The following is a 242648-nucleotide window of genomic DNA, read 5'->3' on the forward strand; positions in this document are numbered from 1 at the left end:
GCTGGCCGGCTGCTCCTTCAGAGGGAGCCGCCGCGATCTTCATGGCGTCTTCTCACTCTCACGTCTGTCTTACCCTGCATGAAGTCTCCCCCTGTGAAAGGTGACGTTTGAACCCTCTTTTGGTCTACCAGTCAAGCTTCTCTTATGTGACCAAGTCGCCAACTCTCAAGTTACAAGGGACGGTGGGTATCTTGTCAATGATAGCCTACGGGCAGATGCAAAGCTGCTGTGTGAAATTGGAAGGGTTCATCACTCACTTTCCAAGTATTGCCCTTTGAAAACCCAAGATTCTTGATGTGTGAGCTATCTGGACCCAATTCAAATTGACTATGAAACCAGATCATGAACACATGGCACAAGTTTAATCTCACCAAGTAACAGTATGTTTGACCAAACACATGGATGAGAGATGATTGCCGAATTTTAACATCAACTCTAGCTGTGCTTCCACTACAAATGTGCGCCAATCCTTGTCAATATTCTGCTGTTGTCAAAGAAACACAATTTTGCAATTGCGGTGTTTCCGTTAAATAAGAAACGCAATTAAAATCACCTGTGAATATGTTTGTTCACAAGACAAGTCACTAACATTCTGCGCCATGATCCTCCAACTGCTTCCTGTCGTCTTCATGGTTTGTACCAGTGGCAACATGCAGTTGTTGATCATGTGACTCATGTGACACAAAGTCTTTCCATTGCAGTTTTGCAAGCTAAACCAATTTTGATATGACCAAAAAAAGGCCACCTGATCCTAATACCAAAACTTTATTGACAAGTTTTTCCAAAATTGGTGTGTTTCCAAGACGCGAGTTTATTTCCAAAATGTCAAACTGCAGTTTATACGGTCAATGGAAATGCAACTAGTGATAATGCATAACAAAGCTCTTTTTAAACGGTTTTGACCAGAGGTTGAACTTCATCAGTAGTTCTACAAATACTGCTATATATAATTTTCACAATTTTGTTGTATTTACTGTCGACCTTAACTTTAACCAACTGTTAAAGGTCCTAGTGACGTGTGTTGCAAATTAGCCACATTGTGGTGCAGGCATTACATATTTTGTGCATCTGTCCTTACCAAAGAAACAATAAAATAAAAAATCACAAATCATAAATTGGAAAAATAATTTTTTCGCCATGCAGAAAGTGCAATGGAAGGACCGTCCTATCTCATTAGGATGTCGACATCGATTAGAAATGATCTGCACAGTATTTGAAGGCCTCCCTGTAGTGGGGTTTTGGTGTCAGACCCTCACAGAGTCTCGCTTTGCCTGCCTGATTAATGACGGGAAAGGTCAGCTAAACAAGCTGCGCAGCTCTCCATTTCCAGACAACAAGCCGAGGTGTAGGGTTCGCTGCTTTCAATCAGATTTATCAGGACCATGTTATCGCCTCCGCCTGCTGCATGCAGGTCAATGAAGTGGCTCCAAATGGAAACCATAAATGGGCCTTTAACGTAGAGCAAAGCGGCTGGCTTGACATTGAAAGAGCTGGCCTTAGTGTCCAGTCCATATAATATGATGCCAAGTGTTGAATAAATTTTATATGGTTTGCTTCTGACCTGAAGGAAAAGGTTTTCTGTGACTTGTGTTAAAATCTTTAAAATCCGACTTGGAACCTGGAAAGCAGGAACAGTTAAGTATTTGTGAATTTTAAGCCAGGTGAATGAAAACTGTCTTCAGCCTTTTCTAATGTTTTTATAAATCAGGTATTCATGTTATAATGTGTCCTTTGGAACGTCCCAGGCGGGTCGCAAAATGAGACCATGTGCATCTGTGGCATTTACACCGACTATGAACCGGATCTTGTCGTCTTGTAAAGACGCATTCAGATGACGTTTGTTGTAAATTGGCGCTATATAAATAAACTGAAGCGATTTGGCAGTAATTCTCCTGGTGCATTTAGAATATGGGGTGTTTTAAATATTTCAACTTCCTATTTTTTCTAACATCACAAACTTCTTAATCCCTACTTAAACAACTATCTGAAAAGATTCACCTCTGACTGGTTCAGTTGGTGTTTTTATGAACAAATATGGTATGTTTCCAACTAAAATTACTGGAATGCTATGAAATGTCATAGAAATGCATATAAAAAACATGTTAAAACCACAATACATGATCCTCTGTCAATAGCAACAATTTCAGGTATTCCTGTCTTGAAATCTGCTGTCTTCTAATTTCTAGAGCAAGCTCTGTAGAAAGTGTTCAGTAGCGCTTTTAATTAGTTTTCCATTTCTTTGAAAGACAAACTAAGCTATGAAAAAGGCATTTTGAATCCCAGCCAGTTCCATTTTCATCTTATTTATTAGGTAAATGTCAGGGGGTGGAGGGAAACCAGCGCAGATAGCAGTCTAATAGGAAACAGGTGTAATAAAAATATAAAAGGTGAGCTCTAAAGATGATTTACTGTGTAGCAAAACCCTGGTGAATCCATCGGACTCACAGAGCTGATTTCTCAGGCACATAACGGATTGGCTGTGATGAGGCCTGCAGCCTGATCAGGGCTTTGGTCAGACAGGCTTCATCAAGACGTGGAGTTCTCCCAGTAACAGGCAGGAGAGCAGATATCATTAGGATCCTACCATAATGATTCACGATACATGTACCTGCAACTGTATACAGTGTAATGTACATGTATTCATATCGTTGTAACTTTTTCACATGTCGTGTACGTCCACAAACATCACTGCATTTGTGCGTTTTTATTCTTTAGCTTTTTTTTTTCTTTTCTTCAGTAGCAAGTTTACATCAGCAACATAGGGCATCATGAAACTGTTAGATTACATTTACATGGACTATGTTTGAAAATTTGTTGAAATGTAAAGGTAATTGGTTGCCCATGATTTTATGTAGGGGTTTATGCACTTTGTTTTCTGATTTAGATTGGTAGAAAGTGTTAAAAATTACACTTGCTCAACGTCAGTGATCATCTAATTTGTGTTTGTCTGTCTGGTATGTGAAATCTCAATAAATCCAACTGAATGTTCTATTTATATGACAAAATGTAAAGAAAATAAATAAAAACAAAAAAAAAGTTTAGATATGAATGCTTTTGCAAACTTGAGACAAATCACGTAAATTCACTTGTTTCAACAAAAACTAACCCCAAAGCTCTTCAGAAATTGTTTTTGGAGAATAGGAAATAAATATTTTTTTTTGAGTTTATATTTTGAGGTCACTCTAGCCACATTTTCACATCTCTTATTTTACGCTTTGCAGAGAAATTCTTAATGGCAACGCTGAAAGCAAAGCAATTCTTCTGCAAAAGGCAATTGAGCGCCGCAGCCACAACCCACAAGTTATCGAGAAGATCTAACTTAAATACCCCTATTCACCGTCACGGAACAACAAAGGGCTTTCCCATCAGTCACTTGTTCTTCCGTGCAGAGGACTCGCGTGAAAACGCCTCGGCCCACAGCGGGACCGCGCCGTTGTTTTTACATACGTGTCCCTGTTGTGTGTTTTTATTTTTTATTTCTTTGAAAGTCTAGAGATTAAAGCTGGTCCTGAACAAAGCCGGTAATGCTCACAGCGATAAAGGCAATTAAGGCAATTTAATGATAAGATCAATGAATTCATGAAATATGGTTGTTCAACGCGAGTCATCGCTGGGGGACGAAACCAAAGAACTCCTGAGACATGCAGGTAATTAACAGGCCAAGATGGATGTAAACACGGAGCTCTCGCAGGGGAGTCATGCTCAGATGGAGTCTTGTTGTTTTTCCTTTCTTTCTTTTTGTTTTTTTTTTTTAAATTCATTCTCACGAGCAAACATTGCGCTCCGACGCTGGGCAAACTCCAGACACAGAAGATCACCACCAAGATGCTGCACAAACATTCACGCAACTGCCAGGAAAGACGTCTTCTGATTCAGAGGAACAAAATTTTTAGATTCATGTCGTGTTTGTCAGATTTACCAATTTATGAACCCTTGACACATCTGCTCTGAGAAAAGACTCTTCCCTTGATCAGATGAAATGATGAGACTTCACCAGATCTTCATGTTTTGTGTTACGTAGGTTCTAGTTCCTCTCTCTCAAGATTTCATCTAATTTAGACTCCCTTCTCCCTTCTTCAGAGTTCTTCGTCCTCCACCAACATACATCATGACACAAAGCAGGGCTTGGCACAGGGAAGCTTAGTTAATAGGACTCTGGATGGAGCAAAATACGGGACAATACTGGAGGAAAACCTGCTACACTCTGCAAAACAGAGGGAGAGGTTCACTTTCCAGAAGAACCCTGAACACACACCAAGATCTACAGTAGACTGGTTTAGATCAAAGCATGTGCTCAGTCAGTAGCTGTTTCCTTTGACCTTATAATTGCACAATTTGACATTTCAAAAATAAATTTCCTTAATGGAAACATGCCAAATTCGAAAAAACTTTTTTTTTTTTATAAGGTGTTTTGCCACTATATGAGCTGGGTTTTTTGGCCTCATTGAAATGGGTTTATTTCACAAAACTGCAACGGAAACACTTTTTTCACATCGCACGAGTCACATGATCAACAACCAGATGTTTCCACTGGCGCAAACCACGAAGAAGACAGTAGGAAGTAGTTGGAGGCTCATGGCACAGCATGTTTTTCAGTGACTTGTTGTGTGACAGTTATTCATATGATTTTAATTGTTTCTTATGTAATGGGAATGCTGCAAATGCGAAATTGTTTTTTTTTTTTTAGTCCATTATTGACAAAGTTTTACACACATTTGTAATGGAAACACAGGTAGTTTCTAGACCAAAATTTGATGGACAATCTGTGGGAAGTGAAATTCAGAAACTTAACTCTCTAGCTAAGATTATGTCTATTTAAAGAGGAATTGACAAAAATGTAATTCCGTACAATTACATTCTACAGTGTAATGCACAATGTGAAGGACTTGCAGCTATAGTTGCACACATCATGCTAGAATACACCTGCAGTTTTCAGATTTCTGTTTGTAAAACCATACAAATGGTTCTTTCACGTCAGTATTACACACTGTCATGTTAATGTCTCGCATAAAACTCCAATGTAAAGGTCACTCACTGACTTTGTATCCATTCTGTTACATATAAAAAAAATTTAAAAAACACTAATGAAAATGTCAACCGGTGGGTCTGAGTGATCGTTGCATGCTAGATGGGGTAAACATATAGTAGCGTGCCTTGGATTCAGAATGAAATTGTTTTGCCTTCTGGACATGGCTGACTGATAAGAGCTGAGAGATGACAGCGGCGATAGCTGGCGACTTCACAAGAGCCGCGGGGAGTCATCTGGAAACGGTGCGTTCACTGACTGTCCTGCCAAATGTGTTTCCAAAATGGCATCAGAGGTCAGTTGAAACCAGAAGCTTGCATACACCGAGTAAAAAGACACGTTCATGTGTTGTTGTTGGGGTTTTTTTTGTTTTGTTTTTTCTCGCTGTCTGAAGTTGAATCTGACCAAATTTCTCTCGTTTTAGGTCAGATGGAATAAACAGAAATATTTCTATTTGCTAAAAGGTGGCGAGAAAATGTTTTTGAGATTGAGAAGTTGCGTCTTTAAAAACCTCAGAAAGGCTGACTGTCAGATTTGTGTCAATCGGAGGCTTTTCCTATAGATGTATTTTAAGGCATCTACATGATGGGGAAAGTCAGTGGATATTAGGAAGAGAATTGTGCAGCTGGTTCGCCCAAATACTTGAAGATGCGACAGTAATCTATCAAACACTTATATGCAAGCATAGACAAAATGGAAATGTCCAATCATACTGCTCAGGAACTAGACACTGCTGTGTCCCTGTCCGTGGACGCATGTCAACCAGTGGGTCTGAGTGATCGTATGGACAGCAGCCGACATCAATTCAGTCATGTTTTAAAGAGGCAGTATTATGTAAAAATCGATTTACATAATTTTAGAGCTTTACATTGTGTTCTAATGTTATTCCCTCATTAAAAACATACCTGCAGTATGAAAGAGAATCACCAAAATTGCAATATTTGTTTTATTGAAATAAATATTTCAATGAAAATGAAGCAAATATTGCAACTTTTGCCCCCAATCGAACAACGTCTGCCAGTCTATCAGGTGTGAAAACGCCCTAAATGTATGCGACAATCAAACCAAACCAGATTTTAGTCTGGACTTGAAGTGTGCGGCTTAAAAGCAACAAAAAAAAACTCTCCGAAGGCTACAGCCAAGTGTCAGTAAACTGTAATATGATTAACTGAAACCTTCTCTGAACATAACACCGTTTGCGTCTTCTGTTGGGCAATGAAAGTCGTCCAAATGCCAGGTCAGACCTTTGCCATCAGTCTTGTTTTTCCACTTGTCCCATTAACTTGGCTCAATTTCCTAAATTTCCCTCCTTAAAGTAATTGCGTTGACCTTCTGGTAGCGTGAGTCTATTTAGACTGCTTCGGGTGGCACAGTGCAGGCCGCATCACACGTTTTACTCGACTCATCAGAGACTCCTGAATGCTAACTATCCTTTAAAAGGTTCCAAAAAGCCCTCATGTTCTCATTTATCCCCTCTGGTTGAACACGTCTGCCATTAATGTTCCCTACATCTGTTACTGATTCCCTGGGGAGAAGAGGGGTAATGAATTATTTTCTTTCAGGAAAGATTTCGAGGGACATTGTATTTGAGAGATGAAGGGTTTAGTATCAGATCAGTCCCGTTAAAGCATTTTTCAGTGAGAGTAAAAGAATAATGTCTCACTTTCAACCATTACTTCATTTTTCTGGTCCAGAACCAGAAGTTTCAAAGAAAGTTTCAACGTTTTAAATTATTTCGTCGTCTTACTGAAATGCAATGTCATGACATCATAAGCGATATTCATATAAAAAAAAAAAAAAGGCTCAGGTTTATTTATTTATTTTTATCGGGCATTTATCGTATAGTTCATTTATCGCGATAATTTTATCATTGTGATAGGAATTTTGATTTATCGGCGTCACCATAAATCCCAATAAATGTTTAAAACCTCCCAAAACGGTCCATGTTGCTGGGCTTGTTTTCTATTGTCTCCCCTGTTTGTTCAGTGAGAGTACCAATAAATATCAATAAGTTAGAAAATAATGGCAGACATTGTTCGTAGTTGGTGATACAAATCACACTTTATTTATTTATTATTTTTATGGGTCTGGTGTCCTAAAGAAGAATTGATATGTTTAGTGTCCTGGTTAACTATTATTGGTAATGTAGGCAATAAAAGCGTAAGATTCTGTTTCACTTTTCCACACAGTAACATGTTTACTGAAGAATGTTGGGTGGTGCTTTGTTAATAAAGGCAGTTTAATGAGATTCAAATTATTCCAAGTGCAAAGAAATTTATAAAGTATCCTTAACTACCCCTGGAAAATAAAAAATCTAAAGCTGTACACAAGTTCAAATTTATAATCCACAGAGTCAAAGATATACACATAAACTCATAATTCAATCCCCACTTAAATTAGGTACAATCCACGACTTTTACATGGGGTTTAGATCAGGGTAAGCCTTAATCGCCGAGCCACCATAACAAACTAGTTAGCCTACTTAAATTTTCCCAGGACCTGCATTTTTATGATGGCTAAAAATGACCCAAATTCATACTGTCTTGCGCAGTAAAGGCTAACATGTCACCAGAGCTTATTTGACATTGACGTCAAATAAGCTCTGAGATCTTAATGATCTGAGATCATTTTGAGTTTACAGGCAGCAGGCCTGTAAAGAGTTACACTACATTGTTCCAATTAAGACTAAAGCAAACAGTCTGTGGGAGTAAATTGCAGGCGGTAAGTCGGTTCTTGTTTTTGGAACTTGATCCGGCAAAGGGCATAAAGCATTTTCGACAAATCTTTTGTGCATGCACACACACACAGCCTAAATCCCTGCTGACAATGCAAGCTTCTTCATAATGAGGCGATTACAGATAATTAAAACATTCAGTTTCCATTCAGACTTGGCTAAGCGGTGTCAAGTGGATTTGATCTCCCAAACCTGAGTCATTGTAACTTTGGCAGAGAAATATGAAATGTAAATAAACAAAAAGTAAAAGAGTAGATAAACTACATCCCACGCCTAGCTTAGCCCAGGATTATCCACCTTTATCTCTACGCACTTTCAACTGAATTCGTGGTGCATCAACTTTAGCTTTGAAGTGGTAAATTAAGTTTGCTCTCGTTTTGTGAATTGGAATCAGAACTGAGACGGTGAGACAACTAGTAATGCTGAACCTCTGGAGAACAATGCACAATATGCGACACCTAACTGTAATGGGGAAAAAGTCATGTAAAAAGGCTTTGGATTTTTTTGTTTTTTACTACTGGATGAAACTATTAGCATCTACACCTGTAAATGTGTAGATGCTACAGATTCTACAGAATCTGGAATCTGTAGATTCCAGATTCTGTAGAATCTGGAATCTACAGATTCTACATCTGTATTGTCCAGTATTGTGCTGGAGATAATACTTCTTTTTTTTTTTTTTTCTTTTTTACTTGCCGTCCATAGCCTCGCTGCAACGGTAGAACAATTCCACTCACAGAATGAAACCTGGAAATGTAGGAATTACTACGTTAATTCCTTGTTGCTGAAAGGTGCTATGCAAATAAAATTTGATTTGATATTAATTTAGTCCAGTGTGCCACAGCAAAGAAAACAATAACGCAGAAAAAACCATCAAAGAACAACTCAAAACCTCTCGTATTCTTCTTTTGTCACGCTCTGTCAGCTACGCTACACACCGACCCGTTGCCAAAGCAACGGACCGACACAACTACTCAGACACCATACGTCACGCACGTATGTTGCAGCAATGACCTGGTAATAGACGTTACTTAACCTCATTCTACGCCACGCATTTGCTTTGTCTGCACTTATGTCCTCAAATCAGCAGGTCCAATTCTCAGAGGAACTCCAACTGACGGCAGCCTGACTTACATTCTCATTATTCCTGCTCCATAGTTTTCAGCTGCTTCAGCCACTCGGTGTGTGAAGTAGATGAACTTCCATCCCTGGATGGTCAAATAATCAGTAAGCATGATGCAAAATTGTTTAAATATATTTGCTTCTGCTGAACACAGATGCAGCATTCAGCTTGTATGCACCACAAATATGGAACAAACTTCCAGCTGAGTACCTTTAAATCAAAACTTAAACAAGAACCCAACTGTTTCTAGAACTACCTTTGATTAATGAAACATTTATCAACATATTTCTGTATGATCATTTTAATGATGGCATTTGACAAAATGTAATGTTGACTGCTTGTTTCATGATTGGTGACTGTATGATGGTTTTATGATGTAAAGCACTTAGCACTGCTTTGTTGGCTTGTTTATATCCTACTGCAGTATAACACCAAATTTTACAGCCTTTGTGCCTGTTTGCGTGATGGATTGAAATTTGGTTATTTCAGAGGCTGACTAGTCTGATTTGGCTGAAGCAGTGGTCAAATTCAACTAGCAGGGAGAGTCTAGCGCTTGCGCTAGCTATAGTGAAGAGCACCGGAACTTCCTCCTTAGTTAATAATAACCGTTGGAGCAGAAGCACCGTGTCCAGCTCTTTTATTAAAATACTCCCCTTCGGGCGTGCCGTGATGGCGTGGTGGTTGGCGCGGCCCATGTTTGGAGGCCTTGGGTCCTCGACGCGGCTGTCTCGGGTTCGACTCCCTGACCCGACGATATTTGCCGCATGTCTTCCCCCCTCTCCTTCCCCGTTTCCTGTCAGTCTACTGTCGTATAAGGGACACTAGAGCCCACAAAAGACCCCTTGGAGGGGTAAAAATAAAATACTCCCCTTCTTCAGGTATGAGTATATACATATATACAGACCTGTAGATTATAAATGAGTTTATTAACTTTCAGAAAGCTGTGAGTTTTTTTGGCACTCCGAATGTTAACAAATTCTGTTGTTAGCTCCGTTGTTAGCGCTGTTGCTAACATACTGCTGTTTCAGCGTTGATATCATTGTGTATGTTTGTAAGCTAAATTTAGTTAATAATAAGCATTGGAGCAGAAGCACCGTGTCCAGCTCTTTTATTAAAATACTCCCCTTCTTCAGGGCATTTACATTTGCATGCAGTACATGGTCAGAAACGACTTGTACTACTTATATGTGACAGGATTACATAAAACATGTTTGTTGCTATGTGGACGTACAACTTTGTAGTAAGTCATACAGCAGCTTTAGAGTGACTTTCGTGCATTCCTGGTCTGTGCCACTATCGGACCAAGTGGTCAGACTTACAAAACCAAAATCCAGTTTCCACCTGATCGCGTCCGCGTCTCTAAACGTTAGAGACGGTTGAGGAAGATGTCTGTTATCGATTCTGAAGAGGAAGAAAGTTCTCACAGTTTAGTGGAAAGCATGTGCTGACCTACACAAGGCGTTTCCAGATGTGACACTAATGGCTGCATTCATCCTCTGGGCGAACACGTGAGAGATGCTCCCCTTGTTTTGAAGTGTTGGTGGTAGAGTCGTTCAGTCACTGAAGGTCAAAGTAATTACAGAGTGGTGGGAGGAGAGAGGTCAGAGAGAAGTGTCTGGATTGGTTTCAGATTTCTACCTGCTGCTACAGCGTGAATGTCACTGTGAATGCTGGAAAGGCCTCCGTATCAGACAACAAACACTTGAATACAATGCTATGCATGCTGACGAGGTGAAAAGCAAATTTTATTTTTACGTCTTGCGTTACCCATTTGCTTAATTATTACTTTTTCTGTTCTTTTTCAGTAATAAATCCCTGGTTTGTGAAGTTCCAGTCTCGACATTAAGCCTCCCCTTTATTACACGGTGCACACCAACTTGGTCAAAATTACGCTAATGTTTTCCTGCTGTGCAGTTAGCTGAGGTTCTAGGCTAACATTAGCATGTTTGCCCCATTTTGTTGACTCGTGTGGCTTATGTACTTTTATTGCGGTTTCAGTTCATTATTCTTGCTCAAAAATCTGTTCCGCTCCATAAACGTTGTGCTTTATGCGTCATAAAGTGCTACGACTAGTGTTCCTGTTGCCCGAACAGCCTCTGCTTCACTGTGATTCTCATCGTAGATGGTTAAAAACTTTTCAGCTCGGCTGAAAACTAAGATTTATCACATAAAATATATAAAGTTCACAGCTTTTATGGTACAGTTTTGTAAACTCCTTACTCAAAATGTACTGCTACCTGACTGGCACTATGGTTACGAGATGAAATCACAAACAAGATTTTGTAGGGACTAAACTCAAAAAAAGGCTTAAAACCTATTTAAATACACAGCTTTGGCTTTAATGTATGAACAAAAACAGCTCATTACAAAACTACAGCCTATAATCTGATTAAAAATCCACAAAAAAGCAGATCGGATTTTTTTTCAAATGCAAATGTTGATTCTAGGATAAACAAAAACAAACATTATCAAGCGGTATGAAGAACAAATTGAAGATGTTGAAAATAACATCTTCTTGTCCAATAAATTAAACATTGCTGCAACTACAAAAACATCTCATTTTCCTGCATCGTTTGCTTTTTTTCTTGGTGTCCAAGCTAACGGGATTTCAGAAATTGATAACGAGATATAATATGGGGGAATAAAAGGGAATTCTATTGACTTTTATTATTCAGACTGCTTATTATGACACAGAGCATGCTTATTTAGGAAGGTATGCACATTTTTTCCCACTACGATGTGCATGGAAAGCTGGATGTAAGCGTGTGGGCCCGCATGTCAGTTGTCCATGCTACAGTCCTGCTGAGCGTGACGGAGCCGCTGCTCCACAGCTGCCCTCTGACTCACTCATTTATGAAGACGTCGTCATAAATGACCTCAGCGAGCAACGCTGTGGGAAAGCACGGGAGCTTCAGCGAAGCAGTATTAGTAATGTTCTCTTTGTTGCATTTAATATTGGCATGCTAAAAATTCTTTTAGAAATTCCTCTAAAAAATTGTTTGCGTGACATGTCAGCAGTGAGAGAAGCGACCGACTCATTTATTTATTAATTTTTTTCCCCTTCCAGTTCTCCGTGTGAGGTGGAGGTACGTTGAATGAAAGAGCCGTAGATAAAAGGAGATGTCAGTCACCATCTGTAGCGAGGCTGCCCACCTGCTCTGAATACCACACAGCCCGGCGGCTAATGAGATACCCGGGTGGATAGGCGGAGCGATGCGGGGATACAGTATTTCATTATGAGCCGCCGCCGGTTGGTTGATTCCTGCTCGGCTCTGATAAAGAGTGATGGCAGGACGAGGCTGCAGGAACAATGAGGTGATTATCTGAAGCTGCCAAATACCGGCAATGCCACGCCGACCCGACTGATATCAATTACTGGGATCTGGGGCTCAACTTGACCCAGGTGGAAAATGCATACCAAGCTCCTGTTGGACATTTTCAGAAATATATATATATATATGCTCTGCATATAAGCATGCTCTGTGTCATAATAAGCAGTCTGAATAATAAAAGTCAATAGAATTCCCTTTTATTCCCCCACATTTTGTCTCATTATCCATTTCTGAAATCCCGTTAGCTTGGACACCAAGAAAAAAAAAAAACAATGCAGGAAAATGAGATGTTTTTGTAGTTGCAGCAATTTTTAATTTATTGGGCATGAAAAACAAAACAGTTATTGTCAATATCTTCAATTAATTCTTCATACCGCTTGATAATGTTTGTTTTTGTTTATCCTAGAATCAACATTTGCATTAGAAAAAAAATCTGATCTGCTTTTATGTGGATTTTTAATCAGATAATAGACCGTGTAGTGTTGTAATTTTATCTCTAAGTTAAAATATTGTGAAAAGTACATTAGTGTTCACACCCTACTTCACTAATGAACCACACAGTCATGGGGAAGATGACTGTCTCTGAGGGGAAGCCACAGGAGGACATTACTAAAGAAGCTGGTTGGTCAGAGTACCACATCCAGGCATGTTCATGGGAAGTTGAGTGGAAGGAAAAAGTGAACCGGCAACTTCCGTTCAAGAATTTATGGGAGCTTTGCGAAGAATTCTGTGAACACTATTTTTAATGATGAGCCTTAACTAACTTGTAAAGACAATAAATAGTTAATTTTCTCCTGTTTATTGTCATTTGTTGTGAAAATTAGAAACAGTTGCTCATGGCAGCATATTTCCCACAGCAGAGAAAATCTTATTTTATTTTTCAGGGATTTAAAAAAAAATTATTATTTCTCTACTTTGGATCATTTGATTCGTACATCTATAATCTATTTAAATCTCTCAAAAAATTAAGATTCAAATGAGTGCTGTTGTATTATTTAGTGGTAACAGCAACCCTGTCACCACTAAATAACTGGCAGATGGACTAGCAGTCAACATTACGTATTCCATTAAATAGCTGGTGGACAAAAATATTCACTGTAATATTACACCTTCATATTTAAATATTGCAAAAATAGAGTGGAGGTTCTTTGGTAGATGCTTCAGATCATTTTGTCAAATACCACGAGAGATGGTTTTAAATTCTTTTAACTTCCTTTGTTCTGACAAAAAAAACCCATCTCTACAGTCCGTTTGATTTTGGTCTCATTTATGCCAAACATCAACAAAAGAAGCCCGCTGTTCCTCGTACGCTGGTTGCTGTGGCAACCGCACAATTAAAAGGGAGGCAGAGTTCGAGTGCTGCTAAAACTAGCATTAGCATGGCTCTGATCTCGCACATGAAAGCGAGACGCGCCAGACTCGCCTCGGTCGACTGCTGGTTCCTCCTGCGTCTAGACACACACAATGCTTGGCGGAGAGTCCCTCCGCTTAAGTACGGGATGGTCGCCATGGATACCACACACTAAACACCGTCTTCTATTCGTCTGCGCGTGAAGGCCACGCCACCTCAGGAATCCAATACAAAAAGCATCAGAAATAAAAGCTGTGAATCTTCCTGGCAGGTAAAAAAAAAAAAGACAGCGGGGGGACGAGAGCAAACTGACTTTTTATTAACCTTTTCTTATCAAACATAAGCCACACATATGGCTTCAAACGTGGAGAAAGCTGAAGGTTTTATGAAAGTGTTTTAATTTTGGCTTGATTGGGAACAGGCTAACATTTTCATTTCTGAGGAATGTGCTATTAATTGAAATTTGAAGGCAAACCCCAAACCTTTGGATATGCTTTTTGCTTCAGTCTAATAAGTGCTGCAGCTTTATGCGTTTTCCTCCCTTTCCATCAGACGGTCTGATCTCCTCCGCTGGAAGCTCCAAATTACCTCCTCACCTACGGCCGACGTTTGTGTTCTCATTTCAAAAGTTGGATTGATTAATTTTCTGTTAGACAAAAACTCTGATCAGAAAAGTTTTGTGTAATTTTTCATACAGAATTATGTGATTTTGTGTGAATATCAACTCAATGCAAACATGATGGAAGTTTAAAGGTTCATAAAATGGTTTTAAATAGTAAAAAATGAGATTTTGAGAGTGAAGTAATTCTAGAATGCCAGCAGTCTTTTTTTTCTGCTGGCCACTGCAACGTTGGAAAAAAGAAATTAAAAGTAAGAAATGAACCCCTTTTGAGATTTGTCTTCTGCTGACAAACTTACAACCTTTTTAACAAAACCTCAGTTCAAAAATCATTAACTAAGCATAATTTATGTATGCTGCTGCAATAACACATCACTTCCTACTGCCGGGTATGCAGTGGTGGAGAAAGTACTCAAAAAATGTACTTAAGTAAAAGTACAAATACACAGGCAAAAATGTACTCAAGTAAAAGTCAAAGTACCACATTAACATTTTACTTAAGTAAAAGTAAAAAAGTACTGGCTTTTAAAAATACTTAAGTATTAAAAGTAAAAGTACTTGCTGAATACATAACCTAATCGCTAATATCATTAAGTGTGCCGATAGTATTTAATTTGAATACATCATAAATGTGCCATTTTAATAAACAATGTCACAGATTAAACATGTTCTTATTGTGTTTATTCTCTGTAAGAGTTTAGACTTAGATATGTGATTCTATGCATCATAATTTCAGGGATGGAAACATCTTATTTCCTGTCCTAACGTAGCATGAACTTCATTAGTGACATTTATTTAGAAAGACATCCAACTGAAAGGGGATGGAACGAAGGTGTGGGGGGGAAGACATGCAATCGAGGAGCCACGTAGCAGAGTTGTAGTCAAGACCACTGAACACGAGACCAAGACCAGCGCCCTGCGCTACATGACACAATAAAATGAAGTGCACCTATCAAAATTGGTTCTCAGATTGATCTGAAAGATCCACATTTCCATAAAAACACCTAGATATAAATACTTAGAGCTGAAATATATTTAACCAGTATCAATTACAACTCATTTCATTCTGTTTTGCTTTCATCGCTGTGCTACAATCCGCAGAGGTCGCCTGCCATCCCTATAAAAATAACGCCCTGGGCGGTTGCCCATATTGCCCATGTCAGAAACCACAACTGTCTGCACCATTAAACCATGAAACATAGCAATTAACTGTAATTGCTATGTTACAATTACAGTTGTAATTGTAACATTACAACAACACTATGAACACTGTCCAACAAGCAGAAGGAGCACCATGACTGTTCTCATCCTCCCTCCCACTGCATGTTTGCCACCATGACAGGAGACAAAATCAATCAATGAGCATGCTCTGTGTTCATACGTTCAACTTTTACTTATTCGGCAATTAAATAAATGTGTGTGTGTATAAAAAAAAAAAATTCCCTTCTCACCCACCGCGGGTGGTTCTTATCCTCTGAGCTCGGGTCCTCTACCAGAGGCCTGGGAGCTTGAGGGTTCTGCGCAGTATCTTGGCTGTGCCAAGGATTGCACATTTCTGGACTGAGATGTCTGATGTTGTTCCTGGGATCTGTTGTAGCCATTGGTCCAGTTTGGGGGTGACTGCCCCGAGGGCCCCGATGACCACAGGCACCACTGTGGTCTTCACCTTCCAGGCCCTCTCCAGTTCCTCCATGAGGCCCTGGTATTTCTCTAGTTTCTCGTGCTCCTTTTTCCTGATGTTGTAGTCGCTTGGTATTGCTACATCTATCACAACGGCTTTCCTCTGTTGTTTATCCACTACGACAATGTCTGGTTGGTTCGCCATTACCATTTTGTCTGTCTGGATCTGGAAGTCCCACAGGATCTTAGCTCTGGCGTTCTCCGCCACCTTTGGGGGTGTTTCCCACTTTGATCTCGGGGTTTCCAGTCCATATTCTGCACAGATGTTTCTGTACACTATGCCTGTAACTTGGTTATGTCGTTCCATGTACGCTTTCCCTGCCAGTATCTTGCACCCTGCTGTTATGTGCTGGACTGTCTCAGGGGCCTCCTTGCACAACCTACACCTTGGGTCTTGTCTGGTGTGGTATATCTGGGCCTCTATTGCTCTGGTGTTTAGGGCCTGTTCCTGGGCGGCCAGGATGAGGGCCTCTGTGCTGTCCTTGAGTCCAGCTTTTTCCAGCCATTGGTAGGATTTACTGATATCAGCCACTTGGGTTATTTGCTGGTGGTACATCCCATGTAGGGGCTTGTCCTGCCATGATGGTATCTCTGGCACCTCAACCTCCGTTCCCTGTTGTCTGAGATATTCACTGAGCACATTGTCTGTTGGGGCTTTGTCCCTGATGTATTTATGGATCTTAGTTGTTTCGTCCTGGACTGTGGTTCTCACACTCACTAGTCCTCTGCCTCCTTCCTTGCGGCTCGTGTACAGTCTCAGGGTGCTGGATTTGGGATGGAATCCTCCATGCATTGTTAGTAGTTTTCTAGTCTTAATATCAGTGGCTTTTATCTCCTCCTTTGGCCAGCTAATTATTCCAGCAGGGTATCTGATTACTGGCAGGGCATAGCTGTTTATTGCGCGGATTTTGTTCTTGCCATTGAGCTGGCTTCTCAGGACTTGCCTTATTCGTTGGAGGTATTTAGCTGTGGCTCCTTTCCTTGTGACCTCATCGAGGTTGCCATTTGCTTGTGGTATACCTAGGTACTTGTAACTGTCCTCTATGTCTGCTATTGTTCCTTGTGAGACCCTCTTTGTGATCAGCCGACCACACTTCTCTAGTGTGATCAGCCGACCACACTTCTCTAGTCCGAATGACATCCCAATGTCCGTGCTGTAGATCCTGGTGGTGTGGATCAGTGAGTCGATGTCTCGCTCACTCTTGGCATACAGCTTGATGTCATCCATGTAGAGAAGGTGGCTGATGTTGGCCCCATTTTTGAGTCGGTATCCGTAGCCAGTCTTGTTGATAATTTGGCTGAGGGGGTTCAGGCCTATGCAGAACAGTAGCGGGGACAGAGCATCTCCTTGGTATATGCCACATTTGATGGACACTTGTGCAAGTGGTTTGCAGTTGGCTTCAAGGGTGGTTTTCCACAGCTTCATCGAGTTTGCAATGAAGGCTCTCAGAGTCCTGTTGATGTTATACATCTCTAAGCATTCAATGATCCAAGTGTGCGGCATTGAGTCATAGGCTTTCTTGTAATCAATCCAAGCCATGCACAGGTTGGTGTGTCGGGTTTTGCAGTCTCGGGCAACTGTGCGGTCTACGAGGAGTTGGTGTTTGGCTCCTCTGCTATTTACACCGATACCTTTCTGTGCCGTGCTCATGTATTTATCCATGTGTTTGCTTATCTTGGCCGCTATGATGCCTGACATGAGCTTCCATGTTGTGGAGAGGCAGGTTATTGGTCGGTAGTTGGGTGGGACTGGGCCCTTTGATGGATCCTTCTGGATTAGGATTGTCCGCCCTTCAGTTAACCATTCAGGGTGAGTCCCACTTTGTAGCAGCTGGTTCATTTGGTCTGCCAGTCGCTCATGGAGGGCAGTGAGTTTCTTTAGCCAGTAGGCATGGATCATGTCAGGCCCTGGTGCTGTCCAGTTTTTCATACCTGAGACTCTTTCTTGGACATCTGTCACAGTGATGGTTACCAAGGCTTGCTCAGGGAGGAGGTTATTATGGTCCTCTCGTAGAGAGATCAACCACTGTGCATTGCTGTTGTGGGACGCCTCCCTTTCCCATATGCCTTTCCAGTATTGTTCAGTCTCCAGCCTTGGTGGGTCTACTCTGTTGTTATTACCCTGCCATTGAGAGTACAGGTATGAGGCTTCAGGTATGGGCATCTGCCTGTACTTTCTGGGTACTGGTCTTTTCATTGTACCCTTGTGGAGCTCTGACAGTTGGCTCACTTCCCTCCTTGATACCTTGATTTTAGCCTCTGAGACCCAATACCCATGGCTGCTCTTATAGCCAAGTGTCTCAAGGATCACTCAGCCGTTGTAATTGGCGCCGAGGAGGTCTGGTTGTCATTCGGGTCACGATTTTCTCTCTCAGAATATATATATATATATATATATATATATATATATATATATATACAGCTGGCTGGATAGCTCAATAGATAAGGCATCAGTATATCACCCGAGAGGGCAGGGTTCGAATCCAGTCTGGGTCCTTAGGCAAGACCCTTCAAGCTATTGCCTCATACCATGAGAGACACAAAAATGCATAACATGCCGGCTCAGACGTCGCCCGGCCAAACAAGGTCTGCGTCAGGTGTTGGGGAACCAGAGCACCTTGATGACAAATGGGCTACTGGAACAAGACGGAAATGGGCGAGAGATGAAAATGTGGATCTGTTGGAATGCAGATCCACATTCCAATGCTACTACTCAAGTAACCCTAATCAGAGAGGTTACATGCAAAGACTGGTGAAGGAATGGTTACTTCGACATCCCCAGTCAACACTAAGCGCTAAACAACTAGTAGCTCAGTGTTCCAACATCCGCAAACGGCAACTGCTATCACAACTTGAGATTGACGAGATACAACACAAATGCTACGGCAAAAAGGAGGAACCTGGATGTCAGAACTGTGGGGACTTAACTACAAGTCCCCACCCAGTCAGGGGATACACGCTCAATACACGGCCCCATTGAGCGAATCAGAGCTGAACGAGACGGCTGCTGACCTGAGAGAGAAAATCGTGACCCGAATGACAACCAGACCTCCTCGGCGCCAATTACAACGGCTGAGTGAAGTACCATCAGAGATCATTGAGAATGTGAATGCAGCCATGAGACCCAATAAGCAGCCATGAGACCCAATACCCACCATGGAAAAGACGGTTAGAGGCTAAAATCAAGGTATCAAGGAGGGAAGTGAAAGCCGCCTAAAGAGATACACAAGGGATACACAGGAAGGCTGGAGACTGAACAATACTGGAAAGGCTTATGGGAAAGGGAGGCGTCCCACAACAGCAATGCACAGTGGTTGATCTCTCTACGAGAATCCTAATCCAGAAGGATCCATCAAAGGGCCCAGTCCCACCCAACTACCGACCAATAACCTGCCTCTCCACAACATGGAAGCTCATGTCAGGCATCATAGCGGCCAAGATAAGCAAACACATGGATAAATACATGTGTTTGCTTATCTTGCTTATCTTATCTCCATATACCAAGGAGATGCTCTGTCCCCGCTACTGTTCTGCATAGGCCTGAACCCCCTCAGCCAAATTATCAACAAGACTGGCTACGGATACCGACTCAAAAATGGGGCCAACATCAGCCACCTTCTCTACATGGATGACATCAAGCTGTATGCCAAGAGTGAGCGAGACATCGACTCACTGATCCACACCACCAGGATCTACAGCACGGACATTGGGATGTCATTCGGACTAGAGAAGTGTGGTCGGCTGATCACACTAGAGAAGTGTGGTCGGCTGATCACAAAGAGGGTCTCACAAGGAACAATAGCAGACATAGAGGACAGTTACAAGTACCTAGGTATACCACAAGCAAATGGCAACCTCGATGAGGTCACAAGGAAAGGAGCCACAGCTAAATACCTCCAACGAATAAGGCAAGTCCTGAGAAGCCAGCTCAATGGCAAGAACAAAATCCGCGCAATAAACAGCTATGCCCTGCCAGTAATCAGATACCCTGCTGGAATAATTAGCTGGCCAAAGGAGGAGATAAAAGCCACTGATATTAAGACTAGAAAACTACTAACAATGCATGGAGGATTCCATCCCAAATCCAGCACCCTGAGACTGTACACGAGCCGCAAGGAAGGAGGCAGAGGACTAGTGAGTGTGAGAACCACAGTCCAGGACGAAACAACTAAGATCCATAAATACATCAGGGACAAAGCCCCAACAGACAATGTGCTCAGTGAATATCTCAGACAACAGGGAACGGAGGTTGAGGTGCCAGAGATACCATCATGGCAGGACAAGCCCCTACATGGGATGTACCACCAGCAAATAACCCAAGTGGCTGATATCAGTAAATCCTACCAATGGCTGGAAAAAGCTGGACTCAAGGACAGCACAGAGGCCCTCATCCTGGCCGCCCAGGAACAGGCCCTAAACACCAGAGCAATAGAGGCCCAGATATACCACACCAGACAAGACCCAAGGTGTAGGTTGTGCAAGGAGGCCCCTGAGACAGTCCAGCACATAACAGCAGGGTGCAAGATACTGGCAGGGAAAGCGTACATGGAACGACATAACCAAGTTACAGGCATAGTGTACAGAAACATCTGTGCAGAATATGGACTGGAAACCCCGAGATCAAAGTGGGAAACACCCCCATAGGTGGCGGAGAACGCCAGAGCTAAGATCCTGTGGGACTTCCAGATCCAGACAGACAAAATGGTAATGGCGAACCAACCAGACATTGTCGTAGTGGATAAACAACAGAGGAAAGCCGTTGTGATAGATGTAGCAATACCAAGCGACTACAACATCAGGAAAAAGGAGCACGAGAAACTAGAGAAATACCAGGGCCTCAGGGAGGAACTGGAGAGGGCCTGGAAGGTGAAGACCACAGTGGTGCCTGTGGTCATCGGGGCCCTCGGGGCAGTCACCCCCAAACTGGACCAATGGCTACAACAGATCCCAGGAACAACATCAGACATCTCAGTCCAGAAATGTGCAATCCTTGGCACAGCCAAGATACTGCGCAGAACCCTCAAGCTCCCAGGCCTCTGGTAGAGGACCCGAGCTCAGAGGATAAGAACCACCCGCGGTGGGTGAGAAGGGAATTTTTTTTTTATATATATATATATAGCTATATATAGCTATTGCAGTGTATACAAGAACAAAGAACGGCTCTCAGTGAGGCTTCAGTCCCATCAACCTTAGTAAAGATCCGTCCAGAAGAATCGGATCGTTCCTGAATCCACACAATAATTCAGCGCATGAGTGACAACTTTTTTTCATCGCAGATGCAACATGTGTCTCAGTGCAGCTAGCTTTGCTAGCATCACGTCCACAGATCTTACCTTTCTTTAAGCTTTCCTTCCAAGTGACGCTAAAAGTTGGACAAAGTCCCACCGTCTGTGAAAGCGAAGCGCTGCTGGTTTTACATGTCGTCATATCTTATGATTTATGCAGCTATTATCGATTAGTTAGACATCTTCTCCCGCTCAGAGGAAACCACTGCGCATGTCTGGAGCTCCGCGTGCTAGTAAAGGAGGAGGCGATGGGTGACAACAGACACTAAGTCACGTTATTGCTTGGATTTTACGGCGCCACCTTAAAGTCCCTGAACTTCATATTTTAACGGACAAAAAGAGAGCAGTGCGACTTGGATGTAACGAGTAACGCGACACTTTTGTAGAAATGTAGTGAAGTAGAAAGTACAGATACTTACTGTAAAATGTAGTGGAGTAAAAGTAGAAAGTACCCATTATTAAATCTACTTAAGTAAAGTACAGATACATGAAAATTGTACTTAAGTACAGTAACGAAGTACTTGTACTTCGTTACTTCCCACCACTGCGGGTATGTATCCCTGTGAACGGATTACCACCACCCTCTGGTTTGTGGTGTAAATAGCCACAGTGGGAAGCCCTGGGGTCGGGATGCAAGTTGTGCTCCTTTGTGTTTGTGTGTGCTGTAAAAAGGGCCGATGTGGGATTTGAGAGCGTGTGTTTGCATAAATGTACATTTTAAAAAAAAAAAAAGCAAAGACAGACACCACAATAACCATCAGAAAGATTGGGCAACAAGTTCACTGAGCAGCCCACACACTACAGCCTCGGAGGAAGTCTACTGGCTTCGGTTCAAAAGGCAAATGTAAACTGTAGCGAAGCTTTGCTTTCTATTTTTTTCCCCTGACTCATAAAGCCTAATCTCTTCAGGCATTGTTGGATGTAATTACGTGTTGCAGACATTGCCTAAAGGACCATTTATCTGCTGTCTGAAACCTTGATTTCTTTAATTTTCTGTCACTGCTTTACGTTCAGTCAACAACACTTTAGTATCAGTTTGAATTCAGTCTGACTGGAGTCTCTGTTTCAGTTGTAAACAAACAATGATATTTAATTTTCTGCTGGTATTTTTTTTTTATAAAGGAGGGTTGGAAAAACTGTCCTGAAATAGGAAAACATTTTAAAGGACAAACGGCACGGATGCATTTAAAATTGGATTTTATACACTTTATAAACACTGATATACTGGAAAAACTGATGGAATATTCAGATTTTTTTCTTTTTGACTGATGAGGAGTACTTTGTCATTTTTTAAAATTATGAACAAATATCACACATGGGGTTTCTTGAGGTTCCATTCTCATCCCACTTTTATTCCCTATCTACTGTATATACTTCCGCATGTCAGATTAGGTAGTAAAATATATTTTTCCATACAGTAACATGATGACATACAGTTTTATTTTTATGTCGCCACATGACCACAGTCCCTGAGACTCTAAATAGTTGTGTTCTTAATATATGAGGTTAGACTGGTCAGATTGGACAGAAAATGCAGAATTTATTGATTTTTAAAAAAAAATTTTTGGTTCCAAAAATGCATCAGGACTCGACTCGATTCAACAACTTCTGAGAGCAGCAGAAGAATAGATGTTGTTCCACTTTGATCTTAAAAATTTTGTCAAAATAAAAGTTTCTTTTTTAAAACCAGACACATACACACGCCCACAAAGAAAAACTACAACATGCTTTTATTTTCCGAAGGTTAGACGACTGTGATGAGATCTTTGCAGTTGATCCAACATGCTTAGTCACACTCAGTGGTGTGAGGTAATTACAATGCATCCTCCTGAATCCTACAAATGGATCGGAGTCTCTTTGGTTTAGAGGGATTTCTGTGCGTACCTTCATTGATATGTTTATGTAGGCTTTTAAAAACATGTGACAAGCGCCTATGTTCACATTCATCCTTCAAAATATTCTCCTAAGGAAGTCAGAGCCAGGATTTCAGAGCGAGAAGAAAGCTGACATGCCCACTGCGTCTGCTTGCCAGGGTGGTCGAGTTAGGTGGACGCACATGTGCCATACATTAACATTTGACTCTAGGCGTGCCAGGAATCCTATTAGCAAACCTTACAATGAGTCATTGGTGCCTGCCCTGCTACTTTAACTTCAACTTATGTCGACTTCCTACCACAAATAAAAATGAAGTCATAGGAACAGTTCCGAAACATTTAATTTCAAGTGAACGACGAATGAGACCCGACGAGGTGAGATGTCATTTCTGTGTGTTTTATCAAGATTTCATCTGATAGACTAAAATTGTATTTGCATTTACTTGAGTGACTTTTTTTTTTCAAACAAATGTACTTTAAGGAGTAGTTTTGCAATACTGTACTTTTAACTGTTACTTGCAGAACAACAAATCTAACCAAATTTGTGAGACACAGACTTGCAGTTTGTGTTAAAGAGACTTATTGTTTCTGCTTTGTTGTTGTAATGTTGTTTTCCATCTGTTGATCCCATCAGATGGATGGGATCAACAGATCCCATCCATCTGATGGGATACAGTAAATTACTATCTAAGATATACATCTTACCTACTGCAAGTATTAATTTTACTCTTCTATTTGAATGTCTTTTGTATTTTAGTAATTTTGTGTTATTTAGTCTTCAAATTGCCAGAATTTTCACAAAACTTTACACCCTTGTTTGATTACAATATTGTCAGATATTAAATCAGATTTTAGGATCAGTCACTCAGTACTTTAGTAGCCAATTTGTTTTACTCTTACGTGATTATTATTGATTTTATTTTATTTTTTTGGATGGCTATGTTTTATTTGTGTAAAATATGTTTGAGTGCTACCTCTACAGAACTGCTAGGGCTCGACGACGACAGCATTTAGTTAGGAAAGCAGTCAAAGAATCCTAGTGTGACCTTGGAGGAGGAGCAAAGATTTTGGAATTGCAAGATGCTTTACCATGTTTATTTACAAACAAACAAACAAAAAACCCCCCATCAAAATTCATTTATTATATTTCCCTGTTATTTCTGACTTTGTGTTGGTCTTTCACACAAAATCCCAGTAAAACACATTTAGGTTTGTGGTTGTAACGTGACAAAATGAGAAATGTTTAAAATCTTGCAACGCTAGATTAGAAAAATCCACCAGCTCAACAGGTGTTCAGTGTTTAATGCTTACAAAGTAAATGCTATTCAGCAACTTAGATGGTTAATATGATTCACGTTATCACCAAAACATCCTCTCAAGATAACATCAGCAGCCAAAGCGGGCTCCGCCAACGGCTGCTTGTTTTGTTTTCAAGCCAGCCATGCAGGATGTACAAAATGCAAAATCTGATGCATACTCAGATGTACCATTCTTGTTCCGGATTATTCTGATTTATTTGTTAATCATTTATACAGAGCGTGTCACAATGATTTAAAAGAGAAGTCGTAGTTCCTAATGCCAACGCCCCTCCCGCCCCGAGTCTTTTGTCGTGACAGAGTATGTTTAATCTCCATCTGTCCCGTCTCATCGCTGCGCTGTGTGTTGCTATCCGGACCTCCATCAAAGCGATGCTTGCTTGATACCTGAGTGTGCAGCTGGGGCCGCCTGCTGGGATACGGGGATTATCTGATCGCCTGTTCCTCGCTGCATTCCCTCGCTCTGGCTAGTCGACCCGCAGGAATTAGCATCAGGTGCTGCTTTCCTTCTCTATCCTTTTGTGTATATATATATTTAGTTTTGGTCACCTGACTACAATTCGGGACAATATCCAGAGAGTCACCATTGCAGCCTGCCGTTGTAAATTTTAACAGCTTTTTTTTACATAAAGGGAAGATGTCCCTATATGTGGTCCTATAACCAAACAGATCCCAGAATTCTTTCTAATTCACAAGGAAAGCCATATATACTATACATATGCTAACATGCTGCCACTATGCATCACTTCCTGCTGTTTTACGTGCCATAAAAACCCAGATTTAGGCCAGATGGCGCATTGTCTTGACGCTCTGAGTCCTGTCCTTTATTTCCATTTAAAATGTTCTTATACATTTCTCATTCTGAGATTTGGACAAAAGAGGGTTTTTGGTCTTTTCAGTTATTGACTTTGAAGAACAATATAAACATTCCCGTACACCGCAGAAAATGATAAAGAAACACTTGATGGAATTGCACGGACATATTTTTCTCTGAATTTTTTGCAGTCATTGAATGTTGGCAAGTAAAATTACCCTGATATTGAGCAACCAAATTAGTTTATAAATTTACCGACCTGTAATGGTCACATTTTAATGACCTAAGTCTGTCGACTTCAGGGGCAAATTTCACCAAAAACATTTAAATTGGAACTTAAATGAAGCTGTTAGTCAACTTTATTCACTTTTGACTGTAAACATTTAATGTGTTTTTTTTCCATAAGAGCCTGAAATATGGAGTAAGTGGAGCAACTTATTTGATCTATAAAAAAAAACCCTGAACCATCTCTGTGTTACAAACTTCTCATTAAGGAAAGCAGCTATTGGCCTCCAGAATAAACCTGTCAGAGTATTCAAACATAATTTAGCTTTAAACTCTTTAAATGATTTTAAGAAATACTTAGTTTTTTTTCCCAAAAGTTATCTCACATTTCATACCATAATCGGGCATCCTTGGTTGAACTTGAATGTCACTTGACAAAGCAGTTTTTACGTCTTGGCGCTTCTCCAGTTTGTAGCTACTTTAGCCACAATGCTAATGCTAAAGTCAAACTTGCTACCAAGATTCTAACACTTGATAACAGTTGTGGGACTTGTTAGCTTTTGTTTCCAGGGTGAAATGTTTGCATGCCACTTGGACTATATTTAAAACTTAATGACTTCTTCAAAAAAATTTATTTTTAAATAGACGACACACCAAATGACGGCAAAAGGTCTTAGTGACGCGTTATGGAGGGTCAGAAAACAGATTAGCAGGTCAGAAATAATTTTTAAAAAATTAATAACATCTAAGTTGGAAAGTCACCTCTGTTAGTCACTGTACAACAGAATAGCTGCGACATAAGTATTTATGTTGTACAAACTGAGTGAAGCTGTTTTAAAAAAAGAGTTAAATCTAATAATTTAAGTTAAAAAAAATGGTTGTAATTCCTAGTGTCTTCAACTACGTAGTTACAATTTCTTCTTTGGATTTTTGGATTTAATTATTAATTTAATTTAACCCAGATAACACACTTGAAAGTTGTAGGTTTAATTTAACTCCAGCATTTTCTTTTTCAGTGTACATTAGAGGTTAGTGTGTGTCCTGTGACCGAATGGTTCTGTTTTTCTCAAAGAGTGACTCGTACTTTAATGCCAAAAGTAAATTCCACTCTTTAGGCTAAGGTGTGATGCCAGTGAGTAGATCCGTGCTGTGAAATCCTCTTCTCCTGACCCCTCTATTGGGTCATATGAGCCGAGAAAGAAGTAGAAATCCAGCCAGTCCTGGGAACCAAAACAGTTCAGAAGGTTCATGCAGACGCCAGTTTAATGAAGCCTTCAGCGTTTTGGTGTAGTGGGAATGGAAGCCATCATAACTTTTCAGCACTTTTTTTTGCTAACAAGACTGCAGTGCTAATGCTAAGCTGAAGCCTATTGAAGATCATGACACATGGTATTTAGGAGAGTCTGTCCAACGCAGGCATTAGCATAACCTGCTCATATAACCATCTGTAGGGCGCGTTATGCATTGGCACTCATCACCATTAATTATTAGAAGTGTGTGAAACTTAATGGTTTGTTCATGGCTATAACATGTGTACCATACATACAGGGGATGATACCTGATCACCATGGCTTCTCCAGCTGTCTGCTTAGTCCTCAGATCACAGCTCAACACGTTTTTTCACACTGGCTCTTTGTTATTGCAGCTGATATAAGCTATATATTTATTTCTGTCTGGAGAAGCCTGCTTAAATATGGAGATCCTTTTCATTCAAAATTAAATAAGTACTGTTTTTAATAAATTATTAAATATTTAACGCAATGAATGCATTTTTCTATGAAATAAAACAAAATAAATATTTAGAAAATACAATTTGACAGTCTCTCATTTCATTTATTTCAAGATGTATTTATTTATATTGAGATTTATTGATTTCACTTTCATTTCATAATGTTTTTTTGTGACATTTTAATGTTGTAAAGCTACTTTACGTGTTTCATGGACGTTTTATTTGAAAAAAAAAAAATGTCAAGATTTGCACAGATTGGTCATCAGCAAAAAATAAATAAATAAATAGTTGATTTGGGGGCGAGTTTCATTTAACCAGACTATTATTGTTACTACTTTGTGTAATCCTGCCATCACTTTAATGCAGCCGATGCATTCAAATCTTTTTAGAGTACAATTAATTAGAATCTTGGTAGACTTCACAATCAGTGCATGTCTTTCGTTTAAAATGTAAAATCATTGTGATCCTCAAAAAATTGAGGGAATAACGTTAGACACCTTTATATGAAAGGAGCATGTAGTGAACTGATAAAATTAACGTTGGTTTAGAAGAAATTGGCTCAGATATTTTGTAAGTTGCGGTGTGAAAAAGTGTAGCTCCTCTGCCTTCTCTCAGTACTAACTAGAAACAACCAATCAGAGCCAGGAGGCTTACAGCTGTCATTCCCCCTCCACGTAGCGCTACTCATCACGTCCCTTGTTCTGGGCCACGCTACAACTTCCTCCCCCATCAGCAAAGCCTGCTATTAATGCTAATGCTAGTTTGCACAGCTACCGATGACGGCGGCCAAACAGTTTTCCTGTAACGGTGAGTCGTTTCTCCGCCATTATCACATTTAGTAGTGTGTTCAAGAGGTTGATGGACAGCGCTAAGACCTGCCTCCTCGCTCTGATTGGTTGCTTTTCGGGGTTAGTGGTGCATTTAAGACGGCAATAGCAGCACAGGGAGGTGGAGGAGACCGATGTTTTCACAGATTATCTCTCATATTCCACACTGTCACAATGTGACCGTTTAACAAACATGCAAAAACATATTTTTTCTTTTAATAAAAGTTACATACTGCACCTTTAAGCTAATACAGTTCTGACCTATACTGTAGGTAGTCTGCACACATTGACACGTAAAAAAGTGGAAACTGTTAAGTGATTTGTTCCATGTGGTTTCACTGGGTTTCCCCAGAATGACCCCAGTGTTTGTTTTATCCACTGACCTTGTTAAATATTTTACATAATTCATTGAATCAGATTTCCAACCCGTCAGGTTGATTGCACAGAGGAAAGGAGACAAATTTTCCATTTCCTCTGCCAAATTAAAGTCTCTCTTGGTAATTTGGTCAACAGAAACATCATCTAGTTCATTTTTATGTCATGGTAAGTAACCCTAACACAGGTAACTCTGTGTTTATTTTTGACATTTCTTGCCTCAAGATCACTTGGCACATTTGACATCACCACAGACCGGCGTTCACTGAAAACATCCCAGAGGCACTGGGTGTTCACAGCCCAGCAGCCGCTCCCTTCACATCATGCAATCCCCTCGGTTTCGTTCACACCCAAACGCAGCAACGGATTGGCGAAGACGTCGAGAGGAAAATGTTCCAAAAGTCTGCTTTACGAGTTGGTGATGAACACAAATATGAATTTTCACACAAAGGTGTTTTGTGTGGCGCTTCGCTCATTTACCAGTTATTCAGTTCCCAACGCAAACCAACACTTTTTAGTGTTCCTGCTGTCGAGTCTAAAAAAATAATAAAGAATGTGAGCAGCCTGGGCATGCAGAGGACCCACAGCCCCTGAAGCATTACGGCAGACAACACAAGACTCGCATAAAGGCCAGGAGTTGTAACACAAGGTTACCAAGTCTCCAGTCGGCCTCAGAACTGCCATGCAGGCATGTAGCTCCACTTTGTTGTACACTTCAGGGGAATGGGGGGTTATTGTGCTGAAGGACATCAAAGTGTTCGCACATCCTGATATGCCACAGTTGCAGATGGCTCTGCGATAATATTGAGCGCAACCTTGCACATCCGTTTGTTCAATCTATATTGGAATCTTGCTAAGATATTTGAAGGAGATACCGAAGTGCAGGTATGTGTGAGTTTCCTCTGGCTCACGCCTACAGAGCAGCAATCACAGAAGCTCACTAGCAGAAACATGAGTCAGTCATGGAGGAGATGAACACCAGCTTCCAAAACGTTGCGTCTGATCCTGTGCGAAGTAAAAAGTTACTTCACTTCCTGGTTGGGTGGTTTGTATGGAGGTTTCACCCACATGAGTGTTTCGTTACACACACACCCTTTACACCTGAAACTGACACAAAAATCTCAATGAAAAATCCCCTGCTTCTTTGCTATTTTGGAGCTTATCTTAAGGAGTTAACTCTCATACTGTAAAAATCCTAACACTGTGGGTACAAGCATAAAAATTAGCATGTTCACTCCTCAGGTTGTATGTTTTTCATATTTCATGGCAGCCACTTTCCAAGATGGCCACTGTTTTTTTTTTTTAAACCAGTTATTGACACAACTTGTTACCCAGTTTTATGTTTGCATCTTTGATCATTCTATTCATACAACTTTAAAGTAATGATAAGTCGCAAAATCACAGGACTTTGCTGTTTGCGAGTTTTATGCCAGTCGTAAAACGGAAGGAGATGAACATGGGTGGCAGACTGAGAGCCACTCGTCTTAATATTTAGTGGTGGCGTCTGCTAATTCTTTTGTGTGTTTAGCGGCTTAGTGCTAGCTTCTGCTGATTTATGTGTTTAGCATGAGCTAAGATTTTGTTTAGTTATTTAGTGGTTAATGAACCTCACTTTTTGGTTATCTGTGGCGATAGCTAGCCATTTTTCATTACAACCATGGCAACCATTTTAAAAATGTCCACCAGAAAAAGGAAACACAAGATCAAGAAAATAGGCTGGTTTGTCACCACATTCATTCATCTAATTTTCTATGAGAACTATAGTGGTCATCTTGAAAAATCAAAAAATTATCAGTGCCTGTGATTGCTGTGGGTCCAATTATGTATGATTTGACACCAAAGGTGTTCATTTGTGATAAATATAGGCAGTTCTAGTGCAATAATAAGCTTTTCTTGTTGACCATATGCCCTGCGACAGACTGTCGACCTGTCCAGGGTGAACCTGGCCTCTCGCCCGGAACGTTAGCTGGAGATAGGCACCAGCACCTCCCGATACCATTAGGGACAAGGGTGTTAGAAAATGGATGGATGTTGACCATGGTGGCCATCTTGAATTTTTCAGTGGATAGCATTTATTTTATTTTATTTTTTTTCAAACAAAGCAAGCCTCTGAGAACATCTGTGCCAAATTAGGTTTTTGTATTTGCATGTGAAAGATTTTGCTAAAATATTCAATTATCTGCTGCACTATTAAGTGGAGTGGAAACAAAATGGACTCAGGTTATTTTCTTCCCATGGTGATGTGACCTCAACAATCACATTTCACCATACCGAGACCATTCGGAGTCTTGCTGTGGTTGAGACTCCACACCACTCTAGTTGAACTCTAGAGTGGCTTGTTTGTTGTGTGAACATCAACCCGGCAGAGCGACCAGATGTATGCTGCAAGCCAGAGTACTCAGAGAGAACCTGTGGATGCGTGGGGTTGCCGTGGACAGATTTTCACTGGACTGATTGGGTTGGGGGAGAAGAAGTAAGCGTGTTATCCCTACTGATAAAAATAACGGTTGCAGGCCAGTTTTTAGGAATAGTTCTATTAGAAACTTCATGATTACTCTAGAGCAGTGGTTCTTAACCTTTTTTGAGGTACCGAACCCATCAGTTTCATATGCGCATTCACCGAACCCTTCTTTAGTGATAAATATAATAATTTTTTTTTCCAAATTCAAGACATAGGTATATGTTTTTTTGATAGTGCACAAAATGAGCCGTGCATGAACGTCAGCTTTGCTCAAAGAACAAAACCATGAACTCACAGCAAGTTACAGTATTACTTTATTCTGGCCCCCAAAAAATATTTCGGCCCCATAAAAGAATTTCAGGCCCCAAAACATTTTTTTACTATTTTACTAATTAAAAATAAATTGGGATTTTTTCACAGAATTAAAAATTTTTCTTAATTTTTTCTTATTTTAAATTAAATTTGTTCTTTGTCATTTTGAATCCACAAAATACTTTTTTGGGGCCAGAATAAAGTGTTGCACAAATGACATACCTGCAAATCAGTGTGACTCCTGCTGTTGTCTTTGGGAGACCAGTTCAGAGAGGCGTGGCTTCACCTTGGCAAGTGCATCTTCAGAGCAAAGTCTGTTCATTTTCTTCTTTTTTTGCTCGACATATTTAGTATGGATTAAAATATTAAGAAAGAAACCACGCGACGTACAACTACGACAGCCGCTGATACTGCGTGCACTAAATGCCCCACAACACTGATTGGCCGAGCAATGTAACATGATCCTCTGCAGCAAGTGATGGCCAAGCGGGGCCTGTCATCACGACTTTACACAAGTGTGTCTTTACCTCTGCGGCAGAGGCTCCGCCGAACCCCTGAGACCGACTCATCGAACCCCTGGGGTTCGATCGAACCCAGGTTAAGAACCACTGCTCTAGAGTCTGGGCTGTTGTACCTCATACATATTGTGTACATCATGTATTGACACAGAAATGTCTGCTCAAAAAGAAACAAGTGGATTGCAGACGGTTATCCTCATTACTGTTGCAGAAGTTACTGTTTTCACATGGAACTAGTTTTAAAACTCAGTTGAAACATTGTTTAGGTTAAAACATGTTTTTCCAACTTGTGTGCTTAAGGTTTTTGTTAAGCATCGTCTGTATCCGTTTCAGTTCAATCTGACACATTCTTGGAGGCTTACCTGTCTTCACTCACTGTATCCAAGATCAACAAGACGGGAAACAGAGGTTAAAGTCACCCAACAGGTTTTAAAAGTTATGTTTACCTCAACTGAACACGGCGACCGGAGCTTAGGCGAACCTGAGAACGGGTTCAACAGATGAGGTCAGCGCCTCATTGTCCTGTTGCAATGCAGGAAGTGAACAAGATTCCAGGGGAAGTGTTGCACTTTTACCCTTCACAAGTCTCATGACATTCTCAGGAAGCATCCATTGCACAGCGTTAGGGCCACAACAGATAGCAAGTGAGCCGCAGAGAGTGCAAAGTTTAGATTGTCCCTCATATCTCGCCTCCCACCAGCATCTGTGTACACTTTAGCATTTCCACTATTGGCATCGATGTCGGAAACTTTCTGCTTCTGAGATCTTTTTGAGCCGACTTTCGCTTTGAACTGGAGGGTTTTTTTGTTGTTGTTTAGAAATAAAGCTGTTGTGTTTCCAGAGAATGTTTTTAGGGAAATAAAAGTTTTTATGGAGAAAGATGTTGATTGGGGTTTTGGTAGATGAATGGGTTTTTGGAAAACCAACTGCTGGAATAGGAAGGATCAATGTCACATGGTTTGCTTTTCGATTGAAGTAGTCAAGCAAACCCAGCACAAACAATGAAGAACACAACTTTGACTTAGTACGTCAGACTTAATCAAACAACCTGGAGTGCAACAAAAAGCACAGAACAGATTGAAGTACTTGCTAAGTTGTTGAGTCTAGGTCTCCCTGTCATGACATGATTTTGTCATGTTACACCTACAATGTATATTATTGGGATTTGTTGTCATTTTCACATTTTTTGAGTCAGTACCTTGATTTACACCATGCCACTACAAACTGTATGTTGGAGGTGATTGTCCTTCTGGGAAGTCTCAAGTCTTCTGCAGCTTTTATCAGATTACCTTCCATGATTGCCCATTTATTTCCCTCCATCTTCCCATTAACTACTTCCATAAGTTTGCTGTGTCTCCTACATGGATTTTGTCAAACTGCAAATGGGACTTCTCATGGTTTTCTTTCAGAAGTAGCTTTTTTTTTTTCTTTCACTGCCTTGTTTGGGCTGACGAGGTCCAGCTGTTGGTGTGAAGGACAACAAGGACAGAGAATCAATGAGACTACTGAGACAGGATGCACAGTGAGGTGGAGGATTTGTTTTTGGAAGACGGTCACCTACAGCCAAACTACAGGCTTTACCTGGAGGAGAACCCACCTTTTTAATAAATAAGCTAAACTGAAAGTATGTTAATGTGCTGACTGCCCAAGGAGGGATGAACTGAGCTGTTTGGGTTACAGGAGAGAAGCAGCTAAAAGAAAAATGGAAGTCCATGCCATTGTTTCACAACCCTGCTGAAACCAAGCCTTTGTTTCGTTGCCTGTTTCCATACAAGATTTTTGGCATCATCCTTCTTTCCATTAATCTGTAACAATCTCTCTTGTCCCATTTGACCTGCTGTCTCCCAGTTGTTCTCACATACAGTTGAACTTTCATAAAAAGTACTAAATAAAATGCATTCATTGCTGCAACAATAATAGGACAGCATGTGGGGAAACACATTTATATGGTTGGCGCAGTGTTGGCTACAGTCATGCTGTGACTCTATGTAGGTCAGCTTGACCTATACATATCTTTTGTGGGTCAGTCAATACTGATTGGCTTTCCACTCATTCATGTTACTAAAGATATTGAAAACACTGACCTGCACCATGTGTAACATGAACTGTGTGTATTTTCACATGTAATTGTCTAAAATCATTTTACAGTTTTCAGCTGGTGGAGTTCACTGTCACACTGCACTATGTCAAAGGAACCAAACCGTTTGGAAAAACATGTTTACTCCCCTCACCTGTGGTGGCGCTGGATCAAGAACTACTGAATTGGAAATGACACAAAAAGCCTCAGAAGGCAACATGAGACAAGGAAACAACAAGGAAGTTGTTTTGCGAACAACTTCCTTCTTTGCAAAATGGAACGCTGTCAGACATTATGGGTTTCTCTTTTGTATTCGGCGAAAGACCAGGAGTAATTTCTCCTGCTAGCGCTAAACTAGTGTGTTTGTTTGGTTGTATTTACCCAGAATTCTCTGCACGATGGTCCGCTTCCTGCTTTTGGGGCGGTTTCTGGTCCGCTTGGCATTCACATATGCATTCAAACCGCGCTAGACTTCACTTCAACCAAACTGAGGCCCAGGTTTTTAGGCAAAACAGAGTTAAGTTTTTTTGGTCCGCATCAGACTTTGATTTTTCTTTCTCACCTCCCCAAGCGACCCGGATTTTCTAGACAAACTAGAACTACGTTAAAGTGGCCTGAGCAGAGCTGGTTTGAATGCACACTTGGCCTTATCTGCTGTTCTCTTGAAGACCTGACTCCCAATATTCCTCAGACTTTTATTTTTATGTTCTTGAGGAAAGCTTTGGATAATGCTTAAGCAAAGTATTTTTTCTATTTAACTTCACGCTCTATTCTTCAAACTGTCTGAGATGCATGTTCCTCAGCTGCATCACATGAATTCAACATTTGCTGACTTATGCTCTGCACCTTCAGCGCGGTCAAACACACAACCGAAGCAGTGTGTGAATGAAAATTATTCCGACTGCATGCACAACAAAATGTACTGGTGTGGTTGTTGAGTGATGTCATCACGCTTTAATTCTCCGATGGATCGCAGCAACACAAAATCAACTTTGTCCTAGCCTGGTACCTCCCAGAAAGTTGGTGTGAAAAGGAAGCATGACGCACACTATTAGAGCGTGACTCAAACGCGACCCACCTCAAGGACTTGGCCGCTGGTGTTTCGTATGTATATAATCAGATCGACTCGTTCCTCTGCTGAATAAAATCACCATTCAGACTTTGTTAGACTGATTATTTGTCAAGATCCTCTTGCTCAGGTTTACGGTGACAGCTGAAAAAACCCCAGGCCGCCTTCGTTGGAGAACAGAGGTGTATTGAGAATCTGAAAGTGGACCAGTTTCTTTTCTTTTCCTTCTGGACTTATGTCTGGGCTGGGATTTTATTCAGTTACAGACTATTTGCCTTTCACATTAAGTCAACACTGATGTAGAGCAGTGGCTGGAAAACGTACTCGCCTGTTAACGCGGCACGAGCGTAAGATGCTGTTTAGCACACAGGCTCACGCGGCGTTCGTTTCTTTTCGCGGCTCAGTCGAGACTTATGGAAGGTCGTCGTTCCTTTGGCCACATGACGTGTGAAAAGTGGCAGAAAATCAAAGCGGTTTCTCTGCTGTGGGTAGTGGTTCCTTCAGGCAACTGGGCCGATACTGGCAGTTAAGTATCATTGGGCCTTTAGAGACTAAGAAATTTATGGAGCTCCACGTTTGGCCAAAAACAACAGAGGAAACTTTTGCTCAAGGGCCCCAAACACAGGTGGGGGCAAAGAAAGGTGGTCCAAGCGCTTGATTGCTTCGAGAAGGCATTCAATGTGAAAAGTATTCATATATGTATGTAGTTGGTGCTTTATTCTTAATGTCCTATTATTTCTTCCTCTTTTCCTTTCGGCTTTTTCCCTTTAGGGGTCGCCACAGCGAGTCATCTGTCTAATATTATTTCTCCACCTTTTTATTACGCCCTGTAAAGTTTTATCTAGCATCTGAAATCACCTCCCCATTCCCTCTCTCCTTATTTCCTTTCTAATCTACTACAAATAAAGTTCACAAAGGCCAGAAAACCTTTAAAGAAGACGATTGAGTCTTTCCTTTCAATTGTTGCCACATGCATTCTTACTCTCAATTTGGGCCGCTTGCGTCTGCGCTCCGCTCCGTCACGAAATGGACTCTGCAGTAAATTTGCAGCCATTATCGTCAATGAGAGCGTTTAAACCGTCACCGCAGCACCTCAACATGTCAGGTCTGCTTTTGCCAGACGCCAGAGCAAAGATCATATTGCAGCAACTGCAAAATGGATGAGAAATACATTTTCTCCAAAATCCTGGTTATATTAACAAAGATATAGTTTTATATACATGTATACTGTAAAAGTGTGTTATGTATATAGAGACACATAATGCAAATAAAACATGGATTTTTTTTCTGAAACCAAAGTGGACTCATTATGCAGAGTTGACATTTTTTGTACTATCATTTGGATTTCTACTGCCTCTAAAGGCATCCCCAGTGCTTAAAAGAACCACCCAGCCATTTTTTGGTCAATAAGTTAATGTTTTTTGGTGTCTAGAAAATGAGCCATTACAAAAAGGTTCTGATTTAGTCACATTTGACAGGCACTGCGCCGTAACCTGGCAACCCTAACGCCATAAGCTGACGCAAGCTAAGACCTTGCGTGTTTGGTCACTGTATAATGGTAAATGGTTATACAGTACTTTGTTTTTGACTTACCATTCAGAAACCACTTTCTGCATTCTCGTTGTTTGTGGAGGAGACTCCACTTCTGCTCTTCAGAGATGTACGGTTGGGTAGCTGTGCATCATTTTGCAGCCATTTTCATGACTCAACTCAACCAGTGCAAATGTTGAGTTGTTGGGCCGTGGCCAGCAGCAGCTTATTTGAATTTAAAGTGAGAAGACTTTAAATCTCTCTAAAACAGCTCAAAATAGGCACAACTGACCAGACTAAAATCCCATTATCAAAAAATGATTTTGTATACAATATAACGAACTTGTTTTGTATAGACCTATACTTTTATGTACAAGAAACCATAATGGGTCACCTTAATGTTGCACTGAACACTCCTTTCCTGAGCTGAGACGTGTGCTGGTGTTATCATGCTGTGGGGATGCTCTGCTTATCCAGGGACAGGAGAGCTTGTCAGGGCTGATGGAGAGATAAAAATACAAAATAGCTAATTATAGATACCTGCCACCCTTTCCAGAGTTTATTTATAAAAAGGTCCTCCATCATTTTCCTACCTGTTCACATTTAGACTTGGTCTAATACTTTATGTTTGTGATTGTGAAGTGAGAACATGCGGGGGGAAAAAAGTTGAAGGGGGCACACACTCATGTAAAGCCCTGTAGTGCGCTTGTTGAACTGACTGCACTCAGTCAGGACGAGAAGAAAGTTTGTTCTGAACAGACGAGAAGTGTTGAACAAGTTCTCCACTCGTAAAGACTTTTTCTTTTTCTTTGTAATCTAGATGGGACACTTTTCTTTTCTCATTTAAATGCTAATAGCTTTGAGAACACCATTGACGGAGAGAGTGCTGGGAGCGAAGCTTTGCTCCTATCTGTCTGCGGCACAAGGTGAGCACCTGCCTGCTCAATTCAAAATTCAGCTAAATCTTTATTGGAAAAGCGAAGCGGTCGCAGCTTTGTTTAAAGGACTTGTGTGCGTTTGTGCCCACGAGCATTTGATTTTGTTTATCGGCATGTTTGGAAGCGGAAGAATTCAACCTTTCCGGGATCAGAGTTATTCCTGGCAGTGAGATGAGGTGAAACAAAGAACTTTATAGCCAACAGATTATATATATATATATATTTTTTTTTTTTGTCTTGCAAAAAAATGTTAGTCAGAACATTTTTACTGATTTTATCTAATGAGAATGTACATATGCAATATTAGAGGGCAATAAGGAATCTAAATATAGTTTAACTTGGTTTTTAAAATATTTCTGGGTTTTTATATCCGTTTCTAAACAGATCTGACAGAAATATTATCACAATGCGAATTAGCTAAAGTTTATAACCCTCTAAAAGTGGTAAAAATAACAGGTTAGTATAAAACTACTATTTATTCCATATTTATATTGTTAGAAATAGATTTGGAATAATCTTGTATTCAGAATTCAGATCCCACTGAAGCAGACTGTAGACTGAATTGTAAATTTTCATGTAAATGTTTAAAGGAATTTATTTTTATGTTTTCTATTCAGTTTCCTAATTATATATTGCAGTGTCTTTAGGTGAATGCTAACATTTCATCTTTGCTAAATAATGTTCGCAAGAAAGAATTCAGTTGTTCCTTTCGAGCCAAAGTTGACGTATGATTTGTAGCATCTGAAGTGCCTGTTAGAGAGGTGTTTCAGCTTTTTAACCATAGAGTTGGAAGCTTCAGATCAGATGCTAACTTCAGTGTTTGCCACCTAAAACAGATTGTTTGTTGCCAAATACAAGATACTGTCCCGAATGCTTATTTGACAGCATTTCCTCTGTAAATGAACCAAAGAGAAACGTTGACAGGTCAAAAAATTAAGAATTGTTTTCAAAAAGCACATAAAAGCTGTTATCACTAGATCACAATACTATGTATGTATTGTGTTCTTTAGATGCCAGAAATGACAGTATTACATCTCAATAGTTAAGCATTTTAAACCCGAGTCATCCTTTCCTCAAAGTATATATTTTTTTATCTTGTTAAACAAGATTTCAGTCACTTCACTGAAATTCAATGTGATGGCAAAAATCTAAAGCGTGTAGCGTCTGAACACTTCTTGTGTGCGGCAACACAGCCGTGCACTTGATGGGGTCCAAAAAGAGGTGAGAAAAGCAGATAAAGACTTGTGAAATAAGCATAACGGGGTGCAAGTTCATCACTTCGTCTTGAACCGAGAAAGAATCTCGGCTACGTTTCACGGTTCAGCGCAACGCGACAGCCATGAAGCATGGAGTTCGGCGCGTCTCTCTGCAACAACTGAAACTGGGATTGTATTTGCAGGTGATCTCTTGAACTGTATAAGAATCCCAAATGCAGTTCAACACCTGGCATTCATTCACGCCCTGCAGGCAGAGCCAGAAGATAGCAAAGTTCACACTTCAGCTGGAATGCAGGCTCGTTTTGCAGAATGTTACAAGTTCATACACCACTTGGATAGACGTCGGTGACAGTGTGGTATCATGCACTCGCAAGATTTTATCAGAGATAATGGTTCCGGCTCACTAAAAGACCAAGAGATCCACCTCTAATATAACATGTCTTTAGATTCCCATCAAGCAGAAGAGTGTTTAAATAGAAATGCTCTCTTGGCTGATAGCAAAATATTTTGTTATTTTACTAAATACTGGGCAGGAGAAAGTACGAAGCTGTGAAAAGCTATTCACCGCCTCACAGATTTTGTTTTATGTTAAGATTATCATACAAATTTTAACATCAAATATAACTTCATTCAATTTAACATATGATTTTCAAATGACCTTATTTAGAAGAAAAATGTATCTGAAGCAAAATGGCCTCCTTGTTAAATCATAAATTGATTATAATTACTATGTTTTTGGGGAGGTGAGTTCAATGTCAGCAGCGTGGTTAGTACCTGGCCGATAGAATTAAGAAGTGCCTGTCTGGCAACATGAAGTAGACTAAATCAGTGGTCAAAGTGGAGGCCAACAGGGGGCGCTCAGGGAGTCTTAAAGCTGGAAAATAAAAATAAAAAAGTATAAATGAAATTAAAAGTTATAACCATGAATTTTTAATCGTATATATTTTTTTGTATCATAAAATCTGTTTCTTAATCTGTAATCTCAAATAATGTATTGAAATTTTATTTGCCGTGCTCATTTTTTCTGATTGGCAGATTAATCAAGCTGCTATGCTCCTCAAGCTAGAGCAGCAAGGTAAAATGGACTGAATGACCCGGCGGACACTGCTCTGAGAAAAAACCCGCCGAAGAACTCCTGGCCAAATAAAATCAGAAGATATGAAGCAGCATTTATGATAAGACAAATGTAGTAATTATTGAATAAAAGTGAGAATAAGCATTCTAAAATACCTTGATTTTCCAATTCCAACAGAGTCTAATTTCTTTTAAGTCATACTTAAATAGCATTTTTATAACAACTGAAGATGACATAGTTACCGGAGTATTCAATGAAATGGAACCATGTGCCTGTAAAACACATATTTCTGCCCCTTTAAAACATTATTTTACAACCTGAAAGGTTTAAGCAAGACAAAAACGTTTTAAAGGAAAAGATCTCCAAAGCCACGCTGAGAATCTGCTGTATCTTCATTGAATAGAAAGATGACCGCTTGAAATCAAGTTGAATCTATTCGACCTCTGCCAAGTCCCTTTGTGCTGAATCAGGCTGCAGAGTCCTGTATGCGTTTGGAGGAAAAGTGAAACCTGGCAGCTCCTTTTGACCTCATTGAGCCGACAGCCAAACACATCACGAACTTTCCCTCCACTTCTCCCCGACGGGCTTAATGGTGTTTCGCCACCAAGACTCCAGAATGAATGAAAGGCAGATAATGTAGGTGCAAAGGGAAATTGAATGGAAAATGATTAAAATTGAGGGGAAATGTTTAATTTTCTCAATGAGCTTTAGAAATTCTGCCTGGGCCCCAACTCTGACTCTCAAGCATCCAATCAGTGTTTGAATAGCTGAACAAATTAGGAATTTTCATGTCATTTCCTGCGTGCCATCGAACGAACGATGTTTCTGCTCCATTTTTCCCAAATCACCGGGGTACAAATAAGATAAGAGTTTTAATTTGTGATAACTCTGACTTAGCAATTGTTGCATTGTCTGCACTCCAAGTCATTAAACTAAACCTGACAAGTCAAACATTCAATAGAAAGAGAAGTCGATGTAATGCCTCGCAGACCTTGTTATGCATGAAACTCTTAGGTTAATGGAAGTTCTTTTTATCTTTTTTAATACACACCTTTTTGAAAGTCTAATTAATGCACTGCCACTCACTTGGTGGGGTTGTGGAGGGGGGACTCATGTCAGCACCAGTTAGGCCTGTTCTTGTAGGAGTGTGTTCAATCCTCACCTTGAGTGTGGGTGGCAGATGGTAATGCATTGGTTGTCACGGAAATAGACGGTGAAAATACAGGCGAGTGATTTAAAGTAAACGGCTCTCCTGTCAAAGACGATAGCAGAGGAAGGAAGGAGAACTAACAGAAAATTAATGAATCCAATAACTACTGTAACATGTCGGTGTTTGTATTCTCATCAGCATAGTGCATAGTTGTGAAGTGAAAGAAAAAGAACACAAAATTTGTTGAAGGTAGTCACTGTACGAAAAAGTTTGGTGTGCGTCTGTGTTCTCTCTGCTCTGACGCCTCTAAATAAAACCCAATAACAGAGAAGGTTGTGGTGGAGTTTAAAGCTAGCCTGGTAACAGCCAGACCTTGGTTCTACACTTTGCTTCGTCCGGAGGGTCTGGACACTCGGCTATTGAAAAACAATTGCTTGCTGGAGGCGTGGACTCTGAAGTTTTAAATTTCACCCAGTCGCTAATGCACTAGTTCGATGTTATGAAGCTTCCCGGAAATCGCCTGCGCTGTAAACAACCATCCTCCACTGCAAAGAGATGAGTGCCAAGCCAAACAAGATGGCTGTTAATGTTGATTCAATATTTGGAAGCGTGGCCAACATGCTTTGTTCGCTTCCTCTGCTGCCACTGCCAAACTACAAGCAGACTACGATTCTAAAACAGCGCAGAAAATCAACATTGCCGTTCACAACTTCTCTTTCTGTTTGTTGATTGGCACAGTTGAATTTCTACTGGAAAAATCCAGTTCAATGGGAGAAAGCCCAGACAGGGCACTGAAGGGAAATGAGAATCGAGTCGAATTCTGTAGGAAGGCAATAGCCAGGATAATTCAATCTAGAATTAAAGTAACCACCATTATAAAAAGAACACGTTTTCTTACCCAATAAACTTTATGCTCACAAACAGCTGCAACCAAACTCAACTAAATGCACTTAAACATAAACAAAGTAAATCTAATGTGTTTATTACTGGGATGTATGAAGACTTTATTTCTTTAGAGTTCCCAGATGTGCACCTCACATGGTAAAGAACTCTCCAGCTAAAAGACTGACATTGCATTTCATCCCATGTGGGTTTTAACATTTTTTTTTATTATTTTAACATTGACTGCACTAGTAAAATAGCAACAGAAAACAACTTCAGGGTGCGACAGACAGTTAAGTAAGTTACATTTCTCTTATCAACAAAAAATGTCTTCCTCCAGGGTGGCATTTTTTCCCGTTAAATCCAAGACTTCAATACATAAACTTCAGGCAAAACGTGTTTTCAACAGAGACTCTTTTTCCATGGAGTTTGCATCTGAAACTGCAATTCCCAATCATCAGCCATCTTGCAAATATGGTACTCGCTTCCTGTTGCGTGCTTAGTTTCAATCACTTTTATTAAGATTAACGATGGAGAGGCTGATCATTATTTGTGTTTCATATGTTCAATACTAGTTGGTCAAAATGTGATATTTGCCTCTTAAGAAATTACGGTTTTCAACCCATTTCTAATGATCAGTATCTGCTGACTAGTGGAGCAGATAACCTGACTAGTTAATGTGGTAGTAGTTTAACAGGGCAGCAAAAAGTATTGTTTTGCTTAAATGCACTTGATACTACAGCATTTAACATGTTCATATTTTATGCTAGCCAAGCACCGAATGTACCTAAAAGTAATGTTCTACTAAATTAAAACAATTCATATTTTTATAACTAAAATAGTTAAGAAGTCCATTCTTCAAAAGCGTTTAAAAATAAAATTGGGACATTTTATTGTAAATACTCTGAAAGTAAAGCACTTCTATTCAAAGGTAACAAAGCGAGAATCATTGAGCCAGTATTCATTTATTTAGCCTTCATCGATGTGAGATACACGTGAGGATCAACTTGATTGGATCCCTCAGGTGAAGATGACTTTGACTTCTTCTCTGCTGCTCTCGGCTCGCACGCGCTGCTCTAAAGCCTGCGGCGGTGAATCGTGTAGCTCCCCGGCAGACCGAGACCGAGGGGCGGCTCGGTACGCTCCAGCCCGCCCCGTGGGTGTGTTCACAGGCAAATGGGCCTCCGCATCCACCTGCTAGCGCCCTGCCTCTCCCCCACAGTCACACAGGAGCTTCCAACTTTCCAGCGCGCCACGCACAGCGCGCTGTCGGACCTTATCTTTCACCGCGGGGACTTTTTTCTTTTACCTTTTCTGCTCGCTTTTCTCTTTTCCACTTCTCCCACGAGATGTTGGCTGCGCTCGTGCGAGGAGAGCATGTATTCGCCTCGCGCTCTCGGACAATGATGAATTAGAGAAACATTTTATGTTCTCTCTCCCTGACTGCTCGCGGACAACTCCGGGGCCAACGCGCGCGCGCTCTGCGCAGGTACACAGACGGCCCCGCCACCGCACCCCTGAACGCAACACGGGCCGCTGAAGAGCCGCGCAGGGATTTTCTATTATTATTGATTTCAGCTTAGAGAAAGAGAGAGAGAGTGTGTGATCGATCTGTTGGGATTGGCTTTTTCAGTGGCTTGCAGGGTTGGATCTGAACTTGTGTTACGGAAAGCTGTGAGGTAAGACTGATTTTACTTCTATTCACTTATTGTTGTAATTATTCTCTTTTGGTATGGATTATATATAATATTAAATAAAAATCAATAAATGCGTATAAAACACCGACTTGATTAAAAAAATATATTTGTTTTATGTTTTCCAATATGTCATAATCTCATTCCATAAAAATAAAATAAGAGTATGGATTCTGATCAATTTCTGAATGGATTCCCACAAGATAATTTGAGAGTATTTGTTGAATCGCTCTGCAGTCTATTGTGCGCTCTAATACCACACCAGACTGTTTACAGTTCTGCCTCCCATGTGTGGCCAAGGCTGCCAGTCTGTCACACTCTGATTTCAGTCTACAGCTCTTATTTCTCAGGAACACTGAAACATCCCGCCTGGTTTTCTCTGTGTTTTTCTTATTTTAGTTGCAAGTGAAGTGCTGTGAATTGTCTCTAAAATTGGAAACAACTCTACCCGCTGAGCATTAACCAACCAACATGTTATTTGTCTCAAAATAACTTAAACAGGCAAAATGAAACGATATGAAACATTGATATGACAAATGTGGTTTTTAATGTGCTTTGTAAATTTGACGGTATATTTTCTGAATGCATGGTACTTTCTGAGGGAGAAGATATGTTTGGTTTTGTGGTATGATACAAGTGCACCAATCAGCCTTTTACCGGCTGATACCGATTTCTGATTACCTTTAGGTCTGACCTGCTGATTTCATTGTTTTTTTCTTAGGACTATGATAAATAGACTCGGAGTTAGAGGCGATAGTCTTAGAGAACTGCTCTACAGAGCAGATGTTATGTCTTTCCTGTAAATATTATATATTTTTCCTATTAATATCAAAAATGTGTATAAAAACTATATGGTTGCAGACGCGTTTAGAAACTGGAAATTGTGTGAGTTCTTAGTTTTGATGCATTTAACAAGCAAAACAGAAATTCTAATTTTCAGTGTTTGCCCTGCCCATCGGAGTCGATACGGAAACAAAATTGGTCGATACCAATCTCTGGTGCATCTCTAGTAAAATGCAAGTGTGTGTGTCCTTTACACAGTCCACGGTGTCGTTTTGGGGTGCAGCGCCCCGTTTGATGTTGTGTGCTTGTGTGAATAAGGACTTGGCCTCTGTCTCCGAATAAACAGCTGGACGGTTAACAAATTGTCGGTAAACAGTTGAGGTTTAAACAGCTGCAGCATGCTCATAAATCGACCCACGTCTCTGAGGCCCACGCAGATCTGCCAGGGTCTATGAAAGTGGCTCCAAACACTGGAGACTGGATGAACCCAATTAGCCCTAACCCCAAGAAGTTTAATCAAAGACAGGAATGGAGTCTTTTTGTTGATCTACGAGTTATGAATCAGTAATCATCCCTCGTGTCCATTAGTCATTCCCTGAAGATTAATTGATGCTCCCTTCTGAGTTGTTTTCAAGACTATTGAGGCGCGCCGGTCAGTTCTTTCATCATTTATAACCCAGCTATCCAGTTCTTTCTGCAACAAGTAATATTTATTGTCTTGATTGCACCAATCAGAACATTTTAGAACAAAAATTCTATCTTTCTAGTAATCTCAGTTGTAACCTGGCATTAGGTAAACCTGTAATCACAGGGCAGGAGCGGCAGCGCACGTGTGCTGTCATGAGGCAGGAATGCGTTCTGGACGGAGCGGGGAGGAGAAGGCTTCTCCCAGGAGAGTCGGCGCACTCTCTCTCCACTGGTTTGTCACACTCTGGGAAACAAACATAATTTTTCCCAAATGGAAGTGCAAGCACATCGCTAAAAGCTTGGCTCCCCTTTGTCAGGGCTCATCAGTTTTTATGGTGCCTCCAAGAAAATCTGGGCGTCATTCCTGCACCTCAGCTCTCTCGCTCTCTTTCTGCCGCCCAAAGCAACAGTCGATGGGGCCCCTGGGAGCCGCTGGTTTGACACATCGCATAAATTGATAAACAAAACCAGACTTTCTGTGGGAGATTTTATGGAGCACTTGGTTGCGCCAGCATCTCCGCTTCTCACATGTTTGTGTTTGTCTTTGCAGATTTAAAGAGAGAGCGTGCCGTTGGACGTTTGTCCACCATGAGGCCGGATGAGATGTGGACGGTGCTCGTCCTCCTGGTGCTGTCCAGCTTTACTTTGGGGAATCAAATCAGCAGTAATGAAGTAGTTGCCGCACCCAGAGTCTTTATCTCCTTCAAAGGTAGGAATCCAATCTTTTTCTTTCTGTGTCCTCAACTTTGCTTGCTTCAGGTATGTCTTATAAAAGTATTTATACCCCTTAGGCCTTGTACCTTGCTACCTTACGACCACAAATTAATGCACTCATAAAATAAAAACCAATAAATGTTTTTGAAGTGGAAGTAAATGCAAGGTTTGTGATCTTTCAGCTTCTGACAGGTTTTCCCTACAGCGTGATTCTGCTCACATCAGGTTTCAAGTTTGGGGTTGTGTGCATTGTTTTTCTGCAAAAAAGCCTCTATTTCTGTCTATTTCTCTCTATTACCTTCTTCTTTTGCTTTCTTTCAACACGATGGTCTTGTAGCCACACCAAGGTTCACATGATAGTTGTGAACCTTCCAGACCTTCCCACCTGAGTTGTGGATCTCTGCAGCTTCTCCAGGGTTACCGTGTCATTCTTGTTCTGTCTGTGATTAATGCTCTCCTTTCCCAACCTTTCACTGCAGAGGAACAGCCGTGCCTTTGGGCTTAGCAGTTATACCATACACTTTCCATGTCCACATGATGGATTGAAATTGTTCTGTGAGGTGTTTCAAAGCTTGAGATATTGTTTTGTTTTTTTTAATCTAAACTTGCTTTAAACTATCCTGACCATTGCCTTCTGACGCACTGCCTTCTCATCTTCCATCAGTGCTATGTATGGAATTTGTCTCGTTGATCTCGAATTTCTCAAGTTACACTTTATCCTGGCCAATCAGTGAACAAAAGGAGTTTTTGAACAAGAGTTTCTGCGTTGCTTTAGATTTGTAGTCTGCCTAAGGTTGTAGTTTGGCAATGGAGAGAAGCCACGCAGTCCGTGTTGATCACGCTTCCAAATGTTGAGTGAATCAAGTTGGAGCAAGAGGAATGTTTAAGACATGTTAATGCTGGCCAAGATGTCACAGCCCTACTTAGGACTCTGGACTTCTTTCTTTGCAGTGAGGGATGGCTGATTACAGTGCACGCAATTTCCAGCAAGCTTTATAGTGTAGCTTCCTTCGCAATCAAGTTTGCGCATTACATATGTCATGGTCAACCATTGGCAATTGGAAAAAATCTGATCCAATCGTTTGATACGTCAACAGAGTGCAGCAATCAATCATTTCTCAATAGCCGATGGTTCACGCGCTCTGGGTGAAGCAAAGCTTGGAACAAGAGACTGGTTTTTACCAGGCCAGCTGTAAACTTTGCCACAATTTTCTCCGTCGTTGTGAAGCCAACAACCAATACTGGGTTTTATTTAGAGGCACGCATGTCAAACTTCTTTTTTTTTTTCAGAGTAACCATATTCAACAAATTTTGCATTCTTTTTCTTTCACTGCACAACTATGCACTGCTTAGTTTGTGTCTCTTGAATAAAATCCCAATTAAATACATAAAAGTGACGAAATGTGAAAAAGTTCAATGGATTGTGAATATTTTCAAATGTTTTTCAAGCGTTTCCATCTGTTTGCTGCTTGAATGAGTGACGATACACATTGCCTAACTGCAGAGTCTGTGGCTTCAAGTTGTGATGGGTTTTGCGTGGGAATAGCTTGTACAGCCTCGTCGGAGCAACACTGAGCAGACCGCAAACAAATCATTAGATTCCTGTAAGGCCCCCATCGTCACCACCGTCCCCCTACTATCCAGACCTCAGGCTCTGTAATAACCACCAGATGCTTCCTCTGGCTTATAATCCACAAACAATTAAAAAACACAATGACCAAGTAGACACAAAGGCGATTGTGTATGACTCCTTAAGATTGTGAATATTGTCTTTTAGAGAATATTTGTGACGATTGTTATTCTTGTTGTAAGTGCAGCAGCCTTGCACAAACCAGTACTTGCACCGCCAAGGTTGGCAAGTCAGCAAGGAGCGTGCGGTGACCCGCTGGGCCTTTATGTGTTCCCTCCGTCAGGCTGAGGCAAATGTGTATTTCACGTGTCGGGGTGTGTGTGTGTGTGTGCATTTCAGCGACGGAGAAGATTAGAAGAGACGCGTCCCTGGGGGGTTCTCCGGAGGTTCTCCAGGGATCCTCCGGGGGTTCGCCGTGACGCCCGGGCGAGGGTTGGCATTACTGAGAGCATATTGCAGGGATCCGTCGTGCAGAGTGTTGTCCCCAGGACGCCGATCGAGTCTTTGATTAGCATCCAGAGAAAAGGCAGGAGCGCCCTGTTTGCTTTGCTCTCCGTTTCCCAGAGCTCCCTTGGTGTAGTGCAAGTTGACTTAATTAAGTGGACTGGCACAGCTCATTGTTAAAGGCGTTTTCCTGCTTTAATCAAGTGGGATTTAACACTTCAGTGAGCACATGTCCAGAGCTCAGCAGATTTCAAACAAACCAAAAAAAAAAAAAAAACAGATATCATTTCTGCCTAATGCAGTGTTTATCTTACAGAGATGGGTTCTATTGCCCTTTTTTTTCTTTAATCTTTGATGCATCTGATTAAAGGAGCTGCAATTTTGGTTGATGTCCAAAATCATTCTGAATATACCTGAAAGCAGCAGACTATAGTGGTGGACTAAAGAAGGGGGAAAAAAGCTCCACTCTGCTGCTTACCTGTGTGTGTTTGCCTCTCTAGTCAATATGAATTTCACAGTCTACTGCTGCTGCTTCTCTCAGAGGAATACTCCCTGCTCTCCATTCAATAAAATGGCTCTCTCTGCCTTAATTGCTTTTTGAGAGGCCCGTGTTGTCCTTAGCTTGGCAAGCTTGCTGCACTTCCCCTGATGCAACTGCGAGGTGTTAAGTTTAGTTTATTTTTTCCTCTTTGCTTGAGCTGTCTGGGGGAAAAAAGGCGGTCTGAGGTGGAGCTTTAATGCAGTACAACATGAAGACGAGCATAGCACTGTAAATGTGGTGGCATTTACACAAAAACAGAAGAAAAATGTAGGACAGGAGCTGCTGTTAATTTATTACTGAATAATTAGTAGCCAAGTAAACAAATATTGCTTTAGATTCAGGCGGAAAAATATAGAATTGATATCTAATTTAACAGTTTGTTCTTATTGCGTGGAATATTATAACCTTTTACTGCTCAGCTCATTGTAGGATAATTGCTGCACAATGCTGGTCAGCTTGCTGAAAGAGGGCTTCTACATTTTTCATTTCTTTACAAAAAAAGTATAAATTCAGCTATTTAGAAATATTTTAGGTTGAGAAAGATGCGGAAATGCATGGTGTGAAAGCCAAATGAGCGGCACCCATCACTGGTAAAGCAACAGTTGGCGAGCTGTGAGCAGCATGTTCGTTAAGTGGCCATCTGCAGGCTGGCAGGGCTCGTTACGCCGCAAATATCAGCAAAATGTATATGTTACTTTATAAAGAGCAGATCAGCTAAAAGGGTGAGTTAACACTTGAAAGGTAGTATTTCATTCAGATGGTGTTAGTTCTGCATTTCTGCTAAGGTTTATGGTTCAAAACAAAAAGAAAGCAATTTATGTTAAAATATTTTTGAATAATAATTGTAAACATGATAGAATATATCAATAGCGGGAGGAAGATGTGTGTCTTTAAATGATCCTCATCACTCTTTAAATTTTTTTAAAATGAGGTGTTAACATGTATCGTAAGTATTTTTCACTCAAGGTTATTGCATAGAGTCTAGATCAGGCCTACAAATGGAATAAAATAGAATATAAAAGGTCGACCCGAAGCAACCTGAGGCTATTGGCTTTGTGTCTGAGCCTGATCCGACTAATTAAGATTAATAATAGGCCCAAGTCTGAAGTAAACCCGACATATTATTTTAAGTGACGTTTCACTGCTTTCGTTTTTAGACCATTATTTAAATAAGCGATGTAACTTCTGCACTCTCCTCTATTTAGACTTGTGTTAACCAAGTAGATGACTTTGTTGCACATTCTCGTTTCGGTTTCTATGCGCTGGATGTACTGTATGCTTATTAGACGAACCACAGAAGCTCAAGCCAATCATCAAGCAAACAATTTGGCCCAACTCATCCTGAATTTCATTTTGAGTTTGCGTCGTACTCGTACCATAAATGTAAACTTTATCATATCCTGAGAATCTCAGACCAGCTGATCCCTAAGGCTGTTTTTGAACCCATTATTATTATTATTATTATTATTATTATTATTATTATTATTATTATTATTATTATATTTTTAAGCTTGTATACTGGATCTTGGTTATCGGTTCACAAGTTTTCAGTCAGTCAAGATTGATTGCTCTGGATAGAAAAGGCAACAGTTGTCATTGTGAAAGTTGCTTGTGCCACTCAGGGTTGTTTTGAACACATGTTCCAAACTGATTAACTCGGTAGCTGAGGGATGAGGTTAAGAACCGTGACCTCCATCTGGGAAGCCCTCACTTTCCTATTAAAAGCAGGCAAAGTAAATCATGAAGCCTAATTGCTTTGCTTTAACTGCGCAGGCTTTGTTTTATGACAGGAAAACACCTTTTATTATTTACATAGAACCACCACCCATAAAAACCCTCAGCGAACATAGGAACCGCAATAAAAATTTGCCTGTTTACGCTCATTTTAATGAGATTACGTGTTTAAAAAGTGACAGATGAATCTTGGAACTGGACTTTGTTCAGGCTTATCATGTCTTCTGTCCCAATAAGCTGAGGGGAGAGAGAACAGGCTTCCTCGGTTTTAAAACCATCAGGTGAGAAAACAGTGTTTCCAATAAGCCGAGGGAGCGGAGCAAACTCACAGAGGTCCGAGGTCCGCTGTCGCCAGGGACCCGCAGGCCTCTCATATTAAAGAAAAAAACCTACCTGGACCCTGCACAGGGCTAACTAGTTTTTCCCCTTCAAAAAGACAGTTTAGAGTAGAGCAAACTCGATGACCCTCCATAAAGCTTTGTGCTTTTAAAATCTTTTTTTTTTCCTCTTTAAACAAGCCAATTAAATCCGTTCCCAGTGTCAGCCATGATGTGTTTACCGTCGGCATGCTGGGGGCTAAAACAAACACGGGGATTACCCTGTAAGCTCCGGCGCCAACGGATGGCATTACGCTGCTTCCTGTTGGCTTTAACAGACCTCGGTTTCTGAAAGTGAACCAGTTATCTCACACAGGTAAAATTGATCAGCCCTGTTGTTTTTCTTTATTGTTGTAAATATTAGGTAGTTAGTTAATGAATGATTATTGAGCTGTGCCCAGTCTTGCAGCTAATACATATCCACAACTTCTGCAAAGTCAAAGTAATGCAGGACCATCAGTTCAATGCTGCTCAAGCGCTTTTCCGCTGCACTCCGTCGTCAAAACGCTGCAGAAGGTGGAAGCTGTTTCATTGATCAGAGTAAAAAAAAAAAAAGCAGCTTTCTAGAGAAACCATTTGGGCGAAAAACAAAAAATGCAGTTTTAAAGGCTTTAAAAAGTATTTATATCCGTGGAGAAGTTTTCCATTTTATAAAGCGAGTCTCAAACATCAGTGGATTTTATTGCGATTTCATGAAATAGACCAACACAAAGTAGTGCATAATTGTGCAGTAAAAAGAAAAGTCAGCATTGTTTCTGAAACGATTTTGGTAATAAAATCCTAAATGTGTGGTGCGCATTTGTTCTCTGCCCTTTGGAGTCATTGCTTTTGTAGAACCACATGTCGCTGCTGTTAAGCGTTGCGAGTCTTTTGGGCGCGTGTTCCTACCAGGTTTGTGCATCTTCAGACGAATGTGGTGGACAGTTCTGCTTTTAAAACGGACGAATCTCAGTCAGACTGGCTGCGGAGTGTCTGTGAGCAGCAATTTTAGTGTGTCACAGCAAATTCTCAATTTGACTTTGGTCCATTGGATATGGATATGCTTTGATGTAAGCCAGTGGTGTGCAGACTTACTAAATTAAGTTTTGTTTTGTTTTTTTACCTGCGTAACAACTGAGCTTGTAATCATTTAATTAAACGAATAAAGTAGTCAGTAGTTTGTTTGGAAAGGACTAATTGAATCATTGCAGATCTGAAGTTTAAATTGATTTTGCATGTTTTCTTTATTAAAAAGGAGGCATTCAGTTTGCAAATTATTTTGGACTCGACTAAAAAAAAAATAGAAAAATGATTATAAGGACTGCTTTGGGTCAATCTTTCTTTGAATTAGAAGCAGTGACACACTTTGGCGAGCCCAAGTCATTCCACTGCAGCTCTGGTTGTACCTTTATGGTCATTATTCTGCTAAACGTTGAACCTCTGTACCAGTCTATAATCTTTTGCAACCTCTAATAGTTTGGTTTTTTTGTCTTTTCAAAATGCCCATATTTACCTCCATCCATCTTCTCTGATGAGCCCCATTGTACCTTCAGAAAACCATCCCTATATCATGATGTTACCACCACGTCTTAACTGTGGGGGAGGTACCCTGTATGTGCGTGCAGGGTAGTGCGGAGTCTTTCTTTTCTGCGTTTTGCATCCAGGCCATAAAGTTCAGTACTGATCTCATCTGACTAGAGATTGATAGTTTAATTTGTTGTAACCGGTTTCAGACAGAGAATGGTCACGGCTAGAAATGCACCAATCAGATATTAACATCTGTATCGGTCCCCATGCTGAAAAAAATGCTAGATCGGGGCTAGATCAGCTTCAGTTTTTTTATGATCTATTTTTCATTGGCTGTTATACTCCTAATTGAGCTGACTGAACCAATTAAACATCTGTTGTTTTTGTTGTTTTACAAGTTTGACCAAGCTTGTGAAGCTATTGGTGTATTAAAGTGTGTTGTATGCAGAGATATGAAATGAATTTGTAATTCCATACACATATGTCTGTGTTTAAAAAAGAAAAAGAAAGTCAATTCAGCGCTGTTATTCCATATCGGACCAGTATTGGCCAATACTACATCTCAGATATCGGTATCGGAAGTGAAAAGAGTGGATCGGTGCATCCCTTGTCACCACCAGTTTATACTTAATATATTCATGTGTTGTAATGTTTTTTATGACTTCACCAGGTGCCTGGAAACGAGGTCAAAATTTCCTCTCAATTATGGTCATTCTTTCTGCTCTGTGCCCCGAAACAGAGCAGTAAAGACATCACTCTTGATTTAATTTGATACAAATTTAGAGCCACCAGATCGTCCCACTTTGTTTCGCCTCCCATCACCACAGTGAATCGCTGAATTAACATGAGAAAGGCACTCGCCTCTCTGGGACTCCCCAGTCATGCAGGGGTTGTTGTAGCATGGCTCCATTACGTGCTCGACTGATTTACATGTGCCACCTTTTCTTTTTCTTTTTTTTTATTCTCTTTTCACATTCCTCCTCATGGATCACACTGTGAGGCAAAGAAAACATGACATTTTCTAAATGGGAAAAAATAAAAAATCGCTCCCCGGGGGGAAGTTTTTGCCATGCCAGGTTGTGTGTAGAGTGTGACATCATTGCTCTTGGCCCACATTCCAGCTATGACATATGCGACTTCGTGCATTAAGCAGATTTGAATCTAAATCCACTATTATGCCTCTGCTATTGTAAGCTTTCTACCTCACATGAACCCAGTGCCTCATCTGGACTGCCAGGAGTGCGATTCCACTCCCAGTGCATCCACTTTGTGCGGCTTAGCCTTTTGGAGCTGTTTACATAAATACCTTCAGCGTGGAGCTTTTCACACTCCGCTTAGACAAACGGGCAACAGGTAAGCACCAGTTTAGAATAAACAGGCACAGGATCATGAATCTCAGCAAACATAAAATATCCCCTCCGAAAAGCCACAAAGACTAGCTCTATAGCCGAGGGTGGACCGGCGTCCTGCTCCACAAAGAGCACAGGAGAATTAACGCTGTGCTCTTCTTCCCTCCCTCTGGCTTGGTGTTAATAAAATTGGAAACGACTTCATTCACAACCACAACCATGAAATCATGGTTTTGTCAGTACAAAGGAAAAGTCCTTTAAATGCCATAACATCAGAAGGATTACTCACATCCTCTCCTCTTTCTCCTCCTCGTCCTCCGCCTGGTAACCAAGCACACGTGAGACCAAAATCCACTGGGATGACACATGTATGTGGGTCACCACATGGCAATGCAGGTGGCAGTAAGAGAAAGCAACCATGGCTTTATTGGTATTGCAAATATTTCTAATCCCATCCATGTTCCCTTTTTATGAATGGTTGCTTTCTATTTTTACCCATTGACAAAGTCTGCAGTTTATTGTCTTTTCCAAACCTACTGCAGCCAGTAGGTTTGGAAAGTCTTGTTTCTAGAAGGCTCAGCGTAAATTTTTAAATAAAAATAATCTACTTAATTTTTAAGAAGTAGCTAAATGCCACAGAATAACCCAAATATGGATCATTTGAAGCGCCAAGTTTAAACATTTATTATGAGCCCTATATATTGAGACTGGTGTGGGCCAGTTATCAAGGGGTTTAAAATTACAATTTCAAAAACTCAGTTTTTTTGTCATGCTTGTTTGAAAATCCTTGTGATGAGTGAGAAACCAGAAAGAGTTTTGTCTGGCCGTACCTGTTAGCTAGCTCGTCTCCACCTGTTGGCTAGCTAAAATAAGGATGCGACAATAAACATTTCTCTCATAAGAAATAGACATTAGGGATAAACACACACTGTCATAGTGTGCCAACCATCGCTCCTTATGGATTTAACATAATCTTAAAAGGCTATTCTTTTTTTAAAACTACAGTTGGCAAGCAAGTGGCAAACTGCAAGTTAGCTACCTCAAGCAGATAGCCTGACTAATTATCTAGCAGTGTTATTATTGTGCTACACGGAATGGCAAAAAGCTAAAATATTGTAAAATGACAAAATGATTCAAAAAAATGAAAGGAATTTTAAGTACTGTGAGAATACCACAACAAACCATTAGCATCTAATAGAGCTAAAGTTAGCATGTGCTTCAAAACTTCCAAATGGGGTCAAGATTCAGATATTAAGACTTTTTATGAAACTGGCTGACAACACAAAAGAGCTTTTAAAATATTTTTTTCTTAAAACAACCTTGCTATTTGCTAACTGTTAGCCACTAGTAGAGATTTGTTCGAGCTTTCTGTCTTTAAAAATGCTGTTTTATATTTTTATGAGCTTAGAATCCATTTGAGCATCTTTAGTTCATAATTTAAAACATCTATGAAATAATTATCCAGTTCAGGTTTGATTGAAGAGTATTTAATGTTCGGTATAAATTTTTTTGCTAGATGTGAAACTATAAAAACTTGCCTTTTCAGTTTGTTTTTTGGCAGTAGGGTCACCTTAAAATTACATAATCTTAAGAGCTGCAATATGTAGAGAGAACAAATATCAACTGTTCTTAACAACGTTTACAGATTCTTTAAAATTAATTTGAGATTTACTAAAACTTTTTTTCTTTTTATGAAAACTAAAAAAAAAGGGGGTTTCTAGGTTTTATCAAAAATTATAGAAATAAATGGATTTATAAATAGTACTGCTTAGTAAATAATTGTTGGTGAATTCAGCTTAGGGTTTGGCCTTTTTACTGCCGCTCTACGACATGCAGGTAAATGTTTAAACAGTTTTTACTGTTGTTTTCTCAGCATATATCCATGATGTCACTTTTGTCTTTGTTCGGAGGTTCACATTAGCCCCGAGCTGACCTTAACGGTGTTGACAGTATGCAGTTTTGAGGCTTAAGTCTTGAGTGTTTACTCTGTATTCACTGTCTGACTTCAGAGTGAGAAACACAATTGTGTATATGTGTGTTTTTTGCATTCCTGTCGCAGCACTTAAAAGCAAATGCACTGTCATTAATGTGCACTCTTTAACCTCTGCTCACCATTTCTTGTGCAGATCTCACCACACTGAATCACTGTTATTTTGGTTCTGTTATTCCTGTATTGTATGACCAAATGTAAAACCTGTCAAACCGCCGCCCTGGCATTTTGGCATTACCGCTGGTGATTGGCTGTAATTTCTATTTGCAAGGTCAGAGACGGCGTCCGTACAATAGAGAAGAGTTACGACTGAAATCATTGAAAACCTCTATTACTCTGGCCATGTCCCAGACCTCAGTGTGTCTAGCAGCTAAGCTCACTTATTTTTAGCATTAAACTCTCTCCTCCCTCGGTGGGTCCACAGAAGTCATTCAGAGAACCGCGGTTAGCCACTGAAAGCAATCGGCAGGGTAGTGATGGTGATTTAAGTGCAAACGCAGCTTGGTCCCCAGCAGCTTGCACTCTTCTGTGACCCATCTGTCTTAATTGGAAGGAGCTGGACGGCCAGAGGCCATTTTCAACTGCGAGACTGAAACATGTAGAATTTGAGTGGGTGTAGAGAGGAGTGTGCGTAAATCAAAAGAAGGCTGTGCTCCAGTCTCCAGTCCGAAACGCACTCTATCTTCTGGTGTACACAACTTGAAAGATGCCTTTTGAAGAGTTTGGAGGTATTTATGAGTCTTTATTCCAGTTTTAAACAAAAGTGTTTTGATCAAAACCTAAACGTTTTGAGGTTTTCATTAATTTTCCCTCAAATTTCCTTAAGATAAAGTGTGAGGTTAGCGAAGACCAGACGTGAGTGAATGTTCAGTCGAGCAGTCAGAGGCAATCTCCGAACAGCACACATTGTATGTCCAATAGCCACAGCGCGACAGGTCAGTAATCGGGGATTGATTATCTGTCTCCCTGTGAGGCCCTGTTTGCTTTCAACTCTGCCCCCTGCTTTGGTGGGAGACTGATAGGACCGTGATTACATTTTATTTCCAGACCAGTTAGCACCTTGTCCTGATTGGGATGAACTGAAAATTAAAAGTAGCATTGCATTCAAACTGCAAGTTCTTAAAACCTTGCGAAGCTATTCAAAGTCCTTCACCTCTAAAATAGGGAACTTCTGAATGCAAGTGGTTGCACTGGCTTTTATTTAGGAGCATCAGAGTAAAGGGAGGTTCACATTTGTCCAATTTTTTAATTATTAAATTTTGAAAACAAATATTTTCCTTTCACTGTCAAGGATTTTCTACTTTGTGTTAGTCACAAAGCGACTAAACTTTGTGTAGTCACATGAAAATTTATTAAAATCCATTCAAGTTTGGATTTTAATGACAGAATGGAAATATTCAGATTATATAGATACTTATATGAGCTTCTGATTGTTGACTTGAAGGTTTTTCCATTATGTACTTTATATTGTACAAGTTGCTCAACTACATTTCATCTTTTGCTTGACCTGATATGAAAACAATGACTTGCTTCTAACAGATGGATGAATTTAAACGAAGACAGATGATGATCTCCAATGAAAAATGATTCATCCCATCCAAAGGTGCCAGTTTTTCTTTGGAAATAAAACCACGGTCATCTCATTGCGATGTTGTCCAACCTTTACCTCCGCCTGCACCTCCCACCTGACGCGGTGAGGCTTTACTTTCTCCTCTCCGTGGTCGTTAAGCACACACAAGCCTTTCTTTATAGTGGTCCATGAATTGAGACATTGTTTTGCTGGTATAGAGTGCAGCCACTTGGCACTTTGCTCCGATTGCTTCCAATGCCATATGGCAGCAAGGTTGTAAAGTGTATCACAGCTTGCTTGGGTGGTCCTAATGTTTGATAAAAGAGGAAGTAGTATCAGTGCTTGGATTGCCTTTCCCCAACATATGGAGAACGGAGGCGTTATAATAGTAAGCATGCAGGCTCTTATTCTCACTCATTGTGGAATGAAGAAAACTGAACCCAACAGATGAAATTACCAACCTTTTAATCAATATTAATTTCCTTCCTTAATGGATAAACAATTTCTCAATAACGGGTTCAAAAGTTCTAAGATGGGAACTTCCAAAAATGATGCAAACTTTGTGGTGACATAAATGTGTCCAGAACCGTGTTGAGTAAAGGTGTATTTTCACCTACGGCCCCTTGACTGAGTGGTTTTATAAACTGTCTGTTATTGATACATCTGACCCTAAGGGCATAGACCTTACCTACCCTTACATAAGTCAGTGTTTATAGTGCTGCCTCGGCAGGTTAACTTCATCGTCTCTACTAGCTTCAGACCTTTTGGAAATCACAAAGATGGTGAGAAGGCATCCGCTTTGTGAAAGAGGCTGACAAGACATATGTCTGCCTAATTTTTGCTCCTAAGGTAAATACTCCAACTGCAATTTTGTTTTTCCACTTCCTAATGATTCTTCCTCTTCCTCTGGCATCGGCACATCAGTAACTATACAGAGATGATGGTGTCTGGAATTCCTGGCAAAGGAAATCCGCGATCTTTCTCTGGACTCTGTAGATACAGGGTTATGTGGCGATGAGAGCAGGATCTTCCCTTTTAGATGATAGTTTCACCTGCTGAACAAACTCCTGAGTCAGGTTTCAGGGCGTCGGTGGCTCATCAGTGGAAACCGGAGTCCCCTCTCAAGGAGACACAGGACCCAGTGTTGTCTGTCCATGTAGACCTTCACAGGCATGTCGTTGCATCTCACCCACCCTCCCCCACCCTCAGTTGGGAAATACTAACCAAATGGCTCAAGATATATGTTTTCTATCCTCTGATCCGGCAACTTTTGATCCGTCATTTCTCATAGTCTATTGTACAGTTTTGTTCTAGTTCCGGCTCTTAAATAGGAAGCGAGAACTCATTGTGTACTACACACCTGCCATTCACTAAGGCGGGTCGGCTTTTATTTAGACTTCCTGCAGGACTTTCATCTTGTCTCACCTGTAAAGAAATGGGGCATTAGTGAAGACTGGCTGAACAGGTTGACGTCTCAGCCTGGCTTTGTGTCTGCTCTTCCCCTGCTGTTGGACATTGTGTATTCTTAGCACTCGAGTTTCTTTTGTGGCAGAGTAGGGTGTCAGAGTCAATAATAGACCAGACGGATTACGTGAACCATTGTGTCCGGTTCATACCTGCATCCGTCCTCACAGAACATCTACGCTTCATAGACAGCAATGTCATGTAAATTCTTATGCAAACTTCACCTTAGATAGTAGGAGAGAGTTAATTTTTCTTTTGTGTACTTAATGAAATGTGAAATTTTTGGATGCAACCATTCACCTACATTCTTCATTACTGTACTTACAGCTCCATCCACTCCCACTATCCTCCTTTAAGACTGGTTTTTAATCTTCATTATCCATGGAACTGTAAATTCTCTTGGTATCAAGTAGAAAAATGTACTACCTTGGAACCTCTCTACTTCCATGTTTGGATGTATGCAGACCCTCGCGTTGAGGTTTCTAATTATTCACAGCAAACCACTCACACTCACTGCTAATAAAACAGAGACCTCAAGTCTTGACTGGAGTTGTTACAGTCAAATACCTACATTTTTCTGACCTACATATCAACCATGAACAGTTCAGAGCTTATAGCAAGTCATTTGTTGAACTGGTCCAGCAGGCTAAATCACAGCGCTAAGCTTACGTAACTAGAGGAGACCAGTCAAAATACACATCTCTATTCCTCTGTTAACCCACTTCTTGTAAAGAGTCACAGCGAACATTTGGCTTAACTTGTCAGTCCATTCCTGAGGTTTTTCTGAACTTTTTAGACCACTTATGGGAACGTGGTTTTAGCTTTGACTGAATGTTGTTGGTGGTGGTGCTGTTCATGTTTGTTTGGACCACACCAAATGAATTTAAGAGATGTAGAATGTGAAACCACCACCATTTATTGCATTTGATATATTTCCAAATGCTCATCCTCTTTAAAAGACAAAACAATGTTAATCCATCCTTATTGATTCTGCCCCACCCTCTCCAAAATGTATTAAGAATAATGGAGAGTAAAAAGTCAATGTCTGCCAACTCTAATGATGATGATCTATTGCACATAGGTTTAGAATTGCTTTGGACTTTTTGGCGCTTGAAAAAAATTGCTCAGTCTTTATTACCTTTTTTGGTAAATTCATCTTCATTTTAAATAACGTCTTGTGCAACTTAGCTGGAATACATCACAAAACTTTGAGGAACTCCCCTCCTCCGTCTCCTTTAGCCATTAGTAATTTAAAGCTCGGTATTTAAGCTGCAGTTTAAGCTTGCCTTTGAACGTGTATGTCTGCCCTGCCTCCACCCTGCCCTTTACCTTCAGGCTCAGGGCCTACAAGGTGCTTGGCTCAGTCTCAACCACAAATAGCCAAGTTCTCACTTGTTTGCTTCTGTTACTTATTTTGAGTGTCAAAATGGTTGATTGGTAGAGGCACTCCCTTTCTGCAGCCGGAGACCTTAAGGCCATCTATCTCACATCCCTCTTCACTCTTTCTGTACATATTTTGCCAACATGTTTAATCTATGAGATGACAATTCTTTATCACTTTTAATGGACCTTTTTAAAGCTTGTGAAAAGAACTCAGTGTCTTAGACACTGAGTTGTTCTGGTTAATTGACTAAGTCAGCCAGATGGGAGCCTTTCAATTAGAAGATATAGAACCTCAGATCTTTTGAGTTAGATACTAAAGGATTGTGAAATCCACTACCCTTGTATACAAAAATACAGTTAGTGACGCACTAAAGGAACATGTAATGGTCAGAAATTCAACTAATTATACTTAAAAGTCCATCACAGGTTGTGAATGGTTGTGACTTGTTGGCAAGTCACAATTATTGCAGAATTGTGACGAGTGCGTGTTACGCCTGAATGATGTACTCGCTGTCAAGCAGAAGTACTTGTAGTCGTTTGTTTAGGGCTTTTCTCCATATATGTGTTGATCCCTGCAGACATTAAGTATAGGGGAGTTCCTCAGAAAGGTCAAGTTAGGAGGTCAGGTGCCTGACTGTGGAGGTCAAGGCCACGGCCCCCCTCTGGTCTCTAACGTGAAGGTAATTTCTCACCCTCTGTCACTTGGGGATTGAGTTTCAGAGATGTCTCACTGCCTGCACCACTCACACTTGTGCACCCAGACATGTATTTAAGGTCACCGGGAAATACACTTGGTTTGGGGGGGTGCGATGAGTTCATGGGAGGAAAATCATTACGTTTACGCACAATAAATCTATGAACAATAAATGCACTTGGCATGTCATAAATCTCGTCTGACAAAAATCCACACTCAGTTGTAACACCATCATGCTATTGAATATCTGCCTTTAGTTTCAATGGTGTCTAGCATTGCCTTGTTTTGCAATTTAGACTGTAGTATAAACGATTTGATTAGCACTTTGAGTTGCATTTGGCCGAAAGGCGCTAAATAAATAAAGTTGCCTTGCCCAGCATATTAGAAAGACTGACCTGGATTTTTTGGACATCACAAAATTTCCTTTCATGATATGGAAGCTCTTACAGGCCATCTTTACATGCAAACACTACACTCACCTGGGATGCTAGATGCTTGAAACAGGCAGTCATTCAGGGTCTGATCAATTCAACTGATACTTTTTCATGACATTGTAAGAACTAACGTACCTGATCATGATGGAGCAGACGACTGAGAATTGGGGTATTATCAATACGGCTCAAAGTTGAAAAGCATATAAAAGTGACATATACTGCAAAAATGTGGCATAACTTTGTTCCAGAAAATCCCCTTCATTTTCTCATAATCAGACCCATACGCCATTTTTTCAAATCACCATTACACATGGTAAGATAGGAATATTGTAGCAACCTTTTGTTAGTTAAGAGTTTACTAAATATATATATAAGTACTTTAATCAGGAAAAGTACTTTTATTAAAAAAAAAAAATTCAGGGCATGCTGTGGTGGCGTAGGGGTTAGCGCGACCCACGCTTGGAGGCCTTGAGTCCTCGACGCGGCTGTCGCGGGTTCAATTCCCGGACCAGCCGACATGTCTTTACCCCTCTCCTTCCCCCTTTCCTGTCAGCCTACTTTCATATAAGGGATACTAGAGCCCACACAAAAAAAATCCAAACTTATTGGTGCAAAGTCTGTTTTATAAGACGCTTTTAGGCCTGGCCTGAGACATTTTTTTTGTTTGGAACCGTGACATTTTTACCTCAGATCATCATAGTGTAAGAATCTCATGCTGCCTTTGATAAATTTGGAAGATTTCATTGCCACTTAATCTTTGTCATATTAATCTTGGTAAGATTACATTATTAAGCAAACACTATGTCAAGGTTGTGATGTTAATTTGCTGATATGCGGATGAAGTCACTGTTGGCAGGGCTGTGTGTGCTTAAAGCTTAGAGCAATAAATGGCTGCTGTACAACAGCAAAACCCCTAAAATGAATGAACTTCTCAGCTGGGGCTTGTTCTGCATGCATGGTGCACATGGCTGCTAACAGTCAGTGGTTAATGTGCACAGTGGGTTAGGCTGAACAACATGGGCCACTTAGAGACACTGGCACTGATCAGAAGCAAACTATGTTGGCATTTAGCTTTTAAATACAGAGTACTATGACTTGTAAAATGATTCGAACTCCTTGAACTTTTCCTCAATTTGTCTTTGTTTACAAATTCCAATGTATCTATTGGGCCTTCGTTATAGACCGGCACTAAGTAGCACGTAACAGTTAAGTGAAAAGTAAAGGCTATATGTAAGTCCTTTATAAAATACAAAACTTAGTTTGGCATGCATCTTTATGGAGTCCCCTCTACTCTGACACCCCTAAATAAATCAAGTCCAAACAACTGACTTACTCAGTATGAATCCAGTTGTTCTTTGAAGGACTCAGAGGTTTGCTGGAGAACATTAGTGAGCAAACGGCATCATGAAGACCAAGGAGCAGACCACACAGGTCAGGGAGAAAGTTGTGGAGTAAAAGTTGTTCAAGTGAAGCTCAGACAATGGAAAGTGTATTTCACAACTCCAACCCTACCAAGACATGACTATCCACCTAAATTAGCAAACTGGAGAACAAGTGTATAAGCAGTCAAAACTTCCAAGGTAACTTTCCAGAGGACTTTTATCTTTTTGGAATGTGCAATAATAGGCCTGTCACGATAGCAAATTTTGCTGAGCGATTAATTGTCTCAAAAATTATTGCGATAAACGATAATATTGTTTGAAGACCTTTTTACACTGATTTAATGAAAATGACGAAATAATGCATGCGATTTCTTGCCAAAGTTAGATACACTTTATTTTCAAAAGAATATTTAACACTGGAGCTGATAAACTAAATAAACAAAACAACCAAAAACAAAAATAAAATGGATTCTCAGTCTCCATTAACAAAAAATGTACTGGAAAAAAAACTAAACAGCATAAAGCCAAAGTGGAAATAAATACTGCATTCAATCAAAAGAGTGCAGATTATGAAGTCTGTATATTATGTTGCCCTTCAATAATAATTAGATTTAAATAAAGAAAATGGGCACATCGACTACCTGATGCAATAGTTCACACTACATGATTTTTGCTCCTTTTTTCCCCTTTACAACAATCTTAGATCGTTGGTCTTTCTAAGATTGTGTGGTTTGTTACGGTCGATCGTCGTGGCCGCTCCGATCTAAATCAGGGTTTTTCCCCGATTGGGATCTTAACGCAGCCTGTTGAATGTGACAGGCCTCCAATCAGAAAGCACGGATTGCTTTCTGAGGGGAAATTACAGAGGGGATCCCAAACAGCTGACACGGCGCAACCCGAAGTCCAGCGGACATCGGAGATGATACGTGGAAACAACATTAATGTTTATTCAACATGCAAAGAATATAGAAATGACAAGAGGAGGAGTTGGAGCGAAATTGCTACCGCAGTTGATAAACCCGGTAACTTTTCAGCTGTTCTTCGTTAACGTGACGTAAATAGGTTCTAATGATTTTCATTCAGTCAGGACTTTACGCTGACACTAGCCACACGCATTGCAGGTAGATTGTAGTAAAGCATTAATTAATGCCTGGTTTTAAAATTAGTTCACTGAACTTGTAGCCATTATTTTGTGCCCATTGTTGGACACCACACGGCAGGAACGAACCCGATCGAACCGTTATACCGAGGATTTCTGTCGGCTAGTGTGTGGTCTCAGGTTTTGAAAATGGGCCGACAATCGGCCAACAGCTCTAAGATCGTGTAGTGCGCGCTGGGCTTTACACTAAGGAAATGAGGAAGGGAGGATCAGTGGAGAGCACCGGAGTTGAGCCTTTTTTCATTTAGTGTCATTAGCTGAAAGAGAAAAAGGTCGGAAGACACGATAGTGCCGATAATTAAAATGACGTTTTAATTTATCGTACGATTAATTGATTTATCGTTTATCGCGACAGGCCTATGCAATAAGAAAGTCTTTGTTGAAAGGAAGCCAACATTTTTTTTCCACATTCAGTTTGCCACATAGAGGCTACAGCAACTATGTGGAAGAAGGAGCTCTTGTTAGAGGAGAACAAAATTTAGCTTTGTGGCCTACATGCAAAAAAACAGCGTATGTCGGAAAGCTAACGCTGTACATTACAAAATATTATTATGGCCAGGTCAAAGTTCAGATCGAAATCATCTGAAGAATCCTTAAGAATTGAAAGTTGTTGTTCACAGACGGCCGGTATCCAATCTGATTAAGTTTGACTAATTTTGCAAAGAACTATGGGTGAAAATTAGAAAATTCAAGCCATAGCTGAAGTGAAACGATGGTTCTACTTTCCTTTGACGTCCCAATATGAAGATCAATCACATAAAGTCCCCATAAAGTGTATTGATTTTTGAGGTTATGCACTTTCTTCGGGGTAAAAGGAAACAAAGTTGTGTGAAAGAGGGACTGAAGAGTTCAGCCATCGTGAGCATTCAGCCTGGGAACAATGCACTTACTTTGATGTCTTTGTTGCGGTCCAGTTTTTATAAATGCTGATTTGAATATTTCTCTTTCTGCTGCCTTCTGCATGTTTGGCGGAGTAGGTGTTAATTGCAACGTGTGACTTTTTACACCCACTGAAGGCCTGTGCAGGGTCAGTGGTGCCCTCCCAAACCCCCTACAGGGGCTGTTTTTGTCAACAGCCCATCCTTTCAGGCGCACTCCTGCGGTGGCGCTTCCTCCTGATTGGCGAAGGTGGGGGAAAAAAAAGAAAGAAAGAAGACGGGGGGAACCCTGGCATTCAGTGCGATTTCCCCCGTGTTGTTGTTGTTGTTTGCCGTTGCCCACACACTCCGTTAGAGTCCTATAGCCGCAGGGGCGTTTGTGTAGGTTTGCCTCCTATTCACAGAAGTTCATTCACATTCTGGGAGATCTGGGGGTGGGCATCAAACTTGCATTAGGCCTTTTTTTCTTCTTCTTCTTCTTCTAATGAATGCAGGGCAGAGCATCCTGCTGGCCTTTCTATGCGCTGCCTATAGATTCCTCAGCGCAGGTCCAAGGAGCACGACAGAGGAGAAGGAAGACAGCAGTGGAGAGTAGAGGTGAAAAATTTGTTTCTTGGATTGGGAAAATAAAAGTCCAATAGGAGCAAAGATGAATCATCCATTCTGCTCTGGCATTCTGCCATCGCAGTGTATTGTAATATAGGAGGATTAGAGGCATGCAGGGTTTATTTGTGACACTATTTGCTAATGCCCCGATGTTGCTCATTATGTTCAATCACTTCCATCCCTTTGTTGATTCTCTGATCGCTCTCTGCGTGTCTGAGCAAGATGTACACACTCTTGGGCTCTTTGTTTTCAAGTCCCCATTTAACTTCTTAGCTTAGCTGCTTGTTTTCCTGCTTATCCCCTCAATAAGAGGGTTAATGAATACTTTATTGCCAGTTTACGGCGAGGATCTTAGCTGGCTTATTTAATTTCAGCCCCCCGCCCCTTGTCTCAGAGATGTCCCGTGGCGTTTCCCAGAGTTTCGAAGCAGCCTGCTTTGCATTTCCTTTCTGTTTCTGAGACAAACAGACCAAGAGTCCAAGGCCGAAGCTCTTCAACAGAGGGAGGGTGAGATGCAAGAGACGAGAGTGAGGCAAGGCTGCAGGTTAGGGTCTCATTCCTATTTTGGTCCCTCCAACCTGTGAATGAGCCGCTCTCACTGGCTACACTCTGCTTGACTTGTCCCTCCTTCCTAAAGTCTTTAAATTGATTGTAATTACATCATCCGGGGTGGAAATAAATGTTTCTAAAAGTGAATGAATAGAGATACGATTTGCTGAATAAACTTTTCAGTAGGAGTGTAACAAGATATCTAGCTCACCAAACGAGAAAACAATCAAATGCTCTACATGCTGGAAAGTCGAGCAAGATGAAATTTTAACAACACTTTAGGAAAAATTTATAATCCGCCTTTTTTATTTTGTCAGGGAGCAAAGGTTTAAGACAACATATGCTATGTAATCAGTGTAGAGCAGGGGTGCCCAAAGTGGGTCTTCGAGGGCCGGCATCCTGCACGTTTTAGTTCTCTCCCTGGTGGTACCAACAACCTCTTCAGCATGTCAATGTTCTTCTTAGGCCTTCTAACGAGCCATCATTTGATCCAGGTGCGTTAAACCAGAGAGAGAACTAAACCCTGCAGGATGCCGGGCCTCCAGGACCGACTTTGGGCACCGCTGGTGTAGAGGAATCTCGTTGTTCAGTTTTGCCAAGTTCATATCATTGTGTTTTTATACTTATCTAATTTTAATAAGATAATACATTTTTTTTTTTGCCTTTTTAGTTTTCACAGAGAGATTAATGCTTCCATAAATTTGAAACAATATTTTATGCTATTTAAAAAAAAAATGGTTTATGACAAAATTGAAAAATGATTAGTGGAGAATTCAGCCCTCTTTTATTTTATTTTTTCATTTGAATGTTTGACAAAACTGTAGACAAGATAACTTAGTATAAGATTCTTGTTCCTATTGAAGATTTTTTTTTATTGCCAATATGAAGGAACTAGTCAATTCTCCGAAAACCCATTTTGTGTTGAATGCTTGTTTACCTGGATACCCTATATACTTAGGATTCCTCATGAGACCTTGTTACACTCCTGTTCATGTTCGCCTGCAGAGCTCACTGTAAAAATCTGCATTCTGCATTAGTAAATACTGGTTATTGAACGTCATTGCCAATCAAAAACAAACACTCATTTCCAGGGCCTATAACAGGCTGAACTTACTTCATCAGACAAAGTTACGCAGAGAAACTTTAATTTGACAAGAAATGTTGAGGCGTTTTAATGTTGTGGTATCCTCTGCCACACCCCTACTTTCCAGGAAAGAAAAAACCCAAACTTGCTCAAAGAAGTTTCTGTCTGCAGCTTTTCTCCATAACGCATGCACCGTTTTTCACTTAACTAGAGTAGCGCTCCAATGGTGCGCAATCAGGGAGCCATCTGTGCATTTGTCATCATCGCGGTTGTATTTACGCTAGAATAAACTTGCCAGCCCCACCTCAGGTGGTTAATGACTTATACAGTCACCCACCTTTTTCAAGGGGTTCTTTTCCTATCCTCATAAGTCTGTCAGACACAACTCAGAACTGCAACTGGACTGTGACGATTGTTTGCTGTTTTAAAGCCTGTAATTAAGTCGGCCAGCCTCCCTGTTCTTTTTTTTTTTTTTTTTTTCCATCAGATCTCCCCAAAACACAGAGAGGTTCCAGAGGGTCCCGGTGCCCACCTCTGTCACACGCAGGACCCCCTGGTGAGCAATGGCTTTTTAATGGAAGCCTCCCCGCGGAAAAAAAAAGGAGCTAGTGGAACCAACCCGAGGGAGTATTTAAAAGACTGGCAAAAAAAAAAGAAAGAAAAAAAAGAGCAGTAATGAATAAGCAGTTCTTCCTGTTTTCTTAAACGTGGAAGCAGCATTGAGTAAAGGTAATTGATCGGAACTAATTAGCAGTGGAGAGATAAACGATGGTTAGGTGAGATGTGTGGCTTTTAATGGGCACCAGTGGGGAAGGAACGCTGGCTGGAATTAACTCTTGAGTGACTCTCCCAGCGTTTAGTCCCGTCATGTTTTGGGGTTTTCCCTCCGTGGCGCTTTGGTCTGTGCTTTAAGCAGCATACAGGATTTTTAAAGTTAGGTTCTGGTAAACAGTCAAAACCCTACTTACAGTGGATTATTCTTTTTGTCTCATTATTAAACTAACCAGGCCAATGTTTGTTTTTGCCATTGCGTACCTGAATGATTTGGGTATGAAGAGTTTTGTGCCGACCTTGTGTAAGTTTGAACCTAATGAGGGACAATTCAGACTCACTTTGACACTTGATAAGTTAAAGTAATTTTTACAATCTCCTCATATTCTACAGTAAGGAAAAGAGGCTTATGCAAGAAGTAATACCGAGGGTTATTCTCTTTGATTATGGGCTATAAACTGTCATAATTCATTGGCATCAAGAGGACCGAACTGGATCAGAACCAAGATAAATGACAATGAGATCTAAAGCAATTATGATTGAAATTTGTGCATTTTATGACACTTAATCTCCAGTCATGAAGATAAGCTGGTTTGCAGTGATAATACCTGGGTTCAAATGCTTGGTTTACTGGTTTCAAATGGAAGTAGGAAAGCACAAAATGGTAAAGTGAAGACAGAAAATATTGGTACAAATTAGGATAAAATTTACTTTGATTCAGACAAATAGGACTTTTACCATTTCAATAACAACTCCATCCTCAAGAATGTGCTAGCAGCTTTTGCAAACTGTTTCAGGAGCCTTAGACTGTTGTCATGTTTCCATTGGACGGTCCTAAGAAACAAATGATTTGAAATGGAAATCTAAATCTGTCAAAACTAACAGCAAAGTGTGGTTAATAATTTTTTTTAGCTAAATGCTATTTTATGGTTTATTGCAGTGCCTTACATTTCTAATAAGTTGTTGCGTTTGCTGGGAAGTCTGTTCCATTCTCTGTTTCATACCGGAAGACCATTTTCGATGCGTTACCTCCAACCTCAATTTCTGTGTAAAAATGCAACGGTCATGCAAACACTGTCATGGTTTGAATGTTAATAAATTATCCTTAGGCTGACCTGAGTGAACCCAGGTAGTAAATACTCTTTTATCAGAGCACAAAGTTTACATTTTACTGTTCCGCCATGTGATGCTGTAGGTTTTGTTGTCAGTCTTGACTTGGGTCTTTCTCTCAACAGTATATATTTTTCTTTCTTTATTTTTCCATCACATAATCTGTAACACACACACAACCACAGCAAAGTTCGTCTGACTGCTTCATTTGATTTGATTTGTGTGGCTCCTGGAGAAGCTCGAGCTTGTTCTGATTGGAGCTGAACCAACAGTGTGCGTAAGCTTGGCGAATGACAGTCAATATCGCCGCAAGAGACCATGAGATTTTTCCCAAAAAATAACACCCACCTTAAGTACATAATCCCAGTTCATCGTTTCTGCCCTGACAAAACATGACAGGAAGGAAAGTAGAAGCAGCAGAAAAGAACATTGTGTAGAATCCAAAAAAAACTAGGTTGCTTCAAGTTCTGGCAAAGTTTTTTTTTAGCCTGCCAACTTCGGATTGGCTGAGAGATAAAAGCAGTGATGAGTCTTTTCTCAGCTGGAAGCGACCCCTGCCTCCCTACACTCCCAGGTTTAACACGTCCGCAGTTCTTTCTCTCCAAGCAGTGTGCTGTAGCTGCCTGGAGGGCGGCGGCTGCCTCTCGAGATGTCAAGAAAATCCACTTTCATGTGTTAAATCAGGAGGGTGGAAGTCTAACACACACCTGAAAAGAGCTGTCATAACCCCAGACAATCACTGTTGCACCTGATGGTTTACTCGTCAAAGCATTCTCACCTCCAACTCTTTCTACTCTGAGGTGCTTTCATGGGATCTCATACCTGTGGATGTGTCTGAGCCTCAACACTGTCCATTTAATTAACAAGAGTTATGGGTCTGTACCTGCACCTTTAATTACTCATTGTCTTTAATTTGTCCTGTTAATAAACTGGAACATTTTAAGTGGTGAATGAAATGAGTGTAAAGATTTCTGCTAAAAGCTTTGATCCATTCATATGGGAATGTTTTTGTTACTAAATGGTTTTGGTCCTTAAGTTCACAAGTAAGTGGAATCTGAGGAACTCCCAAAAAAGCTTTATTATTTTTATTAAAAAAACAGAAATGTCTATTTTTTCAATAATGTTTGTTACTTTATGTAACTAATGTTACATAAATTAATATTTGTTACATATCAACATTGATATGTAACAAACATATCAACATTTGTCATATGTAACAACAGAAATGATGTTTGTTACACGTAGCACATATAACGCTTTTCTCGTGAAAAGTCTGTTGCAGTCACTATCTGACTGGATAACTAATAAAATTCTCTGTGTGTCCTCTAAGTTCAGTTTTAAACACTTCACTGATCCTGAAAATCATTGACTTTGAGTTTGCTTCTCTCAGCAGCTGCATACACACCAAGATTATGGTTGTCGGCGCAACCTAATTAACAAAAGATAGGATTTTTGAGTTTTATTTCCTCGGTTGTGACCACGTCCATCTAAAACCTGCATGGAAAAAGCAAAAACTCTTGAAGCCGATTCTTAATTCTGTCCCAGATATTGACGGCTGAGAAGCTGGGCATTCTCTGGACAGGTCAGCAGAGCATGCCCATTATTATTTAACCCAATATTTATGTTTTTGGATTATGTGAGAAAGCCACAGTGCTTTGAGAAAGATCTTGCGTGTACAGAGAGAATATCCAGACTTCACACCAAAATAAAAACCTGAGTCAATAGTAACAACCTAATCCACCATGCAGGCCAATTATATAAACAGTGAAAAGGAAAACATAGTTTTAGAGGGCAATTTAATGTGCAAGTCTGATAATTGCATGTTTTTTTTAGCTTTTTGTTGTAACTCCAAACTATTAAGGTATTATCTCTGTGAACAGCTGTTTTTACAAACTGCGATCTCCATTCAGAGGGGGTGTTTTTGAAGCCATTTTAGAAAAGGACTGTCCATAGTAACATGTCTAACATTCACAACATTTACATTTAGTTTCTTGTTGCGTGTTTTTGTTTCAAATGGCCCTAAAACAGCTCGACACCATAATTATGCGCACCAGACAATCTCCCATGCTCCTCTGTGTTGATATGCCGAGGCTAATCATCCATTATTCCCAAATATTTTCCCTGCGCCGAACTCCCTCTGGCTCAGGTACAAGCCATACATCTCTGATGAATTTTCCACATTCTCAGGATAGACTTGCCGCGGGAACTACAGTATTTTTCTCCTTTGCAAAGAGTCTCCAGGAGGGCTCTGTTTTGACTTGTCTTGCTTAATTGCCAAGCCAATTAAAATGTTCTTCAGTAACATGGCGCAGGAGGGGAGGCGGTCTGAACAACTGCAAGGTGCCGTGGCTTGTTCGCAGCTGCACGTTGCCTGCAGTGTTGGGGAGGAGAGTCTGAGAGAAAGTGTGTTTTGAGTTATCAAAGATCTGAAGGGCTGAGCAGCAGGAGAAAAGGTGGGAGCTTTTTTTTTGTTTTTGTTTTGTAGTTTTGCCATGGGAAAAAAAAACTTCAATGACTGTCAGAATAGTACACCTCTGCTGCTTCCATAAGATTTAAGAGGGAAGACGCAGTCAGGTATGACTAACCAAATGCACTTACCAGATAAATGGCAACGGTGACCACCTCCAAAGCACCTGGAGTTTGCTGGCTTGCAAGTGTGTGTTTGCCAAAGAGAAAACAGCTCAGCAACAACAGTGTCTCCATTACAAATGCGCGCAAAATTGATGTCAATATTCCGCTAATGTCCAAAAAAATAATAATTTCACAATTGCTGTGTTTCGACTTAATAAAAAATGAAATTAAAATCACACATGAATAAACTTGTTCACTCGATAGGTCACTAAAAAACATGCCGCTCCACGATCCTCCCACTACTTGACCACACACCAGAGTAGGTCTGTAACAGAATAGAGGTGGAAGCAAAGAGTCAAGTTGTGTCAATAACCCAGTCAAAGTCCACACCTCAGCCTGATTAAAGTGATGTGGCGGGAGCTTAAGAGAGCAACTTTAGTGAACCTATGCAATGGTGTAAGATCGAGTTAATCAGAATTACTCTACATTCATCTGAGAGACTGACGGTAAGATAGAAAATCGCAAAAAATAACTTTCTGCTAAAAAATAACTTTCTGCTAAAAAATAACTTTAGCAGAAATAACTTTACAGTACCACAAGTATTAGCTCACTGGGTTTACTGTCCAATTATTAGAGCAATAATGGGACAGTAATCCCAGTCCAATTACTGGAAGCTAATAGACCAGTAAAGCTTTTCTTCTCCTTATGTTGTTCTGTGGAAGTGCACAAAGATTCATGCGTATAACGTTTTGCCGACGGTGCCACCAGCAATGTTTCCATCAGTGTTTCCATTTTGAAAGATCGTATTAGGAAAGGTTGACGGAAATGGCCAGGTTTCAAATGACTTCCTCAATTTGGCCAAAACGTTTTTACTTTTGTTTGAGGTGAGTTTTGGCTTTTCCAAAAGAATTGTTAAAAGTTAAAAAAGAGAGATGGAAACACAAATGCCGAATACAGGATTTCTCCTGCTAGAGATCTTGCTAAGGCAGGTGGTAGGGGCAAACTACCAGCAGCCCACCATGTTTTTAAAAAAGGCTAGTTACAAAAAGCTGCAAAACTTCAGAGGCATCGTCATTTTTACAACCTCTACTTTCTGTTTATTACAGCTATTTGTTGCATCAACATCTGACAAAATAATGCTTTGCGTACCCTAGTTGACTTAGTTTCAAAAAAGAGGCCAAAACTATAAGTTGGTCATTTTCAGTACATAACAAAAAACATTCTTACACAGAACACCAACATTTATTTCTCTCTTTTGGTCCCGTTTGTCTGTGCATATCTATACAAAATATATTTTCCCAAATACTTACTGCAAAACACACAACCTGTTGTGTGTTTTGCAGTAATAAATTGACTGCTTTCTCCCTAAAGGGAACAAATGGAAGTGCAGAGGTTTTCCCCCCTTCCTCTCATGTTTCTTGTCTTCAGCACCCAGGATTCCTTCTTGAACAGCGGCTGTTCTTCAGCCTCTTGGCAAAATGAACTTCCGGCCACTCCTGCAGCTCGTTACCTTTATGCCCGAACTTTTCCAGAAGCGGGCTGCAGGGTCACAGAGCGAGGCATCCAGCCTGTCAGTCAAATGTCAGGACTGTTAGGTGTGTCGAATTTTAAAGCCAAAGTGAAGAGAGACTGACTGGTCATTAAATTCTCCCAGGGAGGTCGGGTTTTGGATTTTGCCCAGTCTTGCTGTATTTCCACAGCTGTCAAGCCGTCTGTATGTCGGCGGCCGTGTGTGGATGTCACCTCGGGCCTGACTGAGTGGAGAAGATACACAGGTCTCCTCTGGATTAATGAGGAACAATGATGGAGGGGTAGACATGTGGAACTGTGGGTTACGTTACTCTCTCTTCTGTAATTTCTTTTTTCTTGAGGTTAACTTGTGAATAGGTCCAAAAATATTGATTGACAGAGTTATCGCAGAATGAACTTACAAATTAGAGTGATTATAAAGTAAATACCAAGCTGATATCTGATTCTGATATCAGATTCTGATAACAACCTTGAGTAAAAATACAAGTAATTATTTCTGCTGTTGCTCAGAAATACATCACATTGACTATTTCAGTAATTTACTTTTATAAAAATACTTAGTTAAGAGTTATGTATATGTACTGTATATACAACACACACTTGCTAAATATAGGTGTAGTTCTCGAGTCAGTGTACTCATTGCCATTACCACAAGTATTAGCTTAGATGATTAGCTAGTCTCGCTATCAGCTCTGGCAGAGCAGATCCTGTTCGTAGCTTGCTAAGTGTTTGTAAGAAATCGCCACACTATCAAGAGCAGTGACTGGTACATCTTTAGTTTCCATGACAAGACACTGTGTTTTGCATTGCTCTAAATATTCCCAAACAATTTTTGTCTTTTTTGTAAAAAAAAAACAAAAAAAAGTGTTGGAACCTTCTGAATTTTACAACCGCGCTAGATTAGACAGCCGTTACGCTATTGCTCATCTGTTCTTTGTTTCAATGGCTTAGGAAGACAAGATGAAAAATAATGCTCTGCCATCACCTTAGCTAGGATTAGCATACACAATTTGATCACCAGATTAACCCGACTGCCACCGATGTTTTAGGCATGCAAAAGAAACTCCATCTCACAGCTTCTCCATCTAAATGTATGTCACACATGCGGACCACTGGTACAGCACCGACACAACTGAACAATTGCACCAATGAACCAGCAGCGACATTGGTCTCATACGATACACAGAGGATTTTCTCACCTCGGCATGCTAGATGTTTGAAATTTAATGTGAAACTATGACTTACTGTCTTTAGCTAACAATTATTTTACCACTTTGGGGAATAGTGCATTCACTCCAGGTGAGTCAGTTGATTACCAAATATGAAGCAGGCAGGTTTATTTGTATAGGAAATGCTTTACACCATAAAAACACAATACAGCAACCAATTATGAAACAAGCAATAAACATATTTTGTCAAATGCCATTGTCAAAATCAAGCAAATATTCATAAAATACATTGATCAGTGAGTTGCCTTTGATTACTAATCAAAGGCAACTCAAACAGGTGGCTCTTTAGCCTCGATTTAAAGGAACTCATTGTTTCAGCATCTTTGCAGTTTTCTGTAAGTTTGTTCCAGATTTGTGATGCATAGACACTGAATGCTGCTGCTCAGCGTTTGGTTGTAGTAAACATACTGGAATAAAACAAGATATCTTCATGCCAACACTATCCTGAATCCCGCAACATTGCTCCCAACGTAATTACACTTTTCAGAATAAAACGCACACACTGTACTTTTTTAAATCCCTGTATATTAAAAGTACATCATATTGTTAACCAGTGACGCCATGCAAGTTCCTTCTGGCAATGGACTTTTCTCTGTTTGCATTCCCAAATGAACTATGATACTGTTTGGAAAAAATTAGCTACATGCGCATGGATTTCTGTATGTTTGAACAGTTTTCGTACGATGTGCGAGTCTGAAAGTTCACATCGTTTAGGCCGAAGTGTTTGTACTTGTGGTTCTTAAAAAATCTTTAATCTCTATAATGTTAGCCATGGGGGAACCCCAGGCAAGCCGCGGCTGCCAGGGGACTTGTTGTTCTGTATAGTGAACTTGTTTCCTCCCATTTAGACCTTTTATGTTCTCCCCTTCCATCTCCACCTACTCCCTGTTGCTTCCACTGTCATGCCAGCTTTCAACGTTATGAATCTCCTTTTCATGCTGCTGTCAGGAGGAATCCCTTTGTAAGGTTCAAATGTTCAGGGTCAAAGCCAGGTTATCATGGACCCAAAAGAACTGTGGATGTGTGAAGTTTGTTATTGAATTGTCTTCTGAAAAGGCCTATGGGAAGAGTATAACAAGCAAAAAGCAGACAAATGTTTGATAAAGTGAGTGCGGGTTTGTTAAATAAGATGCACAGGAGTCCAGTTAAAGCGTTTCTCTTGATTTTCTTTTTGTTTTTTGTTGGGCTTTTTGTATTTTTTAGTTGGTTAGTGTTTAAAAGCAGCTGGTTATCATCACGGTTGACCTTTAAGTGTCATGTTTTCTGGAGATTGCTGCCTGATCCCATCCCATTTTCTGAGATAAGATTGGTAGGGTTTGGGAAGCTCAAATCGATGCGTCATTATGAGGAGTAGAGTGTTTTTTAATGCTTGGAGTTGTACACACACACACACACAAAAATAAAAAAAAATCCCTTAGTCGCTTTCCATTAGGCCACAGTGAGGCCCATCCTAATGAAAAAACCCAGCAGGATTTTCTGTGGATTAACTTTTGAGTCCATGTCAAATATGCTATCCAGGAGTAATGAGACGGGGCAGCAGCCTTTTCCTGACATTCACAGGTTTATTACCTTGGGTTGTTCTACTTTATTACCTATTTGTGGGTTTTGCTTTTCGGTGGAATGCAGTAGCTGTCCATGCGGATCAAGGCTCTCCTTTGCTCCACGGTCTCTTGTGCCAAACAGGATTTAGCTGTTAGTGAAAAGTAAACCAGCTTCTGAAAACAAGATACTTATCAGGTGTTTCCAACCAGCTGAGAATCCTCTTAACATTTTTATGGGTTAGGTCCCATTTACTGAATTTAAGTCTGGTTGTTGCAGGTTTTTGGTTCATACTTCCTTCAAAAGTGACATTTTTATGGATGAACTGCTGAAGTGCGAGTGTTTTTCTTTATATCCAACAAGGTTATATTTGGGCAGTTCAGGCAATAATTCTTACCTGTTGACATGAATATAAGCCCATGTGAGATTCCGACTATGATAACCTTGAGAAAAAGCCACAACATCACAGCATTATGATGCAGCGATGAAAAAAGTGTGTAATATGATCTTATTGCTTTGATTTAAAACAGTTAAAACTTATTTTACTATCACCACGTAAATAAAAATACATTTTACCTTAAATGTAGTTATTATAGCTATGATATCTATAATAATTGATATCTGGATTTTGATACATGTGAATTTATGTGGATTGAAGGGGTTACATCTTGACAATTCCTCTTAATATCAGTCACTTCATAAACTATTACTGATTTGTCTTTCTGCTGTAATTTTGAAAGTCAAATTTAAAATTCTAAATCTGAGACTAACTTTAAAATTACCATTAAGAACCAGCAAAAATCATTGCAAAATGTATTTCATGTGTTTTCTAACAGATACCACATGAAATAGGAAACGACAACAACAATTTCTGGATCGCATGCTAGCACATACGTTTTGTGGTAAATACATTTTTTAGTGTTCAGCGGATTTATTTATTTTTTTTCCTATGGGAAATATTTTCCACTGACAAAGTTCAACCGAACTTTGTCTTTCATTTAGACCAGAGAAAATAGCTGGCATTTTTTTCAGTCAGCTAGCTAGCTAGCTAGCATCAAGTAACCAGAAAATTTCAGTCACACTTGCTGTTTTGTTGTGGTATCTTGTTAAAATTTTAGCTTTTTTTTTTAAAACATGACTTTTAAAACTATTGAAATGCTACATTACGGTTCAAAATATGTGGTTTCCACTGCTAAAATTTAAACTTCAGTTTCTTTTTTTTTGCTGTTGCTTTGAGGTGCTAACAACACCCCCTGCGGTGCCTCTAATTATTTGATAGATTTATCACCAGTCTGTGGTATCTAGGTGCAAAGGTATGCTTGACGGAGCATATACAAAGGCTTACACATTGGATTTGATTGCAATGGGAAATTTTGTGGTGCAAGTTTAACAAGCTCAATCACAATAAAGAAAAGAAAGTATTTTTATTGTTCTGTGTCGGTCTGTGTGCATGTTTCAGCAGTGAAAGAGAGAGAGAAGCAATGTTGTATAACTCAAAGATGTCCTGTAGGCATCGGGCCAGTCATCGGTATCTGCCAAGGTTTTAAAAAGTAACCAATTTAAGAAAACAATAAAATTTTGCAACACACCCTCCGAACAATTTAAAGCTCTTTAAATGTGACGCCAAAGTGCGGTGGACTGTTTTATTCAGCTGTATGGAGCCTAAGAGTGGCAGCGTCTTGCCCATCCACCACCTGTTGCTGCGCACAGCTAGTCAGCTGGCTGTAAGAAGGTTCTTGTCAAGTTTCCTCACTTAGAACAAAGGTAATCCGTCTGGAAATTTCTGGTTGAATTATTTTTGCTTTTTTTTTTTTTTTTTAACATAAAAACAACACTGCAGAAACACAAAATCTTACCAGGTTTTTTATTGGTCTAGTTTCTAGTGCAAACCTCTTAGTCTGCTTGAAATAAGACAAAACTAACTTCCAAGTGACTTTTCAGAAAGAAATATGAGCTTCTTTTAAGGCAATTATCTCTTAATATTGATGAAAAAGTTCTAGTTCCATTAGCAGATTATTTTACTAATACCAAGACATATTTCATGTTATAAATGAAATTATGTGCCAGTGGAACTATTGCTTTCTCAAAAATACTTGGAAAGATTTTGTGTTTTTGCAGTGAACTGTTTTTTGTTTGGGTTGTTTTAGATATTTGCATAAATACAGTTAAATCCTTACATATTTACACATAGTTGTCATACCATGAGAATCTCAGTCCAGCCCATGCCTACTCTCATATAAACTCGACCTTTTTCAACGCCAGTCTTTCCTAAGTCTAGAGTTCCCATTAATGGCCACGCCTTGGTGAGAGTCTACAGCCACATTTAGGCTGATATTGATCAAACCTGAAAGGGGAGCCTCTAAGTGAATGTGTAAAAAGTCCTGGCAATCAATGATTGACAGTTATTATTTCCCTCATCGGGGTCACCTTGCCAATTTCAGCGTGTTGCAGGACAATCAAGTGATGAGGAGGAAAGAGGCTTTGTGGAGTCTCCTCAGTACCTGGGGGAGGTTAAGCTGTAGGAAGGACTTTCAATCAGAGCAGTACTTTAGGTCCTAGAGGACAACAGCACATGGCTAACAGGAGAAGAGGAGAAATGGATCTTTGTTTCCCCCCTGGCGAGCGCAGTGCTGTTTTTGCCCTGAAACTCAAGCGATGGCCTGGGTTTATATTCTCTGGTAGTTAGCAGAGATTGGGTTGCTAGTTAAATCCTCTTTTGGGCTGAGGCTCTTTAAAACAAGCCTCATTTTGAACATTAGCCTCACTCATTTAATCTTTCATTTTATACATTTCCGCATACTGCAGATATCCCAACACAGGGAATATTCCTTTTTCTTTAACACAGACACCTTTTTTTAAAATAATTTTTGTCTAACACAACAAATGCTTGTAAGTACCGCGGCACAATACATCTAAAAGAACTCCACCCAATTCTCAAATGTAACCTTTCATTTACCAAAATCAAATATCGCTTTTGACACTTCCAGACTCACGATCTGGAATTACATGAAAGCTTACCTTTTGAGGGCAGAATACTCCTTATAGAACTAGAATAAAGAAAAAGACTAGAACTTGCCTACAAAATGGATCAATATAAATGCGCCACAAATTCTGAGTTCACAGACTCTTTTTGTTTTCATATTTTGTCACAGCTACATGTTTCAGATCATTAGGCAAGCTTTATTGTCAGAGTAAGTACATAAATTAGTTTTCAAAAGATGATTTCATTCACTAAATCCTCTGACCTTGCATGGGGAAAAAAAGTAAACCTGACAAATGGCAGTCAGTTATCTTTACAAGTGTGTGTGTGTGTTTATCCTAGCCATTGGATTCCTGTAATGTGCTTTTATTGTTGAAAAGAAAACGCATGACTGTACAGTCAGAGGAGAGCCAAAGCAACCTCTGGGTCTGCATTTCTTCCTCCAGAACTTTCTCCGTGTCACACTTTAACCTGTTTGCACCTGAAGTTGGTAAATGCTTTCTGACACGCACATTTCCTCCCAACATCCATCAGTAAAAGCTGGCTGCTAAATGAGGTCCTGCCGGGCTCTGGGCGGAATGTGAAACCCATCAGCTTCACCGTTTTACGAGGTCTGTTTTGTTACGCGACATGTCGGTTGAGTTTTGTTCATAAACGTCCCACCTCTTAGGTTTAATTCTGTTTGGCTGGGAATGTGAGAGAATAACTGCGCAGCGCTCTGATGATTTAGAAAGCATATTTCCTGAGTTGGGAAAGAAATGAAGTGTTTATGGTGGGGCAAAAAGAGGCCAAACTAGAGGGGTGGAAGACATCAGAGATGCTTTCGCCGAACGTCTCTCTTTTTACTTTTTATTTTTCCCGTCGCTTGAGGTTTTGGTCGAGAGTGCCAAAGCAAGCACCTCCATAGTGTGCCTCAGAAGAACAAATCTGAACTTTTCACACACTTCCTTATAGCATGTCTCTTCCTTCCAGGAATTGCTTCATCTCTGCACTGATTTCATTTACAGTGCTTTGCAAAAATACTCAGACCTCTTTTTTTTTTCTTGCATTTTGTCACAGTAGAACAGCAAACAAATTAGCCGAGCCATGTCTTCTTCTGCTAAGAAGAAAAAACTAGGGGAGGGCAATATGGACCTAAAGTTTTGTCACGATACTTTGTAATATTGTGATAAATGACTATCTTTTTTTTTCTTTTTTTACGTATGTGTATGGCTGTGACTGCATGGCACAGTAATCATAGTCCCTTCAGGACGCCAGTCACATGTGTGATTTGCATTACTGAGATGCACACATTTAATCATATGTTTAATTTATTGATATTTACACCTTTATTAAACAGGGAAGAAAAATAGTAAAACTAAAATTTCCCACAATACAGCTTTTGAGCATGTAAAACATCATTCATTTGAATTTATTGTGACCATGATACATCAAAGTTGCATCGTGACAAGAAATTTATCACGATAAACGATAAATTCCCACCCCTATAAGAATCACTGCCAAAAAGACTGACTGTGGAAAAAACTGGACTGTTTCCACTTGTGTCCATGGCAGCATCCCTGCTGGTGTACAGCACCGTTTGAACCTTCACATTTTACACCTTCCTGCTAGGCACTTCTCTTCCTTGTGTATATATGCAATGTGTATTATCAGCATGTGCATGAGAGAGAGGGTCGAGGTCTAAGAGGGCAAGCAAAAACATCTCACTCTCACCCACTCAGTCTGCCTCGTCCTGTCCATCTCCCGCGGTTATCGGGCTGATTTTATCACCCCGCTTTCTGCCGAGGAGATTACCAGTGACAAACTGGGATGGCTAAATCGGCTTGGTAAACCTGCTGACCCCGCAAAGCTCCAACCAGCGCCTCGGACACTATCTCCTTAACTCCACCTTCATCAGGCCGTTATGGCATGTGGTCGTCCAGAATAACAGTCTTAACGAGATAAAGCTCAGAAGAGCTGTTGAGGCGATAGCATTGGAAGACATATTTCAAAGCTCCGGTCGGGCCAAACTCTGAATTTATGCAGCACAACTCGAGCTGCAGAACAGTGGAAAGCATAGTTGGGTACTGTTTCAAAACCTGCTTTATGAAAAATGCTGTTAATTTTCTACTTTTTTGTGTGTTTTTAAGGGTTTTAAACAGGTGTGTTTTGAGTTTATAGAAATGGAGCCTCAGGAATCGGGTCTCCTGAGGGAAAACCGATCCCTTCTGATTGATTCCGTGCTTCTTAAGGAAACCTGATTATCTCATTCTGACTCAGAGGATAAGATTGTGAAGCTTTCGAAGGTCCTTTTTAAAACGACCATAGTTTACGGACTCCGGGTTTACAGCTTCAGGATCAGTGTCATGGAATCAGTGAGGTTACCCTCTGTTGTACAAGTGGGCATTTATCGTATCTTTTAGCATTGACCATGATCACTTTCTTATCACAATAAAATTCTGATTTATTGCGGTCACAATAGATTCCAATTAATCATAGTTAAAACCCCTAAAACTGCCTGTCTTGTTAGGCTTGTTAGTTTAGCCATTTTCCTCCACTGTGTGTTCAGTAAAGGTGTATCAATAAATATCAATTAATTTGAAAGTATGATTAAATGCCGTTACTGTGGGCAGTTTTGATAAAAGTCACACTTTTTTGTGACTGGTGTTCTAAGGGAGATATAATTGCGGCCCCATGTATGGAAAAAAAAAAAAGTTCTTATTGTCACTTTAATCGTTATCACAATAGTACCATGAAATATTGCGATAAAACTGTATTTGCATATTGCCCATCCCTACTCTGTGGTGCTTGTTGGATGCTGATGGGTTTCCCTTAGAGTCCGCATCAGTTGGGTTTGGAGGAAGTCGGCTATGTGAGCCTTGATTCCCCTGGGTGTTCATGGTGCAGGCCCAAAACACAATGCTGTTTGAAAAAGAATTGATCATCTTCATGTCAGAGGAACGCCCGGTTGTATAGAAAAAATGTGATGAGACAAAATAGACTAAAGCTGGTGTACACATGATAAAAAAACTGGGATTAGCTTCCTAATCCCACTTCCTATCCCCCAAAGCCTGGGATTCATGGACAGGTTTGAACCCAGCTGATTGTCTGCCTCTGTTCAAAACGCCCCACCAGCTTCCTGCTTCTGTCCACAACATCAACCTTTTGACAAGCGTGACTGATGACCGCAGAGGCTCCAACGCAGCAAATTTTCCTTCCAACGTCTCACATCTTACTCTGCCCACCCAAGAAACAGGAAAAACGAGAGGCGAGGTGGGGCGCCGGTGAGGACGAGAGCGCAGTGGGAGACCGGTGGGAGGAAGAGGACTAGAGCCGGGCCACAATAGCTGCTGTCACAATGTGTTGAGCATCGATGTCATTCTCAGGAAGGGCCTGGAACAACTGGCCTCCCTCACTTTGACCCCCTACACAAGTAAGGCATTCATTGCACCCCTCCGGTATAACAGTGGGCTACTGCTGTCGGCTGCATAGCTGCTGTATCCTGTGTCTTTGCAACTGTAAATCTTCCTCTGGCACTTTGAGAAAACACCTGAGAAAGACGGAGATATACGGCGGAGAGGCTTGCTCACACAACTCAAGCAAGGCCCTCAAGAAATTAATGATTTTTACAACGAAGATGTTGGCTCAAAGGTACAAATATAATTTAAAGTCGCTCCACCTTAGTGAAGAGAAAAATTTTCTGCATTCCTTTTTAGACTTTTGAGAACAAGGATTTACTTTTCACAGAGCCAAAGATTGGGAAATAGTGAAAACTGCAAAACTATCAAAGACAACTTTAATCCTTACCAGAGCTTAAACTTGCTTTTTGATTCCCTTTGATGAAACTGGTTGCTTTTATCATGCCAGAAACATCAGAGATGAGTGTTTATCAGCGCTTATGACATTCTGCGTCATTTATAATAAAAAAAAAAATCCACCGTCATTTCAGGAATAAAGAAAATAAGAAATCACTTTGTTCTTGGCATTTGACAGCCTCAATGCAGTAGAAGGTGAAAACTTGAGTTTTAATGGGTTTCTCTCTCCCTGCAAGGCAGTGTGATTCTTGCGGTGAGATACATTCAGTCAATTGGTTTATGGCCAAGGCAAAGCATCCTGTACAGAGTACTTTAGCCATCACAAAGCCGAGAGATCAATACTCTATTTTCTGACCTCCCTTTTCTGAAACAAGTCAACATGCTGAAGAATCAGCTGTATTTGACTACTGCAGCGTTTTTCAGTTGCGTAAACACACTTAAAGATTTTCTGAAGATCAAACATTTCTTCTGCTGTAGTTTCTTTGTGTTGATCTGACCAGGATTTGAAGCAACACCAAAATCCATAATTTGTGCATCTTTCAAATAATTGGCTGACATTTGCATATTGTTTGTTCAACCAAACACATATAATTTATATTTCAATAAAAAAAACTATCTAGTACTTCCATTGGAACGACTATACATATATAATCCGTTGGACTCTTTTAACCTCTCTGTTTCTGTTTGTTGTTGTGGTGTAACAAGACTTCATGAATTGGACATCATGATGAATTTACTTCCAATAACCCAAAAGCTTGTACACCTCTGTGATCTAGATGGATGTGATCGAATGATATTGACAACATGATTCTTAGGGAGAGTTTGTTATCGTGGGCATTGTGGAATTATAATCGTTTGACTTGTTGAATTTTTTACTTTATTTTGAAAAGCTAAAATAGAAATTCCTAGTATTCCCCAAAATATTATTAGTTTATCTCATTTTTTCTTGTGAACCTGATGTTGGATATTGCCTCATCTGGGAAGCTGGATTGACCCGTTGTTTTTGGTGAACTCGGGGAATCTCACTGACATTTAGCACCAGCTTAGGGTGGCAACGAATCATCTTCCATAGTTTATATTGCTGTTCTGGCTGATGGTGTCCTCCGGGTTTATCCCAGTCTGGACTCAGACATCAGAGCCAGACATGGCAGCAATTTTTTCTCTGCCTCTAAATGTGTCCAGCATGCAGGGATTATTGTCTGACATTCAGCTGAGGCATGTCGAGTTAAGATAAGGGAGGCTGAAGGTATCACAGCTCTCTGAGCCAGGGTTTTAGGTTTAGTCTTAGTGGCGTCTGCTTCATGAAATATCAAGTTGTTGTTTTTTTCTACTTCTTTGGCCACTATTTCTTTGGCCACTGTATGAAATCAGCTTGAAGATTAATTCACTTCACTAAATGTGCTTAGGAAACTTGAACGTACTACGCACATTACTGTGGCTAGACTGAGTCACCGGGTCATGGGGCGACCCACACTTCCACACACTGTGGGCGTGTGTGTGAGGATCTCTGTCCCAGCTGGAGTTCTGTATTAAGATGAGTAACAGCAACGGCAGAAAGTTTACGACCTTGAGTCCGTTGAGCCACATTTTACAGAATCGGCTCTCCCTGAAGCGGTTTACCCCACTGGGACGCTCTCGTTGTAATTCAGGACAGGCGGTGCAATAATGCTACTTTACCCCAGGCGATCCCTGTTTTCTGATTCTGCTTCAGTTGAGGAGGGATGACCCTGACCCTGAGTTAATCCGAGATTAAACCAGGACATAAATCGCCAACCGCCGCCAACAGATGACCCTTCACCTCCACCGTGTCTCCTGGCGGCTGTCCGAGCATCCCTGCTGACTGTCATTAGCTGAGGCGGGCGTTACCAAGGCGTCATCCAGAAGAGACGAGCAGCATGTCTGCCTTTTTTTTTCTGAAGATCCCCAGAATGATTCTCAGGAGTCACAAGGAAGAGGATTACCAAATTGGACGTGTGGGATGGGAACGTGTTATTTTTTTATGTGCGGACTATGAAAACCCTGTTTCCATTAAAACAGAGCTCTGCTATTGCAGATGGGTGTTATTAAACCGGGACAGTCGAGGGATGATCTCTTTCATGACCGCATCTCCAAATTCCACATGCATCTGTTTTTATACGTTTCTACCAAACTGAGGGAGACGGACGTACATTTGTTTGGTGAGACGCCATGAGCTCGATGGAGCTCGTCACCTTTTTTTGCAGCAGCGCTTTGTCACACTTTGTTGCACCAAAAGCACATCTGTCTGCTGTTAGGAGAGTTTACATGAAAAAGGAGACAAGGTGCCCCTCCTCCCGCCTCGCCGTCTCCCTCTGTCCGTCAGTGAGCGGGGCTTAGGTGACAGGAGCCAGAGGCCCCCGCGATAAGGCCATCTCTCCGCATGAGGGCTCATCGGACCTGACAGTGAATACAAATTGGTGCCATTAGCAAAGATGGGGGAAGGGTACGACAGTGGGTCCTAATTATAGAGTGAGTGAGCCCCCCCAGGTCGGCACAGAGCGCGTAAGGCCAAGAGGGGTGAGCGGGGCAGTAGCAGTGAGGTGGCAACGGGGCTGAACATCAAGGTGTCACGTCCCTTTACACCTCGCAGGGCATCATAGTGCAACTTGTGGATGCAGGAAGGTTGAACGATCTGGTTAATGATGTGTGATGTGGGAGCGCCCTCGCTGTAGATCCACCATGCAGTTTACATTCAACACCAGTTGTGACAAGAGAGGGTCACACCCTTTCCCAGTGGGGCAGAAACTCATGAACAACCTCACTTTTAGCATCACTTATAATATTAAAACACACACAGGATACACCTCACAATAGCATTCCTCTCCTCAGTTTCAGGCTCTTTGTCATAATCAGTGGGTCAGATCATATCTCAGTCAGTTGCCCTTGCTTAGTTATTTACTAAGTGACACATCCCTTCTGATTTGGCACTGAGTGGCTGCTCACTTTTAATGTCCTCCCCCTTCTTCAAAAGGGTGACTAAGCCAAGGCAAGCAGCTGTTGCATTCTTATGCCGTTATCGTTCCTTCTCATTTAGCAGCACAGCTAACCTCATGCCCACTCTCCACACACATTCTTTAGCAGCTCTGTCACCTCTATGTTAGCTTTGAAGCGTACAGCTTACACAAACCCAAATTACTCGTAACGTTTGACACGGAGACGAGTCGTGTTAAAAGTAGCCGCTGCTGAATGAGGCTGCGAGCCTCAAAACCGGCTGATTAGAAGTGGCTCCACTAACGAGATAGGAGTGCAGGTGGCCTATCAGGCATCCAGCGGGCAAACACTTGTCCAAGAGGAGATGGCACTTTAATCTCCATCTGCGTGTCACTATGCCCACTGATTGCCCCCATTTCAGGTGCTTCCTTATCCTGCGAACGCAGGAAGTCATTGTGAGAAAGTTGGCGCTAGATTAAGATAAGAGCGAAGAGGAAAAAAAAGCAGCGGCTGTCGGATATGGTCATCTGGATGTAAGCCAGGAACACTCTGTGTAAACACACCACGTTAATTTGCATGTAAATTGCCTTTCTTTGATTAAACTGTAATGAAAAACTCTCATGTGAAAACACATTGTCACGTTGCATTAAAGAAACCGTTGCAGACGTTTTGTGACAGTTTCTTGTTTTTTGTTCAATTGCTAGTTTGCAGGAAAGTGAATAATCATTGACACGCAGCAGAGAAATACCACATGGCAGGTCAAAAGTTGAGCACTGAACTGTAAGACCTAGTGTTGCAATGTCACAACATCTTTATTTCAAACTTCTTCTTTTTTTAATAAATCTGGACTTTTTAACTTGTCTATACTCAACTCTAGAGATTGAAGCCTATTCTTCAGTGTTGGAATGCTATTGGATAGGAGATTTGCATACAAGTTCCCCTAACAGGAAAACAACTTGAAAAACCTTGGCTAAGCAACATCTCTGTGATTCACACTACCAAATGAACCAAAATGAAGTACATAGAATATCCTTAAAATTATTTTAGGTGATCATCACAATGTCTAGAACTTGCATAATTTTTGTGCACCCCTTGTACAAAATCCAAAGTAGAGCATGTTTAATACTATATTTAAAGGGTCATTATTATGTAAGTTAGACTTTTTTTTAGCTTTACATCGTGTATCTCATTAAAACCATACATGGAGTGTTGCTTTGATTCTTTCATGCATGTTTGAGTAATCCTTTAATCTCCTACGGCAACCATTCAACTGTGCACAACGCCTGGTTGGACCTAGCTCCGCCTTAGAGACACAGCTCCTCCTCACAGAGCAGGGCTTTTTAAAGATAACAATACACAATATTGCCCCTTAATATTTGGACATTTGTATAAAACTTTATAAAAAAATTATACTTTAATTTCCAAAATACTCCTGCAAAACCGTCTAAAAGGTTGAACTTTATTTTTCATGTTTTTCTATGTCTGGGTCTTCCAGGGTTAAAGCTCTACTTGCTCAAACAAAATGAGCCGTGCTTGTCTTTCGTCATTTTTTAAAAAGCATATTCCCAAATTAGAACAAAGTATCATCTGCAGAGAATTAATCTGGAGCTCAGGAGGATTAGCTTGTTTGTACCGGAGAAGTAAACAGGAATCTACTTAAGAAACAACAGCAGGTTAGAGAAAGATAGACAGACCAAAACAGGTTTACTAGATCATGCAGCAGATTGAAGTTGTCTGTACGCTCAATCTAAATTTCAACAAACATACAAACCAGAGAATATCCACACAGGCCCAGAGGCAGCAGACAGCCGAGGCTCACCTGAATTAATGGAAATTATTCCATTGAGCAGGTCTCTAAAACCTGTGTCACTGTCGCCTGTGGCGTCTCGGCTCATTAATGCACCCTATTAAAAGTTGACCCAACTGCCTCCTTTGCAGCCCCCCCACTCCTCACCACCTACAGGATTTCTCTGAAGTTGCCTTCTGCTGTTCTATGAGTCCTGTTTGCAGAAGAAGCGGGTCTTCAGAGACTGTGAGGAATAATAACACCCTCTTAGCTGCAGTCTCGCTTCTTTGCATTGACAGCATTCAAAATATTTGCCGAGGATTCTTGACAAGGGCGGCCTTTGATGTGTGAGAGCATGTCACCTCTCCCGCCCTCTCTTAAACACCCTAATTATCACTCCTGCCACTCCGGTGTGTGTGAACTAACACACCTCTCTCTGACGGCTTGGAAAGCGCTTCAGGGCGCTGCGCAGGTAGAGCAGCTTGTTTGTGATGTGCCAGCGGCTCTTAGGGTATTTTTGTCACATTATGTCACCACCTAAAGAACAGTATACCCTTACTGAACACAACCATTTCTAATTTATACTTGTTTCAGTTTTGAGTGCAACTAACTTTTCTGTCTTTGAATATCTCAGAGATGGATGAGGTGCTGTTTGCCGATTATACTAATCATCAATGTGAGGACCCAACTTGCAAAGGCACCAAGCACCACACGCGACTTCATCTAACAACTGCTATATATATTTATGAGGCCTTGATATGAAGGTGTGCGTTTTAAGTGCGGCATCCTATGAGACTCTTACTTTGAAGCAATTCAATTATCCTGTTGTGCTGATAGAGGCGACAAATGAAGAATTGTCATTGAAGCTGCCCAACAACACTTAAGTATCAAACAAGCCTCCAACTGGGGGGTTGTGGTAGCGCAGGGGCAAAGCACAACCCACGTATTGAGGCCTTAGTCCTCGTGGCGGTGGTCGCAGGTTCGATTCCCGGCCTGGCGACATTTACCGCATGTCTTTCCCTTCTCTCATTACCCTGTTTCCTGTTGAACTACTTTCAAATAAAGACCACTAGAGCCAACAAAACCTTAAAAAAAAAACAACCTCCAACTGTGTCAGATGGTTTTGGCAGAACTTTGGGTACCGAGACATGGTGACCAAAATCACAAAGGATTTGAAATGTTGAAAGACTGTGACTAGTTCACAGTTGGTTCATGTTAGTTTTTATCTAACATGGTATTAATTGATTAGATATTGCTTTATTGGGTCAGAACTGCAATATTTAAGTCACAGCTGATTCTGTAGCCTGCATGTCTGGGGCATCGCAACATAACTTTTTCACTTTTGATACAATACCAATATCAGCACGAATCATACATACTTTTATTAATTGTATTGTGGTGTGGAATGTTAGAAAAAACTTGATCAAGTGATATTATTCAGGGAACATTAGTGAACAACAACATGCATGAGAACAACTGACCAATGAATTATTAACTAATGGGTTCGTGGGCGGGATACAAGTGCTGATGAATAGAAATCCTGGAGCAGACTAAATGCGGGAGCAGAATGCTTGTATTGGAGACTTTAAATGCCGGCCGATATAATCCAACGCATTTTTTTAATTTATTGATATTGGACTGATTTCTGATACCAATGTCAGATCGAGACATATTTAAGAAACTGTGAAAACTTCTTTTATAACAAAATGGATGGACTAAATCCACTGGTGCACTTTCTCCTTTTCAGACTGAAAATCAAACAGCTGTAGACTGAGTTGATCCTTGCTACACATTTCGTATATGGTTCCCTTGTTTTTTGAGGGTCAAGAATCAGACCGCAAACTTCTCGTTCTCCCCTTTGCCCACACTTTATCCCCCTACTTATCACACTCCTCTGCAGGGAGTTCTGCAGGCAGAGACATGTCCTGCACTTGCAGAGGCATTGGCTCGCACTTTTAATTTCTCCCAATTTGAAACTTGAGAAATATGCAGCGTGGAGGAACACCCATCTCAGTGTCAAGTGGTGAGCACACACACCCCACTGTCAGGATCAAGGATGTGGATCTGAAGGATCTGTTTATTTGCATCGGTTCGGCTCCATGACTACATCCATGTCATATCGTCCTCTGTTGCAAATAAACAGAAGGGGGAGAAAATGAAACGGTGGTGTAAAAACAGATTCTTTTTTTTGTCTAAAAAGTGGAAAATTACATTTTTCCCCTCAGTAACCTGATGTCTTGTTGAGAAATGGCCAGGAGCATTTTGAGTGGGATTACCTGTGTACTGCTAAGTCACTTTGGATTCAGTTATCCTTTCTTAATGGGAGGAAGTCCCGCCCGGTAACCGAAGCACACTGCGGGGTACGAAGCATGAACTGAACACGATACCTAAAATTCAGCCCCTTCTTTCCCTTGGATAACAGCATGGGGGAATAATTTCCTATAAAGCTGCAATGCGGTGCACCTCCTTATTTCTTATTTCGCTCATGAGAGCAAGTTCTGCCTGTGAACGTTTTCAAGCCGAACATATTTCCAAAGTAAACGTGGCCTGTCTGCTCTTAATTTAAGATGGAGAGACAGGCTGTAACATGCAGGCCTTGCAGCCCCGGAGATCACCATCAGCAGCCAAGTATTCTCCTAGACGGAGGGATGGAGCGGAGGGATCGGGGGGCTGACTCTGTCTGACAGTGTGCCATATCTCTTCTCCATGTTTGTACTCCTCATTTACACAAAGTTACTTGTTATGGTCTGAGGGAGCGCTTCTCAAACTTTTTCAAAGAGCACTACCTGCCTAGATACAGATAGTCCTCTAAAGGTTTCTCGCTACCACCACACAGTCGAGGCATTTTTTAAAACTGCGAAACAGTTGTGTTTTGTCACAATAAAGAGAGAGAGAGAGAAAAAAAACACTTATCCATTTGCAAGTTTCAATTGAAATAAAAACATTCCCAAGCTGGAAATACAAATGGGAAACTTGCTCCCTGAATAAAGATAAATGGATGTTTCTTCACAACACAAACACTTCAATCCAATATGGCTGCCGAGTTTGGTGCAAACGATAAACTGTCATTTATTAAATATACTTAGAACCTAAATATGTGAACTTTTTTCATTAGTTTTTGGACGCATCTAATGATGAGACTTTAACATTATCTTGTATTGCTAATATTCAGAGGTGTCTCGATCAAATATCGTTTTTGAAATCAGTCTATCAACCAGACAAACGGGTATCGGATCATATTGCCCTGCATCTAAAATTTCCAATATAAACAGTTCGCTCCAGCATTTAGTCCGCTCCAGCATTTCAGTCCAGCACCACTTGTGTCCCGCATGCTAACATGCTAGTTAATAATAAATGGGTCGGTTGTTCTTATACCTATTGTTGTTAATATCACTTGATCAAATCTTCTCCAACATTACACACTACAAAATAATAAAACTTTCTATGATTTGTGATTATATAGTATGGGTGAATTTCAGTATCCTTCAATACTCAAAGCTGCAATATCTGTATCGTATTGTAAGTTTTATCGGGAGACTTCTGCTAATAGTAATCACCCTTCTAATGAAGTATAAAAACTGGCCATGAAATGCTGTAAACTGGCACTTACTATCGGACTTCCTGCTTAGTACAAGACACGCTTCACTGGTAGTCCTGAACGTAGGTCGTTTTTGCTAGCGTGCCATTCAAGGATCATCATTCATATTTTGCTAGGGCTGGACAATAAATCAATAACAATAGACATTATAGATATGTGGTCAATGTCAATATATACTGCATCTGACAGAAAGTATCTTCTATTCAATATATAAACTGTTCCTGTTCACTGAACTCCGATGCCGAAGCATTCTGGTGAATGTAGGCAGAGGAAAGAGTTTACCTGCTCAACGTCTCACGGCTAGCATCAACTAACTCACTCACTCTTTGGTTACCTAGCAACAACCTGTTGAATAACCTGGGCAACAGTAGTTTCAGGTTTTTACACTGTGCCTTACAGCTGCTTAAAAATAAAAACGACGGCATGGAAGGAAAACTTTGGATAAAACAGGAAAAGTCACACAACTGGTTTGGCTGTATTTTAGATATTTAAAACAAATAAATCAATAATTATCTATATCGACAGTTATCGATAGACTGATATGAAACGCTTATCATACGTTTTTTTTCAACCATATCGTCCAGCCCTTTATTTTTGCAGATCTGTGTAGTTGCAGGCTAAGAAACAATTGAAATGCTCTTCACGTCCCTAATGGGTAGATTTAGACATATAAACCAGGTAGGACTGGTGTGTGTGGGGAGGGGGGGGCGGATTAAGGGCTTTTTAAGGGTTTATGTGTGTAGAGAGGCTTTGGGGGTTTAGCTGAAGCATCTAATACTTGTATTTACATCAATGTAGTGTGACCAGGCTCTCGGTGGAAAACCAACAGAGTATCAGATCCTACTTGTTGAACAAAGGTCGCACTGTGGACCTGTAACTCTGACTTTGAGGTTAAGCTGCCTTGCACGTCTGGATGCAAATTGTAAGTTGCTTACCTTACAATTCATAAAGCTACTGTGTCTTGGTCAGTTTCCCACATCCTGTGCGATCAATCATCAGCTCTGCATTTATCATTTATCGGGCCTCTGATTCCAGCATTGAGCTCGAATGTCTGGAGGAGCCATTGAGCTCTGGCTCCCTGTCCTCCAACCCCAGTAATGACCTTCCTTACAGCCACGGTGGAGCGTTGAGTTATGGGAACGGCCAGTGGGCCGTGTCGGCCAACATCGCCACAAGATGCTCGGCGAGAGGCCTGGATTGTCTGTGTTCAGCAGACTGAGGAGTGGAACCAGATCAGGACTCGCTCGTACCTCACTCTGTCCTCCTGTAGAACCACTACTTTAAGTGTTAATCTGGCTTCAATAGACACATTTATGCTCTACTTCCAGCCTTTAAATCTCACGGATAAGACTCTTGTGTTGCTCTAATGTGTCTGACAAAGAGCAAAGCAGCTCAGCTTGCCTGAGCCTTTCCTGTAATTGTAATCTGCAACTGCAAATTTTGTAGGCGAGTTTGGGGATTCAGGGTGCAATTTTATACGTCTGCTTCAATAATCTTATACGTTCTGTACGTTCCAATGACATTATCCTTCTGCATGTCCCACGCTTTCGAAGTGAAAAAGGGAAGCAGGCATTCAGTGTGTTGGCCCCCACAGCGTGGAATCAGTTGCAGTCTGAACTTAAGATGTCGGAAATTATTTCACTGGACTTATTTCGAACAGTTCTTAAAGATAGGCAACAAGGTTCTATGAAACAGTGTCATTGTTTTTAAATTGTTTTTATGGTTTTATACTTGTGCATATGTATTAATTGTTTTGATCTTGTAACCAGGTTGCTATGTATTGCAAATTCTTTTGCCCAGGTCCCTCTTGAAAATGAGATCTAGGTCTCAACGGGGTTTACCTGGTTAAATAAAGGAATATATATAAATATGTATATAAATGGCAAAGGGATCACTCGCAAATTTGATTTAGCTGCCAGCGTTTTAAATGATTCTGGCAGCAAAAGCGACTAATTTTGCCGCCCTCTGGGAATGACGGCTCACGTTAACACAGCGGCATGATTAACGGCTTCTTGACCGTGTTTTTCTTGAGCAGAGCAGTCTCTTTACACATCTCATTCAAGCAGATTGTGACACGCAGCTTGGCAGGCAACAGCCTCGGCCCGGAGACCTGCTGGGCGGCTGCCATTATACATTCTCGGTCAACATTTCAGTGGAGCACAATGCCGCGCGGCCCCGCCTGAGGCGAAGGTTGACTTTGAGGTTAAGCTGAGGAAAGTCTGACAGAACGGGGAATGATGTCTGATTGCTGGACCAACTTTTCCGAGAGAGTCCAACAGCTTTATTCTCATTCTTAGAAAGCAATCCAGTGTAAAATACTGTGCAAACTGTGAGTTACAAATGTATTGAAGTATCCACAAGTCAAAGTAGATTGTCATTCACAAACTTTATGGTGTTTTATTGAGATTTTATGTGACAGACCCACAGAAAGTTACACCAGACAGGGAAGAGGAATGAGAATTTGTTGGGAGAAGTTTTGAGACATTATCAAAGTCACTCTGATACCCCTAAATGAAATCTGACTGCAGAACGCCCCAGATTAGTAAATAGCGCTTAGTTTAATATTAGTACAAATCCAGCTGTTCTGTGAAAGCCTCAGAAGTTGCATCATACTGACCAAGGAATACATCAATACACAGGTGGTTCTCCAAAAATTGTTGTATTCAACCTCCATACTGTTGGTCTGTCACATAACATCTAAATAAAATGCATTGGAGTGTACAGTTGTAATGTGATATTGTAAAAAAGTTGAAAGGGTATACACGCTATACGAGACATTTTTTATCCAATTTGGCCATAATGAACGATCTACAAGGTTGGGTTTCTTCAGCGGTTAGTTTCTTCAACGGTTTGGGGAAAGACACGTCATTCAGAAGCCATCACCGATGTTTGAGCTGGGGACTCGGGATTCAAACACGCTGCATTATAGATTTAAAGGAGCCTTTGCGCTTGTTATCCGATGGCTGTGGGATTAGATTACACGTTTGTTTCCTAATGCACAATTCTCTGTAGGGCGCACTGTTGCTTTGCGCTGCTCACATTCCCTCCTCAGCTGACAGATGGTCTTATCCAGCTTCTCTCTGACAACAAACACAAACCGAAGAGCTGCTGACAACCTGCTTCAGGAAGGACTTGAACTAGCCCTCGGGAAGTGTGTGCACTTGCGTGTGTGTGTGCAATCGCAGACACACACAGGGACTCATCATTCAGCTTAAGACTCCTACACAAATAATCGAGGGGTCCAACCTTGTGCGAGAGAACTCTGACAGATGCCAATCACCTGGCCAACCTGTAAACATTCCTTCGGCGGACACAGTTATTAAATCGAACTATACAAATATAGCCAATCTAATGCTATTAATCCTTGCTTATTGATGTAACCCCCATGGTAAATTTAGATCTGGCTGGAAAGACGGCTAAGATCAGATTCCTCGGGGGAGTCTGTTTGGAAAGGTCCAGAGATGGTGTTTATTTTAAGGCCTCATGCCGGACATGTTGATGGCTATGCATTCTTGGGTGTTCAGACCTCTAAAACGCCTCAAAGGAATGTTTCTTCACAGTTTTAACCACACAGAACATGACTTACACATACATGGCTTGCAAAAAATACAGCCCCAAAACCTTTTTAAGGTCTGGTAACCCCCTGTGTCCAAAAACTACTCTACAGGCCTGACGTCCCACATTTCCTCCTTGGCTTCTATTGTTATATCCTAGCAGACCTCTGTTTGGATCCCTGTGTAAAAGCCAAACACAGCTAACTGTATTTGACAGCTTATCCTTCTGGTCTCTCTCCACTGCAGCTTGGCCACACAATTAGTGTAAAAAAAACTCAAAATATTCCTCGAAGGTGGTTTGAGAGTAAATCTCACCACTGAAACAGGACGTTCCTGCTCCTTGAGCGAGCACTATTGTTTGCCCAGAAATATATGTGAATGCCATCCGTCCCTGCCTCTCATTATAGATGGCAGAGGAGTGTGTTTGTCTATGGTGGGGCATGTGACCTCTGCGGTTGGAGCAGCAGCTTCTCCGCTCTGCCTGTAGTTGGTTGCTGAACCAAGGAGAACATATCAAACAAACACTCAGCGGCGAGCTGACAGAAGAGTTTGTACCTCTCGGCGTGCCAGTACATGTCCGCTACATTGTGTTGCCACGGGCTCGCCGCACTTTTCTGACCTTCAGAGAATGGCGTTCTAGCAAGAACGGGAATGTTTAAACCCATCATGGACCCCCACTCTGTGGTACAGAAATCACTTGTTGACCTCATATCAAAGTGCTGCATCTGTTTTCTCTGACTTCCCACAGAAAGTCACAGGCAGTCTCTGGTGGGAGATTTCCCAGATCTTTTGATCCACTCAGCAGGTATTAACCCATCAACACAGTGTGACAGACCCTCGGTGGTACTTATCTCTAATGTGCGGTGTTAGGTTACCGTTGTGGTCATGGAAAACCATCAGATAAGTTCATGTTGCTATGCCGCAGTGGCATGAGGAGTATGTCAGTTGTGTGTATGAGAAAATGTGCATACATAAATGTGTTCGGCTGTCATAAACAAAACCGTTTCTGTCTCCATGCAGAGCTGAGGTCCACTGGTACAGCTCATCACTTCGCCTACCTGCTGAATGCGTCCGACTACCGGATCCTCCGTATGGATGAGGACCATGACCGCATGTATGTTGGCAGCAAGGACCACATCCTGTCCCTAGACCTCCATGACATCAACAAGAGTCCACATATTGTAAGACTTCTATTTGGCTTTCACTATGACCCTAATCTGGGATAAACATCTTCACCTCAGCAGCTGCTTCCAGGCCAAAAACACAACACAAAGAAGCACAATTGTGAGGTGGAATCAAAATAAAGGCTTTTTGACATCTTTTCCAAAATATATTCTTGCATTTACAAGTCTGCTAGGGTATGTCTCTATCAGGTTTGCAGATCTGGAGACGTAATGTAGTTAGTTGACTGTTCAACATCTTTAGTTCAGTATGATTGCATGAAGATCATGAGAGAAGATACATTTTCAAGTCTTGACTCAGATTTGAACTGGGTCTGAACTTTGACTAAGTCATTCTAAAACATAATTAGTCATGTCTTAAGATGGCCTAGTGAAAGTTCATTTGTTAGGTCTGAACATACAGTCAGAACTGGATCAGATTATACAATAGAACATTCATGTATGATGATGGCATAGTCGAACTTTTTTTAGATCTAAACTTTGACTAGGCCATTCTAAAACATAGAATATTCATGTTCAAAGTTTGCCTAGTGAAATTTCATTTGCTAGGTCTGAAATCAATAGTCTAGTCCAGGGCTGGGCAATCCTGGTCCTCGAGGGCCGGTGTCCTGCAACTCTTAGATGTCTCCCTGGTCCAACACACTTGAATCCAACAGCTGAATCACCTCCTAAGTGCAGTCAAGTTCTCCAGAGTCCTGCTAATGACCTCATTATTTGACTCAGGTGTGTGGAAGTAGAGACACATCTAAAAGTTGCAGGAGACCGGCCCTCAAGGTCTGGAGTTGCCCACCCCTGGTCTAGTCAAAGTTTCAAGTGATTTCGCAACCTCCAGCAGGTTTTCTTCCTGGGTTTTTTTCCATGCTGAAGTAGAGCATCCCCCTCTTCACGTCTTTTCCACCATCAAATTAAGGGAATGTAATACATAGACATTCCTTAATTTTCAGAATTTTACTTTAATGTTTAAAACCATGGATATTTTTCCTTCCACTTCACAATTATGTGTTACTTTGTCTTGGACTATCAATCTCAGTGAAATGCATCAACCTTTCTGGTTGTTTCGTTCCCCCAGCAGGAGCCTTATTGATTGTTTTTATTGGACTGCACTTTTTTTTTTACTTTGGTTTCTCTAATGTGATGTAAGACACATGTATTATTAAACTATGTCAACATTATAGCCATTTCAGCAGAACTCATATTGACATTTGTGGATTTGTCTTTGGACCTTTAACCTAATAATTCAATAAACGACACTGATGTGTAACAGGTTTGATCGTAGCAATGAAACACATTCTGGTCTCGCCTTTGCAGATCCATTGGCCAGTGTCCGAACGAAGGCGGACAGAATGCCTCGTGAGCGGGAAGGATGCCAGCGTAAGTATGCGTGAAGACGGCGCTTGTAAAATCTGCAGGGTCGTTCCGTTTGGGTGATTCCCACTCTTTCAAAAATATGGAGCATTGAAAGTATTCAATTCTCTCCATTGTTTTTTTTCCCCTTCTAATGTGAATGGCAAGTTCGAAAGGTTTTGAAATCAGCCGAGTAAAAAAGGATTTCCTCCTGCCTAGCCAGTGATGGCATAGTTACTTTGAAAAAGTAACTTTAATCGGATTGCTGATTACTCTTTGAAATAGTAACTTAGTTAGATTACTGATTACTTGATTTGGAAAGTAATTAAGTTACATTAAAAGTAACTTTTTTAGTTACTTTCAGCAGCTGCTAACGCTGTGAAAATTACATTGAGCTTTGCCAACACTTAATTGTAAGCTATTTTATAATGGTAACATCAACAATGTGTCTCCACTTATAAGGTTGAACTGAAGAGGAGATTTTTTAATGGTTATAACAGTACAAAAAAAAAATGTGAGTAAGTTGTGTGGTCCACTGTTGTCTGGAAAACTAGGAAGGATTTTAAAGCCCCCATATATCCCCCCAGCCTCCAGGTTCTGCGTTACGGCCCTGCATTTGGTGTCAAAGCGCAGCACACAGAGCTGATCCTGCACCTCCACAACTCAGATGGCTGCTGCACAGATTTGTGACACTTATCTTAATATTAATAATTATAGTGGCGTTAAGTTGCCATTATAATTATTGGCAACTACGGACACGTTTATTCGTGGCTGTTTTCACGTTTATTGCGCTGTTCAAATTAGTCTCCATGTTTGCAGTTTTTTGGAGCGCAACGCGAAGCTCAACGTAATTCAGAGGTAATACATTAACTTGACATTAAGAAAGACACAGCGGGATGGATCATCCGGGAAATGATGGACAGGGAGAGCCTGACTAAAACTACCTTAATGACAGACAAATTCTGGGATTTATTATGAGTCTCTGCTTATTTCCAAGCCCAAATGAGTAACTTCACGCTCAAAACAAGCCCAAAAAGGCGCAACCCGCCACTCATTAAATTTGCAAGCGACTTAAAAAAAAAAAAAAAAAAGCCCAAAGCCGCTTCTGATAATCAGACTTGGCGACAGAAACTCAAAACAGTTCCAGTTTTTCCACCAACAAAATGCGCATCTCCCTCCATTGTTTACATTTATGTAGCATAGAGACGTCGGTCACACGACAAGACGCGTAGAGGAAATACGATTAAATATCAAAAGAAGATAGTAAAGCACAGTAACGCAAAGTGATTTCGATAAGTAACTGTAGTCTGACTACTGGATTTGAAATAGCAACTCATTAGATTACTCGTTACTGAAAAAAGACGCCCGACGTCAGTAAGTGTTACTAAGTAACGCATTACTGACATCACTGTGCCTAGCCAAGCAGACATCAACAAATTACAGAGTGGCTTCCACTGGATGATAGTTTATCGAATATTTCTACATTTTGTACTGCTACATTTTGGTAAATCAGCAGATGGTTAATAAAATTACATGAATTGCTTTATATTTGGATTTCATTTCAGGAATAATTTTACTGTATTTCCTGTTTCCAGGAGGAGTGTGCAAACTTCATCCGTCTAATTGAGCCATGGAACCGGACTCACCTGTACATCTGCGGGACAGGAGCCTACAATCCAGTCTGCACCTTCGTCAACCGGGGGCGTAAACCTCAGGTTAGAAACTGGAACCTGAACAATGCGGAGCCAAAGAAGGCAATCTCAGTAGATAGAGACAGTTTTCTCCACCATTAAGGATTCAGCTTGGCTTCCTTTGTTGCCTCACCTGTCAAACCTTTCCCTCCTACCGCCTTACATTGGCCCTGTCCCAAAACGCTCACCACACCATACGCTCCTCTATGAAGTGTGTACTCTACTCAGAGTGCACATAAGGGTTCAAGTGCACATGCAGGTGCGTACTGATCCACTTTTTTAACGTCCGAGACTGGTACAGACATCTGAGGTTCAGTTTCAGATGATACAGAAAAACGATGCTGAATTAAAATGTTGTTTTTAAGCACAGAGTAAATGTACTGAATTACAAATTTATTTGATAAATCTACAGCAATACAGCACACTTTAATACGCCTATAGATTCTCAAGCTTGGTCAAACATGTAAAAACAACACAATAGGAGTATAACAACCAATGTAAAATAATTAATAAAGAGACTGAAACTGACTAAAACAATATGCTGACTTCCTTGGTCAAACGTAAAAAATAAACAATGACAAACCTTTTTTCAAATGGTTCAGAAAGTGTAATTAGGAATTCTTTTTTTTTTTTTTTTTTTTATTTTTGTAACCCCTCCAGGGGGTCTTTTTGTGGGCTCTAGTGTCCCTTTTTATGAAGTAGGCTGACAGGAAACAGGGAAGGAGAGGGGGGAAGACATGCGGTAAATGTCGCCGGGTCCGGGAGTCGAACCCGCGACCGCCGCGTCGAGGACTTGAGGCCTCCAAATGTGGGTCGCGCTAACCCCTACGCCACCACGGCACGCCCATAATTAGGAATTCTAAAAACAAAATAAATCATAAAGTATGACGTCACTCAGAGCACAGTGGATAAAATTAGATTGAATAAATCGGCCCTTTTCGATCAGGGACATTGTCACCGATACCCGATATAGAATTTTTTTCACTATCAGGACTGATGCAGATATGAATATCGGATTAGTGCATCTCTGCCACAATTTATCATGGAGCGATGAATTATGGGTAACACACTTTGCCGAAGTCTGCTGTAATGCAGGCTTAAGCCAAAGTCTGGGTTGAATATCAAGAGGACGTGGCAAAAGAGAACTGGGACACAACGCCCTCGAACCCTGCAGCAGGAATGCGCGTTTGAAAGACATAAAGGTGGAAGTGGGAGTATTGGGACCGGGCCAAAGTCTACCCATTATGACGGCTTTCCTCCATCATTTGGAAACCAGCTCTTGGTGCCATGTGTCTACAGTACATGCGGTAAAGCATCCAGCCTCTCAACACACAGCAGTTACTCCCTCTCTGGTTAGTCTCAGCATTTATTGGAAGCCTGAACTAACGACTTTGCCACACTCCCCAGCAACGCCTCACTGGTATTTTTTTATTTATTTTTTTAAATATCACACTTGTTCCCAAACAGCAATTAAGGGAATATCCATTTTAAAAAGCACTAAATTGCTGCATTACTGCTTCCTCTAGAGATCACAGAGAGCACGGTTTGCATGAGTTCCCTTTAAAAACACACAGTTCGTCTGTACCCCTTCACCCTCAACACCACAGGCTAATCAAGGACCTCCATCCAGTCGCTCGCATATCCATCCACCGCTTCATGCATTCATCCAGGCAGGCCACCTGCCAGACTCTACCATGTGGGACGTTTGGTAATTGGAAGTGGGAGCTCCCATTATGGGGTGCAAGTGGAATGTTCCATTAATGAGGCCTGTTGTTTTCTCTGGAACAGCAAACAGACGGCCCGAGTCATGGCCCCGACAGCACCTTTTCTGAGGCGGGCCAGCTCGTAAAACAAAAGTCAGGATTCAAGCAGTTTTTACACGTGCCTGGTTCTTATTAATTCAGACAGCCTGTTGTTCTCTGATTGGACCCTTTGAGGATAGCTTTGGAGCGGTGTGCGCACGTGGGTTTGGGGACTGTTTTTAGTGAAATATTTTTGCTTTTGCTGCAGATTTTAGCAGGTTGTAGGATAATTTGGCTGTCATTGATTTAAATGGAGGATAGGAGGGCTGCTGTTGTTCAGCTTTCCCACAGATATGCAATTACAGCAACAACTTCTTGTGGAACCAAGCACGACCATGTATAGTGTGCTAAAAGTCTCTTAAACTTTTTCACATTTTGTGACTGTATAACTACAAACTTTAATGTACTTTATTGGGATTTCATGTGAAATAATTAGGGGAAAAAATTAAGCAAGATATAATATATATACTGTATATATTTATTTTTACAAAAATAAAATTAGCATTCTCCATATTATTATGCTGCCTTTTATTGAAGAGATTAAATAAACATGCATGTCACATTTGTATTTTAACAACAAATTGTGGAATTTTCAGAAATAAATCTTTTTTAAAAATGTGATATTCCAGCTGCCATTTAAGCTGCGTTCACAAAGCAGGTCTCGATCCTCTGTTGCAATTTTTTGCTGAAATCAGATTTAATTTTATTTGCGTGATCGTTCTTGCTGCTAGTTAACTGACTGCACTCAGACTTCTCTATGAACGGTCTACGACCCCAAAGCGACCCGTCTGCACAGAAGAAGAACACAGACATCACACAGCATTGCTCTGTTTACTGAGGTAATAATGGAATGAAAATAATGTTGCCGTCTTTGGATCGATTTTGAAGTTGTTGAGCAGTGGGAGCTGACAGTCTTTCCCACAAGATCATAACAAGGCAAAGGAAGCTAAGAAAAAGAATCCTAATTTATCACATCTGACTTCTTCTGGTGCAGAAGTCACTGCAATAACGTAAAAGTCTGAATAATGTGACATGACACTTTGGGAACTACTGCATACACATCTGATTTAGAACCACATATGAAAGTAGCACAAATCAGACTTTTTTGGGGGGGGCGGATGATAGGATCTGAATTGGGCTGTTCAGACAATCATGAAAAAGTTGGATATGGATTGCATATGCCTAATGTGACTGTAGCCTTACTGTGTGTTAGCAGCATTCTGATGTGTGGTTGCTAGTGAACAGAAATGGACCGTTTTTATTTGTAAGCAATTTTGAAAAACCAGTTTTTGGCCTTTCACGTAAAATCCCAGCGAAACCCATTGAAGTTTCTGCTTGTAACGAGACAAAAAGTGAAAAAGTTCAAGAGGCATGAACACTTTTCTCCAAGGCAGTGTGTCTACTTTTGCGGTAAATGTTTTACTTGAGGAGTTTCTCATCATGTTTTGCAATCAGAAGTGCCCCATGCAATTCACCCGACTGCACAAGGAGGGCCTTGATCCTCCCTCGTCAGCCGCGTAACATCCAGACTCTATTGCTGTTTCCTGTTTTAGACGTCCATGTATCTGCAGATGGCCCTGGCCGGGGGAAGGGCCAGCCGCGCGGCCGACCCCAGCGCGGTGCACGACACACTTGGACTGAAGGTGCGATGCGGGCCCCTGTTTGCGCCGCGGCCCCAGTGGACTGCCGGGGCTCGCGGTCACCAGCAGCATGCCCTCCATTCTTTGTGTCTGAGCACATCCTGTCAATGCCATTTTAAATCTAAAAGCCATCCTTCGTTTATCTTTGTAACATTTAGCATGCGCCTTTTTTTTTTTTTAAAGTTTGTGCACCATCCTCAAAATTGAATTTCATGTTTCATTCGTACTTTCTTTGTGTCCTCCTCAATGTCGCAGCACACCGTCTCACTCGTCATCGTCCTTTGTTCATTTTCGCTTTCTGTATCTGTGTTAAATGCCACGTTTTGCATGAGAGCGGGGTTATCATGTGAAATGGGGCTGATCAGGCTGCTAAAAACACAGGGCACAATTTGAATTAAACAGGCTTTTTGTTCCCTTTCAGCGCATGGCATTTAGTTTCATTTACCACATATTAAGCCTCGTATCAGGAACGGTGGATATTCTAATCACTCACGTTGCTTGTTTGAGTGAATCCAGCTTGCCCCACCCGAGCAGCGCTACGCCCCACAGAGGCCGAGTCAGCATCTGACCCACTCCCACAGCAGGGCATGTTATCCCAGAGCAAACACCAGCCATCTGTATCCAACTGGCTGCGCTGTGAGGGAAAGAAAACAGCGACATACTTGAACATGTCTTCACTCGAAAGACTTTGGAACAGGCTTAACGTGAAATAGTTCACTTCAAAATTAGTTCAGTTCCTTTTTAAATGTATTCAAGCCCCATTGGATTTAATTTTAATGTATTGTATTAGGATGTCTATGGTAGACCGACACAAAGTAATAGAGTATCTTTTCAAACATATTTCTAATTCAAATACCATACACCTTTTTTTTTCTTTTTTGCAAATTAAAATCTGAAAAGTGTGGCTTGCACTTGTATTCAGAGTCAATACTGTCCAAGTTTTTGTCAGCTTTCCACTTGAGGACACCAAATTTATATGCTCGTTCTTTCCAAAACAGTTCAAGTTTAGTTAAACTCCATAGAAAGCATTTGTGAACAAAAATGCTCAAATCCTGCCAAGGATTCTCTATCATTTGGTATGGACTTTGACTAAGCCACTCTAACGGATTAAATTGGCAGAATTGGCTCTGAACCATTCCTTTGTACCTCTGACTGTGGTAAAAATCTTCTTGGGATTTGTTTCTCACCACTGCTCCATGAAGGCAGGATTTGTGGAGTTGGTGACCAGTAGCAACAAACTGCATCTCCTCCAGAGTCGTCCTATAGTTGCTTCGTTGCCCAGGCTGCATCTTTAGGTGGTTGACTGTGTTTGGTTATGTTTGCTGTTGAACCACACTACCTGTGCTACCTTTAACCTTATACTTGCGCTGGTTAGAATTACGAAAATAAATTTGCTTAACAGAAACACAGTTTCAAAAAGTTCACATTTATTGAAAATGATGAGGTGGTTTTTCAGCTGTATCAGATTAATGAACTTCACAAAACTGCAATGGAAACAGTGTTTTTACATCATGATTCATGTGACCAACAACCAGATGCTACTACTGGTGGAAATGGTGAGGAAGGCGACAGGAAGTGGTGTGAGGATGATGGCATGGTGTATTTTTTAATGACATCTCAGATGAACAAACTTATTCATGTGTGATTTTGTTTGAATTTCTTATTTAATGGAAACGTCATAATTTCAAAATTGTTTTTTCGACATTAGCGGAATTCTGACAAAGTTTTGTGCACATTTGCAATGGAAACAAATTGTATTCTCTTTATGCCAATTTTTGATAAAAGCAACTGTTTGCAGTCTGTTTACTTTTAGGCTATCAATGCAAAAGGTCCTGAATCCAAATGTCCTCCACAGATTTCCTCCAAACATTCAAAACCATCCATCGTACACTTTCCACTTTAAGATTATGTGCCAAATTGTGTTGGTCTGTCATAAAATCCTAATAAAATACCATAAAGTTAGTTTATAATGTGACAAAAAAAAACATTTTTTTAAGAGGATTACATAGTTTTGCAGCGTTTGTAATTTGTAATGTGACAGAACTAAGCGAAGCTTTTGCGTGTGGAGGGTTGAGGTCCAGGGCGGACTTTGGAAAAAAAATGTATTCAATTTTTTGGGCTTGGAACCCGTAGATAACTGCCTTCAGCTCTAGTTTGATTTTTATTTTTTGACTTTTCTGCTTTTCTGCAGGATAATTATGTCAACTTTTTATATGAACCCATATGGACACATTTTTTCTTTGGGTGTACATAATTATATGGAACTTCTTTTTTTTTCTGCACTTCACTTTATGGCATGGCTTTGAGTCAACTAGCCTGCACCTTCTCTCTCTTTTTTTTTTTCTTTGTTTGCTCGAGCGGTGATTTTAATCAAAGAAGAATAGGTAATTGCAAGTGAAGTGGGTTTGGCACAGAGCCGCAGTCTCTGTCCCTGATGGGAGTAGTAAAAAAAAAAAAAAAAGGCGATGCACTGTGGTCTGCGAGGCTCAGCCATAGGACATGTCATCACATGCCACTGCTTTCATTTTACCCTACTCATACGCAAATTTTTGCCAATCACCCACACGCGCTTGTGTACTGGGAAGCCACAAGCGTCGAGCATCAGTCATCCTGGCCTCCATGCGTGGCTTGTTTTTTTGGGGGGGGGTTTTCTCCCTCCTCTGGTGGATTACAGGTGTCAGCAGCCCGTGCTCCCACCCGTACGTACGCACCGAGAAGCTGAGAGGTTTTCAGCTTACTGTGTAGCGAGGCGCGGCCCACGACGCGTTTCTGAAGTTAGACCCGGCACGGGGACGTTGATTAAAAATTTCTGGCTTTCACTGCATGCATTTTTCTGTATGAACTTACACTCATTATTCTAACACTTCATCCCCCCACCGGGCCCCGTGGGTCCCACAGGTGTCAGAGGCAGCGCACACGCTCCCTCCCTCATCCTTCCCCCTCCAGGGAATCACAGTGGCAAGACGAAGGGTGCTGAATTTATTGCCATCTCTGTGTGATTTTTATTTTATTTTTTTTTTACCGTTTTTTTCTGTTTCAGGAAGAAATTTTCCACTTGGAGCCGGGAAAAGTGGAATCTGGGAAGGGGAAGTGCTCCTACGACCCAAAGCTCAACAGCGTGTCAGCTTTGATTAGTGAGTATTACTGTATTATGCGGGTTCGGTCGGGTGAGGACTCAGTTAATGTCCTTTTAAAAATGACCTGTGGGATATTTTTGGTTTCATCCCCAGTTTGTAACATTCCTCTGTCATATATTGTCATTATTTCAGTACAGAAATGTTACTGTTCAAGTCTTCTTTATATCGTTTAGTGTACTGTGTGGTGGTGTTCATTTTAAAGCTCCGCATTACCTTTAGATCTTTCCAGACATTGAGGAATTTCAGTGTGAGGTCAATATTTACTGGAATGTATAACTAGGAAGGCACCAATATGAAAATTGGGGCCAATATGTTACGGCCCGGCTCGGATGGCCGCAACAAAAAATAGAGAGGACACGGCAACCAGAAACATTTTTAGTCCTTCAGAGGCATTTATTTTTTTAAAACAATTGTCTAGGGGAGCAATGGGTGGCAGTCCAAGACTTGATAAACCAACGCTCCCTCAGCCTGGTCCTTCCCCAGTCATGGACCCGGTTGGCCCCCACAGGATTCAGCTCCCACAACGTGTGAAGCGATCTGCTGGTGCCGCCACTGAGTCCGGATCTCGGCTGGGCCTGGATCTCCAGGTCGTTTGCGCCTGGTTCTTGCGTCGGCCATGATCTCATGAGTGGAACGGTGCTCCTTATATACAATCCAGGTGGCCACGTAATCAGAAGCGCCTCCCACAATCGAGGACCTTAATTGACAAACAATTTACTTGCCACATAGCACACACACAGGACCGCAGAGCAGGGGCTGTCACAAATATCAATAACCAATATTGATTATTGATATTATATTTAATAACCAATATTTACTGATACAGTAAATATACAGGGCTGCACAGTGTAGCACTGTTGCCTTGCAGCAAGAAGGTCCTGGATTCGATTCCCGGGGTCTTTCTGCATGGAGTTTGCATGTTCTCCCTGTGCATGGTGGGTTCTGTCCGGGTACTCCGGCTTCCTCCCACAGTCCAAAAACATCAGGACTGTCAGGTTAATTGGTCTCTAAATTCTCCCTAGGTGTGAGTGTGTGTGTGCATGGTTGTTTGTCCCGTCTGACTCTCTTTTGCCCTGCGACAGACTGGCGACCTGTCCAGGGTGACCACGCCTCTCGCCTGGAAGGTCAGGCTGGAAATGGGCACCAGCACCTCCTAACCCCATAGAAAATTGATGGATACTGATACAATGTATTTTTCACTATCATTTTATCACCTTTTGAGGGAGAAAGGACCAGAAACAAGGCAACAAGTTAAAAATAAATGTTGCTCGGTCGTATCAGATTTGTTTTATTTATCATACCAGTGTGATAAAACATAAAGGTATGTTTTAGACCAGGGAATATTCTCTTTCCCTGGTCATGACATGACATGACATAAAGCTCAAAAACGTCTTTTCCGTCAGACTGCCCCTTTAACAGTTTATCAGGAAGAATGGAGTAAAACTACAGCTGATTGAGACCTATCCAATCAGATGCCACGCTGTGATTGCAGCCAAAGGTGCATTTAGTTGAAAGAGATTAATATTTATGCACTTTATATTAACTAATTGCCACTAGTTTGTAAAAAAAAAAAAATCTGTTGTCACGTTGACATTAAAAGTTTTTTGTAAAATTTTCTCAGTCATGATTTATTTTAAAAACATAAATAAAAATGGTAAAACATCCAAAGGGGCGAATACTTTTAATAGGCACCGTAACGCTGACTGACAGCTTTCAGCAACAAGTTGAGGAGGAGGGACAGGATTGCTCCTCCTCCTTCATAAAATCTTATTTATTTTGTATAAGGAACAATATACAGTAGCTTAATGATTTTGACTGAGTCACATTTTCATAGACTGAATTTTTGTTGGTTATATTTCAGACAGTAGACAAAGATTATATGTTATTATTATTCTACTTCCACTAATCGACATTTAACCTAAATTGCAGTGTTTTTTGATAATAAGGTTCAATGTGGATGCAGTGATTGATCACGATGCAGCTCCATAAGAAGCCACCGTCCTCCTTTGTCCTTTGGTACAAGGTCTCTGAACCAGTTGCCACCAGTGGAAGGGGGCTCTTCTTTCTGCGGGGTGTAAATCACTGGCACCCCTATCCCACATTAGCGCAATACCAGCTGACCAGCACGGCACCGGCACCGTCGTCTAAGATGGATTAACCTCCTACTGCCATCAGTTAGCTCCATACAAGGGACACCGTTGTTAGTGTTGATAAGGATTAAGAACCCTGCGCCACAACAGAAGATTTACCATTGACCACCAACTGCTCAGCTCGCCGCTACATTAGACACGCAATCATCTGTGGGCATTTTAATGATACATCATCAATCTCCCCACAGCGCCGCTTGGGACCATGACATTGTGTATAACGGGGGTAGAAAAGTATCTGGTTTCTCCTGCTGTCTGCGTCCGCAGAGCCGTACACCTGCTTTTCACAGCGGCGCCATCAGAGCAGATGGAAGAACCAACACATTCAGCTAAGCAGGCTCAACAAACTTACAGCTTGGATTCTTCAATCAGCTACTTTTCTGTGTTTTCGCCAACTGTAAAATTTAAAGTTCATTTCAAAAGTACAAACTTTTTATTTTTTTACATTTCTATTCCGACTACTTTCAGGGGATTACATTTTAAGTTGCATAGTGCAGCTTTAATGAAAAAGATGGACTTTTCTGAACACAGACTCCGCTTCACACCCAGATATTTTGCTCTGTATTGTATAGTGTATATATGTGATATTTTGCTATTTTGCAGTGTAGACATGTGCGCTTTATCAGAATGTTAACCTGAACTGGGCTGGTCTGTTTTCTCTCCTTGTCAGATGGAGAGCTGTATGCCGGCGTCTACGTCGACTTCATGGGAACGGACTCGGCCATTTTTCGTACTTTGGGGACCAAAACTGCAATGCGAACAGACCAGTACAACTCCAGATGGTTGAATGGTAACGATCCTCTTTCATGATGTTTTCCTCCATGACTTCTTAATATACAACACAAACAGGCTTACAAATGTGCGGCATGGTTAAAGTCTATTGTGGTGGTTGTGTGTGTTTCGAATCAACCAGCAGCGAAATTTTAAACAGATGTGTTCCCCCCTTTTGTCTTTTTCTTTCATGACGTAGATCCCACCTTCGTTCACGTGCACCTCATCCCGGACAGCGCGGAGAGGAATGACGACAAGCTGTATTTCTTCTTCAGGGAGAAATCCTCCGACATGGGTCAGAGTCCCGTGACCCAGTCCCGCATTGGACGCATCTGCCTGGTGTGTACACACACACGCAGTATGGAGTGGTTTTGGTTAGCTTAATGAAAAGAAAACCTGGAGCGTTTAAATGAAGAGCTTGCGCTCTCCTGAGGCGAGTCGCCCGCTGTGTTGGAACAGCTACAGGGTTTGGCTAACGCTAATGTGCTGGAATCCGCATGTGTCTTTATCCTTCCTGTCTACAATGCATCCTTCTGTTTGTGAGACTGCTCTCTGACCTATGACCTCATGGTCTCCCTGGCCTCTTCTCCCTGGTAGTTCTGATATTTCTAGGTGATTTTTGTCTGGAGGGGGAAAAACGCCGGAAGACTGCTTTATTTCAATTAAATTGAACTTCCTGCCTAGATGCTGGAAACTGAAAGCAAACTGAGGCAGAAAAATAAATCGCAACAGAAAGCTGGTCGAGCGTCATCGCAGAAAAACTAAATCTTACCAAGTATTTTTGGTCTAGTTTCTAGTGCAAATATCTTTGTACATTTGAAATAAGACAAGAAAGAAGCTTTTCAGCAAGAAATAGGAGCTTGTATAAAGTCAGTAATACCTAGTTCTGCTGGCGGCTATTTAACTTTTTTTTCATGTTGTAAGTGAAGTAATCTTTTTTCAATAGTATTAAAGAATCACTGACTTAAAACAAGCTCGTATATCTTGCCTAAAAGTTATATTATAACTTATAAGTTAGTTTTGTGTTATTTCAAGTGTACTTAGATATTTGCAGTAGAAACTACACTAAAAATACTTGGTAAGGTTTGGTATTTTTGCAGTGATCTTGGTGAACTTAATGTTTGTGTTTGTACGGCTTATTTTAAGTGTGTGTGAGTGTGTGTGCGCGTTTCCATCTCCATGAGGTTTATATTGTTGCGTGATCATAATGGTGGGGATATGTACTTGCTTGCTTGTCGTCTCAGCTGTTCTCTGTTGTATTTGTTTAAAAGAGAGGGTGTGGGGGTCGGGCAGTGACCCAACACACAAACTCTCTCCCAGCGGACACTACGCTGGCGCCCTCCAGAGGCACGGCCATGTCACTGCTCGTTCACATGACGTCTGGATGCTCTTGCCGTTATTCTTCACACTGATCTTAACCGGATGTGTAAACGCAATCAATTTTGTTGAAACACTTTCACTTCTTACACCGTAGATGGTTGGAAAAAGGATGTGAACCAACAGATATAGCTGAACTCGTCCTCACCAGGACGAATTCTGTCTTCACTCGGTAACAGCTGGAGGAGATAATTGTTTGTTGACCCAGTCATCTACCCCTTTCTACCTTCCAGACCTTACAACCAGCCGGGTGTGTGTGGGGGTGTGTGTGTGTGTGTGAGCTTCTGCATGGTGGTTTTTCTATGTGAAGAACAGTCAGAGGGATGTAGCTGATGGAGAAACTGTGTTTTGTGCTCACCCCCTCCCTCAATCTCTTGTAACAGAACGACGATGGAGGTCACTGTTGTCTGGTCAACAAGTGGAGCACCTTCCTGAAGGCCAGGCTCATCTGCTCAGTGCCCGGGACCGACGGCATGGAAACACACTTTGATGAGCTCCGTGAGTGTATACGCATTTCCATCTGCAAAGTAACATCCTTAATATTTTAGATGTGATCACACATGAAAGAACTAAAAGTACAAACACTTTTTTTTCCTTTATGAGAAGAAACAAAGAGGGGCTGCATCACCCCTCATGAGTTCAAACACACATACTGTACACCCCCATGTGAAGCTCAAGTCATTGATACTGAGTGTGAACAGCACAAAGAATCCCACTACTGTAGGTCTTTGAAATGTTTGTGGGAATATACATTCTTGTGTGTTTGCAAGAAAGTAGGTTGATGTTGGTGAGTTCAGATCAATGACCTGGAACTTCAGTCCGTTCTCCAGGGGCGTGGCTTCAACCCGTTTCTCCCCAATCGGCCGTTGCCAGATTTGTCTCCATTTGCAGATCCTCTGTTGTTCCTCTGTATTTTCTGGAACCTCTACAAGGGGATTACAAGCCAGCTATTGTGTTCAAGATTACATTTGATTGGCGGCAGACTGCATTCGCTGATTGGACTGTGGATTTACACCATTGGATGAGCGAAGGTGGTACTTGCAGAAGAGCACATACAGCATCAACTGGAAGGGGCAACCCGCAACACACAAATATACCGAGAGATTTCGGCGGAAATTGGCCGTCCAAGCACAGATGGGCAAAATTACATGATCAGTTTGTTGACGCCTACTCCTGTGCACCCACATTTCTACACCCTTGCCCATATTTACGCCCACATAGCGAGGAAGAAACTGCCAATAGTGATTAACCCGCTAGTGAGAAACTTGACTATGGAGAATCATCCATTGACTATGGACCATAGTCAATCATCCATTGACTATGGGCAATGTATGATTGTCAGACTGTGGAGGTAATCCTGGAAAACCCTTCTTCTTCATCTGTCTGCAATGGTTTACAGAACCAACAAGTTAACCTAGGAATAATACGTGAGGCTGCGGTACCTCTAACTAATCTAAAAGAATAAAAAGCACCTTACCAGGATTGTTTCTGTAATGGCAACTCGTTGGAAGAATGCACACTGGTTCTATGCCCGTCTAGACTCATAAAAACACCATTGCGGTTTTATAGGTAGGGTGTTGGTAGTCCATAAACTTCATAAAGTGTAAAATGTTCATGTGTGGAGTCAGTTGACATAAATGACCAAGTGCGGAAAAGGTTCTGGCTCTTCCTTTTCCAAACGAGGGTTCTGCCTCCACTGGTTAGTTCAGTGTTGACTCAGACACGGCAGTGCAGAATGATTCTGTGAGATGGATGGTGATCACTGTCGGGCACCCATGATTAATTGTAGGATATTGTAGTTAAAGGCCATAAATGTGGAGCAAAGCGGTGCGGTGAAGGAACAAGGACAGACATGCCAGGGTACTGAGTGGGCGAGGGCGCGCGTCACATTTCAGAGCCGCCGTTCCTGCCAAGGACTCGAAGAAGGAAAGGTAGAGAGGAAATGATGGAGTTTTGTATTTACTGTCTGGCTTGAGTGGGGGTTTTTTATTCTGGTCCTGGAAATTTGTGGTTATGGAGGAAAAATCTGTCTCATATGATGCACAAAGACAAATAGGTAGTTTATAGTTTATAGCAAAAGTATTTGCATAACTTTTACACGTTGTGTTACGAACGTATTCAACTTTGAGTTTTGGTGCTAGACTAATACAAGCTGGTGCATAAATACAGACTGGGATGGAAGTCTGGACCTAAACACAATTGAAACAGTACACTAAACCAGTTGCAAGACTTGAATATTAAAACTGAATGAACCTGAAATATTTGGGAAAGAAAAATATCTATTTCTTTGTCTATCAGGTTTTTAAGTGATATTAATTGCCACTTTATTGTAGTAAATACCACAAAGTATACAGAGGAATTTGCAGTCTATCTCACCCCTCCCTAATCTAAATCTACGAAGCTCCACCTACAGGAAGTCATCACAACATGGCTCCTCTATTAAACCTTTAACAATGTTTTTATCAGCGTTCTACTAAGAAGTAGCTACTATAATGAGCAGAAAACCACTGTTCCATCTGTTTCAGCAGCTGTGCAGTTCCATGAGGTGTTAGCTAATTGTTGCTGGCTACTTTGAAGGAACTGCGTGGGGGCGTCGCGATTTGCAAAGCGGAATATTTGCCGTGGGAGATTGAAGGATTTCTCAAACATGCATGAATCAAGACAACACTCCAGATATTGAGTAACATGCGCGCTCCAGAGCGAACACATCACCGACGCATCAGAAGAGCTTTTCAGTTTCCTCCCTTTGAAGCCTCGATCTGTTTCTCTTCTCAGACGTATCTCTCTTTCGAGTGTGCGCTTGTGTTTCCTTCCATGCAGAGCCACAATTTCTGGGACAGCTGTATGTCATGACGAGGATCAGGTGTTGCGTGACGCCCGTGGCAGCTCGTTGGTCTCAACCCATGACGGTTCCGCTGTTGTGTTTTTTGGAGGGGGGTGTTTTCCGAGGCAGCTGTGGGAGAGATTGGGTGGGTGGGAAGATGTTTCTGAGCGCCGTGGTTTTCTCCAGAGAGGAGCTCCGGACTGCAGACGGTCCCTGGAGGACGCCCGTGCAGCCTCAGTACTGTTGACAGTCAAAGACAATCCTCACACCAGCCGTGTATCACAGTATCTACACAGGAAGCTGACAGCTAATTCCTCATGCTGCTCTACATGAGACAGCGAGCGCATAAATCTGGATTGGAATACGTATTCTTTTCCAGCGTGCGATCGGTTCCTCGCTTTCGGAGCGCTAACGCTGTATTTTTAGCCTGACTTCTTTTTTTCTTTTCTTTTTTTTTTAACCAAACAGGGTTTTTTTTTTTTCAACTAGGTTATAGCAGCTCGTGTTGGCGGCCTTTGTCCTGTCGCAGGCAGCGAACACGGCTGTCTCCTGGGAGCAGTATTTAGGTCAGGTTCTGAAACAGCAGGAAGACTTATCACCTGTACTTGGCATCAAACAAAGGATGAGCTAAATCAGGCAGTGCCGGCGTCAGAGCTCTGCGGGACAACTAGTGGGAATGTTTGGGATTCAGGGACCTAAAGACCAGGCTTCAGTCGTTATGATCAGTCGTTATGATGCAAGAGCTTGTGAAGGTCAATAATTCCTTAATATTGATAATAAGTACTAGTTCCACTGGCAGATTATTTCACTTATACCAGATTTTTCCCATGTTATTTATACGTTCAGCACTGTTGAGCTTCATTACTGGAAATCGAAACAAACCAGGTTTCAGCCACTCAAATTTACGACTTTTGTTCTAAGATTTTTCTAAGACCTTTACGAATAAAATGTAAGACCTGTAGCGTGACAGAAATGAGTAGAAGAAAGTCACATTTTATACACTAGTTTTTTCACAGAATGCACATAGGACACTCAGGTGTTATTATTTTCCAATATCCTCTGATTATCCAAAAAGAAGCATGGATCTGTGAATATTCTGCCAGCTGAACAAACAAAGGGAATTGCCGTATGGCTGGAAATGTTTACTAGCCTGTCTTTATGTAAAGCAAAATCTTTATCTTTATCAATGCATTAATCTGACTGCTGCTATTCTTCCTTATAGGAGATGTTTACATCCAGCCAACACAGGACACAAAGAACCCCGTCATCTACGGCGTCTTCACCGTCTCTGGGTTTGTTCCCTTCCCTGAAAACGAATCCTGCTGTGTTTCCGTCGCCGTCACCTGCGAGGCGAACTTAACCTGCTCTGACGTTTGCACCACAGGTCCGTGTTCAAAGGCTCGGCCGTTTGCGTTTACTCCATGGCCGACATCCGCATGGTCTTCAACGGGCCCTTCGCCCACAAAGAGGGTCCCAATTACCAGTGGGTGGCGTACACGGGGAAGATCCCCTACCCTCGCCCCGGCACTGTAAGCCCCTTTTGAGCAGCAATTCTTGTGGGGGAAGACCTTTAAAAAAAAAAAAAAAAAAGTTGCGCTCCTGCTCAGGTTGTTGTTGTTTTTTCCCCCCAGTGCCCTGGAGGAACATTTACGCCCAGCATGAAGTCCACAAAGGACTACCCAGATGAAGTGATCAACTTCATGAGGAATCACCCTGCCATGCACAACGCAGTCTACCCAGTGCACAAGCGCCCCCTGGTGGTCCGAACCAACGTGGACTATGAGTTCACCACCATCTCAGTGGACCAGGTGACAGCTGCAGACGGCAATTATGAAGTGCTCTTCTTAGGAACTGGTGAGTTTTTTTTTTTAACTTAAGATGTGATTTGATTGGCTCAGTCCAAAATTAAATTACATGATGACAGAAAAACTGCATCATTTTCACCATTTATTGTTTAATTCATTTACTTACATATTCTTACTTTGATTAACATGCATTCCATTATGTAGTTGTACCTGTTACTTACCAAAAACTAGACTATTTAACAACCATCATGAAAGTCAGTCTAAAAGAACCGACAAAAAATGTCAGATTTATTGAGATGATTTTTACTTCTGATTGTCTTTGTGTCACATTTGGGCTAGAAAGCAGTTTTTGTGAGTAAAAGGTGAAAAGCCGAAGGTTGGTTCATGCTACATGAATGTAAATGTGATTTGAGGGAATATTTGCCCGAAACGATGGACAGAACCAGCGTTCCTCACGTTTAGTTTCTAGCTGATTAAGATGAACCCCTGAACCCTTTGACCCGAGTCGACACACCGAGCGACACTGTGGAGAACAGGATCCCCCCTCTGTGGAAACAAACCCCATGTAAATGAGGGGCTCTCGTCTCCACAGCAATCCGTTGTCTTTCAGACAAAAGCATTCTTTCCTTTTGTGCTTGAGTGGAAATTTAACCAATCAAAGGGTTTTTCTCACCTCTCTCCGCTCACATGGCGTAAACAACAAGATTTGTACCTGGAGGGTAGAGGAGGATGAGCAGCGGGAGGGAAAAGAACAGTGTGGGAGGAAAGAGGGTCAGAGTTAGCGTACCCATCACCCTGATCTGCCCTGCTGCTGGGAGGCTGATCACCGGTTTGCCTGCGTAGGCTGAGCATCTGATGAGGCCGCGGCTGCCACCGCGCAGCTTGCTGCCCTCACATGCTGCGGGTGGCGCTTCCCGACTCTTTTGTGCTTCTGAGCGCCACCGGGTGGCGGAAGAATGCGTGTCGGGGTTCAGAGGACATCATAAATCTCGGGTATCAAACTCGCTGGAATTCTCCACAGAAAGCAAACGGAGCAGAGAAAGCCGCCCAAACCGGTGAGAGACGCAGTCAGCAAGAAGAGAACTTTACGTCATTGGAAAAAATAAAAGGTTAACCTGGTGAGAGTTATGTCTACAGCGTATTGATGCTTGGATTATCCTCACTGATGACTGCAAACACGCCTCTGAGGGGCTGCAGAGAGACGGGCGGTGGGGGCGGCAGCCGCATGGCTGATGGGTGTGTTTTGTGCTCCACAGACAAGGGAACAGTTCAGAAAGTCATCGTCCTGCCCAGGGACGACCTGCAGACCGAGGAGCTGGTTCTGGAAGAGGTTGAAGTCTTTAAGGTGAACCCTCTGCACACTGCATCACACTTTCACTTGTTGCTTGTTCTCAAAGGGAAAAGCTAACAGAGTTTTCTTGCTTCTTTGCTTCTACGTCAAGGTTCCCACTCCTATAACGACGATGAAGATCTCATCCAAAAGGGTAAGCGAGCGCAAACGCAGATTTGCTTCTGGTTTTCTAAACTGAGCTGGAAATAACGACTGACGAACTTGGTTTGCTCCACATAACAGTCGGTAGATGCAGAGTCGGGGTCAAAGCGCAATCTGCCAGGTGGATGTACTTCAAACCCCCGATCACAAAACAAATTATGCCTGCAATAATCTTCAAAATAATTTACCCCTTCTTCTACCCTCTGGGTGGTCAGTAACTCTTAGTGCCGTCCTGTTTTGCGTCCACAGCAACAGCTGTACGTGTCTTCTGCGGTCGGCCTGACCCAGTTGGCCCTCCACCGGTGCGACGTGTACGGTGAGGCGTGCGCCGACTGCTGCCTGGCCAGAGATCCGTACTGCGCCTGGGACGGCAAGTCCTGCTCCCGGTACTCGGCCTCACAGAAGAGGTAAGCACCAGCCGCAGCCGCACGGTCAGCGAGCTCACTAACCGAATAATTAGATCAGTTGGTTCAGCGATACTGAAATCAACCTGCCTGTATGGCTGACTGGCTGTTTTGGTGACGGGTCAATTTGTTATGGTCTCTGGGTACACTTAGCTTAACAAGACTAATATGTATATGTCTGTATAAGAAATGTAAAGTCATATGTCGAAAAGGTGGAGATTCGTTGTTATTTGTTTGTATTTTCCTCTTCATTTGGTTTTTATGTGTTACTGAATGGCTTTGAATGGCTTGCGGTTGCTTTATGATGTTTTTCTCTCCTTATTTGGCAATACTGGTCTGACCCATTTAGACGTAGCCGGAGGCAGGACGTCCGGTACGGGAATCCCATCCGACAGTGCAGAGGCTTCAACTCCAACGGTAAGCAGGCTTCTGCTTGGTCACAACCCCATCGTCTCCCTGTCGAGATGTAGTGACTGCACTATGGCAGGTCAATGGTTACCAGAGAAAAGCAAAAGAAACCATTAGAAAAGTCGTAAACATGAGTTTGCCGTCTCCACTCTGCAGCCAATAAGAACACTCTGGAGATGGTGCAGTACGGGGTGGAGGGAAGCAGCACCTTCCTGGAGTGCCAGGCCCGATCTCCGCATGCTGTCATTAAATGGCACCTGCAGAGAGACAACAGTGACCGCAGGAAAGAGGTTGGTCTCACACACACACACACACACACACACACACACACACACATATCTGTCTTGTCTTGAACTTTTGTGTACCGTTTGCTTGGCCTGTTATAACTTCTTTTTTTTGGTGCGATGAACGATAATATGGTTGTTTTCAGAACATTTAAGTATTATCATGGTATTAATGCAAGTACAACGTCTCAAAGATCGACAAACTTTAATTTTTAGTGAATATTCAACACTGGAACTGGAAGACAGTTTAAATATCCAAAGTAAATAAAGAAAACGACCGAAACAAAAGAAAATGGATACTGAAGTCTCTGTATACAAAATTGTTCTTCAATGAAGGAGGGAGTTTAGACCAAAGCACCAGACTGAAGACTTTTATCATCTGGAAAGAGAGAGAGAGAGAGACATGAGGAAAACAATCAGGCAAATGGAAATTATGGAGCTCGTTTAAATTTATCACGTGATAAATTGATTTATCTCTTATTGTGACAGGCTCACTGTTTGCCACGGGCCGTGTAAGAGACAAAAAACCTGCTAGAGGCTCAGAAAGACTGAAGATTGTGGTGAATTTCAAGGGCCACAAAGCACAAAAAATTCATTTCAAAACATTTCCTCTTATTAAAAGTCTTTGCCACATTTTTAGATTTTTATTTAAACAGCAATAAAATACATTGAAGTTTGCACGAAACATGCCAAAGCATTCTGTTAAATACTTTTTGCCAAGCGCTGTGGATTTCCCATTGAACTCATGTGGCTCCACTGCCCTGTTACCTTTTTATTTTTGAAAGCGTTACCCAAATTTCTCCTTTTGCTTCCATAAGTGGAAGACGAGGAAATGAGCGTTTCCTCTGGGCGTTCGCACCCCACGTACATTTACAGATTTATTCACTATGCGACACGTTTGGAAAAAATAACCCCAGTATAACGTGTTGTTGATTGTCAGTTAACTCAATGAAGTGCTTTTTGTTCAGATTAGCTAACGCTACGACGACTTGTCCTCATGCCAGGGGGAAGGACAGACTGTAAAGGTTAGCTGTGAACATGCTTTAATACACAACCCTGAGGCAGCAGCTTTTATTGTGAGACCATCTGTGAACAAATGCTTCTCTTTTATTGACTCTCCTGTTGGATGTAGTCTCTCCTCACACAGGATGAGCCAACACTAGGTTTGTTGGACAAAAACAAAACGCAGGCACTAATTAGATTTCTGGGTGTAGGTGGAAAAACAGTGGCAAGCTGAGTGTACATAAGAGATCACATCAGTATAACTGTTGTTTGTTTTTTGTTTGTTTTTCTTGTATCTTTGACGTGAGGCAACTGTCAGAGGTTAGCTACGGGTCAGCAGAACCTTTAAATGAAGCTGTTGTTTCAGCATACTGCAGGGAACAGTGATCATGATTAATCTGGGTTGTGTATTTTGGGCGTTATTGGTGCTAGTTGAATCCAAATGCTCCCACACTTTTCAGATTTTTTGTCAATACTTTGAAAATCCTGCTGTTTTATTTTTTTTTCCTTCTTCTTTATGCGCCCCTTTGTGTTTATCAAACTCCTGCTAAACGTTCCGACGCTCGTCGTTTGACTTCTCGCTGTCCTCCTCCCTGCGTAGATGCGCTCTGACGGGCGGATTCTGAAGACCGAACAGGGCCTGCTGCTGCGCTCCCTGCAGCCGTCGGACTCCGGCATGTACCAGTGCACCGCCACTGAGAAGAACTTCAAACACACGCTGGTCAAGCTGCAGCTGGTCGTGCTGTCGGGCCGCGCCGTCAACAACGCGCTGGTGGACGGCGGCGGCGGCGGCGGGCTGGTGCCGTCGTCCCTTCACTCGGCCGGCGCCCAGTGGACCCCCAGCGCGGGCCAGTACAAGGACCTGCTGACCATTCTGAGCCAGCCCGAGATGAGCCTGATCAACCAGTACTGCCAGGACTACTGGCAGTTCGGAGACCCGCTGCTGGGAGCGCTCAAGGCGAAAGACCTGAAGGAGCTCAAGGAGCAGAAGAAACCCCGCAACCGTCGGCATCACAGGGAGCGACATGAGGAGGAGGATGAGGGAGAGGAAGAGGAGCAGCAGGGAGTAGAGACATGAGGAAGCTGACTGTGTGTTTGAAACACAACCCCCCCACCCCCGACCCTCCTCCACCCCCGAGAAAACTGGGAAAGACTCGATGAGATGAGAGAGTAGCAGCTTCAAAGAAAAAGATGAAAAAAATCTGCAAACTGAATGAAAACGGCTTCCAAACGAAACCCCAGACACACACACCCACACACACACACCCACACACACACACACCCCAAGACACACACCTCCCTCAAGCAGTAACATATATAATACACAGTATTTATTGTAGGTTGTAAATAGTACCATTCTGTGGATTTCTTTGTACTTGCAGTAAAAAAAAAATAGAAAGAAAAGAAGACAAGCTCTTTGTGTATAGGTACCACTTTGGGGCGGGAGGGCGGGGAGAATATTATTGTCGTTGATTTCAATGTTGCTGTTACTGTCGGTAGGAAAAACCCCATTCGTCAGCATCGTGTGAACTTTGACAGCCTGCGTGCGAGGAACGCGTTGTTGGAGCGCGAGCTGTTCGGACTCAGAGCGGGCTACGACGAGGAGCTGCTGAGAACAAGGTGACGGGAGAATTATTTTTTATTTTTTTATTTTTTTTTACTGTTATTATTATTATTGTTATTTGTGGATACTCCAGAAGAGCCTGTGTTGCAGCCTCCCTGTGGCTGCATGCAGAGAGAGAGACTTCATGTTGGAAGAGGGACCACTGGACCTTGGTCCCAGTTATCTGTGGGGGATCAGGGGTCAAGGGTCAGGGGGGACACACTGCTTTTCTCAGTGGGAATCTTTGTGTTTCTTTTCTGTCATGTCTGTGTAGATCAGAGGGACTGATTGTAAAAACGATGTGGACCGTCGCTGCGTCCCGCGCCAGCTACTAATCGGGATCCAAGAGATTTATTTAAAAACAAAACTAAATAAATAAATAAAATGTTTACTTTCAAAAAGTATGAGACTTACTTTCACTGTGCGGTGCCTGGCTCAAGTGTTCACACAGGCGTGAGTTATTTCACATTAACGCTACAACTAAAGGCTTGAATGTATTTTATTGGGATTCAGTGTGACAGGCCAACATAAAGCGGTGCTTAATTAGAGTGGATGGAAAAGATTTTTAAACTATTTTATGAATATAAAAGTGCGGAGTGCATTTATGTCCATCCTGTTGTGTAAAACAGAATTTTTTTCAATGTAATTAATAATCTGCCAATGGAACTAGAAGGTTTTCATCAATATTAAATAATTATTTCCTTATAACAAGCTCCTATAACTTGCTGAAAATTTACTTGTGAATTACTTTTGTCTTATTTCAAATGTACTAAGATATTTACACTAGAAACTAGACCAAAATACTTGGAAGATTTTGTGTTTTTGTAGCAAACCACCTTTTTTTTTAACTATGGTTTTGGGGGGAACATTGAGTATTGACTTACGGAAAGTTTCTTTGCTAAATACTTGAAACTGAGATACATCTATGAACAACAATTTTTGAGTCTTGCAACAGATTCTAAACTTGAGTCAAGTTTGTTTGTACAGCACATTTAAGGAACAAGGCAGTTCAGAGTGCTCCACACCATAAAAACTTATATTATTTTAATTAACCTGGATTAACCTGGTAATTTGATGAAGGACAAATTCTTATCGTCAAAAATACATTCAAAAAAATCATACACCAGAATATCATACATGCAAAAACAAAATATCAAAAAATCTGAGAAAGAAAATAAAAAACCAACCATATTCATACTGACTAAATGTACTATAATACACGAAGTCCCCTGTTTTCAAAAGCAATTTTATTGAGCATTTATTATTGTTTTTACTGAGTTGATAAAGGTTGATATTGAAGTTGACTTATTGAGTTTTAGTGGTTTTTGCAAGTGGCTGCAGCAAAATGAAATGAGGTTTTGCCTAATTATGTACATAATACAGTTACCAATTATGAAACGTGTAATAAACATTACATTTTGTCAAATGTTATCATCAAAATCAAGCAAATACACATAAAATATATTGACCAATGTTCCAGTGAACTCTAAGCAGGTGGTTCTACAGCATTGGTTTAAAAGGACCTCAGTGTTTCGACTGTTTTGCAGTTTTCTAGAAGCTTGTTCCAGATTTGTGGAGAATAGAAGCTGAATGCTGCTTCATAGACTAGAACCAGAAGACCAGAGTGGTCTGTGAGGTTGGTACAATAACGACTGATCTTTACTTTAGTCCATTTAACCATTTAGTTTAGGTTAAGGTTAATGTTTTCTGGAAAGTGAACCTTCACTTTAGCTCCATCTATTCTGAAGACATTTTCTTGCACTGGATTTTATTAAATCAGATTAAAAAATTTTAGGAAGCATACTTTTCCTTCCACATCACAGTTATGCACTGCTTTGACGCCGTCTGCCACGTAAAATACCAATAAAATACATGAACGTTTGTAGCTACATGGTGACAAAGTGTGCAAAAATTCAAGCTTTTTGAACACTTTTTCGAGGGACGGTACCCAAGCTGCTGCTCTACGTTCAGACACGCCAGCTGTCTAAATCTGTAACCATGACATCACTTTCTTCAAACGTCCTTTGGACGGATTTTGAGGCGTACAAGCTATAAGGATTTGCACACAAGGGCATTATTTAGTTTTATTTTTCAAGGGACATTGGCAGGGGCCAAAAAAAAAAAACACCAAACAAGCACAAGGTGGGCAAGAAAAGGTGGAAGAACAAAAACCGGCTCGCAGTGAAAGTTGTTCCAGTCAGGAAGCAAATGTTTGCAGTCAGCAGTTCTGAGCACAAAATAGATTTTTTTTTTTCAATTCATTTCCTCTTGAGACTTTTGATGTGTGGAAAAAAAAAAACCAACCTTATATACACACAACAGAGCTTTGTAAAAATAAAAAGAAAGAAAAAAAAAAGAAAATATTGTGACACCAACCAAAATACCCGGAAGCTGGTTTTCATTGTGTGCATGAACCTGTGTTTGTCCTGTAATCGCCATAAGGCAGCGCGCGGTCGGGCTTCTTGTCTGTTTCTCATCTCTGTGGTGTACAGCGCGACGGTTCTCAGTGCAAAAGCCGGGGGGGGGGGGAGAAATGCTTTAAAACGTTGGGATTTTAAAATGTTTCCGGTGTAAAGCACAGTACAACTGTTCATTGACATCAATTCCAGTAATATTATTTGGTAAATCACTTTATAATTACTGAATGAAATTATTGTTTTGAATTTACACTCTTGTGGGCATGGGTCTGTTTTAAATACCAGGGTCTGAAAATACATTACTGGTTTTCTCCTGTCACCTGTTGGCACTCTCACTTATTACAACGAGCTAGCAGTTAGCTGTGTATGCTTTCCAAGCATTACTGGATATTACCAGTGGAAAAATCAGTCAGCTGTGTAATTATTTTGGATATAAAAACAAAGACATAATTATGAACAACCCCATCCATCATGCTCCCCCCCCCCCTCAGAGAAGGTTTGAATTTTTTTGTAGGACTTCACCGATTGCAGTTTTCTGGACGTTCACCGATTTTTAAAAAGCCTGACCTGCTGATTAAGATTGAAAAGTCACCAAGTGTAGCATGAAAGTTGCTGAGTTGGCGACAGTGGGGTAACCGCGCGCATGCAGACGGCGGATCTGTCAGTCAGTGATATGACACCAGGGCAGAAGGGGACAGAGGCTGATTTTTAGACCTTTGCAGAAACAGAGGAGAACTTTAGATAAGATCGGTTTGCTATGAAAGAGATTCCCAATTGGAATCGGAGCCAATTTATCTTTTTTGGAATTGGGACACTGAATCAGACAGATTTCATATCGGAACACATTGTTTTCAAAAAGGCAAAAGATAATAATAATAATAATCTTAATTGATTTTAAAGCAACTCGAACCAAAAATATTCACACAATGCTACATTAGTGGATATTAAATATCTCCACTTTCACAGGAGGGTATTGTTCAGTTTGCCTCCTGTCCAGGCTGCGCTACATCAGGTGGACCGATGCAGCTAGCAGCGTAGCTCAGAAACACGAACACATTGTGAAATGACCAGAACATTCTGTGTTTCACTACAGGCAAGGTTATTGTTACTGATGCAGCTTTGCAGAACCTCTCTTCAAAAAGTTTAATCTGTGTCTTCAAGCTAATCGTGTTTTGAAACAAACAGTTGCAAAAGACTAAGAGTTAGCATGTCTGTTAGTAAAATAAACAGCCTATCACAGGTGAGCTATCAGAAGCTACATCCCAGTGTTGCTTTATAAAGAGCTGAACAGAGGACAACTTTTCAGCCAAAAGTATTTTGCATTCGCATTTTTTTATGTGATATAGTTGAACATTTTCTTCAGAATTCCCGTTTTGACATCATATTACTGTGAAATGATGTTTTTACGTGATTCTGTTGTCTCAATCATACTGGCCCATGCCTGCACTTTAGAGAACCATGCTACCGAAAAGTTGCTTTAGCCGATCTACCCGAAGTGAAATTCTTGTCGTTTTTATGTGCAAGATTACTCTACAGAAAAGAAAAATAATTTAGAAGGAACTAAACACAGATATTTGAGACGGAAAAAGTTTTGAAAGTGTCTTTCCAGGCTTGTTTACAGTCTGAATGAAAGTCGCCATGGATCCATCGATAATTCGTCCACGACGTTTGCATCTGCTTTCACTGCGGTATTTGTCTTCATCACCAGAATCGAATAAAATCCTAAACTGAAACCAGAGTCCTAAGATTAAGTCTTTATCAAAAAGCACAATGGTTGTAAAATTCCTTTTTTTTTTTTTTTTTTTACAAATATTTCTTTTGTTTGTTTGTTTTTTTAAGTCTGTGTTTTTGATTGTTGTTTTATTTTATGTCACACTTTCTGATAAGAGAACACAACATGCACAGAGGTGATATTATGATTTGTGTAGATCTTCCTTTTCCATTGTTGTTGCTGACTAATAAATTAAAGCTATATATTTTATAAGAATGGTATGCTCCAACTTGTTCATTGTGAATTGCTTGATGCTGAACGTTTTTGGTTTTTTTCCATGTTCTGCCCGGAACCCTCTTGATCCTTGGAATAAAGTTGTACTTGTCAAAATGATGATGTATGCACATTTGTGTAAAATAAAAACACTGCATTTGCAGATTGCAATGAAACTTCTCTAATGAGTGTGTAGTGGAATAACACGGACTGGGACTTTTTCAGTTCATTTCAGTGGCCTGAATGGTGCAGCGTAGCTCCGTTGTGTGACTGTTGCCTTCAGTTATAAAAATGCTGCATATATCATGTACATTTTTCTTTTCAGTGACGGCAGATAAACTTCCTGATTTGAAACTGGGCCTCTGTCTCTTCCTGAAACTCAGGAAGCCATCACAACATTGCTCCTCTATTAACCCTTTAACAGTGTTTTTACTGGGAAATAGCTCCTATAATGAGCTCAGCAGATGTGCAGTTCCACCAGGTGTTTGCTAATTGCTGCTGGCTAGTCTGAAGGAGTGGTGGGAGGGCTGCTCCAAGGAGGACAAGAATTTCTCAAACATACATGAAAGAATCAAAGCAATACTCCAGGTATGATTTTGATAAAATGTGAAGCTCAAAAAGGTCAATTTTGCATAATACTGCTCATTTAAAATATATTTACAAATTGCATTGTTTACACCCCTCGGCTCCCTTCTTTCATAGGTTATTTTCATGTCTTAAAAAGCGAATACATCCAGATTTAAAACGAAAATTACGTATGTAACTACGGATCTATGAATCCCGGATGACCGCCAGAGGGCGGTGCTGAAAGCACTAAATGTTCTCTTTGCGCATGAGCCGTTCGAGTAATAATATCAACAGAGTCACACCTGTGACATATCAAATGATCAATCAGAGGCTATATAGCATGACTTCATCCGAGGCTCTGTTCGTACAGAATCTTCTCGCGAAATGCAAGGATTCTGAGCGACAGAGAATCTCTGGCGGTCATCCGGGATTCATAGAACCGTAGTTACATACCTAACTTTCGTTCTATTTCATCCCTGCTGACCGCCAGAGGGCGGTGCTGAAAGCACTGAATGACTAATACCAGTTGGGGATCGGGATGCCCTATATGACCCCCCAACTGAGACAGGAAATCCCTCCTGGCCAGAAGACACCATGAGACCCCGTGACACAGACCCCATAGAAGTGGGAACCATGGCCGTGCCGGCCAATACGGAGCTACCAGCAACATCCTGTGGCCCTCCTTGAGAACTCTCTGAGTTAGTTCAGGGAAAGGGGCGGAAAGGCATATAGGAGGACACTGGGCCAAGGATGGCCCGAGTAACCAATGTTAGTTTGCACAGCAGCTGCAGGAAGGCGATGTAACGAAGCTGCCTTCCCAGCCTGAATCGACTCACCAGCTGGAGAATGTCGTGCACCCTCCGGACAGATGGTAGGCTGTCATGGAGGGAGAATCCAAAAGCATCCCAAGAAAAGTGGTTGTCTGTGATGGAAACAGACAGCTTTTCTCCAACTTTACCTTGAGGCCCAACCGAGACCCATGAGCAAGCAGGCGACTGGTATAGCGAGATGCATGCTCTCGAGGGGCGCAGAGAAGCCAATTGTCGAGGTATGGCAGAACCTTCATGCCGCAGGCCTGCAGAGGAGAGAGGGCTGCCTTCACGCACCGAGTGAACACCCTTGGGGAAAGGGAGAGGCCGAACAGGAGCGCACAGTAACTGCCAGTGACGACCCCGATAGGCATACCTGAGAAAGCGGCGATGTTCGCTGCAATAGGTACATGAAAGTACGCATCTGTGAGGTGAATTGATGTAAACCATCCTCCCTTTGTCACAGCCCAAAAATCTCTGCCGTCACGAGCATGTGAAATGGCAGGACTTTTAAATACTGATTGAGTCCCCTGAGATCAAAAATGGGATGAAATCCACCTGTCTTTTTTGGCACGAGGAAATACATTGGTTGCCGCAGAGGATCCACTGCCTCGATTGCACCCTTGGCCAGGAGGGCAGAAAGCTCCTAGTCCAGGGCTTGAGCTTTCACCTGGTCGGTGATGACGGTCATTCTGACCCGGTGTGAGATGTGAGGCCGCCGTCGGAAATGTAGCCAGTAACCATGGGTCAGAGTGGCAACTACCCATGGATCAGCAGCGAGAGAAGCCCAGTAACTGAACTGCTGATGAGAAAAATATCCGACGGCTGGCCTGGCAGCCTCACTTTCTCTCCCCATGACCCATATGGGCTCTGGGGTGGCAGCGACCAAAGTCTGTGGCCCGGGTGTGCCTGGTTGGTTGACAGACCGGCACACGAATGTCCCTGCTGGGTCTCTGCTGTACCTCGTGAGGGTAAAACCCACCAGGCCGATCACAACCCTGAGGCAGCGGTTGAAAGCTGGGGCCAGCTGATGGGCGCCCCAGATTATGAGGAGGAGGGGGCATACCTCTGCTGAGCCCTGAAAGCTGTTGTCTACTCTGCCGTGCCTGAAAAGTTTGTTGCAGCGCTTCCAAGGCAGCAGAACCAAATAACTCCCCTGGCACCACAGGAACTCTGCGGAGGGTCCTGGGGCATGTTTCAGTCAATGTGGACTGAACCAGCCAGGCCTGTCGGCGAGCCTGGACTAGAAAGGACATCACACTCCCAAGCTCTCTGGTCATGAATGCAAAGGCCTGAAGTGCTGTGTCGCTAGAGCCGATAGCTGTATCTGCCCCACTGGTATTCTGAAGGGATGCAGAAAGGGCAACCATGAGGTGCACCAAGGAATTGCCAAGGTGGCCAGCACGAGTTCCAGCATGCTTTACAGATCTGTAATACGACATTGAGCCCGCTGGCACCGAACATCATCACGCAGGGCTTCATCTGGGGACACAATGAGCGAGGCAACAGCAGGTTGGAGTGCAGGCATATGATCCAAGCCTGCCTTGACCGAATCATGCATAGCTGCCAACACCCGACCATCTGTGGAGAGACGTGGAAAGGCTGTAGGGTCCCGCCAACATGCATGCAACTCCCTGAGGTACTCCTCTGATGGAGGGACAGAAAAGGGAGTAGGGCCTTGTCCGCGCCTGAAAAAGGCACTGCAAGGGCGGGACATCCAGCTGCAACTGTCTCAAGGCCATATGCATGATGTACTGCATTGAACTGTCACCCAAGACACTAGCCGCACTCTGAGACGAAGAGCGTGAGCCAGTCTCCGAAGCGCGAGATGTCTGTGCCTCCTCCTCCTACCTGTCGTATTCACCTCCGGTACCTGCCTGTGAGAGGCATAGGCAGCCAAAGACAGCACATCGTCATCCACAGCTAACACTGGCACAGGTGGGAAAGAGAACCTAGTCATGGGAGGATCCACCTGAGGTGCCCGAAGAAGTGATTTCATCTCCACCAACTCTGTAGACAATCGCTCAACCCTTGTGGAAAGACCCTGATCAGACTTAGCTCGCTTCTTCTTAGGAGGAGCCACAGAGGTTGTGGCCTCAGTCCTGCGTTTAGAGCGCCTAGGAGTGGCCAAATGCCCAGAAGGTGGAAGGTCATTTCCACACTAGGGGTGTAACTGGACTGTCGAGCCACTTTCACTCCATGGGGCATGTAGTTGCAGTTCATGAAAGGATTGTCTGAAAGGGCTGCAACCAGGTGATCACGCCCAAGGCAGACAGGCCACAGGTCGTGACCATCATCTGCCTGAAGCACAACCCCGCAATCCGCACAACAGTGGGACCTATTCATGGCCAAAACTGAAGCGAACCAAACCACAGGCAGACAGAGCAGACTACGATTGGGAGAGGGGGCGGAGAACGCTACCGTCACCAATCACAATAAAAGAGCAAAAAGGGGCTGACACCATCAGCCTTGTCCAGAATAAAGGGCGAAATAATAAAACTGGGAGAGGGGGCAAAAACGCTGCCGTCACCAATTAAAGAAACGTGGAGGGGCAACACGTAGCCCAACCCAGAACTCCGAACAGGAGGCTTGCCAAAATTGGGAGAGGGGGCGAAAACGCTGTCGTCACCAATTACAGAAAAACAGCGGACCAACGACAGGCAGACGGGTTCGCTACGGCCAGTATAGAATGAAAATAAAATCAAGATTGGGAGAGGGGGTGGAGAACGCTACCATCACCAATCACAATAAAATAGCAACAAAGAGGCTGACACCGTCAGTTATGTCCTGGAATAAAGGACGAAAAAATGGTATCGATCTTGGATACCTGCCTCCGGTACCTACGTGTCATATCCACATACGGTACCTGCCTGTCAAATCCGCCTCCGGTACCTGCCTGTCGTATCCACCTCCGGTACCTGCCTGTCGTATCCACCTACAGTACCTACATGTCTTATCCACCTCCTATGCCTACCTGTCGTATCCACTCCGTGCCTACTGTAGTATCTACCTCCGGTTCCTGTCATATCACCTCCGGTACCTCTTGCATCTACTGTACTTATCCGGTACCTGCCTTCGGTATACTCTACCTGTCTTATCCATCTCCGTACCTACTCTTATCACCTGGTACTACCTGTGTATCCACCTCGTACAGCTGGTATCCACTAGGTGCCTACCTGTCGTATCCGCCTCCGGTGCCTACCTGTCGTATCCACCTCCGGTGCCTACCTGTCGTATTCACCTCCGGTACCTGCCTGTTGTATCTACCTCTGGTACCTGCCTGTCGTATTCACCACCTGTACCTGCCTGTCATTTCGTCCTCCGGTACCTGTCTGTCGTATCCACCTCCGGTGCCTACCTGTCGTATCTACCTCTGGTACCTACCTGTCGTATCTACCTCCTACCTGTCGTATATACCTCTGGTACCTACTTCCAGTACCTACCTGTCGTATCTACCTCTGGTACCTGCCTGTCGTATCCACCTCTGGTGCCTACCTGTCATTTCGTCCTCCGGTACCTGTCTGTCGTATCCACCTCCGGTGCCTACCTGTCGTATCTTCCTCCTACCTGTCGTATATACCTCTGGTACCTACTTCCAGTACCTACCTGTCGTATCTACCTCTGGTACCTGCCTGTCGTATTCACCTCCGGTACCTGCCTGTCGTATCTACCTCTGGTACCTACCTACCTGTCGTATCTACCTCCGGTACCTATCTGTTGTATCTTCCTCCTACCTGTCGTATATACCTCCGGTACCTACTTCCAGTACCTACCTGTTGTATCTACCTCTGGTACCTACCTGTCGTATTCACCACCTGTACCTGCCTGTCGTATCGTCCTCCGGTACCTGCCTGTCGTATCCACCTTCGGTGCCTACCTGTCGTATCCACCTATGGTACCTACCTGTCTTATCTACCTTAGGTACCTACTTCCGGTATCGATCTCAGATACCTGCCTCCGGTACCTACCTGTCGTATTAACCTCTGCTATCTACATCCAGTACCTGTCTATCGTATCTACTTCCGGTACTTACGGCCAGTACTTACCTCTGGTGTCTACATTCAGTACCTACCTATTGTATCCACCTCCGGAATCTATTTCCAGTACTTACCTCGGTACCTACCTATCTTATCTACCTCCGGTACCTACTTATCGTACTCTGAACAGGCCTAGTGACAAGCAATTCATTTGATTCACGTGTGTTGGAGCAGCGATGTATGTTAAAGTTGCAGGATGGTAGCTCTCGAAGACTGGAGATCTACCTATGGTATCTGCCTATGGTATCTACATATCTGAACGATAAATAGATACAATAGATAGCAACTATTGTGATTGATCAGTCTAGCTATCAATGGACGGATGGATAGATTATTGCTATCCATCCATCCTAGCTATGTAGCTAGCTAGTTATCATAGATTGTCACATCTTAGCTATCTGCCGTGATAGCTATGATGAACAATAAACATCAAAGCCAGTTAGAATGCATATCTATCTGATAACACTATTAATCGATCCATCCATCTATTGAGATAGTCAGCTAGCTTGCTTTAGGTGACTATCTAGCTATCTATAAAACTGCAAGTTTACACTAACAGCTGAACTGTTTGTTTTGCTTCTGTTTAATGTTCGTCATTGGGGGGTTTTCCTTCTCATTTTTTGGATTTTTTCTGCTTTTGGGGAAAAGGTGGGTGCATCCTGGACAGGTTATAGTCCATCACAGAGCAACCCAGAGACATACCAAACAAACAACCACATATACCTAAAGGGACTCTAGAGAGACCAATTAATTTATCATGTGTGACCTTCATGTTTTAGGACTGTGGGGGAAAGCTGGAGTACCCGGAGAGAACCCACATATGCACGGGGAGAACATGTAAAGTCCTTGCAGAAAGAACCCAGGTTGGTTTTCGAGCCTGGAACCTTTTTGCTTTAAGGCAACATTGCTGACCACTGTGCCAACGTGCAGCCTGCAGCTTACCTGGATGACTTTGAAAAGTAGTTGCAGGTTTACCATACTTTTTAGCATGATGTACATGTTACATGTTTTAAGGGATACTGTGTTAGTCTGAAAAGCTTATTTATGACAGTTGTGACATAGGACAATAAAATATAGATGAATCTTGAGTGTGTATGTGTTCTTAGTGTTTTTTTCTGTGATGTTCATTATTGTGTATTTGCACCTCACAGGTTTTTATTTAGTTCTATTTAGTGGGATGTCTTCTGTTTTTATTGAAGCCTGTATTTGGGTTTAGGCCCGGGTTTGCATATGGGCCTGAGTTTGGATACCGCCGTGGGTTTGGATAATGGCCTTGTTTTGGATGATAGCCTGGGTTTGAATAGTGGCTTGGGTTTGGATAGAAACCTTGGTTTGTGTTAAACACTGGGTTTCCCTGGGGGCCTCTGTAAGGTGGAATTCTTTTGTTTCCGTTCAAGTTTCCATTTGAGTGGTGACCTTTGTGTTGCTGGGAGCCACTAATTGTATGAAGTCTTGTGTTTGCATGGTGGCTTGTTACGATGGACTCCTGTAATTGTATAGAGGCCTCTGATGGCACAGAGACCTCTAATGGGGAGGAGATGTGTGATTTTGTGGAGATCTGTGATTTCGTGGAGACCTCTGATCGATTAGAGAAGTCTTTTTGAGAGGGGACTTCGTAATCGTCATCTTTTAAAGCAAGGTTAAGCTCTACAGTCAGATTTACAATGTAACTTTGCATAGATTGGATTTTTTTCTCCTGTTCCTTGCATTTGGTGTCAAGTCCAAGGTAAGTCTTGAGGTTGTCTTCACATTTCAGTCTTAGCTGACGTTCTTCTACCAAAGCTTCTTCCAGCGTTGCTTTGTTCAAGTCATGTTTTTCAGCTTGCGTCTTTAGGATATTGAGCTCATTAAGAAGGTCCTCATAAACTGCTGCTTTGGGCATGTCCTCCGCAACTGATCTTTCTTGCTCCTCCTCTTTCTGTTCACATTTGGCTTTCATATGGCGTTCATTCTCTAAAGTTTCCTCTAGTTCCATGATCTTTTTCAGGTGGGCTGTACATTCTACTTGAACTCTGATTCGTTGTTCTCTCTCCTCATCAAGATCAAAGGTTTTAAGTTGGAGGTGCTTCTTAAGATCGTACACCTGCTTCGTGAGACTGCTGATATGCTTGTTAGCCTGTTCAATGTACATAGAGTAGTGGTTAAACGCAGAGATATTATGGGGGTTTCTACTCTGCTTGGGATGTTGACAGTGGGGGGCTTCATATCTAGAAAAGGCCTCTGTCAACTCCCTGTTTGAGTAACCATACTGGAAATCCTGGTTTGGGTGGTCTGAGCCTGGCGCCAGACTGGTTGAAGGAGGAATAGGAAGAAAAACTGGAAATGGGTTGAATGCTTGGTGGATTTGCACTGAGTTGACCGGCAATGGGTCAGCAAAGGAATTTGAATCCTGCTGGTCTTCTACTGAGAGACAACTCTCTAATTCTCTCTCAGTAGATGTTACCTGTTGTGCTACCCCTGAGGGAGAAATCTCTAGACCAGCAGATGTTACCTGTTGTGCTACCCCTGAGGGAGAAATCTCTAGTCTGGCAGATGTTACCTGTTGTGCTTCCTCTGATGGGGAAATCTCTAGACTGGCAGATGTTACCTGTTGTGCTTCCTCTGACGGAGAGATCTTTAATCCGTCAGACGTTACCTGTTGTGCTTCCCCTGATGGGGAAATCTCTAGTCTGGCAGATGTTACCTGTTGTGCTTCCCCTGAGGGAGAAATCTCTGATCCGTCAGATGTTACCTGTTGTGCTTCCCCTGATGGAGAAATCTCTAGTCCGGGAGATGTTACCCGTTGTGCTTCCCCTGATGGGGAAATCTCTAGTCTGGCAGAAGATGTTCCTGCGCCACTATCCACGGGGAAAATAATGGCTTCATAGTCAACTTGGATGTTAAGTTCGACCATGTCTTCCCATGAAAGTTTTGCTTCAAAAGCTTCAAAATCAGTCCTAATCTCCTGTTGCTGCATGTTTAATTCTTGGCTGTGTTCAAGGTCTCTGTCGATTCAGTCAAAATTCAACAAACTCTCTCAAAAGGAATCTCTCTCAGAATGTGGGAACAGTTATGACAGGTCTGTTTGTCAAAGAGGCCTATGATGTATTAGTGTGATGTCATCACCTCTGTTGTCAGTTTCTTTTTATGTTCAATGCTCCATTTCCACTCTGTGCAAACGGAACAGCACACAACAAAGATTTTCATATAATGCAAACCACATTTTTGAGAAAAATCAAGAAATGTTTTGTGTTTGTGAATGTGTCCAGAGGCAGCTGAAGGCTCACTGACTTAAATCTTGACTTGATTTTTCTTGAGAAAAATCAAGAAATGGAAATATCCATGTGTCTTGGTAATACACGTGTTATATATTATATATATAACATGCAAATATATTTAAAAATATATTTAAAAAATTAAGTTTTGAAAAATTTTATGGGTTGTTGAAGCGTAGAGGTCAGCCAAATGAGCTTGTCCCCACTGACCAATGTTAATTTTTCACTAAATATAAAACAAATAAAAATAGCCAGTAACTGCAAGTTATTTCTACTATTATAAAAATTTGTTAGTATACTTTAACCTAAATAAAAGAAATATGAGAAAAATACATTAATTATTTATAAAATCGCACTTTTTAATAATGTCCCTCCAGTTTTGTTCAACCCCATAACAGCATACCAATCCCCCTTTTTATAAATAATGGTTCAGTCCAATTTCCTCAGCACCATGGAAGTCTTTTCTCACTCACACTGTAAAAGAGATTTAAGTGTTAGAAAAACTTCTTACCTATATTTGATTATTTTTTATTCAAAGATCGTCATCGTCAAGCTCAACTTTTCAACACTGTTACGCATGTAAATGATATTTATTGTTGTTTGGGAAAAAGTAAAGAATTGTCTTTGAAACATATATTAATTTCCTGTTTTCATCATAACATATGTTGCTCCATACCCTAGCTGATGTGGACTTATGGCAACTTTTAGTGAAAATCTTCAACCCCGTAACGTTCAACCTGTTTCTGTTACAGGGTTGAAGGTTGGACTGTTAAGCCAGTCAACGGGTTCAACCCTGTTGCAGTCTGGTCAACTTTTACACTGGGTTCAAGCCAGTTACTTGATACATTGTTATAATTTTTTTTATAATAACAGCAAATATTAGACTAATATTAGTTGGACTGTATGCATAGTTTAAAGAATGAGTCAAAAACATAACAAAGCCTGATTTACTGTTTATTTTAAAGTGTATTTTCATGATTTATGAAGAACCCTTTTACATCACGTTGCCATATTCCACTTTGTCCTCCTGCCAGATTCCAGCGACCACATCTGGGGTTATGGAAGAAACGCCACAGTGACATCTAGTGGTACGAAATCTATTCTAGTACGTTTGAATCTGTTCACAATTTGTTCTAGGGTTTTTAACGAGACGTGGGGTAATAACTAATAACATTTATTAGTTATATTTACTTGAACGCATTTAGACTTCTTATCTAGTCTCCTCAAGATCTTTCTCTTTTTATGCAGTCCCAATCCATTTAGAGCCACTTTTGACACTAAATGTATCAGGCAGTGAATGGAAAATGGCAAAACAGACTTTGATAATAAAGACTGGAAATACAGAAATATATCTATACTATTTTTATTTTCAAAGCGCCTCCAGATCTGGGAACTCCTTGTCTAGTTGGATGTGTAGAGCCTCCGCTTTGAGTTGACGGCCTTCCAGAGAGAGAATTGACTTCCTGTTTGTAGAGACATATTTCCTGTCGGAAGTTCACCTGCAGCAACTCATTGGTTGCGGTGAAACTGCACTGGAAGTGAATGATACTTTCAAAAATGAAATCTGATCATTATTTTAGGAATATTTTATTATATCTGTGGACTTTTTGTTTCAATCAACAGGTTAAATCGCTATGGTTACATTTCGGATCAATATGTACAACAACAGCAACACAAAATGTGAAACATTAAAACTGCTCCTTGCAGAGCCTGCTCTACATCGCCGAATGTGTCTAATAGTTAGTCCTCCATCGGGTCGGTACCGGTGAGCTTCACTCCGTCTGAACAGTGATAAACAGAAGTTTGTCTGGGAACGTCACTAGAGACCTGCAGGCTGCTTGTCTGATGAGATCAGTCGTAGTACAAAGTTTTGCAAAGTACAGAGATGAATGAGCCATCTGGGAAAAAAAAAAACAAAAAACAATGCTGTCCATTCACTTTATTTTGGATTCTGGCGGAAGGTGTCGGCCATTAAACATCGGCTTCTTTCCGAGCCAGCTGTGATCAGATCAGCAGTGAAGTTGGCATCTTGTTGAATAAATATTTTAATGAGTATTCTGTACAGCAGCTGCCATTAACTAAGAACCACAAATCTGACCCCTACTAATCTGAGTATTTGTTGAAAATATAAAACGTCAGCGTATGAAAAAGTGCCGCTCAATACAGGAAATGCACAGACAGGATCTACAGAGTAGTCCTGCCTCCGATAGAAACGATCCAGTCAAACCAAGTGAGTCACAATTTAAAACTAAAGTTAAACCGTAAAAAAGAACACCTAGAGGTGTACAAACAAACAAAAACATTTTTTTTAATGATTCTACAAAACTTTAAAAAAAAAAAGAAACCAGAAATGTCTAGAATGTGTGTGTGTTTGAAGCTGGTTCTGAGGGCACAACAGGGCAGAGCTGCTGCACTTAGTGGATGGAAGCAGCTGAAAAGCACAAAGCAAACATCACTGATGCAGCTCAGAGGGCTGAGGTAGAGCGGTAGCAACTTATTCTACTGATGTTTGATTATGTGGGATGTCAGACCGAGGCTTTGTTTTCACTTCTAGATATAAAATACAACTTAAGGTCAGTTCTCAAAGTAAAGTAGCCTTTATATTAAGATCCAATGTGTTGCTTCCAGCACTAAATACCATTAAACTCGAAATGAGACAGCTTACAAACAGGAAAACATGCCCACACACACACACTCGACCATACAGCAGCAACAAGCACACAAAGAATAAGAGCTGTGTCCTTAAACTGACACTGGAGAAAGTAACAACAGATCCCACGTGATCAGTCTTCAGATCACCTCAGGTTCTCCTCTTCATGGCTTGACCTCAGCAGAATGAAAAACGTAAAAACCTCAGTGGAGTGACAGCAGACCGCTCCTGCTTCCATCTGTCCAGGTGTCTTCTGTTGTCCGTTTTTTTGTTTTTGTTGTCCCGTTTCTACTCAGGACTCCTGGGGTAGCAGGAGTGAAGATGCTGCAGAGAGCACCAACACCATCACGTCTCTTCTGTCACAAGTCGGTGACTTTGTTTTCCACAGCAGCAGCTATCTGCTGCAGCCGGTAGCCCAGCTGCATCTTCTGGGCTGTCGTGTCCTCCTCCAGAGCTGTGATGATCTGCCGAGATTATGACAAGAGGGCAAACGGTTAGCGACATTTCATTCGGGAGCAGGGCGACCTCAGACTAGGCTGGTCAGCTCAGTGGAATAACTTAAAATCTCTGGATTCTCAACCCGCTGGACGAAGAACAAACATGTTTTAATCCAAAATTCACCAGACACAGACACACAGCTGCAGTTCTTGTTAAAGTTTCATAAGTTTCTCCATTGAAGGAAATTGATTTGGAAAAAATATATATTTTTGGCTTGATTTTTTTGTGTGTGTTATTTATATGAATTATCATTTTCATCCTTAAAATACCAAAATTTCCACTTAAGTTTTATATTTTGGTCTGTCTGATGATGTCATTTTTAAATACTAAATGATTGATCATTTGATCAGTTACTTGCATAGACTTTTTTACCAAATGCCAAATACTTGAATAATTTCTTGGACGGCTACGTTTTACTTTTACTCGAGTAAAAATATGTTGAAGTAGTGCTACTCTTTCTTGAGCTCAATTTTTGGCTACTCTGCCTGCCTCTGGTCTCGGTCCACTAACAGTGATATGCAAGGCAACAGTGCAGTAGCGGTTAGCCTAAAAGAACCACTACGCCTAAACGCATCGTTTCAGTAACTCTTGCTAAAGGAGTACAGAGATGAGTCATTGCAGAGACTGTTTTTAAATTGACTTTATGCTATATTATAACTTTGAGAATATATAATAATTTTAAGTTTTCATTATCTGTAAGTCGTAATCGACAGAAATAAATCCGTAAGACACATAACTCTGAGTTTCAACTGTGGGAATGAAATCACCTAAATAACTCAATTTTTTAAATAATATTCAGTTTTAAAGTATTTCATGAATAATCCCGACATCTGGACATACTTTGGGTTCAAGCTTTTTCTGCCTAGAGAAACATGTTCTGATATTGGAGGTGAAATGGAGCATTTATCTGAGCAGGCTGTGGTCGGGCAACAAGAAGTCCGTCTGGAAAGGAGTTCGGTTCTATTCCACTGCGGATGTTCGATAACAAAAAGTCATGAGTGTTTTCTGTTCACTCCTTGTTATTCTTGTCTGATATTCTTTTCTTTGACGATTTGAAACATGTAGACGTGACAGAAGCAGAAACGGAGTCAGATGGGAGGAATTACAATCTCTGGTTCTGATGAGATTTGTTTTGTCAAGTGAAAGGAGCTTTTGAAAAAAAAAATACAAAAAAATCTGAGCTAGGTATTAAACATACTTTTCATTAAGCCCACGTTTCTGTATTTTAAAATATAAAAATTTTCTAATCTTAAATGAAGCGTTTTCCTGAGCAGAAACTCATTCTCAGCGGTGTGGGATGCACCTGGTCGTAGTACTTGTTGATGTATTTGTAGAGCTCGTGCAGTGCCACCAGGTAGTTCAGCTCTCCGGAGTAATTCTGAAACACAAAGCCTTCAGGTGAGTCGGCGCCGAGCCGCTTGCCGTCCTGCGGGAGAGGAAGTGAGGCTCCACTCACCCTGGACAGCTCGGCCAGCGCCGAGTTCATCTCCTGGTCGCTGGCTGATATAGTCTGCCTGATGTCAGCGTAGTACCTGCAAATGTCATGACATCAACTCAAACTACGTATGAAATCCGAGTTTGACTGGAGTAGTTTAGAATTTCATTCATAAGAAGTATTCCTTTCCATCCTGATCTATCTGAAGCAGCTTTTAACCAAAGAGATGTGAGCTAAAGCGGAGCAAACCTTTCCACCATCTGTTTGTAGCGGGGAATGTCTCTGGCATACAGCAGCTTGTTGATGGGAGAATCCTGTTCCACAAGACAGCCAGAGAGAGAGAAACAATCACGTCCACATCCTGGAAGCATCTGAAGTGGAAGAGTGAAAGAGGAGCGACGCCTCACCCGCCCCAGTTTGTGGTCAGCGATGGTGCAGGAGTCCATGAAGGTCTGAGCAATGACCGAGAGGACGGCGTCCACATGGTCCGACACCTGGACGTCAAAGATGAACTGAGGGTTCTTAATGATGTTGATCCAGAAACGCAGAGGGAGGCTGGAGACAAACAGAACGGCACACAGATCGGTTTACTGCAGGTGCAGCTGAGAGCCTGGGGCTGACCTCTTTCTTCTTGACCTTCGTCTGTACAGGGGAAATAAACTCTCATTTCCAAAAAGGGAATTATTCCAACATTATACCAAACGATGAAAGTTACTTACAAAACACCAGCGTAGTGAATGTTAGGGCAAAGTGTCAAAATGTGTTGAGTAGTGATTTAACTTATATTGATGCTCCAGGTGCAGCTGATTCAAATTCAAATTCAAAAATACTTTATTGATCACAAAGGGAAATTAAATGTTGTTGTAACTCATATTAATTCAAATACTTCAAAGAGTTATTATATATTGCGATGGCTGTTGGCAGGAAAGATTTCCTGTAGCGGAAATACTGTCTGTATTACAGTGAATCTGAAGAAGCCTTTGAGTGAAGAGACCCGTTTGGTCATATTGGCCAAATTTTATTGATTTTATGAAGCATCAGCACCATCAGCTGATGTTGCAACTGATTGTACAGCTAATGGTGCTAACATGTGGCTCTGCTAAAGTTCAGACCTGTAGTTAAAAAGGGCTTCAAAACAAACACCAGATGATCATGGAGATAAAATGTCAAACTGTTTTTATTGTCATATGTTAGCCGTTATCGTGGTTCGGATCAGTAAGTAGTCGGTGTTGTGCGTCTCCTTTGTCACTGGGAGGCTTGAGCCCTTTTCCTAAGCTAGCAGGTTAAACTCTGGGGTCAGCTGAGTTCAGCTCCAATCTAAATCAACAGCCGATAACACAACCAGGTTCCATCTCTGACTTCACTTTTAAGATGAGCTTTCTTTTCTCTGCAACAACTTCAACACCACAGAATGTTCCCGTCAGCAGAACCTGTTGGCTTGGGTTTTTAGATCCCGCCTGGTCCCCCCGCCCGCCTACCTGTTAGTCTTCCATATGTGGATGGTCTCCGGGTCGGTGATGCTGTGCTGTCCCGCCTGGTCGTCCAGCAGGTCAAAGAAATATTTGACGGCTAGCGGGACGGGACGGCTGGTGCTGAGGATTACTGTGAACAGATCGTCCACAAACTTCTGTAACGTCCCCTGACAGACACAAAGACGGGACAAACGGATTCAAAATCAAACCAGATCATCGTATTTAAGGACAACAATGGATCACAGGATCATGTGGTGTTACGCTGACAGTTTACATCGCCTGACATCAACATGTTGGTAGCCGTGTTACCTGGTGTAACTTGCCGACTAACAGGCTAATAAGAGCGAGTCAACAGAAAACAAGCAGCAGTCATTCTAAGGATCAAGTCACCATTTGGGATTATGAAGCTACGGGCATAACCAACGCTACCAGAACCAGGATCAGAGTTGGTTCTGCTGCTGATGCAGAACACAGTTTTCTTTGTTCTACAGTTACTGTCCCATCTGACTTCATGTCTGTACATGCTGGAGCATATTGCAGATCTACCACCCTGCAACATTCAGATGTATCCCCACTTCTACACGCCTGAATCAAATGAATGCCAGCGGCTTCTGCACGCCGAAAAGATGCTGGTGAGCTGCTTGGTTCAGGCGTGTTGGAGAGGGAGGAATCTGAAAGCTGGCTGCTAGGGAATCTTAAAGGTTTGTACCTGTTCAACTGTGTAGCATAATAGAGTAGCTTCCATCTTTATGTGTGGCCTTGTATTTTCTAACAAATGCTACGTTGTGGAGAGCGACTGATTCTTATGGGGCCCAAAGCCGAGGCTCCATAAGAAGCAGTGCTGTTTTTGGGCTAGTGGCTTCGATTGAGACTAGAGTACAGAGTTTAAGTTAGGCTTAGGCATGTACTGGTAATGGTTAGGTTTAAGGTAAGGATTACGGTTAGGCTGTAGAAATAAATGACAAATGAAAGCAAGTCAATGCAAAGAAATGAAATGAAATGAAATCTGACTTATACAGCACTTGTCAACCCTCAGTGGACGCTCTACAATGAAATCAGTCATTCACATTCACACAGTGATGGTGGTAAACTACTAGATTGTAGCCACAGCTACCAGAAGTGAGGTTGCCATTTCACTTCCACCACCAGCAGGCAAGGAAGGCGAGGTGTCCTGCCCAAGGACACAACGACAGAGGCGGATGGAGCGGGAATTGAAGCGGTGATCCCACAGACTGCAGGACGAAATACCGCCACCGCCCCAAAGAGTGTGTGTGTGTGTGGGTGTGTGTGTGGGCGTGGGTGTGTGTGTGTGTGTGTGTACCTTCATGGAGAGCAGGCGGGTGAGGTAGATCTCAGGGATGGCCTTGGCCCGCTCCCGCTCCCTTAAACTCCCTCGGCGGTGTTTAGGAAGCTCTGGCTCCTCGCTGGCCTTCACCAGGTGCCACAGCTTCACGCCGCCCTCGTCTGCATCCTCCAGCATGGGAGTCTCTGTTCGCACAACGGGATGCCAGCGATGAGCAGCGCGCCGCTGCAGCAGTGGCTGCTCCATCACCCAAATGATTTCTGCAAAGGAACTCACTCTCTCCGGCGATGTAATCATGGTTGTCATGGTGAATGTTTTTGGTGTGTCGCGGCACCAGTGCCACAGTTGCACCATCGGGGACCTGGAACGACACACAGCGGCGGTTAGGGCCTCCGTTCGGGCGGCCGAACAGGGCGGCTCTGGCCGAGGGGGGCGTCACCTTGTAGTGCTGCAGGGTGTTGAGGCGCTTCCAGCTGCCCTGCACCACAGACGTCAGGTCCTCGTCCGACAGGATGAGGTGGCCCGCAACACCAGACCTCCACTCTGAACAGGAGCAGCAGGGTGTTGTTATACTCAACACTCCCTCAAATGCAATATCAGCATAAACATTGTTTAATTTCTATTCATGAATAAAGGTGCCATCAAATACGCAAAGATGAACCAAGTTCACCAGTGAACCGCTGAGTGTGTTTGGAGTGACGGGACGCCTTTTTGCGTATTGCTGCCAGTTTTTTCACTCAGACTGACACTGAATCAGTTAAAGGTGAATTAAAGACACCAGAAGAGAAAAAAAACCATGGCAGCACCCAGAGTTACTGATGCAGATATCAGAAGACTCTTTCATTAACCTTTTTATAATGAAATGTATCATATTAATAAAACTCCTCAACCAGTTCTCAGTGTGATTGAGGTCAGAGGACGAACACTGAGATCTCACTGCTGCCTTGTGCTGCATCCTGCTGGTGTCCTGCTGCTACTCAGCTGCAGGGGGCGAAATTGGGGCGGCGGTACAAGGAACAATTCAGGTCAGCAGGTAAACGTGAACCATATCCGACTTCTCCTGGGCTGTTCAGACGTGGTTCTGAACAGTCCAGGTCAGATTTTTTCAGACTTGTGCCACTTCCAGATGTGCAACTAAATTGTTTCCGAACAGCATTTGCCTTTGAGATCCGGACTGTAAATTTTATTTGCTCACTTTTCATAGCAAACTGGAATCAATAAAAACTCGAGAGAACAGGAGCAGCAGCAGAAACAGGGGGCGCAGGAAAAGAGAGACTGGACAGGCACTGATCATGTAACGCAGTTATGTTTCTTTTGATGTAGGGGGCGCCACAGCGCAACAGTTTGAAATTGTGTGAACATTGAAGTTGAACTTCTACTTATCCTTCCCCAGATACTGTTGGAGGGAAGCAGCAGATGTGTTCAGGGAGAAGGGGCCAGCTGTGTGTGTAGGGGTGTGCGTGGGTGTGTGTGTGTGGATACTCACCTAGGTCCAGGGAGTCGGCGTGTGGCCGATGGGAGAAGGAGGTGCTCTTGTACACCTGATCCAGGAGCTTTTCCTTCACCTGGGTGATGGTATCACAGTCCAGCACTTTGGAAGGCAGCGGTTGGGTCTCGCTCACTCCTCCACCCTGCACCAACACGTTCAGCGTCTGGAGGCCAAGAAGCAATGGGGGAGGGGAGGAGAAGGAGTGGGGAAGAATCCTTCAACCTGCTGAAGGTCATGGGAATGTTCCCCAGGATGACGGAGCTCGTTCTCACCAGGGTCTTGTACTCCACGTCCTCCCGCAGCAGACGGTTATCATTCAGAGTATACTTGGCCTTGCGAGTTACGGCGTCCACCGGCCCTTTATCTACCTGGTGTTTTATGGCCTTGAACAGCATGTACAGAGACTCGCCAGCAGAGTCCTACACACACACACACACACACACACCAAGATATTAGTATTGGCCAAACACACTCTGGAGGAGAGAGTGAAGGGCCCAGACAAGGACAAGCTGTTAAGGTTCTGGTTCGTTTTCAGCCGTTCCCTGAATACAAGCTCAGAGAGAAACCTGAACTAAACATCCGAGTGAGTCGATGTCTAAAGCTGCTGCTGCTCACAGGGTCCTGGGACAGTTCGCCAGGGCAACACATGGACACCAAAAGGCATTTAGGTCTTCATCAGATGAAGAATACAGTGCCTTGCAAAGCCCTTCCTGCCAATTAAAAAAAGTTGGGGTTGAATGTGACAGACAAGCACAAAGCAGTGAGTCACTGTAAAGTGAAAGGAGGATACATGACTGTTTTTTCCCCAAGCATGTAACTCAAAATCCTGCTGAGTTTTTTATTCATCACTCCCTAAAAAATTATGTTTAAAAGTTTGATTAAAAAACGTATTGGATTCCGTTGATGAATCTTTCTGGGCTTTATCCTCTTGGATAGTCTCCGGTAGATTTCCTACCAATCAGTGGACAGAAGGCAAAGTTGTTAACGATGACGTCGATTTATGTTGTTTTAGAATTGCAGTCTCCCTGTAGTTTTAGCAGGAAGTGAACAAAGCTGTTTAGTCTGTGTTGGCCATGCTTGCAAATATTAAGTTAACTTTAACAGCCGCCTCGTTCGGCTCGGCACTTCTCTCTTCGTAGTGGAGGATGGTTGTTCACAGCACAGGCAACTTTGGGTAAGCTTCATAGCATCAAACTGGCGCATTACACCTGTCACGGACTGGGGGAAAATTTAAAACCTCAACACAGTCCACACCTCCATGAACTAATTGTTTCTCAACAGCCAAGAGTCCAGACCCTCCAGATCAAGTGAAGCATAGAACAAGGGGCTGGTTTTTAAACCTGAAGTAATTTTCTTATTATATACATAAAAACCATGTGTTGACTTTGATCAAGTCTGACGTCAGACATTAGAGAAGCAAAAAGAAAAGATCTAAACTTCTAAGTTGCTCTTCAGCTATGGTCTTCTTGAGATACCCTTGAATCAATCCATCAATTCATTCATCCATCCAAGATGTTCGATGGATCTGCAATTATAAATCAAACTTCTTTGATCAAAGGATGAACCAGCCCAGTTTGACCTCCAGCATAACAACCAGCTGGTCATAAACTGACTCCCTGTCTCTTCTTTATAACAAGGAATTTGAAAGTTATTAAAATGAAATGAGTTGGACGTTCTAAGGTTCAGGAATGTCTAGCCAAGTCGTCGGGCCTTCAGGGTCTTCAGAGAAGACTACTATTTCTACTAAATCAACAACAATAAATAATAATTTATGACAGTTTCAAATTAATTCAAACAATCAATTCAAACTGTTTTCATAAATGTGACAACCCGGCACAAAAACATAAAAGTTGACGATTTTCTCATTTCTGTAAGACAGCCTTCCTTTGGAGAAAAACAACTGGTCTGAAATTTGTGGTCTGAACGGCGTAAAATCGCGCAGTTAGTCTCAAGATCCCAACAAATTTCTCACCAACAATTTGAACATAAACCTCTCTTCCTGCTCTTACTGACCCTGAGGAACGTGTAGAGACAGATGGACATCCAGTTGGTCAGCAGTTTCTCCACCACCGTCTCTGTCCTGCAGATACACACGGCCAAGATCTCAGAACCGCTTTAAAGGCTCAGGGTACTATGATGTTCTCCCCCCTCTCCTCACCTTCGCAGCATGAGTTTGGGGTTCTTGGCCACGTACTGCTCCACCAGGTCGTTCAGCAGAGTTTTGAGGATGTCTGTGAAATACTCCAGCTTGCCATGAAGAGCCACGGTCAGCAGCGAGGCCACGTAGGCCCGGTCTCTGGGGGAGAAGGTCCGCTGGCTCTCCAGAGTATGAATGAACTGAAGGGCAGAAAGCAAAGGTAGTTAAACAAAGAGGTTATTCATGGAACAATTCAGCTGTAAAGCTGGGATAGTTTAATAAATTCTCAGACTTGATTAGACATCATTCCTTGTTGTGTGAAGAGTTTCTTCTGCTTGTGGTCTGAATTCATTCTTTCACGAGTGACTGAGTTTGGCTTATGCTCAGACTAAAGAATTTTTACGTTATTAATAATTACATGAGCCACATATCGACACGAATTCAGATTCCCAACAATTTTGATCCCACCTTGTGAGGTTAGTACAATATTTTTGGCTTCCAGAATTCCAATTCCCAACACCGGCACTGGGACCCGGCGTTGGGACCTGGCACTGGGACCCGGCGTTGGGACCTGGCACTGGGACCCGGCGTTGGGACCTGGCACTGGTACCCGGCGTTGGGACCTGGCCATGGTTTTTAGCAGGGATGCTAACAGTGAGGATGAGTACCTTGGTGAGGAAGAGTTTGCTGTTGAGCAGGTTGGACAGCTGGATGAGGCCCTGCTCCACCGTCTGCCGCCGACACTCCTGCATGTCCAGGCCTCGCCTCAAGGGCGACTCCCGGTGGCCGGGGAAGAAAATGCGCTCTGCATACATGCGGTAGTCGAGGAAAGGGATACCTGAGCCCACCAGGTCGCTGGACATGTCCATCATCTCTGTCATCAGGTCTGGGTGAGGCAGAAAGGTGGAGGTCGGCTCTATCACCAGCTTCTCATATTTTTTAAACACTCATGTTTTCATTCTTATACAGAAACAAGGAATTAGAAGATTATCCTTGTTTAAGCATTAGGCCCAGAAAATGTATCTGATCTTTGTTGAACTCCAAAAACTCCATTGTAGCAACATGTTGTTTGTTGATGTGTTTGTAAATGAAGTTCTTAGTTTTGAACGTTACCTGTGAACTCCTTCTTGCATCGGTCCCTGACGCTGGTCTCCAGGTTCTCCAGCTGGATCTGGACCTTCTTGTAATCCCTGAGAGCCTGTTTACTCTTCCTCCTGACAGCCAGCAAACGGAGAGTGAGGCAGAACGGTTAGCACCACGTTTCTGAGACGGTTCTTCAGATGAAGCCTGGATACGGGTTGGATCGGATCGCATGCATGATCCCAGAAACCAGCGGAGCTTCAAGTGGGTCGGCACCGGGACGCCATACCAGCACTTCAACAATTTCCCCTCACCATACCGCCAGGAATAGTAATATTAATAATAATAAAAATAGATATTGATGGTAGATCAATATACCTTTGATATATTATCTTACCTTAGGTAATATATCAAAGGTAAGATAATATTGGTAAAATGCTGCAGATTTGAGATGCCAGACCAGATAACAAGAAGAAATGTGTTTTACAAACCGTAATATTAATAAGGAATTTATCACTTCTATTTTCATTTAAGCTTGATTGATAGGGACAGACACACATCAACATAGACAAACTGAGCAGAGCAGCAGTCCAATGTTTGCATCATAGTGCTTACAGCAAAAGCTAGAATTTGCAGCCCCTAGATGGGCTTTTTAAACAGTACATCTAAAAACTAGTAGAAAGTGAAATAATAATGATTTAAAATTACGCAACATGATGTTCACAACATATATATAAAACAATGAAACATAAAAACACAAATCACCCATGTTTCTGTATGGCAGTTAGAGGAGTACTGGCCGTTTTAAAGTACTGGAAACACAAAGAGCCAGGATCAGCATGAAATGGATGAACCCAACAAAAGGACACAAAACAGACGACATGGAAACACCTGGTTTAACAAAAACTACACATTTACCAGCTAAGTCGCAATAATAGAAATGTCCACCTTCCAGGGTTAGTTCTTCTACTGGGTTCACTGGTGCACAGCTGGTCCAGTGCTGCCCCTCCATTAGAGCCACATATATAGCAGGAAGCCTCACAGCTCAAGACTACAGGTTGCTTTACTGTAGTCTGTTTGAAATGGCTCACTCTTGAGACCTTAAGTCTCAAGAAATATTCAGGCATAAATAAAGGTCAAAGCAATGGAATATTCACTGCAGTTGTATATATAAAGGCGAGATTCCCGCTCTGTTTGCTGCATGTCGTCCCCTCCTACCATTCCTAACCCGACTAACAAATTAAGACCACAGAAATCCAACTGGAGCACCTGGAAGGGGTAATAGGGTTAGGATTATTTTAGGGTTGTGGGTGTTTTAGGGTTGGGTGAGCTGACAGTACTAACCTGTAGATGAGGACAATCATGAGCACAATGAGGGCGACTATGGACGCCCCAACACCCACTCCGATCTGGGCCTCCAGTGGGAAGGTGGGCGAGCTGAGGTTGTCGTACTGAACCTTACCAAGAGAGATGTTCAGGTGGCCCATCTGAACCTGAAACACACACACACCCCCACACACACACACACACACTCTCCTTTAAGCAGACGGTACTGAGGATAGAGCGACCAGCTGAAGGAGCGTCTCCTCAGTAGGAACTGAATGTACGGCGGACTCACAGTGAATTCTGGGAGATTGTCGGAACCCTCACACTTCCTGCAACTTGGCTGCTGAGGCGGCGGCTCACAGTACAGATGGTTTCTGGTCAGGGTCTTCACAGCACACACACCCTCCCCTATCAGCACAACCACTTCTTCTTTGGTGATGGCCAGGTCCAGGTTGTCCCCCTGAAAACACACACAAACCCATCGCTTATCTTCAGGTTCTAGCTATGTTTGGGTCCAGTTCTGTTCACTAAGCAGGTTTCCTCAGGGGTCTGCAATTGACCTTTCCAGTCTCGTGCTAGACATTCCAGTAACGGCTTTAGAAAGCAGTTTCCTGGTTCCTGATGCTGGAACACGAAGCCTGAGGTGAGGAAAGAAGACTAGTTCTGACCTCCAGCTGGATGAAGCTGCCGGGGTTGTAACGGTACGCCTTCAGCGGATCCTGTTGGTTCAGAGGCTTCAGGACCGGGTTGGGTTGGTAAGTGAAGGCCTGGGAGCTCACACTGCTGAAGTTAAAGCACAGGCTGTCCAGCAGGAACTGGACAGAGACGCTGGAATCCAAAATGGAGGAGTTGACGATGGGGGAGCGGCAGAGGATCAGGGAGGAGTTGGTCACCTCACAGAGCTCCAGGACCTGTGGAAGAGAGAAACAAGGTCGTTTCTGGGACGGGGCTGAAGCTAAGAGGTGACGGAGCATTTGCTGTTGTTGCTCCCAAGATATGGAACAAATTACTTTTGAGTGTCAGACAGGCCTCCTCTCTTCCTGGTATTAAATCTCTTTTAAAGACACGCTTTTATTCCCTGACTTTCAACACACTGATCTTTGTCTTGTAGGAACCTCAAGATGCCGTGTTCGATGTTTGTGTACGTTTCGTATGTCTCTTACATATTTCTGTTTTAATGTAAAGCACTTCGGTTACCCTACCATTTTTGAAATGTGCTACAGAAATAAAGTTGATAAATTGAGAACTCACACGTTTGTATTTCTACCCATACTATGACTTTGTATTGACTTCCATTCATTTTTGTAACTGCATTTATGCATAGTCCAGACATTTTCCCTAACCAGTACTAGTCTACTCCTAACCTTAACCTTGACTAAAAGCTGATTCACATCACACCTCTAAATCTAACCCCTAACCCTATACAAGGGGCTCCACCGTATTAGGACCAGGCTTTGGTAAGACAAGAAGATTAGTAAATATGCCAGAAATGGTGTTAAAGAGGATAGGTAGACAAGTACACACACACAAACATGCCTACACACCTGTGCAATGGGGCAGTGTGGCTCTCTACAACAGACTGGGTCCTGAAGCTTCCTGGGAGCCCGCCCCGGCCCTGCTGTCCTCCTCTTCCTCCTGCTCTGGCTGACGGACGTGGTTGAGAAGACGTTCACCACCATGTGTGGCTTCTGCACCACATCCAGGTTGTGGCCGGACACACTGACGAGGCGGCCGCCGCTAATGGAGGGAGAACGAGAGCTTTAGAGCAGGTCTCAGGTTGAGCTGGGGGGCCACAGTGAGGCGTGGTCAGGCTTACTCCAGGAAGCTCTTGGCTGGCCAGGCGCTGCTGATGCTGGGGTTGTGTGTGTAGTTGTAGAGGGGTGTGTGGAGGTGCCGGGGGGTGCTGCCGTAATGCAGCGTAACCCGGAACCTTCGTGCCTCACTGCTGCTGCCGGTCACACACTGAACACTGGAGCTCTGCACCGCTGACACACTGAGGACGAGACACAACCAGCAAGGAGTGGGCTTTCCTTCTATTGCCTTACTAATAGAGGAAGGTCAAAAGTCAGTCGGGATTCAGACCACAGTATGACGATATCTTTCTTACTAATAAGTGACAAATATGATCCAGTGAGAAATGGGGCCGACAACAAAATCTAAAATAGTACACTAATCACTGAAACCTCCTTTTGTCCTGCAGTGCCTGGTCTGGCGTGGCAGGAGCTCAAACAGGAGTCAGGAGATTTTGCATTAGACAGGGCAGCCACTGATTGGTGCATTGGCTGCAACAATCAGGATTCAAGATGGGGGCCGATCTTCCAGATCTCAGTAAGAGAAGTGTTAGAACAGCAACACTTCGTTTGGACACACCAATGGCAACAATAACCAGCAGCCAAAGCTAACAGTTCAGACTTTAAACAATGAAAACTGGGCATCTCCTCACATTTTACAGGGGACCTGCCCTACTGTGATGGTGAGGTCAGAGGGCAGGCCTGTCAGCAGCTTCCGGCCGCTGATGGTCAGAGTGGTTCCTCCGGCCTTTGGACCTCTTTCAGGTGAGACGGCGGTGACAGACGGGTCCTGAAGAGGACAGGGGGACAGATCAGAGGAGGAACAGCAGAGCTTCCACCTCCATGAAGACCAAGCACAGAGCAGCGGGAGGAAACAGTGACAGAGAATTATAGATAAAGCATTGTTTTTCCTATGTATAGATAGCCTTCTTTTTGAAAATGAAATAATTTTTCATGATGATGAAAAACGATTTCACTAGCTGCACTAACTGGTGTAGCTAGTGTTGCACCAGTTGCAGTTTTCTGGCCGATTGCCGATCTTTAAAAAGCCTGACCTGCCGATTCCCTTTTGTTTTGACTGAAATGTCGCTAAATATAGCAAGAAAGTTGATGAGTCGGCAACAGCGGGGTGACAAACGTGCAAACATGACTTGGTGAGCCGGTCTGTCAGTCAGACCTCTTATAGCAGTGCAGAACAGAGCAGTGGTTGATTTTTAGACCTTTGCTGAGGTAGATAAGATTGGCTTCACATGTAAGTATCGACCAATCACAGATCTCCCAAAATTAAAGAAACTGGCTGTGATAAATCGGCTGGCCGATAAATCGGTGCAACCCCTATTTTTAGCCCCAAAAGAAACAACAAAAACTGCCACTGCAGTATTTTCCCAGTGGAATATTTACTTGAGTGTTCCTCAGACATATCCATAATAATATCGAACAATATGCAACAAGAGCAAAGCATAAATCTAGAATCCTGTGTAACATGTTGAGAGAAAGATTTCTGACAGGACAGAAAGACATGAATGCATCACTATCCGAGCTACCATTTCTGCTGGGAGCTTGGACAATAAACCGTCTGGATCCTTAGAATATGGGTGAGAGATCCCAACAGTACGGACAGCTTTGGGGAGATTTAAACCTAATTTAATTGCAACTTATTGTGGCAACAATAAATCCAAATTCTTATAATAAGTAATTTATCATGATAAATCGGTAACACTTTCTACGCGGGTAGCAGAAAAACTTACTCTGTCTGTATCTGGCTGGAAAGTGACTACAAGCTGACTGAACTTTGACCTATTCCACTAGTAGTTTTTATTTTATGTGAAAGAAATTTTATTTGAAAATTAATATATTTATTGTTTGCACAATAAAGCAAAAAAAAAAAAAGCAGCTAGCTGACTGTACCTGGTAGCTGAAGAGCTGGCTGGAGCTGCGCAGGGCCCCTCCACTGACCGTCACAGACACGGGGCCGTCCTTCTCTCCCCCGCTGCTGCCGGTCCGGCACACTATCCTGGAGGACAGGCGTCACACACAGCTCACACACATCCTCAGCATCAGAACTTCCTGTTAGAGAGCAGCAGGCTGTGTGTAGAGCACCTGGAGGAGACCTCGTACAGGTCCAGCAGGACAGCACACGGCACCCCGGCTACCGTCACCGAGTGGACGATGTCCTCAGCCTTCTGGCCCAGGTTGGACCCAGAAATGGTCACCAGGGTGCCCCCCTCTAACAGGCCGGACAGCGGCTCAATCTGGAGGAAACACGGCAGAGCTGCTCACCACCATCATCACCGTGGAGACAGCTGATGGTTTTTAAAGACAGCTGACGCTATGCTACAGGTTGGCTGAGGTTGGGGGACGAAAGAATCCAAAATCAACACTGGGATGGTTTCGAGGAAAAAAGAGATCCAGATTCTTCCCCGGAAGGATGTTCTGTCAGGATGCTGTTGGTCTGCCACAGCTACAGGTTCAAGCAGTAACAGATGGACTCACTGAGTGGATGACGGGAGCCGGACACGTCTGCTGGACTTGTTCACTGCAGGAGTCTGAGTACAGGCATCTGGCGGTGTGGCCACTGCACCACACACAGCCGTAGCGCTGGTCAGCGGTGTGGCAGCGGCTGCAGTCCGACCGGCCCACGGAGCAGTTGTACAGGGTCACTGACGGCAGAAGAACAGAGCGGTGTCACACCAACGCAGGGTCTGCAGAACTCTCTAGAAAACTTGGATCTGAACCGCCCGCAGATAGACGTGCCAAAGGTTCTCTGCTGTAACCCAACCACGGCTCCACGGTTTCATTTAAAGCAACAAACGTTCCTGGCGCTGCTGCTAACATGCTAACTATTGCTTCTGAATTAGCAGCAGCGAGCTAAGGCTGGCATGAATCAACACCAAGTAGTTTCTAGGTGTTTTAGCTGCTCTGTTGTTTTTCTGCCTTCAGGCAGATAATCAGTCAGGCTGTCTGCTCAGGTAGCCAGCCTGCACAAATGCAGCTGTAACCATGACAACTGTAGTTTTAACTCAGTGCTCGGTGGCTCTCTTGGTTTCCATTCTAGGACTGGGATGCTTTTGAAGCGCAAATATTTCCAGACATTTAACCTATCTGTGACACTTTATTTGAAGTGGTGTACATATCGTCATATAAATGACATAAAACCAGTTACGAAAATGAAGGAGTCTTCATGAATATTTATGAATCTTGTCAATAAGTGTTAGTCGGTAAATAATGATACTTTTTATTGACTTTTACTGCATGTTTTAATGCAACTTTGCATTAAAAGTGTCATTATTTACCGACTGACAACAGTCGCAAACATTTGTGAAGACTCCTTCATGTTTATAACAGGTGTTATGTTACGTTTATGACAGTGTCAGTCTTATGCACAACGCTTCAAATAAAGTGTTTCCAAGATTTTTGTCTTTTTTGTTAGTGAGGAAATGTTGTTCCTTTCAGCCAGCTGACTGGCAGGATGCGGCAGGCTGAGAAAACTCTCCTCCCATCACATCGAACATAATTGAAACAGAACCGACCTCAACACGCTGTGCCGTCTGAACACAGAGCAGAGCAGGCGGGTCTCACCGTGTAGATTAGGAGCAGTGTCCACATGAAACGTGTTCCTCCTCTTCACATACACCATGGCGCTGTAGTCTTCCACCGCTACCGAGTACGAGTACTGACAACACAGCAGGTTTGGGTTCAAAGAAAAGCATTCCACACGTTCATTGTGCCTCAGGTGAGGCTGGCATCACGTCCTCTGGGCTCAATCTGACTGGAACAATCGGAGGTCCGTGTTCTTTACCCACACCAGAGCCTCCTGCAGCTGCCAGGACCCACTGATCCATCCTCACACAGAGCTCAGTTAAAGTTCATCTGAAATGTTGGAGGGTGACTGAATCTTTTTGGGGCATATTAAAAAAAACAAAACAACACTACTGTCTAGATCAGGGGTGTCCAAATCTTGTTGTCACATGGACTAAAATTACAAAGTCAACAGGACTTTGTTTATCTACTCAACAATAAACGAAGCATTTGATACTTTAATGAAACCAATTTCATCAAAGGGTGCTGCGATTTATCAGCCAGTCAATTTATTTTTCTGTCGACATTTCAGACAAGAGAATTGGTATTTTCCAAAATCAGAATCGGCAGGTCAGGCTTTCTAAAGATGGGGAATAGGCGATCAGCCATAAAACTGCAATTTGTGCACCACTACTGGGAAGGGAAGTGTAAATTATCTTAGAACATTAAAATGGTTTTGCAGGTTTGGTTTTTTAAAGACAAATGTAGCACATTTTCTAGGCATCAATTGGAAAAAATAAAAACACAATTTTGTCAATTCTGATAAACAAAATCATGATTTAGCCAACCTGTCTTTGAAAATTGTTGCTATATTTAGCCAAAAAAAGAAAAAAGAAAAACAAAGGAACTCTTATATGCAAAATAAAAAAAGGACTCATCTGTAGGAACCCTGCTGCACAAAAACAGTGGAATGTGTTTCTAACCTTGTGTAGCTGACAGGTGATGTAGAAGCTGGATGGATTCATGTCATCAGACTCCACAAAGGCTTCCACCACCACCGTCTGGCCCTCGATAACCAGCACACACTCATAGTCCAGCTCTGCATCCTGAACACACACACACACAGAAGTTTAACAAATGCATTTGGGTCCAGCCTGGTTGCACCGACGGATCGGGAGCGCTGCTCTGCACCTGATACAGGTGGAGGTTGCGTGCCAGTAGCGTGATCTTCCTCTCCACCTGGACGGGCAGCAGGGAGGAGCCCTGGACCTTTTCCACACAGGGACAAGCGGAGGAGCCCCAGCTGATGTAGGGGCCCTCATCGCCCTGCAGTGAGACACAGTCACACAATGTAACGACCCCGTAGGCCCCGAGCTCTCGCCTGCAGCACGAACCAACAGCTACGTGAGGACAGAGGTGGGTAGAGCAGCCAAACATTTTACTCAAGTAAGAGTAAAAATGTATTGGGTGAAAAAGTCTACTCAAGTACTGAGTAAGTGATCACATTATCAAACATTTATTCAATCATTAAAAATTACATGATCAGATGACTCAGAGTATTAAATTATGTGGTTATTTTGGTATTTTAAAGATCGGAATGGAAATAATTCATATAGACACCACAATTATGAAATTACACAATCAGGCATTAGAAACATTGTTCCAAGTTTTTTTTTTTTTCCCCCAATTCAAAATGTATGAAACTTTAGTGAAAACTCCTGATGTGTGTCTGTCGATTTTTTAGTCAAAACATTTTGTTTTTCATTCGGTGGGCTGAGAATCTAAAAATCTTACTCAAGTAAGAGCAGCGATACTTCATACTAAAATTACTCAAGCAAAAGTAAAACGTTTCCAAAAAGCTACTCAAGTGACTCAAGTAATTGAGTAAATGTAGCTAGCTACTACCCAACTCTGTGTGAGGATGAGTGCTTTGAAAAAAAGGTTTTAATAAAGTTTTAGACCAACTAATCCTCCTCCCACCATCATATGTCGGACTTGTCTCCAGGCACACAAAGACCTTAAAAACTCTCTGATCTCCAGAGAATATTTCTTTGTTTTTCCTTTTTCTAACGTTGATCTTATAAGCTAACCATGCTAACTCCTAACTTGAAAAGCTAAGCCCAATTTAAAATGTTAACTACGTCATTATTTCGTGTTTGTTTTGAAATAATAGTAACACATATAAATGACAGCTCATATCTTCGTTAATTTTAATTCCTGGTGGGAAATCTGGATTAACAGGCCGGACAGAACCTCGGTCATCAGAGGATCGTTGGGAACCGGCTCAGAGGCAGACAGGAGCTCAGATTACTATGTTTACTGTCCTGGTCAGTGGCATCGTCTTTTCATTCAGCCATGTTCCATGTGTGAGTGTCAGGACGGACTGTGTGGCTAAGTTGCTACAGAAACCGACTGATCTACAGCATCAGGTAGGAAAGAAAGTGATGAGAAAAGGTCCAGAGTGAAGCAGAGCAGCTGTTGTTGTGTCGTCTAGACACAGCAGACAGAAAGAAAGAGCAGCGGCAGAGGAGACGACTGGAGCATTTCAGTGGGAAGTACAGTTTCCAGTTTGAATTCCAGTTAGACGTTGGGAGTAAAGGGAAGGACTGGTGAGCAGGTTAAGGAGGCACAGCGGCCGGACCGAGCGTCAACTCACCGGTAGGAAGGCATCAGCTGGATCATCCTGGTAATCCAGTTCAGGGTTTGAGTCTGTTTCCCTCAGCTGGGCGTATGAGGGGGGGTCACGGTCTTCGCCGTCACCTGACAGCCTGGCTGTGTCCTCTTCTGTGCCCTCAGGCAGCACATCTGCTTGATTTGACTTCCAGGTCGGGTCAGGGTCAAGTTCGAGGTCATGGTCTGGTTCGGTGCCTCCTTCTGGGCTCAGTGAAGGACTGGGGGTCAGGTCCAGGCTGGGGGAGGGGTCAGTAATAGCAGCTCCACCCACAGAGGTGGTTGTGGGCTGGGGGTCATCGTCAGGTGAGGTCACGCTCAATGTTTCCTCACTAGGGGGCGACTGTGTGACCCCGTTCAGGGTGGAGGTGTCCGAGACGACCAGAGGCATCACGGCTTCCTGATCCCCACTAAGGCCGTCGGCCCCGGTGACGGGCAGCACCTCAGCCGCCGCCATGGCAACTTGGTCAGATTCGCTCCGGGTGACGACGACGAGCCCCCCCACTGCAGTGGACCTCTCCGCCCTGCTGGGCGGGGCGGGGGGCGGAGCTGAGCTGGAGGGCTGTGGGGGCTCAGTGCTGGGCGCGGGGGAGGTGGCTAACGCCCCGCTGGTTACTATGGCAACAGGAACAAAGCTTGTCGTGGCGGCAGTGGTAGCTGATGGCGTTATGAAAGGAGCGGAGGTTGTCATGGTGACTGTAGCCGCTGTGGTAGTAGAGGTTGGGATGGTTTTCATGGGTTTGGCGGTGGGGGGGGGAGATGTGGGGAGTTTAAACTGAGGAGGGGGGGAGACACACGAAGGAAGGGGGGGGAGACAAATCAAAAACTTACAGAAAAATGGAAAACAGAACTGAATTTGCTGTGCTAAACGCATGCATGGACACATTAGCTGCGACAAACATCCAGGTTAGCTTAGCCTGGAGGAACGCTGCCTTAAAACGAGCTCATTGCGTCACAAAAGCACAAAATGGCTGCCAGTGAAATGGGCCTCGTACGTCATTTTCACGACTTGCGGAGCTGCAAAGCGTTAAGGTGGAGTGTTTGTGGAGCGCTGGCTGTGAGCTGAGAAAGGTCCCCTCATGACGGAGCGAGCGGCCACAGAGTGCCGCGCTCTCCTCTAGTGTTACTGCGACTTACGTGCTGGTTGTAGATGATGGCGCCCTCCTCACACACGGCCTTGTGGGTACAGGAGTGCTGGTGAACGCACCAGTTACAGCCCCATTTGCTCAGCACGCATCCACGGCAGCTGCACACAAGACATAATACCAGAGACATTGAGGGAACCATCAGCACACAGCAGGAAATATGGCAAGAAAAAGCTCTTAGTGAAGCTGCACAGCCTTTAAAACACTTTAACATCCTCGTTAGCACCAGGAAGTGTAGAAAAGTAGAATCTGAAGACAAAACCAGGCTGGATATTTCAGCAAGACAATGACCCCTAAACACACCGCCACAGCCTGGTGGGGCTCATTTCTCCATACAGGAGTAATGTTGAAGTCTCCAGTACCAAAAGGTTCCACAACCAGTTTCTTCCTGTGGCGTTCTACATTATTTTACATCAGCTAATTCTGAACTCAGCTGTATCGACTACTTGGGCTGTTATTCAAATCTGGCCTAGATTTCAGGTTCATTGTAAATGTGTTTACACTGAAAAATGCCAACATGCTTAAAGACATGAAGTTACATAAAAACAGGACAAAGTGTTAAGATCAGCAGCAGACAGAGGAGACGAGCGCTTAGCGCTGACTTACGGAGAGCTCCCAGACTGCTGCTTCACTGCCATGCAGTCGTAAAAGGTGAAGTCCCTGGCTGTTACCGTGACGTCCCCGAAATGGACAGACAAGGTGAGAGTGATGAAATCTGATGGCAGAACACACACGCACACACGCACACACACACCCACACACACACACACACGCACATCCCCCCACCCCACACACACACAGAGACACAGACAGACAAAGTGATCATCATCTCTTAACCAGGAAACCAGGAAATATTTAGCCAGGCTTATCAACCCTGAGTCACAGAGTTTACATATATCAGTACTATGATGGGAACATCATCATCATCATCGTCATCATCATTGTCATCATCATCATCAACTTCATAAAGCGCTTTAACACCAGCTACAGCTGAAACAAAATGCTGAACATCAGTAATAAATAAATAAACAAGATAAAGGAAAGCATAAAAATAAAGCAACAAAACTAAACACACAATAATGAATAAAAAACTCAATTCAAAACACAATAAGATGACACAGATAAAATCAATATCAATAAATAGCGGTGAATTGATTGCTGATTTTTTGGCCGATTTTTAAAAAGCTTGACCTGCCGATTCTGATTTTAGCTGATTTTGATAAAGTAGCACAAAAGCTCAAATCTAACATCTTTATGACATTACTAAAACAAAAAAATCTTCATGTCTATGTGACAGATTTTATAAATATGTCCTGATTTATTGGACCTTCTTTATGTGGAGCTGCTTGTGTTGCTACAATGTTTTTATCACAGCCTCAAAGGCTGAATGAACAAATACGACACAAACAGAAATAAAAGCATACATGTGATTATGCAGCAGACAGTACATACACAGATTTAAGCAGAACTGTGCATATTAGGATGCAGATTAGTGGCCACTGTCCTAGCTGGTTTAGGTAAGATGGAGTGGGTTCGATTTGATTTAGCTGTGTGTGAACATGCAGCGGTGTCGATACAAACACAGCTACACACACACACAAACACACGCCCACGCACCCCTACACATACACACACACACACACAGAGGTTAATCCCATCACAGCGGGGCTCCAAATCCCTTAGTCACAAAACCAAAAAGCTCATACCAGTAATTAAAATCCCTCAGTCGGAGGTTCAAAGCGATCAGACTCAACAAGCAGCGAATGCTGGTGAATTAAAGCAAACAACCTCAGGACTCTAAACAGAACAAGCTGGACCCACCCTGTCCAGGAGGCACCATGGGTATTCTGCTGGAGTCCGGAGATTGGCAGGTGACTCCGGCCTCGGTGACGGCAGCAGGACTGCGGCTGTCCTGGAACAGGCAGGAGTACGACTCGCCCTGTTCCAACACGGGGAGTCCTGGGACGGACAGGGTCACCTGAGGACAGGGGAGCAGCGGCACCGCAATTAGATTGTTACACATGGTTCAAAAGATGCAGAGGAGGAGGCTCGGTCGCTTTTCCACATGGAAATTACAAACAAATATCTGGAGAGACAAAACTCAGCACCTGCGCTTCACTAAGCAAATAGCTGGGAGCCTCCCTTTGGAAAGCTGCAGCTGTGTAAGCCTGGACAGGCGGGCGTGATGTTCCAGCTACCGACAGCAGAACAAAGAGCAGATGACTCTATCAGAATCAGCCGGACTGGCCTGACTGTGTGCATAAACACAAATACTACACTGCAAAAAACACGAAACCTTAAGTACTTTTGGTCTAGTTTCTAGTGAAAATGTCTTTAGTACACTTGAAATAAGACAATAAACTAACTTACAAGCAAGTTGTCAGCAAGAAATATGAGCATGTTTTAAGCAAACGATTCCTTAATATAATTTTTTTTTTAAGACATTTGCAGTAGAAACTAGAGAAAAATTACTTGGAACGTTTTAGTGTTTTAGCAGTGAACACTGAGAGAACTGACTGATCCTCATGGGGCCCCATGAGAGGAGGCGCCGTTTTGGGGTTACCAGTTAGGTTTAGGATTAAGCTGCGATTGAATTTAGATTCAGGGCTACATATGTTCTGCTAATGGTTAGTCTGCAGAAATGAATGCAAAGTCCCTGTGAAGATACAAAACATACTGTGTGTGTATGTTTGTGTGTGTAAGAATGTTTAATAGCTCCCTGTTGGACCTGAGGACGACATGAGGACATCCAGAGCCAGAAAGAGTCCACATGTTCCAAACAAGCCAACCAATCAGAGCGGGCCCAGGCCAGAGCAGCTCCAACCCCCCAGTGAGCTCTAATCTCATCTCTACAGACCTCCATGGAGTGTAGACTGCGGCTGGACGGAGGTCTAGGTCACGACTCCCAGCGATTATCTCCCAGATAAAATGACTTTTCCCTGGGCTGGTTAACTAAACAGCAACGTTAAAATGGGCCCACTAGAACTGGCTCTGTTCTACTTTGACAGAAAAAAAAAAGTTTTACCATGTAACTAAACGTAGTTAGTTACTTTGCTTTGTGAAAGTAAGTGAACCTACCATCCTGCTCTCCTCCCGGCTGATATTGAACGGGTTCAGCTCCTGAACACTCAGGCACTGCTGCTCGATGTCGAAGCTCCACAGCCACTGGCCGGCTCGGTCCCCACGACCGCACTGGGACCTCAGCACACACCTGCAGAGGAAGGACAAACACACACACACAGTGTCACACTATCGCCACAACTCACTCTGGAGTCAGCCTCTCCCTCACCGCACTGGTAAAAGAGCCACAGTAAACTGGACCCCTTTAACGCATAAAATGAAAAAAAAAAATGAGGTGGAAAAAAATAAGAGGTACGAGGAAAGATAAAACATTACAATCCATCTGAGGGACAGAAATCTGTTTCCATGTCTTCAATGTTCTTCTTCCAGCTCTTTAAGGGCGGGAGTTCCCCCAAACACAAAATATGTCAAAAGAAAAATGAAAACTTAGATTACATCGAGATAATAAATAGGCTATTCATGCAAGAAAATTCTCCAACGTGGTTGAATTAAAAAAGGCATCATTCACTCCGCCTGAAAGAGCATGAAGCAACACACTGCAAAATTACAAAATCTTACCAAGTATTTTTGTCTAGTTTCTAGTACAAATATCTTAGTACAAGACAAAAATAACTTCTAAGAAACTTTTCAGGAAGATATAGAAGCTTGTTTTAAGTAAATAATTCTTCAATATTGTTCTAGTTCCATTGGCAAATTATGTTATTTATAAAAAGGGAGAAAATGTCTTGGTATAAGTGAAAAAATCTAGAACTTATTCATCAATATTAAGGAATTATTGACTTAAAACAAACCCCTATATCTTGCTGAAAAAATACTTGTAAGTCTTGTCGTATTTCAAGTTTCTAAGATGTTTGCTGTAGAAATTGGACCAAAATTACTTGGTAAGATTTTGTGTTTTTGCAGTGCAGCTGAAAGGAATGTATGAACGACTGAATGAAGGACTCCGATTGTTGTTTTCCCTTCATAAATAAAAACAATGTTTGAAAACAGATTTTTAGTATTTATTGAGGTCATCGCTCTCTGATGTTCATATTAGTTCATTCATCTGAAATATTACATGTAAAGGGGCGGGGGAGTAAAAATAGGGAGAAATCTCCATTGTCTCTTTTCACAAGAGTGAGATGGAAAAAGACCGGCTTCCAAAATGATTCATGAAGAACACTAAAGTTGTGGATGATGAAGAGGAGGAAATGTCAAACATCAGACATGCTTCGACATGGAGCCTCACAGAGTAACAGAAGTTTGGGATTGGTTGTGTAACGATCAGTCTGGAGCTGACTGAACTGCATTCATGTTAAAAAGACAAAAGAAAAAAACATCTGAGTTATGGTGTAATCAGGCTGCTCTTTCTGAATGAACATAATCACATCAAATGGGTGACTAATTACTGGGTGATTATCGTTTCTTCGTCTTGCTAGCTGCTAGCGGCTCTCTCACCTTCCCTCCAGGATGCACCAGCCGCAGTAGGGGTCGTGGGCCAGCAGACAGGAGTGGCAGTCTGGGTGCTGCTGGCATTCGGCCACCGGCCTCTTCTGCAGCTGCAGCCAGGATAAAACAATCGCACTCATTTGTACAAATCAGCCACACTAAGCTCCTAAACAAAATCTGATTACAAACAATAGATGGCCCACATTCCCCTGCGCAACAATGAAAAATCGAGAATACGGTCGCCGGAATAATCCCAACTGCACGCACATTGCTGGAATAACTGGAGCAGAAAGCAAAGAGTCATTTCCCGCTCTGCTTTGTGCCCGCAGTGCGGCCGAGGGGCGGTGTGGGACGAGAGCGCGGCCGAGGGGCGGTGTGGGACGAGAGCGCGGCCGAGGGGCGGTGTGGGACGAGAGCGCGGCCGGCATTTGTACCATGTCGCGGGTCATGATGAAGAGGTGCTCCTCCTCCTGGTCCAGAACCAGGTCCGAGCTGATAGGCGTGTTCTTCTGGATGGAGACCACCGAGTACTCCACCACCTCGCCGTTTGGTCCCAGGAAAACCTGAGGAGAGCCACAAGAGACCGGTCTGATCCATCTGTGGAGCAGCAACCTGTCTGCAAGTTACAGAAGGCATGACTGGCCCAAACGGCATCAGAGCTTTGAGAGACAGAAAAAAAACCTACAAAGCAGGACAAGAAGGATTTCAGGCATGTGGCTGAGGAATGTACTTTCATCACTCGTAACCGATTTGTCAGCGCCGATTTCCTCAATTTTGGGAGATCAGTGATCGGCCGATACTTACATGTGAAGCCGATCTTATCCACCTCAGCAAAGGTCTAAAAATTAACGACGGTCCTCTTCTGCTCACCAATGAGAGAGGTTTGACTGATAGACCGGCCTACCAGGTCATGTCTGCATGTTTCCAGTTAACAATAGTCACTCCTCTGTTGACAACTCAGTAACTTTCTTGCTATATTTAGCGACATTTCAGACACAAAAATTGGTACTGGGCAAATTCAGAATCAGCAGGTCAGACTTTTTAAAGATTGGTAATTGGTGAACGGCCAGAAAACTGCAATCAGTGCATCTGTACAACTTCCCTATAAATTTTAATGCCATTTCTCCACAGTAAAATTAAAACCATCTGAAAAAGACAGATTCACAATCTCTTGATGAAATGAGAGAATCTTTTCCACCTCTCAGTTTTTTGTTTTTACCGATCACAACCAAATTAAACGTCCAGAAGAATGTGTGTGTGGGGGGCGGGGGGCGTGGGTGTGTGGGGGTTCTTATACCCTTGTGGGGACCTATTTCTGTCTACAATGTGGGGTTGTGGGGACCACTGCTCCTTGTGAGGACATTTTCTTGGTCCCCATGAGGGGAAATGGTGTTTGTGGGTTATGATTAGGTTTAGGTCTAAGGTGTGAGTTGACCTTTGGTTAAAGTTAGGGGTAGGGTAAGGGTTAGGCTGTAGAAAATGAATGGAAGTCAATGTAAAGTTCCTACAAATACAAAAACACGACTGCATGTGCGTGTGAAGGTGTGCAGCAATAACAGCGCACAACCCCAAGTACAGTATGCTGCTATGTACAAGAGATAAAGTCTCATACACACTGAATCTGATGTAACTGCATAGAAACATATTAATGGAGTCAGTGTTCCTTTTGTAATGCTCCTTCACTATGGCTAGCCACCGAGGACAAAGACTCCAGTGTGTACAGGAGGTCTCTCAGCCTGTAAAATCCTCATGTCATCACTGGTACCCAGCTCCTTCCCTGACCTCCAAGCTGACGTTATTGAGGGAAGTTTCAGACACAGACTCATAGATTTATTGATGCCCCAAGGGGGAACTGTCCAGACACAGCAGCAGAGAACAAGGCAGCTGAGCAAAACACAATCTGTATGAACTCATCATCTAAAAACAACTAAACACAATAAATTCATCATGGCTAAGTAGTGTTGTGCATGTTCATGTGCTGTGCCTCTGGAAACGAATCACAAAGTCACTGATTTGACTTTTCCACATTTTGTCATGTTCCAACCTGAATCCTAATTGGATTTAATTCATTTCTTGCCTCAAAATTCTGCACACAAGTGCCCCATAAATGCCAATGTAGAAATATTTTTGTGTACTTTTCACATTTATTAAAAATAGAAAATGAGAAAATCACATAAAATCACGGTGCTGGAAGCATGTAATGTACTCCACCAAGACTCAGTCTGATTTCATCCAGAGTGTGAAGAATGTGTCTTCAGATATGTGGTGGTCGCTTCAGGTGATGTTTTGTTCAGCCACGTCTCTGAGCTCTGAACATCTTCAGCTATAGTCATGGAATATGACAGAACTGGAGGATAATGGCTTCCTGGTAGCTTCAAGCATCATTCTTATCCAATCCCTGGCAGATAGTTTGCGTCTTTTTTTCCTCAAGTTTCTTGCAACCCTGTTGACAATTGGCAACAAAAACCTTTTATGGTTCTGTGATGATGCCCCAATACCTTCTAGAGCGCTGCATCCCTCTAGAAGACTTCTGGTACATTTTGACAATCCAGAGTCAATTAAATCTCTTTTGGGCCCATTTTGACAAAAGAAAAAGATGTAAGGTTGCAGTGATTGCAGTTTTCCAACCGATTGCCAATTATGATCTATAAAAAACCTGACCTGCCAATTCCAGTTTTGGCCGGTAAAATTATTTTGTCTGAAATGTTGCTAAATATAGGAAGAAAGTCACTGGTTTGACTTTCTTGTTATATTTGCTATCTATCTGGATGAAGGTTAGTTGGGTCTCAAATCAGCATATAAACATTCCCTATAAGAACCTGAATTCCAGTAAGAGACGTCTGTATGCTTCTTAGATGGACATTATTTTGGCTATTGATGCCACAGTTCTTTGCTTCATATCCAATATAATCATTCTTCTGCAGGACTATGCAGCGTTATTGGCTGGACTGTCACCTTGTGGAGTTTCCCCTTGGAGTCTCCAAGGAAGGCGATGGTATATCCCTCCCTCATGCTCACAGCCACAGCAGTGAGCCGGGCAGACGGGCTGTCCAGAATGGTGTCCACTAGCACCGGGATCCGGCTGGCCATGGGGCTGGGAGTGTGGTCAGATCCACAGGGGTAAGCATCCAAAGTGTTCTGAAATTCAGAACAGAGCTATAAGAAGACAGTAGCATCGACAAGTCACTTATCCAAGGCTGAAGACTGAAATAAGAGAATTCACTTAAACACAAAATACCTTGATACCTATGTATCTACCTACGTAACTATTTATATGTCCATCTACCCACCTGCCTTCCTACCTCTTTCCATCTCTCTCTCCCTCTTTTTCCCAGCTCATTTGGCTCCAAATAAAATCTTTGAACTAATTTGTCTTGAATTCCTCTGCAGCAACACCAAAAGCAAAAATGATTCCCAAAGTGTTCCTGATGGGGCCCATAAAACCCTGGCAGGACTTCTTGGGAACAGTTTGTGGTTTGAGGACAAAATAAAACTGGACACAGTCACTACAAAGCTGAAGTAGGATTTGATTTTGCCTTCCCAGTTTGGGAAGAGGGAGACTTGACTCTTCTTTTTGCAGAAACTGTATTATTAAACGAGACCACTCCACATTGGGTTCATTGCCTCATCATTACAGATGAAGGCAATGAACCCAAGGACTCTGGCTTCTGGCAGCAACTTGTTTTGATGGATTATATATTAAAATGGTGACAGGAACAGTTTTTGTGGTAGCAATACTCAACTTTCATCCACAAAACAAATGTAGTTTGAGTGCTTTACAGGAAAATTAGATTCCTGCTCTTTCCTGCACAACTGTAGAGCACATTCAGTAAAGTAGAATAGATCTCCAAAAACAGCAGGGCAGACATCATGAAAGGAAAATGTATTGTGGGATGTAAAAAAATTAAAGAGCCAGGTCTGGGAATATGTCATAGCAGCTGAAGCGGTGCCTGGACACTAGCTGGTTTGGCTGATGGAAGCCTGTGACTACGCTGCAACGACTAATGAGTTCTGAGTAAATCCGGAGTACCTATACCCATAAATATCAAGGCCAGACCAGAGCCAAGATGCATCTTGGTTATTCATTATCACTGTGAAACTTCACATTTCATCACCAGGAACAAATCCGCACTCTTAATGGCTTAAACCTTTTGTCCAAATCCACCCAGTGTGCAGATGGACCTTCCTGGCAAAGGCGGAAAGTTGAGACAGATTGTTTATTTGCAGGGATCAAGTAAAGATTTAACATTGTAATCATGTCGTAAATCTGCTTTTTGGCTTTAATTCTCAGAGGTTTCCTCCTTTCTGCAGTTTGCTATGGTTTTTCTATTATGATCTCTCTATTATGACAGAAACAATATTCTTCTCTATTCTCATCAAATGGTGATCTGATGCCAAACAATACACATTTATCTTTGAAGAGAAAACAAGCAAAGAGAAAGAAAACCACAAGTAGTCAACCAAGTAAGAGTCAACTCAAGTTCAACTGTACAACAGTTATCTCAATCCCAAAGGTCGCTACAGCAAACCCCCAGGTATTCATGGGGATTAGGAACTATAAGTAACTTCCTACTTTTATAGTTCAAACACCAAATATACCTTACAATGCTTTAATACACACAGAGGAAACCACATTAGTGCTCTTGCAGTAACTAGCATCCAAAGATCTTCCTTATCTCTGAATTTGGGTGTACAGCCAATCAGCACCATGGAATGTGAATGGTGCTTCTGGATTGGCTGCTGTCAGTCAGCCAATAGCGTTTGAAGTGGCATTACATTCAGATATTTCAGCTGATAAAGCTGGCTTTTCTTTAGGATATTTTTACACATGCTCTCCAAAAAAAAAAAAACAACCCAAAAACAATAAGAGAATAGGAGAGTTCTCTGAAAAATTACAAATTTCAAGAAAACTGTCAATATGAAACTTCAGTTGGACCTAAAGTGATTTGGTTTGCGTGTACAGAAGAAGCCCACTTTCCCCTCAGACATTCCCATTAATAGTTGAGTGTAGTCACAGAACAGATTTATAGTGCATTGTGCTTACCTCTGGAAGGTTGGCACAGTTGGACTTGACTTCATATTCAATGTATGCTGCCTCCGCTACTCCTTCTCTACCCATTTGTGTATAGCACAGGTCTCTAGTTGAGTTAATCCTGCGGTCCACATCTTCAAGGTTGAACATGCACAGAGCAGAGTCCTCGCTCGGCCGAGACGATGAGGTCAGATGAGTTGAGAAGACTCCGAGAAGGATTTCTGAATCTTGACCCTTAGCCCTGTTCTTGGAGAACCCGAGCTGGACAGCTTGGAGGAGGTTGTACATTTTACCGGCCCTGGAGCGACACGTCAGAGGCACCTCTACATACGAGTAATAGGCCTGGTCATCCAAACATACACGCGAGACGTATGTGCGGTACTCCCTTGACTGTGACTTCAGGTCCCGCCTGTAGAAGAAGAAGTACACATGGTGCCGGTGGGCGAACGAGGCCACAAAGTGGTGATCGTATTCTGAGAGACGGCCGGCGACAGCCAGCTTGGCGGTCTCCTCGTAGGAAAAGATGGGGGCTTGGGCTAAGTTCCGGGTGGAGATAGGCGGGTGGCTGCTGGTATAACCTCGTCCCACAAACAGAACTGGCTGTCTGCCAGGATGAGAGCGAACAACAAGCCCGACGGTGCTAACATTGGGGTGGTTGGCTGCTACATACTGAGTGTCCACTGGCTTGTCTGTGGAAAAAAGCACTACATTGATTGATGTCAGGTTACGCTTCTGGCATATTCCTTGGTTGACACTCCCACAGGTAATAAGTTCCATAGAGTAAGGGTCAACCAGAAGGAGCTTGTTGTGGTTGCTGGTTTCCTTCGCTTGGGGGCAGTTGGTTTCTGTCACAGGGGGCAAACAGTCCGGGCTGTCGATAACGGGCCCAGTGTCATTCCGCAGCTTAAGCTGAAGTAACGGATCTAGCTGGAACAGCTGATCTCGCGCCCCAATGTAGACCCATCCTACACTGGGGTCAGGATGCAGGGCCAGGTGCTCGAATATCGTGTTGTTCCATTTAAAAGTGGGATAAAGGCCAGAGTGGGAAGACACCGATCCCTGTGCAACACCTCTGGATGGCGAACTAAATGGCCGAGCAAAGATGGCAACAAGCAGGAGGCACCGCAGAGCGTGGAGCATTAACGCTGAAGCAGAACACGCTGTCCCAGGAAGCATGGCAGTAGAGCTGAGGGAAAGAAATGATTTCAAATATCAGAAAGCATGTCTACTTCCAGAACAACAGGACTGCTAAAGGTTTTTCCATCGTTTCCTGTGCACCTCTGGAATATTGGCAGTGCTGCTCATACAGCAGGTCAGGCATGAAACGTTTGCTATAATAGCACATTACTGTAACAAGACACATTACGACTTGAAAAGATATTTGATCTGACCGAGATTCTGATGGTCTCCAAGACACAAGGACCTATTACAGACTTGGATCTATGTTCAGTAAGATGTGAGTTGTACTTATACTTTGTTCTTTGCTTATAGTTATATTCTATAACCTACTCAAAGTCTACATTTTTCTACAACGTTTTCTGTTAATCTAAGAGCAAAACGTTTTAGGGGTTCACCAAGGATGTGACCTCTGACACTACAGGACTTATGGCTTGTTCTTTAGCATCTTATTGGTTCTGGTTTAAAACTCCGCATGTAATTATGTTAGTAGTTGAAGGTATGCCCGGTTCACTGCAAAAACACAAATTCTCATTGAGTAGTTTCTAGTGCAAATATCTTAGTGCACTTGAATTAAGATAAAATTAACTTACAATTAACTTTTTGGCAAGAAATATGAGCTTGTTTTAGGTCAATAATTCCTTAATATTGATGAAAAACTTGTTCCATTGGCCGATTATTTAACTTACAACAAGACTTTTTTTCCCCATGTTTTTAGTGAAATAATCTGCCAATGGAACTAGAACTTTTTCAAAAATATTAAGAAATTATTGACTTAAAACAAGCTCATATATCTAGCAGAGAAGTTATTTGCAAGTTAATTGTGTGTTATTTCAAGTGTACTAAGATATTTACTTCAGAAACTGGGCCAAAAATACTTGGTAAGATGTGTTTTTTGCAGTGTTTGATGGTCTCAGTTTGTTAAATAGATTAATCACACATTGATCATCAACAGGAAAATAAACCTTTTGATCTTTTATCAGGAAAATAATTAAGAAAAATTAGACTTTAATCAGTTAAACAGTATCGGATAAACTTTGCAAACTTAAAATTCCCTCTTTCTACACAACAATCTCACCATTTGTTTCCAGTGGTGCTTTACAGAGGTATGTTACCTCTTGACCTTCCAGATGCTCAGGCTCAGGTCATAAACGCATCCTTCTGGATAGCACCTGCAGCACAAGGAAAAACAAGATGAATCAGAGGTCTCAGTTCATAAACAAGCTGTGATTCACAACCAAAATCCAGAATTATGTCAGCCTACACTGGGGGTGCGAGCCCGGAGCTCGTCATGTTTAAACTACTTCAGGTTTTTTTTCCCCTTGGACTTCATTCATAGAATTTTCATACCCTGTTCAGACAAGATTTTAAGTCATGAAAGGGGCAGGACACTACAACAACCAAAAACACAGTTTCCCATGATACCTCTTCAAGCACATCAGCTCTGGATGAGATTATCTGGAGCCATCTTTGTAGTCGTTCATGCTGCTATAGGCTTAGACTACTGGAGAGTAAGGAAAACTAACCACTTTCCTCAATCTTCCTCTTCCTTCTCTCCAACCTGCATTATTTGCTGTTATTTCAGCTGTTGTTGAAGTTCCTTGAGGCATTAACTGTAAAACTGCTGCTCTAGAAAAAGACTGAACTGAATTTAACACATATCTGTCTTGCATGTGGAACTCATCCAAAGCAAACAATGAGGGATGTCTCCCTTATTCACAAACGAGAGTATAAAGAGACATGGACACTCACATTAGGAAGCAGGATTATAAGAAATGACTGCAAGATTTTAGTCGTCTAAAACTTGAGAGACCACACACACATGCTGCTAAAGAAGCCATTAAGACAATAGGTTTGGTAAAGCCAAACAGCAAAGACGACACACCACACAGAGATTTCAATCAAGAATGTTCAGTTGTCAGATGGGAAATCTCGCTAAGCTGCTTGAGATCAAACGTGAGTTCAGAGTAAGTAAAGAAAAACGACTAGGAAGAAGCCAACAGATAGTTTGTGGACTATTGTTAGCAAAAAAAACCCTGCACATTGGCAGTGCAGTTTTTTTGTCTGTTGTACTATTTCTGTGGTCCCGTCTCCTCGCTTTCTGATTGCCCACACGTCACATTCAACAGGCCGCGTTCCCATTCGTCCTCATGGGGGAACACCACACACGATATCAGGCCAAGACGATCCAACATGTTGAATGTCCCTGATTGAGATGGGAGCAGTCCCATCTCAGATCTGGTCTGAGCATACCAGGTCACTCTGAACACAAGTCAATGGAAGATCTCTTACGATTATTTTTAGAGCCATCACCATAATGGGGGGGGGGGTCCTTCAGAATGTCAGATGGGGGAGATCGGGTCAAAAAGTCAGCATAACTATCTAGTTGTGTGAACCAAGCTTAACACACTTCACTCTGACGGTTCAATGCATTGCATTTCCAGCTCTCTGCAGAGGAACTGCATGGTGGGAAGGTGACCCTTTAGACAGGGCCTGGGATGTGTTAAAGCACACACACTCAGATCATGTACATGCAGCTGCTCGGCAAATGACAAACTATCTAGTACACACATTTCTTTTGTGATAGTATTAAATGTCATTCATAATAGTCTTAAAAAGAAGTGGTGCACCGGTTGCAGTTTTCTGGCTGGTCGCCAATTACCGATCTTTAAAAAGCCCGACCAGCCGATTCTGATTTTGGCCGATACCAACTTTTTTTGTCTGAAATGTCGCTAAATAGAGCAAGAAAGTTGCTGAGATGCAACAGTGGGGTGACTATTGTTAACTGCAAATGTGCAGACATGACCTTGTGGGCCGGTGTGTCAGTCAAACCTCTCTTACGGGAGAACAGAAGAGGACAGTGGCTGATTTTTAGACCTTTGTGGAGGTAGATAAGATCAGGGTATAAGATAGGCTCCTCCTATTTTGGGAGCTAATCACCGATCTCCCAAAATAAAGGAAATCGGCACCAATAAATCGGCTGGCCGATAAATCGGTGCACCCCTATTAAAAAGGTCATAAATTTCAGTTGATATGACCTGCAGAAACTGTGTGAAATGCTCCCACTGAATGGGTATTAGTTGCAAACTAAATTATAGCCTTGGTATCCCTGGAAAAGAAGAAGTAGTAAATTAGAAGATTAGGAAGGGAAGCTGAGGAGATCCTCTCTGTTTTGACACGCAAGTGTGCGGTTTCATGTTCACGCAGGGAAACGGCTCAGAATGGTGCCTGGCTGTGACAGCTAAATTGCACTAAATTCTCCTTTTCTATCTAAACTAGACACATAGAGCACATCATTCCCCACCCCCAGTTTCCAACTTTCCCAATGTGATTCCCTTTGCCTTTCAGCATTCCATCACTTGCAACATGGATCTCTTACAAGTTCAGGCAGATCTGCTGGGAGCTCATAGGATGAGGAGCTGGACAAAAGTTGAAAAAAGAAAAAAAAAATGTCTGAAAAGGACACCATTCATTCCAGCAGTGGAGAGCTCACTCATTCAACACACACACGCACACCCCTGCACCCAGACACACATGCACAGAGCCCTTTCTCTGCCACACAGGGCATTAGAATGCCTGCTTTGTTGGGGTAAATCTTCTGAATGTGGGAATCAGGGTAACAGCTTGGCAAGAGGCCAAAGGCCCCCGTCTTCCCCAAACCCCGTCCAAAAAAAACCTGAAAAGTACATGAGCGTCCAATCGCTGCATAAGCAAAGACAGGGAGCTGGAGCCTCTTGATTACTAGACAACATTCCAAAATAATGAAATCTAAACAGGAAGGTTCCTTTGATCCTTTTGGAACAGGTATTAACATCTGTCGTCAGAGGATGCCTCTTGCGACAGCAGGGTCCGAACTCCGGAGACTCACAGGATTGGCCGTTTGATTGCGAGAAAGAGTAGAAGCTGAGAAAGCAGAGAGGAGCCTGACTGGAAAGTTAATTTACACGAGGACTTTCCCCAAACAATAAAACCAAGTAGTTTGGAATGGAAGGAAGTTGGAAAGGATTTTCAAAAGAATGAAAAACAAATATTCAGGTACTAATTACCTGAATATTATGGAGCTGTAAAACTGTAACCCAGCATCAGGAGCATGGATCTTTAAAAAGGATTTTAACTTTCAGAGGGCATTCTTTCAACTTTGCCCCCAAACTTCAACAAAGGTCTTGCTTGCAGATGTGCTCTACTTCACACATCTACTGCCCGTTTCAACAACTGAGCTAAAACTTTCTTTTCATGTGTGAAAAAAAAAAATCTATTGTCCTTCTTGAGGTCAGGGGTCAGAAACAGCCTGCGGTGGCCTCTATTAGTTGTGGAGTAAAATCTACGAACAAAACGGGTGAAGGCATCACAGTGATCACACACTGTTTTTATGACAGATTACCACAGGTTAAAGCGGAAAACACCAGCAAGCAGAGAGAGGTTCAGGTTAGGAGAGCGCTGGTTTTACTTCTGTCCAAAGACAGAGACTCAAACGGGAGCAGTCTGCTCTATCAAGAGAGAACAGAAACAATCGCCCTGAAGGAGGCAGGATCTTGTTAGCTACAAGCTAACAAGCTCAAGCTAACAAGATGCCTTCAAGCTAAAGAGAACAGTATCTAAGCATCTCTCTGTATTTTAAAACTATTCTTCTATAACCTCCTTTTACAGCCCACAAAATACAAACTTAAGACATATACATATTTCAGTGCAGCTCAGGGGAAAAAATAGCAGCGACTTAACCAATCAAAGTGCTTGATTACGGTACATAATTCCACCTCAAACAGAAACTCAAAACTACTGATGACACTCTGACACTAAGCTCAGCATCCTGTTTGAAGCCCCACCATGGCACGGTGCTGTTAATCACTTGCTAAGTGTCACCTGGGCCTCTTGATGTCAAAACATGAACAGCAGGATCGTCGAAAGACTGCTTTTGATTAAAACGGAACATTTACTGGTGGATCCAGGAGTCAAACTGTTGGACATGTCTGTTCAAAAGTTTAGAGAAGGTGACGTTAAGCCACCTGGAAAGGTTAGAATGCATTTTCAGGTCATTTCGACATTTAACAGGATAAATGCCACATTGTATTTAGAAAGACTTCCAAAAGTACTTATATTGGCTTCCTTTTTTAACGTGACAAAAACCTGAAATAAAAAAAAAACAAAAAGAAAACTTTTCAGTGCCACTGAACGTATGTATGTTGTTGAAACGTGATCTGGGAATTTTAGAAAAACACTAGACACACAGTACATCCTGGGGGACATGTCCCTGTAAAATGACTCCAGTTTCAGACGCCTTCCCTTCAAGCTTCCAGCTGTAAGTGTAGCTCCATGCACTCGGTGGCAGACAGGTTTGACCAGCAGCGTAATGTCGAACAGAAATCTGCCAAACGACACTAACAAGCATTCCTGGGAGGCACATTAAACCGAGGCATCATCCACTTCACCGACTCCACCGGGTCAGGCTCTTTCAGCTTTCCCTCAAACTGACAGACAAACGAGAACATCTTCGGGGAGGGTGACCGACAACGGCCAAAGAGCCAAACACTCGGCAGAGTAATGGTCATAAAGACATTAAGAACTTTTTCAGAACCCATAGAAACAAGTGGCAGCAGGATCCAGAGGTCACTGAGCACTGATGGAATGTGACTCCTGAAAAGGAACCACAGAGAGGGAGAGGTAGCGAAGGAAGAGGAGGATGAGGGAGCCATTAATTACCCACAATTCAACACCCACTCAGAATGAGTGGGGGGGGATTTCTAATTAGCAACATTACAGGGCCCATATATAATCCCATGAAGGGCCCTAGTCCTTGTTGTAAAGGGAAAGCTGCCACACACACACCCACACACACAATGTGGCCATAAGTAAACACAGACATTTCCAATCAGTCCTTTTATCAACAAACAGAGTTTATGCTTCAGTAGCTGTGACAGCCCATGGTGTACAGTTACACAGACACTAGTAATCACCCTCCTGCGCTTTCTGCTCCACATAGATGTGCTGAACCGCAGCAGCTGTTAGCATCACTACGTAACCATTAGACACAACGCCACTCAGCTGACGGCGGTGGCTACATGCCGGTCCAAGAGGAGAAAAGGCCGCAAGTCAGGACTTTGTGCAATCTGCCGGGTTTCCTCAGACAGAACCCCTGTTTAACCCGACTGCCTGGTTTGATAACTGATCAGCTGGAATATATGCAAGATGGAATTGAACTGACTATTTGTTGCAAATTGTTGAGCTCTAAATGAGCTGAATTGAATTAGGCAGTCACAGGGGACCTGTCACTGCTACAGTAGTATCTGGGCTAACACTGTGTGCTTAAGCTAAGGCTCAGCAACGACAAAAACAATAGCTACAAGCTTGAGTTGAAGTTTTATGGAGTTGGAGAGAAGGAGGGAGGACCCCGAGGTGACAGCTGCTGCGCTAGCATGGAAAGCTACCAGTCGTGGTTCCAACAAGCATGCAGGTTCTTCTGATTGGTAGTAAACGAAGTGAAAAACAACAACGGCATTAAAATCCGTCCTGAGCCATCATATCACAGCTCCCACGGTCAGCACAGCAGGAGGTCTCAATGCCGGACTTTACCTGAAGCGCTGCGATGAGCGTCAAGAACCGCTCAAATGTTAAAGGACAATACAATGCACTCTGAAATTGAGAGTGCCACTTTTCCATAGAAATAGAAAAAAACAATGTTTCAAGAAAAACTGAATGAGCAAGGTAGATGCAGATACAATCAGTGCGATGCTGTAGAAAACCAGAGTCCATGGTCTACAGCACAGACTCTGGGAACTGAAAACATCCTCCATGGATGCACTGCACTGTACATTGTTGGAGCACCAGTGTGTGCAACAGAATTAGAAATAGGTTTTGTGTAAGATATTTAAAGGGCTGAGAACTTGCATTATAGGATTGCAGTATATTTAGCCAATCAGAGTCTCGTGACAGCAGAAGCTTAAACACAAACGACATCGCTCAAAATGCTACAGGTAAGAAGAGCTAGGGGTTTTTTTTGTAAAACAAACTCAAATCTTGATTGATCCTAAAGAAATTATTGGTAATTTATGGGACCATTATTGAAACAGACCACAATATTTGAAATATGCTCAGTCTCTGTATTATTGTTCATTTAGGTTTGCTATGGTGAAACAAAGATGCAAAACAGCCTTTAATACCAGAACTGATTGATATTTGGGTCACCGAACAACAAAGCTTTGAGTGTGAGAATGCTTAAAATGTTGCTTCAATCCCTTCAGTCCGTCTCCTGAAGCGGCACTGAAAACACTGCTGCTTCACAGCAGGAACGGCACCAGAATGAGAGGCGCACCAGAGGAACAGTCCTCAAGCACAAAGGTACACAGCTTCAAGTTACAGGGTCCAAAGCCACATCAGAGGAGTAAAGATGGCATTAAAGCAATAGTTAGTATTTTTGAGCTGCTCAGCCCGACATTTGACCCCAGAGCAGAGATATATTAAAAAAATGAGGTTAGTGTTCAAGGATCCAAAACCAATCACTTAATTATAAAGAAATGATCCACTAGTGCATTAGTGAGGCATCAATTTCTGACATCTGCATACGAGAACACATGGGAAGTTTACAGTGCAGCGTATAGTTAGGAGCTAGAGATAAACTTTTTCGCCACCCGGCCCCCTTGCCATGTTTAAAGGTATTAGCAGGCGTTGCCATGCCAACGCTGAGCTGGTGCGGCTGCAGCATCAGTCAATCTGTTGGAGCTGGACAGGCTGACAACGACTTATTTATAGAGCCATGCTGAACAACTGCTGCTCATCTGAACGGCAACCGTTTTTACCCAGCTGATGAAGAGGAGGAGGAGGAGGAAGTGGAAAACAGCCATCCTGGGATCTGTTCAGAAAACATGACCAAAACACAAGGAGAACCAAGTGTTAGCCGTGGCGCTATCATGCCAGTGAGCTGCTCCTTCATAAGTTTCAGAGGTTTGAGGAAAGCCGCTCACCTCCGAGTGGGTAGGAAGTTCCCACATCTCTTAAACTTTATGGTCCTAAAGCGATCGGGCTGGTGTGGCTGGCTGGGCCTGGACTCCTGACAGAACAGATCCACAGGACTTGTGGTCCGTCTCTGTCTTCTGACTTCTGACCAGCAGAGCTCATGTGTTTCCTCCCTCTGCAGCATCTTTATTCCCTGCTCACTTCCTGGATTGTTCAGACCAGAATGGGGCAAAAGGCAGGTTGGTACTTTTGAAGAAGTTTGGCTGCAGGATTTTGTTGTTATTGCTGCTCTTTGGGTTAACATTACTTTTAAGAAAGATATACAATAATACAGTTGAAAAATGATTGAAATTAGATTTAGGGGTCTATAGTATCCTGCTTGCAATATTGCTTCTATTTGAGGTAAGGGGACAAGATGAAAGGTATATAACATTTTCCATTCACAGTCAACCCAAAGGCTTTCAGCTTTACTCTCTTCTGGAACCGTCTCCATCTCCTCTCCGCCATCTGCACAATGCTGCACCTGTGTAGGCTACGTCTACTGGGTTGAGCAGGCAGCCCAGTGATTAGCTTGAGCATTGCTGCGTCCTAGCGACTGGAGGCTTCCTTATCGTTGAAACATAAACACAATGAAGATACTAAAATGTCCCTGTGCCTCTCGCAGGGGGTTACCTTATTCCCCTAGGGAGATGTGCTCCAATATTTCAATAGTACTGGTATAATCAAAGCAAAGAATATCAGGTGAAGCTCAATAAGAAAGCTTAATTATGATGGAGGGGTCAGTGGAGTCATGCCATCATGAAACTATAGGGCTGTAATTTAAGCAAAGCTGTTACTGATATGAAAAAATGAATAAATAGTTCACGTCAGAAAGGTTCAAACTGAAATTATGTCAAAGTTTGTGTCGCTATGACATGATGTTACAAAAAAGTTTTGCTGAGAGTCTTTTCTCACTTATAATATAGTGTCCTATTTCCAATGTGGCCCGATTTGCAAGAAAACTGCAAGTCCCACATCTATAAGTGTTACATTTTCTGAATCCAGACATGAATTCCTATGTTTTGATGTAAAATATGTGAAGAGCCAATAAAAATTGAGCACATGAGCAGAGAGGAGCATAATTTTCAAAAAGTTTGAGTTGTACACTGTAGCAGTCCCAGACATCCTTCATTGAAATCCATCATAAAGATAAATTATGAGCCAGATCCGACCAAAAAGTTGAAGAAGAATTTTATGTTTATATGTTTGTGAAGCCCTACTAGCTGCTACCTCATTTGAGAGGCCTGGGCTGTACGATTAACGAGCCAAATACTTCTACCCGAAGCACAGGAAGGGCCTGTAGGGTTCTCCTACAAGGCTCAGTAAGTGGCGACTGTGCCAGCCAGACCTGGCAGAAAGCATAGACAAGTGCGGACAGCATATGTCCAAGCTCCCTGGTCAAAGATCAAAGGCCTACAGAGACACATGAACCAGGCCTTTGTGGTCAAGTGGAACAAATTCCAAAGAGGAGGACAAGGCCAGCATCAGATGGGAGAGGAAATTCCCAGTCTGATCATTGCAGGCCCCGGAGTCTCATGGCAGAGAAGGTCATCCGTAATACAATGCTAAGGCCACGGACAACAGGCATTAGGCCGCAAAGCCTCATCCGGCGGGATAAGAAGAGAGGTAATGCCTGGTTCCACAGCTGGCATCTGCCCCAAGCCAACTCTGGGCAGCTCCTGCATGGCAGACAGGGCCCTGCCATCTGTCATCAAATGTGAAAAAGCCTTGGTGTCCGACCAACGGGCATGCAGTTCCCGTATGTACTCCTCTGAGGGAGGATCCACAAAAGCAGAGTCAGACTTACTGTACAGGAAGAAAGAGCTAGAAACTGCAGACTGGGCCCGCCGAACATCTAGCTGCAAAAGAGCAAGACCCATTCTGATTGTGGCTGTAACTGACCCCCCAGCATCCTCCCTGGGGGGCATTGAAGTCAGAACCAGAGGCCCTGGAGTCCATCTCCGGAAGGTTCTCAAAGAAATAGGTACCAGAGGCTGCCACTGAAACGGCATCGTCACCATTGACCGATGCTCCATCGTGCTCAGAAAGGAGTGCCACACTGCGACCACCATCAGCCTGACATCAGCTTGGAGGAGGGCCTTCATTGGGGCAACTTAGTAGTGAGATGATCCACTCTTATGGATAACTTTTTTCAAACTGGTTCGTCTGGCCCGCTTTGCAGTGAAGATGCAGCCCCAGCAGGCCGCTTTCCACACGTTGTCTGTTCCGGCGGCAACTGGCTTTGCTGTGCAGCTCCTACTCAATCATGAGGCTACTAGCAACAAGCAGATAAAAAAACGGTGGTAAACACAGCTTTGCATAACCACACCTGCAGTCAATACATCTGCATGTGAGAAGAATAAAAGGGATTGAGAGCCAAGGATCATGTGACTACACAGAGTCAGATGGGTCACCGACAGGTCACAGGTGGCTGTTATGATTAAAACTCGACTAGCACATGCACAAGAACGATCATTCAGTGCTTGAAGCACCGCCTCTGACGGTCAGTAGGAATGAAGTAGAACTGTGGTTAAATGTTTGGATTTCTGATCAGAACACGTTGAATGGGTCTTGACACAGATCCAGTCCTAGGTTCTGTGAGAGACAATCACATCGGATTTTTTCTCGGATTGCATTTGCGCCAGAAATATAGATTCTGACAGCAACAATCTTTAAACTTGAAACTTTGGCTGTCAGTTTTCCTTCTGAATGTGGTCAAATACACCTATTACTCAATGACGATTGTTAAAAATTGTCAGTACATTAAACAAGAAGAACATAAAGGAATAAATAGGACTGGTCTTTGAAGTCAAAAGCTCTTCTGATCCCCCATTGGCCCCAGTAGGCGTGTTGGCAGTTATCCTGTGGCAAATTGACTAAACACAACCTCCGACACTGGTTCGCTGTGTTCCACCAGCTCTTGTACTGCCCACAGGAGATCTTAGAATAGTTGTGGCCACAGCTGTATGCTTCTAGCCTTGTTGGACCAAATGTGTTTCCAGATTGTTGGCCATCTTGTGCCCATGCAGCGTGGGATTAAAGAAGACTTGGAGGACTAGCTGGCTGGTGCAGGCTGTCAGTTTCCTGCATTTATGGGCGGTTCAGTTGGTAGGACACTCATCCAGATCCGAGTTAATTTCACTGTTTCTAATAAACCATCTACAGAGTAAACTCTGGTAGATGTTTAAATATTTTTGACATTTTTTTACTTAACAAAATTAGAAAGACTAAGTCAGACAAGGCCTTAAGGCAAACTTTAGTCCAGCCAGAGTGGAAAGCTTTCTGATCAAACAAGAAAAGTTAAAGTCTGAGAACTTTTCTGGACCTTCAAACTCATGAAAACAGTGAAGTGATGGGATGGGAGTGGGAGAATGAGTGTGTCTGAATGTGTGTGCATCCACACACACACACACACACACACACCCACTTATCCTGGTGCATATTTAGGCTTTCATGAGGCAATGTCCTCACAGGCAAATTATAGCCTGTGTTTTGACATGCTCATTATGGGAAGCAGAACTATGCACACATTATCAGAATAAAGCCAGAGGTTTTTCACAGACAAAGTACAAGGAGAAAGCTCAGATGCAGTTTTTATTTTATTGCTTCCCTTTTCCATCTGTGCAGTGAATAACAGTATTATATTACTTTTGGTATCAGTATACAAAAAGTTTTCACTTTTTCCAGGTATTTCACACAACGAAAGCTAACAGGCACTTTGTGTCGCTGAGAATAAAAATTCCCCTTTTGGAAATGGGACAAGAAAATGTCTGGAAGTGTGGGACAGTGGCCAGTCACCCTGATGGACTTACGGCCCTTCCATAATTCACCCGAAGATGAACCGTTGACTCACGGTCAAACATATTCACACCCACGGCGCAGACCACCCGGGGACACACCTCCTGCTTCAGTGTACGTCACGCCCAAAGCATCAGGAAGCGGCCGCAAAGAGAGAGCCACACCTTTATGCAGACAACCGCAAAATTTCCATCCAGGAGTTTTTTTGTCCTTTGACAATCTTTTAAGTACAAATGTACATGATAAACAATCATCAAAAGTATTCATGTCGTCAAGACACAATAACCTGCAAGTGGAGGCAGACTAATTGAAGTGAAAGATCGACATGGCTGTCCAATGCCATTTCTGCATAAAACATATCAGTAAACTTCTGACCGATCAAACAAGTCATCGGACAGAGTTCTGTCCAAATACTTCAGCCAGTGACTAAGGGGAGGAATGACGCCTCCCTGCGAACATAATAAAGTAACTTTTGTTACATGACTACGTTAAGAAGAGCCGATTTCGACACCTTAGATAAAGAAAGTTAGTGTGGAACTGGTAGAAAGAAAGCAAAGACAGAGAGAGAAAACTCAAACAAACAGAAAGTGGTGGGTGTCTAAGGACCAAGTGTGGTGCTTGAAAGGTTTTAAATTCAGGGTTTGATGTTGTGTGAAGCACAAATTAAAACTGGAGGATCTCGCTGGTGTCAGTTCATTTTGGGTTAGCTAAAAGCATTCCAGTTTGCCTCTTGTGCATTTTGATAGGGGAAAACTGCTAATCATTGTTGAGCAGAGGTTTAGTGTGGCCTAGTCAAGGCATTCTTTGAAGATGCCGTGGTACGACCTTAAGGAACTCATTTCTAGTTGATGTCACAACCAGTTCCTCTCTCACACACAGCCAGGTTGGTCTAGTTAGCTCTTTCCTCTTAAACATCACCATTTGCAAACATTATTATTCCAGTCATCTTTATTTCAATTTGAAAATGACATTTGACAAAAAGTAAAAACGCTGAATCTGCAAGGTGGTGAATAATTGCCCCCAGTACTATGTAGTATAAATTTCCACTCAGCATATGAATGTCCTGCACTCATGGTGCAGTTCAGGAATGTAAAGCCACGCTTTCTGTCTTTCACCTGCAGAAGCTCGGAGCTCTAATCCTCTTTTCCCTCACAACACCGGCCTCTTTCTGATAAACGGTCAGCTGCTGCTGCAAACGTACGACCGGACCAAAGCTCCTTTCCGCCCTTCAGTCCCGAATAGGTGATTTTAACACAATGGAGATAGCAGCATGCTCTCGTGAAAAGCCTGCCCGAGAGTACACACACTTACAGAAGACGCATACGCATATAGACGTAAATAAAGGCTCCTTTCTGTGTCTGCCAGGGCAATAACAAGGGCAGTGCAGGGAGTGAAGGGTAAATGTTAGTCTGGCGTTGCTGTGTTGTCTGCCCCTCTCTGAAGGGTGTGTGTAAAAACCCACGGGAGCACAAAGAGTCCCTTTGTGGTCCGGCCAGCTTAATGCTGCTTTTCCATAGTGTTGCTTTCATAAAACATCAGGGGTGTGTTGCTTATGGAAGCAGGTTTGTTTCTGAACATGCAGAGGCGATACAAGTAAGCCGAAAAAGTATACGAAGGAGCTCGGCTGGAGTTCTTTTAACCGGGCGGCAAAGACGAATAAAAAACTAACGAGATTCTAGAATAAAAACTTCAATCATAAAAATAATTACCTCCAAACAACAGCATGCATGATCCAGGATCAAAGTAGTACAAAACACAGATCATAGCATGACAAGCACAGAATAAAATCAGTGTATCAGTAGAAGGGTTGAGTTATGTTCCTCAAAAAAATCCTCAAATTGGCAGTGGTCTTCTGTAGGATTATTTAACATAATTAAATAAGTGACAATGATGAATCAGGGGTGGAGTGGAGTTTTTGGAAACCTCCAAGTGGACCTTCCTCTGGCCACATACAGATGATGGAACCCACTGGGCTCTTTGGGACCTCCAAAGCAGCTGAAACTTTTCCCAGAGTTGTGCCTTGAAACAATCCTGTCTGCAGTTACAGACGATTCCTGTGACTTCATGCTTACTTTGTGTTCTGGCCTCATATAGACAGATGTTAGCTTTTCAATAGCCTGTCCAATCAGCTGGATTCACCACAGGTGGAAACTGTAGAAACGATGAGATGATGAACCTCAGCTCAATTTTAACCTTAATGGCAGATACTGTGAATACTTCTGCAGATGGGATTTTTAAAAACATTTTTATTATATTTGTAGAAAACAATAAAAATAAAAAATGAATGTGTTCACTTGCTCTTTATGGGTTGCTGTGTGGGGAGTTTTGAGTGAAAAGAATGAGGCTAGAACATGAGACGATGTGCCGTGGATACCTCCCCACAGGAGAGAATGAAATGGTGACAAACAAGCATTTCTGGTGGATGTATTTGGGACATAATCAGGAGATCGGAGGTTTGACTTACAACCGTTGTGGAGCAATCAAAACGCATCAGTGGTTCCATTTGACGTGGACCCCCCACCTCCACCGGCAGGAAAAGGGAGGCTGGGAAGACGCTGTGTGCGCCAGAGTTTGATAGTAACTAGTTACATTTACTCAATTACATTTACTTGAGAAACATTTTTGAAATTTTTACTATGAAAAATTTCATAGTAAAATTACTTGAATAATTTTAGTATGAAGTATCTCTTGTCTTACTTGAGTAAAATTTCTGGATTCTCGGCCCACTGAATGAAGAGCAAACATGTTTTAACCAAAGATTCACCAGACACAGACACACAGCAGCAGTTTTTGTTAAAGTTTCATAAATTAGTTTTATTAAAAAAAAAACTGATTTGGATTTTATGTCACTTATATGAATTATTGTTATTTTCGTCCTTAACACACCAAAAGTTCCACTTAACTTTATTTTGGTCCATCTGATGATGCAATGTTTAAACATACTACTACTTTTTCCTTTTCTTTGAGTAAAAGTATGTAAGCAGTGCTCCTCTTAAGTACTCTGCCCACATCTGGTGCGTGCTGATGTTGCTTTAATTAAACAGTGTGAACATTTCTCTGCACGATCTTTTCAAGTTTCAAAGGAAGAACAACTACATTAAGAAACAGCGGACTCTCCCTGCCCCCATTCGCTGCTTGCTGGTTCAGTTAGTGACGCATCAGGTGGTTCGTTACACCAGGTGGGGGTAGAGGACACTTCTGGGAAAGGCGCCAATACATTTGTGAATAAATTTGGATTTTTGCGTACCGCTGTGCCTTTTAGATGAAATCCGAGCTTCGCACAATTTCTAACAACTCCTTTTTTTTTTTTTTTAAAGAGGATCAGTCTGTTTATTCAGGCAAATTAATGTTTAGCTGCCAGTTGGTTAAGCACAGGTGCAGAAACTACAAAGGGGAATGTTTTCCTATTGCCTGCAGCAACATGTTAACCGTCAGCAAGCTGAAGGCTCAGAACCTCACTTTTATCCAGAGAAAGGAAAATAAAGCATGTTAGCAGCAAGAAGAAGAGCATTCCCCGTTTTCTTCTGCCCATGTTGTGTTTCAGAGAATTGACCAGAAAGGAGAGCTGGTGAATCACAGTAGGATCAGGACAGAAGAAAAAACATCTATTGTAGAAGGTGGTACACTGAGATCCTGAACAACTCAGTCAGCAAAACAAGGACATCAAGGGCCATGAACATTTTGTTCATAGAATGCATCGACGTTCCTAGAAAGATGGCCTGGAGGCATGTGAATCAGTCCATCTCTACTAGAAACCATCTCAAGTTCTCAGGCTGAAGAAGAAAGGTCCGTTTTCATCCAAACTTATCTTCTACTGAATAGTTTCGCATGTAACATGGGGTAAATAAAAACAGTGTGTTTTGTTTAGCAATCCTGAAAGCAAGATGGAAATTGTGACATGGAACGTCAGAAATCAGAGATCCCACTTCGACGATGTTTTCCTGAAACGACAAACCCACAGGATCATGATGTGGGGCTGCTTGGTCTTTATGACAGAATTAGGCCTGTCTCAATAAGTAAGCATTAAATCAATTAATCGCATGATAAATTAAAACGAGCTCAATAATTTCCATTTGCTTGATTTATCTTTCTTCTATCAAAAACTGGATGAAAAAAGTCTTCAGTCTGGTGTTTTGGTCTCAACTGGCCATGTTTTGATGGACAATATTGTTTACATAGACTTCATAATTCATTTTATTTGTTGCTTTGTTTATTTATTTGGGATATTTTAAATGTCTTCCAGTTCCAGTAGTAAAATGTACAACAGAATTTAAAGTTTTATACGTTTTATTATAAATGTAAGAACACGTTCTTTCATCATTCTGCCGTTACTATTATATGACTTGAAAATGGTCTCAAAGCAATAATATCGTCGCTTATCGCAATAACTTCTGGGACAGTTTATCGTCCAGCAAAATTTGTTATAGTGACAGGCCTAGACAGAATACCTTCAAACTGAAAAGTGTGTGTGTGAGTGGTGTGTGTGTGAAGCTCCAGTCACAGAACCCAACCACACCCTGACCCTTCCAGAGACTATCCACAAACATCACTGTACTTTATAAACCTAACATTACTCCCCAGAAGCTTTGTTTGATTATATATAAAACAGCTGTAGCATCTTCGTGCTCCATTTTAAATGTGCTGGCATCCAGAAATAGAAAACGTATATTTCCTGTTGGAAAAACAAATTCTCTTCCCAGTGAGCTACACGTTATATCTCTCAAGGCAAGTAAGGGTTCAAAAACATCGCTATTTATATTCCCTAAGTTCACTACTTATTATTTCGATTCTTTTCTTACGAGTAGACAGTATAGGAGCCACCACTTTATCGCCCCCTGTGGCGCTTTACTGGAATGGAGTGTGTTCAGCTGAGCTAATAATAGTGAGGACGGGAACGCTTGCTTGTCTGCAATTCCCAAGTAGCTTTTGCATGCAGCCCCATATACAGAGAGGTACGGCGAGACTTTAAGAGGCAGGGTGAGGACTTATGTCCTCTGAGGCAGAGCTGCTGTTTCTTCACACTGGAAAAAGTCAGATGAGTTGGTAGAACTGACCACAATTAGAGCTCCTCAATTTCTTTTAGAAATTCAGGGCAGAGGAAGGGTTTCCCCTTTCATTGTGTGCTCACCACTTTTCCACCTCATATGATGTCATTTTTCGGTTTTCTGCACTCCCATTTATTTAATAAACGGGAGTGCACTGTCTACTCACACTCCAGTAGACAGTGTGAGATCCTGTAATCTAACTGTGGCCTCGGACATTGTTTTTCTCAGTCAGAGACATATTGCCGCTCTGTGATGCCAACTCACAGAGTTTTTGAGAACTAAATCTTCACCAGCATAAACAGAGGGCATGCACAACGCAGCATGAGAAGGATATTGTTGGGTCATTGCTGTGACATTTGATTAGCACTTTTGTGTTGATTCAGCAGGAGGAGCGCAAATGTATATAACCCACAGCATCTCTAGAGGAGCTGGGACTTAGCGGGAAGAGAGGTCATCTTAAAATTTGAAAGTTGTGGTTTGCACTCTACACATGTGTGCTCATGTACTGCTAGGCAAGACAAATACACAAGTTTCAGTATCAGCCCAAATCTGAATCAGCAGGTCAGGCTTTTTAAAGAGCTTAATTGCCAATCGGCCAGAAAACTGCAATCGGTGCATTAAGTTGTCATTATGAGCAGAATAACACTATAGAAGCTCATTCCATAAACTTTATGTCTCAGATTTGTAACGGTCATGTCAGATGTCCAAAAAAACAAAACACAACCCAATGGAGTTTTGGCTTATATTGGCTTATTAGACACGTAGCAAGACGATGCTAACTTAATAAAGCCAGATTTTTTTTTTCACCATGGTGAGGAGGGGATAAAACAATGACTCTCTCAGATATGCTTTCATCAAAGAGCCAGGAAAGTGAAGGTCAGACAGCAACTGAGATACCGGACTCTACAAAGGTTGTCATAAACGAATGTCTTTTTTGACACGGAAACGAGGACACAGACCGTCGTCTCTCAGATAGTTGCTTTTGTGGAAGTCATGTGTAGTTCAGCCACTGCTTGTGCAGTTCAGACACAGAAAGGCAGTTCCAAAAGGATCAACGGTACAGAGAGCTAAACGACATGATTTGATTACATTGTTCTGCTTGCTGTGAGCGTAGGGGTTGTCTAGCTCCGTGAAGAGTCACCTTGTCTCAATGTGCATCCAGAGATAAGGAAGGTCGACCGCTCCGGGCTTTTCACGTATCTCATTTGGGTAATGTTCTGATGTAATGTTAGACACTGGGAGGGAGGGAGTAAAGAGAAATGGTGAATGTTAAGGGATACCTCTAAAAGTAAATTTGAAACCGTTTCAGACAATGACTCAGGCTGAAACTCAGATAAATTAAGCAGCGTTTTATAGCATAAGAAGTTATCTTTGACTTTTACTATTTCAAATAAATGTACCCTTGTAGAAGATCCGCTCTCATCCTTTGCAAAATGCTACCTTGTACAAGAATCTTACATCCCCCGCCCCATACAGACTTCACATTGATCTCATGATAAATCCTCGAAGTGTTGTTTGTAGGAGACGGGTGCGTGTTTTGTCTGCGTCAGGTGGAGCGTGGTCACCTCACAGAGCAGCCAACGGCTTTCTCACACACATCTTACTTCCAGACACTACCTAGTCTACAGTTCAAGTCTACAACCATCGTTAAGGAAAGCAACCAAGCCGATGCCATTGTAAAACTCTCTCTACAATCTGCTGCTGTCTAAATCTGCACTTTGACACCAGACTGGTGATAGTGGTATAAAGTGATGAAGGGAGATAACCGGTTTAAACTTGTCGACAGAAATTCAACATACAGCAGGAGGAGGATTAAACATTTGCCAGAGGAGACCTTAAGGTTGCCGTGAGATGGTGCCATGGCGACGGTTTGGGTGCGAGAGGAAACAAATCAGCTCTTTTTTATTAAAATAGACCAACTCAGAACCAGCTCAGACATCGTACGAAAACCATTCCAAGTGCTTCTGCATGGCAAAACACATCCACTGGTGCACACAAACAATCACACACCAATTCACCAACACTCAAATCCACACTAGTAATTAGCGGATTTAAGGAAGTTACACTTCCTTAAGTTCATTTCTAAGCAATCATGTTGTTTCCCTGGATCTCTCGTCTCAGTTTTGCCTCTTTTTTTTTTACGATAAGTTATTTTGATTTTTATTGTTGATTTACATCCACAAAAATATGTGCAACACATCTCAATTTGTATAAGTCAAATAAAAACTAGAAACATAAAATTACTGGCGTGTGCCCCCCCCCCAACACGCCTCGTAAGAGATCAAAATAATAGCTATAAGGGAAGTGGATAATTGAAAAGATTAAATTATAACCAACAGTCTCAAATTTAGGAGATTACACAGAGTTGAGTTGCAGTTTTTCCTCCAACCAGTTTTGCCTTTTGAAAGTTATTTATTTTTTGCAGTTACTTTCATACTCTCTACCCTCACAGCTGGATTACTTCAAAATTAAAGGGGACACAACATGAAAGAAAACCCACTTTTTCTACCCCTTGAGTACTATGAGTGCAAAAAATTTAAATTTATTTCTTTAGCTCGTCTCCACTATGACAAGCTTCTCCAGAGAATTGAAGAGACAAAAATAAGTCATTGACAAGTAAATGTGGAAGTAAATGGTAGACAACATTAGCATCGACTGAAAATAATGAGGCGACCGACAGCTATCCGGCGCCAAACTCCCCCAAGATCTCTTTGGGCACATAGCCAAAAGGCTATAGCCTTCAAATGGGGGAAGGATGAACCCTGAGCGTAGACAAATCAGGCTGGCCAGAAATATGGTCGTTCATACAACTAGCTAAATGCGACCGCAGTCATACCTCTGTGTGAACGGTCTGTTTACGACCCCAACGCGACCCGTAGACGAAGAACGTTTATTCAGCAACGGGAGCCGACAGAATTGTGAGAAGATCATAACGAGACGAAGGAAGAAAAGAAGAGAAAGAACAGCTAACGGCCTTCAGTGGAGCACTGACTGTAACTTCTGTAGAGAAAACCTGGAGTCTGAACCATCAGTGGCGGGATTGTGATGTGATGCGCTTCACTGACAGACTGCTTTCATAAGTTCATAATAATCATTTTCATTTGCTTGCATCTAGATGTACGCCGTCTGGCTTCTTGTGCTGCAGAATTACGACTTAACATCAGTGAATTAAAAGTCGTACAAAATTCGACATGATCGTTCAGGCAGCAGACTCTTTGAAAACAATCGGATATGCATCTGATTTAATTCCACATACAGAAGTGGCACAGATTGGGTTTTATTGTTTTGGGGGGGGGGCAGAGGGATGAAAAGATCAGAATTGGGTCATTCAGCTTGCCTTGAAAAAAAAATCAGATATGGGGCGCATTTGCCTGCTGTGGGAACGCAGCCACATATTATATTGAAATCATATCTTCCCCTGAAATAAAGGTTATGAAAAGGCAGAACCTTCACACCAGCCACTCTAAGCTCCAGCAGCCTGGGAATAAATCACCCAGACTGAACTTTCACAGCATAATCAAAATTCTTCACTTTGTGGGGAGCTCTGAAAGGATAGCAGGCTGGCGAAGTGGTGGATTAGGAAAGAGAGGGGAGGGCGAGAGCAGAGAGAAGAAACATGGAAGGGGGGATCAAGTGTTAGTTTATGTAACCAAGGTCAGCTAAAAGGAAAAACACTATCCACACAGCGAAGGCAAAAAATAAAAAAAGCAAGACCACAAAAGGCAGAGGGACTGATCCTGGGAAGGCAAGCATGAAAACAATCAGCTCCACGTCACAGCAGGGAGGCTTCGGTTCGCCCGGCCTCAGCTCCTGGTTTGGCACAGGCGCAGCAGTATGGAACAGCCGCAGCCACTTTAAATAGCAAGCTGAGTGTGGTGGGAAGTGGGCAGGCTGGGCGTGAGGGTGGGTGGGGGTATTTGACTGTGCAGAAGAAGAAAACTAAACTCCTTTATGACAACAGAAGAATAAAAGGCTTCTGGTTGTTGTTTGGGTGTTTTTTTGCAAATCGTTCTTGCAAATATTCCATTTAGCAATCCAAAAATTTGGCAACACTTTACTTGAAGCGTTGAGCACAAGCCCGACATGACACTGTCGTAAACATGACATAACACCTGTCGTCAACATGAAGGAGTCTTCATAAATGTTTACGACTGTTGTCATGACGTGTCGTTCGGTAAATAATGACACTTTTAATGCAAAGTTGCATTTAAAAAATTGCTTTATAAGTGTCATTATTTATCGAATGACACTTATTAACAACAGTTTTTATGTAACTCCATGTTTACAACAGGTGTTATGTCAGTATTATACACACCCCTTCCAAATGAAATGCTACCAAAAATCTGACCTGCAATTGTACAGCATTCCACACATATGACTTCAAGTATTTACTTCGCGAATTCGACAAATGGTTGTGGACACAGCGCTGAAGTTGGCCCCTGATTCACTAGAGCGTTTAAGGAACGGTTCATAGATTTTGGCAACGGAAGACAAATCGAAATATTTGACATCTAAACTCTAGATGAGTCCAATCCTTCTGTGAGTGCAGACTGTTTAAAGCTCAGTTTGTGATTTCTGACACCTGATTTCTCACTCTGTTAGAAAAATATTTTGTTTGACGTTTTGGCTTTTTGGGGGGTTTGAACCTTGGATCTTAGAGGACCTATGAGGTCGAAAAGCAGCACAGATGGCCCCAACAATCCCTTTTAGTGTGTGCTATCTGTGATAACAAACAAAGAAAGAAACTGTATGCAAATTTAGAGAAATACTCAAGTTGGGATATTGCAATCAAAGACTAAAACATGCAATTAAAGCATAATATTAAAAAAGATCTTTTATTATTCAGGAAGTCGCATTGTTATTTTTATATATTGGAGTAAAACTCTTGCGTTTCATATTCAACTTTCTTTTTTCCCACAACAATAATAAAGCAAAGCCCGCGTTTTACAGGCTGGAGTTGGGTTTCCTACCTCTGGACGCTCAGGGTCCCTTTCCTGCCATTCCAGATCCATCCATCGCTGCCATTTTGTTTTGTCAAAGCCTGCGAAAATGCAGAGTTAGATAATTGAACAAACATGTCTTTAAAAGCTACTGTGACCATTTACCCCCACCACACCCACCCACCACACACACACAATGTTAAGAAGACCAGTTCAGTTCAGGCTCAAACTTTTTTGCTCCATCCAAAATGAGTTTGAATTTCCTGTGAAGAAAGTGTGCGTGATAAAACATGATAATAGTTTATCTGCAGAAACTTTTTTTTTTCTTCTTTTTTGTGAGTCGGTGCCAAAGCTTTAGGTGGAAGACAGAGTGGAGGAAGCATCCTCACAGCTGTTCTCCCATCTAAAAAGCCTCTCTCCCCGCTGGGAGGCGGATTGAGCGGAGCTTATCCGAGCTTGATGCGGCAGCAGGTGATTGAGTTTGCTTGTTTGTTCGGAGGTTATCCCTCCAATCTTATTAAGATGCTGAGAAAGAGCTACGGTTTGTCCAGGAAGCGCCGGTTTTAGGGATGATTTTGCACAATCCACCGTGTTCGGGTTTACAAATGACCTCAAACAGACGCAAAGGAGCTCTGCTATGTTTTTTTCAGTTTCGTTTTAAAACTGCAAAACGTTACAGTTCCTGTCTTAATCAACACAATGCTGTTTGACCAATTAGTCTAAAATGCATCTCAGAAAACAGTAACTTTATTTGAAGGCGTGTGCATTAGACTGACATGACACTGTTATAAACATGAAGGAGTCTTCATGAATGTTTATGACTGTTGTCATGAAGTGTTAGTCAGTAAATAATGACATTTTTAATGCAAAGTGGCATTGAAAGTTGTATTAAAAGGCCATTAAAAGTGCATTAGCATTATTTGGTAAATAACATGTAAAGTTGCATTAAAACTTTCATTAAAAGAGTCAACTATTAATTGAGTAAAGTGTCATTATTTACTGAATGAAACTTCATGACTACAGTCATAGACATTTATGAAGACTCCTTCATGTTCATGGCAGTGTCATGTCATGTTTTCTGCAATTCTGACCTCAAGATGTAATATGATGCCAAAAGGCGACTGTAGGACTCTTAATGCAGAAGAAAGGAAATTCCCTGTGTGAATATTAAAACGGCTGAACTCTTCATTGGGTGAATACAGTGAAGCACGGCGGTGGCAGCATCACGCTGTTGAAATGGTTTTCAGTGACGGGACCTGTCACTGGTGGACTAGTCAGGATAGCATAAAGGTAAAGATGGAAGCAGTGATGTACAGAGACATCCTGGGTGAAAACCTGCTCTAGCAAATTCAAACAGCAGAGACTGTACTTGGTGCCAAAGGGGCATCAACAAAGGATTTAGCAAAAGGTTGTGAATACTTATATGCATGTCTTCTTTTTATTGGAATTGCAAAAATCTATAAATAAATAAAATGAACAACCATTATGGGAAGTTAGGTTTATAGTCTGGAGGAGAAATGAGACAGAAAGACAATATGAGGGAAAAGTGAGCGGTTGTGAACACTTTCCAAATGCACTGTACCTTTAAAAACAACATGCAGCAACAACAACTACTAGTACTAGTACTACTCCCAGATTTCAGTTTAATCTCTGCAAGAACTAAATCACTTCCGGTCACATTAATAAGCATATGAAGCTCGCATATTCAGCGACTGGACTTCATATTTTATATTAATCAAATGACCCAAGCTAGACTCAGAACCAATCAGTGGAATTATGACAAAAAGTCATAGCAATATGTGATTGCCTGTAGATGTGCATGTATCCTAAACTTCTTTTAAAATATAACTATATTTAACATTTATCACAAATGCTTTGACTACCAAGAAAAAAGCACTGATGTGAACTGGTTCATGCAAATGTCATATATGATGTTTTCTTAACCAATCAGTTGTTTCTAACAAAGGTTAAAAACCACATCACATGATGGTCCATCTGGTGGAACCAAACAAGGTTGAAGATGATTATCCAGTAGATTAAAAAGCACTTTATTTGAAAACATGAGCAAACTCCATCAGAAGTATTGAAGTGGTGTCCCTTAACCCAGGACTTTTTACACATAGCTACATGTAGAAAGCAGATGTGATCCACCCATAGGTGTGAAAGACAGATCAATCAAATCATGGTTTACTCTTGATTTCTTCAGCACCACCTCCGCAACCTCGAGTGCCTTTTTCATTTTTACTGAAATCTTTTTTCTGTCTGCCCAGTGGCTTTGGAACCCTCACACGCCCGAGGCCACACATACCAACAACGCCACAGTTTCCTTGCTTACCAAGCCGTCCTTTTTGAAATCGACAGCGAGAGTGTGCCTTCAGGCAAAGCTGCTCTGTAATTAAACTGCAGAAATGTCAAGTTTTCCTTTCTTCAGATACCTAAAATATACATTTGGTGGGAAGTGAATCTGCGTTTTCTGCTTCATCTTTTAACCCACTTCAGCCAAAAAGTTTGGCACCATATGAACCTGGGTTTAATTCAATTCAGATCCCTCAAGCCTAAATTACCAATTCCCCCAAACATGTGTGTTGCTAAACTATAATGCCTATAGTATTTTGTCACGTGAACTTGAATGACATCCCATTCTTAATTAAAAGACATTAATGCGGCTACAACAGCTTCACTTCCTTTAGGAAGAAGCTCATGAAGTGTGTCTAAGACAATCTCACTCCTCCAGGAGAGTAGTATTGAGTTCTGGTACTGGACACGTTTTCACACTAATTCATCCCAACGATCTTCTATCAATTTGAGATCAGGACTCAGCCCAGGCAAGTTCTACCAAACCAAACCTGCTCAATCACGTCTCTGAGGTGTTCTCCTCTATAGGCTCTTTTTCTGCTTGCATCTTCTTAGCAGTGACATGTGGTATTTAAAATGAAGCATGCATAACTTTTAAAGATGGATAGTAGATGTGAAGTTGGTGTGGTGACTTTTGGGATCAGTAAAATCCCACAAAAATAAACAAAAACATATTAATGCCTTTAGCTGCATAAACCGTGCTTGTTCACTGGGTACAAATGTAAATCAGGCCACTTTTAATTATCCTCTACTATGTTGGGTATTAGGTCATGGGATTACTGTAGCAATCAATATTGAGCGCAATAAGCCTGTGCTGGTGTGGGGTAGATGTAGGGCCGTTCTGATGATACTGCTGGCATAGGGCATAAACAATAACATAAGCAGACATTTAGAGTTTGCCTCGTTTAGCATAAAGCTTTAGTATCAGTCAGTCATGTTCATTTGTGTAGCAGCGCGGCGGTTCAAGGTGCTTCACACAATGAAAGCAGAAAATTACAAAATTATAAAGAAAACACCATACAGTCAACAACTGAACAAACATCACATTTTGACGAGTGCCATCACCAAAAATCATACACACAGAATATGTTGGTCAGCGTTTCATTTATCATGGTTCAAAAGCAGCTCTGAACAGGTGGGTTTATAGTCTAGATATAAAGGAACTCTGTGTTTCGACTGTTTTGCAGATTTCTGGAAGTTTGTATGTTACGCCAAACAAAACACACATTGTCTGTTCACACTCCTGTTTCCATAAGTTAATATGGTTAAACTGCAGGCAGAACTCTGACGTAGGACGATCTAATCGTTTATACCCAATGTAACTGCAGAGTTTCATTTTAGCTGTGTGCAGGTGGATGTGGTCCTCTATAGCCATTAAATATCAGTGTAAACAAAAATGTACATTTTCTTTTACTGGGGTATGAAGAGTGAACAATGCATGGAACAGAATAAACTATTGACCAAGTAAAAACTCTCTCAAAGAAAGGATTTTCTCAAGGAAATGAAAGAAACCGTAAGCTTATTAACAAAATTATCAACCTTTTTTTTAAACAGATCTTATCCCATACTGACAGTTGTAACAAGTATGTAAAAATAAAAAACAGAATTATTGTAAAATTTATAGACTGCAGCTATGAGTATTGTCAACAATGTGTCACCATAGCATATAATTACCTTGTCATATTTTTTTATTTTCTGTCAACTTTTAACTTTCTTTTTTTTAACAAAAACCCATTGGGGCGCTGGTGGACGCCCACAGGGCTTAGCAGGTTTTCTGGGGGAAACCGTGGTTCTTCAGGGCGAGGTCCAAACATGGTGAACTGTATCTGACCCAGTCTGTTCTCTGTGTTCTGGCACCGTTCAAACTGGCAGCCCGTTTCAGCAGCTCTCAGCTTTCAGCATGCATTTTGTTTGTGTGTTTTTAAATCTATTTTGTCATGTGTTTCTGTGCTCACTTCTATTCTGTTCAAAATTCGGATGACTATCCTCTGGACAGCTCTGTTTTGTTTTTTAACCTCTTTTTTTATTTTATTCACAGTGACCGTTGTTTACACCAGGTATGCTAGCTCTCAGTAGCTCCACTGTACCGCCTCCCACCGAGCGACCCGATATTCCCCGTGAGCTGAGGAGGAAGACGTACAGGCATCTGCACCATGACCAGTGTATGGACCCGTCATCCAGTCCATCATCATGGAAAATGTGAGATCGCTTCCCAACAAAGTAGTGGAGCTAGCGGCTCCAACGGGCCATCAAAGGAGCTGCCAGGAGATCAGCTTTGATGGCCTGTGGGAGCCGCTTGCTCCAACTCTGGATACAAAGTACAAAGATATTTAATATTGCAAGCCACTAGTTCAGTAAAGTTTATTTTCACTACTTCATGACATTAGTACAGGCTGAAAAAAATTCATAACAGACATATGTAGTTTTTTCCCCACAACCAAAAGCAGAGCTGAGTATCCAGAAAATTGAGCTCAAGTAAGAGTAGCGCTACTTCAACATATTTTTACTCAAGTAAAAGTAAGAGGTAGCCGTCCAAGAAATTACTCAAGAGTAAAAAAAGTATCTAGTAAAAAAAGTCACACAAGTACACAAGTACTGAGTAACTGATCAAATGACCAAATATTTAAAAATTACATAATCAAATGGACCAAAATATAAAGTTAAGTGGAAATTTTGGCATTATACTGATGGAAATGACAATAATTCATAAACAAAACAACCAAAAATCAGGCACAACATTTTTTTTTTTCCAAATCAGTTTCTTTCAGTATGAAACTTTAACAAAAACTGCAGGTGTGTGCCTGTGTCTGGGTAGAGAATCCAGAAATTTTACTCAAGTAAGAGCAGAAATACTTCATAATACAAATGGTGTACATTTACTACAGCGTAGTAAAAACACTCCTAAAAGTACCTTCTTTTTTTTCAAAAAAGTTACTGAAGTGAACGTAATTGAGTAAAAGTAACTAGTTACTACCCAACTCTGACCAAAAGGCTGCATACTTTAAGCTAGGTAGGGCAGTCTTAGTAGGCTAACTGCTGGGTCATTGGGGAGCCCACCAGCTGGTCTACACTTATATGCCTTTCAAACATTCGGTTTTTTGCCCTCCATAGAAACTCTCCTCTTTTCCTTATAAAAGGAGTCCTCCCCCCAAAGCATTTAAAGGAAAGGGGTGGAGGGTGTGTGAGGGGAGTCAAATTAGAGCGTGCTGTCTAGAGAAAAAGGGCGTTTCTAGGGAAACTGAGTGTTCACTCTTCTCCAGGAGCTTTCATGGTTGCCACTGGACGACATCTAACTGGCTGCATTTCAAAATGCTGCTTTTCATGCCTCTCCTCTGGCCATGAAAAGCCACACACATTCATGCTTGCATGACCAAGAGGAAAAAATAAAAATAAAAAAAAAACACCTTCCTGGTGTCACCACAGTACACTGCTACCTCTCACTGCTACCTGGTTCTGGGTGCAAAAGCCAGAACCAGCGAGCAGATGTCAGCTAGAGACGGTTTAGTTTCCCGAAGGCCTCCCAAAACCATTCTCAGAAATTCAAATCCAGGATTAATGGCAATCGTGCCGTCAACAATCAGCGAGATACGTCGCTGTAATTACAATGATCCAAATCCAATAACAAACCCTCAGGTTGCAGCATTGGTTTCACTAAGTTGACAGGGATTGGATGATGCCGCCTGGGAAACAAATAGACGGTGAACATTACCTCTGCAGCCACACCCACTCACCTGTGCTTTCTCTGAGGAGACTGAAGGAAACACCAGCCGGGTTCCCACCAACGGAGTTTTCCGTCCTCACCCCACCCATCCTCCACCCCGCCTCGCACCCCCGCCTGTCAGGATCCTGAGTTGTTGCAGGGTTTGTTTATTTCTGCTTTCCTCAGTTTCTTATTTTCATCAGACCAGTCCTGTTTCTGTATTTACTTTAGTTCAGTTCTTTCTTGGTGATTCTAGTTGAAATATTTCTTATGTCTACTTATTCTTTGTTGCTCTAGTTTAATTATGTTTCTTGTTTTTTTTATTTTGGATATTTATAATGTTTTCCGGTTCCAGTTGTTAAATGCTCATAAGAATTTAAAGTTTATTGATCTTTGAGAATGTGTTCTCTCATTATTATAGCATTATTATTATACAACTTGAAAATGGTCTCAAAACAACGACATTATCGTTTATCGCGAAAACTTCTGGGACAATTTATCGCTCAGCAAAATTTGTCATCATGACAGGCCTATTAAATACTTCAACATCAGCTCCATGCCTCCACCTCTCTGCACACGGATCCATAACCTCCACCTAACGTGGCTCTCCTTCAGCGGCCGGTTCTTTTCAGCCTCCTCCAGAACAAAAGAAACAAAGGAGAAGGGGCTGCTTTTCCTCGTCATCTCCCCACACCCACTCCCTTGTAAAGTTGACGGTGCACAGACAATGTAGCCTCTGGAGAGAAAATTCAAAATAAACCCAGCCGAAAACATCCAAACAGTATTATCTACATTCTCTGTGGAGGTTGCAGAGCTACATGCAGGTGCACGAAGGCAAAACACACACCAGTAAAAATGTGCTGACTTCAGTTTGCATGTCTGTAGTTTAAATTTGTCTAGACAAAAAAATTGAGGGTTCAATACAATCGCTTCTGAATTCTGAATTTCCTCCTAAAATCTTCAATTTTATACGATTTTGTTACCACGTGATCCATGGCATGTTTTTATTTTTCACCTTTTTCACTTTGTTCGGTAAACATCATCCTGTTTTCTGCTCAGTTTTATTGACAAAAAGGATTATGGTTCAACACATTGTGTATATTCTGCATTTTTTCCTCAGCATTTATTTTAAAAAGTAAAATAAAATAAAAAACTTGTTCATCCTGAATGAACTTTATGTAAAACTGAATAATGTGTGTAAGCTTCTCCAAACATCTATAATCCCCATTTCCTCTAAAGATAAATTCAGGAACTTTGTCAGATGAATTGTATTCTTTTCTTAAGCTGGTTTTATCCTTTTTATGATTTCTAATAATATCCAATTTGCCTAAACATGTCAAAATATCCTTTGTCTCTGTTACTATTAAATACGATTTAATTAAACATAATTTTGGGGGGGTGTACATACTTATTAGTGCTACTGGTTCATTCTCTAATCTCGTTTTTACCACAATGTATCTTTTTTTTATCCTTAAAATCCTTCTCAAAATCAAGTTGGGTTCTATTTGCTATCCAATAGCCCTGGCACAATAACACAATTTACAGGACGATAAATTGTTCCAGAAGTTATTGCGATAAACAATAATATTGTTGTTTGGAGACCAGTTTTAAGTAATATAATGGTAACAGAATAATTATGAAAGAACATATTCTTAAAGATCAATAAACTTTAAATTCTAAAGAAGATTCAACACTGGAACTGGAAGACATTTTAAATATCCAACATAAATAAACAACAGAAACAACAAATAAAACGAATTATGAAGACTCGTTACTATTAAATATGATTATGAAGAAAATTGTCCTTCAAAATAAAGGACAAGCTGATACCAAAGCACCAAACTAACGACCATCTGTAAATGGAAATTATTGAGCTTGTTTTAATTTATAATGCGATTAATTGATTTATTGTTTATTGTGACAGGTCTAGTATCAATATTAAACCTGTCTTCTACTTCCTCCTCCAAGAGAACTATGGTGTAGGTTCCTGTAGCCATATTTCTTTATCTTATCGTGTTGTGACTGTGGTAGATGAAGAAAAATAATTTGTGCTTTTTTAATTTTTGGGTTTTGTCATGACTTCCTGCCTAATAATGGGATTGTTTAACTGGTTGACTTTACTTTGATCATGAACTCTTCCTGTGCTTTAAAGTACTCTCCCAAACATATCTGAACCAAACCATTACAAACAATCGCAACAGCAACAAGTCCAACACTTAATAACTTCAAACTTTGGGGAAGACCGTCTCCCCAAAACCCAGCTGGTGGGTGAAGGTGAAATCAATCACCATCCCCAAAGAGGGACTGTGCCTAGACTCGCTATCAGTTCCAGAACTGGAATATGTCGAACTAAGGGAGAAAGAGGAACACTCGGTCAGGTTAAACAGGATAACCATTTAAGAACTATATTTACTGTAAGTCTGTAATGTTACCTCTCATCTCCATTTATATATATCGTTCTGAGAAACTTCAAGAGTCTCTCTCTGGCTCGCTGCATTTTTAGTGGTGATGCAGTCATAATCAGTTAGTATTGTCATCAACAGTGCTTAACGTGCATGTTGGATTAAAAGAGGTTGCCATTACCATTATATTACTTGAAAATGACTTTAAATTGAACAATATGATAATTTATCGCAATAACCTACCCATTGCCAATTTAAAAAAAAAACAATGGTTGAGGAATTCTTTTGGAATATTACAAAAAAGTAAAATGTCAAATGGTAAATGGTGCTTCCCCAGCTTTGCTCCAGCTTACATGGAGATGGATTCCATGTAAGATGTAAAGCGGAAGATAACATCAGCTTTCATCTTGTCCTAATCCGAGGTCCAATTAGGCTCAATTAAAACTGGATTAAGATTAGACCCTACTGTAAAACAGAAGAGCGGATTAGAGCTCAGCTTGAAGGATTCTGCCTAAAAACCGTGTTCAAAACAAGCCAGAGAACAGAGTCTGCAACTTTGTGTAGGTAGGCCTGTCACGATAAACAATAAATCAATTAATCGCACGATAAATTAAAACTATCAACCTTATTTTAATTATCGGCTTTATCGTTTCTTCCGGCCTTTTTCTTTCTGTTGATGACACTGAATGAAAAAAAGGCTCAACTCCGGTGCTCTCCACTGACCCTCCCTTCCTCATTTCCTTAGTGTAAAGCCCAGCGCACACGACATGATCTTAGAGCTGTTGGCTGATTGTCGGCCCATTTTCAAAACCTGAGACCACACACTAGCCGACAGAAATCCTAGGTATAACGGTTCGATCGGGTTCGGTCCTGCCGTGTGGTGTCCAACAATGGGCACAAAATAATGGCTACAAGTTCAGTGAACTAATTTTAAAACCAGGCATTAATCAATGCTTTACTACAACCTACCTGCAATGCAGGTGGCTAGTGTCAGCGTAAAGTCCTGACTGAATGAAAATCATTATAACCTATTTATGTCACTTTAACGAAGAACAGCTGAAAAGTTACCAGGTTTATCAACTGTGATACCAATTTCGCTCCAACTCCTCCTCTTGTCATTTCTATATTCTTTGCACGAAATGTTGAATAAACATTAATGTTGTTTCCACAAATCATCTCCAATGTCCGCTGAACTTCAGGTTGCACCGTGTCAGCTGTTTGGGATTCCCCTCCGTAATCTTCCCTCAGAAAGAAGGAGAATCCGCGCTTTCTGATTGGCTACCTGTCACATTCAACAGGCTGGTTAAACTCCCAGTCGGGGAAAACCCCTGATTTGGATCGGAGGCAACTACAATCTACCGTAACACACCAAACACTACAGGATGATCGGTTACGAAATCGCAAGCGATAATCTTAGAACGGCCAACGTTCTAAGATTGTAGTAAGGGGAAAAATTGGGGCAAAAAATCATGTAGTGTGAACTATTGCATCAGGTAGTCGATGTGCCCATCTTCTCTATTTAAATCTAATGATTACTGAAGGGCAACATAATATACAGACTTCATAATCTGCCCTCTTTCGGTTGAATGCAGTATTTACTTCCACTTTGGCTTTATGTTGTTTAGTTTTTATTCAAGTAAATATTTTGTTAATGGAGACTGAGAATCCATTTTATTTTTGTTTTTGGTTGTTTTATTTATCAGTTCCAGTGTTTAGTGTTCTTTTGAAAATAAGGTGTATCTATCTTTGGCAGGAAATCACATGCATTATTACGTCATTTCCATTAAATCAGTGTAAAAAGGTCTTCAAACAATATTATCGTTTATCGCAATAATTTTTGAGACAATTAATCGCTCAGCAAAATTTGCTATCGTGACAGGCCTATGTGTAGGTTTCATCAGGAAGGCAGTTAGGTCACCTAATCATTGGTGTCAGCTTTTCTCATTGGCTGGCTCTCTTTCTCAAAGAGAAAGAAGCAGAACAACTGCTTCACAAACAAAAAAATAAAACGGTAAGCAGGAGCATGCAAGGATGCAGGCACAAGGAAAGGTTGATACTGGGTTCTAATAAGTGTCCAACATTGAGTCCATAACAATAAAGTGAGGAATTAATCTAGCAAGTGACAATAAGCAAATTATCTCATGAACCAGAGCAAAAAGGAAGAAAGCGATGCTCAACACCAAGTTACAGACAAAACAAGATGACAAACTTCTAGCGAGCAAGCGTGAGCGGCCATTTATTGTGCGACAAAACGCTAGAGGCAGAGTGTAATGAAGGTTTTCATTACTGGGATGAAGACACTTAAAAGGGTGTGTTGAATAAGAGACAGATACAGACTAAAGTATTTTATTGTTTGTGTGTTTTTGTGCAGTGGCATCTCAGCTGGAACTGATGGTGTCCTGTTAAAATAAAACAAACAAATGGATGGGTCTTGTAACTGTTTGAAATACACTGAAATGTTTGTGTAGATGTGGCTTACCTCTGTCTCTTCCTATGCAGGGTGTTCAGGCTAAAAGATTCCCCAGGGGCCTGAGCACCTTATAAAGGTTCCGGAAGAGACCAATGCAGATGGAAGAGGGGGAGCGATAGAACGATGCATTTTAGAAGTTTAATGATTGGATTTATATTTATAGAAAGGTATTTTTAGAAATGAAATGGCTGCTTAAAAATGAAGAGCGTTTGTTAATATTGTGTTGAAGACTTGGTTGTTTTGTCAAGATTGTTTGTGTACATGTATTTTGTCCTAGCCTGTTTCTTGGTGGGGTTGTTAATTGGAGCAGCCAGGAACTATAAAAACCTGCATGTTGGCCACATTGCAGGTTGGTAGGTGTGGTTGCTGCTGGGACCCAGGACCGTTGTAAGCAGGATTGTCTAAATGTTAAATGTTGGAGAATAAACACCTGGTTGGTCTGCACTATTTCTCTGCCTCAAGACTCCTTTGTAAACCAGCCGCTAAGGGCCATTCTAACACAGAGTAATAATAACAAAACAAAAAGATGCCTGTCAATTGTGAGGTTCTCAATAGTGGTGGATAAGACTGTCTAGATGGACCGCATATTTCTCTTCAAGAACTTCCGAAAGTGTTCTGCTATGTGGCGGTTTGAATTTTAAGCCAATATGCTACGTCGCAAATTTTTCCTGAAGCTTCTTAGTTTACCATATCTGGCAGTGCACTGCAAAAAACTGAATCTAACCAAGTAGTTTTGGTCTAGCTTTTAGTGTGAATATCTTAGTAAACTTGAAAGAAAAACTAACAAGTACATTTTCAGCAAGATATACAGTAGGAGCTTGTTTTAAGTAACTCCTCAATATTGATGAAAAAGTACTATTTCCTCTGGCAGATTATTTTACTTATAACAAGACATTTTTTCCAATGTTATAAGTGAAATAATCTGCTAATGGAATTAAAACTTTTCCCGATTATTTAAGGAGTTATTTACTTAAAACAAGCTCCATATATCTTGCTGGAAAGTAGCTTGTAAGTTAGCTTTTCTTATTTCAAGTGTACTAAGAAATTTGCACTAGAAACTAGAACAATAATACTCTGTAAGGTTTAATGATTTTGCAGCGTGAATATCTTGCAGGTCACTGTTCTGCTACACCAGAGCAGCTGTCCCGCCAATGGTGGCAAAACACGCAATTGTCTACGTAGCTCTTATGATAAACCTATGTTTCGTCAGACAGAACTTGCTGCTTTACCTGCTTCATGTCGGACTAATTAACGTGTTGCGTAGTTCTAAACTAAGTTCTCAGCACCTCGGTACAAACCAAGTGTCTCTCATTGCTACAAACACACTGACTTTGCAACAGGGAGACTTAGAGAGCGTTTGCACTGCAAAGTGAAGATGCGGATTCTACCAAAGGCTGAATGCTTAAATTCAGTAAAAACATTTGCAACAAAGTAGCTCAACTCCGGTACTGCACTTTTTGAATTTTTCTCCTTCCAACAGATTTGTTTGGTTTTTAGTGTGGAACAAGTTTCAAAATGATTCATCGCGGTGTCGTTTTTTATTTCATCCTGAGTGCCTGGCAGAGGTGTGGACACTTTTCAGAACCATTGCATGACTTGAACTATGTACCCTGTTCTCAGAGCAGAAAGGGTTTGGTGTTTAAGTTACTTTCACAGTTTCACCAGTTTCAGTTTTGTCCAGGGCTATTCATACACCAGTAAAGGTCTATTTACCTTTATCATTTCAGGAAATTTCACCATCAGTTTTGGATTTCACACCAACACAGAGCAGCACAGAGAGTGGTGAATGAAGTCTAAGAGGAAAAACCCTTTGACAAAACCAAGGCGACAAAAGGCATCCTTCAGGCCCAAACAGCTGAGCTCATAAAAAAGCAGCTCACTGCAAAACCACAAAATCTTACCAAGTATTTTTGTCTAGTTTCTACTGCAAATGTCTTAGCACACTTGAAATAAGACAAACATAACTTAGAAGTAACTTTTCGGGAAGATATAGCCACTTGTTTTAAGTCAATAATTCTTTAATATTGATGAAAAAGTTCCAGTTTCACTGGCAAATTATTTTACTTACAGGAAAAATGTCTTGTTATAAGCGAAATAATCTGTCAGTGGAACTAGAGTCTTTTCAGCAATATTTAGGAATTATTGACTGAAAAATTACTTGCAAGTTAGTTTTGTCTTAAGTTTACTAAGATATCTGCACTAAAAACTAGACAAAAATTAGCTGGTAAGATTTTGAGTTTTTGCAGTGTTTACAGCAGTGTTGACTGTTCTTCAAAGTGATCAAAAACATCAAACAAACCGCTTCTTGGAACCAAAAGCACACCTACCTAGTTTAGTACATACACTCTGAAACATTTATTCATGCCCACTCAACCCCTAAAACGTGCACACAAGCCTTCTTCAGGTTCTAAGCGGTTCACTTCTTCCCGAGACGAAGCTCTTCAAATCCGTTTCAGCGCCGGCTTCACACGACCGCACCTGCTGCTTTCTGGAGAACGCACTGCCAACACTTAAACGCCAGGACCGTCAAGGCGTGGGAGCACACAGCGAGTTAATAATTCACATGCTCACAGAGCACTTGATCTTTCAAAGATCTCAAATCTCCTCCACATTCCACAGCAGCGGTGCGTGCGTCTGGGTCGCTTTATTTTCACTGGGAGAGTTATCATCAGTCTCCCTGATTTCAAAGGAAATTCCCAACACTTCCACTGCCGGTCTGGCAACCTAAACATTAGGTGAAAAAAAAAAATTTTTTTTTTTAAAACTACACTAAGCAGAGTAATAAATACCAGTAGTAAGACTGTGGGAGTTGAGCAGAGCACACTTACTGTTTGATTATTTCTTATTATTAGGCCATTATTGCATTACCTGGCATATGGCCTATTTTGGTTAGGCAGGTGTCTTGGAGATTAATGGCCGTCTACTAGGTTGAGTTTCCAGTTTCTGCAAAGGCCCAGTGGCAGGGATTATGTCTGAATAGCGCCGAATATCTGCGTCTCATTTTATGGCACAAAAGAGCAGGAAGAGTTCAGTTATGATGCTTTAGTCCAAAGAATGGTGAACTTTAAGGCGTTAGCAAATTTTCACACCTGCAACCTGGATCCCACGGACTCTTCTGACAACGCCGGAAAAAGTAGCTCCGGGTACGGTCGTTGCTAAGCAACATCTAATTCAGATCTTTTTTGGAAACCTGACGAGGTTAAAGACCTCAACACAGGCTATGCAGTGAACAAGAAAAGACTTTCCACTGATCTTCTTTACCCATTCACTCTATAGAGCATTGCAAGGCGCAAGGTGCCCATCTTATTTTAGATTCTAGAATTGCTGATGGTGGCAGCATGTTGGGGCAGAATTTGCTACACGAGTTCTGATTTGTTCTTTTTGAGACTATATACTTTTTTTTTATTATTGAGGAATCGAATTGGACAGTTATTCACTGGTTCTGGACGGATTTTTGTTAATGCTTTTTTACTTTCAGACAGTTGCTACGGTGCATAATCATGGCAACAAGGTTATTTTTTTGGCTTTTCTTTTTACAACTGGGAGCAGCTAATTAGCATCTCGAAAGCTCAACTAATATCTGAACTATGACCCCAAATCCAAGAGGAGGTAGATGTAGAGCAGGACCAGAGAGCAGAGAGACAAGGAGGAAGTTCACACCATCTCTTCCATCCATCAGAATGGTCAGGGATCATATCCCCTACTCCAACATCTTCTGCTCAGCTTCCTGTTAACCTAACTGCCAGACAGATATTTGAAGAGAAACGTGTTTCTACTTGAGTTACTTCATTTCAGAGCTGAGACTTCATCTGTGTAAAATCTTAGCTCTAAAGATTTCCAGACACTTTGTCTTGAACCCATATAAACACAAAATGTCTTCATGAAATCCCTGGTCACACATCAACGTCTGAGAAGCAGAGTCATTTTCCAATAATGAAGATATCGGCACACTGGTGATCAGAGGGTGGCGTCGCTGGCTTAGCTGAAGCAGGCACAAACATGGCGCCACCATCACCATGTTCTCTTACACTCTCAAATAACGTGTGGCCTTGCTTGTGTTGGAGAGACCAGGTGAGTACATTTTGCACATAGGCTGGTTTGTTTGTGGAAAGCAGCGCGGTGATGAAAACGCTCTGTGGCATCCGTGCAGCTGCCGACACCCTTCATCACATTTCGCACCTTCACTGACAATTCATGAGCTGGCTATTGTTTAGTGTAGACAGAGGTGGGCTGAGTAGCCAAAGATTGTACTCAAGTAAGAGCAGCACTACTTCAACATATTTTTACTCAAGTTATAGTAAAAGGTAGCCGTCCAAGAAGTTAGTCAAGTAAGAGTAAAAAAGTACTTGGTAAAAAGTCTGCTAAAGTACTGAGTAACTGATCAAATTATCATTTAATATTGAAAAATTACAAAAATCAGATGGACCCAAAAATAAAGTTAAGTGGAAGTTTTGGCATTTTACAGACCAAAATGACAATAATTCATACAAGTAACAAAAAATAAAAAACAAATAAAAAATTAATTTTTTCCAAATTAGTTTCTTTTAATAAATAAACTAATGAAACTTTAAAAACTGAAGGTGTGTGTCTGGTGAATTTCTGATTAAAACATGTTTGTTCTTCATCCAGTGAAGTTACAGTGGGTAGAGGAACCACTTGCTCAAGTAAAACTATCGGTACTTCATAATACTTCATAACAAAGTTACCCAAGTTCACGTAAAAAGCACAATTTTTCAAAAAAAGTTACTCAAGTAAATGGAAGTGAGTAAATGTAACTAGTTACAAACCAACTCTGAGCGTAGAGAACTAATAGTCATTGCCTTTTCACGTAGTCCACGACTACTTGTGGTAGAAAAACCACAAGAAGTCGTTTACACACAAAATCATATTTGGAAAAACAATATTTGTTTGATATTGACATATTAAAAAATTGTACACAAATACAAACAAGAAAATGTAGTAAAGCATTACAGGTCAATTTAAAGATAAACTTAAATGTTTTTTTATACTTTGAATAGAAATGTACTTTTTAAATTTGCTGGTCTTCTCATAATGAGTATTACTTTTTTCTTCAAATGTTTTCTTTTAAAGTTAAAGTTAAAAGGCAAAAAGCAACCATATTTTCTGTTCATCTTGATGCATTTAAGATGATAGGAACATCCTTTTTGTTGTTAAGTGTAAAAAGTTTGTGTCTGTATTGAATTTCAACAATAAAATGCAGTTAGTCTTTCTGACCCACAAGCAGCTTACAAGTGTTAATTAATTCTATAAGCATTATTACTAAATGTCTATGTGGATCACCTATTGAATAATAAAACTATGGGCCCCAACTGTTTCAGTCAGTGCACTCATGTTTTATTATTCCGTGTTTTTAAAGGACCAACTGACTCATACATGTAAAAAAATAAATAAAAATGTATATTACCTTCATAATTCCTAAATATTTTTGATGGAGTAAATAATGGAACTACAGGAGGAAACTGCTGGTACACAACAATAGAGCTGAATCTTCCTTAAATTCGGGTTTTCATTATTAAATTCCTGAACAATACCTTTGGCATGTGGAGCTCAGGCACGGTCAGCAGATATAACCACATAGCTCACTCTGGCTATTAAAGACAAACAAACAAACAAAAAAACAGGTGCCCGAAATCACATCTATGGCTATTTGGAGATTATTGTAATGGAGGCCTTCATCATTCGCTTTGTATTTTAATAAGTGGTTTAGAACCAGAACCACCAGAGTGGTTTGTTCACCCAAAAGCAATAACTGCCAGCTGAAAGTAGTTTCTTCACCCAATCACAGAGGACGCTGCACATCCTCATAATACCCGTCTCAAAGAAAGAAAGAAAGAAAGAAAGAAAGAAAGAAAGAAAGAAAGAAAGAAAGAAAGAAAGAAAGACTGATTCTGGTTGAAGACATCCTGTTCTCCAGGGACGCTGCCTGTGTTTAAACATCCCAAACAGGTTTCGCCATGGGCTTTATCGTCAAAAGAACACGCCGTTTCACCCGACGAATTTCATCTCCCTCTTTACAGAGAAACTTTTGGAAATTTGTGATCAATAAAATCACAAAACATTGCTTTATTTTTTTTTTAAAAAACAACATTTTTTAAAACTAGCTGACTTCTGACTTTTAGTGGTTAGGTGACAGACATGTCGTGGTTCTTCTCATTCAGTTGAAAAGTATTGTTTGTGATTGAAATATGCTATTTTCCCTATCAAAATAGCAACAAATAATAATAATGTGTCTTAAAATGAAACAATGATCTAATTCAGAGGTTTCCAAAGTGTGGTCCGAGGACCACTCGTGGCTCTTGGAACCATTTTGTGTGGCCCCCCAACTGGAGCTACAGATTGATACAAATTTGTCATTTTTAGCATCAGAATTTAAATGACAGATGGAATTCTTCTTTAGGCACAACGTATTTTTCTTTAATAGCCGTGTTTTAAGGTCCCAGCAGTTTATAAATTAAAGTGAGCTGAAACCCTAAAGCAAGCTGACATACTAATGATAGCATCTAGGCTATCATTAGCAAGTTGACCAACAGTAAAATACCCCATGCAGGGTGAAGAAATCTCATGTGAAAGCTATAATTAGCTAAAAAGCTAAAACTAGCTGAAATAGTAATGATAGCATCTAGGCTAGCACTAACCCAAAATAACTGCTTGTTATTGTAGGACTCACAACCGTCTACTCCATGTATCATGCTTACAACAGCCTATATGATGATGTCTATGAAGAGACCCTTAAAAACAAAGATTATTAATATCTGGTTAATGATAAGTGGGGCGTTGATTAATTCTGATCTGGATAACAACTTTTCATTACTTTTTCATTATTTCAGCTTTTTCTGCCACTGTAATGTAACATTTCTGTTTTGCTTATTTATTGATTTGTGTTTTTGTCATGTAAAGCACTTTGAATTACCATGTTGCGTAAAATGCTCCATACTAATAAACTTGACTTTAATTACAACATATTAAAAATTAAAGTATATAAAGCATATTGATATACAAAAGTAACATATTTATTTGAGGAAAAGATTCATCTATCCTCCCTGTGGTAGTAAACTCAGACCTGTTTGTTGGGTTTTGATGGTTTGCATCAAACACGTGAAATCGGAACAAAAATAAGTCATATTCTAACATCACTATACAGGATGGGTCCTACTTCTGTGTCACACTCCCCATTGCTACGGTTCATTCAGTAGACTTTATCTGTTTCCTCGTTTTAATACCACTTTAAGTCTTTGTGAGTCTTTTATTTTTCCACCACCAAATGGTTCCACATGAGCAGCACCACAAAGCATTTGCGCTTTGGGCACCCAACTGGCTAGCACCGGCCCTGCATTGGGTGCTTAGCAGACGTTCTGCCGTAAAACACAAACCAAAGAAAGGCCAACATCTTCAACGAAAATATATTTTTTTAAAAACAGCAAGTGGTTCATGCTGGGAAACAAGTGGGAAAACACAGAAGGTTGTTTTGTTAATTGATGCCTAAAATACACACAGTTGAGAGGAGCGCGGGGTTAATTCAACACGCACACACAGCCAGCCGCTCACCTTACTCTGAGTTCAACTTTCTCCTCACCAATAATGCGTCTTTATTCCAGCTCAGGTCAAGTTCCAGTAGTTTCCTTCAAACTATCCAGTGTGGCTGCTGCTCTGTGCAGAGACCAGCAGCGGGGTTTTTTTCCCCCCCACGACGTAACAACAGAATATCCCAGAGTCCGGGTCCAGCGCCAACCACTTTCTGTGCTTCACACACCAAAGCGCTTCATGGAGAAAACACCCGCTTTCCTTCTCTGTGTAGCGCTTAGAGGAAAGTCTGACGAAGTGAAGCGGGCTCCCTCCGGCTCCCCCTCAGCAAGCTTCGACCCTCCTACCGCAGCCGGTGAATGGTGCCTGAAATGCTCGGAGTCGCTCCGAGTTGCCCAGATTTCCACCGGCGTCAAAAGGGGGACGGGCAGAGGGGAAGGGACAATGGTGCCTTCAGGTACCCATGGGATTCTCTACAACAAGCTGCTACTAAAGTCATCCCAGGGGAAAGAAATATTACCCGCACTGCTAGCAAAACAAATTAAGAGATACTTTTTCAGAACCAGAACAAAGACTATTATCAGAAAAAGTTGTTTGCTGCAGATTCAGCCCGGTTTGTAAATATAATCTAATATCGAAAGCTAGCGCTTAAATAACAATAAAAACAGGTACCAATGATGATAATAAGAACATTATCATATTGATCACTTGGAAGAAAGATGTCCCGTTCCTGTGGTTTAACATTGAAGGTGTTAAATCGAATAAGCACCTGTGAGCAGAGTACAGAAAATTTTACTCAAGTCAGAGCAGCACTACGCCAACATATTTTTGCTGAAGTAAGTGTAAAAAGTATCCATCCAAGAAATTACTCTAGTAAGAGTAAAAAAGCATTTGGTAAAGAGTCTACTCAAATACTGAATAATGGATCAAATTATCAATCATTTAATATTTATAAAATACATTAATTGGACGGACCAAAAATATAAAGCTAAGTGGAAATTTTGGTATTTAAAGAATAAAGATGACAATAATTCATATATTAACAAAAAACAGCAAAATCAGGCAAAAGACAAGCTTTCCAAATCAGTGTCTTTCAATAAAAAAAAACGTATGACATTTTAACAAAACCTGCAGCTGTGTGTCTGTGTCTGGTGAATTTTTGGTTAAAACATGTTTGTTCATCATTAAAGAATCCAGAAATTTTACTTAAGCAAATGTACCAATGCTTCAGAATAAAATTACTCAAGTAAAAGTAAAAAGTACAGCGTGGTAAAAATACTCTTTTTTTTTTCTTTCTTTTTTTCCCCCACAAAAGTTACTCAGGTAAATCTAATTGAGTAAATGTAACTAGTTACTTTCCAACTCTGCGAATAAGTTTGATCATCTTTACCTTAATGTCACTTTTCACCACACTGAAAGGTTTTCAAGCAGCAGCTTAAAAAAAACATAACAGCATCATGTATGCGCTCTCACTGAGGTTCAATATGAAATAGTGAAATGCAGCAGCAGATGGTGGTGGAGAACTGGCTGAAGCGGCTTCCCCCTAGTGGCCGACTGGGAACATGCATCTGATTACTGCGCCATGGTTTGACCTCCCCGTCAAGATTGTTTGGACAAATGTAGCAAAGGATGAGTGTAGATCAGGGTCCACCGCCTGTGGCTCTTTGGACCTTCAACAATGGCTCTGAATTACTTTGATTAAAACGTAAAAGGAACCAGTTAATTATTTGCAGATATAATAACAAATGCTTTTTATTAAAAATATTTAACTGCAATATTTGAACTAACTGTTCACAAAGAATGACACTAAAAATGCCAGTAGTACGTTTTCATATCTGTTTTTCTTGTCATTAGGTTGGCATCTATGTGATTTTTTTTTTCTAAATATCTATCCTCTTTTATATTTCTCTTTATTCTGAATCCTAAAAATTTAAATAAAATGTTGGTTCTTTAAAAATTACAAGAAATTTCCTAAATACATTTTATTTGTGTAGAATGTCTCTAAGCCCGTAACCTTTAGATTGTAAAGGTTGCAAGGTCCAAATGAACGAGAACGATAAACACCACGGCAGGGTAATGCATATCTTAGTCAAAGCTTTTTATTTTTACTCTGAATTCACACAGCAGTCTAGAAACGGTGATTCTGGGAAACAAGAGGGAGGAGGGGTGGAGGGGAACGCAAGCATTCATAGCAGGGTGGCAGGGAGAAGTTGGAGAAAGTAAAAAAACGGAGTGTGAATGAGTGAGCCTGTCTGTCAGAGGGCAACGCTCTGCATTCACATCCCTGTGAAAAACACTGAGCCATTCATCGTCAAACGCTCAGCAAAGAGAGAGGCCGGCCGGTGATTGGATGCGATGGGGGATGGAGGGTCAGGAGGCTGGCTTCCAGAGGGATGGGAGCGTGCATGGGGGGAGGTGTGGAGCAGAGGGGAATCTCTTTCCTCTGCCTTGTTGTCTCATAACCACGGACAAAACTCTGTCAAACACGAGTCTGAGAAGGAGAGTGATTCAAGTGGTCACCTCTAACCTGCCGCCGTCGTCTGTTCCTGCTTGTATTTGCAAGGTTGGTAGCAGGTTGAATATAAAAAATAAAATGTGAGGTGGTTATATTAATATTTTCCAACACCTGACTCTGACATCTGAAGGATTTTGACTAATATCCTAGTAATAACTAACAATAACTTACTAATAACACCTGGATAAAATCTGGATTTGAATTATAACTGCAAATTATACAGTTATAATTCAAATCCAGATTCAAATATACTTTATTGATCCCAAAGGGGAAAATTTTTTTGTTGTAGCTCATATTAATTCAATTTTTTTTTTTTTTAAGTTATTGTAGATAGTGATGGCTATTAGAAGGAAAGATCTTCTGTAGCGGTCTGTATTACAGCACTCTGTTTTTCTAAGACAGACTCAAGAAGAGAATGGTCAGGGTTGTCCATAATTTTATTAATTTTGCGTCATCATCTCCAGAGAATCCTGAGTCGTCCCCAGAACAGAACCAGAATCAGAGCAGAACCAGCTTTCTCTATCAGGTTGCTTCTCCTCACAACAGATGATGGCAGAAGAGACGACTCTCTCAACAATGGACTTATAGAAGAAATGCAGCATCTGAAGTAGTCACATCCAACTCATGGTAACAAACTATGTGTAAAGTCTTGAAACATTACAGTGCAAAAAATTATGGAGCCAATTATAACTGTGGCATAACTACTCTGTCCTCGGATATCAGGTCAGACAGAAATTTCTACCTGAGAACTGTGTTGCTAAAATGATGAAATATCTCCAAATGGTTTTGAAATGTTCCAGGTATGCATTGGCTTTACATATAAGGTTAATTTCTCTAAGTAAATTTGGAAACTTAAAACTAAATTCAAGATTAAATCAAATTTACCAAATGAAAACCTTTTTTTTTTTTTACTTTGGAATAATACCTTATTAACAAGACTTTGAGGTCCCAGGACATGTTGGGTTGAGTTAAGCAAGTAGAACAATGAATGTACCCATTCAATTCAATTCAGTTTATTTATGTAGCGCCAATTCAGAACAAATGTCGCCGCAAGGCACTTTACAAAAAAAAAAAAATCATTTCCATTCAATCATATATTCCAATGGATCCTAGTTATCAAACAGTACAGTATGCTCAATTAATTATTCAATGTAGGTTGAATAGTTTTGAAGAAAAGAAAAGATTTCTAGGATTTTTTTTGATGTTCATGAAAATAAAAAGTTATAAGCAAGAGAGGGAGAACAGTTAGGTGATTGCAGCATTATCTCCGCCGATGTCCTCCGGGATGGAATCACAGATCAATCAGATCACCAGACCAGGTGAGAGAAAACAAAAAGTTAACAGTTGAAATAACAGCAAACAATGCAAATTGGAGAAGAGTAGAAAAAAAAATGAGAGAAAAGTGGTGAGTTTGTCCTCCAGTAGCATAAGAATATGGCAGTACAACAACACAAATTGCTCAACGCCAGTCTAACTGTAAGTTTTATCAAAAAGGAAAGTTTGAAGAAATAAAGGAAGACAGTGTCTAGAACTGGGAGCTGGTTATAAAGCTCCCAGTTCTTTATAAATGTAAAAGAACGTAAAACCACTTCTGTTCTGCGTTTGCTCGCTCTATTTTAGGTTTTCCTCCACGCAGACATGTTGTCATGGCAACAGACAGGCGTTCAAGCGCCCCGGGAGGAATGAACACCGAATAAACACAAACATGTTTCCAATCAATGCAAAACAAAAGACGTACGTAACGACACCAAAACCAGAGCGTTCAGCCCGTTACCATTTTGTAACATTTGTGTTCAGACGTTTAATTGATCTGTCGGAGTGTACGGTAGGTGTGTGTTATTTTAACTGAACCGCAACACGGAACTGTGCCGCACAGGACAGGTACATGTTACAGATTTCAAAGTCATGTTGTAGAATAACTGACCTACTTCCCATTTTACTGACCTGTGAAATGTGATAGTCTTGGACCTTTGTTATCTAGCTGTCGTAGTGTTGACAACTAATAACAAATCATTGCATCCTTCTTTTAGATTTTTTTTTTTTTTTGCCTGACCCGAATCCCGAATCAATGCATAGCTGGAGCGCATGTTGGGCGCACTATAGGTCACGTGATGTCCAATTCAGTAAATATCAATGGTGCTGCCTTCTGTCCTCGCAGCTCCTCTCGCGCTTCCCGCTACGCACTCAGAACGTCCCGGCAGGAGTCAAGTTACATCGAGTTGCATTCAATGTTATCGGAAAAAAAGAGGTTCACGTTCTTAATGTCTAATTTGCCTAAACCATTTCCTGAATTCAGTCACTAGCGAGGGTGGCAAATCAATAGAGTTGCAAGGCGTTATGTTAGTTGAGCAACTGTTACCCCAGTAGTCCCGTCCTTGCGGTAATGCGTTTACATTAACTTGCCAACCGCCAATAAAGTCAAAACAAGCACGGGGTATGCGTAAGCGGGAACGAGCATTGTACGTGCGCGCTATCACGGCACAGTGACAAATATGGCGGCCGCCGCCGGATCAGGTAGTCATTCTTTCTGTCTTTACCGACAGTTTTTAATAGTACGTTGGCAAATATTTTCCTTCCCGGTGCAGTTTACAAGCGGTCACCGGTTATCTCTTCATTGGTTATCGGCTTTGTTAGAGTCCAGCAGCCCTTAAAAGTTAGATTTCCTTCGTGATTGAATGTGGCAGGATGCTGTCACCAAGGGTGCTATAGCTAGCTAGCAGGTCGAACCGGTCCAGGGTTTCAGCAGCTGTTTCATAGCTCCGTTAGACTCATTGTCCTGGTCTATCTAAGCGCTCGGGGGGAAGGCTGAAATATTCCACCGTTTAAAACAGGGCTGGCATGAGCCAGGGATTTTTGCGGCTTATGTGGTCTCTTAGTGGTGACGCCCCCTGTTATCTGAGGCGGCAGCTGCATCAGTGGACTCCTCTGAGATGAGCTTACTGGAGCCACGACATTCCTGATAAATCCTCGTAAAACTTTATGCTTTTAAAAGCTCTAACAATATCTGTACCCGAGTTAAAACGTTTGTTTCTCCCAGTTGGACAACTTGAAAGTGTGTATAAACATTGAGCCTCTGTTGCGGTTTAGATACGTCTGTGTACCTCTTCGCGTTTAAAATATTTATTAAATTCTACCACCTGTGCAGCTTATGTCCTTGCCAGCAGAGGGCGCACTCACCATTAAACGAAGGAAGTCTATTGAAGCTCAACCAGGAAGAACATGTCTGGTGCAAACCCGTCAAACAAGGAAGAAGATAACAATAATAATAATAGAGATATGGTTTTAATGAGTCGCCGAATCTGTGGCGTTCTAATTGAAAAGTTATGAACTTAAAAATTAAAAAAGAAAACGGGAAGTCTTTTGTGAATAAAGACGAGTACATCTTTATCCACACACAGCACCAAGTAACACTTTTAGACCGCGGTTACATCGGATTAGCATATATTAAAAATGTTTTCAGCTATTCTGCTCTCTGACATTAAAACACATCGAAGATGTATTAAAATAAAATGGAAAACCAGAAAATAAGCCACACAAACATAACATTTGAAGCAAGAGGATTTGTGTTACTTTCTCTTTGTATTTTTTGAGCCTAGTAAACGTGCCTCATTTTATACATAGTTCCTTAGTAAAGGAAGGAAATGTGGAAACCACTAGTTGAGACTAGGAGTATATAACATCAGAACATCATGTGGTTCAAACATTATTATTCAATATTGGTATTAGTGTGGACACTGGCGGTAAAGTGATGTATTTTCAACACATTGTGCAGCTGTGGTTTGAGACAAACGTAGCTTCCTTCTCTAAAGGCTCTGAAAAGGCGTCACCTGCAGGTATTATCTACAGAAACGTTTCTCTCCATCGAAGACTTGTTTGTGTAAGCCAGTGTTTATCGTTTTACGTTCATGTTTTAGAAGTTTTTCTGCTTTGACACGCCTGACTCAGATGATTGCGGTACAGCCATCAATTTTTATCAGGTGTGCTGAAGTCGTAAAACAAAACATCGAAAACATGCAGGTTTGTGTGTATCAAGGACTGGGGTTTAAAAGTAGTGATGTATTTATTTTTCAATGTGTTTCTTTTTCTCTCACTGTGTGTGTGTGTGTGTGCGTATAAAAGGCGTTGTTGTTCCTCGCAGCTTTCGGCTGCTGGAGGAGCTGGAAGAAGGTCAGAAAGGTGGTGGAGACGGTACGGTGAGCTGGGGCCTTGCTGATGATGACGACATGATGCTAACTCATTGGAACGGCATGATTATCGGCCCTGCTAAGGTGAGCCCCCTCCCGGCACACACACACACACACACACACAGAACACGTTTTTAAAATGGAACAAAGTGTTTTAACTCTGAATAAATAGGTGATCAAACCAACACCGTAGCTAAAGAGTTACCACACCTAAAGGTTTTTGGCTGCCAGCACATTTTTGTCTGGACATAAACTTAATGCTAGTGAACTTGTATCAGTTGACCCCACTTGGCTGAAAATCTAAGCAATGGACCAATCAGAAACATTTTCACCGTCTCTGCACCGAAGGTTCCTGAAAATAACTTTGGGGAACAAAAGTTCAGGCTGGTTCTGGTAGAAACCCAACTACAGAAATTCCTGCCCTCTCTCATTTTTTGCTCTGCTGGACCATGCTATGGCGTGAAACTTTGTGTATAATCACGTGAAGAACCAACATATAAGTGTGATCACGTTTGGCAACTCTGTGTCTTAATGTCAGGAATGAGACTCTTAAGTTCAAAGGCTTCTGACACCAGAAGCCTTTGAACGCGGTCCAAAGCAAAGCTGGACCCAGTCAGAGGTTCATGTTGGGGGGGTTTTCTCCCCATTTTATACATTTGTACTTTTTTTTTTATTACCTGTTTTCATTTCAGACTGTTTATGAAGGCAGAATATACAGTCTGAAAGTAGACTGCGGTCACAGATACCCAGAGTACCCGCCTATGGTCCGCTTTGTTAACAAAATCAACTTGACTGGTGTTAACAGTTCAAATGGTGCGGTGAGTGTCTTTTTTTTTTTTCCACACATTTTTGCTTTTCAGATTGCATAATAATCTTCGATGCTAGCCCATGTGACTTACGGATAGTGTTTTGTGAAAAGTTACTTATTTGAAAGGCTTTCAGTAATGGAAAAGCACGTCTTCCCTCATTTGTAAGGTGTTGCATGTCGGCATGCACAATATTATCGGCATCGGACGATATTGGCTGTAAATTTTAATATCCAACAAATAGGTCATTCTGTCAAAATAACTCACTGGTGTAAAAAGAGTTGTTTGTATGACAAACCAATGACGATATCGGCAGCACAGCACAACGTCATGAGAAACTGTTAAGTATTAATCCACGACTGATGTGCTTGTGAGCAGGTTCAGTTTAGTTTTGTGAAGATTTACAAATTTGCGCTGCTTGAGTGTTGTCATTTTCTTGGAGAGAGCAGATGTCATAAATAAATTTGTCATTAAATATAATGCAAATTGAAAGTGTGGCATCGTTTTCAGCTTCCTTTTTAGCTTTTGCATTTGGTATCAGATGCAAAAATAATGCTGTACAGAAAAGCCATATAGTTTCAGTAAGTAAGTATAAGAAAAAATATCAGTATTGGTATCGGTTATTGGCCAAATGAGTTTTAGTATATCGGCATATCGACCAAAAGTTCAATATCGTGCATCCCCAGTTGCATGTATTTAAAAAGAAAGAACTAAATAAGTAAACAAACAGTATTTAAAAACATGAACACCACCAAACAAAACCATCATTCTTTTTATTTTTTTGAAAAGTCAAGACATGATGGTTTTTCATTTCCATCTAATGGAAATTAAATGAAATTTCCGCGAAATCAGTTGTAACAACAAACCCCAAGTAAATTGAGTTGTAACATATATTTGACGCTGAAGTAAGACAGATGAAACGAAGGGAGCGTTTCTTTCCTCAGGTGGACCTAAAGTCTGTGTCGGCGCTGTCCCGGTGGAAGAACTCCTACAACATCAAGATGGTGCTGCAGGAGCTCAGGCAGCACATGATGATGAAAGAGAACAGCAGGCTCTCCCAGCCGCCTGAGGGTCAGGTCTACAGCAACTGAAGCTGCTGCTACTGTCAACACTCTCACTCGCACACACATATACAGATATATATATATGCACACACTCTCTCTCTGAAGGTGTTCAACCATCATGTTATCCAAGACTGTCAGCCCCAACTTCTTCCTTTCAGAGCCTTCCGTTGCCCGGAGGACCCAGCCGCCTCACCCGCTGCCCAGCTGTCTGTCATGCTGGCCAGCGGTATAAAAGTAAAAAGAAACAAAAGTCTTAGTCAGCTTTTATTTTTTTCCTCTTTGCATCCAGATCGCTACCTATCAAATGGTCTGACGGAATGTATCGGCGTATTCTGGGATCATGTGAGGCTGTTGACATTTTGTGCATGACGAACCACAATCTGCTGCAAATGATCCCCAGCAAAAACGGAAAAAAAAAACAAAACCCAGACGATTTACCACTTCGCATAAGTTACCTTCACATTTCCAATCGTTCCCGTTTCTTCCTGGTGTAAACTTCTCGGGACCTTTCTTCAACTAAGCATGTCCAATACAAGCAGATGAACATCTTCTTGACGTTGTGTATCAGAGTGTTGCTGCTTTGTTTTAACTTGTTTTAATTTCTTTCTTTTTTTTGTGCCAAACTTCTGTGCCATATGTTTCATAGTGCTTTGTGCTAATTGTTAGCAACCACTGGGAAGAGGGCCAAATGGGGGCTTTGAAGGGAGGTGTGGGGGGCGTTTCTGTGAGGATCACCACTGGAGAACGTTTTCGTTCAGCTTTGTTGTTTTTGTTTATTTTTTTTCCTGTGTATTCCATGGAATTGTCTCTTCTTTCCGTCGTTCAGCGAACGCTCACTGAAGACAACGTACGGCTTTGGATGTTTATTTTGTAATGGGGTAGAGCCTGATCAGGGTGACTGTCACCTGTTGCATGGTTTTATTTGAATTAAACATTATTACTTTTGCACACAGTTGTATTTTGTTTGACTGTCTATACATTTTGTGTGATTAAAAATCCTTTTTTATATATATATATATATATATATATATATATATAGATAATGAACAGAAAAGAGGTAATGCTATCAAAGTGCATTCTGTTAATACTTTTATTGTTCATAAATGGTGGAAATTCTTAATTTTGGTTCAGGTAAAAAAATGCATCTCTTAGTTAGGTTCACTGTTGTGATGTCTCTAAATTGCCTTTAGGTTATAAAGCTTCCGTTACACAGCAAGTCTTGGTGTTCAATTCCAATTTATTGTTTTTTTATTAGCTTGATCGTACTGCCGCAATGAGACTTCTATGTCCACATGCGCAGAAGATGAACGTTGCTATGATAATGGAGAAATGATTGGAGGCATAAACGGAGAAAAAAAAAATGTGACTGGAATAAATCTTAGTGGTTTCAGTATCATCATCAAAATGAACTGACCTAAGTCACATCCTGAGCAAAATTGAACAAGTTGAGAAAATGTTAAAGCAGTCGTTTACACAAAGTGTTAGACTTCCACACAAAATGACCAGGTTTCCCATAGTGACTCCCCCTCATTTTGCTCTCGGGGGTCTGGCCCGGACCGGGTCAGATCAATATGAATGTTCTCAATGGCCAGTTGTACCACAATGTGTTGCTAGATCACATTAAACAGTTAAAATATTAATAAATAGCTATTTCTGCATTCAACAAATAAAATTAAATAATAATGAACGTCTTTTAATATTAATTACTCCCTTCAATAGTTAGTCTTTTTTTTATATATATATACAGTCAAAATCACAGATTTGTGGAGCTAATTTATAAATATTAGCAAGGAATCTTTAATATAGAGTATATAGTTTAATATAGAGGTAGAGTGCCTTCTCCGGGTCAGGGGGGGTGTCCTGCCCCAAGTGGAGGAGTTTAAGTATCTCGGGATCTTGTTCACGAATGGGGGAAGAAGGGAGCGGGAGATCGACAGGCGGATTGGCGCAGCGTCTGCTGTCAAGCGGGCGCTGTACCGGTCCGTCGTGGTGAAGAGAGAGCTGAGCCAAAAAGCGAAGCTCTCGATTTACCGGTCGATCTACGTTCCCACCCTCATCTATGGTCATGAGCTTTGGGTCATGACCGAAAGAACGAGATCGCGGATACAAGCGGCCGAAATGGGTTTTCTCCGTAGGGTGGCTGGGCTCTCCCTTAGAGATAGGGTGAGAAGCTCAGTCATCCGGGAGGGACTCAGAGTAGAGCCGCTGCTCCTTCACATCGAGAGGAGCCAGTTGAGGTGGCTCGGGCATCTGGTCAGGATGCCTCCTAGACGCCTCCCTGGTGAGGTGTTCCGGGCACGTCCCACCGGGAGGAGGCCCCGGGGAAGACCCAGGACACGCTGGAGGGACTATGTCTCTCGGCTGGCCTGGGAACGCCTCGGGATTCCCCCGGAGGAGCTAGAAGAAGTGGCTGGGGAGAGGGAAGTCTGGGCCTCCCTTCTGAAGCTGCTACCCCCGCGACCCGACCTCGGATAAGCGGAAGAAGATGGATGGATGGATGGATGGAATCTTTAATATGTACGCTTATGTATGACAGTAAATGTGACATTTTGTTCCTCCACATCGATCACTAACGATAACTTGACCTCAAGTAAGTAGCATAAGAAAGTAAAAATGTATTTCTATAGCACCTTTCACACACACATAGATCACAAAGTGATTAACAAAAGCAAAAAAAAAAAACAAACTAATTTAAAAAATACCTTTAGTTGTTTCCTAAGAGTGGCCGCAGTGTAGGGACAGTGGGAGGGCGTCCCAGAAAAGCACGGCGTCCACTGGTTTTGAAACGGGTTCAGGATGCAGCCAATAACATCTGACTCGAAGATCTCAACCATGAAAGTTCAAACCAGAATTTCAAAAATAAATCCAAAAGTGCAGGAAGCCGGTACAGTGAAAGAAAGAACAAGAGTTATCAGAATCACTTTTGCTATTGAAAGTAAAAAGGTTTACAGGCTAGGAAAATATTTTGATGTAGTGATGAAGAAAAAATAATAATAAAAGAAATTATGAATATATATCAAAAGAAAAATATACAACATTTATGCACTTGTAGAGTAGCAGGTGGATGAAGTGGCTGTGTAATGTCACAGCCTTAGGGCTGGGCAACGTGGCGGAGAAACATGTCACGAAACAAGCTTTTCATATCAGTCGGTTTTAACGAGACTCTTAATAGTTGATCGCCTACTTTTGTTTTGATGAAAAGCTGAAATTGCTTTCCACGAGTCAGCAGGTCTCAGGACGCCTACGGCAGCGCGACGCTCTACGCAGATGAGGTGTTTAACCCACAAGCCAATCAAACTGAACTGCAGAGTTTCAGAGTCGGACCGGACAGCCGACTGAAGCAGCTTCAGTCCACGGCTCAAAGGAAAACCTTCCTGCGAGGCAGAGTGAGAATGTGACTGGGACAAGGCTGCTGTAACGGAGCACGCCGGTTATGGGGGCTCTCCAGGGGATCTTCACCTTCACAAGCTGTGTGAGTATTCACACGTTTTCTTCCTTTCCTCTTAGATGGCATTGGGTCAGTGTTTTACTGTGAAAGAAAATGTTTTAACTTAAGGAAAATATTATTTTAAAAAAAATAATCAAATGAACACGAAGACAACCTATAAAATAAATGCAAAATGTACAAACTACTGTTTAATTTATCAACAGTTTTAAATTGTTTAATAGTTTAGAGTCGTTTCCTGTCAATTTTCACTGTTAAATATGCAGCTTTTTCTTTTCTTTTTGAATGTAGCATCATCTTCTTATGTGGACTTTCATGTGACAAATGAAAAGCAAATGTTTCTGTCTGAGACTTTTTGGCCAGCGGGATTATGTTTCAGTGCCAAGGCATATGATAAACTGAGAGTAATTCAATAGTCCATTGAGAACAACTGGAGATGCGGAGGCACTAGATCTAACACAGAGAACCTTACATAAGTGTAGGTCACAGTACAGAATTTCCATATAGCTTAATCTATTTTTTTTATATAATTCCTTAACAACATTCTTCAAAAATTACAGCTATAGATCAAAGCAACCCATTGTATCCATAGCAAATATTCAAGCTAATGACAATAATAGCAGAAAGAGGAAGTCTTAGTACTCTAGATTACTGAACAACCTAATATAATAGCAGTCGCTCTCTGTGCTGAGTTTTCCACAGTGAAGGAGTTTCTTGCTTTGTGGTCAGAGAGGGATTAACTATCTTCCAAAAATGTCTTTCTGGTTCTGTCATGGTTGTTTGGGTGTGTCCTGTGATCTCCTTTAAATTGCCATGGCCCAGTTCGTAAGAAGATTAAACTGACTTTGTTTACCTGCCAGGGGTATTAACATGTTGACAATCCTCTGGTGCCTTTCTTCGACTCCGCTCAGCTGTTGCTGCATTGAAAAAATAAAAATCCATGTGCAGAACATACGTTTGTTGGCTGCTAAGTTGTGCTACCTGCCTGGGATAAATCTGTCAATTGTACCTGGTATTTATTGACATGATGCCGACAGATGCACAAAAATGAGTATCTACTTTTAAATTATTTGCAGCAACAGAGGCACAGATTTAGTTGTGTTTCAACTTTGTTTTAATATGAGCGTCGTCTGGATTAAACATCCTGTCTCTGTTTCCAATGTAAGCAAGTGTTTTTGTCTGATGCAACTTTCAACGCCGTGGCCATCAGGGCTTGGTCACTGTGTCAATATATTCTCTGACAGTGTCTCTTAAAACAGAGAAATCTTCTGAAGATAATTGGCCTGCTGGGTCCAGCTGGCTGGTTCGTGTATTGGTGGTGGACCCAAATGCAGCAGGCATTAAGGTTGGGCGATATGCAAGATTTTCCCAGTCCAACAAATGGCAATAGGCGATATATTCGCGCAGGTGATGTTTGAACCTTTTTCAATAAGAAATTACAAATGATATTGAGAAGCCACCCTTTTAAATGGTGTAGTAAAATGTTCTTATTAAATAATAGCAAAACACTGAGTCAATCAAAGAAATGCGCGTTTATCTTTAGATATTTCATTTAGAAAATCAGAGTAAAAGAAAACCAATGAGATTCTTGGAAGATCAAACCCAGAGAATGAAACTTAAAAGAGCAAACATTTCTGTATGTTTTTGCTTACGTGGCCAAGGGAAATATAGTCAATTGGTCATGTTAGTATGGAATTTTCCATCAGCTTCCCTCCTTGGGGATTTTCCCATCAGAGAAAAAACAAAGGAACTTAGTTTTCTTTCCACATCTCCGGCTTGCACCTATGTCCTTGGACAGAGCGGATTCAGTAAGTTAAAAAAACAATAACAACTTCTCAGAAATCTTTTATCGGGTCCCGCTTCCCCAGTAAATAAAACAAAGTTTTCTTTTCCCACCACAATTGTCATATATCTCCAGTAAATAATTTCGAGATAGTCCCGTGGAATTGCATGAACTCCAACGACTTCAAAAAATTAAAATGAATGAGTAGACTAAAAGACATTGATTGCAAAATTGTACTTTAGAAAGTAGATGCCGATGAAAAAAGAAATGTTTTCACAACAATCATCCTCTGGTCTGCCGAGTTTTAAGCTACGGTAAAGTTTCACTCCTAATCTTATATCATTAGGAAGGACCCCCTATAATCTCAGTGGGAGGGATCCGGGGTAAAAGACCTAGACTGGGTGAAATAGTTACATTACTTTTGAATAAAATCCATTCGGTTTTCTCATTATTTAGGTGGAGGAATTTTTGAGAGAGCCATTCGTTTATATCCCTTGAGTTGCATCTGTCAGTTTAAACTGAGTGACATTGAGGGTCAGGATGCACACTTGTTTAGGAAGGGAGAATGTGGTTCCTAGAAATTAAACAAATCTGTCTTCAGACACATGTAGAGAGTCCTCCTGTCCTTATAAGAAAAATTATTTGTACATTACAGATAACCACGTTTACCCGTATCTTCTAGGCTCCTTTCTATTCGGTACAATTCGTTTGTTTCCTCAGATGTGCAGCAATGCTACGTGTCCAGTTTGCGGCTGCTGTCCAAGCAGCAGGAACTCCACAGTGACCAGAATCATCTACGCTTCCATCCTGTTGTTGGGTACCATTGTTGCCTGCATAATGCTCTCACCAGGAATGGAGCAGCAACTCAGAAGGGTACGAATAAATTATGCAATCACGGCGTAGACGGAGTGGTTATGTTTCTGAATAAAAAGGTGACAACCCTTTGCCCCCACCTTCACAAAGATAGGTAGACTGCAGAAAATATACTAAATTTCCACACAATGGATCCAGAGTATTCGTAAGTGTTAAGAGAACACAACCGTGCGTGAATAGCTGTAATCTGGAAATACTGAAGATTTTCTCTAAGAATGCTTAGAACTGGGCATGCCGCGGTGGCATAGGGGTCAGCGCGACCCATGTTTGGAGGCCTTGAGTTCTCGACGCGGCCGTCGAGGGTTCGACTCCCTAACCCGGCAACATTTGCCGCATGTCTTTCCCCTTTTCCTGTCAGCCTACTGTCATATAAGGGACACTAGAGCCCACAAAAGACGCCGTGGAGGGGAGAAAGAAAAAAGAATGCTTAGAATTATTCTAACAGTTCAAACACCAAGTACAACTTAAGGTGCTTTAATATTCACAGTGGAAACCTTCTTAGCCCTATCTTCCTTATCTCTACCGCTAAGGGTTTCAGAGTGTCAACGAAACTAAATGCCGCTCTGGGTGAGCTGCTTTGCAGACGCCACCCAATAGCATTTCAAGCAGCATGGCACCCAGCTTTTTCAGCTTCCCAAGCTGCCTTTTCTTTGGAATATTTATGAAGAATCCGTGGATTTTTAGCTAATAATAGAGTTACGTTCCACACAAAAAAAACCAATGAATAGGTGAATCTACAAATACTGAACCACGACGAGGCGCATGTCCACTGTTATCGTTCCTCTGAATTGATCTATTTAAGGAAACCCCTGGCAAGACCTAAATTAGTTTTAGATACTGTGTAGGGTCAGGTGTCAGTCTGGTTTAAATGTGAAGTGCAATGCTCAGATTGTTCCTCTTTTTTTTGTCAGGTTCCAGGCTTCTGTGATGACACGGAAGGCTTCTTTATTCCAGCCCATCAGGCATACTTGAAGTGTGAGATGTTGGTGGGCTACAAAGCAGTGTACCGCTTCTGCTTCGGCATGAGCATGTGGTTCCTGAGCTTCTCCATTTTTACACTTAACATCAAGACCAGCAGAGACCCTCGTGCTTCCATACACAATGGGTAAGGACTGAAATAGTGGCAGGAATATTTAGCCTATCGTGAAACAAACAACAAATCCTCAGGTTAGCCTCACAGGGGCTGGAATCATCCAGCACCTCTTACATTATTCAAAAAAAAAGAAAAAAAAAAGGTGAAATAAAGAATTAAATTGTAAATGCAGTTGCTATGAGCTTTGAAAGCTAAAGAAGAAACATGGCAAGATTGGTACACAACTTATTTAGTAAGGAAGACTGTTTGAGTCTTTTTTAATTTTAGTGACACTGGTTCAGGAAAAAAAAAAGTCAATGCATCACATTAGAGCTGTCCTATCTGCGTTTAGAGATTCTGGAACTCGCTTTTGAGCATTGGGACGTCTGTGTCTGTGAAATATCTCTGTGGGATTCCATGTCAAGAAGAGAATGCTCCAAGGCTCTAAAATCTTGGTTCTCAAACACTATGGATTCAAGGTATAGGTATTTTACTGTCAGTCTACAAATGACAATATAATAAATGGTGGGTTCTCTCCTCCCCCAGTCCAATAATGTTGAAATGGCCTCTACATTGTCCTTAGGTGTGAGTATGTGAGTCTATGGTTGTCTGTCTTTTGTGTCTGTGTTTCCCTCTTCTCTCATAGACTTTTGACTTAAGATATTTCCACCTTGTATTAGGAACCACTCCTCTCGTGACATTGCAAGGAAAGCAGTCCTTAGACTTGGGGGTGCCCAAAGTGGGTCCTCGAGGGCCCCGGCATCCTGCATGTTTTAGTTCTCCCCCTGGTTTAAGGCACCTGGATCCAATGATGGCTCATTAGAAGGCCCGAGAAGAACATTGACATGCTGAAAAGGTTGTTACTACCACCAGGGAGAGAGCTAAAACGTGCAGAATGCCGGCCCTCGAGGACCCACTTTGGGCACCCTCTGCCTTAGACGGATGCATGGATGTTACTATAGAAGTGAGATTATGGATGTTTGTCAAGTTTCAATATTTTTCAGCTTTTCACAGCCCAATATGGCATGGCTTTTATCCACTTTGCCTTGGGTCATGTGACATTGCATGTTCTCCATGAACTGTTGGGGTGTCACAGTTCTGTGCTGCTGAGTTCCTCAAAATTGTGTCGTCAAATAATGTTAAGATAATAGTTTATAAAAATTACTTGTCCGCTAATCTATTCCTAGCTGGAGAAATTAAAACATACAAGAGAATACTCAAGAGAAACATCTTCAAATCTGAAGTAGAAAAAGGTTCAGTATAGATGATTATTAAGCCTTGACTGGCTGAAGGTTAAGAACAGAGACACAGGCTAACATGGAAGGATTTGGTTCCATCATCTGGTAACAGCATGAAATGTTTCTGCAACAGGGAACAGGTCCTTGCCTATTTCAAATTTCCGCACTTGGGATTCATAACAATTTTTCTTAGGTATGAGTGTGTGTGTGCGCATGGTTTCGTTTTGCTCTAGGACAAAATATTTCTCATTATAAGATCTGGTGAATTCACAAATACAGGTAGGCTTTGTATGAATCAATCAGCAATATCAGATGTGGTGTGTCAAAAAAAAAACAACAAATCAAGCTTTGGGTGTTTTCATGCCTAATAGTCCTGGTAGATTTGGTTCAATTGGGAACTAAAATTGCAACATTTGTTACATTTTCAGCTGGTGTGTTTTCACACCGTACTGTGTCTACTGAACTAAACCCTTTGAAAACCTATAGAGTTGTGCTTTTGTTTTGGTTGTATTTACCCAGAATGCCCGGTGCTGTAGTTCACTTCAGCTGGACCCAGACCTAGGTTTGTAGGCAGACAAGAGTTTTATATTTTTGGAGTTCGATTGTACTTTCGTACCTCCCCAAATGAACCGGACTTTCAAGACAAACAAACTAGAGTTTGATTAAAGCGGAATAAACAGGGATGGTGAGAGCGCAGCTTTGATTTTGGTGAATTTACCACACAATTATAACCGTCTTATTATCTAACTGAAACTCATCATATTTATTTTCAGATACTGGTTTTATAAGTTTGTTGCCTTGGTGGCAAGTACAGTTGGTGCCTTTTATATTCCAGATGGGCCTTTCACCTACAGTAAGACCTTTATATTTTTGCTCATTACAGCGTCTGTCAGAGGAGTAACTGAATGACCTGTGTAGCTTTGTGTTGTTGCAGCGCTGTTTGTCATAGGCTCTGGAGGAGCTTTCTTTTTCATTCTCATCCAACTGGTGCTGCTGGTGGACTTTGCTCACTCATGGAATGAGTCTTGGGTGGAAAATATGGAGAAAGGCAATTCCAGGGGCTGGTACACAGGTCTGTGTCTACAACTGCAACTATGTGTTTAATAGTGTCTTTTCAAAGACGTAAATTGTTTCCGCCACATAATTTGTTTTGTGCTGTCTGTTTTTAGCTTTGCTGGCCGTCATGACCCTTAACTACGTCACTGCGTTTACTGCGGCTGTGTTGTGCTTCATCTTCTACGCCAAACCTGATGCTTGCTTCATCAACAAGTTCTTCATCAGCTTCAATGTGATGCTGTGCGTCGTGGCCTCTGTTGTTTCTGTGCTACGCAAAGTGCAGGTACAAGAGATTTGGGCCTCGTCAAACATATTTCAGTATCACTGAAGCCCTGATAGAGGAGGTTCTTAAAATGTACAAACAAAATTTAAATATTGCGTCCTTACTTAAATAATTAGAAACATTAAAATTTATGTAATAATTATGTCCTTAAATCAGCATAATGCAAAATTACAATATGGTTAACTGTGGACTGGTTAGCCATATTAATCAGTCTATATGGTTAATGGACTGGTTAATGGACTTTGGGGTGGGACTCAAACGGCCATCCCTCTTGATACTGGCGGACTTTGCTGAAGCAGTGGTCCATTAAGTTCTCCAAAAATTGACATTCCCCATTGATGTGGGTACATTCCTGAGAAAAAACAATTCAATTTAACCAGACACTTCGAAGAGGCTCTGATGCTGGGAGACGATGTAAGGAATACTGTGCGTTAATGCACGCTAGAACCGAACATTTGGACTTGTTTACTTGTACCTTCGGTTGGAGCCGGTTGGGCCTGAAGGCTTTGGGTCATTCCCAAAATCACTGGCTCCAGGGCCAGTTGTGACTTGTGATGTTTTTGAGCAGGATCCTCTTTGACTGTTGCACAGTCTCATAATAAAAATAATAGATTTTGTAATAATGAGGCTTTAGGAAAAAACAAGAGATATTATATCATAAATGTAAACTACAAGTCCATCTGGGGCCCCTCAACAAAGTGGGTGCCAATCTTGCGAGGCAGTCCAAAGTCAACTAGCAAATGCAGGATTAATAGATTCATATTCTTTCCATTTGTATTCACAGGAATTTCAGCCACATTCAGGACTACTACAGTCATCTTTCATCACCCTGTACACAGTGTTCTTGACCTGGTCTGCTATGACGAATGAGCCTGGTGAGAATATATATTTATATACATGTTTTATTTGGCAAGGAGATTGCTCCAGATATTGATTTATAGATTCTAGACTTTAACAAAGCTGACACTATTTCTTGAATTTTACAGAAGGCATGTGCCACAATTGAGTTGTGTTGGGTTTATAGTTTTGATTTATTTGCTATCTGTTCTCCATATTATTCTTATTTTGATCAGATCAACCTTGTTGGGACCTGCCGTAGCAAAGCATAGGAGGCATTTCAGCAGACCGTTCAGGTTCAAAGTTGTTGCTTTTAGAAAAATATGGCCATGTTCCTTAAGGTCTTTTTGTTATTTAGTTTTATTACTTTTGCATGCGTCTTGTGACGAACTCAAACAGGATGGTATTTACAGCAGTGTGTACAGGCATATCAGTTGTTCAGTGATTTGTTTTGTTTATAATTTATCATCAATGACAAAAAAAAAACACTTTTCTGCCAAATGCACAATTCTGTTAAGATAAATAGTTATTTCAAAAGAGCAGAAGAAATCTTATGTTTTTTGAACAATAATAATATTTGTTGTAAATCTGCTGCAAAGAGATGAGCGCCTTTTCTGGTAACCAAGTGCCACGAAGTAAATATCTGATTTTTACTTTTGTAAAATTTACCAACTGTAGATTCCTTGTGTCTAAGCAGATAAGCTGTATTCCAAAAGAGCTTATGTTTTATAAACAATAATAATATCAAGTAAGAGATGAGGGGTTTTTTTCTGGCAACGAACTGCCACGAAGTATAAATCAGATTTTTACTTTTTGTTGAATGTCTTGTTTTATAATTTATTTATCATCAATGACAAAAAGAAAATCAAAGAACATTTTCACTTTTCTGCCAAATTCACCGACTGCACAATTCTGGTTAAGTAGTATGTAGTGTAAGTTATAGTATTTCAAAAGAGCAGAAGAAATCTTATGTTGTTTGAACGATAACAGTATTTGTTGTAAATCTGTTGCTAAGAGACTAAGGGCGTTTTCTGGTAGCCAAGTGCCACAAAGTTAACGTAATTTTTCCTTTTCAAATATAAAAATCAGAAGGCAGTGCATTAGCACAAACATTGCTAATGTAGCTACTGCCCTCATTAGCAGTATCCTTTCCCTAAAATAAGCTGTTTAGCTATTTTGTTTGTTAGCCATGTTTAGCACATGCCACTGCCAGAATGTAGGCTAATATTAGCAGTTTGGCTAATTTAACTTATATGCTAATTTTAACATACTGAGTGGTGTAAGTCCATGTTACTCCACATGCTTGTGACTCTCCACATGCTATCGAGTACATTGTAGCTTATTACTTCATGCTAAATTTTAGCATCAGAACGCTGGGTTCCAACGGATGGGCAAATTTTTCAGGCCCCGTTTAAATTTCTTCAGAAATGTTCTAGTTTCTGTTCTATTTTAGTTCAGTCTGTTAGTTTTTTTTTTTAACACTTAGATTATTTTTATTCATATTTACTTCTTGTGCTTAGTGTTTTATCTTGGTTAGATTTGAACTCCCAGGTCCCGTTTGTGTTTGCCTGTCCTCGCTCACAGGCACGCGGTTTTGTTTTGCACCATTTGTTTTGAATCACTTGGGGCAAAACTGTAAGTGCAATATTTTTTCTCAACGTGTGACTCAAAAATAAATTGTGTCCACTTGTTCTGGAGAAGCGTAACCGTTGTTCAGTGTTTGTGAAAGACTGGGAAAAATCTCTTCCAAGTTCCGATAAAATTTTCTTTCAGACTTCAACTTCACTGTTACGAGGCATAAATACTTTTGCACCATAAATACCTCCATAAACGTAACCCCGTTTTGTTCACCTTATAGCCACAACTGTTAAACTGCTAGCTTCGTAATTTGAATAATTTGATTGCTAGCCGTTTATAAATGTCATCCTTGTATTGAGTCTGGACCTAAAATGCAACATCTCACTTCCCACACTCCATCTCGAATCGCGTCACCTTTGTGCCTCATTTAAAATCATGTGACTGAAACCCATGAAGCATTTCCATGGTTTGTATTAATACTTACTTGGCAGGATTTGGATTGTCATCAGTATTGGAACCACTGATTTCCACTTTGCTTAAATCCTCCCAAAAAATATCTTTCAACGATTGTTTTTGCTTTAGCAGTTTCCTCTTCTTGGTGCAGGCTGAACATTTTTGTGTTGCTGTGTACAGATCGAGAATGCAACCCCAATCTGCTCAGCATCTTCCAGCAGATCACTGCTCCCACAGTTTGGCCCCCGGAAACAGAAAACCAGACGGCCGTGGTGATCATCGGAGCCGAGGAACCTGATCAGACGTCCCCCTACTTACAGTGGTGGGATGCCCAGAGCATCGTGGGGCTGATCATATTCGTTCTGTGCATTCTTTACTCAAGGTAAAAAAAAATACAAATAAAAATTTAAACCAATTCATTTCCATGAGAATTTGCCAAGGGGTTATTAATCTTCCTGTTAAGGGTAGAAAGCTGTACTTGTCCAGATTGGGGAAAATCAGCTTAACTGTGAACCAAAAAGCATATTGTGTCCTGAGTAAGCCTGGATGAAATCTGACTTCCTGGTTTGTCAATGTAGGAAGTTTAGTTTTGTAAACTTCACTCAGTACAATTTATGAAGCTGGGCGGACTGGACAGATCGCCTAAAAACTTTGTGACAAATAATAAGGTGAAGGAAATCTAAATCGAAGTAAAACAAACAAAACATTTGCTATCCAGAAATGATTCATTTTATCCCTTGAAACATGAAATAAAGAACAGTCTAGAAAATCAAACATCTGTCCAGACTCACTTCTCATTTTCCATACTTACATGAAGATTTTTGATTGGCCTGTTTTGGACTCAAATGACTGTAAACATAAAAACATTAGACACAGAGGTTATAGAAACTGATGAAGTTATATATATATTATATAGCTGTTTTCTGTCCTGGCCTGTTCAGTTAGGTTAGGCCTGTTGAGGTTACTTTAGGTTTTTTTTTTACGGAAAATATGAAAATATCTCACCTCTGCAGCAAACAAATTGCTATTAAGAATGTGTATCAATCAATGTTGTTGCTTTTAAACTGTTTCGTAGTTTGTTTTAAACTTTTGCTTTGGTGTGACCAGGTTGTCGTGTGTTGCACATTTCTGCCCAGGTCCCTTTTGAAAATGAGATCCGGCTCTCAATGGGTTAAATGGAGGAAATAAAAAAAAATAATTCCAGTTTCACTGTTATCATAATTTATTGTGTCCACGCACTTTAAGCACCTTATTTGGCCGTGTGGCAGTTTGACGCCAAACAACGCGAACAATCTACGAGAAAACTGGAGCATGATACGTCGTCGTGCCGTTATGTTACAAATAATCGTGGTCATGTGAAATATTTCGGACGCCGATCGTCACCGATATCTCTTGTCCGCAGCATACGCTCCTCCAACACGAATCAGGTGAACAAGTTGACCATGGCCTCCAAGCAGTCGACTGTCCTCATTCAGGGGTCCGGCAGCAGCGGCAGCGACATGTTGGAGGGCCCCAGGGGGCCCAGGCGGGCGGAGGACAACGAGCAAGACATGGTCCAGTATAGCTACTCTTTCTTCCACTTCATGCTCTTCTTAGCTTCCCTCTACATCATGATGACACTCACCAACTGGTACAGGTCAGTGACCCCTGCACTCTTAAACATTTAGCTCGACTTTAAAGTTTTCATTGGGGACAATTTGTTCACCTGTTGTAGAAATGTCTCATTAGAAAACTTATGTCTTTGTGTGTGATTCTCCATTTCACAGCCCAGATGCAGACTACACCATAACAAGCAAGTGGCCAACAGTGTGGGTAAAGGTCTCCTCGAGCTGGTTGTGTTTGGCCCTTTACATTTGGACCCTCGTGGCCCCTATGATTTTCCCCAACCGAGACTTCAGCTGATGCTGTGACGAGGGACAGAATAATTTCTTGTGGAGATGGACCTGGAACGGCGGATCTGTCTGACCAGGATTTGTTTGTAGAGAATTGGCGATCAGGTTAAGTGTGCCAAAAGACGAGCAATCCACGGAAACATCTGTTGTGTGATATACAGCTTGGGGTTCTCCTTATGTACCATTTAAAGGGTGTATCTCTGCACCATGCATTTATTTATTTATATACAGTATATACTGTATATCGTTTGTGTTTTTGACCTTAAAATAAGAAGTACGCTGCTCTTAGGGAAGACAAAACCAGAAATATGACATGTATTTTTGAAGAGCTTAACATGCACCTAAGAGAGAATATAGAGTCTAACAAGAGAATAATAACCCAGAAGTCAACATGAGAGCCTAGTGGCTTCCTGTAGTCAAGAAGGGGAAGTGGAGAACTACAGCCAGATTAAGTTAGGATTTTTATCAAGATTTGACAGCTAATAATCAGAAAGATAATGTTACTTGGACACGTGGTGATGGGCTACTGCTGCACGTAGGCAACGCCTGATATTTTCACAGCCTTGAGATGTTGCTCAAGGCCGTGGGACTGAGTCTATTCCCTCGCTCCCTTCCTTCCAGACTGCTTGTAAAGTAGTTTATGAAATCAGAAACACACGGCAGTTTCTGAGTTCAGAAACATGCAGCTTACAAAATATTCTATCCCAGACATGATAACGAGTCTATCAGCCGCCTGGTGCATTCCACAGAGCTAAACTGCCTGAGACTGGCCGCACAGAGCTCTCCCCACCTCTCTTATGACCCTGCACAGAGTTTAATGACCCGAGATTAACACACAACCCATACAATATTTTCAGACTCAAACATGCTCAGTTGGAAGATTAATACTTGAGCACCAACTATAAAGCCTTAAAAATGCAAACATTGTAAAAAGACTTCAAAAAATAAGCATTACTTAGCCTGGTAGGGGCACAAGTAAAGCCTGGTGGCCTGCCAGGCTTATAATACACTGGGGGAAACTCTGTTGTGCTCAAGATTTTTCTGATTAGTTTTCATGTTTTTTATATAGTGATCTACAAACATTTTCAAATGAGTGTATGTGGCCTACACACTTTTAAGAATAGAATAGAAGTACTTTATTCATCCCAGCAGGGAATGTGATCTAACATGAAACGCCACTAATTGGACTAATTTTGATTAAATTGTGGAATATTGCATTTAATTTAAAATGCTCTAATAATTAGACTATATGTTAATTAAATCGATTTAATCAAAAGATTTAATTTAATCAAAACAATTTAATGTTTTGTTGTAGGCGAAAGCATTAAATTGAAGCCTACTACAAACAACGATAACTCAAGCTAATATTTCCACTAAACAGAGTCTGGAATGTTCAGAGTCAGCTGCTGTATTTTTTGTTTTGTGAGATGAGAAAACCGTTTGTGTGGATGTTGAGAAGAGAAATATATTTTCATTAACAGCTTTATGTTTTTCCAGGGTTTATCATTTAAATGACTCATTAATGTACCCAATGCCCGTGTAAACAGACATGGGGTCTTATGGAGAAACCCTCACAGGAATGATATTTATCATTTGTATGATTATTATCAATAATAATAATAGAAATGATGGTGGTATACATTTTTGTCAACTGCCTGTGAATGATAATTTGACAATTGTTTGTTAACCTAAAACACAAGAATAATGCTTCATTAAAAGTTTTTTTGATATTCCGATATTTATCGAGGGATCTTTGATCAATAATTTTTTTCTTTTCAGTGGTTGGACTGTCAGTTATTTGACTTGAAGCAGTCAAAAGATCCTATATATCTCTGTAGATATGATAAAGTTTAACTAGTAATAAATGCCAAGGGCAACTATTGGTAAGTAAAGTTTATTTATGAAGCACTTTTCACAGATATAAAATCACAAAGTGCTGTACAATAAAAATCAATTTTAATTTGTTATTTTTAATCTTTATTTTACAAGGATAAAAAACCCAAGAAAGCAACAAGAATGGGAAATCTCTCTAACATACAATTGACCAAAATTAGTAATTCAGATCCTTCATTGGAAAATTACATAGTAATGTTATTACCTTGTAATGACATGGTAATTACCATGTAGTTAAGTTTTATTTTCAATAATTTTTTTATGAGACTGAAATCAATAAATGAAGGGTTTTCGTGCAATGCTAAATTAGAAATCAATTACCTTTTGGATTGATTAACCTATTGCAGTGATGGATCTAATAGTATTTTGTACTACCAAGATGGCAGCCTAAAACCCATCACCCTCACTGGTTGTTGGCTTAAAATGGAGATGCAGAAGCTAGCAATTTTTTGGTTTAAAACCCTCTTTAAAGTCCACGTGTACTTTAAACACCTTAACAGCAAAGTTAATTGTTTATTAGCATCAACATTAGCAGAGATTTTGGCTTCTACCGTTAGCTGATAATGGACGCAACTGAGGTTAGTTAAGGGTTATTTTATGTAACCGAGTAATAAGAGTAAAAAGCTCATGTTGGATGATTAAAATAAGTCAATAACCATCTAAAGTGCTTAACACTACTTCAGACACTCAAAACAATATTCAAATAATTTTATCATATCTGCAGTAATTCCTTCAGTGTTGATATCTGTATTCCTGACAAGTTCCTGTTTTGTATTAAATTATGGAAAATAATATCACTGTTGCTGCGTCGTTTCTCAACCTCATTCCATTACGGTTTTCCGTGGTTTCTGAGGTTCTGTGGGAAATTTGAACACTTCTGTAAGAATGACAGAACAAATAGTTTTCGATGCTGTTGAAATTCTCTGCAAACCAGGAATTTGACTTTAAGACTCCTGCTTGTCGACCACCCAGCCTCTATTCCATGTTAATCAAATTTATGCTCTTTGGGGATGAGTCTGATCTATACACTGTAATTGGATCAAAAGGTGTGGAAACTTTTATCCACACCTTTCTTAACACAGAGATCCTATCAATTTCTATGGAACAATAAACAGAGGGAACCTAAATTTGCAATGTAACATTCAGTACGGATAAAAAGAAGCATTAATAACTTGCAACATTTTATTAACAAGTCTGTTTGTTTCATTTATAGCACAACATCATACAGATTAATAACTTCACCCTGTCCAATCGTTGACCACTCGTCTGAACCTCAAACTAAGTGTTCGTCCGTCCACCTCATGATCACCCCACCATGGACCTCTTCCTCCCTCTCAGCCGTACCTCGTCGAGCTTTTTGATGACTGCCGCCGACATCTTGGAAGTGGCAGCGTAGCTCTTTAGCAGCTTCTCAAACAGCACGTCTGTGTCGGGGTGAGTACTGAGAAAAGCCTTCTCCAGGACAAACAGATCCACGCCCTTGTCCTCGGGCAAAGCCGAAATGTAACTCAGGCCGAAGTCGATGAAGACGAGCTCCGGTTCCGTGGCCTCTGGCCGGCGCCTCAGCAGCATGTTGGAGGTGGTCAGGTCGCCGTGGATGACGTTCTCGTCGTGCATTTTGGCTAAGATCCGACCGACTCTCTCGGCTAGCTCGTGCAGACCTCGGTCTGCGCAGGAGTCGCGCCGCTGAACGGAGTTGATGTGGTCACGCAGAGTCGAGGAGCCAACGATTTCCTCCAAGAAGATGCAGTGGTACTTGTAGTCCACGAAGTAGACAGCTGGAGCCGGAATACCTGATGAGGAAAAATAAAACAGGGTCAAGTACATTACATCAGTCTGTAAAAAAAAAAAAAAAAAAAAAAGAGTTTCTTTTGTTTTGTTTTTTGTAAAACTATTTTAAAAAAATATATTAATTCAATCTGAATATAGAACTCAAAATATTGGGACAAAATTGGGCAAACAAAAACTTACAGTGAATTTTCTTAAGAAAAGTTTATTTATGAAAGACGGCAACCTAAGAGGTTTATGTGTTGCTATATTTCACACATGTTTAAGTTTAATAAGGTGAGAGAAGAAATTAAAATCTGTTTTTTTTAATTGAGCATATAAAACATAGCCTTTCATGTTATGAAAAGACGGTCGGCCATCTTGATGCAATAGAAAACTCGGGTTTATAGGAGAATGGCTGCTTATCAATTAATCGTTAGTCAATTGATACGATCAATCAACTGCAGATTAACTACACGGATGTTTACTTGGAAGTTTTGTTGTTGTTGTTTGTCTACTTGTTTCGACTAACTCTAATGCTATTTATCTATTTGGGCAGAGACCACGTACAACATTTCATCAACCTTTTAAAAGAAGAGATGCCTGATACCAGGCTATAGGGAAAACACTAAAATATGATTTAACAGATTATGGTTTAAAGTCAGTCTACACACACACACACACACACAAAAATGTGTGTGATCAATTACGTACATACTTGATAAGTCATTCAGATCTCACTAAAATCAAGCACACCAAACTACAGACCAAGAGGCAATTCATAAAATAATTGATTTGCCTTCATCAATAATGAATACAAATCTGCTTATTTATCAGACATATTTTTGCCAAATTTCTAGAACTTTGTTGATGGTCCTTAAGGGAAATACTGCGTTACGGAGGCACTTAACACATGATATGAAAACATCGCTGCATGTTCTTTGTTGTTGTTGTTTGGGTTTTTTTGTTATATATATGGGCTGAAGTCCATATATATATATATATATACAGTACAGACCAAAAGTTTGGACACACCTTTTAATTCAGTGAGTTTCCTTTATTTTCATGACTATTGACATTGTAGATTCACACTGAAGGCATCAAAACTATGAATAACACATGTGGAAATATGCACTAAACAAAAAAGTGTAAAACAACTGAAAACACCCCTTATATTCTAGTTTCTTCAAAGTAGCAACCTTTTGCTGTGATTACTGCTTTGCACACACTCTGCATTTTCTTGATGAGCTTCAAGAGGTAGTCACCTGAAATGGTTTTCACTTCATAGGTGCCCTGTCAGGTTAATAAGTGGGATTTCTTGCCTTATAAATAGTCATGAAAATAAAGAAAACCCATTGAATTAGAAAGGTGTGTCCAAACTTTTGGTCTGTACTGTATATATAAACACTGGGTGAACGTCTGCCGAACTTCACCGAGGACCCACCTGCTTTTCTGCAGCGCAGGATGGAGCGGACCTCATGAGCTGTTCTGCGAGAGTTCAGCTTGTCGTGCAGCTCTGGATGTCGGTAGAGTTTAGGAAACCTTTCCTTGATTATTGTCGGCTTTCCTAAGAACGCTGCCCGATACAAGCGAGCTTCCGCTCCTTGTTTGACCAACTCCGCCGTAGAGAGAAACTGTGGGACCGCCATGTCGCTCCGACTGGGCCACTCGGAGAATGTTCCTCCTTCTTCTTCTTCTTCTTGGATTTATTGGCGGTTGGCAACAAACTTTTAGTAGCATTACCGCCACTTACTGGTATGGAGTGTGGTTCGTGATGGTCTATCTATTTATATATATATATATATAAACTCCTACTACTACTACTAATAATAATAAATGAAATAAATAAATAAATTCTACCTATACATATAAATATAAATAATTTGTAATGACACTTGTTCTCTGAGCTACTGCTATAAGTTTCATATCAACAGGACAATAGACAGGGGATACAAATATTGGCAGGCTCAGAAATTAAAATGCATCCTCCCTACATTAATAGACTGGACAGTTAAGGATTATATAAAATATTCTACACAACGGGCTTCTGCTTTGTAATGCTTTTAGCTATTATGGTGTTAAAAGAAAAAATCGGGGGAATTTCAAACCATCTGCGGAGAACATTTTCATCAGACACTGAATAACCTTCGACTCATGTGTCTCAATAAAGGTGTAAAAACCGTATTTATTTCAAATAATCTGCGAAATAAAAACCCACCGTTTTAGGGCTTACATGGTTAAGAAACGTGATAATGTTACGAGTATCTTTAAAAGTTTCGTCTTCGGTCATATTTCAGAAATAATAACGCCTCGAATCAGAAACGAGGTAAAAAAAAAAAAAAAGAAACTTTTTTCTAGGCACTTTTAACAGCAAACGAAACGCGACGTTTCGGGAAGGATCAACCTTCTTCAGCCTGTTTGCTGTTCCAACTGACGAACTCAGTGCAAAAACAACTATTTATAAATAAAAACTTCAAACTTCGAATTTACAAAGTATTTACAGTCAGTCGGGCTCTGATTGGCCCTTAGGATTCATGTTGTAACGTCATCTGTATCCATGAGGGAGGATGAGGATGAGGGAGGATGACAATGATGATGTCATCATTCTGGGGAGGACAGAGCTGCAGACACACACTCTTCTGTTTCTGAATCTGTTGTGGGTAAAATGTGTTTTTCCTCTAAACCCTCCACTAGAAACAAAAATATAAGATCCTTATTTCAGAAGAACATTGCTACTACACCTTATGTGACCCACTACTGGAGACAGTTTTTGTTTCCGATATCAAATGGTCAACGGTTTGGACTCTGCCCTCCAAATACATCATTAGGAACAAACCTTGTGATGTGTGCTTCAAACTTCTCCACTGGTGCTACCCTGCAAAACAAAACCTGCACCAGGATATAGACCGTAGCTGCTCTTTCTGTAATTTGGACAATGAGACAATAGTCCACTTATTCTGGAGGTGACCCTTCGCTGTCTCATTCTGGGCAGACTTTGTTTATCATATTCAATCTCATATTCTCAATAGTTTTTCACTTTTATACACAGATGTACTTTTTGGTTTCTACAATGTCTGTCCTGCTAATAACAATCATTTTTATGTAATTAATCTATTGTTAGTTCTAGTTAAATTTCATATTCATAAATGCCAATTTTCTGGCAAAAAGCCTCTATTTGATCTGTTTTTATCTGAATTACAACACTATGCAGTGTCTATATGGACCTCTACCAATCCCAGGGCTGTGGGGAATCTGGAAGCCCTGAAGTTCGTTGGTTGTATTCCCTGAAGCGATGCCTTGTGTTTGTTTCTGTTTTGGCTCCTTGTGTTACGCTTTCTGTTGTTTTTTTTCCCTTGTATCCCCTGGCACTTTGTTTTTCTCGTTTTCCCCTTTTGTATACATCGTATTAACATTTTGATGCAATAAATAAAAATAAAAAAATAAAAAAACTCCAGTAGCAGCACGGGTCAGCACGACGTTGGATTTCCATATTGGATTTAACATTGCATTTCTTTCATAGCTTTTCTGATACATTGGTTGGACAGTCAAAATGTCGCCATTTAAAACTGATTTTTTTTAACAATATCCCAAATTAAACAAATACTTATCTTGGCTCTGGATTGACTAAACACAGTCAGAAAATACAGGAGTTCTTCCACGACACCAGCAACACCAGAAGTATGTGGCAAGGCATAAAGGCGATCACAGATTACAATCCATCCTCCCCCCCAGTGAGCGAAGTTGATGCTGACTTTCTCAGTGGACTCAATAACTTCTTTGGGAGGTTCGAGGCACTGAAATACTCCGGCAAAGAAAACTGTTCCCCACCAGGAAGAGGAGGCACTCTGCCTGGACACAGCTGATGTGTTGAAGACTCTGAAAAGAGTCAACCCACGGAAGGCCCCAGGCCCCGACAACATACCTAGGCGGGTGTTCAGGGAATGCGCAGGTCAGCTGGCTGGTGTCCTAACAGACATTTTTAACACCTCACTGGACCAAGCCACAGTGCCAGCCTGTCTCAAAACTGCCTCCATCATTCCGGTGCCAAAGAAACCTCAAGTCACCTCTTTCAACGATTACCGGCCTGTGGCACTGACTCCCATCATGATGAAGTGCTTTGAAAGGCTGGTAAAAGAACACATCGTCTCCAGACTCCCCTCCACATTCGACCCGTTCCAGTTTGCCTACCGCCAAAACCGCTCCACTGAGGACGCCATCTCCTCCGCCCTACCTGAGCCTGGCTCACCTGGAGGAGAAGAACACTCATGTGCGGATGTTGTTCCTGGACTTCAGCTCAGCGTTCAACACAATCATCCCACAGCATCTGGCAGAAAAACTGGGACACCTGGGCTTCAGCACCCCCCTGCGAAACTGGCTGCTAGACTTCCTCACCGACAGACCTCAGTCAGTCCGGATCGGACAACACACCTCCGATGTCACCGGGGTCAGTGCGACGTGTTCTCATCCGTCTCTTCCTGACCCAGGACCGTCCCACCAGAGCAGCAGGCCGAGGCAGATGAGCTGGCTGCCGCTCTCTCTGAGCTGCAGGCCACCACCGTGCATGAATACCAGGAAGTGGTAGGCGCCGACACGGACACACACGGTCAAAGTTGTGGTGTGTAATTGTGTGTTCAGTTGAAGTCTGACACTGTGGTTTTCCTTTCAGAACGTCAAAAACGAAAACATTGCAGAGTGGAAAACCAAAATAGCAGAGAAGACGCAGAAGCTGGTATGTGATCCGGACTCGTATGTCTAAGCTCGCCGAGTCTCTGCTGTGTCTATAAACGTGTACATGTGTGTCTATTTGTGTTTCAGTCCCAAGTGAAGGTGGACGTCAGTAACCTGAAAGAGGACATCACCAAACTCAAGTCTCAGATCGTGGAGTCTCCAGAGGAACTGAAGAGCCAGAAGGAGAAGATGAAGGAAGCTGCGAAGAAAATCAAGAACTCCATAGTAAGTAGGAAAATGTTTGGTCTGCAGACGTAACTCGATCTTTCCTGCGTTGCGCTAGTTACTAGGATTAAACCGTCTTGGAGGACAGCTCTCTGTTTATTCTAATGAACGACAAACAGAAAACCAAGTGATTGGCCGCCTACACCAAATCCTGCACAAAATAAAAGTATATAACAATCTAAGGTCAACTCTATAAATCTATAAACTGGATGTATTTGGGTGAAAAATAACCAACTTCTGTAGGACAACATTACAAAAGGTTTGGGCCTAAGAGCACAAATGACTGGACAAAACCATGCCACAGATGAAGAAAAACTAAAGACGGGGAGCGCCTGATCTTAATGTCACATCATAGCAGTTTCTGAAGTGTTTAGTCAAGTATAAGAACAATCTGAGTAACAGAAGACATTTTGTGTAATTATAATAACATAGAAATACAACCCTGTTACACAATAGAGCCAATATGTTGGGATTTCTCACACACCCGTTTAATTTTTAACATTTTTAATTTTTTTTACTTTAAGGCAGAAACAGACGAGTATGTGGTGGAGATGCAGAACAGGGTGCAGAGCGTGGCCCACGCTGAGGCCGAGCTCCAGCAGATGAACAGCCTGCTGCAGGACCTGGAGAGCAGCATGAACAACACCAGGCTGCGTCAGGAAGAGGTACGCTCCACTCTTACATCCACCTGGGTGTCGGGTTTCAAATCCCTAAGCTTCCATCTTTTTCAGAGACGATCCATCTGACTGAGCTATCGTTCAGTGTTTAGATGTTCGAAGCTAGAAGAGACATGCCTGCAGCCAGAAGACGATTCTACAAAATAAACGCCACACGTTTCCTATTTTTATTTGTAAAACCATTTTTCCATTCACATAACAGTTATTCAGTCACTTGTGTTGCTCTGCTGGGTGAAACCCCAACAAAACGGTTTGTGGTTGTGGTATGACAAAATATGAACAGAACAGCTGTCAGAGTGGGGAAATGTGACCTAATGTTCACTATAGAACGCAAACAGTAGAAGTTGGTAAAGGGAAAACAATATTTAAAGTTTTTTTTTGTGTCTAATGTTGCATGTTAACAGTACCAGGAGCTGTTGATTCAAAGTGAGAAGATGCAAAAGGAGCTGAAAAGTCTGTGCAGCGAGGAGGTCCAGCTGAAGCGGGCTCTGGGCATGAAGCTGGATAAGGAGTGCAAACAGAACATCCGCAGGCAGAAGAAGAGAGAGACGAAGGAACACCATGTCCAGGAAGTGCTGGGGTACCGACTCAAACGTCTCGACCCGTAGAGTTAACCTGAGCAATGCGTTCGTTTGGCAACCTAACACCAGCTGTTCTCCAGGCAGTGCAACCAAATTCACCAGAAACGCGAGGAGATGGCGGATAAGATCCAAGCGATCATCGGAGAGACCCGTCAGCTGAAGGTCAAGATCAAGAGCCTGAGAGACGTCTGCAGCAAAGAGACGGAGAAGGCCCAGGTACGTTGATGATAGGGGTGCCTCTGACGTTTAAGGGCGAAAGCTTTGCGGGGCTCTAGAGGTAGGTAATTTTAAAGACACACGTGAAAGTGTGACGTCTAAAACAAAGTTTTGACATTAAAGCATTTCTATCAACAGGACTGAAGTAAGGAAGAGAGAACATCCAGAAACATTCAAAGAAAAGAAATCCGAAAGCCTAGAGAACTGTTCAACTAAAGAAGCAACATTAACGTACAGTACTGAAACGAAACAAAATGACAAGCACAAGATCTTGTATTCTTCATTGATGACCCTTCCTTCCACTGCATCATCGTACACCTCCTTTTCAGCCATGTCCCAAACCTCACAATGACACAATGGACAAAAACAAAGGAAGTCGCAAACTGCTACTTCTTAGCAGATCCGTGGCTAGTTGTCAGAGCTGAGCGTCATCACTCACTCTAAATTTTGCTCACTCTAAATTGCGTGTCAATCATATGAAAACCTTAAAAATCATAAATAGGCCACCCATTCCCTTCGTAGCTATGTGCTTTTAAAATGTAAGGTGATTGCGCCCTCTACTGGTGATTACGGAGCACTGGGATCAGTCAGACTGTTGGTATTGGAATAATAGAAGCAGCTGGGCTGCAGTACACTGCCGGTATCTCTGGCCCTCTCTGTTACTCATTGCTTCTTCAATTGAATTGAATTGAATTCAAAAATACTTTGTTGATCCCAAAGTAGAGGAATAAAGCATTCGATCCCTGAAATTGTAATTCCTTAAAACCTGATGCTTCCAGTGTTCAGGTTCATTTTCTGTCTGAACACACAGGAAATCTTAAAAACTAAGTTTCTAGTTGTTTCCATCATTTATGTGTCTGTTGAAATGGAGTTACAACAATGTGGGGAAAATAAACGTTTTCTCACCGAGAGAAGCTTAAAATGGCCATTTCTTAAAATCTGATGCCTGTTTTGAATGTTCAGATTGATTTAGTGTCTGAGCACACCACGAAGCTTAAAATGGAAGTTTCTAGTTACTTTTGAACAGACACATGTTTGTATGGGGTTAGTGCCAGTGGACGCCTTATTTCCATTTCCATCTGCCTCCTACAAACGAATTTGGAGTTGCTCTTTATTTCCCAAAGTTATGGGGGGAGGAAAGGAGAGAATCGATATTTCAGCTGCCTGAAATAATCCGTTCCCCCTCCCTAACATGGGAACAAATTAATTTTCCAGAAAGTCTTTAACGGTGCTTATTCCTCTCTTCATCAACAACGAATCCTGTGAATTTGGTGACATTTTATCATTATTTGCCAAAGTTATGAGGGGGGAATTGTATATTTTAGCCATCTGAAATAATCCGTTTCCCCTCTATGACATGGGAACAAATGTTAAACAAGTCTTTAACTCTGTTTATTCCTCTCTTCATCAACAATAAATGATGTAAGTTTGAAAACATTTGCTCATTATTTGCCAAAGTTAAAAGGGGGAACCACATATTTTAGCTGCCTGAAATAACCTGTTCCCCAGACATAACATGGGAGATAATTGTTTTTCTCACAATCTCCTTTAACTGTTCTTAGTCTCCTCTTCATCAGTAACAAATCCTGTGAATTTGGTAATATATACCCTTTATTTACCAAACCTACTTGGGGGGGAACCATATATTTTAGCCACTTGAAAAAATTTGTTCCCCCTCCATGACATGGGACCTTATTATTTTTTCACAAACTCTTTAACTATGTCGATTCCTCTCTTCATCAACAACAAATCCTGTGGATTTGGTGACATTTGATTATTATTTTCCAAAGTTAAAGGAGGAGAACCAAATACTTTAGCCACCTGATATAATCCGTTCCCACTCTATAACATGGGAATAAATTAATTTACCAGCAACTCTTTAACTGTGCTTTGGAAACATTTGCTCTTCATTTCACAAAGGTAAGGGGCTTTGGGGTTTAAACTATCTTTCCATAGCTACCTTATATTAAAGTCCTGTAAGGATAAATATCAAACATAGTTTTCAAAATGTCACTTATTAACCATTATACAACATACATAAACCAACACACCACAGCAAACTCAGGAACCTAAGCCAAACATGCAAAGTACTGATTTTACTGGTTTTATTTTTTGCTTAATTGATGATATTGTTTGTTTTTTTGCCCCTGTTTTATTTATTTTTCTGCAGGCTGAGGTTGATGCTGCTGTCCAGCTGCTACTGAAGCTGAAAATGGGCTACAAACAGATGACTGGTCAGGACTACAAAGCAGGAGGTCAGTGAACGATGCTGCGCCGAACAACAGAACGGCAGCAGATTTGGCCGGTGAGGACGACACGGTGGATCCATGGACCGTTTCAACCACCAACGCCAAGGGAGCCGATTATGACAAATTAATAGGTGAGAGTCCAGTTAGCTTTAAGCCTGAGGGGAGGGATAATCCACCGTGGCGGATTGATAAACAATGCTTTCTCTTATTTCATTTTATTTTGTATTTTTAGTGAGGTTTGGGAGCAGTAAAATCGACCAGGAGCTGGTGGATAAAGAAGGTTTGTGGACAGAAGCCCCATCGCTTCCTACGAAGAGGAGTTTTCTTCTCACACACATGTTTGTTCTTCCAATTAATAACTGACAGATTAATCATATTAATGCAAAACTTTTCACATTATAACTATGAACTTCAGTATGCTCTATTTTAGTGCATAATTTAGCATAATGTTTCACATCTTTTGGAAATAAAAATGATTTCCGATTGTTTTCAGCTCCCTCACTGCAAAAACACTAAACCTCACCACGTAGTTTTGGTCCAGTTTATTATGCAAACATCTTAGTACATTTAAGATAAGATACAACTAAATTATGAGTAACTTTTCAGGAAGATATAGGAGCTTGTTTTACGTCAGTGATTCCTTAATATTGATGGAAAAAATACTAGATTATTTCACTTATAACTGGGGAAGAATGTTTTGTTTTAAGTATCATATTCTGTGAATGGAACTAATAATTCTTCAGCAATTTTAAGGAATTATTTACTTAAACAAGCTTCTATATCTTGCTGAAAAGTTTAGTCATTTTTGTCTTATTTTAAGTGTACTAAAATATTTTCACTAGAAACTGGACAAAAAGAAAAAAAAAACTTGGTAAAGTGTTGTCTTCAAAATTCAACTTTACTGATCCCAAAGGGAAATTAAATGTTGTTGTGAGTCATATAGATTTGGTTAATGATAACATTACCCAAACCACGAATTTCAGTAATTACATTCAAACTAATCAAACTCAATTTCTCAGAAAATAATCCTAAATAATAACTAATTAAAATGGATTTTAAACACAGAAATAGTCTAATTATGGTAAGGCTGAACAATATTACAATATCATGAAATAAGTGTCTTATATCTGTATCAATAATGTTTTTGTTAGTTTTTCTGTTTTCAATATTTGGAATACATTCTTGTTTTATCCATAGTTTTCACATCACAATGCTTTTTAATTTCTTTTTTTTATTTCTAAGCAATTATGAGGAATGGAGGTGAAACCAGAAACTGCTGCTGCGCAAGTGACTCAACAGGCTGTTGCTAGGTAACCAAAGAGCGAGAACATTATTTGATTCCACCAACCTTGCTTAGCTAGAGAGAGGTTGAGTTGGCATCAGCTGGGTCAACAGGCCCGCCCGTTTCCCCTTTTTCTGTTTTCGGACACAATGTTTCCTTTTGACCTGTGGTCCTCGCACCCTGCTGTGCCAGTCCATTGTCTCCCAAGTGTGGATTTCAGCCTTGGTGACATATTACCAGCCGAACTGTCTCCAATAGCCATCAGCTAAGCCGAGCAGCGTTCAGCCGTAAAGTTTGTTTTTATTCAAACTTCAGCAGTTTTCTAGTTGTTCTGCTGAGGCAGTGACATCAATGTGTGACATCACGCAAATTGATGTCACAAAGAGCGATGCACACTTTGTGGAGCTAGAGGGCATCACAGAGCTGCACGCTTGAATTCTACGGTCATAACCATTGAAGAAGAGAGACAGAGAGCACGTAGTAGTATCCTAACAAGAGATTGAAAATGAAAGCTTTTCGAGATAAAGAGGCAAATCCTAACACACAAGTAAAGAAAATCATTGAGAAGTTTTTGGATTTGTCCAGAGAAACGGGATCAACAATGAGTCGCAGCAGTAAGACATCATCTTGTGATTCTGGAAAGGAAAAAGTACAACAGACATTAGCTGAAGAGACACAGAAGCTCCATGGAATATTGAAAGAAGTTGGCATGATGTCCATTGTAAAACAGTCTCTGATTGAAAGAAATGAGGAGCTGAAGATGCAAGTTCTGAACATAGAACAAGCTGCATTTGGAAAAGACAATCTGCTTCAAGACAAAGACGAGGAATTAAACAAACTGTTGCACGTAAACAAAACGTTAAAGGAGAACAACACCACCCTGGAGCAGAATACCACTGC

The 242648-nt window shown here is 41.5% G+C and overlaps 6 protein-coding genes across 14 annotated transcripts; 4 read left to right on the top strand and 2 right to left on the bottom strand.

Annotated features, from left to right (window-relative positions):
- The first annotated feature begins 42741 nt into the window (after positions 1–42741).
- On the top strand, positions 42742–118916 carry LOC116710836 (semaphorin-3F-like). 5 transcript variants are annotated; one of them, XM_032550089.1, is made up of 19 exons: positions 42742–43218; positions 45254–45412; positions 94623–94783; positions 96092–96154; positions 97723–97842; positions 101174–101263; positions 104301–104394; positions 107215–107334; positions 107515–107654; positions 109076–109190; positions 112739–112808; positions 112901–113045; positions 113148–113370; positions 114578–114666; positions 114764–114805; positions 115063–115220; positions 115543–115634; positions 115782–115915; positions 117513–118916. In XM_032550089.1, exons 2-19 carry the CDS (start codon positions 45292–45294, stop codon positions 117987–117989), a joined length of 2454 nt encoding a protein of 817 aa, XP_032405980.1. In that variant the 5' UTR covers positions 42742–43218; positions 45254–45291; the 3' UTR covers positions 117990–118916. The 5 variants fall into 5 exon arrangements, with proteins under 5 accessions (XP_032405980.1, XP_032405982.1, XP_032405981.1 ...); XM_032550091.1 differs by having other exon boundaries at positions 115567–115634; XM_032550090.1 differs by having other exon boundaries at positions 42743–43218; positions 115552–115634.
- A 14226-nt stretch (positions 118917–133142) lies between these two features.
- Positions 133143–205460, bottom strand: LOC116710834 (plexin-B1-like). 5 transcript variants are annotated; one of them, XM_032550085.1, is made up of 39 exons: positions 205104–205460; positions 186613–186683; positions 165892–165985; positions 163650–164823; positions 161561–161743; positions 159040–159168; positions 158615–158715; positions 157175–157307; positions 155918–156074; positions 154703–154811; positions 154089–154197; positions 152938–153726; positions 151473–151607; positions 151265–151387; positions 150342–150435; positions 149256–149422; positions 148863–149014; positions 148671–148776; positions 147416–147552; positions 146789–146965; positions 146517–146709; positions 145641–145883; positions 145265–145432; positions 144991–145139; positions 143680–143780; positions 143235–143452; positions 142588–142766; positions 142443–142509; positions 140702–140848; positions 140427–140592; positions 139380–139483; positions 139217–139301; positions 138959–139125; positions 137644–137804; positions 136573–136720; positions 136415–136479; positions 136187–136262; positions 136034–136108; positions 133143–134696 (listed from the first exon to the last, which is right to left on the bottom strand). In XM_032550085.1, the coding sequence occupies exons 4-39, from the start codon at positions 164811–164813 to the stop codon at positions 134592–134594; spliced, it is 6582 nt and encodes a 2193-aa protein (XP_032405976.1). In that variant the 5' UTR covers positions 164814–164823; positions 165892–165985; positions 186613–186683; positions 205104–205460; the 3' UTR covers positions 133143–134591. The 5 variants fall into 5 exon arrangements, with proteins under 5 accessions (XP_032405976.1, XP_032405975.1, XP_032405974.1 ...); XM_032550084.1 differs by having other exon boundaries at positions 205081–205460; XM_032550083.1 differs by having other exon boundaries at positions 205076–205460.
- A 4530-nt stretch (positions 205461–209990) lies between these two features.
- Positions 209991–214568, top strand: LOC116710644 (ubiquitin-conjugating enzyme E2 variant 1-like). Its single transcript, XM_032549795.1, has 4 exons — positions 209991–210080; positions 211686–211834; positions 212443–212568; positions 213501–214568. Exons 1-4 carry the CDS (start codon positions 210059–210061, stop codon positions 213645–213647), a joined length of 444 nt encoding a protein of 147 aa, XP_032405686.1. The 5' UTR covers positions 209991–210058; the 3' UTR covers positions 213648–214568.
- Positions 214569–216661: 2093 nt separating this feature from the next.
- serinc3 (serine incorporator 3) lies at positions 216662–228459 on the top strand. The gene is made up of 10 exons (XM_032549796.1): positions 216662–217092; positions 219569–219721; positions 220633–220826; positions 222805–222884; positions 222966–223103; positions 223201–223370; positions 224155–224245; positions 226419–226620; positions 227641–227874; positions 228005–228459. The coding sequence occupies exons 1-10, from the start codon at positions 217054–217056 to the stop codon at positions 228138–228140; spliced, it is 1437 nt and encodes a 478-aa protein (XP_032405687.1). The 5' UTR covers positions 216662–217053; the 3' UTR covers positions 228141–228459.
- Positions 228460–231191: 2732 nt separating this feature from the next.
- tp53rk (TP53 regulating kinase) lies at positions 231192–233505 on the bottom strand. Its single transcript, XM_032549794.1, has 2 exons — positions 233235–233505; positions 231192–231816 (listed from the first exon to the last, which is right to left on the bottom strand). Exons 1-2 carry the CDS (start codon positions 233437–233439, stop codon positions 231329–231331), a joined length of 693 nt encoding a protein of 230 aa, XP_032405685.1. The 5' UTR covers positions 233440–233505; the 3' UTR covers positions 231192–231328.
- A 2764-nt stretch (positions 233506–236269) lies between these two features.
- LOC116710422 (kinetochore protein Nuf2-like) lies at positions 236270–238245 on the top strand (the record flags this gene model as incomplete). Its single annotated transcript, XM_032549442.1, has 6 exons — positions 236270–236368; positions 236457–236519; positions 236606–236743; positions 237268–237408; positions 237825–238000; positions 238082–238245. Coding segments are annotated over 6 exons (762 nt in total), but the record flags the coding sequence as incomplete, so codon positions are not given.
- Between the last annotated feature and the right edge of the window lie 4403 nt (positions 238246–242648).

The sequence above is a fragment of the Xiphophorus hellerii genome, chromosome 20 (genome assembly GCF_003331165.1).
Source record: "Xiphophorus hellerii strain 12219 chromosome 20, Xiphophorus_hellerii-4.1, whole genome shotgun sequence".
In the NCBI taxonomy this organism is placed as follows: domain Eukaryota; kingdom Metazoa; phylum Chordata; class Actinopteri; order Cyprinodontiformes; family Poeciliidae; genus Xiphophorus; species Xiphophorus hellerii.

Excerpts from the sequence above, each read along its gene's own strand:
- serinc3 (XM_032549796.1), top strand. The coding sequence starts at position 217,054 with ATGGGGGCTCTCCAGGGGATCTTCACCTTCACAAGCTGT. Across the intron at positions 217,093-219,568 it reads TCTTCACCTTCACAAGCTGT|ATGTGCAGCAATGCTACGTG; the intron begins GTGAGTATTCAC and ends TTGTTTCCTCAG. Across the intron at positions 224,246-226,418 it reads TGCTATGACGAATGAGCCTG|ATCGAGAATGCAACCCCAAT; the intron begins GTGAGAATATAT and ends TGCTGTGTACAG.
- LOC116710834 (XM_032550085.1), bottom strand. The coding sequence starts at position 164,813 with ATGCTTCCTGGGACAGCGTGTTCTGCTTCAGCGTTAATGCTCCACGCT. Across the intron at positions 154,198-154,702 it reads CAGCAGTCTGGGAGCTCTCC|CTGCCGTGGATGCGTGCTGA; the intron begins GTAAGTCAGCGC and ends TCTTGTGTGCAG. Across the intron at positions 151,388-151,472 it reads GCAACCTCCACCTGTATCAG|GATGCAGAGCTGGACTATGA; the intron begins GTGCAGAGCAGC and ends GTGTGTGTTCAG.
- tp53rk (XM_032549794.1), bottom strand. The coding sequence starts at position 233,439 with ATGGCGGTCCCACAGTTTCTCTCTACGGCGGAGTTGGTCAAACAAGGA. Across the intron at positions 231,817-233,234 it reads CCTGCGCTGCAGAAAAGCAG|GTATTCCGGCTCCAGCTGTC; the intron begins GTGGGTCCTCGG and ends TTTCCTCATCAG.
- LOC116710644 (XM_032549795.1), top strand. The coding sequence starts at position 210,059 with ATGGCGGCCGCCGCCGGATCAG. Across the intron at positions 210,081-211,685 it reads GGCGGCCGCCGCCGGATCAG|GCGTTGTTGTTCCTCGCAGC; the intron begins GTAGTCATTCTT and ends TGCGTATAAAAG. Across the intron at positions 212,569-213,500 it reads TTAACAGTTCAAATGGTGCG|GTGGACCTAAAGTCTGTGTC; the intron begins GTGAGTGTCTTT and ends TTCTTTCCTCAG.
- LOC116710836 (XM_032550089.1), top strand. The coding sequence starts at position 45,292 with ATGAGGCCGGATGAGATGTGGACGGTGCTCGTCCTCCTGGTGCTGTCC. Across the intron at positions 104,395-107,214 it reads CAGCGTGTCAGCTTTGATTA|ATGGAGAGCTGTATGCCGGC; the intron begins GTGAGTATTACT and ends TCTCCTTGTCAG. Across the intron at positions 114,806-115,062 it reads TGAAGATCTCATCCAAAAGG|CAACAGCTGTACGTGTCTTC; the intron begins GTAAGCGAGCGC and ends TTGCGTCCACAG.